This window comes from Carassius carassius, chromosome 18, assembly GCF_963082965.1.
Source record: "Carassius carassius chromosome 18, fCarCar2.1, whole genome shotgun sequence".
Taxonomy (NCBI): Eukaryota; Metazoa; Chordata; class Actinopteri; order Cypriniformes; family Cyprinidae; genus Carassius; species Carassius carassius.
This window is the reverse complement of record NC_081772.1, coordinates 10067757-10356114: the sequence shown is the minus strand read 5'-3', so window position 1 is coordinate 10356114 and position 288358 is coordinate 10067757. Positions and strand designations below refer to the sequence as shown.

The window sequence follows — 288358 nt, the reverse complement described above, 5'->3', positions numbered from 1 at the left end:
TTTTACGTATATTTGCAGTAAAAAAAAAGTTATAATATAATAATATATACAGAATGTTTGAGATGAATTTGATTACGTATCATCCTATTGAAGGGCAGAGAACAATATAGACTCTTCCCTGTCCTAAGCCTCCTTCAAAATGTACAATTTTCAGCCTATGAAAATTGTTTATTTTCAGATTGGAGAGTTCAAGTAGCAGCCATGGCAAAACTGTAGCATACAGTGTATGTCAGATTGTATGATATACAGGTTTGTAGATACCTTAGTCACAGGTATGTTGTTGGCTGGGTATTTTATATCATCATCAATATGGGAAAGACACTGAAATAATACTGCACAAACCCAAGCATGCCCTTTGTCTAAAGTATTTATCACAAGTGCCACTGTTGAATTTGCCCAACAGTCAAATCTTTTACAATTATTTTACAATTAAGTGGGAAAATGAATTTTAATGCAGTGGAAACACTAGTGAAATATAGTGGATGAATCTCTAATCAGTCTAGGTCAATGCCAATGTAAAATAGCAAAACAAAGGGATGTAAACAATAAAAATGATGACATGCTCTATTATTTCGAGTCAGAAAAAACTAAAGGTAAAAGCTTATTTTACTTAATTTAAGATTCATGTTTGTTATATAGCCTCAGCTTTAAAATTAAGTGTTCTAAAATATGAAATTCAAACAATGAATATTGTTTTGATGCTTTATAGTGTCATGAAGTACTGATGAATCATCTACTTACAACAACAGCACAAAAAAGCATTAATGAACATCAAAAGCTATGTTGAAAGATGTGGGAAAGCTTACTAAAAAATATATAATCTCTCATTTAATTTCCATAGCTTGTTACACTTTCTGTAAAACACTTGTGCAGACAAGAGCAAGCGTGTCTTGGAGGCTGTCATAAAGCTTCGAATGCAGAGGGGACAGCTGAAGGGCTGCTCAGAAGACGTGAAAGATATGATGCTCCTCCTTCTCTCCTATTTCGATGAAAAAGAGGAGACCCTCTTCCACTGTTGATGAAACATGTCTGGCAAAAGAGGTCCATGTGGAAAGCCTGCCTGTGACACCATGTATCATTGTTTGTGGTGAGTTGAAAATCAGTACAACTGCCCAGAACCTAAGCTAATGCAAGGATATGCTATATTAAATGTCTGCACTTTCACTATTTTAAGACACATTTGAATGGTAAAGGGGGTTTTACAGTTAATTCTTTTACACTTGTATTTCATTCCAAGGATCCTCCTGCTTTGCAGCAAGTGTGTGGAGGTCAAAATATGTTCAAGAAAATAAAAATGTCAGTGAAGGACATCTGAGATTTTGTTGCAGTGGTTTTCTGATGCATGTGTTTAAGGTTTAAGGGGTGGTGACACAGCTAAGACCCGAGAGTCTCTTTCAAGGTTAGTAAAGTAAACAGATTCTAGAAGATATTTTACACATTTCTCTGTTGTCTCTAAATCTTATTTTTGTCTTTATTATGATTAAAAAGGTTTGTTTTGTTCCTGCCCTTTTCAGACACTGAATTTGAGCAGAAACCATAAGGATACTCAAAGGACTTGTGACTCTCAGGAAATGGTGAGATTTCAGGTCATAATTATTATTTTTTAAATTAATTTTCCTTTGTCCCTTTACAATATTGCTGTTTTGTTTTCGTAAACAGCATCAAATGAGAGTGACAGGTGAAACAGTTTCAAGACAATGGCAGGAAAAGCATGCTGAAGATTGAATCAAACCTTGGCTGGAAATATTTGGTATGTGTTTTACCGTAAATCAAATTGTTGAAAAACATTCAGCTACACTGCAACACAGGGAAACTTGTTTTGCACTTATTTTCTTGTTACTTTAATTTCTTGTCTCATTATTTTTGTCAGTTATTATTATTTATGGTGTATGCCCTTTTTGTTTTCTTTCTGAATGCAGAAGGGATCTAGCCAGTCCACAATGAAAGCTTCGTTGCCCCCCTGTGAGTCTTCTGGCAGAAATGATGGCGCCTGTATTCTTTGGTTTCCCTAAACATCACACCCTGTTTAAACGAGGAGACTTCAATTAAGTCTGCACCCAAAGATTCAATAAGAGGTAAGAAGTGGTATTATTCAAGTTTTGCAAAAGAAAGATGGACAGGAGACACTAATCTTAATCAGCCGAGCTCAGGTTCATGTCCAGGTGAGCAGTTTCATACGATGAAGGAAACTGACGCTATAAAATAGATTGAATGATAGGTTTCATCACCATGCATTCAGTCATTAACTTCAAGTTCTATGATAAATCAATAGGAAACTTAAATACAATGTTTTCCAACAAATTATGATTGTGATTAGGGCTGCGTTGTCAATGTACATAAGTAGATTTAAAGGATTAGTTCAGTTTAAAAAAAACTTTTGCTGATAATTTACTCACCCCCATGTCATCCAAGATGTCCATGTCTTTCTTTCTTCAGTTGAAAAGAAATTAAGGTTTTTGATGAAAACATTCCAGGATTTTTCCCTATGTTATGGTCTCCAATAGGACCCAAACGGTTCAAGGTCCAAATGACAGTTTCAGTGCAGCTTCAAAGGGCTTTAAACGATACCAGACGATGAATAAGGGTCTTATCTAGCTTGTTAGTCAGCTTAAAAAAGAACCTCAGTATGGATAAAATCATAAATGTGACCCTGGGACACAAAACCAGTCTTAAGTCGCTGGGATATATTTGTAGCAATAGCCAAAAATATATTGTATGGGTCATTATTGATTTTTCTTTTATTCCAAAAATCATTAGGACATTTATTCAGCTTTGAGATTGTGTATAAATCTAAAAACATTGACCCTTAAGAATGGTTTTGTGGTCCAGGGTCACAAATATATTGTTGACTATAAAAAAATCATTAACCTTTTATTAGTGTCTTAATGTTGTTATAATAAATTAAGTTTAATAAGTTGTTAGCACTATGCATAATGTTTATGATTAAGTTATTTTACTAAATTCAGATAAAATAATACTTTATGTTTTTTAGTTTGCGACATTAAATCAAAGTTTAAATGTTTTTTTTTTTCTATTTTGTCTTAGTTTCAGAGAACAAAGGCAGTGAGAATATTCTCAAAGAGCACTCAAAGTGTTGCACAATTGTTTGTCTCCAGGCACCAGATATAGAGAAGCATTCAATGGAACAAAAACAGGCAGTCCAATGACATTTCCGAGCATGACGAGGCACAGAATGTGCCAAAAGCACAAATAGCAGATGTCACGTCACTGACTTTTTAATGTGGCCAAGAAATATGCAACAAAGCCATACACATGCAAGCACAATCTGGCAACACAGGATATGAGGCACCCCTCCTTATGCAGACCTGACACACAGGATGATGAGACCCATCTCTTTTCATTTAGATTTTGTTTTTAGCTTCATAAATTGCATTAGGCACTGCATCTCTCAGTACAGTACGCTGCTCTTATTAATGACTCAAGCCAAGAGCAGGGACGCTGACTTCTGATTCACTGTGTTTCCTCGAGGCACGACGCCCAAAGAGCGAGCAAAGCAAATTAATTGGATGAGCAGAAATGCAGACAGTGGAAAATTGGAGCTCTCGATCTTGTAATGCATTCATCATTTCTTTTTCTTGTTTTTGTGCTCACCGTTTCATAAAAGTGCGCTCACTGCAGTCTGCTCACAATCGCATTTCAATTTGTTCTCATTTGGACATTATCACTTTTACATTCAAGGTTGCCTTTAAACTATTGATAACAAAAGCACTCCACAGATATAAAACTCATTTCAAGTATTCAATAATGTGTAAAATACATAAACACAGATGCTTTGTGTAAATGCTTCTGTAAGGCTCTCAAAACTAAAAGATGCGCAAAATGTATCATTATCATGAAAATGTCTAATAATATAAAAATAATATTTCTAGTGTGCGATATATTAATAATAAACGTATTATACACTTATTATTTTTAGAAGAATTGTTTCAATTATAATGTTTTTAAACAAAATATTTTACTTCAGTAAACTCAATGGCATCCATAACTTTTGTCAAACAGCTAGAAAATTGGTCTTCATTTGGATTATGATGTGTATGAATTATTCTATAGAAATATTTAATTATTAATCTGTAATTTATTAATTAATTTTTTAAATCATTTGAATTATTTTCATAGTGAGAATGTTATGTTTTTATCCTCAAAACTTTACTTTAGTACGTTACGATGTTTTATATCTCTTTTATCAGGTGCTCAGCAACAAAGATTATCCTGAAAATGTCTATTAATATTAAAATCATATTTAAAAGGTAATATATAATTATTGAATAATTATATGACAATGATAATGAAAATTCACATTTTTCAGAATAGTTAACATTTAATATTTTATTTAAAATAATTCATCTCAGTATAGTCAATGAATATTCTTAACTTGTTTTATAGCTAGAAATTGATGATGTGCATGATATATTCACATGAAATATTCTTTTATTAATTCTTAAAGAATCATTCCTTCCAGAATTGTGTGTGGCTATCTGTACCTGTGTGAAGACTATATCAGAAAGAGCTCTATAAGTCTTCTACTATTCCTGATAAGATCCTCAGGCTTCTGTAGCAGCTGTGTACGATTGTGTGCTGTAACAACAGCAGGCCCGAGGCCTAATTGGGGCAAATCAAGTTTGGCTTCAATAATGTGCGGTAACTCACCTCTGGCATTTAAGTTGGTCTCCTTTAAGCTCTGGCACAAGAACATACAATATTTAAAACACACTCATGCTTGCCTGATTGTAATAACACACAGATAAATGTCACTTTAGGGGTACTCATAGGCCTCAAAAAAGATTTTGAATAGGTAGAGCTAAAAAATCACAAGGAAGAAGTAGGAATAATGTGTGATTCAGCAGGTCCAGTACAGACCAAAAGTTTGGAAACATTACTATTTTTAATGTTTTTGAACATTAAAAAAACTTCTGCTCATCAAGCCTGCATTTATTTGATCAAAAAAAACAGAAAAAAATTTATATTGTGATATATTATTACAATTTAAAATAATTGTTTTTAAATGTATTATACTTTAAGTTATCATTTATTTCTGTGATGCAAAGCTGAATTTTTAGGATCATTATCACATGATCCTTTAGAAATCATTCTAATATGATGATTCATTATCAAAGTTGGAAACAGTTCTGCTGCTTAATATTTTTTCAGAACATGTGATACTTTTTTAGGATACTTTGATGAATAAAAGTAAAAAAAAAAAAAAAAAAAAAAAGAAGCTATGTTTTTAAAATATAAATATTTTGTAATAACAATATACACTACTGGTCAGTTGTTTGGGGTATTTTTTTTTCTTTCTTTTTTTTTGAATAAAATGAATACTTTTATTCAGCAAGGATGAGTTAAATTGATAAAAAGTGATAGTAAAGAAAATATATTATTACAATTTTTTTTATTTTGAATAAATGCAGTACTTTTTAACCTTTTATTCATCAAATATATTAGACAGCAGAACTGTTTCCAACACTCATAATAAATCAGAATATTAGAATGATTTCTAAATGATCATGTGATAGACTGGATGTTACATGTGACACTGAAGGCTGGAGTAATGATGCTGAAAATTCCGCTTTGCATCACAGATGAAGTATATTCATATAGAAAACTATTATTTTAAGTTGTAATAATATTTCACAATATTACTGTTTTTTCTGTATTTTTGATCAAATAAATGCAGGCTTGATGAGCAGAAGAAACTTCTTTCAAAAACATTAAAAATAGTAATGTTTCCAAACGTTTGGTCTGTACTGTATATGTTACCATCTTGTCACTGAATAGCTTGTAGCCAAAGAAGTTTTCTTTTTTTTAAATACAGATTTGCATTTGTATTATTTGAAATGCAAACAAACACATTGCATTTCAGGAATGCTTTTCTTTAAAAAAAAAATCTGTGTTCAGTATCACCATAAGAAAATAATGGGGAACTTTGGTAAGTTGATCTTGTTTACCACTACATTGTAAGAAAAAACAACAACAACAACAACAACAAACAAACAAAAAACATTACACATTTTAAACCCGTGAATCCAACAATCTTTTTTTTCTGCTGAAAAAAGGCCAGAGTGCTACTAAAATCCGCTTTCCACCTTAAACATATACTGATAACCACCATAATAACAGGCTGTAAAAAAAAGCTGAATCAGAACACCAACATGGTAACACATAAAACTCAAACAATGCAATAAACATGAATAAAACAGCTTGAGTTCTAATATAAAACCCAAATATATATTACCCCCCCCCCCCCAAGCATGTGTGGTTCTTGTTGGTGAATTAAATATATTTGAGTACAAGATTAGGATAATTCAATATATGTGATATCAAATAAGGGTTAGCACAAATGTAATCTAAATGTAATCCAAAAATAATTAGATTACATTACCAAAAATGTGTAATCTAAGAGATTATATTACTGACTACAAATTTTATGTCATGTAACTGTAACTGATTACAATTCATAAGTAATTTACCCAGCTCTGTATATATATATATATATATTAGGGGTGTAACGATACGCGTATTCGTATTGAACCGTTATGTACGCATTATGGACCGAACGGTTCGTTGGACTAATTAATTATATTTGGAAAATAAAAAAAAATTGTGAAATATAATGATACGCGTTCAACAAGGTAGCCCAATAACCCAAACAACGTAACAGGCAATGCCCCTGACACCCCCGAAGAAGAAAAAAACACCAACTTATATGTTTATGTTAGGCTACTCAGTCAGGCGCTCGCTCACTCAGTACGCGCTGAAGGCTCGTTGCAAAATGGCCAATGCGTTTAACAGACCAGAAATAGAAGATCCTCCAATAACCAACAGGTCTGGTGTTTGGGTGCACTTTGGATTCCCTGTAAGCTATAATGGTGATGGCAAGAGAGTGGTGGATAAAAAAAACGATATATCGCATCTAGGGTACACCAGCGGGAATACAAAAAAAAAAAAAAAACCACCAGCGGGAATACTTGAAACATGTCAACTCATTTACGCCGACATCACCTTAGTGTGTCAGTATCTGGGAAAAGACGAAAAAAAGGAGAAACATACACGAAACAAGCTATCCCCGCAGCATTAAGACAGACATTTCCAACGGATTCAAACAGGGCAAAAGACATCACCACGGCGATTGGTAGGCTGCATTTACGTTATAGCCGCGGATATGAGACCTTACTATTTACCATTCATTCTATCATCACCATTATAGCTTACAGGGAATCCAAAGTGCACCCAAACACCAGACCTGTTGGTTATTGGAGGATTTTCTATTTCTGGTCTGTTAAACGCATTAGCCATTTTGCAACGAGCCTTCAGCGCGTACTGAGTGAGCGAGCGCCTGACTCTGTAGTGGAAAACGTAGGTTTTAAGATGTTCAATGTAAAAAAAAAAAAAACATACTTTGTTAGTTTTAATAAATATATTTTTTTTTAAAAATCAAGGAAATTTATCTGCCAATTTTTTCTTTTTGCTGTATCTAAAACGTACCGAACCGTACCGAACCGAACCGTGAATTTTGTGAACCGTTACACCCCTAATATATATATATATATATTATCGGGCCTCGCGATCAGGGCGAGGCCCGGTGACGTTGCAGACGGGGGAGGGTACTACCATCACGGGGAAGTCGTGGCCTAATTGTTAGAGAGTCGGACTCCCAATCGAAAGGTTGTGGGTTCGAGTCCCGGGCCGGCAGGAATTGTGGGTGGGGGGAGTGCATGTACAGTTCTCTCTCCACCTTCAATACCATGACTTAGGTGCCCTTGAGCAAGGCATCGAACCCCCAACTGCTCCCCGGGCGCTGCAGCATAAATGGCTGCCCACTGCTCCGGGTGTGTGCTCACAGTGTGTGTGTGTGTTCACTGCTCTGTGTGTGTGCACTTCGGATGGGTTAAATGCAGAGCACAAATTCTGAGTATGGGTCACTTCACTTTTCACTTTCACTTCACTCACTTTAATATAAAACCCTAATATACATAACCGATAACATAGACTATTAAGAAACACATTGAAATAAAATACCATCAAATGTGAGCTGTGACACAAGGAATTCTGAGCGCAGTTTGCGCTTTTTTACATTAAATTATAGGATAACTCTCATTTTCACTTCCACAAACTGTACATTCAGTATTTTACTTAAAAATCCACGCAATGTAAGGTAAGAACTATTTGATTTTTACATTTTTACAGTCTTTTGGACTGCTGAGTGTATCTGTCATTTGCATCATCCTGTATGACACACGCTTAAAATGACAAGTACTTTAGACTTAGTAACTTGTCATGTCAACCGTTGAGTTAGCAGAAGACTAATGATGCTCTTCCAGTAGCATTGCATTGCTCATGGTCTTTTTATCTTGCTTATGACTGATGCGTCCATCATGAACTATTATAATAGGTCTTTCTACAGATCAGAAAATGAGACCAACAGCAACAGTCTCCGTTGAAGTATTGCATACATTATGAGGCTACTTCAGTGTAATCATATAATTGCTAGAACTCAATCTCTGCTTAGACAGATACTGTAGCCTAACAAGCTCAGCTTGGGTTGACTGATGGCAATGCAAATACTGAAATGAAAATTCATAGCCCAATACAAATAAAGTGAAACTGCTAATTGAAATCAATAAAGAGGAAGGGAAAAGGGGTAAATAAAGAGGACATGAATGGTTGTGCATCTGAATAGTGAAACATGAGATAGAAGCATCTATTTGAGTTGTTGTCAGGATAATTACAAACTTCCTGTGCCCACTGAGGCTTAGCACAAGTTCCCCTGATGTGCATTTCACTCTCCCCATGTCAGAGTGAGTGCTCTCATATCTCAGTCTGTTTTCATTCTCCCCTCCCTATTTTTCATCAGTATCATCAATTTATTATCAGATAAACAAAAACAGTCTTTATATTCAATCCAGTATCTGTCAGGATGATCATTCAATTGAACGCTTAAATATTAATGGAATCAATGGCAATTCATTGAAGGATGACAATAAAATCAAAAGCATTTTGAGGAGAGAAGCAAAATTGCACTGCTAAGTATTCAAACAGAGAGAAAAGATTCTCAGAGAACAAAAAAATGGTTTTCATTACATGTTCTTTTTTCTGATTCTTTTCAAATTCACTATTCACTCCTCTCCTCTACTGAAAAAGTAATATATCCAAGGCCATTGCTGAATATAAATCAAGTGTATCTTCTGTGAAATATGATAATCTGTAAATTAGCAATAATTGGAACTTAGAAAATGTGGGCTGCTAAATGACTTGTCGAAACCATACAGTTTGTGCATCAACAGAAACAAGCACATTGACTTCTTCTTAAATAAAATTACAATATTAATCAAATACTCATAAACTTTTTTTTATTATTATCTGACTGGAAAGGTTACTAGAATATTGTTACCTTATTTTTCTAGCTGATGTAAAAGTGGAAATGATTAATAAAAAAAATAAAAAATAAAATGCTGGGATGGCCGCTTTATGAGCAGTATAACGCAGCACTTTATGCTTCAAATAATAGAGCAGAAACATATTATCAAGCATCAGCTCAATATGAATTTTTGTTGCCAACATATCATTTAATATCAATTCATTCAAAGCAATATTCTGCTCATGTAATCTTAAAATGATCAAATATGAGTTGCAATAAAAATGAAACTGAAACGGTGAGCTAATCTAACTAAACTGTAATCTTAGATTTATTCTGATAAATATCTCTTTCACTCGGCATGCAGTTGGAAGGCAACTTATGGATAATTTCTTGACGGGCAACTTTTTGCAATTACAGAAATGGCCTTAATACCCGAGGCAAAATATTCTTTGAAAAGGACTAATTAAATGTAAGCAATCTGAGTTTGACTGCATTGCTTTTTTCTGTTTTGTCCCAGTTAATCGTATTTTCCATCCCAGAATGCACCACTAGCCTATTTTACTAGTGTTACATGCTCAGAAAACGAGCAAAAATTGTATTTTTAGTGGCAGGTTCATTTTAGTGGCAGTCATTTTAAGATTACCGGCAAGGATTGTAGATGGGTGGAGTGAATATACAGCACTCCCTTCCACCCTCAATACTATGAGTGAGGTGAGACCCTTGGCCAAGGCACCGAACCCAACTGGCCTCAGGGCGCTGTAGCAAAAATGGTTGCCCAGGAGTGTGTGTGTGTGTGTGTGTGTGTGTGTGTGTGTGTGTGTGTATGTGTGTGTGTGTGTGTGCGTGTGTGCTCTTGTTTTTGTGACATATCAGGACACAACTCTGTATAATGACATGGGTATGACACAGGTATTACAAGGAGAGGGTGACTTATGAAGACATAACCCATGTCCCCATTTTTCAAAACGCTTATAAATCATACAGAATGATTTTCTTTTTGAGAAAGTAAAAATGCACAAAGTTTCCTGTGAGGGTTAGGTTTAGGGGTAGGGTTGGAGACTATGGGAGTATGACTTGGCTTCAAGTTATGTCACAAGAAATTATTCAAATGAAAATGGCCCTCTGCTATTGAGGATTCAACAGAGCCATATCTAAACAAAGATGTTCTAATTACTATGACATTTTAGTCTGTTATTATTTTTCATGTTCCATCTTGAACATGACTTCAATGCATTAGAAGTTCAGAAATGTGTTTTTTTGTTTTAAGATGATGTCCAAGGAGGATCCTGGAGGAAAGTAAAGGTATTTGTTGACAGAGTGCATAAAACTGGCAAAACACTCTTAAAGGGGTCATATGATGCTGCTAAAAAGAATATTATTTGGTGTAATGAAATGTGTTAAAAGATTAAAAAAAAACATTATTTTCCACATACTGTACATCATTATTTCTCCTCTATGCCCCACCTTCTGAAATGCATTGATTACAAGGCTCATCACTCATGTGCTCTGACTGTCCAGCTATCCAGTGCATTGTGATTGGCCGAATATCTCAAGCGCGTGACTGAAATGTTACGCCCCTTAACATATTGTGATGCCCTTTCTGGACGGAGCGATGCGACAAGGGCAGTGCACATCTGGGCGGCGTTATGCAAATCTTCCCACATAGTGACGTAGAGATGTAGGGACGTGTTGGAACAAGACGTTTTGGTGGGGTGGGGTGGGGGGGGGTGCGGGGTGAGTCTTAACTTTTATGAAGAATATATCTTTGGATTTGAGACTTTAGTCTTTGCAACTTTACAGATCTTCTTTGCACACCAACAGCATGCAACACTCCAAAGAGAAAGGAAAAATCGAAATTGCATCATATGACTACGCCAACATTTGGCGTAGTGCTGGCACAGTGGATTGAGACTTAAAACTGAAGCTTATTTCCCTTTGCACACTTTTCTTAATTTGAGCAGTTGAACTGACACTGAACTGAAGCAACTCCTTGCATACGAGCAAAAAATAAATAAATAAATTACATTTTCATAAACAAACTGTGACGCTAATTTGTGTTGCTGAGATTGTTCTAGTGATTTGGATTGCTCTGCATCACACATTAACTCAATAAAAGAGTGCTGAATGTTATAACACTTAGCATTCTAGAGTCAATGTTTTCTTCTTAATTAGACATGTTTTAAAATCATTACAGTAATTTAATTCATTGTGAGTGTGTCATCATACACACACTAGGAGACTTATTGAGGAATTATTGTATCAACTGTAACAAAGCAGTAACAACAGTTTTGTCATCTGTGATTACAATTATTGAAAAAAAGTTATAGTGTGGGAATTGTACTAAAGTGGTTTCTCTTCCACTGACTATTCACTCTAATGGTCTACATTGTCTTGGTCTGCCATGAGAACAGGTAACTTTGTGTGGTGCTAAGAATTTATTTATTTTCTGTTGTTTGAAAGTAAGTCAAAGCCTGAATTTTGCATGAAGGCATGTCAAGGGTTTCTTTGACTTCTTCACTCCACTCAGCTTCAGATGAGGCACTTAAAGCAGTGCCTTTTAAATAATCACAACAGTTAAACAATGAAGATGTTAAAAAAACTAAGGACTGATCATTTATGTGCTGAAAAGTGAGAGAGAGAGAGAGAGAGAGAGAGAGAGAGAGAGACAGAGACAGAATGAAAGGTGTAGACAGACTTGGTGAGATACACATCTAGCATAAATTTTCTTCTAATTCTCTATTTATTTATTTTCTTAACAGTGAATGAGCATTTTGAGTGAAAAGTTAAAATGAAAAAATTAACATGAATATAAATGATATATATACCCTATAAAGGTACTTATTTTTAAAGGTCTTCTGAAGTGAAAAGCTGCATGTTTTTGAAGTTAAAAATCTTAATGATGTCATCATTAAGATTTTTAACTTCAAACCATTGCTTCCGGGTCCTCTATACATAATTTTACTTTCTTATGTCGAACTGTTAAACTGAAGTTGTTTGGACTCTCATTCTGATGGCACCCATTGACTTCATGTCATAACTTTCATTTGTTTCATTAATTCAAATAACATTGTTTATTTTAAATCAGATTTCTCGATTTTTGGATCCTGCTGTATCTCTTAATTAATCATCATCTTCACACATCACATTCAATTAATCACAATGAGAAAAACATCTACAGAAACACTATTATTCCATGTCACATATAAATGAATACCAGATTTCCCTTGGCAAATTTATATTAATACATTAACCAAACAATGGTGAGTATATAACTTTTGCCAGCTTTCATACATGCAGCTGCAATCTCTCTCCAAACATACAAAGACCCTAATTTCCTTTCAACACATGTTTACAAGAAATTAAACTGCTAATTTGCCTACTCCATGGGAGGAAAAAAAGCTGATTTCCAGGCCTGAACTTGCAGGACAGGGTATGAATTAACAGCATGGCAACAAGCGGAATATGTTTTGAGCCAGCTTTAATAGGGAATATGGGGTTATGGCCCTGTAAAATTGTGTAAGCTTCCAGTTCATAAAAAACATTCTCTGACTAGTAAAACCCTGCCAGAATCCAAAATAACATATTGGACATTAACTGCTTTTAGAGACTACAAACATATTACTAGTGATAGCAGAAAAAGCAGCATGACTAGATCAGATGTTTAAAGGGGGGGGGGGGGGTACAATGGTGTTTTGTGTATTCAGAGTTGTTCACAGTGTTAAAGAGATGGATTTTCATGCTAAACATGGCCAAAGTTAAAAAAAATTTTTTTTAGAAGAATGACTGAGAATTTCTGTGCTGAAAATATTACTTCCGGGTAGGTACAAGTTTCGGCTGTTTTTTTTTTCGATCGTGGATCTAATGACGTAGACAAGAACGGAAGTCCTTATATGAGCACTTCTCCTGGGAAAAGTGCGCCTTTGCAAACATTGACCAGAGCAGAGCGAGACCGCGCACATCAACGCGTTTTAAAATCTGAATGCCTCCAAATAAATGCATTTTTGGATGGGAGGGAAAGTTTACCGTGTTCAGCTTCCCCAAGAACCCAGCGTTACATGAACAGTGGATGCAGTTTGTTTTTCCGAGGCAGCAACGGAGTGCCTTTGTGTGTTTTGATCATTTGAGTGACGAATGTTTTATAAACAAGTCTCAAGTCAATGCTGGATTTGCACATCATTTGCTATTAAAACATGGAGTGGTCCCTGTGATAAAAGACCCCATTCATGTAAGTACAATTGCATCAGATTTCTGTATTTTGTTGGAAATCAGCACATAAGTGAATATATGTTAATGGAAACAACACGAAACATCAGTATTATAGCTCCGCTCACGGCACGCCTCCAGGAGCTCGGAAAGCTGTATTTTTCTTTATAAATATGATAAAACTAAAGACTTTTGGATATATAAAGGATGCAGTACTACTCTATAGGTACTCAAGATTAACATGAGATTAGGTGAAACTGTGTATGTTATTTACTAGGGGTGGCACGGTTCGCTGAAAAAAAATCCGAACCATTCGGTTCACCCCACACGGTTCGGCACGCCCTGGGACCGCGGTTCAACTTTTAAATCTGACAAAGCATCTGTATGTACGGTTTGCTGGTTTGTTATAAATAGCATGTAAAACAAACTCAACTAATACATGTTTCTGTTGATGGATGCGCATTCTGGATTCCCAGACATTACAACAATAGCGATGAGAGAAAAAAAAAAAACCTGGACAAACAATTCACTCCTGATCAATGTGTATTACTGCTGGAATATGAGCTGTCATTTATTCTGTCATCACCCGGGTGCTGATAGCGGGCGCGCACAGATGAGACCTGAACAGCACACGTTTATATGTATTTAAACTAAACTCATTTAAGCTTGGTCAGTTTAAGGGCCGTTTCATAGTCAACGCATCTGTACGCATACGCGTCCCCGAGGCTACGCATCGTTACGCTTCGGCCGCCATTATGAGTCGGTGCATAGCCAAATGTGTCATCCTAGTCTTTGATACGCGACGCGCCGATGCATGCAATACTATGCGTTGTCGGTGGGGGTGACATTGCAAGTATTGTACATTAATTCAAGTATATTGTGTTTACAGAAGAAGAAGGTTTGAATACAATGGCGGTCGAAGAGGAAATATTTTGCAAACTTAACGGCCCTATCTCTGCGTTGCATTTGTTGCCGCCGATGTAAAATCAGCAACAGAATACACTCCTCTTCAGTTGCCAGTGTGATCTGAATATCACGCGACCTGACTCTACTAATATCACCCTGACTCTACTACCCCCTGTTGCGTGAGCGGTGTATTGCATACACGCATCGCCCGTGACGCTTGCGTCCACTGTTTAGACTATGAAAGGGAGCGCGTCGCTCACGTTGCTTGCTCGCGTTTCTTGCGTTGACTATGTAACGACCCTAAACATTTAAGAGCCAAAGGACGCGAGCTCGCGCGCACAGTGAGAAGATTTGTGCATGCTCGCAAACCCGCGCCTCAGAACGCGCCCAAATATAAGCTCTCTCTGAAGTATTGTTTAAACGGACAAATTCACACAAAAAATATTTTAAAATGGCCGTCTTGGTAAGTATCCTACAGCACACATAACCGGGTGAACGTATGCTACTGGATCTGTGCATTCTCTTAAAGTGACAGTCTTTATATTAATCGAACAGCAACAACAAAGAAATCACTCACTGCTCTTGATTAAAAAGCTTTTATAACTTTAATAAAGAATAATCTTTAATTTATACAGTCCAGTATGCAATGCTTTTTTACATTTGATTACTTTATTCAATTTCTGTACTTTAAAACTTACAGAAAAAAAGTACAGATAAGTAAACTGAAAATCACTATTTATTGTTTGTATCTTTACTCTGTTATATTTATTTGAGCTGTTGCTAGTAGTTGGATAGAATATTCTTCTTCTTCTTTTTTTATTAGAAAGTATAGTTTTTCCATAAACATAGGACATACCGAACTGTACCGAAAACCGTGAAACAAACCGAACCGTGAAAAAGTTGAACCGTGCCACCCCTATTATTTACCCTTTAAATTCATGTCTTGCCCAAAGCTGCTCATGTATACAGATGCACAACTTGCCTCTTTCCAGAGACAGCAGATAGCAATGTGAGTTTGAAATTTATAGTGAAAGCCTAAAGGTGAACCACTGGTTCAGCTTGTCTAATCTAATTTCCTGTCACACAAGAATAGCATCTAAAGAGAAGCATAGGATGCAATAAAATATAAGGATGGTATTGCTATTCTAGCAGGCTAACAGCGCAGTGTTATGATAATCTGCATGTAAATAATAGGCCAGAATTATTGCTAAAGCAGTTAGCAAATCCATAAACTACAAACAAGATTTAAAAATTCACAGTCTGAGAAATATGAATGGAACAATGTGATTATTAAGATGTGCTTCTTAATAAAATGCCTGCAACTGATTTTTATTATTATTTTGTTTTTATAAAAAGAGCTCATGCTCAAGAAAACTTTCCAACATTCCGGATTTTCCCTTGAGTTTGATGTGCAGGGTTTATGAAGTAAACCTATAGTACCTGCAATCTGTTTGCAAAGCTTTACCACAACCTACTTTAATGCTCCTCTTGCATAAGGTCACCTGAACATGAATACGTACTTTAAAATATAGTTTAATATTACATGCCATGTGTGCAAGAAATTATCGATCACTGAAAAAAAATTAGTTTTATGACAGCTGCTATTTATACTAAGGCACATTTATTTCGAACCTGTAAATTTTATTTCTACAGGTCTGAAAAATGTACATTTCCCTGGATCCCAGACAGTGTGACCAGAACATAAAAAAATAACAGAAGCAACTACTTTCTTTGGTTGGAGGGTTCTTTGGTAAATCACAGGTTAGCTGATATTCAGTTCAACAGTATGATTGTGATTCAGATACTGCTTTTATATGTTGCAGTTCAAAAAACAGTTACTTTGTCTGTTTTGCTCAAGTCAAGGCAGAAGAAAAAAAGCCAGTAAACCAATCAAAATGTAGATTATAATGCATGGAATGTCTTCCTTTTAGTTGCAGTGTTCTAACACAGCACAGGATCTTGAAGTTGTTGAAGATTATACCAACATTTGATACTGGTTTGACTACTTTTGGAACTATTTTTACCAACAGACCAAAAGTCAGCAAAACCGTTCTGTTTGAAATCTCAACATTGATTGCTTTTTCCTCTGTATCCACTTCACACTCATCAAACATGACAGCAGATTAGCAGTTTATTGATTATGCTTTGGCTATTTGGTTACACATGGTTTATCTGCAAATACCCTGAAGCAACATTTTAAAAGGTCACAGAGGGTCACATGCATTTCAGCGTGTTTTAAATAATTTTTTAACACTGTGGATGTTCAAGACCATTTACTGTGGCTACAAAGTGCATTCCTACGCATTTTGCTATCTGAAAATCTTAAACTCTTTTTCTGTTTTTTTTTTGTCTTCAATTCTTAGTCCTTTCTTTTTCTTCTTCAACTCAAATAGTGGCATAGTAAGTAAGCTTGCAAATGGACCATGTTTAAATGCACTTTAAGGGAAAAATTAGCAATAGAGTGTGGTTCAGCACTACAGAGAAAGTATACTCAGAAAAAGAGGTACAAACTGTTACTGGGGCAGTTTCCTTTTAAAAAGATACTAATATGTACACTATAAGGTACTAATATGTACCATTTAGGGATAAATAAGTGAAGTGAAGTGAAAATGACATACAGCCAAGTATGGTGACCCATACTCAGAATTCATGCTCTGCTTTTAACCCATCCAAAGTGCACACACACAGAGCAGAGCCGGATCCGCACGTTCTCCGGCAGAATCCCCAAGCCAAATGGGCAGGTTGATTACTAGACATGGCGTACTCAAGTTGATCTTCTACTCTCTGACCCTTCTTCATCAGATTCTCAGAAAGTGAGGATAATCTTAGAAAGTCTGCTTAGCCCAGCAGCTGAAATTGTCAAGCCTTTGGGTGTTGGATCTTCACCTAGTTCATACATTAACCAGATTGACTCCGCTTTTGGTGTAGTAGAAGATGGAGAGGAGCTCTTTGCATCTTTTCTTAACTTAAATCAAAATTCTGGAGAAAAACCATCAGCATACCTGCAAAGACTGCATACTCTTCTAACCAGAGCAATATCTAGAGGGGGAGCAAGTGCTGCCGACTCATGTAAACATTTGCTTCACCAGTTTTGTCGAGGGTGCTGGGACCAGACCATGATAATAGGACTCCAGCTTGAACATCTTAAAGACCACCCACCACCTTTCTCTGAGCTCCTGCTCTCTGTGAGGACGGAAGAAGATTAAAGGGCAGCAAAGTTAGATCAAATGAAGAAACACCTTGGTGGCACAAAAGCGGCTGCACATGCTCACTCAGTGTATGGCCTACCTGTCAATGTAGAACCCCAATCTGAGCCCTCAAAGAAGTGTCCACAGGATGAAACTCAGAAACTTTAAGGATAAATAGCTGCACTGAAGAAACAAGTTGCTTATCTGTCAAAGAAAGGAGAAACAAGAGAGTGTGACATTAATTGTGTGAAAAATCCCAAGGAGGACACCGTTACCAGTGACTGTCTTGTGGCTAGCTCCAACGTGACATCTGACTCTACAAATATGCCAAGGCCCTGGTTCTGCTTTAAGTGTGGAGAGGATGGACATATTGCAAGCCGCTGCAGTAAGGAACCCAACCCTGAGCTTGTCCGCAAAAACAATTTGCAGCTAAGGGAAAGACGGGAGAAGTATAAAAAATTGCATGAACCATTTCAGTTTTCTTTAAACCTGTAGCAGCTCCTGCTGTGGGACACCCAGGAGCTGCCAGCCCTTATATACGTCCCGCATTGATGGTCCATGAAGCTGGCAATTATGCTAGAGAAAACCAAGGAATTCATGGATTTAAAAATGAGTTCTTGCCAAAAGGTCTTATTGGTCAACGTTGCATTGCTTCTGTGTTTGTAGAAGACATTAAGTGCGAGTCTCTTTTAGACACAGGGTCCCAAGTCACAACTGTGTCAGAGACATTTTATTTGGCCCATTTTTCTTCCCTTCCAATTCAACCAATTTAACTTTCCCTTGTACTGTCATAGGTGCAGAGGTAGAACTTACTTCTCTTGTACTTGTTGTTCCAGATTGTCACTTCAACAGTAGAGTCCCACTGCTGATTGGAACAAATGTTCTTGACCGCCTGTATCAGCAGGGTTTAGAGAGAAAAGGGTCCAAGTTCTTCCAAAATCCTGAGGCCAGCAGTGACTATGCTTTGCTTTTTCAGCATGTTGCTCAGAATTATGAAAGTGGGATGCAACCATTTCAAGTCAGAGTACTGGGAAAAAAACACATTACTATCCCTGCCAAACAGAAAATCTGTGTCCCTGGTCAAGTGAGGATTAAGAAAAGCATTTCAAAAGCTTTGTTTGTTTTAGAGCAACCTGAGACTTTCCCCTTGCCTGGTGGGCTATTTGTTGAAAATGCTGTAGTGAATGTCCCATACCGGGCTTGTTCCAAGATTCCTGTCATTTTAAAGAACATGACTGAACATGATATTAGTCTTCATCCCAAGCGTGTGATTGCAAATATGGCAGCTGCTCATGTTCTTCCTTTGAAGCCTAAGGTACTGTCTTGCTCGAACCATGTGTCCTCTGGGAAGTTGGTGTTCCATCTTGATGACTCGCCAATTCCTGAAGAGTGGAAGAAGCGCATCTCTGATAAACTGAATTCCTTACCAGAGGTTTTTGCTGTTGATGACTTGTCATATGGTCATACTACTGCGGTGAAGCACCATATCAGACTACAAGACGAGACACCTTTTAAGGAACGGCCAAGACCGATACATCCAAGTGACTGAGAAGCTGTTAGGCAGCACCTTAGAGAGCTCCTAGATGCTGAAATAATAAGAGAGTCTGAAAGCCTTTTCGCATCACCATCACTAAATGGTTCTCTATCATGGACTTTAAATCCGGATACTATCAAGTTGAAGTAGCCGAAGAAGATAAACACAAAACAGCGTTTGTTTGTCCTCTTGGCTTCTTTGAATTTAACCGGTTGCCTCAGGGTGTAACAAATGCACCTAGCACCTTCCAGAGGCTTATGGAGAAGTGTAGGAGACTTGCACCTGAATGAGGTTCTTGTTTTTCTGGATGACCTCATTGTCTTTTCCAAAACACTTGAGGAACATGAAGCCCAGCCGATGAAAGTGTTGAATCGTTTAAAAGAGTTCGGGTTGAAGTTGTCTCCAAATAAATGCCAATTCTTTAAGTCCTCTGTGAAGTATCTGGGACATGTTGTGGATGCTGCTGGAGTTCACACAGATCCAGAAAAGATTTCAGCTCTGAAAGATTGGCCTCGTCCCTCAACTAGGCGAGAGCTAAAATGTTTTCTAGGCTTTGCTGGGAATTATCTGCGTTTTGTCGAAGGTTACTCTAAAATAGCCAAGCCACTAAATTGTCTTACTGCAGGGTATAGTCCTCCAAGGAGGACTATATCCAAGGGGAAAGATCTATTAAAGAGAGAAATCAAACACTCCTGCAAATCCTAATGCTCCCATTGGCGAAGAGTGGACAGTTGAGTGTGAAAGTGCATTCAAGACTTTGATAAACAAACTGACATCTGCACCAATCCTTGCCTTTGCCAACCCACAACTTCCCTATGTCTTGCATACGGATGCCTGTAGAGAAGGGTTAGGTGCAGCTCTCTATCAGGAGCAGGAGGGCAAACTTCGCATGATAGCCTACGCCAGTAGGAGACTTTCAAAAAGTGAAAGAAACTACCCTACCCATAAATTAGAATATCTAGCCCTGAAATGGGCTGTCTGTGAGAAATTCAGTGACTGTCTTTATGGCTCCGAATTTACAGTACTCACTGACAATAATCCTCTGACATATGTGCTAACCACAGCGAAACTTGATGCAGCGGGACATCGCTGGCTTGCACAATTATCCACATACCGATTTAATATAAAGTACAGAGCTGGAGCTGTCAATAAGGATGCTGACGGATTGTCTAGGAGACCACAGAATCCGCCTGAGGCAGATGATGCCTTCCTTGAAGAGGAGAGGGCTATTGAAGACTTAAAACGGTGACTTAGTGAGAAAACTGAAGTGGTCTGCAATATCTGACCGCCATTCAGTTATGCTGTCCAGTGAAGTTTTTGATGCACCAGAGTTTGTACTTGCAGAGTCCTTGGCTTTAAATGCCTCATCCGTTCCTGAGAGTTTCGGCTGTCCAGGTTATGAGACTATCCCTGGAATGACCCGGGACAACTGGTACCAAGCTCAGAGAGAGGATTCATCTTTGAGAAGAGTCATCTCTTTTGTGGGATTAGGTCAGAAACCTAACTTCAGACAGACCAATCTTAAACCCCTTGAAGTGAAGCTGCTCCTGAGAGAGTGGAACCGGCTTGAACTGCAAGATGGAGTGTTATACCGGAAGTGGGCTACCCATGGGGCTGTGCTTCACCAGATTGTCCTGCCTAAACATACTAGAGAAAAAGCATTGAAGGGTGTTCATGATGAAGTAGGTCACCTTGGCTATGAGCGTGCACTTGACTTAGCTCGTGCCAGATTCTTTTGGCCGAAGATGGCAAGGGATATTGAGGACAGATGTCGTACCTGTGAACGGTGTTTCAGGAGAAAAGCAAATCCTCTAAAAGCAGCTCCCATGGAATCTATACAGAATACGTTTCCTCTTGAATTAGTGTGTATGGATTATTTGTCTCTTGAGCCTGATAATCGTGACATCAGGAATATATTAGTCATTACCGATCACTTTACTAAATTTGCTGTGGCAATACCGACGAAGGATCAGAAAGCTAAGACCATCGCAAAGGCACTCTGGGAAAATTTCATTGTTCATTATGGGCTCCCAAGTTGCCTCCTCAGTGATCAAGGAAGGGATTTTGAATCCCACACCATTCGCGAGTTATGTGCCCTCATTGGAGCTGACAAAGTGAGAACAACACCTTATCACCCACGTGGCAACCCGGTCGAGAGATTTAATAGAACCCTTCTCAGTATGCTTGGAACCCTTGAAGAAAAAGATAAGAATCACTGGAGAGACTTCGTAAAACCCCTTGTACATGCATACATTTGTACTCGGAATGACACTACAGGATATTCACCCTACGAGTTAATGTTTGGGCGCCAAGCTAAATTACCAATTGATCTTGTTTTTGGCATCAACCCTCCAGGTGAAAGACCCAGAACTCACTCAGACTATGTGAGGAAACTACGAGAACATCTTCAGTAGTGCTATGAACTGGCTGCTGAAAATTCCCGCAAAATGAGTGAAAAGAACAAGGCGAGGTTTGATCTTAAAGTCAGAGCAGCTGAACTGATGCCCAGGGTCCTAGTGAGAAATTTGAGTGTGAGGGGTAAGCACAAACTTGCCGACAGATGGGAGAAAATGGTCCACACTGTGGTCAAGAGAATTTCAAATGGTCCTGTTTATGTGGTAAAGCCGGAAAAGAGTAATCGTCCCCATCGTACCCTTCACAGGGATCTCTTACTGCCCTGTGGGTTCTTGCCTGTGATCCCAGAAAAACAGATGCCTGGGACAGATTTAACCATGAACAGAAAACGTAAGATGAGGACAAAGGCTAATACTGAAGTGCGAGAGAGTGATGAATGTGAGGAACAGTCTAGTGATGAAGAGGGAAGTTACTTTCAAATACCTATTCCTGAAATAGTCACAAGGACTCCCTTCATTAAACAAGTGGATGATGGGTTTCTTACCTCTCATAATGTTCCTGCAAAATCATCAGACCAGTTGAACCCTCATGCAGTCGAGTTTGCTCCACGTACTTCAGCTATACCCACATCAGAACCTGTTCAGTCTGTGATTGAACCCACAAGAGAAGCATCCAAGATTGTAACTGAAAGTGCACCAGTCTTTCCTACCGCAGAATCTGTTGATATTGAAAATTTGATTATATAGCCATTGAAATTCCAATAGAGATTGTACCAACTGCAGGGTCAGAATCCCAAGAATTGTCCCACAGTTCAGTTGACACAGAATCCGTACCCATCAGACGTTCAGGTCGAGAAAAGCATCCACCAAAGACATTAGAATATGAAGAATTAGGGAAGCCCATATTACTTGCTCTTACATCATTTTTTGATTCCCTGGGAAATATTCTTTCTGCCAGTCTTGTTGCTAACACGCATGCAGGGACTCATGCGGTTTAGAGGGGGAGAGTGTAACCCTTGATATTTTTATACTGTTTTACTTCTTAGTCACGTTTCTTTAAAACCTGATACTGCCCCTTTAAGAGATTGGGTAGTTCGTATGGGGAGAGAGTGCACAGCAGTATCGCGCAGAGTGAATGTGCATGGAGCACGGACAAAATGCATGGCGAGTGAGTAATTTAGACTATGCTGATTACAATAAGCATTTATATTGCGAATTGTCTTTGGAATAGCTGATTTATTGTTTATGTCAGTTGGGAGGTTGAATTTGAAACACTGTGGAAGAGATGTTGAAGACATTGTTTTCAGTGACTGTTTTCTGAGACATTCTGGTGAGTGTATTCTGTTTGTAACGAAATATTTAGTTGTCATGTTGTTTTATTTGAGCAAAACCAGTCAGAATGTATTCATGTCAAAGAGAATGTGGTTAAATCGTTCATGTGGGAGTGAAGATTAGAGCACCTAAGCATAGCACCATAATGCTAGTTTTGCTAATCAAGGAGAGCACGAGGTGTGCAATGCTTGCGTTTTTTTCACGTGTTGAGTGAATTTTCGAATGTATACACCTGTAACTCTTAAACTGATTTAGGTAAAAGTGTATTGTTAGCTCTCAAATTGGAAAAAGGAAACGATTCAAAAGCAGGTTTGTTTCATAACCTTTATTTCATAGGTGTAGGAAAATGATTATATGAGAAAAAACATGTGATCTCTCCTACTAGGAATCATCTATGTGTTCTGATATTGTTGATGTAATCAATTTGAAATGTACATTTGTGCAGACTGGTTTTTTTTCCTTATTGGACTGTTGTTCGGTGATACAATTGGACCTGAATCATCTGAGTGGTTTCCTCTGGAACAAATTCTTTTCGTCATCTCGTTGTATTCAATCAACTCATCTGGTCTTCATCATCTCGTCGTACTCCATCAACTCATCAGCTCTTCTTTCCTTCGTACTTGATTAACTGAATATTATTCCTGGTGAAGTGGTAGGACTGAGACATTTTTTCTTATTTTTTCCACACATCACACAGGACAGGATATTTTTTTTTGTTTACACGCTACATTGGGACTGAGACTTTTTTTTTTTCTTTCCAAACTTGAATTTTCAAAATCACTTTCCTTGGTTTACAAGGATTTTGGTTTAAAAGGAAAATGCCCCAAAGCTCCTAGAACACTGATATTTTCAATTAGGTCATAAACCCCTGAAGTTTTAGGGGGTTACAAACACACATCCAGAGCAGTAATTTATGCTGCGGTTCCCAGGGAGCAGTTGGGGGTTCAATGCTTTGCTCAAGGGCACCTAAGTCATGTTATTGCCAGCCCAAGATTCGAGCCCACAACCCTAGGGTTAGGAGTCAAACTCTCTAACCACTAGGTCACGACTACTTAGTGGAAATGCAACAACAAATGCTTAAACTAAAACACTCTCCCGATTATATGAATTGTGGTCTAGAATATAACATAGTTTTGTGACTTGTGTGGCTCTTTAATATAAGCCAAATCATTTTCACTTCTTTTGACACCATCAGGCACTATCCGACAAAGAACAGACAGGCGTTTTATCCATAGAGGTGAGCAATTCAAAAAAGAAATATTGTTTTCCTCCAGCTCCCTTTTCCTTCTCTGTTCCTGTGTCAGCACTTTGTGTCCTATGGCACTTTCATGAAATTATGGTAAAGTCAAATTATAGGGATGGGATTAGTTTTAAATAAATAATTGGATTCTCAATTTGCAGAAGATGATGTTTAAATTTAAATGAAAAGATTCCCTTAGGGAGGGTATGGATTTAACATTTTCTTCACTGACACAGAAAGACAGAAGTACCCTGTCCATACTGTTGGTGCGACTCTTCTCCAGTGTGATTTTTGTGTGTTCAATCAGCCTTACAGGGACAATGAATAAAAAAAAAAAACGAGGAAAATAATTTAAGAAAAATGCTGTCATATTTTGTCGGCCGTATGTTTTTCCAAACGCACATACTGTCAAAAAAAAGAGGGAATGGAATTTTAAAAGATTTTTCACACAAAACTTTTCAACAGAATGATGAATCATAGGCTATCAAGCTCCAAAAATATTATAAAATTAGTTCATATGACTCATGCAGTGTATTTCAAATCTCCTAAAAAACTCTGTTCGATGTACAAACCCATCCTGAATCAACATTACTTTTAGTTTTAAAATCAACGTCGTTGTTGCAGTTTATTATATATTATTTAATACAATTAAAAGCAGAAGCGAATATTGAACCAGCTTGCATTATGACAAGGCTGCACATAATAAGCAACACAAAGGGCTAAAAAAAAAAACAATTTAATGTGCTGATGCTTAGAGTGCTGCCTGATACTGAAAGCTGAGGACAACCAACGTGACACTCTCTCTGATTCAGCTTTAGTCATGTGGAAAATTAAACAAAGAAAGGAGCAGCAGTCAATGCAAATGCTGCTAGGGGAAATTTTAACTTTAAAGGAGGCAGAATCAAATACTCATTTAGTGCAGATTTTCTACCTTAATAATTCCACCGCTCACTTTCTCTTATTTAATTTTATTCAAAATTATTTCAAATTATAAAAATGATTTTATAATTGTACCTGTATATTTTATTACAGCTTTTGCTAAAAAAAAAAAAAGGTCCATTACAATATATGAAACTATGAGCAATTCAACAACACAAACACTGCAATGTTAATATTATTTATACACTCATTATACATGTAATATTATTTCAGACAGGACCACTTTGGCAAGTTACTTGAGTTTATTGAAGACAATTTATCTTTGGCGGTATGGTTCCTTATGGGGGTTCTTGCACCCAAATTAATTGAACCTACAAGAGCTTAAACATTAACCCCCCGGAACCATCAGCTTTGAAATACATGACAATTAAGACATAAAATGTCTTTAAAAGCAAACAGTGGTAATCATGTAAATGTGGCAGTGGGACATCTATCCTATAGCTTGGTTATGAGGATGAGTGTCTCTCAGTGGACCTCAGTGAGGTCCATGCCAACCAGTACTTGAAAGTATTAGTGATCTGAAACAAAGAGACAACAACCAGAAGGTGCACGGTAATATGGTCATGCTTATAATGGGGAGGGAGGGAGGGTTGCAAGCCATTTGAGCACACTTACCAAGCAGTAGTGCCACATATATATGTCCCATGTCTAAGTGGAGAATGGTAGAGTGAGTGGCATAACTTACAGCCAAGTATGGTGACCCACACTCAGAATTCATGCTCTGCTGTGTGTGTGCACTTTGGATGGGTTAAATGCAGTGAACACACACTGTGAACACACACAGCAGTGAACACACACCCGAGACTCAAACCCACAACCTTAGGAGTCAAACTCTCTAATCACTAGGCCACAACTTCCCCAGTGATTGGAGCCTTTTGACAGGTGACCGCATCAGCTGTTCGCAGCCTATGCCTCCATGGCCTGACTGAACTAATGCTGCGCTTGATTAATACAGAAGTCCTCTGAAAAAAAAAAAAGCAAAAGAGCCTGCCCCTAAACTCATTTTTTTAATAGCCTATAGTTTACCAGTGGAAATCTAGGTGAGAATTTTTATTACCCATGATTCTGCAAAGAAATCCATCAATCACACAATCAAATCACCCAATATATATATATACATATACATATATATATATATATATGCATGTATATTAGTGTATATCATTCAAAGAGTTTTCTTTATTTTCATGACTATGAAAATTGTAGAGTCACACTGAAGGCATCAAGGGCTATTTGACCAAGAAGGAAAGTGATGGGGTGCTGCGCCAGATGACCTGGCCTCCACAGTCACCGGACCTGAACCCAATCAAGATGGTTTAGGGGTGAGCTGGACCGCAGACTGAAGGCAAAAGGGCCAACAAGTGCTAAGCATCTCTCGGGGAACTCCTTCAAGACTGTTGGAAGACCATTTCAGGTGACTACCTCTTGAAGCTCATCAAGAGAATGCCAAGAGTGTGCAAAGCAGTAATCAAAGCAAAAGGTGGCTACTTTGAAGAACCTAGAATATGACATATTTTCAGTTGTTTCACACTTTTTTGTTATGTAACTCCATATATAATTCCACATGTGTTAGTTTTGATGCCTTCAGTGTAAATCTACAATTTTCATAGTCATGAAAATAAAGAAAACTCTTTGAATGAGAAGGTTTGTCCAAACTTTTGGTCTGTACTGTGTGTATATATATATACATATATATATATATATACACACACACACACACACACACACACATATATACATACAGTACACACACACATATATATATATATATATATACATACATATATTTATCATTCAAAAAAGGTGGGTGGTAATGTTGGACTCTGTTCATTTCAATGAAGACTATTTACATCACACTATATGCTTGGATATGTTTAACAGTTAGTATGTGAGTACCAATGATATGGGACACAGTCCTAAACTTATGGACTAATGAAGGCAGTATTAAGTTATGTAAAACTTAGATGACCATTACAGGAGCTGAGAGAGATAACACCAGAAAAAAATCACTCTGCACACACATATAAATACATAAAACACACACTCACATACTTAAGGGGCAAAATGAATATGACATCTTCAGTGTCAACCAGTTTCCTCGTGAATCTCGCGATTAAGTGAAAGCCTATAAAGAAGGGATGCTGAGTGAGAGCTGATGGGTTTGTGTAATGATGCTGTATATGCTCATGTGCGTGGGTTTGTGAGCGATTACACACTGTGTGTTTGTGACCTTGTCTGCAAGTGAGAGTCTGTGTTAAAGTTGTAGTAGTTTGGATGCTCATTGGTGTGCATTTCCCCTGTGTGTGTGTGTGTGTGTTTGCATGTGTGTGTCTGTGTGTAATAATGCTTCTCTTTAAATTGTCTTTTATGAGGCGAAGTGAAGCCTGCACTGCCCTGCTGCTCAGCATTCTGGGTAAATGAGGGGTTAAGGCCGGTAATGGTGGGGGTGCTCAGCATGGAGGCCGGAGCTCTGATGGCAATCCTCCTCTTGTTTTTAATCTCCTCTTTCTCTTAAGTCTTGTCATTCTTGGGAAACAGTCCTTGTTGTTGACTGCTGTTGACTCACACTACAAAACAGTGGTTAAACAAGTGCATTTATACATTTTATACAGACAACAGAATCCAGCCTAGTAAGAGACAGTCATTTGAAATAATTATGTTTTGTGTGCGTGAGTGTGCTCATCTCTGTGCTTAAAAGACTACATCTATATAACTTGCTTTATATAAAAACAATATGTCTATGGTATGTCCTTTAGATAGACAAGTACGTGTGAGTATAAATGAAAGGGTATGAAATTATACATTTAAAGCAGCTATTTAAAGGCCATTGACTTGTTTTACTGGTCAGATTCAATCGCCAATACCAACCCAATACTGCCATTACTAATATGTGTGTGCACACACATACTGTATACCTCAACAGCAGCTAAAAGACAAACTCATTTCCCCACTGAATTGGGGCTGTGCAAAATGCTAACTCTGCAAAACACACTGAAGTGTAGGTATAGAGGCTATAAATTAAACCTTAGGCATGGAAATCTCATTTAAAACCAAATGGCCTTTCAACTATAGACATACATACATACACACACACACACCTGCACATCCTGTCACATAAATCTTAAAGTATGTTGTACTTGTGCATTACACATATAGTAATCATGCAATCTCTGATCTCCAGTTTTGTAGTTAAGTACTGACCCACATGTGACACATACTCTGAGGTATCTAAATGAAAACTTCAATCTTCATTCATGTTTATTTAATGTAAATATAATTACTATAATAACATTAATCCTGACACATAAAAAAAACTTTTAACGTAACCTACAAATGTACAATCATTTATGTAAGATGTGTATAAGCATTTAGAACTGTAATTTATTTCATAACATGGTTTTGTTTGTTTGGGAGAAATTTATTTATGTTATTTATATACGCAGTGTGTGTAAGCACTGTTCATACTATTCTTTAAGAAAACTCCAGCCATTAAAAAAATCCATAAACTAATGATTTTCAGCGTTTATGATTTGAAAAGTGTTATTGGGTAAAGCTGCATTAAAGTTACATTCAATTACAGCATGTTATTAAGTCAGAGAGCAAAGCAATTGGCCTTTACCGCATACCTAAGGAGATTTATTTTTCTTTATCTGGCACAATTTTGTTATCTATTAATATTTCCATCTATCCATCCACCTGTTCGCCCAAATGCATCCAGATCCCAATAATCCATCAAATGCTAGCACGTGTGCTTTCTGTCAGCAGACCTTTGATTACAGAACTCTTCATCTTTTTTTTTCTGCCTCTATTTTCTTTTTCTACAGCACACAGTGGATTTATGTCATTGAAAATGCATTGGGTGAAACAGAATCTGTTTCTGCATGTCTGCAGTCGCCTAAAGGAATGTGTGTTGTTTAGAGAAAGCAGAGAGATGCACACACACACACACACACACACACACACACACACACACACACACACACACACGTCTACTGCAAGATGGATTTGAATTTGTAATCATACATGTGAGAGACTCACATACAGAGAGCTGAGGAAGTTGCAGTCACAATGCTTACAGTTAATAGCTGGAATTGGACAACAGTATGACAGATGTTATTGAGGGCATGTCTGGTAACAGCCTACATGCTCTAATGAAAAAGGCACACACTAGGCCTTTATTTAGGTCTTATGAAGGTTAAACCTTTATACTCAATGTACTGAATCACACAGTATAAAACTAGTGGTGAAGGCCATTTAATCATCCAAACAGTATTGCTTTAGTGGCATCAAAACATAAATACCAGTAAGGTTATGTTAAGATTGGAACACAAGTAGTCTGTTTTGTACATTTTTATTATAATCTAGAACAAACTTTTTACTTGATTTTAATTCATTAATTTACTTATTGCAATTTTTAATAATTTTTCCATCTTAATTGGGGTTTTGGCAGTCATATGTTTTGCTTCCCAGTAATTTCTCCCAGTGCTTTTCTTTAGACAGCTTATTAGCTAACTTGGCTGGCTAAATTGTTTTGAGCCAAAGTATAATCAAAACAAATCAACTGCAAAGAGCATATTATTTTCTGGACTCTCAATGCCAAAATCAGCAGTGAATGAAGACCTTGCTACATTCCAGGATATAAAGATTAATAAAAAAAACTTAGTTGTCCTCTGAACGATTTCTACAAGACACTTTTACTGTAATTTCAAAATCTTTGCACAGTGTATTTTGGGTAAGAAGGTAAAATTGTCAGTCATTGATACAACAGTGTGATGTTACCAAATTGCAAATAAATTATTTCCACTTGTACAAGTCTCCACACCTTGCATCCTTCTTTCAAGACAAAGGTTCATGACTATTCATATTTTGGCATTTATTACATTTTTTCTGTACAATATTCTTATCCACGCAAATGAAAACTAAATGCTTTCTTTTTCACATAAAACAACCACTAATCAACATTTAAAAACAACACTTTCCCTTTGGTCAAATGGTCTCTTCCTTTCTAAGTAGGCGGTTCTTGGCTAGAATAAGCTGCAATGTGGAGTTTGGCTAGTAGAGACTTGCTACAGACTTTGGTCGGTGCCGGAAACTGCCATCAGCTCACAGGGATCCAGTCACACAAACACACACATCTGTTTGAAGCTTGGCAGCCAGTCAAAATGCCATGCAGCTATCTATCCATCCTTAACCTAGCATTATGTTATGACGAAGGGAGGGGAGGGGAGGGGAGGGGAGGTGGGATACAACACTGGCTTGGGGCAAATGAGAAGTTGAGTCGTTTCCTGGCTAATTAAATCATTCTAATAAAATAACTCTGGACACAACACAAGAGAGGAGGCATTATTAAATCATAGCCCATGGTATCAGCAAGGAAACTTAAAAAGCACTGTCCTGCGGCTGGGGTGAAGTTAGATTTCCAATGTAACTAATATGTAAAATTAATTATGGCTTCAGTGTCACTGGTATCTCCTATTAAAAAGTGAGCGGTGTCTTAAAAAGGGAGGCTTAAAGTACCCTTATCATAGCCAGGCCTCAAAGCTGGCATGATCAATCTGTATTTAAAGCAATGCTAATAATTACAAACCAGTTGTGTGGCCTCTGCCAATGTAAAAGGGTCTGAAGGGCAAAGGGACATATATGCTATGCTAATCATAAAACTTCAAACCAAGTCAAACTATTTTCTGATAGACAGCCTTTGTTTGTGCCTTTGAGCTAAACTACTTTTGTGCCTGATGTTAGGTAACTGGGATGTCTGCATCAATACATGCCTTTATTTTTAATGATTTTCATATGCATATTTATAAGGCTTTATAGAAAACAGATTAACAGTTTTGTTCTGGAAATCACAACCAGAGGTTAATAAGATGAATTATGAGTATCAGTATTATATATCCTAACACTGAAGAGACACCCTGTACAAAATATTGGTACCATATTGGTTGTCAGCCAACATTACAGATTTATTTTATTATTTTATATATATATATATATATATATATATATATATATATAATAAAATTTGTATATATATATATATATATATATACATGTGTGTGTGTGTGTGTGTGTGTGTGTGTGTAATGTTTTCTAAATTTCGTTAAAAATGAAGTACAAATTCCTTAAAATTACTGAAATAATAATAAAGCTAAATAGAAATAATAAAAAAAATAATGACGAAACAACAAAATTAATCAAAGGAAAAAAAAAAATATATAAAAAGATTAATACTATAATAGTATACAGATAATGCTATAGCACTGATTTAATTGTGCATGATCATATTCTCTCTTTTACATTTAGACTACCTTTGCGGTCACCTAACCCCAACTTAAAGATTATCTTTAAAAATATTAATAATTATATAACACTTAAATGCAATCTCAAAAAGAATATTAATTTTCATACTGTACATTGATTAATGTTGTGATGCCTCAATAAATTAATCTACTACAACCTCAAATTTGATTCACCTAAAAGTGCTGAGTGCTTTTTAAAGACTGAAAGTGAAAGATATTTATTTTATAACATTGTGAAAAGCACATTTTCAATAACATCATGACAAGAGAAATATTCCAGTCACGAGAGACCTATTTTTCATTGTAGATCTGTAAGTTCTTGACTTCAAGGACAGCCTCATGTTTATAATAGCTCTTCAATGGGGGCCTCAGTCTTGAATTATGTGCTCACAAAGTCCTTCTGCAGAGAAGCATTGCACCACCAGCAGTGATTCTCCCCACAATCTTCTACTGCTTTGACCTCCCTTCACACAAGGACAGAAAACAATCACTATAATCACTATGTTTGACATCCACCTTAAAAATATAACATCTTAACACACGCTGCCCTTGTGATGTCCCTGTGCTGTGGAGATTTATTTCTTTGTTTTACAGCTGTCTTTAATTATTTTGTCTCTGCATGTCAAAGCAAATTCAGCATGAAGTGTAAATGTATAGTGGGCAGACTGAGAGAGAGAAAGAGAGAGAGTGCATAAAGTCCTCAGATTCTCTTTCAACTTCAGGCTTTGGCACACAGTGACAGCCTCAACAAAGCAAAGGCTTGGAATGTGAAGACAAACCAGAGTCACTCTGCGATGTCCCCAAGAAAAAGGAGATGGGAGGAGAGAGAAGAGGTGAGTGAGGGCAGAGCTGAGGAGGTGAGCATTTCACTCTGAGCTTATAAAAAGAGGGTGCTACACTTTCAAGAATTCAGCGCTGCATGCTGAACGCAGCCTTAATGGCTTTTTGGTGTTTAGATACAAAAACAAGTGTTTCATCGTCCTTTGAAAATATGTGGTTACACTACAATGTTGGAACTGCAATAATTAGCACAACAAAGAACACCAGGATGCTACTAATGGAAAACTCTTGCTGTCACGTAGTCAGACAGTGATTAAAACTGGTTCTGTGCGTTAATAATTTAGTGGGGTATGGAGATGGTACTGTATTGATCCGGGATTAAACATAATGCATGTCCTAATGAAACACCTACATTGTCAACAGCGGTATGATGGCTCATTAATATACTAATATCTGTTCTTTTGAGAGTATGAGGTTATATATATTTATACAGTACAGACCAAAAGTTTGGAAACATTACTATTTTTAATGTTTTTGAAAGAAGTTTATTCTGCTCATCAAGCCTGCATTTATTTGATCAAAAATACAGAAAAAACTGTAATATTGTGAAATATTATTACAACTTAAAATAATCGTTTTCTATTTGAATATACTTAAAAAAAATAATTTATTCCTGTGATGCAAAGCTGAATTTTCAGCATCATTACTCCAGCCTTCAGTGTCACATGTAACATCCAGTCTATCACATGATCATTTAGAAATTATTCTAATATTCTGATTTATTATCAGTGTTGGAAACAGTTCTGCTGTCTAATATATTTGATGAATAAAAGGTTAAAAAGAACTGCATTTATTCAAAATAAAAAAAAAATTCTAATAATATATATTCTAATAATATATTTTCTTTACTATCACTTTTTATCAATTTAACACATCCTTGCTGAAGTTTTGATTTTATTTAAAAAAAAAAATTACTGACCCCAAATTACTGACCAGTAGTGTATATTATTACAAAATATTAATATTTTAAAAACATAGATCCTTTTTTTTTTTTTTTTACTTTTTATTCATCAAAGTATCCTAAAAAAGTATCACATGTTCTGAAAAAATATTAAGCAGCAGAACTGTTTCCATCACTTTGATAATGAATCATCATATTAGAATGATTTCTAAAGGATCATGTGATAATGATCCTAAGAATTCAGCTTTGCATCACAGAAATAAATGATAATTTAAAGTATAATAAATTTAAAAACAATTATTTTAAATTGTAATAATATATCACAATATTACATTTTTTCTGTATTTTTGATCAAATAAATGCAGGCTTGATGAGCAGAAGAAACTTCTTTCAAAAACATTAAAAATAGTAATGTTTCCAAACTTTTGGTCTGCACTGTATAAATATATATATTTATGTAAGAAATAGGAAAAGAGGGGATCAGACACTAGAGATCAGACACTAAAAACTCCTCACAGGCCATTAATGCAGAACTATGGCAAAAGACATTTCATATTCCAGGTGAATAAACAAGATTCACGAGAATGTTTCTGATTGGCTAACAAGTCAGAATTTGGCTGGTTATCAGTTATATAACATGCTTACAGATGTTCACAACAGCACAATTCTGAAGTTAAATATCATTTTTTTTGTCCTCTGATGATGCAGTGTAAGTTTTAGTTTTAGTCATTTTAGTATTTAAATTTCTTCAAGGTATTTGCCAAGGCAGCAAGTTTATGTTTTTCAAATATTTCTTTTTGTTATTTTAGTTTTATTTAAATTGACAAAAATAGTTTCTTGTTGAGTAAACACTGTTTCTGACAAAATCATATCTTTTTTTTTATTATAGTAAATTATGTTCTAAAAATACTAAAATGCTTAATTTTCTTATACTTAAGTGCAAGAATTCTTGAAAGCATAAAATGACATGAAATTATATAGGGATATCAAACTAACTTTTACTATGTGCAACGGACACACACACACACACACACGACTGTGTCCTTATACGTCATAAGGATTAAGTCTTTTGTTTGTCCATATTTTTCCTTCATTAAGATCATAAGGAGTGTTTAATATGAGTCCTAAAGGAGTCCCATCACATCTCAAACGAGGACTCTTCATGCAGCTTAAGGAACTGACAGACACATCGACATGCACACAACATCACCATAACTACGCTATTACAACAAAATGATCAATGCTAATTGGTCTCTTTGGAAGGCGTTACATTGAAAAAATGAGATACTAGTCACCACAGAAAAGTAATGAAGAATTCATGCTGCGTCTTTGTGGCAAAAGGTCAGCCGCTAACGTTTGCAGCCACTCTCGCTTGCCTCCATTACCTCTGCCTGGGCTGAAGCTGGTTTCTCCTCCATCTCTCATAAATACTTAACCTGCCCCCTCCCTGGATAGCCCAGTGCAGGACAGAGGCCTTGGATGGATGATGCCCAAACAGCCAGAGGACTTGGGGTCTGAATCTAAAATCGCTCTAGACGCAGGAGACAGTGTGTATTTTAGTGTTAATTCACCTGCTGTGTCATCCAAGGCAGCTGCATGCAGCACTAGTGCAAAGATAGCATTGCTAAGTCACTTAGCCTTGATCCATCTTAAGAGTGAGTTTACTATTTCTGTGTTTAAGTCATCTAGAACAAGGGCATTATTTTGGATGCTTCTTTAAAGGGCAGAGAATGCCACAGAAAGCATTCGGGAGAAGCAGAGACTCATGTACTGCACATTAATACCCCGAATTGTTAGTAGCTAAGTGGTTGGTAGTTAAGCATGGTAGAATAACTCATCTCTCCTCGTAGAGACAAATAGATTTGCATTAAAGAACTCCCTTTAGAGATGGGAATAAAATTAGCAGACCTTCAGTATTTTAAGACCTTGAACCTAATATGAAAATGTGACGTAGGGTTGTAAGCCTTAAAAAGTTGCAATATTTGTTGAGACTCTTTGAGGGGTTATAATATCAAATATAAGCTATAATTTATAATTTTTTCATGCTATTCATTTTATATTAAAATGTTTATCAGTTCAAAAATGTGTTTTAATAGTTTTAATAATTTATATTGATTAAAAATCTAAATTATTATAATTAAGTTTAATGCATAACATTGTATTAAAATTAGTATTTAAAATGATATATCAATTTATAGTTTATTTTATAAAATATTACTATTTTATATTGATAAAAAAATTTTGTTGATAAATATAAAATATTTTATTGATACATGGCGACAACACCAAGTATTAAAATTTTTTTTTTAAATGTTATTACATTTTTTATTTTACATAAACACATCTTAACATTTCAAATATTTAATTAGTTTTAATAAATATATAATAATATATGCATTAAAAGGATTGATTATAATGAAACTTCTATTTTATTACATTTAATGTAATATATTTATAATTATATATTAATTTATAATTATTTATAGTTTATATTTTAAGAAATACAAAATATTACAATTTCATATTTAAATGTTTTTATGTTAAACAATTCACACAATATTAATATTTTATATATTATATTGCAAAACTTTTGCAACATTACATTGAAAACATTTACATTGTCCACACATTACACTGCAGTAATGTCAAGGAAATTGAATATGCCGTTAAGCAGTTTCATGCAGTTGCAGTCTTGGTCACTTGTTCAGTAGAAAATATTATTAAAGCAATCACTATTTTCCAGTAATTTTTTTTTTTTTTGCGGGACAATTGGGAATGTAGAAGTGTTTTCAAATTGTGTGTAATATAAATTTTCACCAGACCCCTGAACCCACTTTCCTTATGCAGAGTGAACAAACAAACCAGAGCTGTACAGTTCCTGATAAGCAACTGAATAATGCAAATAAAGAAGTGTGTGGTTTTATTTTTGGTTACAGATTTGGTTACTGTATGCTTAAAATAAGAAATACCACTCTGAACTTTGAATTAAACTTTTCAATTTAGTATGTAGATGCAGCAAAACAAATTCCAGGTTTTTGGATAAACATGGGGTAACACATTTTTTGCATTTGCATTCATGAGGAAATGTTGTACTTCAGGACAGAATCAGTCACATTTTGTAGATGATATTTGTGCCAGCTACCTCACACTTTCAGCTTCCAGATCAATCATGATCAAGAAATTCGTGAAAAGGATGAGGTAAAGTGAAATACTATCAAATAGCTGGAAGCTGAAGTACACAGTGTTGTACTTGGGGGTCCTAAGTGTACTGTGATTGCTTTCTCAGGACATCAGTCCATTCCTTCGTAATTATTTGTTGAAAAAAATTTTCAAATGAAATAATATTCCATCTCTCCAACAAAACTGCATCTGGGAATAACCTGGGGAAAAGAAAACTGCCTTTGGATGCTCGCATTATGACTGTGCGCTCTCTGTGAATTTGTTTATTTAGAACATTGCAATTGCGTCAAGAGTTTTTATTCATTAAAGGGGTCATATGATGCGTTCCTTTCTCTTTGGGCAAGCTTTTGGTGCATAAAGAAGATCTGTAAAGTTGCAAAGACTAAAGTCTCAAATCCAAAGAGATATTCTTTATAAAAGTTAAGAGTCAACCATATGTCTATGTCAAGATGTGGGAAGATTTGCATAACACCGCCCAAACACTCACAGAAATATTTCACCCAAAATTTAAGATTTTATTACATAACAAATTCCCATTTATATTTTTTTCATAATTTTAACACAAATCTACCAAATAAACTTTATACGATTTATTTTCATTAGGATAATAAAACCTATTTATTTTAAATGCATAATCCTCAGGTTTATGTAATTAGTTTATGTAAAGTGTAATTATTCTTAATTAATAATAAAAAGTTTATTTATTTAAAATACATAAAGTTTATTTTATAAATTGCATAATAATTAAGAGAACTAAATCAGGATAATTAAAAAAGTTAAATAACATTTATTTGAATCATGTTTAATGTATGCTTATATACTAAACCAAATTACATTTATTCACTTAGCTAACGCTTTTATCCAAAGCGACTTACAATTGCCACATTTGTCAGAGGTCACACACCTCTGGAACAACTAGGGGTTAAGTGTCTTGCTCAGGGACACATTGGTGTCTCACAGTGGATTCGAACCCAGGTCTCTCACACCAAAGACATGTGTCTTATCCACTGCGCTAGCACCACCCCATCTCCAAATGAAACAATGCATCACATTTATGCAATTTTTTCCCCATTTTATAAAAACATAGAATTAGACAAACACAAAAACAACTCTATTAGGTTATTTGTGAACTTACCCACTGTGCAAAGTTACGTCCAGTGGACGTCTTTTTATGTCTTTGCAGACGTTGAAAAGACGTCCACTGAGGAGCCAGAATGAAAGTTTTTATGACGTCTTTTTTTGACGTCTTCTGTACGTCTGATTTAGACGTTCACAGAACCTCCTTACAAGGTTAAAAACTAGTTCAAAAGTGGTCAGTGGAAATATTTCAACATCATTTAAGGTTCATTTAGACATCATTTATACTGTTTCTGGACCAAATCAACACTCTCAGGATGCATTAGATTTAGACTCGTGTTATTTCAATGTAATTTCCAGACACTGTGTTTGTCCTAAAATCAAGAAAATAAAATAATCTTCATGAAATAATGAAATAACTGATGATTGAGACATTAAATCTCTGAAGATCTCAGCAGAGGAGGATCAATTTACATCATTTACATCAACATCATTTGACGTCACCATTGTGGTGGACAGTGTTTGGTTTAGTTGGGATCTTGGTCCTCATACTTCTTGTGTTAGCTTATCTTTGGCTGTTATAACTGTGTGTTATAAAACACTTTTATTGTGGCAGAGAGCAGTGAGCTCAAGTGCTATCATCTTTCTTTTAATGGTGATTAAACTATAGCACAATAAGTTATTAATGTTTTGTTGCAACTATGTATTTATTTTCATGGACAGACACTTTGTAGAAATAAAGAATGTACTTATTTTTAAAAAACACATCATGTAGTCACACACAGACATCAAGATTGTGGATATGCATCACATCAATGGTGACAATTAAAACTAAAAAGGCTGGAAAATAAGGATGAGTTTATCTAGAGAAGCTCTTATTGAGAATTAACAGAGGTTTAAATGTTAACCTTAAACCACATAAACACATTGTTCAAATTTAATTTGATTCAGTGATAAAGTGAAGGGATATTTTTCTGTATGGTGTTCAGAAAAAAGTGTTCATTGACTAATTTTAGGAAGCTTACAAAAACACTAAGACAATGAGAAAGAGAGGAGAAGAAGAAAAAGAGAACATTATCTACTAAACCCCCTCTGAAGTCCTCAGACCTACTGCTGCTCTCTATAAATCTTTTCTCTCCCTCTTTTCCTCTCCATCATTCTCCTTCTGTTTTTGCCTCTTCATCTGAGAGTAATGAGTTAACACTCTTCCACACTACACCTCGCTCATAATTAGTGCTAATAGGCTCTCCCTGGTGCAATGAATAACCCTTCTTCTCTGATTAAGAGTGGTAGAGTGGAAAAATGAAGACCAGTTGGAGAAATTACAAGGCTTTGGGGTAATTTTAAGATTTTAAAGGGAGGAGCCTATCTTTCTATCTATCTATCTATCTATCTATCTATCTATCTATCTATCTATCTATCTATCTATCTATCTATCTATCTATCTATCTATCTGTAATTCTTAATATTACAGTTTTTTCTGTATTTTTGATCAAATAAATGCAGGCTTGATGAGCAGAAGAAACTTCTTTCAAAAACATTAAAAATAGTAATGTATATATATATATATATATATATATATATATATATATATATAAAGAATATGAAAAGAGGAAAGAAGGCAGGAAAGGGGGTTGAGTTTCCAATCTGAATCACCAACTCTCACATGACAAATTTCCTGTCAATGCAGAACATTGGATTGAAATTGATTACTAGAATACTTGCAAATCCCCTTTGGCTTCAACAAGAACTCTCGCTCCTTGAATCCTGACTCCATGAGAAGAGGCAGCATCACCTTCATGGCATCATGCAAAAGCTCCAAAAGTCCTATGGCGCAGAGCAGAATTTGCTGTCAATTATTTGATAGAGGGAATAAATAAATAAATATCATGGCACAAAGCTGTGTGCTACAGAGTGTGATTGAATAAGGCTGCTTTTGATACAAGCGTATTCGTCTTGTTCGGTTCCTAAACCTTGCTAACCGCGGGGATAGTTCTGAGAGGTAAGCAGAAGCTCAGAGAAATATCTACATGCTCCAGACGCAACGCACATGCAGGCCTTGTGCAAGCCCTCAGACTGACGTTAAAAGCTTCAGAAACTGTTCCAAACTTTGCCTTCAGCTCCCACTTGCAGACACGGACTTCTGTGAGTCCTCTCTGTCTCATGCTTCTCTCACTCACTCTCGCTCAGAGAGCAGAAAATAAATAAATTAAACCATTTCAGAGTCAGAGATAGTCGTTTTGCTTCAGTGGATCATCTGTAATTGTCACAAATGACAGAATCATTCAGACATTTTCTTTTTTGCATGCATGAATTACTCAAAAATGAAAAAGAGAAGGGGAAATGGATACTGGTAATTGGCTCTAATTGACTTGTTTTTGAGATGGGGAACGGTGCTTTTGCAGGTCAGATGGCGCTTCACTTTAACTTTAAACCTGTCTAGCATAGCCACAGTCCATTGGTCTGGACTGGGAAGATTATTTCTCATTTCCCCTCTCTTGAAGAAACTGCCTTCTCTCTGAAGGAGAGAGAGATATAGGAAGACAACTTGTGCCCAAGGTATCTATAATTCTTATATATCATGGAGTATTTCACAGGCCATTTTTAATGTTAGCACCCTGCACATGTATGCATGCATGAATGAATGAATGATCTTTCTCTCTTTCAAACTCACATACATTTTCAATACATTTGTGTTGTTTAACAGCCACTGTCTTGTTTAAGATAGAAAAAGTAGGCCAAACGTAATCCTTCAATATGTCAAATGCCTGAAGACTTCAGAAGCAGCCACTTTATTTGCTATATTCATGTTTTATTCTTTATCTTTGCCATCTTATTTTTTCTTAGCCTATTTGTCCTAAAATTTACTCCTCTTGGATTTCTGAATTTCTTTCAACTTAATATCATTGTATTCTAAAAAGTCTCAGCCTCAAATGGTATGTTCATTAGCAAACATCTTAAAATAACACTCTAAAAAATGCTGGGTTATCTAACTGCTGGGTTGAGCCTGTTGTGTATTTTTTGTGTTACACAGCCATTGGTATTGTGGCTGGGTCAATCTCACTGACACATGAAACTATACCCCACTCCCCTCCCTCCGACAAAACAATCCAGAACTGGGTTACTTCAACCGCTTCAACCAAGCTGTTGAGTCACAATCAGAGCGCAGGCTTTTTGCATTCTATTCAGGAGAGAGCGGTTTTCATAGCCGCCTTATTGGTTAACTGTGAACTGTATAATATACAGTAGTTTGATACTAGTGCATCCACAAAATAGCGGAGGACACTGAGTGAGCTGCTGCAGGATTGGGGATTTTTTTTTTCCCATATTGCCCAGTCCTATTACTTACTGGATGCATTACAGCATTCAGTTTAATATGAAGCATTTTGAAATTTCCACCTCCCTTCTGAATTTATTCTTGCGATGTGAAATATGGTCTCTCATTGCAGCACAATCTGGCTAAGAACTACCTAGTTACATCATGTAGCTTGTTTTGCAGCATCTAGCAAAGTAGCCTACAATGAAATCTCATTGGACTGAAGAACCGCTCTTCATGTATATTACACATCAAACATGAATGAGAAGAGAATGACAACAGCAGTTTAATATTAAATATTATATGACAAATTCCTTAAGGTCCACAAGGAAAACCATAAAAAGTCAAGTATCCCTAGTGTGTTTACAGTAGAAGCTGTGCATAATTTAAGCCACACTTTCCTCAACTATTCTTCAATACTGTAACTATTTCTCAATTGTGTGTTTTACATTTACATTTACATTTAATCATTTAATCATTTTATCCAAAGCGACTTACAAATGAGAACAATAGAAGGAGTCAGGTCAACAAGAGAGCAACAACAGTTAACAAGTGCCATGACAAGTCTCAGTTAGTCTAGTATAGAATGCGTAGGTTTTTATTTATTTATTTTTTTTTAATTAAAAGACAAGAAAAGGAAAAGTGCTAGTGTTAGTTGGTTAAATGCAGGCAAAAAAGATGAGTCTTTAGCTGTTTCTTGAAAATGAGTAAAGACTCAGCTGTACGAATTGAGCTTGGGAGGTCATTCCACCAGCTGGGCACAGTCCAGGAAAAGGTCCGTGAGAGTGATTTTGAACTTCTTTGGGATGGTACCACAAGGCGTCGATCACTTGCAGAGCGCAAACGTCTGGAGGGCACATAAGATTTAACCAATGAGTTTAGGTAAGTTGGTGCCGTGCCAGTGGTCGTCTTGTAGGCTAGCATCAGTACCTTGAATTTGATGCGAGCAGCTACTGGTTGCCAGTGTAACCTGATGAGGAGAGGAGTAACATGAGCTTTTTTTGGCTCATTGAAGACAACCCTCGCTGCTGCATTCTGGATCAATTGCAGAGGCTTGACAGTACATGCAGAAAGGCCCGCCAGGAGAGCATTACAATAGTCCAGTCTGGAGAGAACAAGAGCTTGGACAAGAAGTTGGGTTGCTTGCTCTGACAGGAAGGGTCTAATCTTCCTAATGTTGTATAAGGCAAACCTGCAGGACCGGGTAGTTGTAGCAATGTGGTCTGTGAAGCTTAACTGATGATCCATTACAACTCCTAGGTTTCTAGCTGTCCTCGAAGGAGTAATGGTTGATGAGCCCAGCTGTATAGAGAAGTTGTGATGAAGCAATGGGTTAGCTGGAATCACCAGGAGTTCTGTCTTCGTAAGGTTAAGCTGAAGGTGATGGTCATTCATCCAGCTAGAGATGTCACTCAGACAGGCTGAAATGCGAGCAGCTACCGTCGGGTCATCTGGTTTGAATGAGAGGTAGAGTTGGGTGTCATCAGCGTAGCAGTGATGAGAAAAGCCATGCTTCTGAATGACTGATCCAAATGATGTCATGTAGATTGAGAAGAGAAGTGGTCCAAGTACTGAGCCTTGAGGAACCCCAGTAGCAAGGTGGTGTGACTTTGAAACATCACCCCTCCAAGACACACTGAAGGATCTGTCAGAGAGGTAGGACTTAACCCACAGGAGTGCTGTTCCAGAGATGCCCATCTTTCTGAGGGTGGACAGGAGAATCTGGTGATTAACAGTGTCAAAAGCAGCAGAAAGGTCCAGTAAGATGAGTACCGAGGATTTTGAAGCTGCTCTTGCTAGTCGCAGGGCTTCAGTAACCGAGAGCAGAGCAGTCTCAGTTGAGTGGCCACTTTTGAAGCCAGATTGGTTGCTGTCCAGGAGGTTGTTCTGTACAAGGAACATAGAAAACTGGTTGAACACAGCTCGCTCAAGTGTCTTTGCAATGAATGGAAGAAGGGATACCGGTCTGTAGTTTTCAAGAAGCGCTGGATTTAGAGATGGTTTCTTGAGCAGTGGGCTTACCTGAGCCTGCTTGAATGCTGAGGGAAATGTTCCAGACTGAAGAGAGGAGTTGATAACGCGAGTAAGCGAAGGTATGACTGAAGAAGAGATCGCTTGAAGGAGGTGAGTGGGGATCGGATCAAGTGGACAAGTAGTAGGATGATTGGACAGGAGAAGTTTGGAGACGTCCATCTCTGAGAGTGGGGAGAAGGAGGAGAAAGAGTGTGCGTCGGTCATTGTGAAGTTGTCCTCAGTCTGCGGTGTGGAGAATTGGCCGCTGATGGATCTTGTCTTATTTGTGAAGAAAACTGCAAAGTCGTCCGCTGTAAGAGTCGATGGAGGAAGTTGTGGCGGCGGATTAAGAAGAGAAGAGAAAGTCTTGAAGAGTGTCCGAGCATCACAACAGCTGTTAATTTTGTTGTGGTAGTAGGATGTTTTAGCCGTGAAGACATTTGCAGAGAAGGAAGAGAGGAGAGACTGATACACACTGAGGTCTGTAGAGTTTCTTGATTTCTGCCATTTCCTCTCTGCAGCCCTGAGTTTAGAGCGATGTTCACGGAGAACCTCAGACAGCCAGGGGGCAGATGGGGCAGTGCGTGCTGGTCTAGACAACAGTGGGCAAAAGTTGTCCAAGCAAGATGTTAAAGTGGAGCAAAGAGTGTCCGTAGCGCTGTTCGTGTCCAGAGCAGAGAACTGAGAGAGTGCAGGAAGCGAGGATGAAACCACAGAAGATAGGCGAGATGGAGAGAGTGAGCGTAGGTTCCGTCGAAAGGTGACCTGCGTTGGAGTGTGAGGCACTTCAGGAGTAAGTGCTAGGTTAGCAGTAATGAGGAAGTGGTCTGAGGTGTGCAGTGGAGCAACTGAAGAATTGTCCACAGAGCAACAGCGCATGTAGATGAGGTCCAGTTGGTTGCCTGATTTGTGAGTCGCTGTAGTAGACACTAGCTTGAGATCAAATGAGGTGAGCAGAGTTTTGAAGTCAGCAGCCTGGGGTTTATCTAGGTGGATGTTGAAGTCACCAAGCAGTACCAGAGGAGTACCATCTTCAGGAAAGTTTGATAGCAGCACATCCAACTCCTCCAAGAAGTTTCCCAATTGACCTGGGGGACGATAAATGACCACAAAGTGGATTTTAACAGGGTGGGTTACAGTAATGGCATGTGATTCAAATGAACCAGTACCTGTAGGTGATGGCTGAAGATCAAATTTCCATTCTTTTGATATAAGGAGACCTGTCCCTCCACCCCTCCCATTGGTACGAGGAGTGTGGGAACAAGTGAAATTAGTGGAGAGGGCTGCAGGGGTGGCAGTATCTTCAGGTTTGATCCAAGTCTCTGTCGGTGCCATGAGGTTGAGACCGGAATGAGTAGCAAGAGAAGAAATGAAGTCTGCTTTGTTAACTGCAGACTGGCAGTTCCAGAGACCAACTGGAATAGAGAGTGTAGTAGTAGAGGTCAGAGGGACAGGCTGTAGGTTTGTCAGACAGGCCTTCCTGTGACGTACATAGCGTGCTCTCCGAGTGTTAGTAGTGATAGTAGAGATCTGAAAGCACATAGTGACTACAAGTGTGAGATATTTGAGAACAAGGTATACAAAAAGTGAAGAAAGAGGAAAAAAAGCAATACTCAAGTGCCCTGTCGATGTCCTTGCTCGGTGGAGTCGCGCAGGTAGAGTCGATTGTCTTTACACTCGTCCGTCTTCACACGAGGAGGACTCACACGAGGGCTGCCGCGACCGCTGCCGCAGTGAAACTTAGCGCTTTTGTATTAGCCTGATTACCTGTCATTGAAGTCAGCTGGCCACGCCTCACTATTTAGCAGATCGAAACCAGGCAGTCCCGCGATAGGCAAACGCAAAACCAAGCGCCACTTTCACCACGTATTAACCAGGGTAAGACACACACAATTTAAACCAAAAACGTTCCTAGCAATGACGATCACACACTAGTCTGATTAGAAAACAAGGCAAAACACTCACAAGCTGCTGTCCTTCTCTGTAGCTCGACTGTTTCTTCTGACATTTTATGGTTTTATGGTTTCGAATAAACAAATCTTTGTGTTCCACTGTTCTGCCTTTTAATTGTTTTTCTATGGAAGCTTTTGATAGATAACCATTAACATGGCGGTGTGTTACCAAATTCTGAGCTGTGATGGGCTGCTGTTTGGCGGGGGATCTGTAAACCTCAGACCGCCATCTCATGTTTCACTAGTAGCTAAAAGATGCTGTGACTGAGTCCATTACCTGCCCATAAACAAACAGTACTGAGGCTAGAGAACACATTTTAACATCAGAATAAATTTAATTCAGTATTATAATGAATAAAATCAGTCTATGTTATGCATGGCAAAAGGCATGCTTTTCCATCATGCAAAACTACCGTTGCTGATGCATTTAGCTGACTGACATCTTGTCCATGTTGCATTGTGTAAAATATTATCATTTACAGCATAGTAAAGACTTTATAGATCAAATAAAACAAATGAAAACCGCTCTCTCCTGATTAGAATGCAAAAAGCCCGCGCACTGATTGTGAATCAAAAGCTGGGTTGAAGCGGTTGAAGTAACCCAGTTCTGGGTTGTTTTGTCGGTGGGAGGGGAGTGGGGTATAGTTTCATGTGTCAGTGAGATTGACCCAGCCACAAAACCAATGGCTGTGTAACACAAAAACTACCCAACAGGCTCAACCCAGCAGTTAGATAACCCAGCATTTTTTAGAGTGTTATTTTAAGATGTTTGCTAATGAACATACCATTTGAGGCTGAGACTTTTTAGAATACAATAATATTAACTAGGTGGTCGCCTAGGGCGCCACCAGCAGGAGGGGGCACCAATGAGTGCACATACTGGCACTAAATTGGAGCAAGGTTGTGATAAAGAGCAGCACAGCCAGCCTGAAATATGATTGCCACCCCGGCTGCATTCAGAAACATCATTAGTCTAGAGTACTGTCAATCTGACGATGCCTGTATGCCATTAGAACAGAGCGATGTCAATTGCTGCAGGATTGGTGTATGCAAAGTTTAAGTTTGCATTTGGAGCGCTCAACAGCACCAGTTGGTCAATGGGCTCTGTCAGTGCTTTGGCAAAATAACACTTTTTTTTTTTTTTTTTTTGGTCATGCAATAAAGCTTAGTTCAAATGCCCATTTAAAATATTGGTAGGCTACAGTAAAAAGTGTACAAAATTAGATTTTTGTTAAGGCAGTATTGTGGCCGTCATGCTGCAAAATTGGTCCAAAGGTGTGTGTTTTTGCAACAATGCATTGTTAAAGGATCAGTGTGTTGTGTATGCTAATATGCACATATAAAACTTTTAATGGCCAATTAAAAAATATTGGTAGGCTATAATAAAATTCGCTAATTCACAAGATCAGCACATCCTTTATTAAACCTCTTTGTTGAGTTTAGAGCATCCTTACGGAAGTGCTGAAAAACTGAATTAATTCATTCACTTCTTTCAGCACTTAATGGAAACAGCAACAAAGTAACAAAGGAATAAGTAGATGAGTTCTGATTACTTTTATGTGATTGATTAATCTTTTTAAATCGTTTGTGATAAAATGTTTTATAGGTTTGACTAAAATAAAAATAAAAAAACTGACACAACAACAACAAAACAATAATAATCATTAAAAAATATATATAAATACAAAACGTAATCATTGATCATATCTAAACATTTGTCCAAATCCAAATGTAATCAAATATATCAGGGTGGGGGCATGGGTGTGGCGCAAAATTGTGGATGGGTCCACCCCTTGAAATATTTAATTGGAGTAGGTGCCACTTCCTGTATTCTGGACCTCAGTTGTTTAATTAAACTATTGCATTTATAGCTTAAAACAGTTACCACATACCTGGCAAGGTATTCCAAAAATTAGCTCAGCAACAAAGTCTAGTAAAGTGGTTTTGAAAAAAAAAAAAACTTCAGATAACTGTTAGCGTTATAACAATGCAAGTGTAACTGTAATTCAGTGCTGCAACAAAGACTACATGCCTTTAAAAGCAACAAGCAAACAAATGATGAACATTCACTTAAATACCGGCTTGTTTAGTGACAGTATGTGAGCACACAGCCAGACCCACCTTAGCAGAAGATATGCTAAGATGCTTTGTTTACCTTGCTGTGCCATGAGAGTGCTTGCATGTTTTCATCTTTTGCAGCAAAGCATCTCATTTATCGTTTCTTCCACCATATTTCTACTAATTAAAAGAGCAGAAAATGAGAAGAGAGGAGAGAGGTATTAAAACATGAGATGCACTTAGACAGCAAGAGCAAGTTAGAAAAGGTTTGACAGCACTTTTTTGTGATTCAAAGCACGCCATTATCTCTAGATTATTGACTGGCAATGTAAGAGGGGAAAAGAGGGATTTCAAGACCCAGTTTGCTGTAGAGCAGGTCGGCATGTATGTTGTATGTGCATCTGTGGATAAAACAATTTAGTGTAGAATGTTGGACTAGAGGCATCTTAAAGATATAACACATAGATTACAGAAGACATGCTGTGAGGTACATACAAACACACTCAGCGGTAAGTCTTCAACAAATACTTTTAAACCATAATGGCACATCAAGGTCAGAGCACTAAATGCGTCAACATGCCATTTCGGCTAACATTCACTCCTGCAAACTGAATTAAGGCTAATTCACTAAATGTCACAATGTGGACTTAAATCCAAAAGAGCATGCTTCTGGTCACCTTTGTTCTGTTGTTCATGAATCTTGCCCTGGTCTAATTCAAAACCTCAAATAAAAGCTGGAGATTTCTCAGAACTTGACTTTCCCATAGACCTCCAAGCGCTCTTGTGTAAGAGTGTTGCCAGGGGAAATCACTACGATTATCATGCACTTCTCTGGCATTTAAACTGAGCTCCTGAGACCAATGACAGTAACTTGGAATTTTCAATCAGCTTCTGAAATAAACTCTCCACATCCTGGCAAAAGAGTCAAGAACTCAGCCTTCACCCTGTGCTGACCTCACACTTAAACACACATACACTCTGAATCTCACTCTTCTGTTCTCCAGAGGAAAGTGGTACGATGACAAGGACCTATATTCAAACTTTCTGCTCTGAAATTGGAGACTTGAAATAATAATGATTAATATACTTGAGCTTTGAAGATTTCACCTTATTAAGTATTTTGGGAATGATTTTTGAGGACTTTTATTAAGGTAATCTTTAAGCACTACAAAAATTATGTCAAATGATTTCATCATATGAAATGCCACAATTATGGTTTTGCCCAATTCCCTTTTGAACAAGATTTTGCATTATGATTCAGCATATGAATGTTGACCCGGAGTCCATAAATGGTTCACACAACCCATTTTAGTAATGGGTTAATCATTTGTTTTACCCAGCTCATGTACTGTTTAATGATATACCAAATGTATGTTAAAATTGCACAGACATTGCATCAGTGTTGTCAATGCATACTGAAAAGGGTCCGAAATTAACCAGGAGATGAGGCTCTGCATTAAAATTATTTTGCTTTGTATTTTGAAAATGTTAATAATGTTTAAATAATTATTAACTGATTTGATAGAACTGAAAAAAAGGTGTGTTTTTTTTCTAAACACTGGGGCTGAATACTTATGGCATGCCATCTTGGATAAGAAGATTTATTAAAATAAAGTCAAATCTAAACAGTTAACCTCAAATTTATTGCACTGAAGTTGGTCTGAAAACACAGGCCATTTCTTTGTGGGTTCATCTTAAACTTTCAAATGATGGAAAGTTTAGAAAATTCATATCTATTAGTTAGCAGCACAGGAAGCCTCATTCTCTGGGGTCAGACTTTCACCGTGGGTTTATAGAGCCAACGATCATCACCATCATGTAATATCCACGCTAGTACATCAACAGAGCTAGGGAGCCTCATTGCAGTAAGAAAACACCTTACTTTTCAATCTTGCTATCCTCAGATGATTCCTTTAAATAACAAGGTGGTTTCTCTGACTCCAGCACCCTGCTGACACCATAAAACTTCACAGTGGTGCTCTACCCTATACATGACCCCTCTACATCACCTCAAGGCCCTGACATTACCCTTTGAGAAAGCATGCGGGCAGGAAGAAGGGAAGGAAATAATTCACCGCCTTTGCTACACAACTATACACTATAAACTACTGTAAAAAAGACAGGAAATGGACAATTAGAGATTGCTTACACATTTGTTAAATTGATAGTTCACTGAAAAATGTAATGTAATGTCATTCCTTACATGTTGTTTCATGACTTCTTATCCTTGTCCATTTTTCACACGAAGCTATCATACAAATTCAGAAGACTTAGAATACAGTGCATTAATCACACAAACCATTTTTAATGATACTTTTATGGTGCTTTTGTGTCCTACATATCATATAGGTTTGGAACAACATCTGTAACCAATGGACCCTCTGCAATAAATGGGTGCCATCAGAATGAAAATCCAAACAGCTGATAAAAGCAACACAATAATCCACAAGTAATTGACACAACTGCAGTTCATCAATTACTGTTTATCAATAATGATACATCAAATCTATCACTAAGACATCTTAACTTTAACTGCAGCTTCCAGTGAATAAGTCTATTCCCTGTTGTTCTCTCACATTGAACTCCACTGACATATTTGTTTAGAGCTGTTTTCACTTGAAAATTGTGCTTGATCTGTGCATGTTTCTCTCCTGATTCAGAGAAAGTAATATTATGGATAGAGGACTTGTATTTCAGCTGAAGCAAAAGTTTGAAGGTAAAAACATCTTAATGATGAATTTGTTTTGTAAGAATCCACCTGCTAGTGGACTGGTCGAAGGTTTAATGCATATTCGGTCTTTTACTTTGTTTCTAATTAAAAACTGATCACAAATGTCGATTATGTATTAATTTAGATATTTGATTATTCCAGACTCACTATACTTTGCTTGCTTATGATAAAAAGTGTAGTTCACTTAGTCCTTTCCCGCACAATTTGCTTATACCAGTGATAGACAGAAATCAAAAGGTCTCTGATGATGTGCCTACTGCTCCTATCATTCATGAGTCTTCAATTTGACCTATCCTGACCGTAGATTTGCGATAACAAAAGCCTCTTCATAGTCTACTAGTGTTAATGATTACAGCAGAGATCAGAATAAATCAAATATAACAATTTATAATTAGTCAGGTAAAATTGTATCATGCCAATTACATAATTAAACATTAAGAAGCCAATTTAGAAAGGATAATGCAATTATGTCACTTCCCTTATATACTCAGACCAGACAACAAAGAAATCCTTGTGCAAACATAAAAGACCTTTTGGTTGTTAGGTTAGGTGATCAAGGGTCACACCTGCTGGAGATTGATAAACATTCTCACAGACCCCTAAAGGGGACCACACCCCCTCCTCAGCAGATACAATTCTACAATCTTTCTTATATAACAAGTGACTACTGTGTAATTAAGACCAATTTACCAATCGCACAAAGACCTTTAAAATGACACCAAACATGAAAACTTTACAATCATGAATCCTGAAGATATAGTAAATGTTTTATGTGAGTATAGCAACTTGAGTTCTTGGCATTTCTCTTTCAACTTTTAGTGACCATGATCATGTGGCAAGGGGTGAAGAATGGGTCAAGGGACCAAAGAGCAAATGGTCTTTCTTCCAGATCTTCCTATCTCATCAAATTATTGCGAAAGCTTCTGAGCGTTTGGCTTCACGAGGAGATCAAAGCCAATTGTTTTGTGGCATGGCATTTGCATTGCGAGACTTCCTAAATGTTTGGCTTCATAAAGAATTAATTTCATAAGGAAATAATTTCACTCCTTTCAGTTTATTACAAACAAGCAGCACATGATGTTAACGGTTTACCAAAAGACTTGTGTGTTATTGTAATGCTTTCATCAGCTGTTTTTGACTCTCATTCTAATGGAACCCATTCACTATAGAAGATCCATTGGTGAGCAAGTGATGTAATGCAAAATTTCCCCAAATCTGTTCCACTAAAGAAACAAACGCATCTACATCTTGGATGACTTGATCATTTTATTTTCATTTTGCCTGAACTATTCCATTAAACAATAATTTCATTCCTCTGATGCAGACATGCACAGCCACCTCTCAGCCCACTGTGGCAGAAGCTGGAGAAGTTGCTGATTAGATCAGAGAGTTACTCACTCCAGAATGAGTCATTCAGACCACATGGCAAGAATGCCACCACGTCACAAGCCTTTCACTCTCCACTGCCCCTAATCAAGAGCCCTGTTCAGCAGATGGGTGGAGGCAGGGGGTTTCCCACGAATAGAGAAGGAGAATCGCTTAAATGAGATAAGCAACAGCATGGAGGCCCTTAAAATCACTCTCTAATGAGGTAGAATTGAGTCCTGCAGGCTTTATGAGAAAACAGCTTGAGGAAGTCTGAACAGAGAGGTTTTTCCAAGACCTTTCCAAATGAATTGAGGGTAGGAAATGCTAAAGGTGAATTAGTTGCAAAGATAATCACTATAGTTTATTTTAGACAAAACTGTTGCTGACAACTAAAAAGAATAAAATACATAAAACTGTGATGAGTGTAACAAACAAATACAACATTACTCTAACAGAATAAGTAATTATTAGGCCTACTTATACACTGAACAATATTATAAATGCAACACTTTTGTTCACCCCCCCCCCCCCCCAATTTTTCATGAGCTTAACTCAAAGATCTAAGACTTTTTCTATGTACACAAAATGCCTATTTCTCTCAAATATTGTTCTCAAATCAGTCTAAATCTGTGTTATTGAGCACTTCTCCTTTGCAGAGATAATCCATCCACCTCACAGGTGTGGCATATCAAGATGCTGATTAGACAGCATGATTATTGCACAGGTGGTCCTTAGGCTGGCCACAATAAAAGGCCACTCTAAAATGTGCAGTTTTATCACACAGCACAATATCACAGATGTCACAAGTTTTGAGGGAGCGTGCAGTTGGTATGCTGACTGGAATGTCTACCAGAGCTGTTGCCCGTGAACTGAATGTTAATTTATTTACCATAAGACGTCTCCAAAGACGTTTCATAGAATTTGGCAGTACTGTACATCCAACTGGCCTCACAACCGCAGACCACGTGTAACCACACCAGCCCAGGACCTTTACATCCAGCATCTTCACCTCCAAGATCATCTGAGACCAGCCACCCGGACAGCTGCTGCAACAATCAGTTTGCATAACAAAAGAATTTCTGCACAAACTCTCAGAAACCATCTTAGGGAAGCTCATGTGCATGCTTGTTGTCCTCATCAGGGTCTCGACCTGACTGCAGTTCGTTGTTGTAACCGACTTGAGTGGGCAAATGCTCACATTCGATGGCGTTTGGCACTTTGGAGAGGTGTTCTCTTCAAGGATGAATCCCGGTTTTCACTGTACAGGGCAGATGGCAGACAGCGTGTATGGCGTCGTGTGGGTGAGCGGTTTCAACATTGTGGATCAAGTGGACCATTGTGGCAGTGGAGTTATGGTATGGGCAGGCATATGTTATGGACAACCTACACAGGTGCATTTTAAAGAGATACAGTGACGAGATCCTGAGGCCCTTTGTTGTGCCATTTATCCACAACCATCACCTCATATTGCAGCATAATAATACTCAGCCCCGTGTTGCAAGGATCTGTACACAATGGTGGAAGCTGAAAACATCCCAGTTCTTGCATGGCCAACATACTCACAGGACATGGCACCCATTGAGCATGTATGGGATGCTCTGGATCGTGTATACGACAGCGTGTTCCAGTTCCTGCCAATATACAGCAACTTCGCACAGCCATTGAAGAGGAGTGGACCAACATTCCACAGGCCACAATCAACAAACTGATCAACTATATGCGAAGGAGATGTGTTGCATGCATAAGGCAAATTGTGGTCACACCAGATACTGACTGGTTTTTCGAACCCCCCTGGACTCCCAATACAGTAAAACTGCACATTTTAGAGTGCCATTTTATTGTGGCCAGCCTAAGACACACCTGTGCAATAATCATGCTGTCTAACCAGCATCTTGATATGCCAGACCTGTGAGGTGGATGGATTATCTCTGCAAAGAAGTGCTCACAAACACAGATTTAGACATATTTGTGAACAATATTTGAGAGAAATAGGCCTTTTGTGTACATAGAAAAAGTCTTAGATCTTTTAGTTCATCTCATGAAAAATGGGGGCAAAATCAAAAGTGTTGCATTTATAATTTTGTGCAGTGTAATATCCACCCAGGTCCCTGACTCTTATTACACCGCTACTCACTATATATAAGTTGACAATGAAATATTATCTTGTATATCGACCTAAAACTTTCACCGTGTAAAAAAAAATAAACATTGCAACAATATATCTACTCATTTGAGGTCATTTTGAGCACAATCCATAATTGAGATGCAGAATGGAAGCGGTTGCGTTTGTATGAGATGAGAGAGCGTGAGACTGAGGTGTGATATTAAGATATTTAAAGTAGTTGTGGTTTTATGCATGCCTGAGTGGTCTGATATACAGTGTAGCTCTAAAAAATATCTGACTGCAGTCAGAATCAAGTATTTGTAAAAACCAAATTTACGAGATCGTTAAACATTACGGTATAACTTGTGACAGTTTGGTAAGAAAAACTTTTAGTTGACAACAGCTATTAAAAGTTTAGAGTATTTCAAGACGCAAAGAACAAAAACATTTTTTGGAGCAGAAATGTCAGCTTAAGTTAAAACTACAAACAAATGAGCTGTATCAAGAAAAAGCAAAATAGGAAGAATTTTCTCTGTTTCAGTAATAGCATTATTTGCTCGCTTTATATTTGTACAAGTTACTGACCCGTGTCCTTGCAAATGGATTAAAAAATTCATGCATAATTTACTTAGTGGATTTTAGTGTTTACAACTGTATAAATGGAAGAATATTTATTTTATTTTGTGGTTGCATTTGCTTTCTTTTCCATAAAATCATGTCTTCATCTAGATATAATGACAAAACTGTAATGAGGATTTTATAATGTATTCAGTAGCACTGTGCCAACTTCAAAATGAACTAGACATGATTGTCTGATAGCTTTATATCCTAATTTATCTTTGCCACAGAAACATAGGCTTGTTTACATAAAATGCAAACACTATTGCAGATTACAAGTTTTTGGCATAAAAGTGCAACCATATTACGAATAAATCAACTAAGAAATGTTTCCTCAAAATACATTTACTGCCACATCTAGACTATTATTTAGCAGACAAGTCAGGGATTCTACTCATTTATATGTATGGCTGGTTCTTTTCAATTCATATTTAGCTATTTTGAATATCAGCATTCTTAGTCTCCAATCCCATACATGTCTTTACTGTAAATCTGGTTTGCTTGTATATTATTTTTGCTATACGCTTCCCAAGAGCACTTCAAGTATGGAGCTTCTAAGGGCAAGCCTGGGGCAATGAAAGCACTGGGAGACTTTTTGGAAGGTAAAAATCTGGGGTACAAACTTCGTAATGTAATTATGGTGCAGATAATTTTTCAGTAGGCATCACTCCCATCACAGATGGAACAAGCACATATTTTGAGCATCATGAAGCTAACAGTACTTTATATCACCACAAATAACTCAGGAAAAGGATTTGCCGTCTTTACAAATGGAATAACAAAGATCTAAAACTACAAATTGCTCATAATACATCTTATGGAAGTTAAGTTTTAACCATATTTTATGCCTGGAGGTTTTTACAATGTTTAAATCCATTTCTTTATGCTGTTCAGCCCATGCTGTCTCAAGTGTATACTGCAAGAAACCTTGAATGAGCCATAGCTTTTTCTCTGTGGTTTTATGGCTACACCAAATGCTGGCTGCAATGAATTCAGAGTCACAGCAGTCTTCTGCCTGCACGACTGACCTCTGCATGACCCTAGTTCCTTTCTATGCATTTTTTCTCCCATTTTGTCAGTTAACCGACTTGGGACGGATGGTTGGCTAGAAAGACAGATAATGTTTTTCAAACAACATTCCGGTAAACAGAGTAATCAATGAGGTGCATAAGAGTGTGAGAAAAAGCAACGCTACTGATGCAACAGACCTTGAGAGATACTCAGGGACATACTGTAAACAGAGGGCTAACAATGGCAACTTTATGTGGAGAATCACCAAGGATGATTCACATCTCAAGTATCGAATTCATCACAATATTCAAGACATTTTCAATCTGAATAAAATTCTCCTGCAACGTCCTGGTGGATTATACTTGTTAACAGATACCCTAAGCCCACATCAAAGAAATGGCCTACACATAATGAGATCCCTTAGGTACTGCATACACATTCTAAAAGGGTCTAGAGGGTGTTGGAAGCACCAGAAGATACAACAATGATACATGTATTGCTGTAGGTATATATGACCTAAATTACACATAGACACTTTGAACCTGCTTCTAGTACTTCCAATTAAACATAACCGTCTCATATTCAAATTGTTCTGGGCACCATCTGGGCACCACAAAGAACCCTGATGTTAGACTGAATGCAAAACTCAGGCAGCCTTTTGTTTAACGAGTCACAAGTTAAGCAGTAACTTTGTGGAACATGAGAATGTGTTACAAACAAACACAGAATAACAAAGAACCACATTCAACAGCATTTAATTGTTAACTTTGCTTGTCTCTGAGCATGTCACTAAGCTGACACTTTAACATACTAACTGCTTCCCCTCCAGAGCGACTAACACAGACGCTCTCTGATCTTAGAACAGGATATCAGCACATCTGTCAGGGGCTGTGGAAAAATAAACAACAGGAACAAACTGGTTTTGAACAATGGAGGGGGTCAAAGGCTGTTATGTTGTCAGAGGAAATGGAATGCGTGGATCTACCTGCATTTCCTCCTGTGTGTTCTGCTAACAACAAAATATAACCCTAAGAAAAATCACGGCATTCATTTTAAACACACAGATGGGTATAAATGCTTGGGTGAATAAGCCCCCCCCCCCCCCCCACCACCACCACCACCACCATCTTTTTTATGAGATGAGGAACTGTTGGATGATAATTAAGATCAAGATTTTAGGTTGCACAAAATTCTGAATTAAAGAATTTCAGTTCATGAGATGGAATTGGAATTGGCCACTCTCTACAAAGTTTAACAAGAACTTGACTGGAATGACAGAATGAGGAATTAGAACAGATAATGCATTCCAGGAAATGAAGTGTTTTCCTTTGTTCATTTTAAATTATCTGTTTGTGAGTTCTATAAACTTTTTTTTAAAACTTTCAGACAACACATTGTCAAGCCAGCTTTGATAAACTTTGAACAAATTAATTACATTTAAATTAATTTCTCTCAAACTCATTTTATATTTATTTACAACTGGCAATATAATTATTGCTGTAAAGCCAAACAGAAAACACCAATTACCAGTTCCTGTCAGTGCTTAGTCAAGTTGTTCACTCTTCAACATCCAGAAAAGCCACAGCTAAGCTGGATTGCTTAAAATGCCATCTTGCTGTTTTTACCTCAGCCACTTTCCATTTGGTAGATGACATGAAAATGTATTTAATCATTGTACCGGCCTCAACCCAAAGCTTATAATTTAAGAGCCTCTGTTAGTCTGACATCCTTTCTCAGAAGAAAACGTCTATCTGCTAAACCTCCTTGCACCACCTCAGCCTCTGCATTAACCCTTCTGTCTGACAGCTAGTTATTAGCTCATTCTCTCTGAATGACCAGTCATTTTGAACTCTCGTTTTTCATTAATATCTCACCAGGCTTTCTAATGGGTCCGGTGGCAGATAAGCACAAACCACTGAGTTAGAAGCACAGCAGGACAGGATATGAAAGGGCAGGGCTGGGGCCCTGTAAAGTTTCAGTGATGTTAAGAAAAATCTCATATGAAATGCCATGGAAGCCAGCTGGCCCATAAAAGAAAACGTACTTGGTTACTAAACGTAACCTCGGTTCTCTCTAGAAGAGCGAACGAGTACTGCGTCTTAGCTAAGACGCTACGGGAAAAGTCTCTTTTCACGAAATACTGAAGCAAAAAATTATCCTTAATTTTGTATTTTTGTAAAGCGCATTTGCAGCAGTACACAGCCATAGGCGAGACGGCTCGCTCGCTCATTGGCTTGTTCTGCGGCAACTGCACAGCCTATCGAGCGCAGGCTGATGCAACATCAGACCAATAAGGGCGCTTCGCGCCCTTCTTGCCACTTCCCGCCGAAACGGGTGTGGCCCAACCTATAAAAGGAGCTCGAAAAGGCTGACTCACCTGATTTATTTCATCGCCGAAGCGAACCAGAGTGAATCGTACGCACGGCAGAGAACGCAGTACTCGTTCGCTCTTCTAGAGAGAACCGAGGTTACGTTTAGTAACCGAGTACGTTCTCTTACGAGAGCTCTCTCGTACTGCGTCTTAGCTAAGACGCTACGGGAACCCGATGTAAAACGCCGTGCGCGCAGGGATCACACACCGATAAACCTGAAGCAACGCCCAGGATTTACAGTGCACAGTCACCTGAGGGACTCACAGAGAGTCCGGGACAGAAAAGGGGGAAAGCCCTCCGTCCCATATCTAGCAGCATCCGTAGATGCGGCAATATGACATCACACAGCCGAGGCAAGGCCTGACCAATGTGGCAATGCGGGTCTTACGCAATACTGCCCATATAACAGTCGGCAGCGCATAGCGCTCATGAATTCAGAATTCCCCTCAGGGCCCTGATTCTTCTATACCGACAGCAGCCTTGCTTGCAAGGCGGGAACCTCCAGGTTATAGAACCTGATAAATGTAGACGGCGAGGCCCAACCCGCCGCCATACATATATCCTGCAAGGAGATCCCAGTAGACCACGCCCACGACGAGGCGACGCCTCTTGTGGAGTGTGCTCTGACGCCCAACGGGCACTGAAGGCCCCTGGAAGCGTAAGTTAACGCTATGGCGTCAACTATCCATCTGGATAGAGTCTGTCTCGAAACAGCCATTCCTTTGGAACGTCCACCGAACGAGACAAATAGCTGCTCCGTCTGCCGAAAGGCAGCAGAGCGAGACACATAAGCTCTTAAAACCCTGACAGGGCAAAGAAGACTCGAGTCTCCATCCTCCCCTGACACCGGCAGGGCAGACAGGGCAATAACCTGAGCCCGAAACGGTGTGTTGAGGGATTTCGGCACATAACCGTGCCTAGGTTTGAGTATGACCCTTGAGTCATTGGGCCCAAACTCCACGCACGACTGGCTCACCGAGAGCGCGTGCAAATCACCCACACGCTTCACAGAAGCGAGAGCCAACAAGAATACTGTCTTGAACGACAGATGCTGAAGGCTAACCGATTGGATAGGCTCAAAAGGGGGACCCTTCAAGGCCTCCAAAACCGCCGCGAGGTCCCACATAGGGACTGACGGAGGTCTGGGAGGATTTAGCCTCCTAGCTCCTCTGAGGAACCGGATGACTAAATCGTTCCTTCCTATTGACTGACCGGACGCCGTTTCAGAAAACGCCGCGATGGCCGCCACATAAACTTTGAGCGTGGATGGGGCTCTGCCCTTATCCAACAGCTCCTGTAGGAAGGAGAGGACCTCCGTCACCTCACAACTAAGGGGTGAATAACCTCGAGCTGTGCACCAGCTGGAGAACACCGACCACTTCGAGGCATACAGACGTCGTGTCGACGGAGCTCTAGCCTGAGTGATGGTATTTAGCACTCCCACTGCGAGATCAGCGGGTAACCGTTGAGTGCCCATACATGGAGGGACCACAACTCCGGTTGAGGGTGCCAAATCGAGCCCCTGGCCTGCGAGAGGAGATCTCTCCTCAACGGTACCGGCCATGGGGCGACATCTGCTAATTGCATCAAATCTGGGAACCATGGTTGGTTCTTCCAAAGAGGTGCCACAAGCAGTATTGAACATCTCGTTTCTCTCACCTGTTCTATCACCTGCGGAAGGAGGGAGACGGGAGGGAACGCATAAAGCGGGCAGCACGGCCACTTCCGTGACAGCGCGCTTTCGTTCTTGGAAAAGAATGCGGGGCAGTGAGCGTTTTCGTGGGACGCAAAGAGGTCCACCTCCGCCATACCAAATCTCTCCCACAACAGCCGAACTGTTTGCGGGTGTAGAGACCATTCGCCCGTAGGGACATTGCCTCTGGACAGCCTGTCTGGACCCAGATTCTGCAGTCCAGGCACATGCACTGCTCTCAGCGAGCGCACGTTGCGTTGAGCCCAAATCAGGAGGCGTTCCGTCAGCCTGTACAGGTTTCGGGACCCAAAACCGCCCTGGCGATTTATGTAGGACACCACGGACACGTTGTTCGAACGGACTACGACGTGGTGATCCTTGATATGGGTACAAAAGCGCGTCAGCGCGTTCTCCACTGCCAGCATTTCCAGGCAGTTGATATGATGGAGCTTTTCCCGTTCTGACCATAGGCCAAAGGACGGTCTGCCTTCGAGCAGCGCTCCCCATCCCGAAGTGGAGGCGTCTGTCGACACCATTTTCACACTCGGGGAAGTCCCCAGGCTTACACCTGATCTGTACCAGCCGTTCGCTGTCCAAGGTGCTAGAGCCGCAACACAGCTCTGATCGACCTTGAAATGCAGCCGGCCAGACGCCCACGCTCTGCGCAGCACCCGAGCCTTCAGCCAGAACTGCAGGGGCGCATGCGGAGCAGGCCCAGCCGCAGAACCGGAGATGCTGAGGCCATGAGACCCAGCATCTTTTGACAGTGTTTGAGCGACACAGTCGCGCCGCAGCGGAAAGAACTCGCTGCGCGCTGAATGCCCATCATGCGCTGTGGTGACAGTCGCGCCGTCATGGAACACAAGCGAACTCGTTCAGCGAACTCTTCGCCCAATTGACACTGAGGCCAAGCTTCTCGAGGTGATCGAGTAAAACGGCCCTGTGGTCCACGAGCTCCGCTCGTGATCGGGCCAGAACCAGCCAGTCGTCCAAATAATTCAGCACTCGTATGCCTCTGAGTCTGAGAGGAGCGAGCGCTGCATCCATGCACCTCGTAAACGTACGAGGAGCTACGGACAAGCCGAATGGCAGGACTGCAAACTGGTATGCCTGGCCCTCGAAGGCGAATCTCAAAAACCGCCTGTGGTTTGACGCTATCTGTATTTGAAAATACGCGTCCTTCAGATCTATTGACATGAACCAGTCCCCTCTGCGAATCTGCGCGAGGAGCTTCCTGGTCGTGAGCATTTTGAAACTGCGTTTCATCAATGCCTTGTTCAGCTGTCTTAGATCCAGTATGGGCCTGAGACCCCCGTCTCTTTTGGGCACCAGAAAGTATCTGCTGTACAGCCCCCCCTCGCTTTGAGCTTGAGACACAGGCTCTACAGCCCCTTTGCTCAACAGTTTTGATATTTCGGCCCGAAGTATGTGTGCTACTTCTGTTTTGACCGTAGTTTCGACGCGCGCTGAGAAGCGCGGTGGGCGCCGAGAAAACTGTAGCGAGTAGCCTCTCTTTATAATGCCTAGCACCCAATCCGAAACCCCTGGAAGCGCTGACCATGCATCTGCATGAATGGCTAAGGGCTGGATGTGACACGCGCTCTGTTGACTGGGCAACGGCGGCGCTCGAGTGTGCTGCGCATCTGAGGCGGGGAGCGCGCTGATCACAGCGGGCAGATCGCTCATCCTCGACCCCGTTCCGGCGCTTGACCGACTGGAGGGAGGCTGAGCGGGTCCCGTGGGACTCAATATATCTGCGAGTAACCGTGGGCTGCATGTGTGCACTTTTACCACTTCCAACTCGCCGTCTGCCTGTGCAGAATGTACGTGCACGGGCCTCGTTTTTACAGAAGCCACGCGCCGTAAGTGACATAGTGTATGTGGGCACTGGGAAGTGGGCACGTTTACTATGCGGCGCGCTCGACCGATCTGTGTCGATCTTATGTGCCGTTACATGCGGGGATGGGCACTGGGTAGTGGGCATCGTCACTGCATTTAAAGCACCATCGGCCGTGGCTGGACGAGCGTGCACGGGTTTCGTTTTTACAGAAACCACATGACGCGTGTGACATAGTAATTGTGGGCACTGAGGGGTGGGCACGTTTACTATGTAGTGTGCGCGACCGACTTGAGTCGACATTATGAGCGCAGGCCCTGTGTGTAGGGCTGTGCTTACATGTGGAGATGGGCACTGAGGAGTGGGCATCGTCACAACATTTATAGCACCATCGGCCGTGGCCGGAACACCAGAAAAAACACTGTTTTTGTGTAACATCTGGGTAGCCGTGATAACGGCTTTTGTGTGCAGGCAAGCGGGCACTCGTGCAGGCTTGCGCATTGCAGAAGACACTGAGGCAGTCGCAACTCTTGGAACTGCAACAGCGGCGCGCTTGGGTGAGAGCTCGGCCGCAGCGGAACTCGAACACCGGCGCTTTCCCAGCAGTGCTAGGATGCTTTCGGGGCTTCTGGCTTCACCGCAATCCTCTGCCGCGGCTCCCGCGGCGCGGGGCGACGGCTCGAAGAGCGAGAACGGGGCCCCGAGCTGCGTTGCTGACGCTGTCGTGATGGCGCAGCAGGAGGCGGTGGGCGTGACTGAGAGCTCTGTGGGGCTGGTCTAGAGCGGCTAGCTGCAGAACTGGAGCGTTTCGGCAAGAAGTGCTTGAACGCCTGTGAAGCTTTCTGGTCCTCGGCGAATCTCTCCACAAACTCGTTGACGGAAGATCCAAAGAGGCCGGCAGGAGTTAGCGGAGCGTCAAGAAACGCAGCGCGCTCAGACTCCTTGATGTCAGAAAGCGTCAGCCACAAATGCCTCTCAGCCACCGTAGCGGAAGCCATAACCCGTCCCATGGCCTGTGCAGCGGACTTAGTAGCGCGGAGGGAGAGATCCGAAGCACTCCTCAGATCCGCGAGACAGATCGCTTCAGGTCCCATCTCATCCAGCTTGCGGAGAAGATCGCCCTGGAAAATCTGTAGCGTCGCCATGGTGTGTAACGCAGACGCAGCCTGCCCAGCAGCAGAGAATATCCGTGCGAGCAGCGATGATGTCATGCGGCAGGCTTTGGATGGCAACGCCACCTTAGTCCGCCGTCCAGCAGAGGGCGGGCAAAGGTGCGCTGCTATAGCCTGTTCCACCGGCGGAAGTGACAGGTAGCCTCTGTTCTTAGCACCGTCCAGTGTGGAGAATGCTGACGAAACAGATGAGCGGATTCTCGCCGAGAATGGAGCGTCCCAAGCCTTCGCCACTTCTTCGTGAAGCTCAGGAAGAAAAGGGGCGTGTTTTGAGCTTGAGGAAGAGCGCTCATCCGGAAGATAGCTACCATCCAGCCGGGAACGTGAAGGGGGCGCTGGTGCAGACCACTCGAGGCCGAGGCTCGCCGCGGCCAACGAGAGTACACGCATCAGCTCCTTATCGATATCCCCCCGTCTGCTGGGCCTCTGAGCAGCGGGCGCGAGATCCACGGAGCTCGCCCAACCCTCACTGCCCGAAGCAAGCAGAGAGCACGTGTCTTCTTCCTCCGACGCGGGCCTGAGATCCACTTCCTCCGATGACGCGTCGGCAAGCAGCGGACGCTGAGCATCGGGAAGCGATGCAGGGGAGACCGGCGAAGCGGAGGGAACCGGCGAGCTCAGCCGAGCTGGAGGCGGTTCTGGTAGGCGCTGCGAGCGGCGCTTCTTACGGCGCTGCGGCGCAGCGGATGATGCAGGCTTCGAGAAGGATGCCAGGCGAGTCCTCAGAGTCACCATAGGCATCAACTCGCAATGAGGACATCCGCCATCAGCGAGCGCGAGCGCTGCATGGTCTTCACCCAGACAGGAGACGCAGATGACATGACGATCTCCTTCGCTGAGCGGGGTTCTGCACGAGCCGCACGAAGGCATCTTTAAAAAGACGCAGCTCTTTTGTGAATGTGCGTCGCAGGGCGAACACACACACAGAATATCACAGAACAAGGATTATAAAGGATATGGGCGCCGGATAGCACAGCAGGAACGGCAGTGGAAGGCGGCGGTGCCAGCGGCTTCAGGATGGCTCGTCCTGCTGATATGCTCTTCCAGACGGCGCTTGCTTCATCGTGATCCAGCGATGCGTGAGCTTCGCTGAAGAGATGAAAAATCAGGTGAGTCAGCCTTTTCGAGCTCCTTTTATAGGTTGGGCCACACCCGTTTCGGCGGGAAGTGGCAAGAAGGGCGCGAAGCGCCCTTATTGGTCTGATGTTGCATCAGCCTGCGCTCGATAGGCTGTGCAGTTGCCGCAGAACAAGCCAATGAGCGAGCGAGCCGTCTCGCCTATGGCTGTGTACTGCTGCAAATGCGCTTTACAAAAATACAAAATTAAGGATAATTTTTTGCTTCAGTATTTCGTGAAAAGAGACTTTTCCCGTAGCGTCTTAGCTAAGACGCAGTACGAGAGAGCTCTCGTAAGAGAACCAGTCCTGATAATAGTTATTTGTGCAGTGATAGGGTGTAGGGCTGCATACTCCTCTCAGATAAAGGCTCAGGGAGCACGGCCTACTAATAGTATCGAAGTGTGGAAAAAAGGCGGATGAGTAAGAATGGCAGTGCTGATAGCAGAGAAGAGGAGAATGAACTGTCAGTGAGCTGCTCCATCAATAACACAGTGTTGTGGGAGTTCTACAAAAGGGCCATAAGGGAAATGTGTGAAAGAATTGTCAATACCCTCTCTCCACCCGATGTGGGAACACAATCTATAATGCCATCTCAAAAACACAACTCTTTCTTGCAGGTCTAAGAAAAGTATCTGTGGTGTCCTGCGAGAGTGAGGATTAAACTGTCGTTTTGGCATGGAAGCTGAACTCGCTGTAGGGTCTAAAGAGAGGTCAGGGCCCTTAAAGCAAAGGCACGGTTTAGAACGCTCACCCACGGCTCTCAGAACCTGTGACTCATGACTGAAAGAGACTTACTGGCAATGTCATTGACAGAGAATTTAAGAGCAGAGGATATTTTTAGGTCAAGCCAGATACATTTCACCCTGGGCACCCAATGTCTGCATTTCCGACAACACCATTTCTAGTAGAATCTTAATTAATATTCCCTCTAAAGAGCTTCTGAGAAACCACTTGAAGTATATGAAAAAAAATCTGTGACTGAGCTGAGGACACAGGTCAGTCTTATATTCTTGTCATGGTTGGTAAATTGTCTCCGTTAATTGTCATCAGCAACAGCTGTCACTCATTACTCATCCCTATATATTGGCTTGTCTAGCGTCTTGTGTTCGTGAGAGCGTTGTTTCATGTTTGTAACCTATGCCTTGCTTTCTTGTGTATTTCTGCGTTGGATGTCCGTGTCTCCCCGGAACCCCGTCAACTCTACGCAACCCACCACCAAGCAACACCATTTACCTTCGACTCGCTTCCCCGCAGTTCCTGTGTCACCCTCTCCTGCTGCCAACTCACCTCCGCCTTCCGGATTCGTCATTCCTCACCACCATCTTGGACTGTGCATTCCTCCCAGCGTTATTTGTGTCTCAGTTTTGTATTGTCTTCATTAAGTCTCATTAACCTCGCACTTGCTTCCTGCCACTCCTTCACCCAGTCGTTACAATTCTCCGCTCATATTGCAAGAGAATATAAGGGCTTTTGGCACAGTTATAACACAATTCTGGCTCCGGCCCTCCAGCAATTGAGTCTAGTTCATTTACACATAAGAACAATGAAAACCAGTGTATAACGTTTCCATTTAAAAATGTATGTGGTCAAGTGTATTTTGAATACCTCTATATGTGGTCCAGTTATCTGATCACAAATCTTTTTTTTAAACAATTTAAAATAACTGACTCACACGTGCCCTCTGCAAATCATACTGCTGGTCACGCTGTATGTTGTTGATTTGCTAAAAGAACTGATACATAAGAGCCATGTGTTGGTAAATCGGGACACACTAGTTGCACTGTATGGGATCTAATAAAACTAAGCAAGATGCATTTCTTGATATTATTTCACACTGTTAAATAGAAAAGACAGTAAACTCACATGGGCGACTTCTTTGGTGCATTAGACTTAGGCTATGTCAGTTTATTTTTCGTAACGACAGCACTTGAACTCCACGCGTTTGTGTAAAACCTGATGATCGTAATCAAGCACCATGTACGAAAAATTCAAAGAGCATCTTGTACTTAATGGATGGAAAACATCCGTCCAGTTTCAATTTAGTTTAAAGCAACTAAAAATAGTTACATACAGTACATCTGACCATTTGTACAGAGAGTCACATAATCAGGGTCACAAATTTGCTTATTTAATGAGCGACCTAGAAATAATCCATAATAGTTTGTTTTTTGTCATGTTTCTTTGTAATTTTTTAAATCTTTTTGTCCCCCAAAGTTTAAATTGAAAATAAAATCTCATATTTTTCATATAGTCTCAATCTTTTGGACTCACATACATATTACAATATTTGCACTTTTCTATGGAAACTAACAAAAGAAGCTCTTTCAGGTAAAAACTCTTTACCTGCTAGGGCAGAAGATAGATTCAAGCGTGTTTATATGTATGTTTGCAAAATGGGTTCACATGCACTAACTGCTAAACTCATATAGAGGGAATGATTAGTTATCTTGGCAGCGTTTTATATGAAGCCCATAAAATACTGCTTTCTCAAAGCCTTCAGGTAGATATATTGAATGTAAGACTGCCACATGGTCATTGTTACCAAAAGCCATTTTTCTATTGGTTTCTATTCCTCTGCTCCTCTCATCCCTCTTTCCTTCTCTCCTTTGTTTGAGCTTGACTTGTTTTCCCTGGTGTTCTTATATGATTACAGCGTGCTTGTTTACTGCAAATAAAGACCATCTCTTTATTTCGAAGAAAAGTGCATATTGTCCTGTGGATATTGTGTTGTCCCTTTATTTCCTTCACATCCTTCTCTTCCATTTCTTTTCTGTCACTCTCTCGCACACGCACTGCAAGTATTCACACACTTGACACATGATGTATGCTGTGTACCTGAGTGTGTACAGTATGTGTGTGTGTGTGTGTGTGTGTGTGTGTGTGTGTGTGTGTGTGTGTGCCAAAGCATCGGGATTCTTTCAGGGTCCTCTGCATCTGCCTTTCAAATAGATTCCCTCTCTCTTTCACCATCACACACATAGGCATATTAAACACACATGCAGACTACATAACCACAAATGGGTGTATTACTGAGACACAATGGCAATCCATTTCATTGGTGGATAATTGGATCTCGTCCCCTTGGAATTAGAAGGTTCTATCTGCATTCCGAGTAGTTTTGAGATATTGAGCTTCAAAGTTTTTGTGTTCCATTCGACTGTGTAGATAGAACCTTATTGTTTTTTAAATAAAAAGTCCCATAATTTACAGAACATTAAAAAATCTATCACATAATGTAAATACGTTGACACAGAATAAGAATATTTGAATAACTCAATTTTGACAAAAATGTCAGATAGAACCTTATAATTCCAAGGGGACGATCTGTCTTTGCAGAATAATTATAATCTAAACCGTTCCAACTTCAAGTCTGCCATTTGAGTGCCTTGTTTGTGGGGTAATATGTGTGTATGCGTGTGGTATATTATGGTAGTGAGAATGCCTTATGTGTCAATACTGTATACAGTATGTGCATGCGTTTATGCAGGAGGGCTGGAATTTCATTTCAGCAAACTCTTGATTATGAATGGCTGGACGATGTTGGAAGGACTTAGTCACTGGACTGTCAGAGTCTCTTGACAGCTAGTGTGTGTGTTATGTATGTCCCTCTGTGTGAGGAAGATTGATGAAGAATTCTGAGGACCACGCCAGACCTGACAGAAAAACAGATTCTATCCTATGATATAGATTCAGGTAATGTTAGTGGAATATTCCTGGTTCAATGCAAGATGAGCTCAGTCCACAGCATTTGTGGCATAATGCTTACCATAAAAAATAATTTGATTTTGTCCCTCCTTTTCTATTAAATAAATAAAAAATATAAAAAATCTGGGTTACAGTAAGAAACTGACAAATTTGTAAATAGGTAACACTTTACAATAAGGTTGCATCTGTTAACATTAGTCAACTACATTAGTTAACATGAAGTAACAGCGAAAAATACTTCTAAAAATTATTTATCAATGCTAATTTAAATATTTACTAATACATTATTTAAATAAATATTTTGTCTGTTAATATTATTTCTTTTTATATTTTTATTTATTTAACAAAATTAACAAAATGACAAATGCCAACATCACACTTAAATAATACTTAGGTTTTAAAGAAAGCGCGTGTGCTTTTATAAAATTGTACATTTAATTTTTTTTAACCAAGTTTACTTTCATTGTAAGTGCCTCAATTAAAATGAGGGACCGGTCGAAACAATTTTTATGGTAATTGGTAATCAACATTATGGACTGAACGCAAAAAGAGCGCCAATAAAGTGTTCCACCAGCAAACAAAAGCTCTAACTTGTTTTGACAGAGCTAATCAAGCATTCAGAAACCACATGTCCTTATAATAAATCTCTAACCTCTAATCTCTAATTTCAAGTCTAGATTTGCTATTGTTACATTTTACGAATCTGACAAACCATTTGGGTCTTGAAGGCTGTGAACAAAACAAACAGGCTGTAATATTATAAACCTCAGAGCAAAGGTTTAAGTTTTTTCATGAGGGCTCTGAACCAATCGCCATCAGGAGGGCAGGTTTCTGCTGGTCGGGGCGGAGTTTTCTAGACTATTTAAAGTGCGGCGGTGCAAACTGTTAGGGAATTCAGTGTACCTTGGAGGACATGAAAGGGGGAGGCGAACGCGTTTTGTTTTGGAGACCTCACGGGATACACACAGCACGCGCACCGATAGAGAGAAAGGACCATTAGCCATTGTCGTGGGGAAATACGCAGGTATGCGTCCGTTTGCGGTGTTGTGAACTTATTGACAAGAGCTTCGTGAGCAGTTCAACACTGAATCGCCCTTTGCCTCTTTGTGCCGCGCTCTGCGTGACTGGCTTGTTTACGCGCCCAGGTGCGCGTGGTTTATTGTGTTGTGAGGTGACTTACTATGGCTGTGTACCTAGACAGCATTTTTGGGCGCGTCAGAGTAATTCTAGTCCGCCTCTCTAGTATGACACTCACATAACCCTTTTGTATTTCAGAAGCAGTATTCCATGTCTCTTCTCTGCCCTGTTATTGATGGGAAACCAACTGGACCGGATCACCCACCTGAACTACAGCGAGCTACCCACCGGGGATCCATCGGGCATCGAGAAGGACGAGTTGCGTGTTGGCGTGGCGTATTTCTTTTCCGATGAGGAGGAAGAGCTGGACGATCGATCGCAGTCGGACAGCTTTAAAGACAACAACAGCCCGAGCAAAGACGGTCCGGTTGCACTCAACGAGATCGAGTACTCGGCGTTCTGCTGCCAGGAATGTATATACTCCAAACTGCGAGAGAACGAGGACTTGAATGTTTATTCGGTGAAAACTTTATTGACCATATGCAAAACCGGGGATCTACTGGAGTTAGTGGCCAACGCACAACCCCCGCACTGGGTGATCTTTGAACGGGATGACCAGGTTATTCACCTCTACAAGGGGGAGATCCGCAAGGACAGCTTGTTTGAAATCAGCTGCGGTCGGCAGGGCAGGATAGTGAACAATAGGTATCGCTACCGACCGCTGCCGGCTGATTTGGTGATGCAGAACGCGAGCGGGCACGTGGGGCTCAGTAGCGGCGAGATTTGCTGGACGAACTCCGAAAGTTTCGCCGCCTGGTGCCGTTTCGGCAAGCGGGAGTTTAAAGCGGGCGGGGAGGCGCACTCGGTCGAGCAGCGCTATTTTCTGAAAGTGCACCTGTCCGAGAGCACCGCGCACACGCTCATGTTCCGCAGCCTGGAGGAAATGATACGCGAGAGACGGCGCGTGGACGCCAGTGGCATTCTGAAGGAGCTGTCGCTGGTGACTGGGAAGGAATGAGCGCTTGGGACTATGCATGCCTTGGGCAAGGGCTGCTTACCTTTATTTCAGGACTTTGGGAGGATTGTGCGTATTTGTGTTAACCTGTTTTGGCAAAGACAACGCCCCTTTTGATTGTGCTGTGAGATCCAATGGCCCCACTAAAGTCACCCTGTACCTTTTAAAAAGGGGAAAAAGATAAAACGGTGTGAAAAAAGGTGAGCCCTCATTACAGATCGCCCATGAACCGATACATCCCCCTCAAATTCGCACCCGAGCCCTGCTGCGGCAGATGGTGACCACGATGCGTTCATATGTCTGTGGCAAGCCGTTTTGACACTTATTACTTAAGACTAACTAGCATTTGTTTTTGTTAGTAATCATCATTATTCACCAGTAACTATTCAAACGGTTTCTAGTATAGATCTCCAGTTGTTCTAGCAACATTTGAATAGTTACTAGTAGTGTGTATTCCAGTTGTTACCAGTAACATTTTAATCGTACTATTAAGATGTCCGTTTCATTACATATGCCAAAAACAAATGTTACTGGTGAGATGAAGAATGTTACTTGTAACAGTTGAGATCAATTGGTACTAGTAAACTAAATATGGATACTAGTACCTAATTAATTGTTACTAGTCAAAGTTTAATAGTTTGTAACTAAACCACAGATCCAAAATTGTACCATGAAATAGGTACTATTTGAATAAACAATTTGGGTACTAGTAAATTCGAAAAAGACCTGTTGTTATTATTGGACTAATTCTAATTTAAATATGTATTAGTAATCTAAAAGTGTATAATAGTAGGTTTAAAGGAATAAAACTGCTTGCCACATGTCTCTTATTTGACTCCACTCCAGAGCTTTAATATTAAACGTGGAGCTCCTTTATTGCGCATCTGTCCAGCTGCAATAGTTTCTCTAAAACCCCTACAGGCGACAACACACAAGCCTTTGTTTTCATTGTTACCAACAAACGCAGCAAACATTCTTGTTTTTGGAGTCCATATTTTTGTATTTCCGTTAGTGCGTTAAATTTGTTTTTCTTTAAATAAACGTAAATTGCCCTATGAAAATTCCGTTGGTCTCTAGCTCTTTCATACTGTTTTGCCTGCATACAAATGCAATAAGCAAGCACGTGCTGGCTGAGGTAGTCTCACAGAGTGCCTAATCAATGCCTTATAATTCACACATTAACCCTCTGTAGTGTTCACAGTATAAAATATCCCCTCATCTGATTTTTGATGGATTTATTTCCCTCCAGCAGGGCAGTCGTTTGTTATCATTGCTGCATTAGTATGCCAAATGGGCAGCTGTTGATGCATGGAGACACTTGTCCTTTTGTTCCAGCTTATGGTTGATGATCATTGATGATCATTGTGTTTCTAATCTTGACTCATAGGAGATGCTTCAATCCCACCTCCAAATATTTGATTCTATATTCTGTCTATGTTACTTTATACAAATCCAGTTTACGTCTGCTCTGCTTGTGGTCCAGAAGTCATACATCCAAATTAACTGCAGTCTCCATTTTTGGCTGCAAGGATTGCATTAAGTAAAGGGAGAGCTGTGTATTTGTGTGTGTGTGTGTGTGTGTGTGTGTGTGCACATGGGCACAGTCTAGCACCAGTAAATATGGTCATGCTCTGTTTGTTTTCCTATTAGAGGTTGTAGGCTGCAGCTGGGATCATTTATCCTTTATTTTCAGTGTTGCTTGATTGGCCTGCTGGACCCTTTACAGAGCTTGTGCTGGCCAACACTAACAAGTCATTCTTAAAATCACTTTGTACCTGAAGCAATGCTAAAGTCCTCTTTTTTTTTTTTTTTTTTTAATCAGGTTTACTTTTGTGCTGCAGCTTATGAGTTTGTCAGGCACATTGTAACAGAATGAGTTGTGTGTTTATGGATTTACACACTGAAGACAATCATTTCTAACATTCTGCCTAAAATCTAGTTTAATATTTAGTAGGCTAGTTCCTGTAGTGTGCATTCAACACATTTGTTTTAATTTCACACACACTCCTTACTGCCTATTCTCTGTATGGCTGTTACAGGTCACACTGTCAATCATTAATCCTCATACACAACATGTGTCAGGTGTGTCAGTTTTAACCGTTAAGCGGGGCGATTGTGTGAATGAATGAAAACAAGTGGGACAGGTTTCTAAAGGCTTGGCAAAGATTGCTCACCAGCTGTCAGATGAGTTAATTGTTGATGTTACAGACTTGGGCAAATTCACCAAATGACTGCAACAAATTTCACATCCCAAAAACAAGTTTAACAGATGATTAATGTGAAATAGTGTTGCATTCAATGAATTATCCTTCTTTTAAGTTTAAATTAACTATTTTCACAGAAAAGAGGCAAATTGTCACTTGTCTGGCACAATAAATAATGTGCTTTTACTGCCCATGGAAAGCAGGCATTAAATTATGTTGTTATTAAAAACAAATGGTTATTTACATTATCTTCTGATTGTGGTTGAAGTTATTAATCAAATTACAGAGAAAAAACATTATAATCACATACTTGAGTTAATCACACTCATATTGGTGGAACAATGCTGTAGGATCAAAGTATGTCAGATATTGGTATTCTGAAGCATTTTCCACCACCTAAAACTAACTGACCTGCAAGCCTTGTTAGTATGTACTTTGACACTGTACTGGCAAGTACGGTTGAGAAATACCAGACATTAACACACACAATCATTTTCTTTGGCCCAGAACGTGTCATCACCATTGTTTCTCCAGTCTTGTCTCCACCACATTGTTATTCTCCAATCCCAGCAGCCCCATTAACCCACTTTTCTTCTAGACGATTTGGGGTATTCCCCTTCCTTGGCATTACCCCACCCCCGCCTCATTTCTCCATTCTCTGAGCCTGACAATCTGTCACCTGCTTTTTTTTTCTGATGCTGGAAATTTAGGATAGTGGGGCAGTGGGCTATAAGTGGAGAATGAGGACAGGAGTGAAGGAGAGATGGGCTGATGGAGTAGATATAGCCAACATGAGCTGAACAGAATATCTTTAGCCTGAAACAAAGTCTGCCTCTCAGTGATAAACCATATGTGTGCCGTCCTGTTTGTGTGTGTCTGTCACACTTCGTAACCTGTTACTGGGGAAACCTCAGCCAGTTATTTAGCTTGTGTCTACTGAATATTGTTTTACTTGAAGCTTGAAGAGATTTCCTTTTTCAATTAAATTTCACAGCCGTTTTAAAGAATCGGTCTTGATCATCCAGAATTGCTGAAATGAAGTTGCACTGAGAAGAAACTAAGCATTGTTTTGGACATAATATCCTGGTCCAAGGTGTCGCTCAGTGAACAAACTACTACTTGATGAATCCTTATTTGTCAAAGGGATCAATGTATACCAACTTGAGTATATTTTTTCTGATAATAAATAAAGTGTTGTATGTTTTCTATCTGCTGTTTAGTTTTTAGAATGAGCAAATCCAGATTCGTGAATAACTCTTGGTGTAATCGGTCAAACAGATTTGCAAAAAGGTCTGAAATTGTTTGCTTCATTCGGACAGATTATTCACAAACTAAGTTTGCGGTGATTTCTCACACTGAAATAATAATGGGATATATATATATATATATATATATATATATATATATATATATATATATATATATATATATATATATATATATACTGTATATAGCACTGGATGAGGGGAATTTTTATTTACAGTTTATTGTAGAAAACAAAACCTGCAAATGATTTCTATCGTTTGTCAACGACGAAGAATCCAAAACAGTAGTACATTCCCCCCCCCACACACACAATATTCAGGTTCTTATAATGTGTTTGTGTTCATTGGTACATGGATAGCATGTAATCTAAGAGTTTAAGAGTCTTCTGTGATTCACAGTAGTGGACAAAATCAAATGAAAAAGCGAAATGCGAGAGAGATCAGAACAGGTTTACAGCTTTTTCAGTGGTTATTCAAATTTTATATTGCGATGTATTGCATCACAATGTTATTGGCTATATTTACACGCCAACTAAATTATTGTTTTGGACCTTTCTTGAAGTACTTTGGAATACCATATCACATAAATACTGTGGTTCATGAATATGTGATCATTCAGTACCATGGTAGACATAATAATGTGCCAAAAAAGGTCTGGAGTGGTACTGTAAGGCACATTCACATATTTCTTCTACATACAGATAAAGATAATTATCTTTAAATCTCTATAGAACTTCAAAAATGATTCTGTACTGCTAAGGGTTCATTGAGATGGACTTGCTGTAACAGGGCATTCTGAATCGGTCAGAGCTACAGTGTATAGGGGACCCTAAGAGAGTAGATTAGACTCTAGGTCGTATCATATTATAGGCTCTTTTTATAATGACACAGCATAATGCACCATAGTGCAGAATTCAGCAAATTCTTTTTCACGCTTCTAAGTGAGAGACCGCTGCTGGCTGTGAAAGAGCGCTGTTTGATAAAATTCAAGCAGAGTTCCAGAAAGCATCTACAATGACTCAACGAAATCAACATATAGTGTGTGAGGCGAGCAGCCAGCAAAGACTTGCATATTAAATTGGAGAAAACGTAATTTTTCTCTATCGATCATCACCTCAGACCTTGTGCAGACCTGTTTAGAATGAATAGAGGCTCTCAGAAATGGCTGCTGGACGCCGTTGGAGATGTTGTTCCACCTGTAGAACAATGAAGTAGATTGTTTACGCAACCTCCAACAGCCTCATTATGTTAATGCTTTGTGTTCTTGTGCGAGTCCCTGCAGACCCTTACAGTCTCCCCTGCTGCCTTCCTTTTTATGTTTTCTCCAGTCCTACTAGGCTCACATCGGCTTATGCTGGTCCATGCCAAAGTTCTTGGCCTGTACCCAATTATTGCAGAAGTGTTTGCTCCTCTTGCTGTCTCCTGCACTGTACAGTGAACACGGACAGCGATGGCATGGTAAAAACAACCTGCCTCATGAAACATTACAGCTCTCCTTTAAAAAAATTAAGCAACTCTCACCAATCTCTCTAAGGTTTGAATCAGAAGAGGCCCATTTCTTTTGTGAGGTGAACTGAGTCTCAATATAGTTGTGGCAGAGGAAAAATTAAGATTTCACAGCTATTGGTGATAGCGGAGAAAAGGGTTCATGCGAAACACTGTAGCATTGTACACTCACCTAAAGGATTATTAGGAACACCATACTTATACTGTGTTTGACCCCCTTTCGCCTTCAGAACTGCCTTAATTCTACGTGGCATTGATTCAACAAGGTGCTGAAAGCATTCTTTAGAAATGTTGGCCCATATTGATAGGATAGCATCTTGCAGTTGATGGAGATTTGTGGGATGCACATCCAGGGCACGAAGCTCCCGTTCCACCACATCCCAAAGATGCTCTATTGGGTTGAGATCTGGTGACTGTGGGGGCCATTTTAGTACAGTGAACTCATTGTCATGTTCAAGAAACCAATTTGAAATGATTCAAGCTTTGTGACATGGTGCATTATCCTGCTGGAAGTAGCCATTAGAGGATGGGTACATGGTGGTCATAAAGGGATGGACATGGTCAGAAACAATGCTCAGGTAGGCCGTGGCATTTTAACAATGCCCAATTGACCCTAAGGGGCCTAAAGTGTGCCAAGAAAACATCCCCCACACCATTAAACCACCACCACCAGCCTGCACAGTGGTAACAAGGCATGATGGATCCATGTTCTCATTCTGTTTACGCCAAATTCTGACTCTACCAACTGAATGTCTCAACAGAGATCAAGACTCATCAGACCAGGCAACATTTTTCCAGTCTTCAACTGTCCAATTTTGGGCTCGTACATATTGTAGCCTCTTTTTCCTATTTGTAGTTGAGATGAGTGGTACCCGGTGGGGTCTTCTGCTGTTGTAGCCCATCCGCCTCAAGGTTGTGTGCGTTGTGCCTTCACAAATGCTTTGCTGCATACCTCGGTTGTAACGAGTGGTTATTTCAGTCAAAGTTGCTCTTCTATCAGCTTGAATCAGTCGGCCCATTCTCCTCTGACCTCTAGCATCAACAAGGCATTTTCGCCCACAGGACTGCCACAAACTGGATGTTTTTCCCTTTTCACACCATTCTTTGTAAACCCTAGAAATGTTTGTGCGTGAAAATCCCAGTAACTGAGCAGATTGTGAAATACTCAGACCGGCCCGTCTGGCAACAACAACCATGCCACGCTCAAAATTGCTTAAATCACCTTTCTTTCCCTTTCTGACATTCAGTTTGGAGTTCAGGAGATTGTCTTGACCAGGACCACACCCCTAAATGCATTAAAACAACTGCCATGTGATTGGTTGATTAGATAATTGCATTAATGAGAAATTGAACAGGTGTTCCTAATAATCCTTTAGGTGAGTGTAAATTCTGGACCTATAAAAAAAGAAGTCACAAATGAGATTTTCCTATTGATGCCAATGAGATTGAATTTAGAGCAAATGGAGACTTTTGCTTGTGCTTCTTTTTTTTTTTTTTCTGACCAATGTTTTGAAAAAGTAATTTTTTGGGTGAAATTTTAAGCATTTAATGATATTTTGGACTTTAGCAACTAGAAAACACTTGTGAGTTGACATTAAAGAGAGAGAGAGAGAGAGAGAGAGAGAGAGCAATCTTAATTACATTTAACAATTAGTTCTGTACTGAAGCCAGTTCTTTATACACTATACAGATTTTAGGAAAGCACAGATGTCACTACCTGAATTTTCAGGGGTCATGAGTATTTCGTATATTGAGCTCAGCCAATATGAACTTAACATTTCTCATCAAAATGTTTTAGATTATCTGAATTAATTGAGCTGTGCTATCCATATTGATTTTATAGCTCTATATTCTTTTACTGCATTTTCATTTTTTTCATTTGCATGTCTCCTAAAGAATTCTAGGACAAACAACCAAAGTTTAAATTTTAAGGAACGGTTCACCAAAAAAGAAAATTCTTTCTTTACTCACTCTCATGTTGTCCCTGACCTGCAGGGCCGTTGCAAGTGGGGTGAAAGGTGGTGACAATTATAGGGGCCCACGGCCGAGGGGGGACCTCCGGCGATTTCAACCGTCTGGCTGAGGCTAGCCTAAAAAGACGATCAGGACAGTTGACAGGCCACTGCTGCTTGTCGTCACGACAGCTTATCATGTACATGCGTTTTTAAGCCTGACCACTTTCCAATTTAAACATTCAAAAGAGTTTAAATCATTCAAACACAAGACGCGGAAAATCTCAACTCGCGCGATGTGTTCGGTGCGCACGCATCTCACAGTCTCAGAGCTGCTTCTCACAGACAGCGACACTGAACCCAGCTCTCCTTTGCGAAGTTCTCCTCAAACTTCCTCCTGCACCTGAACAAACAAATACAAATCGCAGTTTAAACAGAAAAGGATGTGAAAAAGCCCATTTTAGCACCACAGTGTTCTGGTGTTCAGGGCTCACGCAGAGAGAGGCGTCTCAAAACACTTTTTTAACACAGAATTTGCCTCTTTTTGCTCTTGTACTGACAAAAACATACAAAATGTGTCAAAATACCCGTCTTGGAAAGTATGTTAGAAAAAACTGTCGGTTATGTCTTAAGTGAAAGTAAACAGTTAAGAAAAATATCGGATGTGTATTATGTGTAATTGTTCAACAAAGTATTGATAGTTGTGCAAATATTGTCATACTAATAGTTGTCTGAAGTTTTGGTTGATTGTAATCCATTACATATCTTCCTATCAAAGTTATCTGACATTATCAAGATGAATTTGTTCTGACAGTTCAACTCTGAGTTCTTGTCATATTTTATTACCATTTTATAAACTAGAGCAAGTAACTGTGATAATGTAAGAAATGTTAAAGGTGTCTGAATACATCTTGGTTTGACTGTTCAATTCAATTCAATTCAATTCAAGTTTATTTGTATAGCGCTTTTTACAATACAAATCGTTACAAAGCAACTTTACAGAAAATTATGTTTCTACAATATTTAGTAGTAGCTAGTAGTTTGTGCACGTTTGACAGGATTTTAGAAAAATAAAAATAATAATAATAATACAAGACGTAGTCAGCTAGATGATGAACTATCAATATTATTAATTAATAGTAATTATATGATGCAGTCACACATGTAGCAATAATTGTTAGTTCTGTTTGTTGATTCAAGGTTAGGATCATCTGGGGTCCTCTGAGGGTCAGCATCATCTCTTCTCAGGTGTTCTGGATCCAGACTGGAGCTTGTGTAAATCCTAGTTACCACGGGATGTAAATCCCGTGGCAAAACATAGAAACAAGATAGAGACATCATTAGCATAGCTGCTGATCCAACAAAGTAAAATTAGTTTAACCCAAGCTAAAGAATAAAAATGCAGATGCAACTACACTCACAATTTAAGAGATACATTATTCGAATGCTTGGCGAAAGAGATGCGTTTTTAATCTAGATTTAAACAGAGAGAGTGTGTCTGAACCCCGAACAATTATCAGGAAGGCTATTCCAGAGTTTGGGAGCCAAATGTGAAAAAGCTCTACCTCCTTTAGTGGACTTTGCTATCCTAGGAACTACCAAAAGTCCAGCGTTTTGTGACCTTAGGGTGCGTGATGGGTTGTAGCGTGGTAGAAGGCTAGTTAGGTACGCAGGAGCTAAACCATTTAGGGCCTTATAGGTAAGTAATGATAATTTGTAACAGATACGGAACTTAATAGGTAGCCAGTGCAGAGACTGTAAAATTGGGGTAATATGATCATATTTTCTTGACCTGGTAAGGACTCTAGCTGCTGCATTTTGGACTACCTGTAGCTTGTTTATTGACGAAGCAGGACAACCACCTAGAAGTCCATTACAATAGTCCAGTCTAGAGGTCATGAAAGCATGAACTAGCTTTTCTGCATCAGAAACAGATAACATGTTTCGTAGCTTGGCAATGTTTCTAAGATGGAAGAATGCAGTTTTTGTAACATTGGAAATATGATTTTCAAAAGACAAATTGCTGTCTAATATAACACCCAGATTTCTGACTGTAGAGGAAGTAACAGTACATCCGTCTAGTTGCAGATTGTAATCTACAAGATTCTGTGTGGTGTTTTTTGGTCCAATAATTAATATCTCTGTCTTATCCGAATTTAATTGGAGAAAATTATTTGTCATCCAATCTTTTACATTTTTAACACACTCTGTTAGCTTAGATAATTGGGAAGTTTCATCTGGTCTCGTTGAAATATATAGCTGAGTATCATCAGCATAACAGTGGAAGCTTATTCCGTATTTTCTAATAATATTCCCAAGGGGCAACATGTATATTAATTAATTACTGTTAATTTAATTTTTACAGTGAAGGCAGTGCTATTTTATATTTAATTATTTGTTTTCTGTACCTGGACACCTACAAACATGAAAAAACTTAAACATTGTGGAATTAGCACAAATAAATAAATAGAATGAACATATAAATTAAACAATTTCAAACAGGGCCCACTGGTACAACCTGCACCGGGGCCCCGCTGACCCCAGCTACGGCCCTGCTGACCTGTATGACTTACTTTCTTCTGCGGAATCCAAAAGGTGATTTTTTTTTTGGAAGAATATCCTGGCCACTCCAGCAATATAATAAAGGTGAATGAGGAGTGGATCTGTCTAAGTCAAAGATGACAAAGACTAATGGAAGATGTGAAAACATTTAAGAATTCATTCACTTTGCTCATATGAAATAGAATGGCCAGTCCTGTTTTGTGTTCCAATCAAACTGATTTAGAATGATACAAGACTAAGGCTAAGAGAGGACTAATTTTCATTTTTTGATGAGCTCTCATTTCATTACATCTCCTTTGAAACAGCAAGGTCTGAGTACTTACTTTTTGTTCTAGAGAGTGTATCTGTGTTGCATCTACATATTAAGCATAGCACTGCTACTAATATTATACACCTTTAATTGGTATTGTAGCACTCAAATGTGGGCAAAACAAATCAACAGGAAACTTAATTTAGCCGTTGGGGCACACCGGCACTCAAAGAACCAAGCAGTCTTGCCCATAACTTTCCATTCCTCCTTTCTTATTCCACTTGCTCTCTGTCTGTGAGTTAACGAGAGAGTCAGAAGTACAGGATTAGATTTTCTGATCTCTCTGCTGGACCAAGCACAATTTTCCAAGCCTTTATTTTCCTTCAACTTTGTCTCACATTTTTTTCCCTCCAGCTTTTATATTTCATACACTGGCACATATTTGTTCTGTATTTGTTAGCACGGGTACATATTTGCCCCATTTCCCTTTCGCATCTTGTATTTCTCCATGCTTATAGGCTTGTTTGCGCTCTACTTTGACTGTGATATAACACATATCTCATGACTGCCATCTTATGCTTGCACAAACATCTACTCTTAGCGCACATTGGGCTGCCTTTCTCCTCTTCTCACTGCCTTTAGTCACATGCTCAGCTCATTCTCATTCTCTCCCTCATTCATGTTTCACTTAATTCCCTCTGTCCTCCTCCTCCTCCTCAGCTAAGAACTGCATTTATTTCTCAGCTTGACCGTCCTTTGACCAGGAGCACATTCCCCCCTGCATTTTACCAGTTGCTTCTTCATAACAGCAATCACATACCCCATAGGTGTTCTCTATGCCTCTATTTTTCTCTCAGCACATAATCATCGAAGTCACAGTGGCAATGTCATGAAGATTGCAGAGCTTGATTGGAGATGAACACAGTGAGAGAAAGATATGTGGACGTATTATTTTTTGTAACTTATGATTGTCCCAGTAATTATTATTAAATGTAAACAGTAATTATTAATAAATGTAAACATGACATCTGGTTCCATTAATGGTTCTCACACATTCATTTTCTGCAGTTGGAAGGCATAATATTATATTAAAATGCTGGCGTTTTCTGCATTATTCTGCTGCTACAGCGTGAATCAGATATTTTAATCCAATTCCTAAATTAATGACTGGGGCTGGGGGGTGTTAATTGATTCAAATGTATTTATTACTGAAATAGTCAAATAATTAAAGAATTATTATGCCAAAATATTTATTTTGTAACAGAATAAGAATTGCTAATTGTTAAACTTCACAGGAAACGTGTTATTTTTTATAAAGGCTGTCAGTTGATAAAAGTTTTTGGGTATACATCAAGTACTGTATGTTGCATGGGACTATTAATTGAATATTTTTTTCTTAATCACTAATTGGTATATATTTCTAATCCATTAATTAAAATTCCCTTGCTGTGATTTCCATTATACATGCGCTGCCTATTTTGCATAGTTATGGTTTTATGACTGTATTTGTGGCCTCAGGATGAACTCTGAAAGAAAACGAATGGCTCATTACACAAGATTTTACATAAAGGTACAGTGCACAAACTAGTCAAACTAGGAGATGAACACTTGAGGAAAAGTCAGACAGGGACGCTAATGTTTGCAAATGGTGTGTGTCCTGTAAGCATTAAGATAATTTGAAACTTAACTGCCATTTTACAGAGTGGACAAAAGAGGTGTAACATTAGTGAAGGTCTTCAGGACCCCTACTTTGTGATGAGGCGCAGTTCAAATTGCCTCCGTTATGGCAGTGTTCTCAATCACCATGGGCTGAACGGTTGGATGCCTCCCACTCTAAGCAACAAGTGTGATTCTGTAATATTGGGTCTGGCATTAAGTGTATGGACTGCACTACTGTTGGTTATCAAAGGAAGCTGCAGGGAGTCTGATTGCAGAGGTTTGGGATGAATGTATTTAGTGATGTAACCAAGAGCCTGGCTTTGAATTATAAATTACTGTAAGACTGAAACCTTCAAAAAAGATGACTATATACACAAACAGCACACAGGGTGTATATATATAGCAAGACTGCTTAACTGTATTCAAATTTTCATATTTGTGTAACATTTATGCTATCTCTCACTCTCGAAAACATTCTGCTCTTGTTTTTGTGCACTTTTTGTAATTTTGAATTACAGTTAGCTGTCTGAAGGACAATTATTATTATTTTTTTTACAGAACTGAAACCCTCAGACAACAACCCTGGTTGTCGGGATGCTTTTATATGATACATGCCAGAACAGTGTTCTTGAGAATTGAGAATGACTTGTATGTAGCAGGCTTTGCCACAAAGTCCTGAGAGTGTGTGAGATATTCATACACAAAATAAATCTAAAATAGAGCCGTCAAAGATTCTCTACAAAATGAACCGCATAGAGAGACAACACAGCTAAATCAAAATAAGGCTTTGTGGCCCTCTAGTCGTGGCCTCTCGTATTTTGACCGCATTATGCCACAGTTCAATATTTCTCTCAACAGTCTGCTGCTGAATATTATAATGTTGAATTTCAGGCAGCCTGATGCATCTGTGAACTGAATGCGAAACCAAATGTTGACCATGTGATGTAAGAATCTTTCAATCACATGTAAACGGACACCTCCCTGGCAGCTGTATCAGCATTCTAGGTTTCTCTTTAGATATTTTCAATTAAAGATACACACACATTATGGTATCCAAAGTTTTAAGATTGCTATGACACTCAGTATGCTTTTTATCATAGGCAACATTAGTTGTACACAGCTGTGAGTGGCATGTTGTTTTAATCTCAAGCACATCTTGTTCTTAAAAGCCAAAGTCACACACAATGTTGTTTTTGTCCATGTACTCAGCTTTCATCACTGCCTACATACAGTATGAACGTGAGCTCTTTCGACACACAAAAATGCACTCTCATGGTCACACACAAATATATGAACACATTACACCAAGCATATTGAAATTCCTACGATGAAGACAAGAGCATCACCATGGCAACGTTACAGTACCTCTCCCTTTTACTCTGCCTGTTTTAAACGATGAGAGGATGGAAGACAACAAGAGAGAAATAGTTTAAAGAGACGAGGGTGGTCAGCGAATCATTTCACTGATAACTGCTGCCTGGAGGCTTCTGTGGATTAGGACGAAAGGAAGATACGTTTTCACACACATGAAACCTACTAAAATAAACTCTCTGAAGAACAGCAAGCCTGAAGCTTTTTGAATGCGGACACATGCATATAGAGTTTAAAAGGATAGTTTACTCCAAAATAAACATTCTGTCATCATTCCCCCATCCTCATCCTGTTCTAAACCACTGACATTCACTGTGGTATTTTAAAAAAACACACAAACAAATGAGACATTCTGCCTGACATCTTTTTTTATGTTCTAGAAGAAAGTAAGTCATAAAGGTTTGGAACAGCACAAGGTTGTGTAAATGATGAAAGAATTGTCTTATTTTTTGGGGTGAACTCCTAAGATGAATCTACAGAGTACATCCATCTTAAAAGTAAAATGCAGCAATGCGGAAAAACATTTCAATAAGCAATCATAAATGTGTGCACAGGCTGTATTTGAATGCATAATGCTAGCTGGAGGGCAGAAGACAATGAAAGGGGTAGAGTAAGAAAACACTCAAGGCAAATTTCTGCATGCAGCTGAGTGACTTTATCATGCCTCTTAACAGACATTAAACATTCCAATGCACAGTAAAAGCAGAGATGTGTTGAATAGATGCAAAAACACACAGATTGGAACAACATAAGGATTAACTGTAATTTAAGGACAACTATATCTTTGATAGCCTCTTAAATAAATAATAAAATAATAAAAAGACTCTTAAATAATTACATCAGTAGGTGACAAGTGACTGTATATGTGAATGAGTCATTGACTATGTTTACATGGACTTCAGTAATCTAATTATTTACCTTATTCTGAATAAGACAATATTATGATTAAGGTGTTTTCATGAGTTGCTTTGAGAATATTCCTCTCATGTTATAGTACATAGATTGATTATTCGCACATGTCATTACGTCACCAAGCGACGACATCCGACATCCCTTCCAGAATTTCATTTTTTAAATGTAGTTTGTTTTCGGGGTTTAATTCTTAATTTACTGAAAGCTTCAAGTGCAGTTTATTATTTGTCATGCTATATGTGCAAGCAGACGTCGTCGTTGTTGAAGCCATGCTCTTTTGTTTGCCGTCAAACGGTTGACCACTGCCGTGTGTCTATCCTGTCACAAAATGTGGCAAAACGTCCTACACGATGGCAATAATGTGGTTCAAAGTATTCATAAAACAGTAAGGAAAAAGTCCCTGGACGACCTACAGTGAAATTCTTGAGTGTGCATCTGATGAACATTTTACTCCCATGAGGTCACAGTGAAGTGACACAACTGATGCTGGTAGGTCATGTGACAATGACAACAAATGTAAAATGTCCGTATTACATTCATACTACACACATTCATACTATAAAGAACATACTTTTAATGATCACTAATTACTTACTTAAAAGAAGTACCTATTCAGAGAGTATGTGATTTTGGACGCAGCTGCTATGAATCATTCGATTATTTGCCCAACCATTTTTAATCAACAACATTGATTCATATGGCAGCACCAATACTGTGTATTGCTCAAAGTTTGTTTGTTAATTTCAAATAATATGTCAATATTGTGATTAAAATTACTTTTACCCAGTATTAATACTTGTTTTTTGAACTGTTCTATAAAAACAATATCACACTTGCAATCATAGTGTTGGTCTGAAGATCTGCACAACTGTGCTTGAAATCATATTCAATACAGCAAACATCATTTCTAGAAATATTATAGGCTATTTTAAAACTACATGCCAGTCTAAATCTACATAAAAGCAACATCAAGTGTGTGTGTGTGTGTGTGTGTGTGTGTGTGTGTGTGTGTGTGTGTGAGAGAGAGAGAGAGAGAACGATGGCTACCCACAGACTGTGAAATTTTCTGGCTCTGTGTGTTCCACCTTCTGTCTCTCTCTGCACACAAACAACTCACTTAAGCATTGATTACATCTCATTCTGCCTCCTTAAAGCAACTCCTTTACAAGCCTAATTAACACTCTCAAAGAGGGACACTAAGATAAAATATCTTCTGTATACACGGCCAGAAGAGTGAATGACCAATTCAACTTCTCCATACTGTCAGCCTATCAGTAACATCCCAGCCAGAGAATGGACATATTAATCATCATGAGAATTTTATATGTTGGGTTTAAGAAAGACCTTGAGGAGCTCAAAAAGGACTTATGACTTCAAAATATCGGTGTACATAAGGGTAATTGCATATATTGGTTTTTGCAAGCCATTTAGTCTTATGTATGTCCACAGCCCCATCAGTAAGGCTCTTCATCAACACCAAACCAGAAATGTGTTCCTTTTCATACTATACTGGATTTAATGTTATCAATAATAGTATTTTTTAAAACGCATTGACATTAATAACAATGGACAGTACAGGTCCTACTCCAGAATTTCTTAATTTCTTTTAAATTAGACCCCTGAGTAGATTTGTCTTTCACAAGGTTTAAGGGCAACTGTATTACTGGTGTGTAAAGGAGAGAAGAAAACAAGTAAAAAATATCTACACTGTAAAAAAAAACAGTGACAAATTGTCCAGTCCATGCTGCAGAGTAGCACCCCCATAACAGGACATTACCACCGCCATGCTTTACTGGAGGAATGCGGTTATTTGGATGGTGATCTGCACTGGATTTCCGCCAGACATAATTTGGTGTTGAGGCCAAATAATTCAATTTTACTCTCATCTGCCTCAGAATCTTCAAGGTGCATTTTGGCGAAGCTCAGTCATGACAGGCCTTTCTTGAGGGGTGGCTTTTTTTCTTGCAACCCTCCCATACAAGCCACATTTGTGGGTATTTGTGATATTGTTGTCACATGCACTCAATTACCACTCTTTGTCATAAATTCCTGCAGCTGCTTCAGAGTAGCTGTAGGCCTCGTGGTATTCTCTCTGAGCAGTTTCCTCCAGGCTCTTTCATCCAGCTGGAGCAACGTCCTGATCTAGGGAGGGTCTGTGTTGTACCAAATACCTTCCACTTTGTAATAATAGACTTCACTGTGCTTCTAGGCATTGATAAAGCCTTAGAAATATGTATCCATTTCCTGACTTGTGCCTGTCCACAACTTTACCCTGGAGATTTTTGACAGTGCCTTCCCACCCATGGTTGACTGTTTACTTCAGTTGCACTTCCAAGGCCTAAAATGCTTCAGGAAAGCTCTTTTCATGCTGAACTAATCAAAATGACCACAGCTGATCATAGTTGAAAGTCAAAAAGCTTTGTGTGCCATTGAGAAGGTGATTATCATCTACACCTGATTGAGTTGAGAATGAGGGAGAGAGAGAGAGTGCATGTCATCACATCACACGTGACTAATTTCCATTATCACAGACTGCAGTGATACACTTGTTTTATTACCATAGTGAAGCACATGCCAGGAGTGAAATATTAGTCGAACAAAAAGCAAAAGGAGGGGAAAAAAATCTGTTATGGAGGTACCAGGAACTGCGAGAGAATGAAAAAAGAGACCCCTCATCTGCCCTGACCTTGGGTAATTGTGTGTTTGGGTAAATAAGCTGTCCAGGACTAATCAGTGTATAATTGTATTTGCAGGTGTATTAGGCTGCTGTGTGTGTGGAAAGCTGGAAGGTGCCATGTGTGCAACCCACTGCTCTGACCATGTCACTGTTTCCATTAGCAACCTGTCACTGTGGGTCCCTCATTGTGTCCCGTCGCTTCCGATGGGCAAGATGTTGAGAGTGTCTGGGTCACTATACGACCGTCTGGCGCTGAATCATCAACCTCTCCTCTGGTGGAATGAATTTGCATACAGAACTGCCAACCTTTACTTTTTCCACAGCAATCAGAAATATCCACGTGTGCAGTAATCCCATCATTCGGCACGACTTTGACTGCTCCCAGCATCAAACTACACTGCACTATTTTGCCCCACAAAGTCGATTTGGCCTGGGAAATGATGCAAAGACTGCTCAGTAATACATCTAGAGAGAGAGGTTTGAGGGAAAGAATATTTGTATTTGTAAACATTAAAAGACAGAATATGACCTCAAACAAGTCACAAGTCTGATCTATATTGAGAAAATGCATTACACTGACAAATACAGCTGTGTCAACACAGCACGAAGGGTGCATATACAGTACAGACCAAAAGTTTGGACACAGAAAGAGTTTTCTTTATTTTCATGACTATGAAAATTGTAGAGTCACACTGAAGGCATCAAGGGCTATTTGACCAAGAAGGAGAGTGATGGGGTGCTGCGCCAGATGACCTGGCCTCCACAGTCACCGGACCTGAACCCAATCGAGATGGTTTAGGGGTGAGCTGGACCGCAGACAGAAGGCAAAAGGGCCAACAAGTGCTAAGCATCTCTCGGGGAACTCCTTCAAGACTGTTGGAAGACCATTTCAGGTGACTACCTCTTGAAGCTCATCAAGAGAATGCCAAGAGTGTGCAAAGCAGTAATCAAAGCAAAAGGTGGCTACTTTGAAAAACCTAGAATATGACATTTTCAGTTGTTTCACACTTTTTGTTATGTATATAATTCCATATATAATTCCACATGTGTTAATTCTTAGTTTTGATGCCTTCAGTGTGAATCTACAATTTTCATAGTCATGAAAATAAAGAAAACTCTTTGAATGAGAAGGTGTGTCCAAACTTTTGGTCTGTACTGTACCTTACAAGACCAGTTATTTAATGAAATACTGTAATTAGTCTAATCTTTACCTTCAATGAGGGTTTTCAAGAAAAAGTGAAGGAGAGGAGAAAGTATGAGAATTCATCATTTAAAAAGAAACAAGGACAGTAATGTTATTGGCCTGATGGAAAGAATGAGGGATAAGTGTTTCTGAAAAGTAAAAAAAAAAAAAAAGGTCAGTAAATTTTTAACCAGAACTATTTTTTTTTAATTATGTTACTTATATTTGCTTGAAAGATTTTAAAATGGTGTTAAAATATATATATATATTTCCTCTTTCACTGAATCCTGTCAAAGGCAAAGATACAACAACAAAAAAATGTGATAAATTTATTTAGCTGGAAAATGGCATACGAGGCAAAAAGTGATTGGTTTGCAGTTTTCACATTCTCCACAAGACTATGGCCTAACTGGCAAATATAAAAATTCAATGAATGAGACAGTTTCTCATCTGACTCATAACATAATGATCCATCATTAAAATGTTACTAGGGCACAGGAGAACTTTACTGGAGCAAAAGGATCTAGCCTTCATACTGCACTTCAGATTCTGGCCTGACTAAGGAGAGAAAATCCATGTTATCTTCATAGATGGCACATACAAGAACCACCCGTAATGTGTCAACACACAAACCATCCAGCTGGCTTTATAATTGAATCAATTACCACTCTTGGTCCTCAGATTTGAGTGTCACTGTTGGCGATAAACTCACACAGGTGATTTTAAAGGTGGAGTATCTGTTGAGTATTCTATGTTTAATCCTATTACTGAGGTTAATACTATTATTTATCAAGTTCCTCACCACACAAACACATGCACCTGGAGGGAAGCCAAGTGTGAAGTGTGTGAACTAGGCTACATACTGATACTGGGCAAAAGTTCAATTATCCACTTGAAGCAAGGATTCAAATGGGCTCTTGAAAAGGGAAACAATCCAAGCCTCAAATTTTTGTCTTTCTCCTTTTCCCTCGAGACCAATCCATTGGCAAGGATTAAAACCCTGCTTGTCTCTTCCCAGTGGTCTGGACATCTAAGCAGTTTCTTGCCAGGATGTGACTGAATGTTAAGCTATACAGAGATTAAGTCTCTCACAGCACTTGTTGGAGGAGGTTTTCAGGGATTGTTTGGCCATCATGCAGACGCAGCTACTATGCGCTAGAGTTGGAGTCAGAGTGGAGTCACCACAATCCAGTTTAACCCCTGGGCTAATTTCACTTCATTAACTCGGTAAGAGCCTTCAGTGGCAGATCTTGAGCAGTAGTTTGAGAGTCCAAGGTCTAAGCGTGTGTACTCCAAGGCATACGAGGACAGCTGGATGCTTCTTTTTCGACAATTACTTGACTAGAGCCACTAATTAAAAGTAAACATGCAGTTGTATTAGTTAAACTTAATCGCCACATCTAATTAGCAACAAGCTCCTGAACGAAGCACCAGGCACGTGGATGCTAACAGGTATGCCAAAGCAATATAGCTGAAGAAATGTCATAGCTTTTGGCCATTCCTTACACTGTGCTTTCCAGAAAAATAATGGCAGTTTTGCTCATAATTGCTCAACAATTACTTAATGTGCAATTAGACAGAAATATCATAATTCTCTGGTGCCTTTCTGCCATTATGTGTCTAATGCATGCTTTGATTAGATGTGTCCAGGTATGATTTTCTAAAGGACTCAACAGGTCTTCACCAGAAGGTCAACTTACAGCCAGCATCCATGGGCCAAACAATGGCTCTTTGCAAGAGCAAAGAATGATGCAGCCTCAATGCTTAAGTGCCCTTTAGAAAGTATGAGGCAATGTAATTTCCATACAGCACTGTAGTGCTCGATTTGCATGTTTCCTGGATTTGAAGAGCATTTGAGGTCTTGTTCATCTCAATTTTGGGGCCTCTTTGCTGCTTTACATTTCAGATGTGGATAATTATCTGCTCAGATATTTTTCCAGCTGAAATGTATTAAAAAGTCAATTTGACCCAGAACACAGGCACTCTGCATGAAATCTGGATCGGAAGTTAGAAATGGCTTTTATATTAGTCTGTCAGTTTCCGTACCAATGAAAACCCTGCATCCAAGGCCTGCCCAATTCTGAGGTAAATATTGTCTCACATAACATTAATGAAAGCAAACATGCAGAAGAAATGTTTCTTGCAAACAAACACTCATGAAGTGCTCACCAGTGTGTATCTGTTAGAAGCTGAGTGCTTTTACCTCATCAAGTGAGAAGAAGTGGCTGCTCTCTTCCTGATAAGAATTTAATTAATTAAATTTGTGAGGCCATTCTGAGTCATCGCAAATCTCCAAATAACTTCTGAATGACAATAAAAATGCACAAATGGTGATTGAATGCCTCTAATTTGTGTTTGTTTATGAAAGCTTCCCATGCAAATACATGGGGGGAAAGCAATATCTGATGTTTGACTTGGATTTAGAAGCTCACAGTAATAAGAAAAGAAAACAACACATTAGGGTCAACTTTACAGTATAACGCCATGCAATTAATTTGGTTTAAACCTCAACTGAAAGCATTATGGAAGCAATGTTTAAAAAGTTCAGTTCAGTTATCTTGAATAAAATGGAACTCTATTTATAGATTACTACAAAAAATAATAATAATAAAAATAAAAAAGCCACTGTATGCTACCTGGAGGGGGAAAAATGACAGAAAAAAATTAATTTATCTTTGAAATTAAACTGTATTTGCTGATGTCAGAATACTAAAAACTGACTGCTACAGATACTAATAGAATTGGCCCTTAGGTTAAGGTTTGCTTAAATTTTAATTCTAAATTTAATAATAGAGCATACAAATACATCTGTTAGTGGCTCCATCATATTTCTGAAAAATGCTTTTCTGATGGCAGTTTTACAAGACATAAACATTTAACTAAAAAGCCCTTCATGATTAGTTTATTGCCTTTTTTTGAAAAGGAAAGAAAGTAGGTTTGTTATGAGGCAACAATGTGCAATTGAGTTTATAAAAATATAAAAAAAACACTATTTTGTAAAGGCAGTCTAGAAGTTCACAGGCTTGTGCTATAGTACTAAATATCAGTACGACTGTAGGCACAAGGCTGAAAATGCATGATTGTGCATCTAAAACACCTGGCTGTTTTTGAAGAGGTGTTTTGATATAAACGGACAGGTGCAAAGCCTCAGGATAGTGATTTACAGGAGTCCACACAGTTCAAATCTGAGACCCCACACTATTGAGAGAGAGAGAGAGAGAGAGAGAGAGAGAGAGAGAGAGACTGGAGTGTGAAATCGGCCTCTGACTGTTTTTAGGATTCATGGTTTGAACAGTTAATTAGTATTTGAACACAAACATACTCCACCAATCCACACACCTCGAATACAGCAATTATTGCACAAATATTCTATATTAAGAATTTAATAAATATTCTACCACATCCCCACAACTGAACAGAAATACTCAAACACAACACAAAACCCAGTCTGTCTCATACACACATGCACACTTAATGCAGTAATTACTTCAGTACCTGCCTATGTCTTTAAAACTCTTCTGTTCTTGTTCTCTCTTTCTTTCTCAACTTGTTTAATGGTGCCAGTATCATATTCACACAAATACACACACAAAAAAAAATTTTCTCCTCTAATCAGTGTTAAACAGTGTTATACTGCATTTCTTGCCATTGTTAAACTTTACTTTACTCTTATCAGAATCAGACATTCTTTTATTCGCCAAAACTATATATCCTTGTTCACATTAAAAATCTGCTACACATTGTATCTGCAACCATAGGCAACATTACAATATACATTTTATAATACAATATTCAGAGTTTATGTAGAATAGAAGATCTATTTTAAATAGCAGAGTTTCTGTTGGTCATGTTAGTCTTTGTGGCGTAGTTTACGGTCTTAGATGAGTAGTTCTTAGCAAAGGATGGAAGCTTGTAGCCAATTACTTTTTCAGCACACTTGATAATGCGCTGTTAGCGGTTTCATTAGCACAGACACATCGGATGATGACAGAAGATGTGATTACATTTTCGCTTTCGATTAAAGATTTGATTAATTGCCTGTGTTTGTACTGTTTCTTGGATAAAAGCTCCCAGAAAATTTATCAATATAAATGCAAAAAGTAAATGTGTTCAGTTGTGATGCTATGAATGAGTGAATCTCATTGCTTCCAGTCTACCACCTATTACCAACTTTGATGCTACAGTACATTTAACTACCCACAAATCCCCGGGAGTGATGCCAGCCAGTGGTATGGCAGAAAGTGCTGTAACTAAATGAGCTCACCCCAGGGTCACTCACTCACACATTCAGAGATCCCCATCACACTCTTTCATGTCCCTGTCTTTCTCTCTCACAGCTGCATTAATTACCTCTTCGCACTCATGTCTCATTTCAAAACTTTCAAAATCAATCTATCTATCTATCTATCTATCTATCTATCTATCTGTGGATGCAATTTTATAGACACACAGTGACTAACATGTATGTATGTATGTATGTGTGTGTGTGTGTGTGTGTGTGTGTGTGTGCATACATACATACATACACATATATATTTATAACTTGCATATCCTGCAGCTCATGCGATGCCAGACACTTCCATACATTCTGACAAGTGGATTTAGATTCCTCAGTGTTTCTCACTCTGGGTCATCAGGGAGATGGTCAACCTGCAATAACAAGGTAACAAGATGACACCTGCTGCTGCAGCCATACACCTCATACACACAGATGCAAACCATAATGCATACACACATGCTCACACATACCAAAACTCCAACTGGTCACTCTAATGGCAGCACTGGGAATCACTTCACATCTCTCAAACCAGTACTTGCAGTAAAATAGTGTAGCCATGGCAACTGATCAGAGATTCAGCTGTGGCTGTAAGTACCTGGACAGCTAGGAGAGTACAATGAGGGGGGAAGAAGTGTCTCTCATGTAAATACACACACAGTGCTGGGGTGAGAACAGATCACAGGCTTACTGACAGAACAGGCACTTTTGGGTCACTGGTGTGAATAAGACCAAATCTATTATATGCATCAACATATATCTCTGTCTTATACAAATGAAAGCACATTTCAGCCAAGCTTTACACTGTGTAGTAAAAAATGCTAGAGAATAACAGGCAGATAGATGGACAGACAGAATGATAGACAGACAGAGAGAAGAACGGAAGAATGATATAGATAGGTTGAACAGTAGGTAGATAACAGAACAACAGAGGCAGAATGACACATGGACAGACAGACAAATGGAGAAACTGTAGATAACAGACAGACAGAGATACTGTAGATAGATAGTTTGCAAAGCAGCACACTTGGACAGTGCTACAAGCAAGATATTCTGTGGACAGATAAAACTAAAGTTGAGGTGTTTGGGGAAAAAAACACAATGTTGGGAGAAGAAGACAGCACACCAACAGCCAAACCTTTAAAAGTGTGGTAGTGGCATCACTATCACCCCAAGGGCCTGACTAGTTGGCTAATATTGATGGAAAACAATGAATCCCCAAGTAGCTAATCAGGACATTTTGCAGGTCTTATGTCCAACATAGTTGGGTGACATTATGACCCACAGCACAGAAATAAAACAACAGAAATCCTTCAACAGAAGAAACATTTTTCTGACCTTAACATGACTGAGATGCTTTAGCATGCAGACAGCTCAAAAACAGTGCTGTGCAAATTTCCTCTTGACCATTGTGCAGATCTGACCCGCAATTTATGGAAACATTTGTGCTGCCAAAGGAGGGTTAAACAGTCATTATACCCAAGGATTCACATATTTATTTTAACTGGAATTGTACACAGAGTGTATTCAGTCAAGACATTAACCTAGTCCAGCAAGATAAGACTAAGACATTTTTATAAAATTCACGTATATTAAAAAAACATCTTCAGCAAAATCAAACTGGAAACCTTAAGCTTTCTGCCTCTCTTAACAACAAACATAAGGTAGAAATTGAGGAAATGATGCTTTATTTTTGACTCCCATAAATTCAGTATTTTCCCATCAAAGTCCAGCCTCTTGTACATACTATTGTTGTTCATCATACTGATTGATAAATCATATTTGCAATCATGGTAAACAATGAGTAAGTGCTGGAAACTTTGAGGATGCATTTATGGAATGTACTTCCCCACCAGAGATGCAGTACCATTGCTACAGCTACATAATGCATTAGAAACTCAGCTAAAAGTGAATAATCTCTTTTGCAAGAATAATCCCTGTAATGAAACTATACTGAACGGTTAAATCTAAGGTATCTCACTGAGTAGTGCTTGTGTAAAGTTCTGTAAAATGTGTGCATATGTGTATTAGCTTCTGAAGACCTGCTGTGCTTCTCTCTCAGCCTTTCTAATCTCCACTGTTTCATGTCTTGTCAAGTGGTTTCCCTCTCATCCCATGAGACCTTTCTCTCTCTCTCTCTCTCACCCTTATCTTGGTCTCTCTCATCTCTCTGCCACTGTACTCTAGTGCAACGATGACTCTCATCCTTTCATCCTCTTGCTTTGTCTCTGGAGGGGGTCAACATTCTGACAGCAAATGTGTGTAGAAAAGGATGTCACCACACACCCTTGCAGAAAAAGACTTACCCCCTGAGAGAAATGAGGGCATGAGGGTAAACTAACAAGGTTTTCCAGTATTCCCCAGTTATTTGTGGAATGTACTTGTTTCAGTCACAGTATTAATGCTGTTAACAAAATTACTGACATAAAACAATAATAAAAAACAAACAAAAAAAAAACTTGATTTGTTATAGTTTAACAAACATTTTGTCAACTAAAATTACTAAAAACTTTTATCCAGCTGTTTGTTCCGGTGTATTTGTTGTCTGTGACTCTTTCTATTAGCGATGTTACACCAGTAGGTGGCGACAAATGACTGAGTATGCCAAAAGAGTAGTATGTCTGAATTTATAGTATTTGAATTTCATGCATATTATCTACATTCATATTATACATTTAACATACTTTTACACAGAGTAAGTTAAAATTTAAATGACACGTGATTTTAGAAGTACTGACTCGCTGATCCAACCTTTTTTTTTTTTTATTAATTCATTCAGTCTATTCATTCAGAGTCATTGAATCATTCCCTCAAATGATTAATTCAACTACAATTATTCATTAAGGAATTAAACTCAACCACAGTGTTTACTTAGAAACACCCAACAGTTCAGTTTTGACTTCATTTAGAACTATTTTCGTTGGCAGAGCAATAACTTGTAATATTTAGTCTAAAATATACGTTATTTAATATTCACTTATAGTTTTAAACATTTAATACACACACTTAATATTCACATTATTACAAACCCGATTCCAAAAAAAGTTGGGACACTGTACAAATTGTGAGTAAAAATGGAATGGAATAATTTACAAATCTCATAAACTTATATTTTATTCACAATAGAATATAGATAATATATCAAATGTTGAAAGTGAGACATTTTGAAATGTCATGCCAAATATTGGCTCATTTTGGATTTCATGAGAGCTACACATTCCAAAAAAGTTGTGACAGGTAGCAATAAAAGCCGGAAAAGTTAAATGTACATATAAGGAACAGCTGGAGGACCAATTTGCAAATTATTAGGTCAATTGGCAACATGATTGGGTATAAAAAGAGCCTCTCAGAGTGACAGTGTCTCTCAGAAGTCAAGATGGGCAGAGGATCACCAATTCCCCCTATGCTGCGGTGAAAAATAGTGGAGCAATATCATAAAGGAGTTTCTCAGAGAAATATTGCAAAGAGTTTGAAGTTATCTTCATCTACAGTGCATAATGTCATCCAAAGATTCAGATAATCTGGAAAAATCTCTGTGCGTAAGGGTCAAGGCCGGAAAACCATACTGGATACCCATGATCTTCTGGCCCTTAGACGGCACTGCATCACATACAGTGAAAAGTGAAAGGACATTCAGCCAAGTATGGTGACCCAGGTAAGACAGGTAAGGACAACCCAAGTTGTTATCAGCGCTCAGTTCAGAAGCCTGCATCTCTGATGGTATGGGGTTGCATGAGTGCATGTGGCATGGACAGCTTACACATCTGGAAAGGCACCATCAATGTTGAAAGATACTGTATATCCAAGTTCTAGAACCACATATGCTCCCATCCAGACGTCGTCTCTTTCAGGGAAGAACTTGCATTTTCCAACATGACAATGCCAGACCACATACTGCATCAATTATAACATCATGGCTGCGTAGAAGAAGGATCCGGGTACTGAAATGGCCAGCCTGCAGTCCAGATCTTTCACCCATAGAAAACATTTGGCGCATCATAAAGAGGAAGATGGGACAAAGAAGACCTAAGACAGTTGAGCAACTAGAAGCCTGTATTAGACAAGAATGGGACAACATTCCTATTCCTAAACTTGAGCAACTTGTCTCCTCAGTCTCCAGACATTTGCAGACTTTTATAAAAAGATGAGGGGATGCCACAGTGGTAAACATGGCCTTGTCCCAACTTTTTTGAGATTTGTTGATGACATGAAATTTAAACTTATTTCAACGTATTTTTCCCTTAAAATTATACATTTTCTCAGTTTAAACATTTGATATGTCATCTATGTTGTATTCTGAATAAAATACAGAAATTTGAAACTTCCACATTATTGCATTCTGTTTTAATTCATAATTTGTACAGTGTCATAACTTTTTTGGAATCGGGTTTGTAGTTGAATAATTTTTTTGTTTTTATTACCTATTATAATGTAATATTGATAAAATGTAATGAAATTTCATTCAATAGATAAAAACTATCAAATTAACAGTCACCACTGTTTTTCCAGCCCATGTTGTCCCTTTCTGTTTATATCCTCTCACACTTGTTTCCTTTGTTAAGTGCACAGCAGCCCTGTAGAGAAGAGGTAAAGGGCTTGTTTGAGAGAGAACGATAACCTTTCTACAGACCCGCAGCATTAGTAACATTCTTAGCTTTTCTCTGATAATCCTATCCACGATGTTCACTAACTCAAGCTGAGAACCTCCATTTATTCTCCTTGCTCACCTATGACATGACAATTAAACCATTCTGTGTTCTGATTTTGAGTGAATAATTCGATAAAGAAAGCAAAGTTATAGTAATTATTGAGCATATGGAATGAGAGGCAATTCTAAAGATAAACTAATATTGCTGTCAAAACACGCTCTCCACAGGTTAAACTTGCATGAACATCCTCATTTCAAGCTTGTATAACTACCTGAAAAGATGTCTGTTCCTCAAAATTCAGTATCAAAGGGAGAATCTGACACATTTTAAGATCAAAAGCAGAACACCTCTAAGTTAAAAGATTGTTCTGGGTTTAAAACAAGTTAAATTCTATCTACAGAATCGGTGACATGCTGTCGACTAGCACAGACAATCATTTTTAAAAACAAACCGTAAACATGGTTACAGAAGTGCACAATGTAATACTACAGGGCATGGCTTTTTTAGGCTTTAAAATCAGTGCTTATCTTCCATTTAAAAATGAGTTTTTACTCAGACAGTCTAATTATGTTACACAGATGCAGATGGTGTGGGTGGAGTTTGTATCATGTAAACAGTACTTTATGAATAGTTATGTCACACTTTCTGGTATCTTTGTGCTTACTCTACAAACGTTACGGTGTTCAACGAGCCCAAATGAGGCCATGTTACACCTCTCTTTATCTCCTTGTACTGGCTACCGGTTGTGGCTCACATCAAGTTCAAGACATTGATGCTTGCATATAGAACAGCCACAGGCTCAGCACCTGCCTACTTCCACTAACTACAATGAATCTACATCCCCTCCAGAAGTCTGAGACCCGCTTTATTTATCGCTTTCTAGCTTGTACTTATGTGAATAATATAAAAAGATTGGTATTACAAGCACTTCCTGTGTCTGTTTGCCTCTTTAAGAAGAATCGCTTTATGTATCCCCCAGTTGTACTGTAAGTAGCTTTGGATAAAAGTGTCTGCAAAATGACTAAATGTAAATGTAAATGTACTGTTTATTATTTCTGTAAACACAGTGGTGACTACCCAAATTTAATTGCGCAATAACAGTTTTCCAAGCTCTTTAATTATTAGGTAATGCTAATCCCCTGCGAATAGACCAGCTGTAAATATGTATGTAAATATTCTATCAGTTGCTGGCACAAAATTTTGGTTAGCAGAATTCAATGAAGAAGAAGAAGTCGTTCAGCTGGACCTAACTGATATTATAAGCAACATATTATAAAAAATATTTTAAACAACGTAGTAGGCACAGGAAACAACATGGCACGCACATGACGACAGGGAGGTCATGGAGGTGCGTATATTATCGAGGTACTCCTCGCAATTCTGTGCCTGGTTGCATGAAAGCCCTTGAGTAATTTGACATGGGGGAGTCCCTTACGAGAAAAAAACAAGGGATTTCTTTAAGAGCATTGCAACAAACGTCTTAACTCTCACACTTACCTAAGTGTTTATACCAAGTGTTCAATGACTTAAAAACAGACAGCAATCATGAACAGCACAATGATCTGTTGATGTTTAAAGTTGTGTAGTCTGAGCTAGGTTTAAGGGTACCCTTAACATTATTATAAGTGAATTTTTTTTTTTTTTTTTGCTTAAGGGCTTTTATGCAACTGGGCACTGGTAATTTTAATGAGATTTCTTATCCCATGCGAACTGGCCATTAGAATTACAGACGTTTTGTGATAAAATTACATACTCCATCTACCCTTGTAAAACTAATCCCATCTGAATAGGGTTTTAGATTATAAACACGCGTCTAGGTTTCGCTAATGTGACTATTCCACAAGTGTATTTCTATAAAGACAATTGTGATTTTAACAAACTACAGAACAAGTCGAAATAGATTTCTTAGGTAATCAACAGCATGTCATAGACACTTTATTTAGTGTAAAGAAAAAAATTGGATTCACAAGTAATCCTTCCTTCTTATCCTTCCACAGGCACACTAACATCAATTTAGCCATATTAAACCTGACAGTTAGTTAAATTGATTAAAAACCCACTTACCTGTTTGGATTGCTTAATCAGATACATCACACTTCAGAACTGATGACAGGTAGTCTTTACCTGCAAGAAAAATCCCTCCTGAAATATGTGGCTAGGCTAAAAATTGGCAAAAAGTGGGTCTTTGCTAACCCTAATGAGGTTCACAAATAGTGGTTGTTTCCAGTGAGCTATTGCTTTCAATTGCAGCCCATTATTCAATCAGCTCTGTTGGGACTGTAAGTCACATGCAATCTCATATTTATGCAAAACATGGCTGTCAGCCTCATCGTCTCATAGGCTGTTATTATCATTATGCACAGCATAAGTGTGCCAAATTAATGAACGCTGCTTCTCGCCGTCTAGAATGTCGACAGCCACCTAATGACGAGGTGCCATCTACCTGTAAGCTATGGTGTAATAATTATCTCCAACAGAACACACACTCTCACACACCGTGGAGAATGTTGGTGTAAAAACCTATTCTCAAAAACGCAATCACATAACGTTTGTTCCCCCTCTCTGGTTTTATTTGCTGATGTGTAATAAGGTCCACAGGGCAACTCATGCGTGGATCCACAGTGGAGCAGAGTTCAGAAGTTCACAGAAACGGGGACTCCTCAGGATTAGGCTTGTAAATATTGTACTAAACTCCTCAAACAGGATTTAGATGAACATTGTGCAGTCTTGGAACTTTTTCCTAAATACTCTGTCATAGTTGAGTGATATTTTAACATGGTTTACAGCTAACACAATGATCTTGATGTCTTGGAAACAACGTAATGAATGCAAGCTGTAGCCTATATGAACAGTTGCAGGTAATGTAGACAATGCTTCAAAAGATACTGATTGCTAATTGTTTCCAGCTTGAACCTCTGAATATATTCAGCCAATGCTGTCTTGTGCTATCACACGCATTTGGTACAGGCAATTAATCTGTGCTAGAACTCAAACAGTGGCAGAAACAACATCACTTGCAATTATGAGTCATGATAAGGAGGGATAATGACTATGCGGGTGTTTATGCTACAATATATTTGCTAATCATAACATGCGTTATGCATCTTTCTCCCTTGACAAAGACTCTCATGGGGGGTGAGATTCCAATTTACATCCTTCAAATAAAGCAGAACTCAAACAGGATGGCAGCATCGGCCCTGTAGGGTTTGTATAGAATCTATATTCAATGTATATATGTTTATGAATCTATATTCAACCACTCCAGACATGTCGTTCTTGAATATGTCTGCTTCACATGATTGGTACAATTCCAATTCATGTCTGTTGCCCAAACGGTGTGGGACAAGTCGCACATCAGAGTCTAATACCTAGGGTTAGGGGTTTCTCAAATGAGTATGAGTAATAGTAGGTGATAAATTTTCAAGCACTACTACTAATAAGATTGGTGTACTACGCTGTCTGGAAACACATTGTTTATGTATAATAGTATTATTTTTATTTTTATTTTTTTTTAATTGTAGCATATAATATGCTTCGGGGTGTTTCGGGTGAGATATTACAGCCAGATAAAATAATATATTGAAAACAGCTTCTTTACAATTTGTATTAAACCCATAGATGGATGCTTAGATATTACCTGTTCACATTTATCTTATTTATCTGTTAATGTTTCATTGCCCAAAATGTGCAGTGCACCAAAACAGTTGTAAACAAAACCAGTCTTGAGATAAAGCAAAATACAACTTTTTAAAGTTTTAATAATTTTATTGAGCACTGCAGATACATTTGCCTGAAGTACATAGATAGTCACATTACTGCTCAGCTACCTAACATAGATAAGTGCATCTGTGTGCAGATTAAACAATCACGCAGGTGAGTCAGCCTGGAGGCCTAATCTGTTTTCTTCAAAAATAATTAATAACCCTACAAAGGAAAAGAGCAAAACGTTGTGTGGGGAAATGATCAACCATGAAGTCCCACATACATACATGCACCAAACACTCTGTTAGCACACATGCAGCGTTTTCAATTCCGACTCCAGCCTCTAATGATTATTAGTGCAGGCTAGCGTGACCGAACAGCCGAAGTAATGTAATTACACCCATGTCATCGAGCTTAAGGCAGGAGAGAGAAACCGACAGCGAGAGAGAGAGAGGAATGGGAAGGTGATCTGAGTCCTTTGTCAGCGGGAAGAAGTCCTGAACAAACACTGTCTGAATAGGCTAATTAGAAATGATATTTGTGATCTGGATTTGGTGCCAATGTACAATTTTTTTTTTTTTTTTACTACAGCTGAGATTGACTACTTTCCTTTATTGATTGATTGGCCTCCAAAAATATCTTTACACAGACAGAGAGGAACAATCTCTCCGTGTCAGTTTTTAACCCACACATACGCCTCAAAGCCATTTTCTAATGACAGAGAGGGCACTGTTGAAGGTGAACTGCCCTGGGTGGGATCCTCGGTAGGACAGGAGCAAAGACCCTGCCTGAGCGCTGTGGCCGGCCTGGTGGAGGTCACGGGCGGCCTTCTCCACATCCCATTCCCCCTGAGCCAGCATGTGAGAGACCAGTGAAGAATACAGAGCTGTGTCCACACAACTGATCAACATCCCAGCATTCAACAGCAGAGACAGGAGCTCAGAGTCACACACCTCCTCAGTCACCTACAGAGAGACAAAGAGAAACAAGCCATGAAAAGGAGAGAACAAATTATGTGCTTGTGCGTGTGTGCGTGAGTTTCTTCAAAAATATTAAGCGGCACAACTGTTTTGAGCATCAGAATAATAAAAACATTTCTTGAGGACCAAATCAGCATAGTAAAATGATTTCTGAAGAATCATGTGACACTGAAGACTGGAGTAATGATGCTGAAATCTCAGCTTTGTCACCACATGAATAAATTACTTTTCAAAGTATTTTAAAATAGGAAAGTGTTACTGTAAATTGTAATTATATTGTGTTTTTGATCAAATAATTGCAACATTGGTGAGCAAAAGAAGACATCTTTCGAAGTAATAATAATAATAATAAAAAAATCTAACCCACCCTAATTAATGGAAGTGTACTGCATATATTATAAAGTAGTTATGTCCCCAAATTATGTGTCAACTCTGTTACTATCATACATTACCCATTTTAAAGTCAACACTGAAACCACAATTTTTTGGTAATTAAAATGCAGACGATGGTACAAATATCATCTTTTTTTCCCCCAATAACACAGAACTTGGGCTTTGAACTGTACAACATATATTCTGATAACAACATTATTTGCCTAATATATATATATATATATATATATATATATATATATATATATATCTATATATATATATATATATATATATATATATATATATATATATATATATATACAGGTCCTTCTCAAAAACCCAAAATTCCTATCTCAAAAAATTAGCATATCATGAAAAGGTTCTCTAAACGAGCTATTAAACTAATCATCTGAATCAACTAATTAACTCTAAACACCTGCAAAAGATTCCTGAGGCTTTTAAAAACTCCCAGCCTGGTTCATTACTCAAAACCGCAATCATGGGTAAGACTGTCCAAAAGGCCATCATTGACACCCTCAAGCGAGAGGGTAAGACACAGAAAGAAATTTCTGAACGAATAGGCTGTTCCCAGAGTGCTGTATCAAGGCACCTCATCGGGAAGGCTGTGGGAAGGAAAAAGTGTGGCAAAAAACGCTGCACAACGAGAAGAGGTGACCGGACCCTGAGGAAGATTGTGGAGAAGGACCGATTCCAGACCTTGGGGGACCTGCGGAAGCAGTGGATTGAGTCTGGTGTAGAAACATCCAGAGCCACCGTGCACAGTCGTGTGCAGGAAATGGGCTACAGAGAAGCAGCACTGGACTGTTGCTCAGTGGTCCAAAGTACTTTTTTCGGATGAAAGCAAATTTTGCATGTCATTCGGAAATCAAGGTGCCAGAGTCTGGAGGAAGACTGGGGAGAAGGAAATGCCAAAATGCCTGAAGTCCAGTGTCAAGTACCCACAGTCAGTGATGGTCTGGGGTGCCATGTCAGCTGCTGGTGTTGGTCCACTGTGTTTTATCAAGGGCAGGGTCAATGCAGCTAGCTATCAGGAGATTTTGGAGCACTTCATGCTTCCATCTGCTGAAAAACTTTATGGAGATGAAGATTTCGTTTTTCAGCACGACCTGGCACCTGCTCACAGTGCCAAAACCACTGGTAAATGGTTTACTGACCATGGTATTACTGTGCTCAATTGGCCTGCCAACTCTCCTGACCTGAACCCCATAGAGAATCTGTGGGATATTGTGAAGAGAAAGTTGAGAGACGCAAGACCCAACACTCTGGATGAGCTTAAGGCCACTATCGAAGCATCCTGGGCCTCCATAACACCTCAGCAGTGCCACAGGCTGATTGCCTCCATGCCACGCCGCATTGAAGCAGTCATTTCTGCAAAAGGATTCCCGACCAAGTATTGAGTGCATAACTGAACATAATTATTTGAAGGTTGCCTTTTTTTGTATTAAAAACACTTTTCTTTTATTGGTCGGATGAAATATGCTAATTTTTTGAGATAGGAATTTTGGGTTTTCATGAGCTGTATGCCAAAATCATCAGTATTAAAACAATAAAAGACCTGAAATATTTCAGTTGGTGTGCAATGAATCTAAAATATATGAAAGTTTAATTTTTATCATTACATTATGGGAAATAATGAACTTTATCACAATATGCACATTTTTTGAGAATGACCTGTATATATATATATATATATATATATATATATATATATATATATACACACACACACACACACACACACCCCCACACAAATGTTAATCTACCTGTTAATTTAACTTACTATTTTATGAACATGTCTGATACTATATTTTATCACAAAAACAAAAAACAAACCTGTAAAAACCATCACACCATAAAAGCAGCTATTAGTCTTAAAAACAGACTACATCTTGCCGCCTCCACTTCAGAATAGAGCTTACAGACTCACGCCTGCACCCTAGATTCTGTTTATCTGTGTTATCTAGTGGCCATGTTGTACTTGAATGTCTGGAGGAGGTCACATGCGATATAAATGAGCTCAGAGAGAGATGTCCCACCCTTCTGTGACCCCCGGACTGCTCAGAGAGACCAGGAGCACTTCTCTCGTCTTTTCAGCATAAATAATTCAACTGCCGGCTTTAGAGGTGGAGAACACAGAGGAGCTTTACTGTAGGAGTCAGCACACTGGAAAATCAATTATGTGCTAAATTTGATTAAAGGCCAGCTTAAGTCAAGATATGATGCCCTTCGAGTGTGTGTGTGCGTCCTCATATTAAATACGACATGACATTAATAGTGGATATAAAATAAACAAATGCAGTTTGTATATATTGTAATGACCTTGCACAACGGTTTTTAACGCTTATGGAATTAGTTCAGATTTACAGTTATCCAAAAGACATACACATACATAATAAATGTGCAGTCACATTAGTGAAACGTTGTAGACAAAAAGGTCACTTTTCTGTTGTAGTGACGTATGAAGTGCAGTCACTTTCTAAGCTCTATCTAAGTCACTTTCAAATGAAGCAGCTTTCTATTGGTCAACACCGCGAATCCACAACAACAGAGCTTCAAGATATCTCATCTATGACTCTCTTTCCCTTTCATTCAGGCCCAAAGCTGCATTATTACAAGTTTCAAGTTGAGACCACAGCAATGAAAATATCCTTTTAATGTATAATCATCTACGTCTTACTTGCAATTAATAATTTTTGACATTAAAACTATTTACTCTTATGTTGACAGATAGTTTCTTGTGTATGTGGTGGTGAATTTCTCTTCCCCCTGCTCAAAGCCTTGTGTAGTTTTTCACTCTTATTTCTCCTTTCCAGCCAAGACGTCTTTAGAGAGTCGTTAGAGACGGCACAGACGGAGCTAAAAGGTCGAAGAACAGCAAGTGCAATTTGAGAAAGCAAGAGAGAGAGAAAAACAGAGAAAGAGTGTGTTAGAGAAATTGAGAGAGGAGGATGGAAGGAGGGAGAGAGGGAAGAAAATAAGAGGATGAAGGGAAAAGGGAAGAGCATAGAGAGAGTCAGAGCTAAAATGTCGAGCGCTGAACTGTGAAGAAAGATCAGCCAGCTGTAGAAACCACTTCATAAAGATGGAGGGAAACAGAGAAAGCGAAAAACAGCATGAAGGAGAAGAGAGAGCTGGCACATGGCCTATAATGTTTCAAATGGATGCCGATGATAAAAATGATGTGGCTTGTGAAAAATCATTTGAATTTTTCTTCATTTGAAAGGAATGAAGATGTGAATATGAGAAAGCAGTAATGTGCTGTTAAGATATTCTACTCATCACCTTCTTCCAACAGACAGATGAGAGCAATTTCTCATTTTCCTTTACTGGAACTCTATTTCTGATCATTTCAAGGAGAAAAATGAGAGAGAAGGGATGCAAATAGCACTCACTTATACAGTAGCATATACCGAATTTTCCAGATTAAAAAGTCACACCTGAATCTAAGTCAGACTGGGAAAAAAATATTGATAAGACATTTTATAATTAACTGCATTCAAGAATAAATGTTAAATCTATTTATATAAAAGTTTAAAATAAACAAATTATAGTGGCATTCATTATAAACAACATTTATTATAAGCAACAATTTTTAATGAATCTAAAGTGAAACTCAATTACCGGTATGTAGAAAATGTAATAAACAAATAGAATGTGAGCCTTAGACTATCTAACAAAGAACAAACAGTTTTAAAGTTGAATATGAGGAGAGATAAAAACTGAAACCCACGAGATAAAACATTTCTCAAAGCACAAACCAGTCTAATTTGCCAACGTTGACCAGCACTTACCAAATTTGTAAAACAAAGAAAGTAAATGACTTTAGTTTTTTTTTTTATAAAAAAGAAAGAAAAAAAAAGCATTTCTGATCGACAGCAATTTTCTATTTAACCACATTTTCTTCTTACAGCTTATTTTTCTTAGGCTTCTTAAGGCAATCATTATCCAATAATAATAAAAGCAGATATTATTTATTAATTTATGTTCAAACCTACCTTTTTCCATGCAACTACATTATTTGATATATATCCTTTCTTCCAAATTAAGTCTTTCTATCTATCTATCTATCTTAGATTGATAGATCATTTGGAAGAAAGGATATATATATCATATAATTTATGTGTATATTATATATTATACACATAAATGCTATATATATATATATATATATATATATATATAAACACACACACACACACACACACACACATACATAAAGAAAAAAGAAAGAAAGAAAGAAAAAGAACTGAGGAATACACATTAGTAAGCGAGGAGGGAATAAGGTAAAAAGGAAGTAAGAAAAAAGGGAAGCAATAAGGGATAGATGGGTCGATGCATGTATGGAGGAATGGATGGATGAATTTATGTATGGATGGCCAGCCAGGAGTCGTTGGCAAGGCAGTAAGTATGTGTCAGAAACAGAGAATAAGACAGATAGCGGATCGGTGCTATTGCTCTCCTCTGGACGGACAAGCACAGAAAATGAACAGAATGGGATCTATCTACTTGATTTATTTGGCAAAACAATGTAATTCAATGGGATCCATTGCTATTTGTACCCCAAAATATCTTATTTTGTGTTCTGCAGAGGAAAGGTTAAACAGGTTTGGAACAACATCATTATTTGGAACATACATCAATAGGAGAGAAGAGAGAGTGAGGAAATGTACCTCTGTCTTCCAAAATGGCAAAAATGGCAAGAAAAAACTTGTCAAGCTGAACAAACAATATTTGATTAAGGCTGAATATACTGCTCATAACAATCAGTGGTAACAAATGGAGTGGAAAGTGGAAAAGAAAACGGCTTGATTTTTGTTACTGGGAAATGTCCTTTAAAGGCCCCAGCGGTGAGGTTAATGAAGCTACTTTGATAACACTGGAAGTCAGAAACATGAACACACACAGCTATAAATATTTCAGACCATAATCTTATAAAATCCCCGAAAAAGGTAAACCCATTGATCCAGAATACTCGCTCGGGGTGTCTATGGTGTGTGTCAGTCTGGATGCATGTTTGTTATTGGCACTGTATCCATGTATCCAAGATAAACTGATTAAAAGCATAATTGTGCACACATACACAAACGTGTGTTTTTTATATCATAGTATTTATAGTGAGCTAATGATATTTATGATCCTGTAACCCTGCCTTCTTTTCATTAAGACATTATTTAGTTGTTTATTAAGCTATTTTGTTGTGGAGACTATTCATAAGTGATTCAGTTTTTTTCTATTCCTGTATGGACATTTTGTTCTCACAAATAAAACGGCACATTAACAGTCTATTTACAAATCCGCATACTGTTCTCTAATATCTGCTAATGCACCCAAGGAATATGGGAAGAGCTCGTTAAAAATGTATGTTTCTTTTTGTTTAGTTTTTTGTCTTTTGTGCTGGTTGCATCGCAGCTTTAATCAGAATGACGGAGTGTCATAAATGATGCATGCTTTGCTTTACTTTTATCGTTTAAATCATAAAGCTGGTTTGGATCAGGACAGAGTAGGACGAAGAGAGGGTCCAAAACACAGCTGGGTCTCTGCAGTAGCGGTTTCAGAGCAGCCCTCCTGAAAACACCAAGCGATTTTATTATTATAGACGACAGCGGTGAAGGAGGGAGTGGATGAGAAATATATAACCACCAACTATTACCCTCATATTGGTGCTCAGCAACAATCTAATTAGATGCAAATCAGAGAAGGTTAAACCAAAGGGAGCTAGAAAAGATATTCACAATAACAGAGACTCACTGAGAAGTCTGGTCCACATTGCAGTGTACTGTATTTTGGCCAAGAACAGAGTACTTCGACAGGAAGAGACCGAATGACTGCAATGTAAAGGGATCAACAGAATTTTTTGAGTTCACCTGCATTTTAGAGAGAGTTTAATCTTTAATAGATTCAGAGGCTGTGCTGCAAATAATCTTTCACTTGGACAGACATCTTTGTAAATTTTCTGTCGTGTTCTATTTTTATCCATTAGATACGTAATGCTTGATTTTTTTAATGTGACATTAATCTAACAAGAACATATGTTGCAAAAGGTTTTTTTATTTCTACCATTTGTATGTTGCAACTTCTTTGCCTTCTTTTATTCCTTTTTCTAAACTAACAGTTTTCAATACAGCATTTATGAATCTAGATAAAAGGTATTTATACATACACTAATACAAATGATTAACATCAGTTACTGTATTATGAACAAACATTCATTAAAAATTAACAACTGTTACATTATGAATTAACATTAACCTTTATTTTAATAATATGTTATAAAAACTCTAGCCTCCAGTTTTATGTTTTTACGCAACAACCGTGATCATTTATTTTCAGAATTCTTTAATGATTGAGTTCAAAAGAACAATGTATTTGAAATAGAAATTATAATTGATTTAACGGTGACTTTTAACCAATTTTATGCATTATTACATAATAAAATGTTATTTATTTTTAATCTGGTAAATGACAGATCTTTTTTTGGTGGCCTCTGAATAGATAAACAACACGGGACTCCAAAAGAATAGATGTGACAAGACAAAATATGAAAACGATCGGAAACAAGAGGCTACCTTTATACCTTTTTTTGAATCCGTGAGTGCAGTACACCTACAAAGTGTTAGCACTCGTTAGCTTGTCAGTAGCGTTTTCATTCGAACCTATCGCTGTTTTCTTTTCTCCTCTCCTCTCCCTCGCTCCAGTTTTTCACAAGTTCATCAAACAACCGCAGTAAGAATATTTCATCAAGCACGGTGAGTAATGGCTTCTCCTGCTATTGTTATTTGCACCTCTTGCCACATGTACAGTTTATCTATCTCTGTCGCAGATGAGGGATTCACATGTGATAAATGCAGGGAAATAGTTAGGCTGACAGAGAAGATTTCAGAATTAGAGACACACATCCAAACTTTAATTGAGGACAGTAAGAATGTTAGGGCTCTAGATACGGCTTTGGATGCGTCTAGCTCAGGGATTCCTGTACATTGTTCGGTTCCGGCAACAGAGCCCCTGCAGCAGGGCAACTGGGTGACAGTGAGGCAGCGTAGTCGTGGGTCAAAACACCGCTCTTCTGTTCCGATCAAAACATTAAACAGGTTCTCCCCACTCAGTGATGCACCCACTGAGAAACCTGATGAAAGTGCTCTAGTTATTGGTGATTCTATTGTACGGAACGTGAATATAGAGACACCAGCCACCATAGTCAAATGTTTACCGGGAGCCAGAGCGCCTGACATCTTGGCAAATTTAAAAGTGCTGGCTAATGCCAAACGTAAATACAGTAAGATTGTTATTCATGCCGGCGTGTGAACTTGCAAACATGATGTCAGACACTGTAATATGCTCTGGTCCCCTCCCTGCTTACCGTGGTGATGAGATGCATAGCAGATTGTCATCACTCAATGGCTGAATGTCTAAGTGGTGCCCACAGAATAACATAGGTTTCAAAGACAATTGAACGAGCTTTTGGGGTAGACCTGACCTGTTGAAAAGAGATGGTCTTCATCCCTCCCGGGGTGGCGCCACTCTTCTCTCTAGAAATATGGCAAATAGTTTTAGTGTTTATACTTGACTAACGGGGGCCCAGGTCAGGAAGCAGACAGACTGGCTAAACCAACCGTCTGCGAGCTGCCTCACGTCACAGAGGTCAGCTTATTCTCAGCACATAGAGACTCTTTCACCTAGATATCACACTATAGAGACTGTGTCTGTTCCCCGAACTAGAAAATTTAATTGAAAATTGATTAACAATTTAATTGAGGTTCAACAAATAAAAAACAGATGCAATACGGATAAACAAATTATAAAGCTTGGCTTATTGAATATCAGATCCCTTTCTACGAAAACACTTTTTGTAAATAATATGATCACTGATCATAATATAGATGTGCTCTGTTTGACAGAAACCTGGCTAAAACCTGATGATTACATTATTTTAAATGAGTCCACCCCCCAAGATTACTGTTATAAACATGAGCCGCTCGTTTGAAGTAATGGTGCTACATATAACATTATCCAGAGAAACAAATGTTAATCATAAATCCCCTGTTATGTTTGTACTGGCTACTGTATACAGGCCACCAGGGCACCAGACAGACTTAATTAGACATTCTGAACTCTATTGGGGTTAGACAACACGTTTCAGGACCTACTCATTGTCGAAATCATACTCTAGATTTAATACTGTCACATGGAATTGATGTCGATAGTGTTGAAATTATGCAGCCAAGTGATGATATCTCAGATTATTGTTTAGTTTTGTGCAAACTTCATATAGCCAAAATTGTAAATTCTACTTCTTGTTACAAGTATGGAAGAACCAACACTTCTACCACAAAAGACTGCTTTTTTAGTTATCTTCCTGATGTATCCAAATTCCTTAGCATATCCAAAACCTCAGAACAACTTGATGATGTAACAGAAACTATGGACTCTCTCTTTTCTAGCACTTTAAATACAGTTGCTCCTTTACGCTTAAGGAAGGTTAAGGAAAACAGTTTGACACCATGGTATAATGAGCATACTCGCACCCTAAAGAGAGCAGCCCGAAAAATGGAGCGCAGCTGGAGGAAAACAAAACTAGAGGTATTTCGTATTGCTTGGCGGGAAAGTAACCTATCCTACAGAAAAGCATTAAAAACTGCTAGATCCGATTACTTTTCTTCTCTTTTAGAAGAAAACAAACATAACCCCTGGTATTTATTCAATACAGTGGCTAAATTAACGAAAAATAAAGCCTCAACAAGTGTTGACCTTTCCCAACACCACAGCAGTAATGACTTTATGAACTACTTTACTTCCAAAATCGATACTATTAGAGATAAAATTGCAACCATTCAGCCGTCAGCTACAGTATCGCATCAGACAGTGCACTATAGACCCCCTTGAGGAACAGTTCCACTCATTCTCTACTATAGGAGAGGAAGAATTGTATAAACTTGTTAAATCATCTAAACCAATAACATGTATGTTAGACCCTATACCATCTAAGCTCCTAAAAGAGGTGCTTCCAGAAGTCATAGATCCTCTTCTGACTATTATTAATTCCTCATTGTCATTAGGATATGTCCCCAAAACCTTCAAACTGGCTGTTATTAAGCCTCTCATCAAAAAACCACAACTTGACCCCAAAGAACTAGTTAATTATAGACCAATCTCGAATCTCCCTTTTCTGTCCAAGATACTAGAAAAGGTGGTATCCTCACAATTAAAAATGGTATATGTGAGGATTTCCAGTCAAGATTCAGACCGTATCATAGTACTGAGACTGCTCTCCTTAGAGTTACAAATGATCTGCTCTTATCATCTGATCGTGGGTGTATCTCTCTATTAGTTTTATTGGATCTTAGTGCTGCGTTTGACACAATTGACCACAACATTCTTTTGCATAGACTTGAACACTTTGTTGGCATTAATGGAAGTGCATTAGCATGGTTTAAATCGTACGTATATGACCGCCATCAGTTCGTAGCAGTGAATGAAGATGTATCATATCGATCACAAGTGCAGTATGGAGTACCTCAAGGCTCAGTACTAGGGCCGCTACTCTTCACACTCTATATGTTACCCTTGGGAGATATCATCAGGAAACATGGTGTTAGCTTTCACTGTTATGCTGATGATACTCAGCTCTATATTTCTTCGCGGCCCGGTGAAACACACCAATTTGAAAAACTAATGGAATGCATAGTCGATATTAAAAACTGGAGGACGAGTAATTTATTACTGCTAAATTCTGAAAACAGAGGTGTTAATTATAGGACCTAAAAACTCTGCTTGTAATAACCTAGAAAACTGTCTAAGACTTGATGGTTGCTCTGTCAATTCTTTGTCATCAGTTAGGAACCTAGGTGTGCTATTTGATCGCAATCTTTCCTTAGAAAGCCACGTTTCTAGCATTTGTAAAACTGCATTTTTCCATCTCAAATACATATCTAAATTACGGCCTATGCTCTCAATGTCAAATGCAGAAATGTTAATCCATGCATTTATGACCTCAAGGTTAGATTATTGTAATGCTTTATTGGGTGGTTGTTCTGCACGCTTAGTAAACAAACTACAGCTAGTCCAAAATGCAGCAGCAAGAGTTCTTACTAGAACCAGGAAGTATGACCATATTAGCCCGGTCCTGTCAACACTGCACTTGCTCCCTATAAAACATCGTATAGATTTTAAAATATTGCTTATTACTTATAAAGCCCTGAATGGTTAAGCACCTCAGTATTTGAATGAGCTCCTTTTACATTATAATCCTCTACGTCCGCTACGTTCTCAAAACTCAAGGAATTTGATAATACCTAGAATATCAAAATCAACTGCGGGCAGCAGATCCTTTTCCTATTTGGCGCCTAAACTCTGGAATAACCTACCTAACATTGTTCGAAAGGCAGACACACTCTTGCAGTTTAAATCTAGATTAAAGACCCATCTCTTTAACCTGGTTTACATATAAAATACTAATATGCTTTTAATATCCAAATCCGTTAAAGGATTTTTAGGCTGCATTAATTAGGTTAACCGGAACCAGGAACACTTCCCATAACACCCTATGTACTTGCTACATCATTAGAAGAATGGCATCCGCTAATATTTGTCTGTTTCTCTCTTATTACGATGTCACCGTAGCCACCAGATCCAGTCTGTATCCAGATCAGAGGGTCACTGCAGTCACTCGGATCCAGTACGTATCCAGACAAGATGGTGGATCAGCACCTAGAAAGGACCTCTACTGCCCTGAAAGACAGCGGAGACCAGGACAACTAGAGCCCCAGATACAGATCCCCTGTAAAGACCTTGTCTCAGAGGACCACCAGGACAAGACCACAGGAAACAGATGATTCTTCTGCAAAATCTGACTTTGCTGCAGCCTGGAATTGAACTACTGGTTTTGTCTGGTCAGAGGAGAACTGGCCCCCCAACTGAGCCTGGTTTCTCCCAAGGTTTCTTTCTCCATTTTTCGGTTCCTTGCTGCTGTCGCCTCTGGCTTGCTTAGTTGGGGTCACTTCATCTACAGCGATATCGTTGACTTGATTGCAAATAAATGCACAGACACTATTTAACTGAACAGAGATGACATCACTGAATTCAATGATGAACTGCCTTTAACTATCATTTTGCATTATTGACACACTGTTTTCCTAATGAATGTTGTTCAGTTGCTTTGACGCAATGTATTTTGTTTAAAGCGCTATATAAATAAAGGTGACTTGACTTGATACCTGTGCTGAGTTGACAGAATTTCTCTGAATCAATAATGACAAAAAAATAATAAAAATTTCAGTCGGAAATTGTTCTAAAGTAAAGGTAATGGACTGAGAACTAAAAATACATAAAGGTGGAAGTGTTGAAGTGCCAACAATTTCCCAGCAAAATAGCTTCTGGGAGATTTTGCTGAATGCTGGCACTGATTGAAAAAAGAAAAGAATGACCCTTTTAAAAATGGCCTATAACAAAATCATTCAGCCGAACTGTCGACTACTGTCCCTTTCTTTCATGTCCTCTTTTTTCACATTACAGACCCATTCATTCACATTTACTGAACTGTGATTTCTTAGAAAGACCAGGTCTATGCACACATCGGATCGAGCAAACTCCTGCGGAGAAGAAAATTAAGAAGTGATCGTCTTAATGGTGGTCTCCTTACATCTCTAGGATCAAATCTGCCTAGTCTGACAGATTCTGACCGTGTACTATTCCTTCAAATTTAATTTTTACATCAATTTGCTTTGAACGTTGTAATTGAAGCTTTCTTGTCAGTGGAGCGGTGTCGCCTGTACAAATGTTTTACAAGATAATTTCAATAGCACGACAGACACGACTGTCATATTAAACAAACAGACACATGCAGTGCATAACTAGAAAAAATTAATAACAGGCCACTTAAAATTGTAGGGAAAAAATATATAATAAATGAACACAATAACCTACATAATAACTTCAAAATTTCCCCTCTATTTTCGATTGTTGTTCTTAATTAAACAAAATAATCTCCATAAAAAACAACCTCATCACAGAGAATAATAAAAGCCATGCTTATTCAACATGATTCATATTCTGCAGCAATAAGTCCATTATAAAACACAAGCTTATTATGAGCGAGAACAATGCACATCAGATCGCCCAATACAAACAGAGACGGGGTGAGCAGTACTTAATTGCTCCCGGTAAAGAAAGCCAATTGACTGGCATTGATGAGTCTATTCAAATATAATCGGTGAGGAAAAAGGAAGCACAGGGGCTGAGGTGTGACCGAATATGTGTGGAGAAGACAGAGCTGAAGTAGTCAAAGGTGAATGATACTTGATTACTTTTGAGAAGATGACACGTTGCCATTCGTTCCTGTGTAATGGCATCATTGGTTGGAAGATCTCGCTTAATCACGTATGCAACCCCAAGTGGGAAAAGATGTTGTTTGGAATTAGTTTTACAGTGATCTTAATGTGTTTTAACATTGGAAGAGGTTAATAAAATAAATTAATAAAAAAAAAAACATCTAACATTATGACAGCTGCAACTACTCTTCTGAGAATGCAGCAAAATGTCAGGCTTTCAGTAAGCAACAGTTTAGAAGGGGAAACGAGGACACGCTGTTTGTACGTGTGTGTGTGTGTGTGTGTGCCGAGGCTGGAGTATGGCAGGAGGGTTACTAAATAAATCAATGTCTTGAGCATTCAGAGGGGAAGCAAATTCCCTCTAGCACTGAAATCAGATTGTGCTGATAGATTACAACAAGATAAACTTACTGGCTACCACAACACAGAAGAACAAGACACAAACCACAAATCACAACATTTTGTTTGATTAATTAATTGTCCTACGAATAAATGTGATTAATGGTATAACATAAATTGTATAATAAAAAAAAGAATAATTTGTTCAGGTTTTCAATAATAATAATAATAATAATATATATATATATATATATATATATATATATATATATATATATATATATATATATATATATAATGTAAGGATTTGTAAACAAATTATGCACAGAAATAGAACGATAATATTGTGAATACTTAAAAATATGTACTACTAGTACAAATATGTACTAGTAGTACATATCTGTCCCAAATTCCTCACTTTGGTGCATTAATGAATCAATATTAAAATGAAGTGAATCTTGAGAGCTATCGTTCATAAGTACGAGTTCATAATACACCACTGCACCATAAAAAGAGACATAAAAATACACATTTCCTGCACAATACACAAATTCATGGTATTTGCACAATGATATTAATACAACCACAATTCATGATCAGGCACAATACTTTAGAACACCACAACTGAAGCATATACAAGTATGTGCACACAAAAACACGAGCACGCACACACACACACACACACACACATACAAAGCATCTTGTTAGCTCAGAATGAATAACTAAAAAAAAAAAAAAAAAAAAAAGTCAACAGCATACTCAAATTCACCTATTCCTTTCTTTCTGGCTTTCCTCTATCTCTCTGCCAGGTTTGGAGATGAAAGCACATCACCCTTACCCCGAGAGAAGGAGATTACCCTCATTTTAAGTGAGCTCTTCTCAGTTTCATGGCTTTATCTGATCTAGAGTCAGTGAGAATGTGAGCTCTAATTGATCCTTCTGAGACCCAGCTTATCCAGTCAGTTCCCTAGTCAGTATTTGGGCTATGATGAATTTTTACATGAACCCTAACAGCATCGCGGTGAGCTGTGGTGGTAGCGTAGTGGTTCAAGCTGTGCTCTATGATCAGGCTATGATAAGGGGCCTTGTTAAAAACAAACTTCATATTCTCGATCTGAACGTTAGGATCCTTTGGAAGGATATACAAGTGCACACAGTCACAGGTTTAGACAGATTTTCCACGTTACTTCTATCATTAGGTGTTTGGTGTTAGTAACTGTCAGACTTGGTCCTCTTTGCTTCACAGTGGATTCATTTACTGAATATTTACACCATCTGACATGTAAATGTGGGCTGTCATAAACTAATCTATCAATCCAACTGACTTCAGCAAATTCAGAAAGACCGTTTTTACATCTTATTTTTAATAAATGTATTGGGAATGAAGTTTTGAAACTCTTATTTCAAAAGATCCAGGAAATTATCACCCCTTCAAAATTTTTACGTTTGTAAGTTGCTTTAGATTAAAAGCGTGTAGAAAAATGCTAATTAATCAAATCATGTTTCCAAGGTCTCTGGGAAGAGTCTACCTGTATTAATGTGTAGCCATTCCGACAACAGCTATTGCTTATCTAGCCCTCTAGCAGAGCTGAGAGGATAAACTAAGTGATGGCGCTGTGAGGGCTTGGCTTTTATCTGACCTGCAGTCAGTGAGAGATAGAGGTTACAGTCAGAGCTCTGATAGCACATATCTGATTCAAAGTCCATTCTTGTGTCAACAGTTAGTTTAGTTATATTGAATCCACATTACTAGTGACAGCGGTGGTTAGCTGAAAAGAATACACCTTTGACCATTAGAACTGGCCAGCAATGGGTTGTGAATGACATCCCTTTTTTTCAAATAGGACAGAAATACTTCCAACTTCCAATACACAACCTGGAGGCCACTTTAAAAAATGCTGAATGAATAAAATGGCCTGGTAAAATACTCTTCAATCTGTAACCTTCTCAACTTTGTTAACTTCACTAAACCTTTTGATAATTAATTCTGATTAATCTATCAATTTAATGTAATTTTAAATAGTTTTAAACCTGCTCTGCAAGTGAACAATGTGGCTACCGCTCTCATTATAATAAGTGCAGCAATGTTGGTATTGTTAACTTAAACTAAAATTAAATAAAAAAAACTTCATTAATTGAAATGTATAAAAAAAAAATAATGAAAAACTGAAATTTAAATGAAAATTGTGTTGCATAAGGCAGTTTTTTTATTAATATAACTATTCGTCGTTGAAATGTAAAGATTTAACTCCAGGCATGCTACTAGTAAGGTTTAGTGATGTTTTATTTACACATCAACAGAAAACAGCATAGACTAAAAGAGTGATGTTGGAACTAAAGAATCAGCATCGGTTCTTCAAAATGAAGATTCAAATTATCAAATCAAATCATTTTAGCTTTAATTAAAACATTGTTCCTGTACATCGCCTGTTAGAGTGTTAAACTGGAAATGCCAAAGTCACGGATTAGGTTCCCAGAAAACACATAATGAAGGGAAATGCATGAAATGGAAACAGAATTCTCAAAAGGTCCACTTTGTGGTTACTTAACCATGGGGCGAGAGAAAACGCAGTCAGAATGAAACTTACATCAGTGATGCTTTTGATCTGATCCTGGGTCAGTGTGCGCAGATGCTCATCGTCATTCTCTGTCATCAGCTTCAGAGCGGCCAGCTTAATCCCAGCGTTCAACAGCAGAGACGAAATGTACCCAACGCACTAAAATAAACACAAGTGAAGAGTGAATGTCACGCTACAATCAACATACTGTAGCAGATCTGAACTCACAGTAACATGTTACAGGAAGATCTAATGAAGTGACATTCAGCCAAGTACAGTGACCCATACTCAGAATTTGTGCTCTGCATTTAACCCATCCGAAATGCACACACACACAGAGCAGTGAACACACACACACACTGTGAGCACACACCCGGAGCAGTGGGCAGCCATTTATGCTGCGGCGCCCGGGGAGCAGTTGGGGGTTCGATGCCTTGCTCAAGGGCACCTAAGTCGTGGTATTGAAGGTGGAGAGAGAACTGTACATGCACTCCCCCCACCCACAATTCCTGCCGGCCCGGGACTCGAACTCACAACCTTTCGATTGGGAGTCCGACTCTCTAACCATTAGGCCACGACTTCCCTTAAATACAAAGTTAGGAGCATTTTCAGCATCTTCACAGTATCTTTTTTTGACATTAAACTTGCCGTCAGTGCTGTTTGTGTGCAGTGATGATGACAGCCACACTCTTACCTGGGGGTTAAGTTTGTGTTTGGTCGGGTAAAGCGATCGGCACATAGTTAGAACCTCATTCCCAATGCTGATTTGAGCAAGGCTTGAGGAGTATGCAAGCAGGGCGGATGTAAGACACACCCAGGGGTTCTTCTCTGTCTCCAACCTGTTTAGAGAGAGACACCGGTGTCTGAAGGTGTTCAAAAAACCAACACGTAAAAACAGGCCAGTGTTAAAGATGCAATGAGATGAAATAAGAATCATGAATGTTCATGTGGCACCGTGAAACTTTTAATAGGAATGCATCTGTATAATTAAAAAATAATCCAGTCATAATTATCATGGCATATTACAAGCGTGCAGCTACAAAACTGTGCATATGCTTATCTCCTGAACTCTTGCAAGAAATGAGAGAAGCATTTTAACAAACTCTACTGCCAACCGAGATTAACACACTATCATAATCAAATGCAATCGCACACACACTGATTCCACTTATAATTGAAGTTGGCCTTTCATACACAGAATGTGTTCAACAGTACTATAGATAGTAACACAATACAGTTACATGGAACCTGGAAAACTAAATTACATTCATTACAGTAGTTAAAAGATACATGAACTGGCTATGAAAACTTCTTTAAAGGAATGGTTCACTAAAAAAATGCTAAATTCTCTCATCATTTACATATTTTTAAACCTATATGCTGTCATTTTAACACAAACAGAGAATTTCAAAGAATCTTCACCTAGATCTTCTCTATAAATGATTTTAACTATAAAAGCACCATGAAAGGTGCCTTAAATTAGTCTATATAACTCATGCACTGTATTAGAAGTCTTCTAAAGTCATAAAATGACATTTAAGTTGAGCTGCTACAGCTCTCAAATCACAGGTACTGAAGCAAGCTTGACTTTGTGGTTTTTGGTTACAAGAAATGCAAAACCCAATTATGTTTGATATTACTAACATCCAATCTATGCCATTACCATATTTCATTTAGTTGACTTAAATCATGCAAAGCTATCGTATGACTTCAGAAGATAATAGCATATGAGGCATAGACCACTTTTATTATGTTTTTCTTTTTCTTGCCATTTTCTGTAATTTAACTGGTCACTATAAGATGACAAAATTCTCATATTGTATTTCATAGAAAAACAACAGCAAGTTTAGAATGACATTAGAGTAAATGAATAATCATTTTCATTTTTTTATTGTCTTATCTATGGAGACCTCATGAATATAAACTAAAAGTACCACCAAAACTTTGATGTGAACTCATTAGGAGAATAATCTGAGGAATAGTTCAGCCAAAAATTACAATTTCTTTTACTCCCCATGTGCCATTCTGAAACTGTATGACTTACTTTCTACTGTGCAACAAAAAATATGTTTTAAAGCATGTTTGTAGCCAAACAGGTGACCATTAATTTCCATTGTAGGAACAAAAGAATAATCTTATTTTATGTTTCACAGAAGAAAGTAAGTCATACAGTTTTGAAATGACATAAAGGTGAGTAAAAGACAACAGAACTATCCCTTTAAGACTCGACAAGCAACGGTTCTACTGAATGAAAACTGCAGAGCTCTAATGGGAAAAAAATTAAGATATATTTTAAAAGGATCATGGTGTGGCCAGTGTCTTGTATTCTCTAAGAAAAGACTGTTACCCAGAGCTCTGCGGTGTGTCGATTTCAATTGATTTCCATTCGGATGGCCTTTTCTGGGACTTACTAAAGCAAGACAGAATGAGGAGCAACAAGACAGGTGTTCAGGAGACAGCAAATGTGCCATCTGAATCTTAAGAGATGAAACACAAATGGCGCACATGGTCACATGTGAACTTCTGTGAATACATGAATGTATAGTCAAGCTCTCCTTTATCCTCTCTACAGTTGACTCCCTATCGCACTCACCTTTTGTTTAAATGCCAAAGAGCATAATGACGAACGCACCAAAACTCACATTAACACACAACCCTCTTTGTTCTTCTCTAAGAATGTTAATTTTAAACTCTTCATGAAAACAAAAAACCTCAAGCTATTTGAAAATGTGGCACAATGCATAATCGGCTGGCTTATATTCTCTGTATCTATTTATTGATCTGAATACAAAACAGCTCTCCGATCATCAGCGCAAACTCTGATAGCCTCAACTTTAACCTCAAAAACTCATTCAGAACTGACCTCATCAAACCTGCAATCACACTTAATGGTCTTACAGCACTTTAATTCAAAGACATCTAATGAGAAAATATGTACTGTATATATAAATATAAAAATAAATATTTCTGAAAGAAAATCAAAGAACAACAGAGATTCATAAGGATATTATTTTGAAAAATAAATCCAGCTTGTGGCAAATGTATATATATTGCACGCATACTGGTCTCTTTAAAATACCTGTTTCTGATTGGTCAATCATAGCATTCTTACAGTCAAATATTTAGTATAATGAGCAAATGTCTCCAAAATTTTTAATTACGTTTTATTTATCTGTTAAGTATCTGTGTAATTAGTGGGATAATGTAGTTTTAATTGGTCTGGTCTGTATTAATATTTTGTGACAATGACCTGCTGACTGTACATTATACCTTATATAATAACTTTTAGGAAGTGAATATTTATATTGGAAATCGAGTGTGAACACCAAAGTCTCACCTGCTCTTGTCAGTCACTGGTGGCCACGCCTGTAGGAGGAGCATAAGGTGTTGAAACTCCTCCCATTTACTGCTAGACTCCAAGAGTTCCAGGAACAAAGAGTATCGCTTGTCCTCACTCTCGACATCTTTCATCTCACACTGAGAAAAGAAGGGAAGCAGAGAGAAAGTTCCGTGACTTAATATTATGTCTTAAATTAATATTAAAATTAAAGGGGAAGTTAACATTAACAACAGACTCATTAAAACTTTCTGAGGGAATCCATGGCTTGAAAATGCGAATTCTCTTCCTGGTTTTTAGGACTGTGAACTGAACAGCTATATCAAGCACAAGACTAAAATGCATGACCAAACAGTAAATATGCAAATCTTTGGGACTGAAAGCAGAAGATAAAGTATTTGGCTTATCAGCTAATCATAAGCCAATACTAAATCTGTGAGAGGCAGAACATCTTTCAGGCTACAGTACTAAAAGGTAAAGACAGCATGTTTACAGATGGAGAGAGCTGGCAGGAGAATGCACGAATAGCAGACGGGCTAAAATTGAAGAAAAAAAAACTGAGATCGAAAGAGTAGGAGAGAGGGCTTGAAACAGCTAGACTGGCGCGCGCGCACACACACACACACACACACACACACACACACACACACACACACACACAGAGAATGCAATGACTTTTGAGGCAAAAGAAGTGAATTCTCCCTTGTGGTGACTCTTATTCTTGTTCTCCTCAAAAAGAAAGAGGCGGAGAGAGAAAGTAATTAATTTCCCTTCAGTGCAACGTGAGCGCAATTTAACAGCTGAGAAAATGTCTGATTTCTGATGGGAAACACAAAAAAAAGTCAGAGCCATTCCATGCCTAGGTACTAGCATGCTCCAAGTAATGACAGAATATAGCTGAAAACTCAGGGGGGAGGTCTTAGTTGCAGTAAAACCAAAGGAGATATGACAACTGTATTGGTTTGCAATTGTGACAAAGGTAATAAAACACATGTAATATGCGTCCACTTGTGCCATACACAGGACAATAACATCATGTCTATTTGAACAAACACTTTTTTGAATCCTCCTCAAAATTTTAAACCAAGTACACTATAAATGCAAAAAAATACATTTTCAGTTTTTTTATTTTTTTTTATTTTAATGGTTTATTTAAAAGGGGACAGTGCAGTTTCATAAATCACATTAACAAACATGGTTAAAAAATACAGAATTAGCCAAAAGGCAATTTTTCATCTGTAGTCCCCTGGCCAAGATGTAAAAAAAGCATTAAAGTACGCACAAGAAAATACATTTACAAGTCTATGGCAAATTAACTACAATATACGTAACTACAATATAAATGACACTGTAAAATAACAAGGTACACTGTACCTGTTACAATAATAAGACACACAAAAAACAAATTTTCAAAAAGGCTATAGTATATAAAATATATAATACAGCTCAATAGGCTCGGCTTTTAATGTTGGCAGACATAATTGTTAATGAGCCAAATTTTCAATTTCAACCATTTATGCATATAGTACCTTTCAAATGCAACATTTTCTGAAACAAAATGTATACAGAGTTGCAACTTATGTAAAATGAATTTCAATCATTTAGGAACAAGCCATATTTATACAGTCGTGGCCAAAAGTTTTGAGAATTACGTAAATATTGGAAATTGGAAAGGTTGCTGCTTAAGTTTTTATAATAGCAATTTGCATATACTCCAGAATGTTATGAAGAGTGATCAGATGAATTGCATAGTCTTTCTTTGCCATGAAAATTAACTTAATCCCAAAAAAACCTTCCACTGCATTTCATTGCTGTCATTAAAGGACCTGCTGAGATCATTTCAGTAATCGTTTTGTTAACTCAGGTGAGAATGTTGACGAGCACAAGGCTGGAGATCAGTATGTCAGGCTGATTGGGTTAGAATGGCAGACTTGACATGTTAAAAGGAGGGTGATGCTTGAAATCATTGTTCTTCCATTGTTAACCATGGTGACCTGCAAAGAAACGCGTGCAGCCATCATTGCGTTGCATAAAAATGGCTTTACAGGCAAGGATATTGTGGCTACTAAGATTGCACCTAAATCAACAATTTATAGGATAATCAAGAACTTCAAGGAAAGAGGTTCAATTCTTGTAAAGAAGGCTTCAGGGCATCCAAGAAAGTCCAGCAAGCGCCAGAATCGTCTCCTAAAGAGGATTCAGCTGCGGGATCGGAGTGCCACCAGTGCAGAGCTTGCTCAGGAATGGCAGCAGGCAGGTGTGAGCGCATCTGCACGCACAGTGAGGCCAAGACTTTTGGAAGATGGCCTGGTGTCAAGAAGGGCAGCAAAGAAGCCACTTCTCTCCAAAAAAAACATCAGGGACAGATTGATCTTCAGCAGAATGTATAGTGAATGGACTGCCGAGGACTGGGGCAAAGTCATATTCTCTGATGAAGCCCCTTTCCGATTGTTTGGGGCATCTGGAAAAAGGCTTGTCCGGAGAAGAAAAGGTGAGTGCTACCATCAGTCCTGTGTCATGCCAACAGTAAAGCATCCTGACACCATTCATGTGTGGGGTTGCTTCTCATCCAAGGGAGTGGGCTCACTCACAATTCTGCCCAAAAACACAGCCATGAATAAAGAATGGTACCAAAACAGCCTCCAACAGCAACTTCTTCCAACAATCCAACAACAGTTTGGTGAAGAACAATGCATTTTCCAGCACGATGGAGCACCGTGCCATAAGGCAAAAGTGATAATTTTTGAAGTGGCTCGGGGACCAGAATGTTGAAATTTTGGGTCCATGGCCTGGAAACTCCCCAGATCTTAATCCCATTGAGAACTTGTGGTCAATCCTCAAGAGGCGGGTGGACAAACAAAAACCCACTAATTCTGACAAACTCCAAGAAGTGATTATGAAAGAATGGGTTGCTATCAGTCAGGATTTGGCCCAGAAGTTGATTGAGAGCATGCCCAGTCGAATTGCAGACGTCCTGGAAAAAAGAAGGGCCGACACTGCAAATACTGACTCTTTGTAAAAATGTCATGTAATTGTCGATAAAAGCCTTTGAAACGTATGAAGTGCTTGTAATTATATTTTAGTACATCACAGAAACAACTGAAACAAAGATCTAAAAGCAGTTTAGCAGCAAACTTTTTGAAAACTAATATTTATGTAATTCTCAAAACTTTTGGCCACGACTGTATATGGAGTGAATGAAAAGATTGCAATAATTTCATCATATTGGCTTGAATGTCTCTAATTCCCACACTTCCTTTCACTCTCTCCCTGTATCTTGTCTCACTGTTATTCACTGATGTGAAAATCAAGTTGACACCTCAGCCCGAATATTTTCAACACCATAATTCCATTCAACCACCAACCTACACATTCAGACGATTAATAACCTGCCTATTAAACCCATTACAGCCAATCATGTTTGACCTACATTTATTATGATCTGAGAATAATCACTGAGGCAACACCTAAACACAGCAAGCATTCTAGAGACCAATCAGTCTCTCTCCTAATTGGATAAATGGAGCTGGTAAACTGAGGCCCTGCAGTTCAAAGGCCTCCGGGGCTCTTCAGTTTTCTATTAAAATGTTTTGGTAAGAACATAAACACATATTAATTGGCCTAATTGTTGCTTCTCGTTTATATGAAATACAAACAGCAATAGGCTGGGGTTTTAGCAGAGAACAATGCACATATAAAAGGTTAAATGAGGTTATATGTCTAATTCTCTGCCAAACTTCATCAATGTCCCTGGCAATGTTCTCAGTGTTGATTGTGTTGAAAAACTTAAAAGCTAATCAGTGACAAAGTAACACACCAGATCAATCAGTTCCACTGGCCTTCTGGAATTCCCCTAGGTAGACTAGTCAGTGCACACTTAGTAGAAGATGTGCCTTAACTAGAAGAAACACTCAAGATGACGTGCTCAAAAGTAACGCCAGACATTTTCACACTTTAAAATATTAACCTTACATTATATACAATTTCAACTTTGCAAGGAATGAATGTTTTGAAAAAAGCAAAAAAAAAAAAAAAAAACGAAGAAAAAAAGCTATTATTTTAATTTAATATATAAAATTTGGCTGAAAAAAAAGAATTACAAATAATTGGAAACTTTCTGTAGAGCATGATATTTCAATATTTCAGCAGAGAAAGCAGGCTGGGATTTTAGCAAAGAACTCTTCACTTATCTGAGGTGCTACTTTAAATGCCTAATCCTCTGCTAAGCTTCATCGATGTCCTTGACAACATTCTCAGGTAGAGATGGCAGGTCAAAAAACCCATAAGCTAATCAGTGACAAAGTCGAAGGTTTCCTGTGACCATCTTCACCTTTCAAATGCAGAATTCCCCTAGAGAGGCTAGTCAGTGCACTCACTTAGTAGAATATAAGCCTAAACCAGAATCAATGACAGCGTGTGCTGAAAGCATATCCAGACAGATCCACACTAAAATCACCAACATACACTTCTGAGAAAGAACGAGAGAGACAGGGAGGTTAGAAGAGGACAAAATATGGAATAAAGCGGGTCTGTTTCACTGAACTACGTCCACGCAAATCAGCGTGAGAACAGGAGGGAAAGATGAGAATAAAATAATATGACATATTTTCCGCCCTCCCGTATCCAATCATCCTTTAAAACACACCCCAGGGGAGATGAAGAAAGACCGCACTGGTGCAGCCATTCTCCCTGCTTTCAGAGCATCTGCCCACGCCGCCAAAAGACAATCTGTGTGTGTTTGTGTGGAGGGGGATCCTTAGACAAATTGAATGAGTTTGCAGTGGTGCCATCAAGCTACGCCACACTTCAAGGCATCCACCCACTCCAATGCTCCCCCACCTGCAGGAAATCTCCCTGCCACATGCAGAAACACAACAACTGCACATTTAAGGGTTAGTTAGTGTGTGCACATCCGTTTGAGTCCATCAATGTGGAAATTCTCATAGTCATTTGCTGTGTTGGACCAAGTTGCACCTTTTAACTCTGCTGGGCTCCATCTCAGCCTGTGACAGTTAATGGTTGCCTACCCACACACATAAACATACCACTCCAACCGTGAGGAGCTTTTAGTTAAATAGCACCAAATAGTAAAAGGCTGCCTGACTGTGGAAAGAAAAATCATCTTGAATGAAATATAAAGCCTTCTTCAGTTGTTTTGCCTCATCTCTCTAAATGCAAAAATAGCAGACAGTTAGCAAAACGGCATTGACAGTTGCGGCTCTCTGGGTGCTGTATATATCAGAGATGGCTGGCTGGTAATTACCAGCCTTTAGCTGGACAGAACAAGAGTGGTCCCTTTTGTTTTCGGCATGTTCGTACTTCAATGGCTACAAAGCTTCTAATCTGTCAGGCTGGCACTGGGAAGGAGACAGGAAGTAGTGTTGCCGAAGAGATGGATCTCTATTGATCACTGTAGTATTTAGGCATTATAAGTGCATATTGACAAACTGAATATGCTCGTACTTGTGATTGTAGTTATATTTAGACATGCTAGCTAGCCCAAATGTGTTTGTAGGCTTATGAATAGGATTACACATCAATGCACAGGCATAAACAATTTGGCATGCAAGTGCACGCACACACACACACACACACACACACACACATTCACAAACTGTCTGACAAATTGATTTGATAGGCAACAGACGACCACTCATTATAGGGAGGGGCGAAAGAGGAGTAAAAAAGGTGGGTGTAAAGAGAATTTCAGGGCATAAACACAAGCTCTCTTCTTCTGAAAGGAAGAGTAAAGAGCAGATCTCTCTATCACAGAGAAAACAGCAGAAGACGGGCAGCTGCACAGAACTCCCACGTTAGCCTGTGGCAGATAGTTTAGGTCCTGGATTCTGATTGGTTAATAGGGCTTCCAGTCATGCTAAAATACATTTAGACTAGGGTTGGGCCAATAGGGGATACCATCACACACTGATGGTGTTGATGTCAAGCCGACATGGTGATCCCCCCACCCCACCATACCCCCAGCAATCAGAAAATGACGTACACGGAACCCCTAAAGGGAATAAATACGAGAAATCCCTCACAGTTATATCACTGGGTAATTATACTACATATATTTCGGGCATCAGGGAGCCACTATTATGCCTGACATTGAAACTACTTTTCAGTGCACAAACTTTTTTTTTTTAGTTTCACTTTCACTTTCGAGATTTGCGATTGCATGTAACATTTGTCTGTTTATACTATAGAACGGCAGTACTTACAACAAATTTTACAAGATTAGATATTTGTCAGTGGTGATGAGGATTTGCAAATCATTCGCCATCATCCTCAGTCATCACTCCTTACTTGGTTTATGTGGTAAGCTAAGTTTTATGTACTATAATGAAACAGAAAGCCGTTACACCGTGTCTACACCGAACGTGACAGTTGTCGTGTTACACTGTGCCGCATCAGCTAAAGTCTGTCTACACTGGACACGACAAAGCGACACCTGAAAATCATTTGAAATTTGTGTCAGCAAATTATAAATAGAACATGGCATTCGGTTTTTTTTGTCTGGGATTAGTTTTTTGTCGTGTAGCACTGCATCCAGTGTAGACAGCCTCACTGATTATAATAAGTTCTATAATCTGATCTATATATAATGAATCTCTATTACACGTAGATCAGTGGTTCTATAATATTTTGTTGTGCCGCGTCACTCGCGTCTGGTGTAGAGACCGTGTTAGGAATCATTATTTGTTTTCTGTGCATTATAGGGATTCATGCTTCGGCCACAATCCCTAACCATACCCCTGCTGATGTCATCGTCCATCGCGGTGTTTCACTGTAGACATCATCCGATGCCAATTTTGTAGACATCACCCAACCCTAATTTAGACAATGATGAGTTGAAAAGTTAAGATGAGTTTAAGTGATACCTACAATGATAGATAGATAGATAGATAGATAGATAGATAGATAGATAGATAGATAGATAGATAGATAGATAGATAGATAGATAGATAGATAGATAGATAGAATGGAAGGAAGGAAGGAAGGAAGTACGGAGGGAGGCAGGGATGATTGATTCTATGTGAAGTCCAAGAAAAAAAAAAAAAAAAAACATTTTTAGGTGAACTAAGTTCTCTCTAATTCAGTTCTATGTGTCTATGGTTCATTGCTGCAGCTCAAAATGTCCATGTGCACAAACCAAAAGTAAACCCGCATATGCAAGTCATCAGTATATCCAGAGTCAGTGTGTATTAAGGCAGCTTACACTGGTAAAATGCAGGTCGACCCTGGTGAGATTAGATCATAAGTCTTTTCACAGCATAAATACAGATGCATAGTACCTCTGGCCTCCTACCTGGCCAAAGTCAATTACATTGCTCAGCAATTTTCTGAAACGGATCTCCTGTCCATGCCATTGGGCAAGAAAACAGCTGATAAAGAAAGCAAGACAGAGAACAGATATCTAAGAGCTCGACCAAACCAGGCAGATGTGGCTCAAATAAAAACAGACATTTCATTATCCTCTGAGTTCCTTTTTTAAGGCAATCCTGAACTCAGAGCAGGGAGGAGATGCAGGAGATGAGCCCTTAAAAGGGATTACTCCATAATTAACATCTTGTTTTTATATTCATCAAATTAAAGGGATTCGTGGTGGAATTGTGTACACTCCAGACACCGCTGGGTCATGGATTGAGAATGAAACTGGCACGAAAAGGATGGACTCGATTAAGCCTGAACATCAGGGAAAGGGCGAACCATGTAATGACTGCAAACATATTTTCAGCTAAAAGCAGAGAGAAATCCTAATACACCTTTCATGGGCTATAACTCCTGGATGTGTTCTGCAACATGTCTATGAATAACCTGCAGAAATCCCTTTATTATACCAGTTTGAATTTAAATGCTAGGTTGGTTATTGCTGGATAGATAGTGCTGGTCATGTGCAGACATAGACATATAACCAACACAAACATTCTTAAAATAAATAAATAAATAATAATAATTATTATTATTATTTTAACAATAAATAATAATAAATGTTAATGTAATGTTAATTTTGTTCACCCTTAAAACAAATGGAAATGTGTAAATGCAATCATTAATAATTATTAATAATTCAGATATATATGTATATCAATTTTATAATTAGAAATTTATTTTTAAATGATTTTCATTTAGAAATGAAAATATTTATTTTAATAATATATACATATTAGACATTATATGATTTACTTATTTTTTTTTATGACAATTTTCAAGTTAATCAAAAAAAATGTTTTTATGACGCAAAATTCATAGTTATCTAATAGTCAGAATTGGTCCCCAAAATAAAGTGTGAACAAATAATAATAATATAAAAAATATTTAGCAAACTAAATATTTATACAGATATGACCCGAAGTGTCCGAGCCAGGTCTGTTTCTGATTGAAAAGTGCTATTTTTTGTAAAAAAATTTAATACATTGCTATTAGGCAAGAACCCCATTTTAGTTCTGTGGCTCAAGGGGTCTATAAGGTCAGTGTTGAGTACAACTCATTCTTTTCATTCACTAAAGATATCGCATGAGGGATAAAAATGGTGAGCGGAAAGAAAGCAGTAAAGATGACTGGGAGGGGGTGGGAGTGAAGACGTGTCATGCCTGGCCTTTGGAAGAAGTATAAATGTCTTATTAATATTCATTGACCTACTGCCTAACTTCCACCGTTTCCCCTGTGCCCTGCCTAAGAAGTGATAGAGGTTGTTCGGTTTAAAAAGACAGGAGAGGAAGGGATGGGGAGGAGAGAGGAAGGACAGAATCCAGAGACATAAAAGTAGGAGCCAATCAAGAATACTCAGTGCATAAGAACACAAGAATACTCTAAAACTGAACCTTTTGGTTCATTATAGCAAAATTGTATTTGTATTTTTATTTTATTTTTTGCAGCATTTGGTAGATATGGGTTTGCCTATGTTATGTTACAACATATTTGTTGCGTTAGTATATATATATATATATATATATATATATAAACATACATACAAATTTTGTTCGAAAAAAGTAAAAAGAAAATGAAATGAAACCTAAGAGGGAGATTTTCAGGTAATGCTGACACATCCACACATACCAAATCCTTTTTTTGCTGCACACAAAGATGGCGGCTCCCGGCTGGAGGGCCCTTGAGTTTCCTAAGAATGATACTCCAGGGCATAATCTCCGTACCTCTTCAGCGCTCTGTGATGGCGCTGCATGCTTGTGTGTCAGTGCAAAAGTGTGTGTCAGCATGACTGCATGCAAAAGCCAAAGGGATCTGATGTCTCTGGATCTGTTTGGAGCTTTGGTTCCACGACTTTACAAAGATAATGCAGCAAGAAAAAAAAAAGGTCTGACAGCTGCAATCTATGGGAGGACAAGATCTGGTGATACAGGAAATATAGGAATTTTCCTGAAAATAGCACAAGTTGATAAATGACCACTGTATATACACAATACTGAATGCTATATAAACATATACTATCTTCGTGTATTTAGCCTTAGATTAACGCATTGAGTTATACAAACTGTGTAATGTGAACCATACTTACAGAATCAGGAGATCCCAATCAGATTAAAGCAACAGTGAAATGCGAGCTAGCTTTTAGCTTAATTCTACTGGTTATGACAGAAACTAACTAGAAATATCAACCAGAAATGTGAAAACTGTGAAAACCATCCACCGTTTCCTCAATATTCGCATAATTTTTTGCTGCGCACACCTTTGCGCTCATGCTGACCTGGCAGGTATAAACCAGGCTCTAAACTTGAAATGCTGCGCAGTTCAAACGAGTAGCGCGGTTTCTTTATGCTTTCAGTTTAATTTGCTGTTTAATATTTCTCAAATGCTATAGAAATGACTGCACTTATGAGTTGAACAACACAGTGGTCACGCACAGGCAGAAAAATAACGATGTTAAAATTAAAAAAATTACTATGTTGCTATGTGTAACAGTTTGAACCGTGCATGAGGTCTTAAAGAGACAGCAACCTTAATAAACCTGCTGCAGTCTGTCATTAATGTTTATTTATACATTGAAGGCAAAGTGTTATTTTAAAGTTAAATAGATTATTCTGTTTCTGTGGTAATGCTGTACCTGAATATTACCATTAAACCTACCTGAAAAACAAAGCACAGTTAATTTTAGTTGTATCTTGTTATTGTATTTATTTGTGCCATTGCTTGTCATTAATCTATTCTTATTTTATTACTTACTGTTTACTTATCTCTTTTAGTTCAAATAAATTCAATTCAGATTTAGAATTTTTTTTAGGATATTCCTCACAATATAAATATGAATCAACAACATTATAAGTTGTAAAACAAAAATACACTGGGTGACAAAACATTTAGGTAGGACGATTGTAATTTAAAAAAATATGAATCAAGAATACTCAGTGCATAAGAACACAAGAATACTCTAAAACTGAACCTTTTGGTTCATTATAGCAAAATTTTATTTGTATTTTTATTTTATTTTTTGCAGCATTTGGTAGATATGGGTTTGCCTATGTTATGTTACAACATATTTGTTGCGTTAGTATATATATATATAAACATACATACAAATTTTGTTCGAAAAAAGTAAAAAGAAAATGAAATGAAACCTAAGAGGGAGATTTTCAGGTAATGCTGACACATCCACACATACCAAATCCTTTTTGCTGCACACAAAGATGTCTAAAAAAAGTCTCCTATATTCACCCAGGACGCATTTATTAGATCAAAGTAAAAAAAAAAAAGAGGAATTAAAAGAAAAGTATTGGTCAATAGGTATAAGTATAAAGCTTTAAAGTCCAGTTTTCGCTATTAACTACTAACGAACCATTAACTGCAACTTTTGCCTCAATAAACTCCTAATTTGCTACTTATTAATAGTTAGTAAGGTAGTTGTTAAGTTTTGGTCCCTATAAATTGTTAAATTCATGCCTATAAAGTGTTACAAAAATATTATTAAAACATAAAATAACTTTTTACTATTTTAATACATTTTAAAATATAATTTATCTTTGTGATGGCAAAACTGAATTTTTGACCCCAAACTTTTGAACAATAGTGTATATGCATAATTATTAATTCATAAAAAATGTACTCATACATTATTACATAATCAACAAACTATGACAACTGTATAGGAACGCTACCAACACAGGCAAAAACCTCCTTAAATATTGATCTTTTTTGTTGTAAAGGGGCAGCAGGGGCTGTTTCCAATAACACAAAATCACAAGTTTAGTCTGTCTCTCACCTGATCCATGTCCACTGTAGCTATAATATGAAACATCAATATCTGTTGCACAGTGAGAATGCAAGCATCTGAAACTACACTTTTGCCCTCATATGCTAAAGAGAAATGTGAACTTCACCTCAGAGTATTCTTGACATGCTCCCACCTGGAAACATGCATAATGCCATTTAATATTTCAATATTTGAATAATAATAGCCATTAGTGTTGAGATTGCAGTATCTTCCACATATTTAATTAATTATGCATGCGCACAGGAGGGGTTCGTGAATATTAAGAGAGGTGTTAAGGAGGTACACTTGAGTGCACTACAAGGTTCAGTGTTTCTGTGGAAAAACTATTTGTTTTTCAGCGAACCAGAAGTCATTACATCACCAACTAACACAGCAGGGGCAAAATCACCACACCTATGATAATAATAATAATAATAATAATAATAATAATAATAATAATAATATGGATGGGATGTACACTAAAAATGTTAGATAAAGGAAAAAACAGTGGACCTGGCAACCCTGGCTTGAACTACAAGGGATTCATAGGGTCATACAGGACCTGTGATACCTGAGCTCATGCGATTTTGTTCGACACCCCTGCATTCTATATAAAAGGCATTTTCTTCACATGCCAGTCGCAGTCTGGCACATTTTTGATGACACTTTTGATTGACAGGATATAATCAGTCCTGATCATCATTATTGGCTAATATATCGGTGCATGCATAGTTTTGATTGTGCCACATGGAAACTTGCCTGATTAGGACAGTGTAACAGATTGTTAATCATGCTGACATGAAGTGAAATTCTTGCTATTCCAGAAAATGTGTCGTCATCTTGCTGATGAAAGCAGACATTAGAAGATGAGTAGACTGACTATGAAGTGCATATGGTGGGCAACAGCAATAAAATATTTCCATTTACACCATTACACCATCAACACAACACAAACAAGACGGGATGAATCCATGAATTCATGTTGCAAATGCAAAATTCTGACTGCACCATCTGTACTGTATGTCAAAGCAGAAACTGAGATTTGTCAGAACAGGCAGCATTTTTTGCAATCCCTGCCTCTGCCCAGTGCTGCATTTTAAAGAAGGCGAACCTGGTGTGGTCTACTGCTGCTGTTGCTGTGCGTTCAGAGACACTTTTAATGATGACACTGTCTTAACGGGTGGTTGTTTTCCAGTTACCGCAAAGCTGCCAATGTTTGTTTTTCACACCATTGTCTGTAAGCTCTAGAGACTGCTGTGCATGAAAGTCCCCAGAGATTAGCAGGTTCTGAGACACTCAAACCAGTCCAGGGAAAAATACACACCAGAGGTGGAAATTAAATCAGTAAATGACTGGAGTTTGATATTCTGATCCTGTCTTAAAAGGACAGATATTCAGAGGAAGGTCTCTACAGAGAGGGACAAGAACTCACACTTACAGCATAGAGGAGAAAATGTAGATCTACCTTAATCAAAGAATGTAGAAAACCAAATCAGCTGTCTAACTTGTGTCAGAGTCCTCTCTTCAATTTCTGTAGGTTTGAGCGTATGTCGATTATAGGACTAATGCACGGTACAGTTCAGTGGAGTGAGAAACCTCTCTGCAATGTTGTTAAAAACCATCCTCAAATGTTATTAAGAGCAGTCAAACAGTCATTCACGCACTGCTGGAACATATTGACAAGAAACTCAATGTATTCACCCTCAAGGCAGCAAAGGTCATTGAGACTGTGGCAGTGTGTTAAGAGGTGAAAAGTGCCTTGATCACACACCAAAAACAATAAACTCAATGTACAGTCACTGCAGTGTTTTGAAATCAACAAACACATGTACAAATGCACTCACACAAACTTATCAATTCCCAATGGTCTAGACAGATTAATGTTCGAAACTGCCAACTATGTTTCTATAGCAGCATAAAAGCTTTAAAATGTTAAATCTCAAAGTCAATGCTAGAAAAAAGAAGAGAGCCAAATTAAAAGAAAATGCCCAGTTTTACCTCACCCGCTGAAATGCAGTGCAATCCACTACTAATCATGTGACTAGTTCAGAACACAATGTATGAAGTCACTGGACAAACTTGAACCTGCATCACCACAGCTCCAACAAGACTCCACACCTGTTCAAATCCAGTGATATAGAATTTTGTTCATTTCTATTTATGTTTGATGAAACACCACTTGACTCCGTTAAGCTGTGAGACCTCACTGTTAGCATTATTGTATGTGATTAGCTGTTCAAGCAGACCCTTACAAAGGCAGAATCTGTTCCTCTTAGCTTCAGAGGAAAAGAGAGCGAGCGAGATGGAGAACACAGAGAGAAGTACCTGGAGCATAATTAAATATTAAGTCAGCTCTTTGATTTATGCAGAGCCAGAAGCCAGAGATTACCCTGTGCTCTCAATGTACAGCTGATCCAAATCCCAGCGCTGGGGGACTGGAGTTTGATATTCTGATCCTGTCTTAAAAGGACAGACATTCAGATGAAGGTCTCTACAGAGAGGGACAAGAACACACTTACAGCATAGAGGAGAAAATGGAGATCTACCTTGATCAAAGAATGTAGAAAACCAAATGAGCTGAAGTTGTAAAAGCTTAGACAGGGACGATCATAAAAAATAGTACTTTTGCTTTGCTTTTTCATAGATTAATATTTTAGGCAAGAAGATGAAAAATTCTTACAATTAGAGCAGTTTATCAGGGACATAAACCAGGATTTTTTCCAATCTGCACTCGATTTCCCCATGCAGATTTCACAATGGGTTCAAGTTCATCATGCAAATTTTCCACATTGACTAACTGTTTTTCACTGATAAACCATTGACAAGGGACCATTTTTGTACTCAAGATTTTGCTGAAATTTCTCAATAGTTGAGATGAACTAGGGGAATACTGAACTCTTAGAACTAAGAGTATGTCATAGCATGCTGAATGTACTTTCCGTGACTTCCCCCCACCTAACATTTATGACTCTGAGCACCCTTGCATCCACATACAGTTTGAGCACATGCTAATGGAGCTCCAGGCCAAGGACAGAGGTCGTTGATGGATCACGGCTGTCTGTGTGTGATGAGGTCCACATAAAACCCACTGTATCTTCTCAGTGCTGCCATAAATCTGTCACATGTAAAACGGTTTCCAAATATAGCCCAGGTTCAGTTTGCTCTTGATAACTGAGAACATTACGTCAAAGCTTAGTCACCTTTAAGACACTGAATACCTGAAATCAAACTCTGGAAACCAGAACTCAGACCTGTTTAATATTATTAATAAGTAGGACATGCTCCTGGATCAAAAGCCTTTGTTGTACCTTGAACAACAATCAACCAGTGCTCTATGATTTTAGGACTAAGGTAAGGACCCTCTCATAGACACTTATACAATCATATACCAAGATGGTTTGTTTTACTATCAATAGGAGAAACTATGGCGCGTAGTAAGTCCCACCTTCTAAATAAAACAGCCAATCGCAAAACGGTAAAGTCATTGAGTCACTACAGATGTCATTAGAATATCTGGTTCCCATAGAAACAGTTAGTGTCCTGAGAAATTCTTGGGACTCCACATGTGCATTGGCTTGACGAACCTCAAATAAACTTTTTAATGATATGTGAAGATAAGAAGATAAGTCATTTAAATGCAAATTTGGCAAGCAGTCTTTGAGATTTTAGTATTTCACAATTCAGGTAGATAGGAATAGGTTGTGCATGCCCAAAATAGCTTCCCAGAGTCATTGCGAATATGGCCGCTGAGTGAATTTACTTTTCTTGAAAGGGACTTTGACAAAGTCAACAAAAATAGAACGCTAGAAACTAGAGGAATTTCAAGGAATTAGAAGAAGAGGAAGTCTCACTAAGACCTTGGAAAGTTAATGCAAGAGAGTACAGCAAGTGAAACTTACTGACACCTGAAGCCTGTGAAGGGGGAGAGGATGTAAGCGGGGCCCTGGGCTGTGCCAAGGAGGCGGGGTTAATGACAGAGGAGAGTGACACATGTGAAATAAAAGAGCGCTCGTGACAGACGGGAGCTGACACACTGACAGTGGGTCTGATGTCACATTACACTGACATTTTGAAGGCACACAAATGTGTGTGTGTGTGTGTGATATTTTTTAGGAGTCAGAAAAATCTCAGCACACCAAAATGACACCGAATACAAGCACACTTACATGAATAAATAATTCGAAGTGCAAATATGACATACAGGTACATGTGACACTGAAGACTGGAGTAATGGCTGATGAAAACTCTGTTTTGCCGTCACAGCAATAAATGACATTTTAAAGTATATTAAAATAAAAGCAGTAATTTAAAATTGTAATAATTCATAATATTACTGTTTTGATACTATTTTGGATCAAACAAATGCAGCCTTGGTGAGCATAAGAGAGTACTTGGAAGAAATAAAAAATCATAAATATACTAGGTGCATTTACAAAATTTGGTGCATTTAGCTCTTTCTCTGTAATCAACAAACAGCCAAATACACACACACAGAGCTGGATAAAGATATTAAAACAGCACTGCTAAACATGGGCATATTAAAGCATGCACTCCGGGGGGAAACAAAGACCTTGTTTTAATGACCACATTAACCCCAGTCATTATTGTCTACGGTTAAACACACACAAACACACACACACACACACCCTCCCCATTTAACCTGAGCACTGATGGCTTCTTAACATGACAAATGAGTCCAGATTATCATGTTAAGGGACAATGGTAATGATAACACCCCATGTCTGATCCCAAACACACATGCCAGTGTCCTCAGATTCATTTGCACCCATTACATCAATAACTACTTCAGAATACAAGTAAACAAGGGAGTCTGGGACACAGACAGCTGCCAAATAAAGATTCTCAATTCAGACTGACAAAGCTGCTGTTCTCTGCCAAGCGAACAGTAAGCACTCACAGGGATTGTGACATTTTGTTGCCGTTAGGCTAAGACGGATGGCTAAAATTAAGAGACAAAAATCCACCGCCCTGCGCCACCGGGATGAGGATCTAAACACAAAGTCACTGCGCTGCCAAAGGGGTAGATATCGTTTACATAATGCCTGCAGAAATTGCCAGGGAAATGCAGATAATGCAGGTCACTTCAATCAAATTTCTTTTAGAAACATCTGAGTGAGGTCAAACACATTTATGAGAGAATTTACAATATTAATAAGTTGTTCTGGAGAAGTTCATGATTTGTCAAACAAACCATTTGATAGCAGCTTATTAGACAACACCAATCACTATCGTCAGTGACACAGAATGAGAACTTAAGCCATGAGAGGCCTTGACTGCTTGACAGCATCTATAAAATCTGATTGACCACAGATTGGGTGCCACTTCATTAAAGGGAAATTGATAACAGGACAATCAATGAAAGAAAAAGCAACAGACAAATGCAACAATCAATCTCTCTGCAATCACATACAGTATCACATAATAAATGTGGTAGAGGTCGGCCGATATATCGGGCCGATATTTGTCATTGTTTAATATATCGGCATCGGCCGATATCCGTGTTTAGTAGCGCCGATTTAAAGTCAGGCACGTCGGCGGGCAGCCCCCTGTTATTGGCGTGGTGGAAAGTGCTGCTGCAGCAGCATGTGAAGCACCCCAAGCCAAAAGTTTTGGAAGATTCAACAACAGTCCTAGGAGATAAAGGTAGTCAGAGAATTTCACTCTGTAAATGGGGTGGAGAAGTTGGCAGCTCTAACAAATACTGCAGCATGACGTTACCAAAGTAAACTGTCTCTGACGTTACTCCGCCCCGCTCACAGACAGCAGCGTGCTCGGACAGACAGCTGTCTTGGAGCTGCCCAGAACGGTGAATGACATTTGTTCGGAAGCATGGTTTGATGCAGACAATAATCAGTTTTCCATCCAACTCATTTGTATTTAGGGATGTCAATATTCGATAATTTCCATGATCGATCGTCGTTTAAATTAATGATCAATTAATTACTTTAATGCTGCAAAATGCGTCTGCAGCGGTATTATTATTATGTTCAAAAGCCACTTGGAAAAAAAGCTTTCTCACCCGAATTAAAGGGGTTTTAGTCTGAATAAAATGCTAGAAGCAGGACTATAAAATGAATAGATGTGATTATGATAATTTGATAAAATGAAGAGAGCGCGCCATACGTTGGAGATCATTTTACTTTGTTGACTGTTCCCCGTCAAGGAAGACTGCTGAATGCGCCTCTTTAAATGGTTTCGTGGTGCTTGTTGTTGTATTTTAAAACGCAACTGCAATGTTTTCAAATGACACACTATAGTAGTGGTGCAACGGATCATCATTGATCAATATCTTCGGTTCGGCACACACATGACCCCCGGATTGATTTATGAAAAAAAAAAAAAGTTGCGCATGTTCAGTCCACACTCAGTGGTAATGGCGAGCGGGGGAACGGAGGAGCTTGAACGGCCAGTTCATTTTGGATTCCCTGTCAGATATAATGATGAAGGAAAGAGGTTAGAGTTAAAAGATTGTGCCAGATCTTTATGAACAGGAGAAGAAAAAAGTTGTGGATGAACTATCCCGAGCATCCTCTGTTGCGCTCACGACAGACGGGTGGACGTGCAGGGGGACGGAGAGCTCTGTGACGATAACTGCTCACTTCATCACAGCACACTGGAAAATGAGAAGTCGGGCTATTATGTTAAAAAGAAGATGTTATGTGCACTTTAAGTTGATTTCATATATTTTAATTTAATAATTTAATGTTAATAAAAAAAAGACAAAATGTATGTTTATTTGTCTTGGCTTTTTTTTTTTTGCTGATCCGAAAAATGATCCGATCCATACGAGGACGAGCGAGCGCGGGTTTGACTAGATGTATTTGCTCACGTCTCGTTCTGCACATATCCAAATGTTTCCATATTCGCAAAGTATCTGAATGTTAAACTATAATATTTTTTATTTATTTAATGTAAACTAGACGGAAAGATCATCCTCTGCACATGAGCAAAAACGTCCTTGGAATAACAGCAGAGTGGACCGGTATACGGACTATTTAAACTGACCAGTGTAACCTTTTAAATGTTTGGTTGACTGTACTTTATTTTAATAATGAACAGACTGCAATGTAAGTTTGAAATTAGAATGCACTTTAGATGTTCTGTGTCATTTATACCAAACACAAATGTTGCTGGTTGCTAGTGTGTTTGCAGCACTACTGTTATTTATTTTTTATATATTTATTTTTTTATATTTTTCAGTTTAATTGATTTTTATTTCTAAAATTGTATTTATTTAAATGTATATTTAAGTTTACATTTATGTTCCAACAAACTTGAAAAATTCTACTTGATAAATGCTCTAAAACTTTAATGCAAATGATTGACTTTTATATATATATATATTACCTGTTTTATATATTTAATACTTGGTAAGTTTATTGATTTTGTTTGGTTAACTTTGGATACATTTTTTATTTTAATACCGTGTTTTATCGAAATTAAGATTCGAGAGATGGTTCAAGTCAGTGCTCAATAAATGATGATAAGTTTAGAAATGTTGTGCATCCACTTATTATTAGTGTTTCATTTTAGCATGCAAATGAAGGGGAAAACTTCAAGATATCGGCAGCACATATCGGCCATCGGCTGACTCTGACCTCTAAACATCAGCATCGGCATCAGCTATAGAAAAACCCATATCGGTCGATCTCTAAAATGTGGCAACATTTTTACAATGTTGTGTTTCAATGAGTTTATGTATTACTGTAGATATAATTTAACAATAAACAAAAATTTTTGTTATGATTTCACTTTTTGTTAATTTATAGATATAAAATTGTCCATATGTTTAATTTGTTCATTTGAAATACATAAACTAATATTTAATTATAAAACTTGAAATGCTAAAATGTGTTGGTATATGTAGAAACTGAAATTAATTTAAAATAAGTTAAATAATAAATAAATAAAGTTAAATAATACTGTAAATAACTTACTATTTACTTAAAATTCTATACTCATTAATCAGTACAATATCCATCATTCTCAATATTGTTTTATTTAGCAGCAGTTTTAAGTGCATCAAGTTCACATTTGCATCTGGATAACATTACTTACATTTATTTTGATTGCAAATATACAGACCTAGCCTACAGCTACAAAACAAAAACTGCTTAGGGAAAAACTTATAAATATAGAAAATCCATACTGCATATCTGGGACCCCAAATTTTAGGGTTGATCTAGCAGTTCACTAGAATGAACTCAAAGATCCTATTTATAGGAGTTACCTGTTTTGAGTGTAAAGGGGGAACAAGCAGTTGAGTTGATTGTCAAGGCAATTTGTGAAAACGAGGGAAAAAGTGCAACCTCAACATGGCAGCAAAAATAAATAAACACACGCACACACACACATACAAACAAAAAACACATGGCTCTATAGAATTTCTCTACAGCTACAATGATTTCTGCTGAGGGTATGTATGTGTCATTTTAAACCTGATGAATGTAATTGAGAGAGTTATCACATTCCACTGACAGTTAGTAAATGAGACAATAAAATCCTACCACTCTCACTCTGTCTGCGATCAAAGTCGTTTCCTCAATCAGACAACCCTGCAATAACCATCCCAGAACTTTCCACTGCTCACACGCGCTGCATCTTCCTCTGTCTATGAGCTTTTACTTTTCCTCTTGTTGATTTTCAAAGGACGGCCCCCATTCTGCTTTGATAAAGTTCAATGTTACCTCATACATCAGGGCGATAAACAGCACTGCAACGTAGCAGAAGTAAACAACAACAGAGAATATACAGCTCAGCAAAACATGCAACAGAACAAACTGATGCGAGACCTGAAATGCAGCTCCTGCTTGGCAGTAGTAAAGTCGCAGTTGCTATGGTGCTGGGCAGGATGGGCTGGTGTGGAAGTTAGGAGATGATTAGTTTGGGATATGGGTGGTATAAATGTTATATTAACAGACACAGACACAGACACACACATACACAATACTGTGGGTCTGAATGAAAACACTACAAAAATAGAAAAAATACCCAGATATAGACATAAATAAAGACACACGTACACCTGGGGCTATCAGTTGATAGCCAGATTCTGTGGCTTGTGATGTAAACCAGCGTCTGCTTCTCAGCAGACAGACATGCAACGACAGCGATCTGTGGCCTGATGGCCATCGCTCAGGGTGCACAGGCCCGGCTCAGCAATCCCAATCAGGATTTAGCCATCTGAGATTGTGGCCTCCATTAGCGGACTCCACGCCTCAGTGAAACAGAGCCAATCCTCTTTTTCTTCCCCCAATCTGTTATTTTTAAATACTCCTCCTCCTTCAGGGCGTGCCTTCTCATTAAAACTCCCCTCCCTTCCCTTCCTTTTTCAAATTAATGAACAATAAAGACATAACTAATTCATTTCATTGAGGAAAACAAAGCTATTGCCAACATTGGAGACCCAGTGTAGAAACGCAGCCAAGCAAAGAAAGCCACAACTGAGACTTTTTTTAAAGAGAAGTGAAGTGATAATTTGTGGAATTAAAGGTTAGACTTCATTCTTAATGTTCAACATGCTCTAAACTAGTCAAATCCAAATCCATGACATGCCAAAAATGGCACTTTCCAACCATAAGCTTGATATTCTGTTGTGTGCCACTAAATAACGCTAATCAAAGACAGATGGGAAACTAAAACTACTTGCAGCAATCTCGAGGGGTTCTGTTTTAACACTCTGGAGTCTAAGGGTATTTTTGGGGCCTGGAGAAGTTTTGTCATGCCCTGACATTTGTGCTTTTTTCAGTTTCTTATAAATATCTAAGTCTAATCTCACTGTAATCAGCACATACTGGGCTATAATAATATGTGAGCAGCATGTATGTACATGATTGTATTTTTGAGAGAAAAAATGTTAGTGAAAAACTAAAAATGTTAAATCACTTGAATAAGGCAATAAAACACATACAGAACATTGGTTCCCGGGACTTTTGAGAACTGGAGCTTGTAGCCTAGAATTTTTCTGTCTAAATGATGTGAAAATCATCTTGTTTACTCACTCACAGAAAACAATATATTGATTTACATTTTCTAAGACACTTTTTGTTGGTAAAAGTCATATGCGAGTAGGCGTCAACTACCATGAATATCATTGTGATTTACACCTGAGAAGACAAAGGCCTGCATAATGAGCTGCATAATGAGCCTCTCAGTCATCTGTGTCACTGAGAGGGAGGAGTTACAAGAAAGAATGTGAGGACAAAATAAATGTATATAACTTTATGTTTGTAGTTTATTTAGAATATATTTAATTATCCCACAACATAATTTAATATAAACTTGGTAGTGCAGTTAAACAGTTTATCAGGAACAATCAAAGTTGACTTTCTAATAATAAAACTGATTGTTATTATTATCATTATTATTATTAATGTTGAAAAGAGCTGAGCATATTTTTTCAGTTTTTTGGGGGGATAAATTGAAGAACAGCATTGTTTGTTACATTTGTTACAATTAGCCTACATTTATTTGTTACATTTATATTATTAACATCAAGCTTTTAAATGGTATAGTATTGTATATTGTTATTGAAACTTCATAATGTTTGACTTAATTATACATTTAGTCAGGAAAAATTACAGTTTGGAAAAAGTCTAACTAGTAAAATGTTTACACGTTATGTGAAAACTAGTATATAAATAAAAATATATATATATATATATTATATAAATAAATAAAAAGAGACTTGTTTATGATCTCTGCTGAATAAAGTGCTTCATTCTTTTTTTCTGAGGAAATCTAAATCTCAAATCCTCAACCACATCACATCTTTTTGGGGTGAATAATGTCTTATTCCTCTCATCGCAAAGCAAACAGTAAAATAAAAAAACTTGAAGAACAGTCTCTCTGCTTTTTCTTCTGTTGTGCGGGCGTATTCAAGCCACGCGATTCAATGAAAGATTAGAATCTGAATAGCGCGTTCAGCGCGGGGGCGTGGTCACATTAGAAGATAATGAAGTGAGACGTGAAAAACGGACATTGAGTTGTTTTCATATAGATTACTTTATCACAAAATATTTATTTTTGGCAGCACTTGTTTAGTTTAAAAATAGACATGTCAGGCTTTCTATAGATATCTCTCTCATGTCTCTTCGTTGAGTATTCACTGAGTTACAGTTCATTTTAAGGATGCGTTTCTAAATGAAGATCAGTGCAGACAAAGGCTGTGGCAGCACACCTTGTTTGTTATCTTTATTTTATAAATGCACAAAGTTTTGTTATTATGTCTGTATACAAAAAAAGTAGACCCTTTACAGATTCGATTGATGTATTGCTCTTATCTGTACGATCAAAACTGAAAGTGTAATTCAAGTTCTTTTCGGGGTTATCAGGAGAAAATGCCTCATAACGCATATATGCGTTAATCGACTTCAGATGGTTAACCTCTGAAGATTGAAAGTTGTATTTAATTATTCTATTAAACAATTGGCAGAGTAATCATCTTAAAGTGAAACCAAACATCTGATAGCATCTGCTAATATAAATATGAATTTTCATGATTAAAGTTTAGTGAAAGAAAGGATTATGTGATTGGGTGGAAATGGATTAACAGCATGTCATTTTGTAATGTGTGTTGAGTGAGATGAGAAATATTATGGAGGTATATTAATGAAAGAAGTCTTTGATTCTGTCATAAAGTTTGTCTATTCATCCAAGCATCTTTTCAATTATCCATCCATTCCTCTATTGATCCATCCATCTATTCGTTCGTCCATCCATCCATCTGCTCATTTAGGGATGTTTCCTTGTTTCATAAAGCCTTATTTCTTCTTTTAAAGGAAAATCTGTCTCATTAATTTCACTTAAAAAAATATATATAAACAAGGTCCTTCTAACGTAGGCAGATCTAAATGCAAATAAAGATTATAGTTCAATTATGTTCTGCTAGTATATTTTTTGATTTCTTTGACTTTTGTAAACCAAAAGTTTAGCCAGGAAAATCAGAAGGTCATTCTCCTAAGAAGGACACTGACAGATTTAGACAGAATTGCTTCTTAGTTCTTCCATATATTCAACTCCAGCTTCACTGGTACATACAAACAGAACACCACATAAAATGGCAGAATGACATGTTCACATCCCCAAAGCAACATGAGGTGAGGCCAAAGAGCATGGATAAGCAGGCAACTGGTAATCCCTGTACCAAATACATCTCATTCCTGCAAACACACACACACACACACCAATACATGTGCAAGAATAGTGAAGCAATTCCTATAAGCACGTGCTAACTCGCAAAGGGCTGCGCTGTATAATGAGATTACATTCACAGTGCCTTACGGAGGAAATAAGCTAATACTGAGTCAGAGATGCGGGAATGTAATAATATTTATGTGTGAAGTGTAAATCGTGTTTTGTGCCAGTGTGGGTATATGCATATTTTTCACCTTTCTATTTGGCCAGCAGGCTTTCAGAACTGCTTGGCTCCTGAAGAACACCAGTAGGTGGATGTCTTGATCGCTGAGGCTGAATGAATGTTCTAGGATCTGCAGGACCTCAAGTCGGGGTCGTACAGGTTTAGAATCGTCCCCACAGAAAGGTCGTAACCATGCCAGCATGTCCTCAGATGTTACCATATTCCCACTGAAATAAATGAATATTAACATTAAATTAAATTAGAATACACACACACACACAATGTATCACAATTATTGAAAAAATATTAAGCGGCACATCACTGATGATGATAATAAGAAATGTTTCTTGAGCACCAAATCAGCATATTAAAATCATTTCTGAAGGATCATGCGACACTGAAGATTGGAGCAAGGGCTGCTGAAAATTCAACAGTGTTATTACATGAATAAATAAAAATATAATAATAATAATAATACAAATAATAATAAAATATATCAATACGGTTATTTTAAATTGTAATCTTTTTTAAATATTTATTATAAAATTATAATACTTTTATACTTATCACTGCATTAAATAAATGCAGCCTTGTTAAGCTTAAGACACTTATTTAAAAAAGTACAAAAAAATTTACTTTTAATTGATGTTGTACATTAAAATGTCAATATAGTTCATCATCAATATAATGAAATACAATTACATTAAGTGTTTTTACAAGCAAGTAACAAACAAGTCATTACAAATTAAGTAGATTGGTCATTTACAAAATATAATAATTGTCAAAATGGGCATTCATTTCATTATGGACTCAGAAATAGTGCTTAAATATTCAATCTTAAATATTTAGATCTTAAATTTATCTTCTTTATTTTCATTTCATAATGTCACTTTGATTCACATTGTTTCAAATGCTCAAATGGATCTAAAAATGTAATTATATAAGCCTTGTTTGAAGCAACAATAAAAAGGCGATATAAGGAAATGCGATTGTACATCAATTTCATCTATTGTTAGTTTGGCTAACAAACTACTTTCACATGTCAAAACAATTGCTTACTTTAGACAATACTATAAACACTGGTTTCTTATAATCATGCTATTACTGCTTCTGCTTTATGTTGTCCCAAACAATCCTATTGAATTACTGAAATATATAAAATATATATGTTTAAATAATAGAAAAAGGGAACATAGCAACAAAGGATATACCTACCCGTTCTGTACATTAGTGTGCACTGCTGCAACAATTCCTTCCAGCACCTTCAAGGGGTCTGAATAATCTTTCAACGTGTCCTTGTCACCGCTGAAAACAAACAACACACATTCGCAGCTTGAGTTTTGATTCAATGTCTTGAGGCTTTAAAGTGGCTTGATGGCTGCAAACTTTGCATGTGTGTGCGAGAAACCGAGGGAAGGGATTTTCATTCAGAGCAATCTTAATGCTTATCTGCTGATGTTCTAGCTGCAGGGCTCCTCTCTTCTCTTCTGGCCTCATCTGTCTCCCTCCATTAAAGGTGTTTGTGTTATGCTTTTCTGCATGAGGCTGCACTGCCTTATTATTTTTCTATTAATAATAGCCTTGTATTTTTACTCCAACATTTCTTTACTACTGCTGCAGTAAACACTTAGTCTGGTGTTAAATAATCTGGCCTTTCTTCAGAAGAATCTTCTCTGTGATGTAAACAAAAGCTCTATTTTGCAGTTTCCTTCAGTGCTGTTGCTGTATATTAGACTTCACTTTCTCTCTTTGGTTAGGTCAATGTAACATAAGCGATGCTTCGATGGGAAAATCTTCTGTCATGTTGCTTCCAAACCATCAATTTTTCAACATCTTTTGTATAATTTATAATATTATTTACTTTAGCTGGATTCTTACAACTGTATCAAATCACAGCCAGTGGATGTGCTGTATAAAACAATAATATCTCAGCATCCCTTCAGTATGCAATGATTTTTAGCATCTTCAGTATTATGATACAGGCTTAAAAAACTTTAACCTTGCTTTAAAATTCACTAATCGCACTTTTACTCCCCAGATATAAACATCAATCATGAGCAGGTTGTAGACCACAGATTCCACCTCCTTTTAAAAAGGATGTCTGACTCCTTATAAAAGAAAACAGGAAGCAAGAAATCTACGTAAAGCTGAGAATACAATTTGATGAAATCAACTTAAATAGTTTTGACAATTTCAAGTGCCCAAATCATTTCATTGTTAATTAGTCATTTGCCCACCTCTGCAAACAAGCAATTAGCAACAGAAGAAAGGAACACGCTTTAGTTATAAGCAATTACCTAGAATATGAACCATCAGCAGAAAAAAAGGGGGAGACTGTGTCTGAATAAAAGCAAACTGTGATCAATTTTAATTTTTCTGACCATCGTTTTCTCTGATTCAGGAGAACTTCACTAATCCCGCTTGATTACAGACTGAGCTGAAATGTCTGATCACAGACTCACGAAGCAGGATGACTAATCAGGACGTGCAGAATGATCTTGGAGATAAAAAAAAAAAAAAAAAAGTATTTGGTTTGAAAAGGCCTATTCACAACAACTTTGTTTTGTTTAAAGTGCTAAAAGTTGGCTGTAAAAATCTGACTGGATGAGCCTTGTTCAAAGCAACCAAAAAAAGGCAACATATGTACATTAATTTAATTGTGTTTAGTCTAATTTACTATTTTCACATGTCAATACTAATTCAAAATAATATAAAAATGTCATACTATACTGTAAAAGACATCAAAATAAAATAAAAAAATTAAAAAACTAAATTTTGAAATTAATTGTTTGTTTTTAAAGATGAACGTAAAGTGATTAACGGATGAAGCAAAAGTAATGTAGTTCATGTAAAAATGTTGAAAATAAGAATGCACAAAAAATACGCAATACTGGCTGACTGGTTATATTAACACAAACATTCATATTTAGTCACTATTATGTAACGTACTGACTAATGAAAGTTTTTTTTCCCCCCACAAGAATATCTAAATGGAAATCCTCTGAGAAATATTTGGCTGCATTGCTGCAAGATTCAATACTTGAAACTTGCTGAATGAGAGCTGTTCCACCAAGTCAAATTATTAATCCCCAAAAAATGATCTGTTCAGACCACTGGGCTCTTTAAATGTTGGTGGCTTGGTCTGAAGCCTTAAAGAATAGGTTCAAAATAACTGCCTTAAAGGGCTTCACAAGTTGTGGTGGAAAATCAGAGATGGGTTCTAAAAATCTAGGCTAGCATTACCTGCTGTCTGAATTGCTAGTATTACTAAGGACACGGTGTTATTAAGAACCAGCCAGCAGGGAAGGTGCCCACCTCCTAAAAGCAGGAGATGAAAGGTAAGAAAAAGAGAGAAAGTGAGCTGTAAAGGAGAGAGATGAGAGGCCAGGGCAGAGGCCAAAGCTGTGTTTAACTCAATCAAGCAAAAACACATCCAGCCAGACACAGGTTAATAGAGGTACAGGCCATAAAGACAGAGACTGAGAGTGGAATAAAGAGACAGAGAAAGCATTACCAGCGATGTATAAAACAGACAGAGAGAAAATGAGGGTTATATTTAGAAAACGACACTGGCAAACAGAAATCGGCGAACTGCAGCTCATCGTACCTGAGAGCAGTTATGATTCGCTCCACTGCGTCCTGGACTATGCTCTCCACCGACAGGTCGCTTGTTCCCACGCTGACTGCGAGCAGCTGCTCGATCCATTCGAGGGGCTGTCCGTCCATGACCATTGTGATGGCCAGATGGCGCACTTTAGATTGCTCGGATCTGGACAGGTCATAAATGCCACTGTACTTCTGCAGAAGCTCCTAAAAAAAGACAAGAATACAAAGTAATTAACACCAAATCATGCTCAGAAAACTCTTTATGCTTCCCATCCTCTGGCAGTAATCAATGAGTAATATGTGTGGAGACAAAAACAAAGCCTTAAGTATCTTGAGAGACATACAGTAGCAGTACTGTACACCTGAAGACAAAGAACAAAACATTTTGTTTGGGTGCTAAGAATCAAGAGGCACAAGCTCATCTCACACACATACAGAATTCCATAATGAGCATTCTTTTCCTACTTACTACCTACTTTTCTGTAAGTAGCAGTGCTACTTTAATTCAGGGACTCTCCTACACTGGTAGGCTGCAGGTAGCAAGGCAACTGGAACAGAGATTTACAGTACACTGCAGTTTCCACGATCATGCACATTCCTATGGGAGCATGTTGTGTGACATGGTGAAGGTGTGTCCGTAATAAGATGCGGCAGTATCTGCTCGATAAGTGTGCAGTGTAAAAATGAATCCATCTATTTCCATATACAAATGGCTCAATGTGTGAATTTAAGAAACCACAGGCTGACATGGACTGCCTGCTACTATCCTGCAGACAGCACACCAGGTACAAACCTGCCAATCAAACCAGCCACTGTCACACAGGACAGGAAAGTGAGAAATTGTATAGGAGAAAGAAAGAGAGAAAAAATTGGCAAGTAAGATGGGGACATACATAATATTTAAGGCCCTGCTAACTGTTAGCATCCGTCTCAGATGATCAAATCACAAGAGTATGTGTGTGTTGACCAATTACCTCTTGGCTTGTCTTGAGTGACATAGGGAAGGAGTGGCTCAGAGTCTCTAGGTGGGTAAGAGACTGCTGTATGTGAGTGAGGGCGGGGTCAAAGCTGGAGGCGGAGTTTTCACTTCTGTCATCATTACCCTTTTTCTTACTCTTTTCGCTAATTCCTTTTAGAGCCTTCTGTGCACGCTTAGTGATCTCCAGCCGGGACTCTACTGAGAGCTAAACACACAAAAGCAAAGAGAAAAACATGTCAATGAAAGAGTTTTTTTTTTGTTCTTTTTCTCAATGGTCAATTTTTTTTTTATACCAACTTTAAAAAATAGGATGAAATCCCTTCCTATAAAGACAGCTATTTATTTTCATATACATTAAGATAAATGATTATAATATTAATATACATTATTTATACACTATCATTACAAAGTTTGGGGTCTATCAGATTTTTATAATGTTTTTGAAAGAAGTCTCTTATGCTCACTAAGGCTGCATTTATTTGATCAAAAATAGCCAAAACAGTGATACTGTTAAATATTATTAAAATGTAAAATAACTATTTAGAAATGATTCTAATATGCTGAATTAGTTTTTAAGAAATGTTTCTTAATGTTATCAATATTGAAAACAGCTGTGCTACCTCAAAGTTCAAAATAACAGCAGATTTCCATCATCAAAATAAATAATCCCCATAATAATAGTAAATAAATGGCTTTTAATAGTCACCCACAAGTGACCCCATATAGCAGAAGCTACCCAGAATAAGCCCAAAACCAGAAATGAAGAAATGTGCTGATGTTTTCCGGCTTATAAAAATATTCAGTCAACAATGGGCCGTTATTCTGCTGCATATCGAATTATGCAACATCATTAGTGTTGGGGATTTTAATGGTAGAATTATAATCCCCAACACTAATGATGTTGCAGAATTCTGTCTAATCTCATTTCTCATCCAGGTTCATCTCGGTGAGAACAGTTCACATGCCTGGATTCATCTTAATATGGTTTACCTCCGACACTCCCCTCCTACGCTCTCCTGCTGTCATTTACGCACACGCACACGTACGTTAACTGTATTTACTCACGGGTTCACACACAGTCTACAGCAGAAGCATGGCAGATGTCATTGGTTGTTTTTCCCTGTGGTATTCTTGAGCACCAAATCAATGGTGGGAAGTGGGTGTGTGTTTATGGCAATGAGTGTTTGTAACTTGCTTTCTGCAAAATCTAATCATTATAACATATCAACATAACAATCATTACAATAACATCATCTGAACACTCCAGGGGCCACCGAGCATTAGCAATTAGCCTTTTGATTACAGGCTCATTTAGGATGTTTGCCACAGTGCCGTGTGTATGTGTCTTTTTCTGTATGCACGTGGGGGTTTGACTTGCAAGCAGAATAAATAGAATATGAAGCCATCTGTGAGAAACAGGAAGAGATGATAGGTGCTAAAACATCAAACCACACTTAGTAGACATGAACATGTCCAGAGAAGTCCATGAACACACCATATGCATAAGTTATGGCATATACTGTACATGTGCATGTGTTGATTTTAATAATTCATGTTATTGGACAACAGACTTTAAACATGTCAATCTGGGCACCGTGCTTCACTTAGAGTCTATGAGAGCAATCGCATTGGACAAAGCGTCTGACTTGATGCTGCAAAGAGGATACAATGTGGACAATACATTAATAATCACTTTAAAAGTGCATTTTTAAATGGAAACGGCAGTGGCCAATTGCTTTGTTACAGTTTCAAATACATTTAATGATTTGTCAATTTTAAAAAGTCAGTCATTAACATTTTTTCAATTTAATAACATTTCAGATTAGAGCAGTAAGCAGTAGAGACAGGACCCGAGCCCAACAAGTACATTTTGATTGACAGCTTTTTTTAAAGCCCGAACCCGTTTACAGCCCGACATTATTCAAATGTGTGCACACACACAGCTCTTTTGCCTTTTGTCAAGAATGAGTCATTTATACGTTTTAATATAATTTATTCATAACTAACGTAGACTAGACCACTTGGAAGTTGGAATAAAGAAATAAAATAAGTCCTCTGTGACATCGTAACATCTCAGCATTCTAGACATAGGCTCATTTAACCTATAAATAGACCAATGCACCAATAAAAACACATCATTTTTAACAAATTAAATTAAGACAAATTTTAAATTAAGATGGGCATTTGGCAATAACGAAATTAAGATAAAGGCTTCGCCGGATTTGCTTCGCACTAGCAGATGATTTTAATAAAAGAATAATGCCAACATTAGCGTAAATATGAGATTAGGCTAAGCCTACATGTTTTTGTGGAGGAAAATGATTGAGTCCACTGTAGAAAACTTCAGCGCGTTCCTGCGCTCACTGATGGTGCGTCATTATTCACTCATTATTCTCATTATAAACCTGGTCAAAACTTTTCCATACTTCAGACTTTGCTTTAGTTGCTGGTGCAACCAAAACGTAATCACCAGAGGCAAGCCTCCGTTACACCTACTCGGCATTCATTTTCGCATCTCTCTCGCGCTAATCGAAACAAATTACATGACCGCTCGTTTACCTCGCAAACTGGAGCGCAAGCCCGAGCCCCGTAAGATGATTTCAATTAAAGATCTTCAGATCTATTTCAGATGGACTAAATGTATATGTAAAAGGTAAATGTATCAGTAAACCAATAAATATATTTTTTAAATGGACAAAAATATATATATATATATATATATACATATATATATTAAAATAGTACATTAATAAATAATTCATTTGCACCTTTTAATCTGCAAATAAAAAAAAAATCTTCTTTGCCGTTTTAAATAAATTTTCTATTTGCCAATTTAAAAAGAGATTTACTTTTGGATTTCTTTTCTTTTTTGTAATACACTGATAATCATTTTAGAATTTTTAGAAGTGGCCCTCCCAGTCCTCCACTAAGGTCTCAAATAATTTAAATGATCATGCATTTGACTGACAGTATTTGAAATAAAAAACACAGCTGTTTGCTTATAAAGATACATTTATAATCTTGTCTTGTACTCACTGTAATTTTTGTCAAATATATATATTTTTTTTTTAGTTTGAAAGGATTTTGTAAGTAGAACTTCACAGAAACCCCCAAAAAACCACTCATTTTCTGCATTAGACTCACCTTACTGGCGGCTTCAGGCGAAAAGGTAATGGCATCCAAGAAGTTAACAGAATCTACAGGCAGAAGTCGGTCAAAGTATTTGGCACAGGTGTCATAGGCATGCAGGAAGTCGTGATCACTCTGGGGGGCTTTTTTCAGCACATGCTGATCCCCTTCCCAGAACAGTTTATGAAGCCAGGTGGCATGTACAGCGCTAGAGGTAAGCGCTTCTCCTCCCTTCTGGGGGATTCGAGGGGCCAGTTTGGAGATTGACAGGACGTTCTGGCTGGTCAGTACCGGCTCCAGAGCTTTCAAAGGATCGGAATCCTCATCTGTCAACTTCTTATAGTCCAGACCTAAGCAATAAGACATGATTTCGGCATCATATAGAACACAGACTGAAGCTAGTTGTCACAATACCGTGAATATTTCTCAGGATGGGTGTTTTTCATAAAGTAAATTTCTTTATAAATACAAACCTTAAAGTCTACAAAAAGCTATTATTGCACATTATTCACCAGTGCACTGAATATTTTAACTTTTTCATGACAATGTTGTCACTCTATGGGGCATGTTGTCACACTGGAATATATTATGTGCAGTTTGAGAATACTCTCTTCATCTCTACAAATCCAAAAAAATGGGACATTTATTGCAGTTTCCAGCTTTCATGTGGTTTCTATTTGTGTCAATCTATGTGAATAGGTGAAGACTTGGCATGCCTCCAGGAAATATCAAGTCTGACAGACAACATTACACTGACACACAAGGCCTCAGAAGGGCATTCATCACATACATGCACTCTAACAGACAGAGCTGTGGAAAAAAAATGTGCTATCTCTCTCCCTGGGGTTGTGGCAGATGCTACTGTATGAACAGTCTTTACAGGACTGTGTCTGGAAGCATGTATGTGTCAGAGTGTGTTTCCGGTGCCTACTAAGTGTAAGTGTTTAAACGGGAAGGTATCAGTTGAGAGAAGAGAGAGTGTGGTGTGAAAACTCTCTGACAAACTCCCCCCTTACCTCTCAAAACACTCTCTCCAAGATTATCAAGTTTAAACAAGACAAGATCATTAGTTCTTCTAGCTCTTTTCAGAACTACAGTGATTCAAAAGTCTATCTTAGGTAAGGTATTTTTATGATATTTAAAAAGTGACACAAAGCAACTCATAATATTTCATCATAAGACTACAAATTATATACGTATACGGTTCAAAAGTTTGCCACTGGTACGTTTTTTAAAATGTTTTAATAGAACTCTCTTGCACTCACCATGTCTGCATTATTTATTGGATTGAATATACAGTAAAACAGTACTACTGTAAAGAAATACTACAATATTTTATATTTAATAAAATATTTTAAAATGTAATTAGTTTATGTGATGGCAAGCTGAATTTTTAAAAGCCATTATTCTAGTATTCAGTATCACATGATCCTTTAGAAATCATTATGATATGATGCTCGAAAATAGTTGTGATGGTTAATATTTCTGTGGAAACTGTGATGCATCCTTTTCTGGATTATTTGTTGAATAGAAAGTTCATAAATACAGCATTTAAAAAAAAAGAAAAGAAATCCTGTGTATCATTATAAATGTCTTTACTGCCACTTTTGATAAACTTAATGCATCCTTACTGCATCTAATTTCATTCAAAAAGAAAATGTATGGACCCAAAACAGTAGTTCTCTCTCTCTCTCTCTCTCTATATATATATATATATATATATGTGTGTGTGTGTGTATATGAGTGTAATTATTAACTACAGGCACATGTAATTGTATTCAGAATTAATTAATAGATATGCACACCGGCTGTAAATCTGGTCAAACAAATTCATTTAAGTACACAACACTCTTGCAGTTATGAGTGAATGATCCTGGTTAAGTTTGCCACTATCACATGTAGCGCCCCAACACTGGAGAGAGAGAGAGGTACTTAGCTAATGAACTCATTCAAACCTCACTCCATGTCTCATTTGCTTCACAATAATCTTTCCTTTCTTATCAGAACAGAACAAAAATGTATTGTATGCGGGCTAATTAACATTCCTCTTATTTTCACTGGCACCCTCACAGCTCAGTGACCCATTTCCCGCTGTCTCAGCTGGAGAGAGATGTGTCATTACATGGGAAGTTTCTGGTTATGGTGTTGATTGACATGCTTGCAAGCAGGAGCTGATGAAATCTGATGTGTTTGTTTGGACTTTTGTTGTCACTCACCGATGGCGACGGCTTTGAGCTTCTTTAGCAGTTTGAGGTGTGTGTCAGGCTTCATAGCAGATTGGGGGAAGAAGCTTGCGCAGCCGCAGTTTTCCAGAAGAGTGAAGTAGAAGAGGAGTCGGAGCTGGTCGGTTCCGGCTATGCTAGGGTACACATATTTAGTCATGTGTGTGTAGAATGACTCCGGGTTAGTCTTTAGAGTCTCAAACAGGCCCAGAGCCTCCGTCCTGTCCTCAATGTCTTTGGTGGAAAGCCTGAAGGAAGACAGAAATGAGAGATGGATGGCAATGGAAGACTGGAAGGTGAGAGAAATGATAGAATGAGCAGTCGTAGCCAAGGTCTGTTGAAGCAGTGATCACTCAACCTTTCCAAATTGCTTGTAGAAAATCAATTAAGGCAATGTGCAGGCAGTTTCCCCCCAATTGTCCCCCGAACCAGATGAGGTACATTAAGGTCGCTGTTAATATGCTGTGACGGCCCACTCGTGCTAGAGAATTGATTTCGTTTAATCTAAAAGAACTTCGTCAAACTGCTTAAAGTACATTAAACTTTATTCACCATAGTTCGACCACTTCCAGGACCAAAAAAATGATAATTTCAAGCAGTGAATTATAGCCTATGGCAAGGGTTTACTGACCCACCATAAATCCGATGTCAGGTTTGGATTTTATCGGTGACGTTTTTTGTAAGCGCTGCTCTGATTTCCATAATTTATCTCCATGGTGACTTCATAAGCAGGCGTGTGGATTGGCCCTCCACCTCGCTCTAATTGAATGGCTTTTCAGTAAAGATAAACAGCTTTATTGCACCACAGAATATCCCATAGCAATTCTGATGCATGGAAATGTTTTATAGAGTTGGGTTATCAATAAATTACCATGTGAACCTTCAATAACTGCCCAGCCCATTTATCCAGCAGGTCTGCTGATGCTGTACGTGAGGGTGTAACGTGTGAGAGGGAAGGGGATGGAGAAAGAGTCATAGAGAGAAAGAGAGGGAAAAGACATAAAAAGCATTCTGACTCGCAAACAGGACAGGAAATAAAAGATGGAGTCAGATTCAAGGGTTGCGTAGACCTTCACAGAGGCAGATGGCGAAAAAAAAGACCACTCAAAATTCCAATGTTGTGAAAAGTCTTAGCTTGTGAATTTTCTGCGTTTGCACATATTTCATATTGTTACCGGTGTTTTTTTTGATGAAAATGAAAGACGATGTGAAACACAAGCAAGTCTGTAAGAGAATGGCTGAAAAAAAAAGTAAAAGTTCTCAAATGGCACTGTACATTCCTCACATAAACTCAACTAAAATGCTGATGGAGGAACCTGAAATGTGCTAGCATGCTCAAAAGTCCACAAATGTCACAAATGAAGCAGTTCTGCAAAGAAGAGAAAACATGCATAAATAACTACACAGTAAGAATTTGGCTGCCATTATTGCCGCCTAATTGCTTTCTTTAATAGATACATGCAACTTGTAAATATGTAAATGTATTTAATGTAAATCTCTGTGTTTTTAGTTCACTTATGCTTCATAGGTTCTTGCTGAAGCTCTAATTATATTCAGTGTAAAAATATGCAAAAATGCGTGGGGGAAATATATGGGGGTGTAAAAAAATGTCCCACAAAACTGCAAATTAGTTCATATAATATCTTTCTACAAATACTGTATACTTTGGTTTCTACTTTGGTTAACTTCTATAGAGCATAAGAGGCACAAATCCAATATTTCTGTTAGAAATATAGTGTCAGTAAGATTTTTTTTATTTTTTGTTTTAAAAGTCTCAGAAGGTTTTCACATTAGATGATCTTGTTTGGTCCAACATCTATTCTCATAAAATAATAAAAACAAATATTTATTTATTTATTAATTTGTTTAGTGACTAGAAACATTCATAGGACACATCCAGGTCTCAACATTTGTGTAGGTAAACACTGTACCTGCATGTTCTTATTGTGTTACAGCTAATCATATTCAGCGTTAATGCAACAAAATGAGCGAGCTGCAGGGTGCATGTAGCCATTTGGACAGAGCCCAACACCTATCCATTGTCCACGGAGCGTAACCCCTATGGACTTTAACTCATGTTTATAGATATGTCTATACTGGCTAGAGGCACGATGTCTTGGGGCCAGAAAGAGAGACAGAAAGAGCAATGCAGAGAGAGGAATGTGAGACAAGCTGGAAAACAACAACAGGCCAGAACAAAGTGAAGAAAAGAGGAAGAAGATACCAGAGACAAAACAGGTAGGACAGAAATTACAGGAAGGAAATGCGGCAGGGGAGAGATAAAGAGAGGAGCCTCTGACTGCAGTCTGCTTATTAACACAGAATAACTGCTTCTAACAGGATCAATACTTCACTAAACACAGCAGCCATTAATCCTGTCTCCTGCTGCAATTACAAACCAAAGAACAGTTAAAGGGTGTGTGTGAGAGACAGAGGCAAAGGCTGAATTCAAACTCAATTCTTCAGTCAAGGACAGGCTAAGGCACTAACCATCTACAATATATAGTATATATATATATATATTATATAAAGGATAGTTATAGTCCTCTAATTTAATTGGCCAAGTGGTTCCCAAGGGTGAGGACAGAGGTCAACAGCATCGGGACATTCCAAAATAGGAAGAAAAAAAATGTAGCCAAGCAATGTAAATGTAGTCAAGCAATGCTCAGATTGACTTGCAGCAAAGATTGATGCTGTGGCATCTTTTTGAACCATTTGAAGAAAAAAAATGACCAGAAAAAATGTATATTAACTGGAAAAATGTTGTGTGAAATGTGTCTTGAAAAGTTACTTTATAGTAACATCATGATTATAGAACTATTGTAAAAGTAATATTACATTGCAAATAATTCAGCTTTGATAAATCAAAATTAAACATGTCAAAAACTACATGCATGATACAATAGGCTACAAAAATTGTGTTCCTTCAGCCCCGTTGTACCGTATATTTGGTTGAAAATTAGTGCAAACCTCAGCTTAATCAATAAAATGAAAAAAATAAATGAATAAAGGGAATTGATGCCAACAAAATGTCTGTTCAATTTGAAATAGCAATTAGAACCTGGCTCAAAATGCATTGAGCTATAGAAGCTAGTGCATTATATGGCAGAGTTTGGTAAGAGTATCCTCAGGGTACAAAGTGCACCACACAAAGCAAGCAGGGCAGAATAAGATCAAAACCCTACAGTTTATTTATCTGGATTGAACAAGGAACCAATGGAAATATCTAAAACCAAGTAACCTCAACTACCATATTCAAACTCCCAAAAACCATTCCATTAAGTCTGTGAAGAGCCCATTCATTCAGGTGGTCTAAAGCATGACTGAAATGATTAACAAGAATCTGGCCTAGCCAAATTATTAATGCACAAAAATAAACTTAAACAATACAAAAGGAAACTACAATGTTATTTGGCCCCAAACAGAATACACAACAACAGAGTACCAGAGAAAAAACATAAATGAAAAATCAGGTATATACAAAGCAGCTGTCCAGAAAGAGCAAGATAATTTTGGATTGACCATCTGTTCTATGTAGGATTCAGGAATATCCCACATTTGAAACATTTTGTCCTGATTTCTGAAAGTTGGAGTATAAAACACAATTTCAGTATCTGGTTAAAAAAAAAAATATATATATATATAATAATAATAATAATAACTGAATAAATACATTAAATACTTAATTTATAGTGTTTATTAATTTTAAGTTTTCACAATTTAATATTTAACTTAATTTTAGTATTTCTTTTATTATGCTTAAGTTTGCAAATGTTTTGGCAATACATACCATCTGTCATATCAAAGCACACTGGAATGGAACGGAATTGATTTGAACTGATTTAAGCTGAATGGAACAGAATGCAGCATTATGGAATGAAACTGAAGCGATTAGAATACTGTAGATGCAAAGTCTATTTGAGTAATTTCCATCCAAACCAAAAGCAACCATTTCTATGCAACTCAATTGCACAGAACTGCTTTAAAGCTCACACATGACATAAGGAATTACTACGTATCAATAAATCTGACCAAAAATGGGGAAGATGCTTAAGAGGCAAAATTACATCATGAATACAATAAATCTAAGCAGGAAAAAAAAAAAGAAAAAGAAAAGGATTGGCCCTTTTTCAATGCCTTTGAAATTACATTTTAACCACATATTCAAATCACATAAACTGAGTAAATAACATAAATGATGCAAAATATGTGTTGACGAGTCCTCATCAGTCAGAAAAGCCTATTTGCTGACAAATTAACAAACAGAAACTGCAATACAATAAAACTTTTGAGTAATTGCCAAAGTTGCTCAAACTCCCTCTGGTGCCATTCTCTGGTAACATCTTTGATAGGGGGGAATTTTAGAGATTTCATGTTCTACACAGAGCTTCCAAAAAAAAAACAAAAAAACAGCTAAATAAAACCGAAGCCTTGGGGATGCTAATAAGCATGCAAGGACTCTCACAGATGAAAAAAAAACATCACATTCATAGTAAATCAGTTTCACCCAAGCAATCTGTACTAAACAAGTAAAGTCAAATGAGTGCATGTTTATGTAGAGGGAGGGAGAGAGAGAGGGGGTGATTAAACCCGATGAGAGATGGAGAGGGAGTTGATTAGACCAGGCTTTGAACAATGCTTCAGCGGCAAATTTACCGTGCAGCAAGCTCAGGAGAGGTGGCACGTTGTTGTGTGTGGATTTTCAAAGCCTTATAAAACGGACTACAAAACTGTATATATAAAAAAAAAAAAAAAAAGCTTTCTAGCCTTTGCAACTAAACTACAGGTCTGGCAAGTCACACAAACCGATCGCCTGGAAGCCATTCTCTGCAATCGATCAATGCAATCTACTGTTTGCACTTCTAGAGCGCCGGGGTCACAAGGTTCTGACCTGCTGGGGCCCCTTTACGTCGAGGAAAAAAAAACAGTTACTTGTGGAAGAGATTGCTTCTAACTGAGGTTTTGCAGGCTCAAGCCTCTGAAAAAGTGTGAGTGCTGTTAATGTCTGCTGTGTGTGTGAAAGGATGAGCGTCTTACCCGCTATCAGTGAACAGGAACTCAAGGTGCGTCATGTGCACTTCCCAGAGAGGGATGCTGTACCGCTGAGCCAGAGAACGAGAGATCCCATACACACTCTCATCTAATGTCCTACATAGACAGAAAGAACAGATTAAATAATAGAACAGAAGATATATATAGAATGACAGGCAGACAGAGACAGATAGATAGATAAACATACATAGACAGACACAGACAGACAGACAGACAGATAGATGGATAGATCATTTCAATAACATTTTTCATGAAACTTTTTTTAGATCACTCAAGCTTCAGTTTTTAATTAGATAAATTCAATCTTTCTAATCATGGCCAATTTGGCAGACCATCAAAGGCCAGGCATAATATATTCCTAAAAATCCAGATCTGTCTTGCTCTGAAAGAATGATTTGATCCCTTTTTATGGCTGCTCTTGCAAATCAGATCTGCCCTGAGCTGCTGGAACTTTACTCTGCAGTTCCTACAGTAAGTAGTGAATGTTGCCAATTCTTGCTAGACCTTAGTCACCCCAGACCCGTGATTCCAGTGCTCACAAAACTGAGTCTCAGACTCTGTAAAGCCAGAACTCTTGTCTGGATCAAAAGATCAATCCTAAAACATGAGCTTCTATTCCAGAGACCAGCGGAAAGTCATACTCAAAGGGCAGACAGATAAAAGTTGTAGGATGTGTGTCATTCTCTTTCAACTCTGGACACATTCTTTGTGAATGCCAAGCATCTGCAAAGTTGTAATCTAGAGAAAAGGTCACTTCATACTTTCCTTTTATGCCACATTAGAGATGACATTACCATTATTCTAAACAAAATGTAAATATGAAAATAAAAGATGGGTATCTATATTAATTTAAAAAGTATATGTTTTTGTAAAAGTATACAGTATGCTTTTTTGTGAGTGGCACACAGTACTTACTCTGCCAGACCCAGAATAGTTTCTTTCTTGTACTGGTTGTCGCTGCTAAATCTCTGGACATCAACTCCACGGCCGAGCCCCTGTAGCACCTGAGCTTGAGTAAAGTCTGTCAGTCTCTCACTGTATAGTCGTAACTGACCAATCAGGATCTGCAGCTCCTCATCCCCCCAATCACATCCAGCGTGGTCTGTCACATGCTTGGTCACAAGACGAATGAGCTCTCTAGGATCAGCCTATATAGAAACAAAATCCAAAGAATCAATACTGTTTAAACGGAGCAGCGAGTAAGACAGCAACAAAAGTGCTTAACTATGCAAAGTTGAATCTTTCACATCCTATCCATGAAAATGAATTGGACTGTGACAACACATATTCAGTCTCCGATCCAATACCAGTCAACTTATTCAACCATAAAACTTTCTGTTTCCAAGATTAAACTAAATTGCGAATCTGAGATTCATAATGTGGTCTCACACTTCTCGACCTGTACAGTATATTGCCTCATTACTACGGTACACCATTGTAATCGTTATGCTAAGTAAGAATTAGAATTCAGTGTAATCCAGTTTGCCATGAGGAGAAATGAACAGGTTAAGAGCCTTGACAGAAGTACAGAATCGAGAATGATTACTCACTAATCTATATGGAAATTATTACATGAGTGTAATAACAGACTCTGATAATGGGAAGCTGTGTGGGATTGTGTATTGTTGAACTCTGACCATTAAACAGCACATGTTCTGTGCTGACAATACGGACAGAAAAAAAAGACAGATTAGAGGGAAAGAAAAAGGTACAAGAAAATAGAAAAACATAAAAAAAATGGAGCACAACGACAGACAGACGTGTTAAGGAAGATAAAACAGAGAAAAGGATAGAAGGATGAGAGAGAGATGAGAGGAAAAGACACGAGGAGAGGTATCTTGGATGAACTAGTTTTGATTTAAAAAATCCTTCTTTATAAACAAAAATGTTAAAAACAATTTAAATTTGCATATATTCTATGGTAATATTAATAAATGGTTATATTTAAATATTTCAATTAATATTAAATATATCACACTATAATAATAATAATTATATATATATATATATATATATATATATATATAATAATATTATACTATAATAAATTCAATATTATACTGTATATTAAACACCTATTATATACAGTTATACACCTGTTATCTACAGTAGTTTTAAACAGTAATTCAACTTAAAAAAAAACAATGAAATTTGTTACAGACATTCAGATATTATTTAAAGACATTTTATATTCCGCATATTTCTCTTCATGGTTTCAATGTCTCTGCAGGCAACAATTCACTGTAGAAAATAAAACGTGATCAGCACAATCTGTTTATCCCATTTTTTATTTTTTTAAAGTTATCGCTATACTATTATAGTGTTTATTTATAGTTTGAATTAGCTTTTATTTGTAATATTTTAGTTTTCATTTTAATAATTTTGTTATGTGCTTGTTTTGTTTTGTTCTTTCTTTAATATATCAAGATTTAAGGTATTTTTATGTCATGTCTAACACTTTTAGTAGTTCAACCTAAACTTATGTCATATTTTAAGTTTTTCATATAATATTTGTTTTACCTTTTTTACCTTTATTTCAAATAACTGAAAATTATTTGTATTTTTTAAAATTAAAAATGTATTGTTTATTTTAAAAGTAAAAAATAAATAAAAAAAAAGTTTGCAAAAAAATATTTGCATGCTGGCATCTTCCACTCTGGTTACTTCTACCAACTTTTTTTTAATGGTTTGCCATCCATGACCAGAACAGATCTCTGCCTCATTTTTAGGTCACTGGTTGAGAGCCACTGATCCGTGGGATGCAGAAAAGACAGAGTGATGGATGGATATGGCGAGCATTTGAATCCCCTCTCCAAGACAAGCTCTTTCATGATGAAACATCTTTATCCAGCTATTCTCTTTCTGTCTCTTTCTCATACTTTATCTTTAGAGAGTGTCAAACCAACCACAAGCAAGACTCGCCCTGTAGCTTATCTGTCAATTGCAATCTATCTTTTGCTCTTCCTGTTGTTCACACCTACAATGTTATGTGCGAGTGTAATCGGGTTCTCCGCAGCCCCGAGTGCACATGTGAACTATAATAACCGACCCTGTGGATGATGTGCTAGGGGATTCAGGCCAGTTTTAGACCGTAATTACCTCTAATGATGTTAAAAGACCTTTGTGGATGGGTTAATGTGTGAGGTTTACTGCATATTTGCATGCTTTTTAGTCTGCAGTGCAGTAAAATAACAGACTTGTCGCATTTTGCATCCACATCACATCTATTTCTGCTAAATGTCCACAGGTGTGTGTACGAGAGTGTAGAGGTGGCTGGTTTAGTGCCTCCCTCTAGGTCCTAAAATATCATGCTTGATCAATCACTTTTTATGATTACATTTTTTTTATTGTAAATCCAAAAAATTATAACAGCGGCATCTAAAACTGCTCAAAAGGTATGGGCAGAAAACTAGTAGGTGCTACAAACACCTACTGCTTATAAACACCTATAACTATAATGGAAACGCGGGTGGGCTGAATACATACTTGTGTGTGTGTTTGCTGTAGGCTATGATGAACGGTTGTGTACTCAGTGGTTTGTCTGCCTCGCTCTCACCCTGACAATTATCCTAAACAGCATTTTGACTCCTTTTCTCAAAGACAGAAGCGAGCAACTTGGCTTCGCCCAGCAAAGATCTAGCAGGACGGGGTTTATTATATATATATATATTTTAAAAAAAGGAATTGGTTTAAAAAAAATGAAAGCCTTGCCTACTGATGCTTAATGCCCAAAAAGAAAAGGACAAAAAAATAAAATAAAACTCCACAGTGTTAAAAGGAACATCCATCAACATCAAATAAAAGGCTGATAACTAATCTCCGCATCCTCGCTGGTACTCAGAATGCAATATTAAATTACAAGCTTGCGCTGTGTATGACAGACGCAGCACTGGCTGTAAACGCGTCAATCTTTAATAATGTGTTTATCAAGCAACAATATCTCTGTAAGCAGATTTCAAAGACCAAAGGTAGACTTTTAGTTGTCGTGCCATTTTATAATCATCCTGGAATCTGTCTGTTATTCCACATTAGAAAATGAATGCGTGGTATAGTAAAGATGGGCTGGTAACTGAAACTTTGGCAATACAAACCCCTATGACAGTGATTCATGAACTAATCAGCCCTGAGCAAGACATTTAACCCTAGACACTCGAGGGAGATTAGAGACTAAGCAACAGTGGCGAATGGGATGAATGGAATGCAGAAAAACATATTAGGAAATTTGTTCATTTCTTCTTCACTACTGTTACCAATGAAACTGTGTGACAGATTAGGTGATAAAATGTCATTTGTAATTGTATGTTTAGTACATCTATTAAAACAATCTACTACAGAAGACGATTCATTACAAAAGAATAATGAAATCCGAGTAGCGTTATTTGATTATTAAAAAATGATTATATTACAAATGTAAAAGTTTTATGGTAGCTATATATATATATATATATATATATATATATATATATATATATATATATATATATATATATATATATTAGCAAGGACAAAAGGACTGATCAAAAGTGACAGTAAATTAAAAGACTTAAAAGTAAAAACTTTCTATTGAGCAAAGAATCCTGGAAAAATATTGCATCACGGTTTCCACAAAAACCATGCGGAGTAGTGGGGGAAGAATTTTGGACAAACAATAAACAATAAATCAGCTAATTAAAACATTTTTTACAAACACAAACTACACTATATCAAAAGACTACTTTACCATAGACTCAAACAAGATCCATCTAAATTAAGTAACTTCAAAGATCGCAGATCTTTTCTTTGGTTAAATAAAAGTAGAAAGCATGCATTTCCAAGGATGCACTGCTTTCATTTAAGACATGCGCTGCTTTCCATTTCAACAGAATCAGGACCAGAACACAACACCGGTTACGGAAGAAAACACTTGCTCACTGTTAGTAGGGCGTCACAGTACAACAGGATCACAGACTCATTCCAAAACCGAAAACATAATTATGCACTTAGATTTGAAAGAAACATCTTGTTGGGCTTAATTTGCAATGCAAAGGCAGTGCGCCGTTTGAGATGGAGCAGGATTCATCCAAAGTCCCGACTGCACGCTCCTACAGACCTACTTACTTTCAATAACAACACGTACATGTGCTGCCTGTGATAGTGATGATGTCTGAGGGGGATCTGCTTGGAATCAAGGCAGAGAGAGCAAAGGAAAGCACAGGGATGGATGTGTGACAGGCAAGAGAGAGATTATGTGTTACGTGAGAGAGAATGAGGAGGTTTGAATTAAGAGAAAAGGAAGGATAAATGGATTACCATAAAAGAAATGGAGAGATGGAGAGAAAAGGCAAATGAAGAGACAAATGGATAAAGACGATGCGAATTTGAAGAGGTACAAACGGCGGGGGCGTTTGAGGCCTGCTGTACAGCTTGTCTGCCGCAGGAGACTGTCTCCTTCAACAAATATCAGCAAACACGAAGCGAAATGTCACATGGAAAGAGAACAAATGAAAATAAAACACAGGACATCATATTCTTTCTCTTTCCATCAGTGGTAATGGATTTTCTCTAGTATTTAACCAACCCCACATAGAGGTACATTACCATCCATTAAGAGAAGTGTGTTCATGCGGATGTGTGAATTGACATACGGTGTACAGTAAACACTGGCCACTTACTACCATAGCTTTCCTTGAAAAAAAAAATTTCTTAGTGCACATGTGGACAGCATGCGGCTGTGAATTCAGCGAACTTCAACCTTGAAAAGATCTACAAATAATAATTTCCTTCCATTTACTTCTGTATTGCTCTTTAAAGGGGAAGGCCATTCAAAATTTCCAGTTCGGATGGGAAAGATATTGAAAAAGGGAACAAGCTAAAATATATATCTTTAAAGTCTGTCATTATTTTATCTCCTGACGAGGCGCGATCAAAACAACTAAAAAAGGGCATAAAATGGAACCAAAAAATAGACTTGTGACATGCCTTATTTGAGTGTGCTTTTTTCAGAAGGTGTTTTGTTTATCGCGCACCTGCATCAGCCCTGAGACTTACTGCTCAGCACTCAAGGGTGAAACGGCAACACGTAATCTCAGTTCACAGGTGCTTTAAACATTTCTTTTTTTCTTGTCCTTAGACTTAGCCTGGCTTTTGACTTGAGCCATAGAGTTTGGTCGCCATTGCAGCTACACCACTATTTTTTTAAACTTTGGGGTCAGTAAAATTGCTTAAAGATTTCTCCTGCTTTTTTTCAGCAAAGATGTATTACATTGATCACGGTTAAGACATTTCTAATGTTACAAAAGATTTCTATTTCTAATAATTCATCTTCTTTTGAACTATAGATTCATCAAATAATCCTGAAAAAAAAAAAACGGTTTTCACCAAAATATTAGGCAGCAAAACTGTTATTAACAATGATGGAAATAAATAATGTTTAAGCACCAAATCAGCATATAAGGATGATTTCCGAAGGATCATGTGACACAGAGTGGAGTATTGGCTGCTTGAATGAACAGGAATGAATAACATTTTAAAACATCTCAAATAAAAGTTTTATTTAAACAGTATATTACAATATAATATTACACAATATTACTGTTTTTACAGTTTTTTATTTATTATTAAATATATGCAGCCCTAGTGAGCATAAGAGATTTCTTTCAAAATGTACCCCAAACCTTTGAATATTAGTGTAATTATGAAAAAAAAAGATGAATAGATTGCCTCATTGACATGAAAACGGACAAATCACAGTTTACGTTGTTTTTATGTCCCATTTCAAAACATATTTGGGTAGTTCACCCAAAAATAAACATTCTGTCATCTTTTACTTGACCTCATGTTCTTCAAACCTGTATGACTTACTTTCTTCGGTAGAATACCATAGAAGATATTCTGAAAAACAACTATATTTTTTGTAATCTAATGAATGTCCTTGAGGTTCATTGTTGATGGACCCCACTGTTCACCAAAATATAAATACATAAAAAAAGTCATATAGGTCTGAAACAATGTGATCACGGATAAATGACAGAATTCTCTATTTAAATAGAGTAAAAATGCCCCTTCGTATACGGCGCACTTGATTTTCCCAGAAACTTTGTATCTGTGATCTTTGTAAAACTATGACAGAGCCACAGTGCTGATTTTTTCACTCTGTGATATAATAAGAACATTTCCTTGTGTTTTTTTTCTCATCCAACCTGTTCAGCCCGTAGCTAAGCAGAGAGCTGATAACTAAGTGACAGCTCTCAGAAAGCAACTGTGAAGACTCTGAAACAAACACAGACCGTTTCAAGCTCACAAGAGCAAAACGTTTAATGACTCGAATTCACAGAATTAGCTTGCAGGTCTAGTTCATTAAAACAAAATATCTCCAAATCTTGTGTCAGCAGCAGCCAAGTGTTCACTGAAACTATGTCTAAATATTAAAATATCATCAAACAATAGGTTACTGTCGTAACCCCGGTTCTCTGAAACATCGAGTGAAGAGATCCACCTATGGGAAGGGCATCCGTACCTGACCTCTGCAGAAGCATCCAATTGCACCAAGTCTGGCTAGACAGACAGAAGCGCGCAGCCAATGCCAGGTAAGGCCCCACCCCTTACCTAAGGGCATATAATGGCTACGACGCTGCTATTCTCCAGTAAGTATATTCGCTTCTCGTGTGGCAAGCAGGGCAAAGCTGGTGGATCTCTCCACTCGATGTTTCAGAGATCCGGGGTTACGACAGTAACCTATTGTTCGCTTTCATCATCTCGTGTTTGAGATCCACCTATGGGAGAGACATGGACAGCTCCCCAATTGCCCAATACACTCACAGTGAGGTTCTGAAAGCCAGAGAAGGATGGTCGCCCCAGAGAGGTGGTGCCTGACACGTCCCATAATCATGAAACTGCAATACTGACGCAAACACATGACTGTTGTGCACATGCAGCACATGAAACTTGTATGTAGTACACACACGATAGTAACTCTAGCAACACCAAAGTGCATATAAATACACCCAGAAAGGAATGGAAATGCATGCTTGGTGACAAGAATGTACGTGACCTGCCGGCCCATTCCCTCCTATTCGTTACTTCCAACGTGGTTGCAGGGAAGGGCTAAGAAGACCCCACCCCTAAAACCGAATGTGCTACCGAGATGCTGGTGACATCCAGCCGGTAATAACGCACAAAAGTATGAGGAGAAGCCCAACTGGCAGCGGAGCAGATGTCCTGCAGTGACACTCCCCTAAACAAAGCCCAAGATGCCCCTCGTGGAATGAGCTCTGATGTCCCCTGGGGGCTGCACTCCCTTGGATTCATAAGCCAAAGCTATAGCGTTCCCAAGCCAATGTGAGAGGCGTTGCTTAGATATGGGATTCCCTCCATGAGGGGGTGCCCATGAAATAAAGAGCTGGTCGCTCTTCCGGAAAGCACTTGTCCTGGTCATATAAGTCTGTAATGCACGGACGGGACACAGAGCATTTAGCCTCTCATCCTCCGGGGAGGAAAAAGGTGGAGGGTGAAAAGCGGACAGCTCCAACACCTCCGAAGTGAACGCAGGGAAGCACTTCGGCATGAAGGCCGGATTAGGCTTAAGGGAAACCTTATCTCCACTAAGAGATAATTTAGTGCACGAGGGATGAACCGAGAGTGCATGTAGCTCACTGACACGTTTAGCTGATGCCAAGGCCAAGAGCAAAGCTGTCTTGAAAGACAGAAGCTTTAAGGAAATACATCCCAGAGGCTCAAAAGGGTATTGAGACAGAGCCTCCAGCACCATGGAGAGGTCCCACTCAGGGACAGTTCTCCTGATGACTGGCAAGGAGCGGCGGGCACCCTTCATAAATCTGCGGATTAGAGGATGCTGCCCGACTGTTGAGCCCTCAAAACCCACATGACAGGCCGAAATCACAGCCAAGTAGACCTTGATTGTGAAAAAAGACCTACCTTTTTCCAATAGGTCTTGCAGGAAACACAAAATATCAGGAACTGAGCTCTGATAAGATGTGAGACTACGCCCATCGCACCACCCCTCGAACACTTGCCACTTACAGCCATACAGGGACCGCGTAGAAACGGCTCTGGCATTCTGTATAGTAGCAATCACACGCGGCGAAAGCCCCAGTGCGCTTAGGTTCGTCCTCTCACGGGCCAGGCCCAAAGAGCCACCCTGTCCGGGTGCGGGTGATAAATCTTCCTGTTCGCTTGAGACAAAAGGTCCGTGCGGGGGGGGAGGCGCAACAGCTCAGCATATAACAGAGGGATTATCTCCGCCAGCCATGGTGCTTTGGGCCACCTGGGTGCTATCAGAATGAGAGACAGGCACTGCTCTCTCACCCTGGCCAGTGTGGGAATTATCAGGCACAGGGGACGAAAAGCATACAGCAGCACTCTGGGCCATGGGTGGGCCAGTTCATCTACCCCGAGGGGCGCGTCCACGTCCTTTAGCGAGAAGAACATAGGACAATGGTAGTTTTCGCGCGAGGCGAATAGATCTACGGTTGCCTGTCCGAATCTCATCCATAGCATATCCACTATCTGCGGGTGAAGACGCCAATCTCCGTAGATTGGGTTTCCCCTCGATAGAAGATCTGCGCCTCTGTTTAGAATGCCCGGAACATGAGTCGCGCGTAACGATAGGAAAACCGGTCTGCTCCACACCAAAAGCTTGTAAGCTAGAGCGTGAAGTTTCGACGAGCGCACGCCGCCCTGACGGTTGATATAAGCCATTGCTGTGGTATTGTCGCAGCGTACGGGCACATGATGTCCCTGCAGGCGAGGCAGAAAATGATTCAGAGCCTTCCATACAGTCAGAAGCTCTAAATAATTTATGTGGGCTGAACATAGTGTGCTCGGCCACAGACCGTTCACTGTTCTGCCCTCCTGGGTGGCACCCCAGCCTGTTAAGGACGCATCTGTCGTCACAACTTTCCGCATCATAACTGTCCCCAGAGGGGTTCCCTGTGCGTAAAAGTCTGTGCTCTTCCAGTGGCGCAAGGCTATCGAGCAGGCGCGTGTCACTATTACAGAGTGGCAAAGATCGCGCGTTGGGCTGAAATGTAGTGACAAAACCCATTTCATGAACGCTTTCATTCTCAGGAGTCCCAGCGACACAACCTGGATGGTTGAAGCCATAAGACCCTGCAGCCTGAGGCATGTGCGATATTGTACTATCGCCCCCTCTCTGAACTGCGATAGACAGTTCATCAGAGAGAGAACGCGCTCTTGAGAGAGACGCGCTCACATGGAGACTGAGTTCAACTCCAAGCCCAGGAAAATGGCATTCTGACTGGGTGTAAAATTGCTCTTGTTAACATTCACTCTGAACCCGAGAGATGTGATGAGACGTGTGCAGGTGTCCTGCAACACTTTCTCCTTCGATTCGGCTATGATGAGCCTATCGTCTATGTATGTCAGAATCCTCAGACCTGAGATTCTCATGGGTGCCAAGCCTGCCTCCGCACACAGACAGAAACACCGGGGGCTTAGACTGAGCCCAAACGGCAGAACTGTGAATTCGTAACATGTGCCCTGGTAGGCGAAACGAAGAAACTTTCTGTGTGGCGGATAAATGCTTATTATGGAAGAAAGCATCTTTCAGGTCGACCGATGTGAACCAGTCGTTCTGTTTTATGGCGCGGGCGAGCGAGCCATGAGTTAACATTCTGAAATTGTATTTCCTTAAATGTTTGTTCAACACACGAAGGTCCAAGATAGGGCTGAGAGAGCCGTCCTTCTTTGTAACCAGGAAATAACTAGAATAAAAACCCTGATTCATCAGACTGGGGGGCACCACTTGAATCGCTCCCTTGTTTAGGAGGAAGGATATTTCCTCTTTCAGAATGTGTGAGGCGTTCACTTCCGTGTGTGAAGAGAGAACGCCGTTGAAATGTGGGGGTTTCATTGCAAACTGCAGTCTGTACCCCTGCATTATAGTACGCATCACCCACTCGGGAGCCGAAACAGTGATCCTCTCTCCAAAACAAATTCATTAGATTTGTTTGTTTTAATGTGTTTTTTTGTTTTTTTGTGTGTTTTGTGTTGGGGAAACATTGGGGCCGAAGCCTTTAATAATTGGGTGAGGGGAACAGAGTGTGTGCGGTGTGGTGACACTGCTTCTGCACTTTTCCTCACAACAGACCCCTTGAACGTGAGTGGGGAACACACAACGTTCATAAAACACATGGGCTGGGCAGCCTCGAGAGGAGGGGAACCGCTCCATCCAGAGCACGTGCTCTCCCACCACTGAGAACGCCATAGAGCACCCGCAGGCTTGGACGGCCTGCCGAGCGTTACGGAGGACGAGGTCGTTCACTGTAAGGATCTCCTTCCACAAGGGTAGGGAAGGAGTTCCCTTTTCCAGCTGTTGCTTTAGTAAGTCCAAAATTTCCGCCTGGTAAGCGGAGAGGAGGGAAGAGACGTTCAGGGCCCTAACAGCCAAGGCCGAGGACTTGTATGCGGCCTGGTGAACTGAGGCAGAAAAACGGTCCATTTTGTTGGGCAAGACCGGCTTAGGGGGAGCGAGCAGCCCGCCCTAAGTGGGGTTAAGGTGCCTGGCGATGGAAGGCTCGATAGCGGTGGGGTCACCCATACCATGAGCTGCCATATCCTTCACTTCAAGGCTCGTGAGACCGTGTTTGAAGTCGAGCAGGTCGCTCCAATTGTGCCTCATGTGCTTAACGCACGCAGGATGGACGGGGAAGAGTTGTTTCCTCAGACCGGGAGGAGGTCTCAACACTTTCCCGTCATAGATATCCCTCTCCTGGTCAGTGGCGCTTTGCGGAGCTGGCCACTTAATGTTGAGGCTAGCGGCCGCTCGCTCACAAACCTCCAGGAGGATGAACTGAGGCAGGGCTGCATGGACGCTAGCCTGGGGAACGCCAGAGGGCGGGATGGCCTCCTCGTCCCTTCTGAGATCCCAAGAAGGGCCGCATCATCCTCATCGCCGGAACCGGCCGGTTCATCGACGAGCGTGAGGTTGCGGAATGCGGGATTGGGCTGGTCAGCCCAAATAAGTGAGGCGGCGCCCCTGGAGTCCCCCGGTAGCGCGACGTCGTCACCATGTCCCCCGTCCGAGTCAGAAAGGCCAAGCTCGGAGCACTGGGTCGCTGCAACTTTAAGACGGCGTCGTAACAGCTTCTTTGGCAGCATAAGGCAATGGCTGCTATTATTCGGATTCTCCAGGGCTTCTTGAGCGTGTTTAAGGCCCAAACAAACCACACAGAAAGGGTGAAGATCCTTAGCGGCAATAAGCGCACCACACGCGGCCGGGCAGGCCCGTGATAGGCTTTTCCAGGGAGAAGCGGAAGGTTTAGACAGTGACATACCAGCGAAGAACTCGGAAAAATCCGTGGCGGGCAGCCGTGGAAGGAGGAGCAGGTGAAAAAGGTGAGAGCGCGGGTGGCTCCGAATACAGAACACAGCGAAAAGGCTGAAAAGACGACTGTCATGTCTGGCGGAGGCTGATCTGGCGATATATCCTCCTGAAGACACGAAAGTGAGCAGCGTAATCCAACCGAACTGTGTCAGTGCAGAGATCGCGAGAAGCGAATGTCAACTGGAGAATAGCAGCGTCGTAGCCATTATATGCCCTTAGGTAAGGGGTGGGGCCTTACCTGGCATTGGCTGCGCGCTTCTGTCTGTCTAGCCAGACTTGGTGCAATTGGATGCTTCTGCAGAGGTCAGGTACGGATGCCCTTCCCATAGGTGGATCTCGAACACAAGATGATGAAAGAGAACCACTCGTGACTAAATTTTCTTTACATATTTTTTCTCCTTTTCTAAGCCATATTCTGTAAAACATTTTGTGTACACATAGAAAATGGATTCACCTGTATTTACAATCTATTCCACTGCTTAATAGAAACTGTTAAAATGTAAATTAAGAAAACTAGAAGTTGTGACACTGTATTTATATATAATGTCTTTGAGTTTGTGTCGACATTTGCAGGCACTGCAATACTCATCCAATATAACTCGACTTGTGCACTTCTAGTTTTCTTCCAGAATTCAATACAGGCATCTATGCTTATATCTTTCATGAGTCAAAGTCTCAAAAATGTATGGGAATAGTGAAAAGTTCAGTCTTTTTTAATGAGTATAACATTAGTGTTACAAGCAGACCAGAAGTTGTCCTCCCTAAAGAAGAACATGGGAGGAATGAAAATGGAAAGAAGCAGTGTGAGTCACTGTTTCATGATTTTCAGGATGATTCTGAAGTTTTAACAAATATAAAAAGTAGTATGCATTACACTAGGTGTGTTTCTCATAAGACCGTTGGTGGGTTGTGGACTGTACGGTCAAAGAAACCGCATCAACAACAAATTATGTTTTGTGTTGTTCCTTCACTGTTAACTAATAAGTCTTAAAGGGAACTGAGAGGAGCATGCATCATTATAACACAGAGACAGAGAGAGAGTCTGAGAGAATGAGAGTTACAAGGGGAACGGGAGGGAGAGATGCTGAGGTGCAACAGAGGGTGAAAATGAAAGATGGAATTATGATAATGGAACGGAGGAACGGAGCAACATGAAAAATGAGAAAAGAGGCATGCGGAGAGAAGATGCAAAAATTTGCAGGGAAGCGGTAAAGTGCTGTCATGTGTAATGCAGATAAACCTGAAATATTACAAGAAAAGAGGAAAAGAATGACACCATAGGAGCTGTGTAAAAGAGACAGAGGTGGAATGTGCAGGGAAATGGGCAAAACACAGAAAGAGAAAAGGCTGATACCGTTTTATCGGTCCATTTCAAGGTGAGAACTTTTATTGTATCGCTAATGAATTCTGTTCTGGACTCGTGTAAGTGTTTGGAAACTTGCTAAAATGATAGATGAAGAATGGCTGTGGAATGGAGGGTGACAGAGAAAAGTGTTGGTGCACGCTTACTCTGTAAAGTGGGCTGCACTTGTCTTTAAAGCAGGGTGCAAGACGGGAGTAGATCTGAAGAGAGTAGTAATAGGCAGCTAACTGCAGAGACAGTGCTGATGGAGGTTGCTTCTCAAAACACGTGTTAGCATCCAACACCTGAAACAGAAAAAGACAAAGAGGTGTGTTCACACTCACACTGAACACTAATCTAAATTGGTTTCCCAAACTGATCTTTAGAAACACTATTGCATGAGCCCCTTTCACACTGCCATTCCGGCAAATACACGGGTAAAGTGTTCCGGCAATTGTTCCCGGGTCGCTATATTTTGCACTATCACACTGCCAGTGATTACCCGGGATATGTGTGTGCTTTCACACACAACTCTTAAAGATCCTGTAACGACACGTGACATCAGGGCGTGACGTGTAATGTACGAGTCGAAAACGTTAGGCACGTTATACTTTCACTGAAGCAAGCAAACGATCTCGGCGTCAGCGCGGAGAGTGAGGAACTAACTGATCTCTGCTTCATTACAGTTTGCAAATTTTTTTGTTCCGAACGTTGATCTTTCTTCAAAACAGCAAGTAAAAGAGTCGCGCGATAACGTGCGTCATCACTTCGACACGGCATTAGATCTGGCTTTTGTTCACACAGCGCTCGTCTCGGTCGAACCCGGCAATGTTACTAGGTCCCCGACCCGGGTTCAATGCCGGAATCAATCCCGGGACATGGTTGCTTTCACACAGAAGGCTACCCGGCAATGTTCCGGCAATATGCCGGGTCCGACATGCAGTGTGAAAGGGGCTATGGACAGTACTGTGTTCAAAACCATTGACTCATTAACTACAGTACATAGCGAATTTTACATAGTTTATTATATATGAAAAGAGAGTTAAAGTGTGTTGTGTAGATTGGTTGTTAAACCATATGCTTTCTATAACTTACATTTCAAGATGTGTCTGTTCTTTCCATGTAGAAAATATATCAGAATATATTTGATTTTAATATACTGCTGAGTGTCAGTATTTTGGACCAATGAGATTCCACTGTGGGCAGGGCTTATAAACTAAATAGGGGTGTCATGATATACCGTTATTGACGATAATTGTGATATTTAAATAATGAAAAAACATTATTGTGTTAATTAGGGGCGTTATTGTTGCTATTTAAACATGAATAGTACACATACATATGTTTTGAATAATGAAACACGAGGAGAATTAAAACATTTGTGTTCATTTTTTATTTTTCATGATTTCTATAGATATTGTGATAGATCGTTATTGTGAAATTTGCGTGGAGTTACTAGTACTTACTAGTTCTAGTACTTAAAGGGATGGTCCACTTTGAAATTAAATTATGATAAGTTTTAGCTTACCTCAAGGGCATCCAAGATGTAGGTTTCTTTGTTTCCCGCAGTATTTCCCATTTTGATATTCTTAGGTCAAACTGTTCTTGTCTGTGACTCATATAATGGAGGTCTATGGTCACCACCTCAAAGAGCATGCACAGTGGAGTCCAAATTAAACAATTCCCCATCGTAAGTACACATTGATGACCTAAGACACGAAACGAGCGGTTTGTGTAAGGAAACGAACAGTATTTATATCGTTTTTACCTCTTGTACACAACCACATCCAACTGATCTGAGGGCGCGAGTGCTCTGCCTTTGTCTGCGCAAGCGTGGAAAGTGCCGGAAGTGATCTCTCGCGCGTGTACATCACTCATTGTTTAGACTTACTGGTTTACACAGAGATTTCGGAAGTGTTACCTTTCACTGTGAAGATCTAAACATATTTAGACGTACAGGAAATTGCAATGGAAGACGATTTCAATATATAGACAGACAACGTTTAATTTTTTCACAACCATATTTATTTGAACCAGAATACACAGATCAAGTACTCAGGAGCGATCCGCTGCAGCAGCATGTCTTCAAGCCTCAGAGAGACAGAGATCTCTTCAAAATTTGTGGTGTTTTAGTAGCAAGTGTTATGAGATGCCAACAGAAGTGGAGAGCATATGTTGTCACGAATGGAACATAGCAATGTCACAACTACAAGACGACGACATTGACAGTATTGCATCACACACCTGCCTGACTGAAGATCCTGAGTTTTCTCCGCTGTTGAGACGCAGCGTTTTGCACGTTGTGTTTAGTTTGCCACATATAAACTGGAGGCGACGTCCAATGCCAGAGGGACCCAATGGCAATTGTAATGCGTTATATTTTTATTATAATCACAACGATTATAGGGTGCATTATAAACAAATTAATTAATTACAATTACTGCATTATATTTCAGAAAGTGTGGTATCGTGTGGTAAACAGTAAACAATGAATGACGTTCATGCGCGAGAGATCACTTCCGGCGCTTTCCACGCTTGCGCAGACTAAGCCAGAATGTGCGCACACGTCACATCAGGAAGCACGTGCCCTCAGATCAGTTGGAAGTGGTTGTGTACAAGAGGTAAAAACGATATAAATACTGTTCGTTTTCTCACACAAACCGCTCGTGTCATGTCTTAGGTCATCAATGTGTACTTACGATGGGGAATTGTTTAATTTGGACTTCTCTGTGCATGCTCTTTGAGGTGGTGACCATAGACCTCCATTATATGGGTCACAGACAAGAACGGTTTGACCTAAAAATATCAAAATGGGACATACTGCGGAAACAAAGACACCTACATCTTGTGTGTCCTTGAGGTAAGCTAAAACATACCAAAATTTATTTCAAAGTGAACTATCCCTTTAAGTAACTAAATCTGAAATAAAAATTAATAAAACTATAAAGAAATATTTTTACAAAAATAAGAGGAAGAAGAAAAAAACTAAATTAAAAAATATACTAACACTTTAACTGAAATTAAAAAGAAAATGTAAAATAATAACATAATGGAAAATATTACTAAAACTATAATAGTAAATCAATGATACTACAAAAACACTGGTTCAGACCACAAAAATAGAATATATATATATATATATAGAGAGAGAGAGAGAGAGAGAGAGAGAGAGAGACAGAGACAGAGAGAGAGAGAGAGAGAGAGAGCGCTGTTTAAAATAAAAAACATTTTTAAAAGTGACAAAAAGAAATGTCAAAGGGACATTTGACCTGTAGTAATGTCCATAGTAATCAGGATGAGTAATTTGATTGACTGGATATCTCAGAAACTCGACCCATGAGGACCATCGAGGCTAAAGCAGTAGAGGAGGACAATGGCCACACTAACGGTGCATCAATTTCAACCCAGCTTCACCTGATAATCAGCTGAGAGGCATCAATGGGCACATGCTATCAATTTTACACCCATCAGGATCTTTTCAGATGATTTCATTAGAGCATGAACCAATCGAGATCAGGAAAATGCATTAATACTTTGAAATGGAGGCCCCGGACGTAACAGGACAGAGGCCAACTGGTATTAGACTTCATATTCAACTGTTAGCGACTTTTAAACAGTTTTATCTTTCAATACCACACGCTTCTGGCTGCAGTTAGAGAAATAGTTATGAAAAACCATAATCTGAGGCACCAGAGCTCAAGCATGCCCTGCTGCACACACACACGAAGTCACAGAGAGAAAGAATCTGCAAATAGAGCAGTCAGACTCACCTGAGGTAGAGCCAGTAAATAGGCCAGAGCGAGTGTCATATCTTTGGGAAAAGCATCACTGGCCAGCTGAAGGAGTACTGTGGAAATGACAGAGGAGATGGAGAGAGAAAAGAAGGATGAATATTTCAGTTATTACTGCATAGAAACACCTCCTTGCTGTACTGTTACATGAGGTGACAGAAGAAAAAGAGAGGGAGGAAAATGAGCTGCTATGGCTCTCAATGGCAGTGTATAAACCTCAAATGTGACTGTGACAGCAATACTGAGAGGATGCAGATTCAGACCCACAACATATTCTTATCCTCAACCAAAATACCACTTTGAAATGCAATAAGCTACAAGAGGCTATTCGCAAGCAAAATCTCCTTCTCATATAATCTCAGTTTTTGTCCTAATCAGAAAAAACAAGTAAGAATCCACAGAATATTTTGTTGTTTGTCTGGTGACCATTTCTGAGGCGCTGCAATTAAACAGCCCCGCCCACAATGGAATCTCACTGGTCCAAAATACTTATTAGCAGTATATTAACATCAAATATATTCAAAATTATCTTTAATTCCTACATGAAAAGAACAGACATCTTGAAAGTAGGTTATATAGAACATATGGTTCAACAGCTGATCTACACAACACATGATTATTTCCTATGGCCACCTTTAAATGTATGCAATTATGACTGTAAACTTTACCTTATTTAGCAGTGAACAAAACCTTACAGGGACTGTGGCTAAATTTGATCAATTAGGATCAGACCACAAACACCCTAAGGGATGATAGTAAACATTCATTAAACTTGCAGCAAAACACACAAGAAAAATCGGTGCAAAGCTAGTGAAGAAATGTTAGTTTGGTCGAAACAAAGGCAGACTGCTGTGCAGACATGTACAGCGCCAGACTCTCAAACAAGATTAGCAGGTGAAGCGAGCGTAATCTTTCAGGCAGCCCATGAGTTCCTATTTCTCACAGAACTGCAATACAGTGTTGGGTTTTATTCAGCTATTCTGAGCCCGTGATGGTATCAAAGGCATTTTGCACGTCAAGCAATCCTTGGAAAGACTATGTTATCAAAAACAGCTGGAGCTGAGGGAGTCTTGCACGTGTGGAAATAACAAAGGTGGGAGTGTTCCTAACAGTAACAGTTTAAGTTTTCTCAGCTGTTTGACAGCTTCTTTTAACACATCCTTCCTCAAAGTCCCTTTAACATTGAAAACGTACTCGGTTAATAAACGTAACCTCAGTTCTCTCTAGAAGAGCGAACGAGTACTGCGTCTTAGCTAAGACGCTACGGGAAAAGTCTCTTTTCACGAAATACTGAAGCAAAAAATTATCCTTAATTTTGTATTTTTGTAAAGCGCATTTGCAGCAGTACACAGCCATAGGCGAGATGGCTCGTTCGCTCATTGGCTTGTTCTGCGGCAACTGCACAGCCTATCGAGCGCGGGCTGATGCAACATCAGACCAATAAGGGCGCTTCTCTTACGAGAGCTCTCTCGTACTGCGTCTTAGCTAAGACGCTACGGGAACCCAATGCAAAACGCCATGCGCGCAGGGATCACACACCAATAAACCTGAAGCAACGCCCAGGATTTACAGTGCACAGTCACCTGAGGGACTCACAGAGAGTCCAGGACAGAAAAGGGGGAAAGCCCTCCGTCCCATATCTAGCAGCATCAGTAGATGCGGCAATATGACATCACACAGCCGAGGCAAGCCTGACCAATGTGGCAATGTGGGTCTTACACAATACTGCCCATATAACAGTCGGATTCGACTATACCGACAGCAGCCTTGCTTGCAAGGCGGGAACCTCCAGGTTATAGAACCTGATAAATGTAGACGGCGAGGCCCAACCTGCCGCCATACATATATCCTGCAAGGAGATCCCAGTAGACCACGCCCACGACGAGGCGACGCCTCTTGTGGAGTGTGCTCTGACGCTCAACGGGCACTGATGGCCCCTGGAAGCATAAGCTAACGCTATGGCGACAACTATCCATCTGGATAGAGTCTGTCTCGAAACAGCCATTCCCTTGGAACGTCCACCGAACGAGACAAACAGCTGCTCCGTCTGCCGAAAGGCAGCAGAGCGAGACACATAAGCTCTTAAAACCCTGACAGGGCAAAGAAGACTCGAGTCTCTATCCTCTCCTGACACCGGCAGGGCTGACAGGGCAATAACCTGAGCCCGAAATGGCGTGTTGAGGGATTTCGGCACATAACCGTGCCTAGGTTTGAGTATGACCCTCGAGTCATTAGGCCCAAACTCCAAGCACGACTGGCTCACCTTGAGCGCGTGCAAATCACCCACACGCTTCACCGAAGCGAGAGCCAACAAGAATACGGTCTTGAACGACAGATGCTGAAGGCTAACCGATTGGATAGGCTAAAAAAGGGGGACCCTTCATGGCCTCCAAAACCGCCGCGAGGTCCCATATAGGGACTGACTGAGGTCTGGGAGGATTCAGCCTCCTAGCTCCTCTGAGGAACCGGATGACCAAATCATTCCTACCTATTGACTGACCGAGCGCTGTTTCAGAAAACGCTGCGATGGCCGCCACATAAACTTTGAGCGTGGATGGGGCTCTGCCCTTATCCAACAGCTCCTGTAGGAAGGAGAGGACCTCCGTCACCTCACAACTAAGGGGTGAATATCCTCGAGCTGTGCACCAGCTGGAGAACACCGACCACTTCGAGGCATACAGACGTCGTGACGACAGAGCTCTAGCCTGAGTGATGGTATTCAGCACTCCCACTGCGAGATCAGCGGGTAACCGTTGAGCGCCCACACATGGAGGGACCACAACTCCGGTTGAGGGTGCCAAATCGAGCCCCTGGCCTGCGAGAGGAGGTCCCTCCTCAACGGTACTGGCCACGATATTTCGGCCCGAAGTATGTGTGCTACTTCTGTTTTGACCGTAGTTTCGACGTGCGCTGAAAAGCAAGGAGGGTGTCGAAAAAACTGTAGCGAGTAGCCTCTCTTTATAATGCCTAGCACCCAATCTGAAACCCCTGGAAGCGCTGACCATGCATCTGCATGAATGGCTAAGGGCTGGATGCGAAGCGCACTCTGTTGACCGGGCACCGGCGGCGCTCGGGTGTGCTGCGCATTTGAGGCGGGGAGCGCGCTGATCACAGCGGGCAGATCGCTCCTCCCCGTGGGACTCGATATGTCTGCGAGTAACTGTGGGCTGCATATGTGCACATTTACCACTTTCAACTCGCTGTCTGCCTGTGCAGAGCTTACGTGCACGGGCCTCGTTTTTACAGAAGCCACGCGCCGTATGTGACATAGTGTATGTGGGCACTGGGGAGTGGGCACGTTTACTATGCGGCGCGCTCGACCGATCTGTGTCGATCTTATGTGCGCGAGCCCTGTGTGCAGGGCTGTGCTTACATGTGGAGATGGGCACTGAGGAGTGGGCATCGTCACTGCATTTATAGCACCATCGGCCGTGGCCGGACGAGCGTGCACGGGTTTTGTTTTTACAGAAACCACATGACGCGTGTGACATAGTAATTGTGGGCACTGAGGGGTGGGCACGCTTACTATGCAGTGTGCGCGATCGACTTGAGTCGCTTTTATGGGCGCGAGCCCTGTGTGAAGGGCTGTGCATATATGTGGAGATGGGCACTGAGCAGTGGGCATCGTCACTACATTTGTAGCACCATCAGCCGTGGCCGGGACACCAGAAATTACACCTTTTTCTGGAAATATCTGGGTAGCCGTGATAACGGTTTTTGTGTGCAGGCAAGCGGGCAACCGTACAGGCTTGCGCATTGCAAAAAACGCTGAAACAGTCACAATCTCTGGAACTGAAACAGCGGCGCACTTAGGTGAGAGCCCGGCCACAGCGGAACTCGATAGGCTGTGCAGTTGCCGCAGAACAAGCCAATGAGCGAACGAGCCGTCTCGCCTATGGCTGTGTACTGCTGCAAATGCGCTTTACAAAAATACAAAATTAAGGATAATTTTTTGCTTCAGTATTTCGTGAAAAGAGACTTTTCCCGTAGCGTCTTAGCTAAGAAGCAGTACGAGAGAGCTCTCGTAAGAGAACTAGAGAGGTTTGGCTTCACACAGTGACACAGGGTGCTGATTATCAGAGATGGTGGTTGTCATTATAGCTAAAGACTTGTGTTCTGTTCTATTCTAGAGTGTGTATGTGTGTGAGCGACACTTCAAATATGCACATTATAAACTTCCAATCTATACATGTGACTGATGCTGACAGGATGGAATAAATTAATGGATTATAGAAAAAAAAAAAATTTGAAAAATTGAAATAAAGAAATAATAATAATTATAATAATAATAATAATATATAAATTGCATTTTGAATGCAATTTAATGCAATTACTGCATCTGCCCCGCCCCACATTCATCATCTCACATTTCATAAAGTGTGTTGGACTTGAAGCAACATTGGGCAGACTGACCAGAATCGCAAAAAGCAATTCGAAAAGCATACAGAGCTATCTGATCTCTATAGCTCTTGCTGAACTTTGATGTCATACACTGATCAGTCTGTACACCACCACTTCAAGTCCAACACACCTGTAGGGGATTGCTGATGAACATGATGCAATGCAAAAACTCACTGCGTGACGTAGCCTATAGAATGCAGTCATATGCCCCTAAAATTTAAAGGAGTCATACCCTCGTATTACCTTGGATACCTACTGCTGTATTATAGTCTTTCAGGCCCTTCTAAAAAAGAAAAGTGGAAAGAAAATAAACACAGAGCTCCTCAGACCCTTATTTCTGTAGGCATTATTGTCTCGCGAGATCTGATGCGATATTTTGGCTGTCGTGGACGGTCATTATAATAATGCAAATGAGGGGCACGTTGATTGGTTGCAGGAAGGGTGGGGGGGTTGACAACGCAGGTAACGCTTTAGCATATCATTACAAACTGACATCATGGCGCAAGTTGTGAATGAACGCGACCGGCTTCCCGGCCAGTGTATAAGTATGAGGCGCCGTTTAGGGCTTAAATCAAACTTCATTCACGCACACATATGAAACACGCTTGCATATATACTAAGTGGTCACACATACATGTATATCAACTCATGCACATAACGTTACTCATATGAGACACGAGCACAGCACACACACACAAATATAAGACGAGCACAGCACACACACACAAACTAGACGGCGCCTCATATATAAGCGTTAGGCAACAAATAAACAATAACCGAATTCATGATGATCTCAGTCATTTGTTTTTTGCAAAGTACGTTAGCAGCCATTCCCCATACCTCGAAGCTAATACTCCTGCCAGTGTTGTGCCTGAACGCGTTCATTGAACGATAGTTCATGAACTCGTTCATATTTTGGGCGAACATGAACTGAACGTAGCGCATTACTGCCTGATGAACGTTACTGTGAAGTCGTTCATTCTGGTGTCTGTGAACGCCACGCTCTCTCTCAGTTTAACTTCGTTCAGTAGGATGCCAGATTTCTATAAAGCCTTCTAGGCGAAAACACACCTAAAACACACCGTAAACCGGCCTTAATATGTAGCGGAAAAAACACCCAATCTGGCAACGCCAGACTCTCTTGTTCAAGCTCGTTCATCAAAATGAACAAATCTTTTTTCGAGTCATTTCGTTCACTTAAGGGGCTTTAAATGTTACTATTAACTGGCAAATTCCCCGAACACATCAACCTACGCAATCTTGATCATATTCTGAATTAAGAAATCATTATAATGCAGTCAAAAGTCCGTTTTTGCAGTCAGTTTACAGGGAACATAAATAATTACTTCACCACGAGTCTTTCGTTTATTTGTCTAGTGACAGACGCAATAGCATACAATAGCCGCATTAGCAGTTAGATGCTGTTTGTTACACACAGTAGAGCAATAAAAAACAGTCTTACCGTTTCAATTGCATGCAATTTTGTTGGAATGGCGCTTCTCCCGAGCTTCGATGCCAACTTCGCCTGATATAGCCCCAACTTTGTAAAGGTTTTCAACGTACAATGTGTTTAGCACAAACACGTAACGATAAGCCAGTGGGAAGGGTTGAAGGAACCGCTTCATTAAAAATGAATTTAATCCACTGGTCTCTGATAGGTAGGTCCGTTCTTGGTAGAGAAAACACATTTACATGTTGATTCTGGCAGTCAACCACAGAGCAACTCACGTGTGCACTAGTTCCAGCGTCTTTCTCGACTGAATATGAGGGGGAGGGGGGAAGGGCGAGCTTCCTGCTGCGGTGTCCATATATGGTATATCCTGCCCCGTCTTGACGTCAAGACGGGGAAGAAATCAAAATCTCGTATTTGAGTGCGCGTGCACGTGGGCTATTTTACAAACCCTGAGGTAAACAAATGCTTCACTTTTAAATATCGGCTTCCCGGCCAGTGTATAATCGTTAGGCAATCATAACATACATTGATTCTCGTGGAAAAGTGCAAATTGTGGGTCATGACTCCTTTAAGAGATCGGGGGGGAAAAAACCTGTATGTGATATAGTTAAGCAATATCACATGATCACATGCTGTTTTTGTCCTGAATAAAAAGAGTGCAAATGTGATACTGATTTTATACAGCAGTGCAATAAATAACAACTTAATATTGTGTTATATTTTAATCAAAATATTGTCAGTTTTTGCTCAGTTTTGCCAACACAAATATTATCTATAACAGCCACAGCATAACTGTGCATCTCCAAGCAACACACAATTTCTGAAGGCGTTTTGAATGAATCATGTGATCCAATGACTCACTCATAAAGAGAGCCATTAAGTACATTCCTAAATGAATCAGCTGTTTAAATGAATGAATGACTCAAATTATTCATGAAATTATTACTGCCAACTACTGGCAATTTTTGAATCATTTCATTAAAAAAAAAAAATAAAAAAAATTACATATTTTAATATTTTAGTACTTAAAATATATATTTTATTGATATATTTATACCATCCTGCAAGGATAACGGTTTTATTTTATTTATAAAAATAGCACTGTTGCATAGTCAGAAGCATGATGACCATATCACCAGCGGGACGCATCCTTAATTCATAACCTTTAAGCACTTCACACATAAGCACAGAGATTAGAGAGAACATGAGTGCAATACCTAAAACAAGAGCAAAGAACCATGACTCTTCTTATAGGAGGAAGTGTATTCAGCATACGTTTTAATGTGCAGGTCATTAATTTAGGGTTATCAGCCCGACACAAGCACTTTCCTTTCATCTCACGTTCTCCCACACGAAGGTGACTTTATGTCTGCTGTGCGCAACTGAACGACAGTGACACTGAAGGAATTAAAAGAGCGGTAAAGGGAGGATTGCTATTTGCATTCTTCCACCAAAGTTCCTGCACCCCTCCCATCAGTCCGCATTGATTTTCTCATTTGCCTCATCCATCTTGACGCAAAAGGCCTTGATATTTTGACTAGCCGTTATCTCGCTTGTATCGGGAGGGTGCGCATTATTTACTGCTGTCTGCTTGTGGTGAGTACACATTAATTAATCAATATGATGCTATTCTTCCAGACATGTAGCCAGCTAGTGGTGATACATCAGGGAGACAAGAAGCCAGGCGGAGGAAACGCTGCTACCTGAGAATCTGCCCCGGGGCAAAGGATTACAGCATTCCTAGCAAGGACACTGCAGCTAACAAGAGGGTGATGAGATACTGATGGCAGAAACTTAAATGGGACGGTTGAGGTCACCAGTCACCGTGATTAGAGTTGATTTTAAATTCAAATATTTGTATACTGCATATGAGGAGAACTACCTTCAGTTGCAGGAAAGAGATTCTGTCCCTCGCTGTTGGTTTCAGCCAGTTTGCCTGTCCGTAGTAAAACTTCAGCAAAGTCTTCTTGAGGGGTGTAGTTGTATGATGAATACACATCCTCGGACTGAAAAATTTATAGAGAACAGGGAATATTACACTTTGCTTTTGGCTTATTTATTCTGACATTTTTTGCATAAAGCTTTGAAATTCGACCAAAAAAATTTATAAAAATAAATGATATATTATATATGTATATATATATATATATATATACAGTACAGACCAAAAGTTTGGAAACATTACTATTTTTCATGTTTTTGAAAGAAGTTTCTTCTGTTCATCAAGCCTGCATTTATTTGATCAAAAATATAGAAAAAACAGTAATATTGTGAAATATTATTACAACTTAAAATAATAGTTTTCTATTTGAATATACTTTTAAAAAATTCTTTATTCCTGTGATGCAAAGCTGAATTTTCAGCATCATTACTCCAACCTTTAGTGTCACATGTAACATCCAGTCTATCACATGATCATTTAGAAATGATTCTAATATTCTGATTTATTATGAGTGTTGGAAACAGTTCTGCTGTCTAATATATTTGATGAATAAAAGGTTAAAAAGAACTGCATTTATTCAAAATAAAAATAAAAATTCTAATAATACATATTCTAATAATATATTTTCTTTACTATCACTTTTTATCAATTTAACACATCCTTGCTGAATAAAAGTATTGATTTTATTTAAAAAAAAAAGAAGAAATTACTGACCAGTAGTGTATATTGTTATTACAAAATATTTATATTTTAAAAACATAGCTTCTTTTTTTTTTATATTCATCAAAGTATCCTAAAAAAGTATCACATGTTCTGAAAAAATATTAAGCAGCAGAACTGTTTCCAACTTTGATAATGAATCATCATATTAGAATAATTTCTAAAGGATCATGTGATAATGATCCTAAAAATTCAGCTTTGCATCACAGAAATAAATTATAATTTAAAGCATAATAAATTTAAAAAACAATTATTTTAAATTGTAATAATATATCACAATATACAATTTTTTTCTGTATTTTTGATCAAATAAATGCAGGCTTGATAAGCAGAAGAAACGTCTTTCAAAAACATTACAAATAGTAATGTTTCCAAACTTTTGGTCTGTACTGTATATATATATATATATATATATATATATATATATATATATCGACAGAAGCCAATACCTGTCAAATGAATTTTAAATTCAACAAAGTTGAATGTTATATTTATAACTTTATCACTGAGTCATCACCTGAGTAATTGGCCTAGAAGCAGCTGTTACACTGATACAGAAGACTTTCGTTTTGTATTATTGTGACCAAATACAATCTACAATCAAATTTTTGGGGTATATAGGACATTTAAGCTTTTAAATTCTGCTTTTCTTCTTTTAGGAAGTAGAACTTGTGCATGCACATTCCTGAAACGTGAAGAAACAGTGAACAAAAACCTCAACCATAAATCCTAGTAACACTAGGGAACAATAAGAACTAGGGAAGTCAAACAGCAAAATGATACCATACATGTAAACATAAATGTGATCTACAAGATTTATTATGCTATATCCCAAGTCTTCTGAAGCCATATGACAACTACATGTAAAGAATAGCTTGATGGTATTCACTGAAAGTGGAAAAAATAAAGCTTTAGGAAAAACACAAACAGATGAGAGCCAGAAGGATGGAGATAGTGAACTTTACCGTACTGACGTATGGATCATTGAACAGCTCCTCATAGAAAGGACTGCACCCCTGCCTTTCCAGATCTGTGTTCTGATTGGCTGAACCAGTATGGCTTCTTTCCACAGCTTGTCCCTGAGAGGAGATAAACATTCATTAAACATTCATAGAATATTCATAAAACATTCACAGACATGCATGCAGGACCCATTAATGTTTCAGCCACCCTCAAAAACGTTCATAAGGCGCCAGAGCCTTCTGCCAAGGACAGGGGGAGTTTTTGATTCTGGCCTTGAGAGACAGTCAATATGGAAGGGCATTAGAAATGCACAAGCTTCAGCTTGTCATCGACCATTTCACAGGAAGGACTCGGGCGAATTTCATAGAAACAGGAACTCAAAAAAACAAACCGCTTCAACAAAGAGAGACGCAGACGTCTGCCGGGGAGAAGTTCATTCAGTCATGCCAGGTTTTAATGGCCTAACAAAATCTGCCAAAAAAATGTGCAGACGAGTCTTACTGATGAGGTTTGTCCAACCTGTTCCTGGCAGTTGTGTTTTGAAGAGAACTGAGATGCATAATGGAGAGAGGCATGCGGTTACACTTCAGAGAGTGGCGAACAAAACCTTTCAGGCTGAAGTTAAATGTGACTTACGTGCAGTGGGCGAAGTAAGCTGAGGGACTCCCTCCACCAATGGGAGTCGCTGACAGCGGTCAGCACGGCTCTGGTGGTCATGGTTGTGTTGGTCAGGACCTCTAGAGTGCGGGCTGTGGTTCTGTGCAGCAGGTCTGTGGGGTTAATTGATCCAGGAACAGCAGCTCCGGTCTGCTATGGGCAGCCAAGAAAGGTTACACATGAGCCGTATTGATCAAATTACAGCGGTTCTAGCTGAACTACAGTAAATAAGAAAATACAGTAGGATGTGTTTTCTTTCTGTAGAGACTGTTTGATTTTCTCACTAGGGGTTTCAAGACAGTATTTTCTGTAAAACTACTGTGAAACAAAAGTGCTTTTGCAAAAAGTGTAAACAAAAGGGAACAGACCTGACAGATCAGAACCATGAGGCAGTGATTTAATGCACAATATCACCCCCCCAATTTTTTTTTTCCATACATGTAATATCAATGGCATATATATATATATATATATATATATATATATATATATATATCAGTAAATACATTTTATATTGACATTTAATAATAATTTTCCTGATGTATAAAAATTATACTTTATAATTTCTTATATTTAATTATGTTATATAATATTACATTTCAGTTTATTTATTTTTATATCCATTTATTAAACAATATAGATGGCTGGAGGTTTTGTGTGCGTGCGTGCGTGTGTGTGTTTGTGTTTTGTTTTTTGATGCAGAAACTGCAACAGAACAAGGTCATATTAATGCCACATATCAGCAAATACAATTTCATACATCAGGAATTCAAATTAAGGGTAAATAAAAAAGTACTATATATTTATTTACAATTGATTAAGGTGTGTTATAAGTCAAGTTAATTTAAATCTAATTATTTTATTTTATTGTGCTTCATTTTTTATTTATTCAGACATTACTTACACTCAGGACAATACACCGTGCCAGTGAATAGGGTCAATTTTGATTTCATGTTTATGTTTGATTAATTTTAAGGCTAGAACAGTCAACAAAGCTACAAGTCAGGCTTTGAGATCTGACGGATTTTTGTCAGAAGTGAACTTCTAAATGCACCAAAATCAACATGGGGAGTCTTTATTCTCTGCTGTTTATGCACAGACAAGTCCAATCATGAAAACTTGGGTAAAATGGTAATTGCATAAATGGCCAAAAGTGGTGGTATAAATGTGATTAATAAATCATTCATCAGAGGCTGTAAATGTTATCAAGATGCAATAAGGTGACAAGTATGCTAATTTACTCAAGGCAAGTGTTACCCAGTGGGGAAAATACAAACACAAAGAAACTGGAGGAAATCCCAGGAGGGACAGAAATTTCCATTTAATCCTATAAAACAAACAAAAGTGCTACTATAGTCATCACATTGAGCTAAACTCGACATGCATTATAAATGAAGGCATACGCACAGAGAAGTAAATTGACACCTGAGCGAGAAAGCTCTTCGCCATCAGTGGAGCAAATCACCGCCTGCTCACTGTAGCAACATGACAAAAACTGAAACAATATTTACATGTTACCGCGATGCTAGGTGAACTTTTAAAAAAATAGCAGAAAAACTAAGCAAAACTACAAATTTGACCTCATCAATACTTCATTCAGTTTTAAATGCACATTTAGCAGATACTGTACACAACACACATACACATTTACGCTTATGTATTTTTGTGTGCACATGAATTTTTAAACATGTCTATGGTGTCTTTTATCATGGTGAGGTGAAAACAGTGCTTGCTATGAGTAACATAGCTGAGCTCTAAAGCTATATTTACAGTGTATGAAAAATGCAGAGAGAGTCTGTTACTGAGGCATAGAACTCAGAGTTCAGTCAAAGCTTGTGCTTTAAAAGTCCACTATAATGTAACAATCCAGGAGAAGATTTTACTATTTTATAGACATGAATGAAACATTGGTACTCATGTAAAAATTTCTAAAGAAAGCTTACAGACAGCATGAAGCCCAAATTGACCCTTTTTACTTTCTTATTGCAGGTTCATGGTCCTATTGTGAACGGTGTATAAGTGCATGTTATTATAAAAAAAAAAAAAAAAAGTTTATAATCTTGATTTTTTTTTTAAATATATAAAATTATATATATATATATATATATATATATATATATATATATATATATATATATATATATATATATTAAAAAGATATTAATATTAAAATATATATAAAATATAAAAAATATTAAATGTATTATACTTCTTTCATATGTTGGAAAGCGAAATTCCATTCCAAGCACTGACTGTGCACATACAAGCTTTTCGGAAAAAGGAAAAAAAAAAAACGTTTTAAAGAAGTCATGACACAATATTCTAACTGGATAATTAGCAAAAAATTATTGGAAAAAATTTTGCTCCTCAAAGTGTCACTCTGAAATAAAGATCTCTGACATGATGTATGCAGAAGCGCTGTTCTTTACCTCGGACAGCTCGCTGCCTGTTTTCTGCGCTTGAGAAGGATCAATCTTGTAATTTACAGCCTGGTACAGAACCTAAGACAAGAGAAGAGAGCGAAACATTGACTTTTTCATTCCTGTACTTCAGCAAAACACCTTTTCTCTCTTCAATTTTCTTTGCTCTTAAATGTTTAATCGTTCGGGCAGTATTTATACTTGACAGGGCAGTAAAACTTATTTAAATTACTATTCCAACCCTCAATACATTTTCTTTTGAGGGTTTCAATGTGGCAACTATCTTGGTATACGTAAATCTACTTTAGGTCTGTCCTGAAAGCAGCCTGACACCAAAGAAGTCAACACAGAGGGAGATAGAGGCGACTTGAGCTGGAAGAAGGGCTTAGGGGGTAATAGTGTGCGTGTTGGAGATGATTTCTAAAACTTAAAAGCTCTGCTTTAAGTCTGTCTATGCATACTATGTCCAACACAACATATGCCTATACACAGAAACGAAGGAAGAAAGGAGCAGGAAACTTGGCAAATATTCTATAGAATAACTATTCAAAGCATTCCAGCTCAGATCAGGAGATCAGGAGTTAGCTTTTAACTTGAAATGTCAATTACTGTTTATTAATAACTGGAAATATTGCATGTAGGCCTACATGTAAAACACTACATGGACACTGGCAAGTATCTCTCTACACATATATAAAATAGTTAGAGGGACAATACATCTAAGTGAACAAAAAGGCACCTGTGTTTGAAGGGAACTGGAAGCCGTTAACAGATTCTGGATGCTGCTGGGAGAACAGTGTGTGAGCGCGAACGCCATCAGCTTCTGACGGGCAGAAAGCTGTGAGTATGCCTCACACTGACCCAGCTGAGCGCACACATTCCAACCATCACTATAGCCTAGAGTAAGAAAAACAGAGAAAAAAAGATGGAAAGCAGTCATATACAGGAGACAGGAGATTTCAAACTGACTTTGAAGGAGGAGGTCAGGCATTTCTTATGTGTCAAAGACAGCACTTTTCAGGGCCTGACTGCTTTTCAAATTACAATTTAATTCATGAATATTTAATTACAATTTGAATTTGATTTTAAGGAAGAACAATGAATATGGAAAAAAGTAGCTGCTATACAGATAATACAGACAGACAGATAGATAGACATATAAATAGATAGACAGACAGAGAACAATATAATGATGAATTGAATGATGGATAGAATGACAGAACGACAGACAGATAGAATGGTAGACGGAACGATAGACAGAACAAACAATAGAACAAGAGACAGACAGATAGATCTGCCCAGAAACAACAAAAACAGCAAACCCCAAAATCCCTTGCTTCAGCACTAGCCATTGTAGTGCTGTGGTTTCAGCTAGCATAGTTTCAAGAATCGGTTGCAGTTTTATTTTTGTTTTTTCATCCATGGCTCTTATTTCCTCATGCATTCAGTAAATCTTTCTAATCTCTAGCACTCTCCCTCTGTTCCTCATTCTCCATGAGTGACTGAATAATTACACAGTGAAGCAGGAGAAAGGCTAACCCATTTTCCACACTGATGTTAGCGAGGCTGTGAGACTGCTGCCGATAGCAATCAGAGATTAGCACATCTTCTGTTCTCAAGCTTGCATTAATCTACCCCAGCCTGAAGTATATATGCGCACACACACACACGTACACGACACCAGTCTCTTTCCAACATCTGATGGCGCATTAAGTGAAAAGCACCATACAAGCGCACACACATAAAACACCTTTGAGCTCCGACTAGAGATGCATCTGACTGAAATGATAAAGATGGCCCTGCTGATCACATTCAAAACATTGTTATTCAAACTTCACTTCGGAAAAAAAAAGAAGTCTGCAAGCAAATTTTGATGCTGTAGGGACGATGGTACCGTTGAATAATACATTTCTATGTCTTTTTAATGGTTTGTGGATAATGATTTAAATCATTTTAAAGAGACTGCACTCACAAAGAGCAACTTCTAGCCAAACTAGCAAACGAAATGGCTTTTCTAAGTCTGCTGAACACACAAAACTGTTAAGATTCAAGATTTTAAATAATAAAAAAGTCGAATCGCTGAAAATCTGCAGTGCATTTCTGATTTGGATTTAAACAAAGTGGAAAGTGAAGTGAGATTTAGAGTCAATCTGTTCCAGTTTACCTGCAGCCATCAGATCCTGGCAGTGGATGTAGGAGGCCTTGAAGTCCTGACAGCGGAGAGCCTGTTCTGCCAGCAGCGTGAGCACCTGACCCTTTCTCTTGGCCTCATCATCACCTAAACCAACACCAAAATCATCACACAACTAAGACATGATAAATTCTGGAACATTTATAGGAACATTTTTACTTGAGAAAGCAATATTTTGGATATTATATGGCCTTGTATACAACAGTTTGATGTTAAATGCCTTGATTTTAATGTTGTTCATTACAAACAAACATCTTTTCACTTCACAAGACATTAACTGATGCACTGGAGTGGATGTTTTAATCGCTCTCTCCACCCTCAATACCATGACTGAGGTGTCCTTGAACAAGGCACCGAATCCCTAACTGCTCCCCGGGTGCCGCAGCATAGTGAGTGAGTGACGTGACATTCAGCCAAGTATGGTGACCCATACTCAGAATTCGTGCTCTGTATGTGTGCACTTTGGATGGGTTAAATGCAGAGCAGAGAACACACACACACTGTGAACACACACCTGGAGCAGTGGGCAGCCATTTATGCTGCGGCGCCCAGGGAGCAGTTGGGGGTTCGATGCCTTACTCAAGAGCACCTAAGTCGTGGTATTGCCGGCCCGAGATTCAAACCCACAACCCTAGGGTTAGGAGTCAAACTCTCTAACCACTAGGCCATGACTTCCCCCATAAATGGCTGCCCACTGCTCCGGGTGTGTGTTCACGGTGTGGGTGTGTGTTCACAACTGTGTGTGCACTTTGGATGGGTTAAATGCAGAGCATGAATTCTAAGTATGGGTCACCATACTTGGCTGTATGTCATTTCACTTCACTGCAGATGATCTATTGGTGAGCAAGTGATGTACTGTAATGCTAAATTTCACCAAATCTGTTCTGATGAACAAACAAACTCATCTACATCTTGGATGGACAGAGGATGATCAGATTTTCAGAAAATGTTCAATATTGGGACAAACTATTCTTTTAGACCCATCTATTATCATCATCAGCAGCAGCAGCACATTTCATTTCAGTTCAGATGAATTTAAAGAAATAGCACTCATTTCAAAGTTCACTTTCAAACTCCTTAACGTTCTGTCAGGATCCGATCACTATCAAATATGAACAAATATAAACACCATAAAACATCGCTTTACTACTCAAAAGTATATTCATTTCCTTTCAAATGTTTTTCTGATAAATTCCTGGATGGCTGCTTCAATGTACAAATATCACAATCACATCTCAGAGAATGCCCTCTTAAACGGCTCTGATCTCAGTCCAAAATAAGAAAATAAAAAAAGACCATGAAGCCTGATGAAAACAGTGATAGGGGTTGTTTTTTTTTTCATTAAAGTGTGTGTCGAGCATCAAAGACCAGACAGGCAATAATACAAGAGGAGGCAGGATAGTGAGCGTGCACATGTGCGTGAACGCCTGCGATCACCATGGATATGATTATTCACCAGTAAATTCAAAAGGGTCGATACAATGGGAAGTGGCCTTATTCCAAACTGATTTATGAGTGACATGGAAGTCTTGATATGTCAGGAGTATTCATAGCTTTCCGTTACTCCTCATTTCACCTTTCTCTTATGCCAGTGCAGATACAGGCACAGGTGCGCTGACACACACACTCACAAACAAAACAGCCCTACGGCCATTAGTCGAGGGCAATACATCAAACACTAGCACGGCGAACACCCAGTCACTTCATAGAGAGCTAATCAATTCCACTATATACGACAAGAAGAGCTTCTGATGTCCTGCATACTGATCTGCCTGACATCCACAGAAAAGAAGCGAGTCCGAGCTCTGGAAGTCACCTCAATTACCCCTGTAACCAACACAAGAACTGATCGCCTGAAGACTGACATCCATGCTGGCTCACAAAATAAGTGGCCAAAAGCGATTTGAAAGAACATTCAACTATACTTTCACAAATGGGGAGCACTCTGGTGTCCCTTGACTTTTTCAGAGGCAAAACTCCATACTTTTTGATGTGAGAATTAACTTGATATGTTAGATAATGCTACATAAAAAGCTATTTTTGGTCTGTATATCACTTCTGATATGTTCAACAGTTAAACTACAACAATGTTGTGATTTGTGATCTGATAGTTAAAGGGTTAGTTCACCCAAATATTAAAATTATGTCATTAATAACTAACCCTCATGTCGTTCCAAACCCATAAGACCTCCGTTCCTCTTCGGAACACAGTTTAAGAGATTTTATATTTAGTCCGAGAGCTTCCTGTCCCTCCATTGAAAGTGTATGCACGGTATACTGTCCATGTCCAGAAAGGTAATAAAAACATCATCAAAGTAGTCCATGTGCCATCAAAGGGTCAGTTAGAATTTGTTGAAGCATCGAAAATACATTTTGGTCCAAAAATGTCCAATGGTCCAAAACACTGCAGTCTGTGATATCCGGTTCGCGAACGAATCACTCGATGTAACCGGATCTTCTTGAACCAGTTCACCAAATCAAACTGAATCGTTTGAAACGGTTCGCGTCTCCAATAAGCATTAATCCACAAATGACTTAAGCTGTTAACTTTTTCAATGTGGCCGACACTCCCTCTGAGTTCAAACAAACCAATATCCCGGAGTAATTCATTTACTCAAACAGTACACTGACTGAACTGCTGTGAAGAGAGAACTGAACATGAACACCGAGCCGAGCCAGATAACTAACAAAAGATTGACTCGTTCTCGAGTTTTTGCTATTTCTGGACAAAAAATTATTTTCGAAGCTTCAAAAAATTCTAACTGACCCTCTGATGTCACATGGACTACTTTGATGATGTTTTTATTACTTTTCTGGACATGGACAGTATACCGTGCACACACTTTCAATGGAGGGACAGGAAGCTCTCTGACTAAATCTAAAATATCTTAAACTGTGTTCTGAAGATGAACGGAGGTCTTACGGGTTTGGAACGACATGAGGGTGAGTTATTAATGACATAGTTTTAATATTTGGGTGAACTAACCCTTTAATATGATAATATAACCTGTTGTAACATAATAAGTAATGTAATATTTGTCTGTATCCTCGGTAAATAGCATTCATCTATTTATTCACCAGTAGACACAACACTCCTGACTCTGCAAATACAGCTTAAACGCACACTGGAAAATTAGCACTGTTTAATCTATGAAAAATAGGCACTGTACTGCACCATCTTCAGTTACGACTGTCTTGTCATTTTGGAATGCCATAAAAATATTTAGAACTTTCGAGGATTGCATTGGCTAACGACTAAAACAAAGCACTGGCTGAAGCGATGCCAAGAACTGATGTGGGTATTTTTTAACGTAACTGCTGTGGCAGGCTATCTTTGACAGTGCTGATGAATCTTTGTATCTGGAAATACTTCAGTTTAAGCATTTTTCTGCAACGGACATACAGAAACGGACCGCTAGCCTGATGCTGAGGGAAGTTTTAATTCGATTTTACCTGCAACGCGTAGCAGTCTGGCCAGGCTGAGGAGGAGAGTGGACTGTCTGTACGCAGTAGGACACTGAGAGATGCACTCCTTTATCAATGATAGACGATCCATCCGCAGACGCACTGCAGAAAGAAAGAGGAAATGAGAGAAAAGAACAAAACAAAAGAGCAAAAGTTAAGACCTAGCAGAAATGCAGTATGTACAGTCTAGAATAACCAATATTTGAATCACTGTTTCATACAAGCTGTGCTGCCTACTAATTTGGTCATTTGTGCAGAATTTGTCACATGACCATATATTTACACAAAACCACATTCAATGATTCTTCTCTTTAGATCATGAGATTTAACTTTAGATTGATTTTACTCGATGTCTCTACATGGAGCTAAAGCCTTTTGTAACCTCTATAGAATATCTGACAAACAACATTATTTTTAACATTGCCACATATTTAGACAGACATACACATATATAACTGCCTGTGACAAATATCTATGAAGAAGTTATAATTTTTTTAGTAAATAGTGATGGCTCAAAAAATACTGATTGTAAACTCTACACACAAATGTAGAGAATATTATTAAAAATAATTCTATAATCAAAAAAATATAGAAACTTTAAAAATTAAAATATTATATTTAAATATGTATTCAAATATTATTTTAAATATTAAACCATTTTTTACCTAAAAGGTTTATGAAAATGTGGATGACATGCAGCAAATTTTGGGAATAGCTACATAATTCATTAGTATTCTTTTTCTCTAATTTTTCCCATAATTCTATTTGACATTAATCCTTAATGTGGGGCAAGTTCTGTTGCTGGACCAATTTGTTTTTATTTTTTTTTTATTCATTTTACAGATGCTTTTGTTTAACTTCAGTTGATGGCACACATCATAGTTAAAAAGTGGCACAGCTCGCCCCACTCTCCTCATACCACAACATCATGACTTGACCTTCCATTTCCTATATGCCGAAAGAAACTGATTTTTCTTCTTTTCTTTATTTATTGTTGCATAATAAACAATGCCATGCATACTTTTTTATAAAATACAATACCTTACAGTCCATACTGTGCAGTATGCATTAGCTAGTATTCCATTTAAAACACAACAAAGATCGAAACTAAAGAAAATGTATGAAAAACACCAAATTCACTGCATGTGTTCTCCTCACTTCCTGTCATAACAGGCAAGTACTTGTGATGTGTGGTAATTGGATGGACACAAAGCATGTCTCAGCTGTCTGACTGAGCACAGTTTAAAATATTGAGCTGGAAGTGGTCTGTGCTGGAGGTCACGCTGGTCTGAAGTAGACAGGGGGCAGACCGGGCCACGAGATACAGGCCTGCGGGGGATGGGGGGTGGGGTTGCAGACAGTTCCAGCTTCTGAGGAGACACCGCAGGGGCAGCACCTGAACCACACACAGACCAGCCAGCCATCAGCAGAACCTGCCAAAGCCATTAACCTGCTTCCATAAACAGCTGCGCATCTGTGTGTGTGGCACCAAGAGGTTTGCATTTACTGGAACGTGAGCATCAGTGATTACAGTTTAGCTTTTGCTTCTTTATCGCTCACACTTTCAATTGTAAAATTGAAAAGTGAAAAGTGCAATTATAAATTAATAGTCCTGGGAAGACTAAATTAAGCCATAAGTCTTTGAGGCAGGCTACAGATCCTCGTTGGCTGACAGTTGAGTCTATAACTTTGCCTGCTAGGAAAAAGACCGGAGCACATGGGGATGCTCAGGTCATGAGTGGCAAATGAGCTCAAGGAGAGTTTCCACTTGATGTATTCAGACTTTTTTCATAAGTTTAGGAAGAATAGTTGAGTTGCTCCTGGTCTTGCCTTGACTACATAAAACAGTTTCTTCACTTCTTCAAAAGGACACTGGGAGAAGCACACATGGGGCTAAAGAGGTGTTCCTTTTTTTAGAGATACAGTATGTGTACTTTTTCTTCACTTTTTACTTGTGTTGTATTATCAGTGATATCTTGATTTTGTCTCCACACAAAAATGTACTTTACTGACAACAACAGATTAACAAAAGATGACTGGCAGCTTTAAATCTCCAGCTTGAACATTAACATTGGTTATTTCCCAAGTGGCAACCTCCCGCTCTCTCTCGTGAAGCTAACACGGAAGTAACGTAAACTGTAATTCATCACCTGGCCGCTTGAGGCTGGCTGCAAAATGGAGTCAATCCCATAGACCTTCCCATGTTAAAATGCCCATCTTACAGCAGAAAAAAAAAAACATGTTTACAGCCTGGTTCAAAAAATTATTTTATTATTTTGGTCTATATAGCTAATTTTGCCCTTCATCACAAGTGTGAAAGGGTGATTTTTTCTTATAGCTCATCCGCTGAAATTATATCAAGCCTTAAAGTTCTGCATAATTAAGGTCATTTGAGTGACAGGTGGAGTGAGCGCTGCTGACATGGTCGTCAAGCTAGGTGGGCGTGGCTTCAGCAACAAGCTCCCACCTTTTAGCCCATTTTCGCGCCCTGGAGTGACGCACGGTGACACGCTACCATGGTGGGCTCTTCAGAAATCTACAGGTGACATCACAGACACTACGTCCATGTTTTTATACAGTCTATGGTTTTTCTGAATATCTCTTTTGTAACCTCAATAGAGTATTGAGCAGAAAACTGAAAATGGAAATGAGTGAGAAAAGCTTGAGGACAGATGAGTGTGTCAGTAACACCATAAAAAAGCAAGTCTTAATTAAGAGGCCTCCACACAGGAAACATTCTTGTGTTAAAACAGCTAGGCTGAGCACAACAGAACTGCTTTTAACTAGAAATGTATGACTCTGAGGAGGAAAAACTGCAAGTCATGGTACAACAACTAGATATGTTCAGCTTATGTGTATATAGTCCAACAATGTACTACACAGCATGAACCAGGGAGAATCACTCCACTTCCTTTTGCCGTGAAAAAAAAAAAAAAAAAAAAGGTGAGGTCACTTTTTAAAAATATGTATGCAATAATGCTCAAAAAGTTTGACCCAAGTGGCATTCACGCATATAATTGTTTTTGTAAAAAATAAATGCATATTGTGGTTAATTGCTTTTCAATGCTGTGTTGGGAACATAAAATTACTAATGTTCACCCAAATAAAAACGGAATTTTTTTTATTTATTATTATTTAGTGCATTTTTACTGTATGTTATTAATTGCAACAACAATAGTTGTTTGGTCAAATGATCAGAGGTCAGAGGAAATCCTTAAAAACTAACTTATTTGGGGATATTTAATATTTTAATATGTCATCTGCTCACCAAGGCTGCATTTATTTGATCGGAAATACAGTATAAACAGCGACAGTTAAATTTTATACAAATTTAAAATATCTGTTCTCTTTTTTTAATATTTTAAATGTAATTTACTGCTGTGAAGGCAAAGTTTAATTTTCAACATTACTCCAGTCTTCAGTTATCACATGATCCTTCAGAAATCATTTTAATATACCGATTTGGTGCACAAGAAACATTCCTACACATCAGTGATAAAACAGTTTGCTGCTTAACAATTTGTTTGTGTGTGTGTGTGTGTGTGTGTGTGTGTGTGTGTGTGTGTGTGTGTGTGTGGAAACTATGAACATTCTTTTTCAGGATTCTTATATAAATAGAAAGAGAACAGCATTTAATTGAAATATAAACTGTCACTTTTGATCAACTTAATGCATCCTTGTTGAAAAATAAATAAATCTTAGAATAAAAAAAAATTACTAAGACTCCGACCTTTTGAACATTTGTGCATTTTAAATATCATAGATATTTTTGATACATCATCCAGCCCTGGTTCTGACATTTTACTTTTGTCTGTTCTTATGAGAATTTTTCCTCAAACCAAACAGAAAAAACAAACACAAAGAGAGCCATAAACACAAACAGGCACATCAGGGGCTTATTTTCCAATGGTCAATTTGATGTAGTTGATTTAGTCAGCTTGAGCACCAATCTCCTGAATGAAAATGGAAGGAGAACACATTTTCCAACAGTAGTAATAGCTCAGTGCAGCATTACCTTGTAAGGGAAGAACCTTTACGCCAAACTGCTCCAGTCGAGAGAGGGCGCTGATGAGATCCATTTCCTCTTGGACGAGAGAAGGACAATCCGTGATCAACAGCAGACACGACCTAATGGACATACCAATTATTACTGAGAATATTCAAAATATGATATTTAAGGGACAGTTCTGTTCCACAGAAGAAAGAACACATATTGTTCTGGAATGACATGATGAGTACTTTTTTTTGATTGAACGGTTCCATTAAAGAGGAAACAGAAAAACCAGCAGCCATTTTCTTTTGATTCTTCTTATTTCTTAATTACAGACTGAGACTCTGACATCACGTCGGTTTCATACCGTTATCAGAGCCTTGCAGAGGCCTGCGTCTGCTCCACATCTGTGCTGCTATAAATGCGTTTCATAGGACAACAGGGGACAGACCAAAAAACCAAAAAACGAATAAAAGCACAGATCCTGGGCCAGCTCTGCTGTCACTTTCCAATATAGTTTGGCCGAGACAGCTGCAGTGCACTTTTGAGCCAAGCCAGTAGCAACAGAGAAAGCAGAGCAGAAATAATAATTCAATTTAAGAGCTTGAGGAAAAAACAACAACAACACCAAAATGCAGCAGTATTTTTCGAGTAGTTTCCTCTACAATCTGTGAGTTCTACATGGTACTTATTTATTTTCAGTGACACAGCAATTCCAGCTCCGCTTTGCATAAGATTTACCATGGGTCATACAACTATAGGCTAATATATAAAAACAAAATTACACTACCCTTCAAACAGTTTGAGGTGCTTACACAGTAGTTTAGAGAGAGAGAGAGAGAGAGAGAGAGAGAGAGAGAGAGAGAGAGAGAGAGAGAGAGAGAGAGAGAGAGAGAGAGAGAGAGAGAGAGAGAGAGAGAGAGAGAGAGAGAGAGGTGTGCGTTCTGGTTTTCTGTCAAAATAATAGCTTTGTGGTTTAACATTTGAAAATTAAGAAATTAGAACAACTATAACTTGGTATTTCGGGACGTGTGGGAACCCTATTAACAAACTCCAATTTGTGACATAATTTGCTGCAAATTGTCAAAATCTTTTAAATAAATGCCATTGACTTGATTCTTTGTTATATATTGCAATGTGCAATCTAGGTTTTGGGGCCACTTCAAACATACGGCAAAGAAAAAAGTATTATAATGCAAGTTACATGTGCCAAGTGATTTTTATGCAAGAACAAAAAGGAGTCTAAAGTGACGCTACACCAAATGTGTTTGTTTGCTGTAGTCATTGGTTGATTAGATAGTATAATGGTCCTGATCATCATTAGAATTATAAGATCAGGAGTCAACCAAAGACTTGAGGAACCAGGAAAAACCACGATCATCCTCACTATCAATTCACCACATCACCATCCCACCGGATTTCTGAAGCACGAACATAAAAACTCTCATGTTCTTTTACTACATCGCTCTACTTTGTTTCCACCGAACACTTTAGTAACACTCTGACCGGCGTGTCAGAGCAGCCCAAATGGTTTCAAACGGTTTCCAAGACAACAGCGTTACTATTAAAATGTAAGTGAACGCACCAGCTATCTTCAAAATCCCTGTAAACCCCATTCAACATGAAACAACCGCCCTAAACACCCACTGCACACCCCGCTGCTTCCTGGGGCTAAAACAGTCTTTGTGATGAAGGCCTCTGATTAGCCTCAGTAAGCTAATAATTACAAGTATTTTTCTTGGTTTTGTTTAGCAGGAAGTGTCCGTATGTAATGACGACTTAAGCAGTCGCTCACTTAGGATTACGCACGGGATGGGATGGATGTTTTCAAGGCCACCTAGTTTGAAAGTAGTATTTGTGGCAAATGCAGAAAATTTGAAAATCAAACAGCAACAACAAAGAAATAACTCACTGGTTTTGACTGAAAAGCTTTTGTAACTTTAATGAATAATAATCTTTAATTTATACAGTCCAATATGCCATGCTGCTTTACATTTGATTACTTTATTCAGTTGCTGTACCTAAAAACTAATGCTAGATCATATGGATTTCTTTTATGATCTCTTTATGAACTTTTAAATGAGGTGGAATGGACTTTTAATGGAGGGACAGAAATCTCTATAGGTTTTTATTAAAAATAGCTTCGATTTTGCTTCAAGGATGAACATAAGTCTTATGGGTTTGAAACGACAAGTAAATGACGATTAAATGATGACAGAACTCTCATTTTTGGGTGAAATATCCTTTTAGGCTTAGCAAGAAACACTAAAATTCTTTCTGAACTACTGACACCAAAACAGAACTACTAATTCTTTGAATGAAGAGGAAATCAGTCATTCTCCTTCAGTCCTAGTTTCACTCAGAATCCTTCACGGACACATTCTGTTTTCAATCTGTCACAGTCTTTCTCTCAAAAAAAGTGCTATAATGTAAACATTAAACTCAAAATTACTGTCCATCTGAGTTTTTCCTGTCTGTCAGTGGCGTGTGAGAGAAAGACAGTGATGTGAGATGCGTGTGAATGCATATGGAGTGGCGACTCGTCCAGCTCGAACAGCCCATGAAGAGAAGATGGCCTAATTACTGACCCACTTTTCAGCATACCCCATTGCTTCAGGGCTGCAGTCTGTCACCCTCCGCGCTCCAGCCCAACGCAACAAAAATAGACGGACACACAAAAAGACTGGAAACACATTAACCTAGAGCTGCAGGGAGGAAGTGAGCGACCGACTGTCTGTCTCTGATGGAGTCGATCTCTCATTATGGCAGCTAATTACGCCAATAATAGCCATTGTGAAGGGCTGGGCTCATAACAGAGGGAGGATACCAGAATGACATTGGACCGTTTGATTCCTTCGAGGTTTCTTCCTCTTTCCTCATAAACTCCTCACACAATGGAGAGACTGAAGAGGTGGTTTCAGGCTATTTTCACTCATGGTTTGATACCATGGTCTGAACTAGAGTTTGATTTGATCCCCCAAGCCCCCAAGTTGTCAGCTCATATTTCATTGACGTGAAAAAAAGTTGTATTTATTAATTTAGCTGACAAGGGAACCTACAATATAATTTTTTTTATGTATGCCGATTGTACTCTGCTATTTTTGTGCATTTTCTGCCACTAATAATAGTGTATAAAAATAATAATGTCTAATAATGTAACTGTCATTTATTTTGATATATTGCAAGATAAATTTAGTATAATTAAAATGAGTTGTTATTATTATTGTTACTAATAATAAAATAATTGTTATAAAATATTAAATAAATTAAATGCCATTATAATAATAAAAAAAGTTATACAAAAATATCCCATATTATTAATTTATTTTGAGATATTACAAAATACATTTTGCATCATTAAAATTAATAATAATTTTAATTTAATTATAAAATAATCAGTCAATTATTAATATTAATATGAAATATTGTTATTATAATTTCTTAATGATACAAAAATACATCTTACAATTTCCCAAAAATGAATAAAAATTTTCATAAAATATGAAAAGAATAGTTCACCAAAACAAAAGGACTGTTTGTAATTATGCCAAAATTTGAGTCATTTTACAACAACAACCAGTAGCAAACACGGGTTTTGTGAAAGCAAATGAGGTTTGAGAACTAGTCTCCCACGCTCCCATTACCTCATATTTTGAGAAGGACTGGAATTTAAAAAAAATCTTTATTATTAAGATGTTGAACGCCACTTTGTGATGTTATTGCAAGTTCATGTGGCACACATTATCTAAACACATCAGAAGTTCATGGGACATCATACCGTGCCAGGTTCATGCAGGGGTCACTGAGGGTGGCTGAAGAGTTGAAGTATTCACGAGCAGCAGCCAGAACCAGCTCCACACTGTGGCTATATGAAACACGGGCATGAGCTTTACCACGGAGCGAAACGCTGACTGGAGTGTCCTCTGACACGGCGCTGCAGTGCATCAGCTGACCAGCCAGACGGACGTTTTCCTCTCGTCCCGAACATAGCAAACTCTCCACAAACACCTGCATGGACGAGCGACAGAGATTGACAATAAAAGAGAGAGAGAGAAAAATCATTGCCGTGTAGTGGAGACCCATGGGAAGAACACGTTCAGGTGTGGCTATTAATCACCTGTCTTTAGTCAATTGCCGGCGAGACAGAGTCACTACAGAACAAATATCAAAAACTGCTCTTTCAATGACAACACAATCTCATGAGCATCTCTGTGCAACAGCTGTGGTGTTCTGGGTAATTTCAAAGTTGCCTTCAGCGACATTTAGGCAGAGTAAGACATCAGCATTTTCTGTGGTTCGACCTATTTGTGTGTTTTTCAAACTGAACCAAAGTACCCTCATTATAACATCATAAAACCCAAAGAATAAGCATTAACAAATAATAGATAGAAATAATTCTCTCTTGATTCCTGCTGTTCATGCACAAAATCCAATATCCACTATTTGTTACCATAAACCTTTAAATGGTAGCGTATAATTACAAAATGTATAAAAAATTTGCAATAAACTGTAAAATCAACAGTTTCATATCTTTACATGTTCTTTTACGATACTTTAAAAGGATTGCACTCCATGTATCTGAGACATTTCGCATTAAGTGAAGAATCAAATTCATATCGGGTTAACAAAGTTGCATTACTAGGGACAGATATTAAGACAGCAGCTGAGAGAACTTAAAAACCAACAACCCCCCCTTTGGAGTTTCATGTGGACTTTAGACATATAATCTGCAAGTGCTTTAATCTGCCTGCATTAGAGAATCCAATATTTGCAGTGCACATTGCACCTATAACCATAACACGGTTAACTCCCAAAGACACACAAATGAAATATCCACCCATGCTCGGTCTGGGAGCCAATGAGCCATTCCTAATGCACACCCACAGAAGTGAGGCAGAGTTTAGTGCTGGTTGCTGAGGTTTGTGTAAGTTCATTAGCTGTTTAGCTATTGAAGAGATTTCAAAGCAACTCTTCAGCACTCTGTCAAATGGACCCAGACGCAGAGGTGAAATGGTAAGCATGCCAATTCTGTAAAACTACATCAAGTTCTTTCATTTTACTCTCAGAACTTTCAATTTAATGTTAGTCTGGGATTGTCTTTCAGTAGCTTGGAGAAAAATACAGTGCAGGATCCCATACTGACAGAAACTGGGTAAGAGCAATTCGAACAGAGTACAGGTTGAAGGATAATTGTTGTGATTTTTTTCCTTCTTTCTTTCTTTCTGGTCAAAGGGTGAGTGGCTCAGAGTTGAGGATGAACTCCTGATGGCAAGTTCAGCTCGGCTGTTCTGCTCTTGATTATGATGAAGAAATCGATAGTGAAGGGAACACAGCCTCATAAGAGAATGCCGCTGAATGAGATAGCAAACAGACAAAGCCCACCGTCGCCCTCAGACTAATGCGCAGCCTGAGACTCTCACACACACATACGCATATACAGACATACAATAACCAGGGTGAGCAACAAAAGAAGGTAATGAGAAGATAGATAATGTTGGAGCTGTGAGGCAGAATGAAACGGTTAGACAAGTAGAGTGGAAAGATTACGGGAACTTCACAAAACACACACACACACACACACACACACACACACACACAAAAATGCTAAAGTAAGTACAGAAAAACATAACAGCTTTGTGACAAAGCAGACAAGTTACAAAAATAAGATTAATCACAAAAAAAAATTTTAATAATATAATATGCTACAGTATATTGTATTGTACCTGATGACAAGTTTCTGGCTCTAGACGGGTATAAACATTCTGCTGCATATCCAGGAGATCTTGAAGTAGACCTCTCCACACTGTCTCGCTCACAGGAGGGTTTCTGAGCAAACGACAGACAGTGAGACAGGTGCACACGAGTGCTGTGGGAAATGCCTAGGTGGCTGTTTGAGTGTGTGTGTGTGTGTGTGTGTGTGTGTGTGTGTGTGTGTGTGTGTGTGTGTGTGTGTGTGTGTGTGTGTGTGTGTGAGAGTGAGAGAGAGTCATACTTGCGTCCTGTGTGACGGGTGAGTCGAACCATCAGCTGGTGAGCTTCCTCTTTGCTGTTCTGACTGTTCCTCACGAACGAGATGGGCTTCTGGAGACCGTGTTTCTCCAAAACCTCAGCAACACTAGAGAGATTTAAATAAAAGTGGCTAAACTCTTAAACTGGCTTACAGTATTTGTATAAGCCCTATAAAACAATGCTGTACAAATAAACATGTCTCTCTCTGTTCACTACACAGTTAAAACATTTGAAACGTTTTTTGAAAGTCGTCTCTTGTGCTTACAAAGATTTCATCTGAAATACAGTAAAAACAGCAAAAATTGTGAAATAGTTACAACTGCAAACAACGGTTTTAAATTTTCATTTATTTTAAAATATAATATATATAATATATAATTTCTGTGATGGCAAAGCTGTATTTTTATCAGTCATCACTCCTTTCACATGGTCCTTCAGAAATGGCCCTCAAGCAACATTTATCATCATCAATGTTGACACCAGCTGTGTTGCTTAACATTTTTGTGGAAATCAAAAACCGAATTTAAGAACAGTAACATTATAAATGCCTTTCCTGTCACTACTACTGCCGAGACAGCAAGCAGTTTTGGCCCAGATCCGGCCCACATCTGGCCCGCGTGAAATCCATGTGGGCCAGATGTGGGCCGGATCTGGGCCGAAACTACTGGGATACTACTATTTTACTGGATACCACTAAGTGACGATTTTACAGTAAAATAGTGTGACTGGATGCATACAGTTCACAAAAATATGCAAAATATACAGTACCTAAATATGCAACATTATTCTGTTCATAGGATTTTATGTGATGTATTTCTGAGTTTCGACCCACCAGTAAAGAATGTACATTAGAAGCCATCCCTAACCACAGCTACATGCTAACAGCTGCTCAGAGGAGTCAGGAACAGACAGAGGTGTCTGAATGAGCCTCAGTGAGCTGAACTGGTGCCGTGTCTGGCTGAGATGCCCTCGATAAATGAGGATGTGCTGTCCCCTGGGAGCATCTAGTGCAGATGTTTTCTGTTTCCTTCCTTTCTTCCTGTCTCACACTCCTTCCTTCATATCTCTTTCTTTCTCTCTACAATCTGCTAGAGCCATTTTTATTTTTTTCTGTTTCACTTACATATTTTGGCTCTTCCCTCTCTTTTTAACCCCTCTCTCCATCTGTCTGTAGCTTTTTAAGTCTTTTCCAGTGATTATGACCTGCTCCTGAAATGGCGATTTAAACATGACTAAAATTTCTAGTGCAATGACTAGGGTTAATCACATTAATGTTTATGTTTTTTTGCCCATGATGTTATAATGGTTAAATGATAATGCAGCATTAACAATATCATCACACACACACAATACTGTAGTATGTGTATGTGATAAAATGAATGCATAATTTACAGTAATAAACTGTGTACTGCAGGAGAGTAATGTGTTAATGTCCAATGTCATGTGAATAAAACAATCACCAGATTGGCTTCTAAAGCCACTTTTTGTAATGTCTACTTGTGAACATTAGAGATTGTGTACATTGATTTCTTTCAAAACAGCAAAGAAAATCCGGGTTTGATATGCCCTCTTTAACATTCAAACAGAGAGCAGAGGGGATAAAAGAAAACACTGGCAAAGACACAATTCAGATACAAAGAGGGGAAAGGGTAAATCTTGAGAGACTGAGAAAAACGAGTGATAAGTTATAGAGCAAACAAGAGAGAAAGAGAGAAATTACGGCTGCAGTGACTGCACCCTCCCAGGCCAGTCATAAATATCTGAGAGCGAGACCTTCATCATCCTGTCCTCCAACAGCATTCTAATGGATCTAAAGAAATGTGTCTCTACGGAGCGATTACAGGCTGATCACGTCACCTGAGCGGAGATTGACACGTGCAAACAGATGCAAAGACAAAAACACAGAAATACATGCAAACGTGGTGCAGCTTACAACATGCATACAAACATGCTTTGTTCAGACAAGCAAATCTCCCTTTTGATTTTGTTTTGTCTGACTCAAATCAGTTCTGGTTTCTTGTAGTCTGCACAAAGAAATAAATGAATGGATAAATAAAGCCCAATTTTTTTTAAATCCGATCTTGAATTTAATCAGATATCTTTGGACTGTGTCTCAGTCAGCCAGGCTGAATTTCAAGTAGTTTATATTGTCATTCAAGAGGTATTGCGTATGTAACATCACACAAAGTGTGCAAAATGGTCTCAAGCGGCATCCAAATGCACTCATTTCTACTCCATCTTTCCTAACTTAGCAAACTAACTGATGTTTTCTACATAGTGAATGGCAAATGAGTAAACGAGTGAAAACTTTTGGACAGTATATGCATGAATGCGTGAAATGCCTCTGTTTTCTCGTGGGCTGCATGAGGGAGATGTCATGATGTACGTGAGCAGACCAAAATTTTTTCAATTTTTCCATTCTTTCTCCCCACAATGACAGCTATTCTCAGTAGTTATGTGAGAAGGTCTTTTGACATTGTGCTGAAGCTTACATCATCCACACCGAATACCGACTACACCAGCGGCTCTCAAATCTCTTCAGGTCAAGCACTACCTCTGATCAAATCAAAACATCCAAGTACTGGCTAGACACCACAAAGATCCCTTTATTTCCCATTAGCTTTGATTGCTGAGGGGCTGTGAGAAACATACACATAATGCTGCATTCAGATTAATATTGATAATCTGCGGTTCAGATAAATCATGTTGCTATAAGACCCTGATAAGTCCTTTAACTGGCCCTTTGCAGATGTGTGGAAGGACCCTACAAGAAAACATACATCATACATCATAATAAAGACATCTAGAAAGGATTACAATGTATTTCTGTGAGTTAATATGCAAAGTTTGCAATCCAATTCAAACACATAAATAATAAATACAGCCTACTCTGGAATATGAGGTAATGTGGCCAATCTGTCTTGAGGTGTTTGAAACAGACTGGTTATGTAATCGATAAGCTACTGTGCTCAGAGTTGAGTGATGAAACCTGCATTTCAGAATCAAAATGAAGGCCACTTTTAAAACAAGAAGTCATGAAATCAACCTGAGGTCAAATGGAATATCTTCCCTATATATGGATTCACCTCTGGCATTCTTGAACTAATAATGTTGGCTAGGAAATAGAGTTTTAAATTTATAAACCTATATTAAACTAGTAAATAATTTAGAAATTAGAAATATAATATTGAACAAATAAATAATAGATGATATAAAATATTTAAAACAATATAAGCAATGTATATCATATGATTTGTTTAAAAGAAATGAAAACTCTAGATTTTTATTCAGCTAGGATGCATTCATTTAATCAAAAGTAAGAATAAAGACATTTTAAATATTACAAGATTTCTATTTCAAATAAATGCAGATCACGGTTTCCAAAAAACGATAACCGTTTTCAACATTTGTAATAAGAAATGTTACTTGTGCATCAAATCTGTAAATTATAATGATTTCTAAAGAATTGTGTAACGCTGAAGGCTAGAGTTATAGCAGCTTTGCTATCAAAGAAAAAAAAATTTTTTTTTTAAATATTAAACAGAACATTTTATTTTTGTAGCATTATTTCATAATATTACCGTTTTAGTATACATTTCATCACATACTAGCTTTAGTGTACATAAGAGACTTCCTTCGAAAACATTTAAAAATCTGACCAACCAAGTGAAAATGATGAAAGACTTTAATTACACTGAACGCTCGGTCATGTGTCAGAGACACTGAAGAGTGACATATCTGCTATGCAAATAAATGCAATTATAGCTAGATCTAAGTTCAGAGGATCATTTATACAACAGCAATATATCGCCAGCCCTAAACCCACTCTATGGTAAAACATTAAGGCATTAAAGACCTGACAGTATGACTTTCTATAAAGCTGCTTTGAAACCATGTGCATTGTAAAAAGCTCAAATAATACAAATACATTTGGCTTGACGGGACTCATTCGGGCTCTTCTTACCTCAAGTGTTTCTCAAGAATGTCCACCTGGTCATGCAAGGCTTTTGTAGAATCTGTCTCTGGTCTGGGAAAGAGAGAGAAGTAAACAAGATCAGAGATCAGCCATCTGAACACACACAGACTGCATTTATCCAAAGTCACTTTCAAGATTTTAACCTTCCATTATCTAATAATGTCACCAGGTCAGTGCTTCGGAACGTCAGTCATTCTGGTTATAAGCTTTTATATTTGTATTCTTTGTATAAAAAACATTGGTTATGGCGGCGTCTATGAATTCTAAATACTTGTTTTCTAATTGATCACCACATCTATTAGTATTAGGTCAGCATGCACTACAATAGCAAGTGGGCTAGCTAGCATTGTCCAGTTAGAATCTGGTCCCAAAAAGCATCTTTCTTCACAGACAGCCATATAACAGTAGCAGAATATTCTGACTAAATGAAATTGTTTGCTAGAAATAATTAAGCTGCAAATATTTAGTTAAATTACTGACAATATTTTAGCAACTGTACAACTGCCATTGAAATGGAACAATATAATACTTTTGTTAGGATTGTGTTTACGTGTGTTTTTTTTTTTTTTTTGCCGTGCCCTTTATGTGAACTTGAGCAGATTTCATGAGCAATTCTGCTTGAGAGTCCGGTTGCCATGGAGACAATGTCTGAATTGAAAAAAAAAAAAGTCTGAGTTTTGTTGCTGACAAAACTCAGACTTCTTAGGTCTAAACTAAACTCAGTATGTTGGCAATATTTCCCTAGGCTCTTTCCAAGTTTCGACATTTGACTAAAATGTTGTATGTTTTGTCGTAGTCTCAGTACTCCAATTCATCTCCTCATCCCACATCTGAATAGGATTCACAAACGCAAACACGTCTTTTCTTCAGTAGCAGCAAAAGATAACAAGATCAGCTCTGGAAAACCCCTAAAGCATTGATCCCAGGATAACAACTGAAGTGTAAAAGCACATTAGGGTCTGCAAAGCTACAGAGAGACTTTAAAGCAAAAGATTGACTTAAAGTGAGAATGAGGGGAAAAAACGGCAGATGGCATTTGTTGAAAGTATCAAAACTGTTTTAGCAGAACAATGTCAAACCCTCAGGATATAACCGATGCCAAATTTTGCAAATCACGTTATTTTTGGCATAAACGTGTTATTTTGTTGCTCCACAAGATCACAAAATCACGTGCTAGAAAAACATCAACCCTTTGCACAAATGCTAACACATCAAAGACTGTCCAAAGACTGCAGAAATGTATATTTAATAGCAATATAGGTGGTTGAGTGACAGGCCTCTCAGTCTCCAAGACATCTAAAGGCAGCAGGGATATAATAAGGAACGCTGAGATGTTTTGAGGGTTCACACTTTGAAGGCAGAAAGACACATGCTGTGCTAATAATGAGCTAATCAGGGGCTTACTAACAACTGTGCACATATGTGCTAATTGTGTCTGTGTATGTGTGTGTGTGTGTGTGTGTGTGTGTGTGTGTGTGTGTGTTTGACAGGGCTTTAGTGACAGCAGTGCCAGAACAAGTTTTGAAGTTGAGGGGTCAGTTCTAATAACCAGCTTTGAAAACACTTTGCATGAAGTGTCTTTAATCACTATGTACTTACATTTAAACTAATCATTCGATACAATGCTCTTATTTTGTACATGAAGGTTTTAAATGTAAATAAAATTAAACATTTAAAAGAATGAGGTCAGTAAGATTTTTTAATAAAAAAATAAATAAATAAAAAGAATCTTATTTCTCTGCATCTACTTGGAGTTGTGAAATATTACAATTTAAAATATCAATGTTTCGTTTTTATATATTTAAAAATGTAATTTATTACTGTGAGGCAAAGATTTTTTAGCAGCCATTATTTCTGTCTTCAGTGTCACATGATCTTTCAAAAATCAGTCTAACATGCTGATTTGGTGCTTAAGAAATATTTCTTACAAATATTAGTTGAAAATGGTTGTGTGGAAATTGCAGATGTGCTTTTTCAGGATTGGTTTATAAATATATGATTATTTGATGGTCTTTTGTAAAAATGACAATGACTTAATGCATCCTTACAAACAAACAAAAAAAACAATTGTACAGACCCCAAACATTTAAATGGTAGTGTAGAAAATTACTATCACAATATTTGAGTGAAAGACTTAATCAAAAAATGTGTTCCCAGTTGTGTGAGCTCACCCATATCCTCTCTGTGGTAGACATTCAAGTATATCATAGCAGAGTGCAAGCTGGTCATCTCTCTCACAGCTGTAGATACACTCTAATGCCACAGACATAAGCTGATCCGAATCTCCAATGACTTTTGGATGACACTGCAAGTAAAAAAAAAAAAAAAAAAAACATAATTGGCAATGTGTAAATTACTGGCAAAGTAAGAAGCGACCTATATAGCAATTTTGAGGATCACTGGCTTATTTGAATGTCTTTATAATGCTCAAAAATGCTGATTTTGAAACAACCAGCTTGTAAGCCTATATAACAGATCATAGCTTTGTATATAATCTATGAACTTCATATGAGGTTAATATTCAGCCATTTCATCTCATCTCTTCTCAGACAATAGTAACTCACGCATAGATGCAACTACAAGAACACTAAAATCATGTTAGCGTCTGGATTAGATTGGACATCATTTCACACAACATTGAATGTGCAAAGTCTGATTCACAGACAAACACAAACATACATGTACAATCTCATACACCTGATTTCTCTCCAACCACTTGAACCACTTTTCCCCCTGTGAGGGAAATTGATGCCTCAGGTCATACATTTTTATCATGGCCTAGTGAGACGGGATGTACATGTGTGTGTGTCTAAAGGCCTTTTGTGGCTTTGGACTCAGAATTGGAATGGCATCCCTCTTTTATGAGTGTATCTGTGTGTGTGACAAATTATTCAAATTACTTACATTTATTCATTTAGAAGCCGCTTTTATCCAAAGTGACTTATGAATAAGGAAAAGCACAAGCAATTCATCATGAAAGAGCAACAACATTAGTAGTGCCACACTACTGAAATTATTAAATCAGATCCGTACAGAATAATGCGATTTCTGAAAGTGTCTTTACAGCTCATACATGGGTCAAAAATATCTTTAATTAAATTAAGTGTCCAAAATGTGTCTATAAGGAATAGGAAGTATTCATGATTATGGTATCATGGATTTTGTTATTGCCTCAGGACATCCTCATAAGAGCATGTTTGTGTGTTGATTTACTGGCCAAATTTGTGAGCTAAATTTGAAAAAAGCTTGGGGGAATCTAGGAACACCAACAATAAGAAAAATAATAATAGATAATAAAAAATATACTTCATTATAAAATATACAAATGATAAATATTAACACTTATAATCAATTTAAATTAAATATTATATATAACATTATAAAAACTTAGTAATTGTATACAGTAAATAAATATATTTATAAAAGTGATATATATATATATATATATAACATTTACAGTTATTTTATAATCAATATGTTATTATTAATTAAATAATATACAACTGTTGGGTAGGGCGTAGAATAGGGTTGATCATTAGTATTGTATAAAACTGCTTTTGTTTGGACAGTCAAGCACATGTAAGTGGTTCAGCTTACGTCTGGCTTTGAGTGCTGGAACATTTTGAGTGGGAGTGTAAGATCATCTTTGGCGAGGGTGACCAGATATTCTCTGAGCAGAGCAGAGGCAGAGCCCACCCCCTGTCCCTCACAGCGGTGCAGGAACGGGACCATCCACTGGAATGAATTCCTTACATATCGATCCTCGCTGGACTAAAACAGAAAGAAATCGTGAAATACAACAGAGTCTGTAAATGACAGAAACATGATTTGCTTTCAGTAAACACAAAACGAGGAATTCTGAAGAATGTACTGGTTTCAGTTTTCAAAATTTCAATAAATAAGACGGAAGTCTCAAAAAGCTTAAAAAAAGAGTGTCCTTTTGCATGAAGAAATCATTCAGATCCTTTCTAAAGCTGTGTTTATCTCCTTTTATGTTCCACAGAACAAATGAAGTCTGCAACAACACAAGGGTGAGTAAAAGCTGACAGAATGTTCATTACTGATTGAATTGAGTATTCCCTCAGAAAACATTAAAAGTATCACTAGTAAACAGATGCTAAGATGGCGATTCACCCACTCACAGCATTTCTCCTTAAACGAGCAAATGAGTATTAAATCATTTTTAATGAAAGCATTAAATCCAAACAAGCCCGCTGGTTGTGCTTACTGCAGTCGTAATGAGACCAACCTTTGAAAACACAAATCTACACACACTCTAACAGAATCTCTCATTATCTCTAGTGCTCTTCAATGTAAAGAGCTGCCTAAATATGAAATTTGTATGACTTTTGAGCGAAACAGGGCTGATATGAGGTGTTTACAGAGCAGCTATTGACACTTCAGAAAAGAATAAAACATTATACTATGTCAGAACTACATATAGACTGCAGTGGTAAATGTGAACATAATAATACAAGTGTTGAACGAGGCTGTAGACAGCAAAACAAATAGAGCACAGCCTCAAAACATACATTTTTCATGAGGAGGCGGAGCTTGTCAATGTCCCTGAGCTGCTGGAGCTCCTTTAGTGTAAGACTCAGATCACATGACGTCTCGTACACCAGTGTCTCCATGGTAACCAGGTCGTCGCACAGCACCTCCAGCCCAGGAATGTTCTGCTCTTTTCCCAGACGCACCAGAGACAGAGCACAATCAACCTGTGTGGACCAGACAAAAGCATAAACAATCTAATAGAGATGCACAACATAAATATGAGGAAAGGGCTGCCTAATACACATTCAAATACGGAATATATTATTAAATTTTTTTATAATTTTTTTTTTTTTTTTGTAAAACGTTTTAATTTTTTTTATTTATTTTTTTTTTTTATTTTATTACCTCAAATTAAACTAAATTAAAAATGAAAAAAAAAATGTTTAGCATTTAATTTCAAGAAACAAAAATGTCTTTTTTGTGTGATTTTAATTTAGTTTCAGATAAAATGGCTAACATCATTCTACTTTTTTGACATTTTACTTAATTTAAAAAAAAATAAACTTGGGAAAATGTGGGAATAATTATGAGTAAAAACATATGAGCCATTTAATGATGAACACACTGCTGGTATCTTCGAAATCACACAGAACACTGTTGATGCTTTAAAAAAACACAGAAATCCATTAAAAGAGTGGGTACATTTTTTTCGTGTGAAAATCTATGAAACCTGTCAGATCACACCAACAGAGATGCAAAAATATAAAAAACCCTTAACAAATGCGTAAAAAGTAGAACCAGTCGATGAAATCCAACCCGCCTTAGCAGCCCATCAATACAGTTCACATCATGAGCTGACGATTGGTATTCCTCTACCAGTTGACAGGCAGGGCATGGAGCCAATCAATAGTGGATGCCTGCATAGAGGAAATGATTGCTGCTGTTTTTCACCTGGTAGGAACCAAAACCCATGACATTGGAGTTAACAAGAGCCAAACACCTCTGGAGCAATGCTGCCTTCACAACAACAACACGATACAACACTCCAATTACAAGCAATGCTGCTTAAAGAGATACTCCACCCCAAAATGAAATTTTGTCATTAATCACTTACCCCCATGTCGTTCTAAACCCATAAAAAGTTTAGTTCATCTTCAGAACACAATTTAAGATATTTTGGACGACAACCAGGAGGCTAGTGACTGTCCCACTGACTGCCAAGTAAATTGCACTGTCAAGGTCCAGAAAAGTATGAAAGACATCGTCACAATAGTCCATCTGGCATAAGTGGTTCAATCTGAATTTTATGAAGCGACAAGAATACTTTTTTACATGAAGAAAACAAGAATTACGACTTTATTCAAAAATGTTGTCCCTCCGCATCACTGTAGCACCATTTTTGAGAACATCCGCTGAACGCAAACTGTGTACGCTCTTCTGCTTGTCTGCCACAATACGTTTATAACTTGTATTTACGCTTTGATTTGAACAAAAACAGCACATCCGTGCACAGAAGAGCATGAAAAGTTTGTGTTCAGTGGATGTTCTCCAAAATGACGCTACGGTTATGCGGCGATACTGATGGTAGATGGACTATTCTGATGATGTCATTCATACTTTTCTGGACCTTAACAGTGCAATTTACTTGGCAGTCAATGGGACAGTCACAAGCCTACCGGTTTTTATCCAAAATATCTTAAATTAATAAAAGTTGTGGCCTAATGGTTAGAGAGTTGGACTTGTAACCCGAAGGTTGCAGGTTCAAGTCTCAGTGCTGGCAGGAGTCGTAGGTGGGGGGGAATGAATGAACAGCGCTCTCTTCCACCCTCAATACCCATGGCTGAAGTGCCCTTGAGCAAGGCACTGAACCCCCAGTTGCTGGATCTATAGCTGCCCACTGCTCCAGGTGTGCGTTCACAGTGTGTTCACTTCTCACTGCTGTGTGTGCACTTGGATGGGTTAAATGCTGATCACCAATTCCGAGTATGGGTTACCACACTTGGCAAATGTCAAGACTTTCACTTTAACTTAAATTGTGTTCCGAAGTCAAACTAAGCTTTTACGGGTTTAGAACGACCTGGACGTAAGTGAATAATGACAAAATGTACATTTTGGGATGGAGTAACCCTTTAACAGAACACTAAATCAGGATTAAAACCAGTACGTGTATTTACCTTACAAACAAATGATTGCAAACAGCACACCATTTGTTTAAGCACACCTGGCTTTGGTTGAACAAAGTTTTTATCTCTACAGTTGTGGCCAAAAGTTTTGAGAATTACATAAATATTGGAAATTGGAAAAGTTGCTGCTTAAGTTTTTATTATAGCAATTTGCATACTCCAGAATGTTATGAAGAGTGATCAGATGAATTGCATAGTCCTTCTTTGCCGTGAAAATTAACTTAATCCCAAAAAAACCTTTCCACTGTATTTCATTGCTGTCATTAAAGGACCTGCTGAGATCATTTCAGTAATCGTCTTGTTAACTCCAGTGAGAATGTTGACGAGCACAAGGCTGGAGATCATTATGTCAGGCTGATTGGGTTAAAATGGCAGACTTGGCATGTTAAAAGGAGGGTGATGCTTGAAATCATTGTTCTTCCATTGTTAACTATGGTGACCTGCAAAGAAACGCGTGCAGCCATCATTGCGTTGCATAAAAATGGCTTCACAGGCAAGGATATTGTGGCTACTAAGATTGCACCTAAATCAACAATTTATAGGATCATCAAGAACTTCAAGGAAAGAGGTTCAATTCTTGCAAAGAAGGCTTCAGGGCATCCAAGAAAGTCCAGCAAGCGCCAGGATCGTCTCCTAAAGAGGATTTAGCTGCGGGATCGGAGTGCCACCAGTGCAGAGCTTGCTCAGGAATGGCAGCAGGCAGGTGTGAGCGCATCTGCACGCACAGTGAGGCCAAGACTTTTGGAAGATGGCCTGGTGTCAAGAAGGGCAGCAAAGAAGCCACTTCTCTCCAAAAAAAACATCAGGGACAGATTGATCTTCTGCAGAAAGTATAGTGAATGGACTGCTGAGGACTGGGGCAAAGTAATATTCTCCGATGAAGCCCCTTTCCGATTGTTTGGGGCATCTGGAAAAAGGCTTGTCCGGAGAAGAAAAGGTGAGCGCTACCATCAGTCCTGTGTCATGCCAACAGTAAAGCATCCTGACACCATTCATGTGTGGTGTTGCTTCTCATCCAAGGGAGTGGGCTCACTCACAATTCTGCCCAAAAACACCGCCATGAATAAAGAATGGTACCAAAACACCCTCAAACAGCAACTTCTTCCAACAATCCAACAACAGTTTGGTGAAGAACAATGCATTTTCCAGCACGATGGAGCACCGTGCCATAAGGCAAAAGTGATAACTAAGTGGCTCGGGGACCAGAATGTTGAAATTTTGGGTCCATGGTCTGGAAACTCCCCAGATCTTAATCCCATTGAGAACTTGTGGTCAATCCATATGAAGCGGGTGGACAAACAAAAACCCACTAATTCTGACAAACTCCAAGAAGTGATTATGAAAGAATGGGTTGCTATTAGTCAGGATTTGGCCCAGAAGTTGATTGAGAGCATGCCCAGTCGAATTGCTTTTGTTGACAAAAGCCTTTGAAATGTATGAAGTGCTTGTAATTATATTTCAGTACATCACAGAAACATCTGAAACAAAGATCTAAAAGCAGTTTAGCAGCAAACTTTTTGAAAACTAATATTTATGTAATTCTCAAAACTTTTGGCCACGACTGTACATGCACAAACGTCCATCGTTCTCAGCCATTCTTCACTTGTCTCTAAGGACCAAGAGCGCAGATAAACAGATCTCACACACTTTCATTCCACTATATTTCTTTTTTTTTCTTTTTCAATCTGCTCCCAGGCAACGCCATCCTCCTCCCCTCACTTCACATGTCAAGTTCTCTCAGAACAGCCATTCTAAAGTTTGAGACAAAAAGTTTGAGACTAGTCATATAACTAAATTCAAATTCTTGTCCAAAAAAATACAATTATGGACATACAGGACGAAGGCCAAAATTGTTAACTTTAAATAAGACTTTATTTGGAATAACCAAAGTACTTCAGGTGGGATTACTACCAAAACATCTAGACTCCAATATCTTTCAAAATTAGAAAATATTATTTAAATTATTGCTCAATAGATGACTTTTGTAAAATATAAGCACATATTACAGTATAAGGTTCTTATGAACACATGATAACAAAAGGCAAGCTGTCTTTAAAGGGGGGGTACAATGGTGTTTTGTGTATTCAGAGTTGTTCACAGTATTAAAGAGATGGATTCTCATGCTAAACATGGCCAAAGTTGTAAAAAATAATTTAGAAGAATGACTGAGAATCTCTGTTTTGAAAATCTTACTTCCGGGTTGGTACAAGTTTCGGCTGTTCTTCAGTATTATAGCTCCGCTCACGGCACGCCTAAAGGAGCTTGGCTTTTTCCGGAAAGAATCGGAAAGCTGTATTTTTCTTTTACAAATATGATAAAACTAAAGACTTTTTGGATATATGAAGGATGCAGTACTACTCTATAGGTACTCAAGATTAACATGAGATTAGGTGAAACTGTGTATGTTATGTACCCTTTAAAACAAAAGGGGAAAAAAACTAAGTTTTTACGAAATGCATGTTTGCTTTTCGATTTAACTGCACTCAAAATCTTATGCTTAATATACAATGATAAAAATGATTCTGTGGTGAAGTAAATACTATGGAAAAACAAATGTAATTTCTATATTAAATTATTTAGTTGAGGCAAGAATAAAAAAATAAAATAAAATCAAGCTGAACTTATATACAGTATATATAGTAAATTTCGTTACAAAATCGTTTGTTATGCTTAGAAATGGTGTTTTACTGTTTTTGAGTTGTATTTACACTATTTTATGGTGGCTTTTGCTATTAGGTTTGGTAAATTTTCTACTCAAAATGACCCATTTGTACTCAAACACTAGCTGTCAGATTTTTACCGTCTTTGTATATTGTGTACCAAGTATTGAGGTCTCTGTGTTCAGTTAGGTATTAACTACACTGTGTAGACATACAATCTTAGACATACAAGTGTAACAAGCGGTCTACTGCCTTGTTTACTTAGATGTTTCCAAGGAAATCATATGCTTTAATAGCATGGTTTTTTGCAGTGCTACATTGTTGAGAGTATAGTTTACATATAGTTTATAGTTTTATAGTTAAGTAAGTAAAATGTACTTGTAAAAAGCATATTAAGTCGGGGTCTCACACTTTTGGAGCCCACTGTAATTGCAGCTTTTAGTAAAATAAAAAGCATTTGCCAAATTGCTTTTTTGTAGTTTTTTTTTAGAACTGTTCTTTTAGAGATATGTATCTAAAAAGAAAGAAAGAAAGAAAGACTATAAAAGTATGAAGGAAGGAAAGCACAGAAATACAGAAAAAGACAGGAGTTCAGAAGCTCAGTCTGGTCTCATAATGGTTCAGATATCTCTCCATTAGGAGCGTCCTCAGTGGACAGATACAGTGTTATCTAGTTCCACATTTGATCTCACAACACTAACAGCCCTCTGGGACAGCAGTAACTGTCACTCTGGAAGGAAGCAAATCTTCTGCGAGTCAGATGTGCATCTGTATGTGTATCGGAGGAGGTTGTTTGTTTTTCAGCCGGGTAAGGTGTCAGTCAAGTGAAAGTGCAAAAGAAAATGGTGTGCTTTGATCCATGTTTGAGTGTCAGTTTCTGTCAGTGTGTACACTTGTGTACCTGGTGGGAATTGCTCTCTATGTCCTGTGCCCTGGTCAGGTACCATTCAGTCAGCAGTGTGATGGAGGGTTTAGCACTACGAAACCTCTCTAGTTCTGGTTGTTCCTCAAATAAGAAGTGACAGTCATCCACTGGGTTGGGCTCCACCACTCCTCTAAAGAAAAGAACACACACAGTCATCAGTGATAAACAGAGATTTCAACCCCCACAAGCATCAGTGTGATTTTACCTGCACTCAGGAACTTCACACCAGTCCAAATCTCTGTGTCGGCTCTCCTCCCAAGGAATGAAAGCCAAATTACCCTTTTTATCCACACTAGAAAGAAAGAAAGAAAGAAAGAAAGAAAGAAAGAAAGAAAGAAAGAAAGAAAGAAAAAAGAGAAAATGAACCAACAACAGATTACTGTCACTAATTAAGCAAGGTTTATGCAATCAATAATGAGGCACCAAGATGAAAAATTATTGTTCAAAATAGAAAATTCAGGACACTAACCACAAATAATGTTGACTTTTTGAGGACAACTGAAATAGCAAGCCACTAACTAACCAACCAACCAAGAATGTAACTAAGAAAAAAAACTAACCACATTTGGTTTTTTTATTTCGAAGACAACATACACTTGTATAAATGACTTTTGTAACTAAAATAAGAAGAAAATAAATAAATAAATAAATAATGCTAATGATTATCCATGTGTATATATATATATATAGTGTTTGTGTGTGTGTGTGTGTGTGTGTGTGTGTGTGTGTGTGTGTGTGTGTGTGTGTGTGTGTGTGTGTGTGTGTGTGTGGATATATAGATAGGTGGATATAGTGAAGACTAAGACACAGTGAAGACTAATTCATTTACACAATGTATTTATTTATTGTAGTTTTGTCCTATTGCTTGTAATTAGTTTCTTGTTCTTATTTCATCACTGACTGTTAATGTATCTCCAGAGTTTTTTTTTTTATTTTTTTATTTTTTTATGATAATTTTCTTGTATTTGTTTGATATTGACATTAGTGAGAAGGATTGTGAAAATTCTATGCTATCAAATTTTAATATCATAAAAAATCCTTATTCAAAAGAAAAAAGATATCGTTATCGAGATATAAAATTTCTCATATCATGATATTAGATTTTGGTCATATTCCTACAACCAACTAACAAACTCAATAACTAACCAACAAACTAATTCTTGATGCCCAATTCAAACTTTGAAAGCCTGTTGAGGACCAACTCTAAAATAGTTCTAAACCTAATTAAACTTCACAAGAACACTCTCAAACTAAAATGTCAGAAATAACAAGCTGATTCGGAAGTCACACTGAAAAAAAAACACATTTTAGAGATGACAAAATGCATTAGTCATCAGAGTTAATGTATCTGACTCTATTGAGCCCCTTCTTAAACAGAGCTACACATGTTAGTAGGCTGGAAATGGACAATGAAAATGGAACAAATAACAACCTATAAAATGCTAACAATGGGATGTAGTTTGTCCAGTTGGCCATTTTTAAGACTGAAAAGCACAATTATGTTTCTCACACATACAGTATACACACACTCCTTCCCAAATGAGACAACTACTTTTATAGAAAAAAAGCAAGGTCATGCATGTGCACACAATAGATTGCTACCTTCCAAACACAACTCGTAAGCCTAACATTCAGACCAGTAAGAATCCCAGCTATAAAACTAATAAGACTTTTACACACAGTCCAGTTCAATGGATCCTGATCTGAGGCCTTAAACAAAGCAAATAAAATACTTGTACAAAACAGAAAAATTGGTGACCAGTGGGCCAAAAACGGAATATCAAAATGTGAATTTTATATTACCATGAAATGTAAAATTTGTTTCGTTTAATAAATGTAATACATTTTCAAATCTTAAAAGGATTATATTAAATTAACTTGAACGTTAAATTCACTATTTTACACATATGCAACTGTAACCGAAAGTCACAAAGAAAACTTAATTTGGCTGTTTCTTTCCAGCAGAGGCGGCAGATGGCGAGAGACTACTGGTGCGGCGAGAGTCCTGCAGCAGCGCTGTTAGCACTCGCAGGCTTCCGGCCTCCAGCTGCTGAGCTGTGATGGATGTTCACTGCAGAGGCGACTGACCTCCATAAGAGAGAATGGGCGGAAGGAGGGCGACCGGATCCAATATACTAAATCTATTATGTCACCCCCATTACTGGAACATTAGGGGGGTTGCAAATGCCCTTACTCCGTGTGTCTCTGTCTTAACACACACAAACCTGTCCACTAAATCAGTGCACTCCCATACACACATACAACAAAGTGTGTTTAACCAAACAAAAACATTGCTAGATTACAATATGTAAAAAACAGAGCAGCAAAAGCTCTTACCAAGTTCTCATCTCAGTTCTGTTTTGATACTTTTCGTGTATATATTTAGAGCGAGCAATTACATCAGTCTTTCTTGTCTGAGTTCTGAGGGTGTCAAAAGAGACAGCACAATTTTAGAGTGTCATCGGCAAACAAGATCTATGCGAAATCCCTAAGGATGTCTTAACCGACGCCACAAAAGCGTTCACCATATTAGCACTTTCAAAGCTGCAAAATCTCATTTATTCTAGCTCAACTATGAAGTGAAATGGAAATTAAAGCTAAACTGAAGTCTATTTTTAAGACTGCTCTCAAAAGATGTCGTTCAACGTAATTATGACAAGTCATTCATGTAATACTACGGATGTTACATACACATGTAATTAAATACACGTAATTAAAAACTATAATAAATTGGAAAACAGCTATTTTAAATTGTAATATTTCACAATATTTCAGTGTATTTATTCTGCATTTTTTTATGAATTCGGATATACAGGCAAGGCAGCCTTGTTGATCTTAAGAGACTTACCATAAAAATAGTACCAACCTTAAACTTTTGAACGATTGTGTACATATTCCTTCAGTGTTTATTTTTAGTATTTTTGGCCCACAGCCAGCAGGTTACTTCACAGCCTGCAGTTATTTCATAATCTTAAAGTCTTAAAGACTAAAGAGCAGATGGAAAAGGTGCACTGCAAAATGTCTCATTTACATAACCAACCTGTTTAAACTAGCACCTCATTCGGTTATATAGCAGACAGTACCTAATAACCTCTTTCAGTGGACCTGTCATCTTAAAATGACCTTTTCCCGTTACGCAGTTTCAAAAAGATTTATGTGGGTTTTGTTAATCCTGTTCACAGTAGATAGGCATCTTCCAATAAGTAATTCTTACCCTGCCTTAGGCAGAAGGTCAGAGTACTCGTGAGGAGAGGTGGTTTCTGGGAAATTGCAGAGAATGGCGAGCCGGTGCTGGAGCAGCTCAGATCCGTGGTAAGTGAAGAGAATGTCCAATGCCTGCACGTTACTCTCCTGAGAGAGAAAGAGACGAGGCAAGAGGAACAAGATTGATAGAGATAAATAATTAATAGATGATTTATGAAACTGAACTATCTACAGATGGCTTTATACTCTGCAGCAATGTTTCCCACATTACAAACCCCAGAAGCCATCGCACTGGGCAGGTGACCATATTTCAGACATCTACACTTTAAAATACTCACAGAATATGGGGGGAATCTATATTTTATTCTACAAGCTAGCAAGAACACACACACTTATCCACAAAACTGTGAAATGGTGACTATAACTCATGCCGCGGGACCCCGTTACACACGCTCGTGTCATGGACGGAGAACAAAGGAAGAGAGATTTACCCTTGCATACGTTCTTGCTGACAAAACAATATTCTGGTTGCGGAACCTCTTGAAAAACTCAGCATCAAATCGCTGCTCTGCCGCATGAGGTCCACCCAGAATCTCCTGCAGAAAATGAAAGAATGATGAAAAAAGAAGGATAAAAGATGAGAGAAAGAAAGCAAAACAAACATGAGAGTTCAGGAGAGGTTAAATCCTCCCAGTCCACACTGCTGACATTTTTCGCTTTGACATTTACAATTACAGCCTTTAAAAGTCAACATGGCCACCATGTGTATGTGTGTGCACGTGTGTGTTTAATGTCTCAGAGGACTGGTTACATTCAGCGCTATTCCCATTGAAATCAATTACAAATGAAGACACTGACAAAGGCCATCCATTACAATCTGAGCAGGACATTAACTATGCGACAGGATGAAACGACGACACTCTTCTGCTGATGACTTTCAAATTGAAACAAAGCATTATGATATGAAGTCGCTCACACATCAATTTATTCATAAAATGGTAAGATAAAATGACTAAGATTATTGAAGATTATTATCCTAGTAACACCATTCGTGTGGGTTTATAGTTTCAGGATGATCAAAGTTACTTCAGAACGTGTTTTTTATCCTTTTATTAGCAATTTATAACTGACCAATTTTTTCTGCAATAAAATAGTTATGTAGAAATTTGGATGTTTTTGCTACTGTGCCTTCTGTATGGAAATTACCCTTGTTATAATTGGCTAACCTTTACATACAAGCATAAATCACATCAAAGGATTTGAATGACAGCAGCTGAATACTAAATAGGTGCTGACGGTCTAAAACCACCTATCTGCCAAAAGTGGGTGAATTTAGAACATTTTCTGAACATAAATATTTATCCAGACAGAAAACACTGCACTTATTTGCAATTACTTAAGTACATTGTTTGCATGTGCTTTAAAGCCTTGCCGGTTAAACATTTCATTCGCATGCTGTTCTGATGTGCACTTTTTCTAAGCGAATACACCTGAAGTGCACACACACTAAAAATCCTGTCAAATAGTGCCTGATTACTGGACTATGTTATCTTTTGTGTCTGATTTTGTTAATACTGTCAATAAACACACAAGGTTTACAAATAAACAGTTGGTTATGTCTAAAGTGAAAGTTAAGAGAAAAACGTCTGCGTGCCTGTATATTAGATGTGTCTTAAAGTGACTGCAGACATATACTAATCCTGTTCTCCATGATATAACCTTTTTAAACCCAAATTGGTTCCTTTTAAAGCCAAATTCTGGAAGTTTAAATCTTTATTGAATACAAAAGTACAGTTTTTTGGAAAATGTTACCTCATAAGTGGCCAAACGGTCCAGATAGCAGAGAAGCTTCAGTCTACTTCTGCAGAGCTCCTTCTGCTCTAGAGTCAGTCTGGAAGAACATAAGATCAACAGGATTAAACATGCAAACACAGTCTTATCTGGAGCTTATCAGCATGCATCCACTTCAGAGAGCCGGCGCTAATATCCATGAAAAGGTTGTAATGATATAAAGCTTCACACACTCTGGGGGAGGGGTGGATGATTTGACAGGCATGCGTGTAGAGGCTTACAGATATAATGGAAGGCATTACAAGGAAATATGGATGAATGCGACAATTTGTGATTGAAGAAAAAAAAAGGGACTAAACAGAGGGAGAACAGTGCTGAAAGGGTAGTGAGCCATTATAGACCCAGATTAGGTCATCAAAGACAGGCTAATGTGAGGCGACCACTGCCTGATTGCCTGGATGCCCATGCGAACGCGCACGTGTAGCAGTCAGCGTAAGAATCCACAGAAGGCAATTACGATCTCATTTCATTCTACCTGTATTACTGCGGAAACCTGAGCCTCCCATTGTAAGCGAATGAGAATTGCACTAGCACATAGATCATTGGACTGGATGTTATCGCAATGCAAACATGATAAAAAAAAAAGATAGAAAGAATAGCCTATGCATTAACACACTCGCTCGTGGATGCTTAGCGCACATCTATCGGCCGGATACCTAGCACTGGCACGGTCAAACTAAAAAAACTATAATAAGCATTAAAAAATTGTTTAGCAGGTTTAGAGAAGAGGAAAGAAATAGGTTATTGATTTGTGGCAGGATAAAAGTTTAGTTTATAAAAAAATAAAAAATAAAAAATAAAAGGTTGACCTGATTAGTAAAAGGTAACATTCCTAAATAAATACACAGCATTTTAATTTTTTTGTATTTTTTTAAATTGGACCAATTTTCCAACAAAACGAGGATTAAAAACTCATTAAATAGAGGGTTTTCATCACAGAAAGAGTTTTAAACACCACATCAATACAGCAATTAACAAGATGGCATGCGAACTGACATCAAAATCTAAAGTGCCACTGATGCGATGCATCATTTCATTTCAAGCAACACTGCATTTTTTGCCTCAGAGCCCATCTTCTGTCTTTCTGGCCTCAAATTTATGACAATATCTATGATTTATATGCAACATAAGCTTTTTAATATGTAATAAAACATATAATTGACTTCAGACTTTTAATGCTAATTTAAATCAGAGCTATAGGAGGTGTAAGCCCAAATAAAGTGGGAGAAATGGTGTGTGAGACAATAAACAATCAAAAGCCAATCAGCATGTAAATTGTTGGTAAAAAAAAAAAAAAAACCTTTTTAAACCTGCCAATTGCAGTGAATATTACAATGAATCCTGATTGGCCAGTCTGGTTAAGTGTATTTTCTGCTCTGCTGGCACCATCAAACATGTTCGCAAACAGGTTCTGTTGCTGGCAAAAAGCATTATCATGACAAGTTGCTCCAGCTTCTAAAAAAATAAATAAAAATATCTTATGCTGCCTTTATAGTGCACCTGGAAAACCCATTCCTTGGAATCAGTTATTCGTTATTACAAAATGACATGCATTCAAGTCAGAAACATAACAGAGAAAAAAAACAAAATAATTACATTGTGAACAATACCACTAAATAACTACATATGGAGATCAAACTGATCAAAACTATTTATTTATTTGACTTATTTTTATATAGTATTTAAAAAAAAAATCAAGTATCATTAAAACAGCACGCAAAATCATTCAATGGTACAATAATTATAAAGTACATAGATTAGAGCTATGTATTATATCTTAATACACCTGATATTATATACCTGATATTATATATCTATCTCTCTACAACTCCACTTCAAGGACACATTAGGCTAAGCTAGTTTAATTTGACCATTTTCATAGTTTAAGTAATATGATGTGCTCGTGATGTGTAATTTAAGTTATATTAACATTTTCATCAAAGACTCAAAAACTATTTCTCAGATTATTAATATAAAGCAAAGAGAAGACGAATAGTGTCTTCAAATGCAATACAGAAGCATTGTCGCTAACGGTCTCAAACCCCAGTCCATTTTACATTTTATAAATAAGATAGATGATAAGATGATCTCGAAATATACTGTATGTTTGAAAGGAGCTGAATTAACTGCAGGCAGTGTCCTTTTCAACTGGGAGAAAATCGCTGCGAGACTGAAGCCTGATTGACAGATACACATTGTTAAGGGGAATCACTATCAAAATATGCGGTGTAGCTGTGATGGAGAAAAAAAAAAAGAGAAGAGCACTAAACTTTCTATTGCTCTCTAACACACGCACGCACGCACACACATATACACACATATATATACACACATATACACACACACGTATATACACAGACACACACACACATACATACATATATATATATAGTGTTCCTGTAGCTCAGTTGGTAGAGCAATGCGCTAACAAGCGCAAGGTTGGGGGTTCGATTCCCCGGGAACACATGATAGGTTAAAATTGATAGCCTGAATGCACTGTAAGTCGCTTTGGATAAAAGTGTCTGCTAAATGCATAAATTGAATTGAATTGAAATTTAATATATATATATATATATATATATATATATATATATATATATATATATATATATATATATATATATATATATATATATATATATATATATATATATATATATATATATATATACACACACACATACATACATACACACACACACACACACACACACATATATATATATATATATATATATATATATATATATATACACATACACACACACCTTTGACTAGACCCAGCATTCTGATCGATACTACCCCATTGCTATAATGGCGGTGTAGTTAAAAAGAAATTAACAGAATGATGATTGTCTTTTTTGCCGTTGAATTACCACAGCTGAACGTCAGGAGAAATTGAAGTACACACAATGTTGATGCGCCTGTCTATTTTCTCCCTCTGTTGCTCTTTATCTTCTTTTTCATCACCTTTATCATCTCTTTCGCTCTGTGAATGCTTTTGTTTCTCTTTTTCCTTCCATCTCGCCATTATTTTTCATTGGTTTTCTCTCTGTCAATCGTTATTTCCCCCTCGATGAGGTAAAAAGGACATCATGCATCGTACATGGAGACACTCATAAACAACCATATTAACATGAACATTAAATATGCTGACTACAAACAAACAAACAGCCTGAGGAGTAAACACACAAACACACACACTGGTGTCAGACCACTGGCGGAAAAGTACAGTAATTAAGTGCAAATTAGATACAGTTCTGTGTGATATGCATGGAGAACGTGTGTGTACACGTTTAACCAATTTACACTATGAAAAATAAGGGAATTTTAACAGTGTGTAAACAAGTGTGGTTTAATAAGTGCAGTGTTTACAGCAAATGTTAGCCAATCTACGATTTTTTTGTCTGTATCTTCTTCCCCATAGGGTGTGTGAGCATTCATAATTTGTGTTCACAGAGGACTCTTTCATTAAAGGCCTCTTGGGCACAGCAAAACAGAGGTATAAATTACCTTATGCAGATTAGAAATAAATCTATTAACGGCTTTAATTTTATCCTGCACCTCTTCCTCTCGCTTCTCTTTATCCGTCTTCCGCTCTTTCTCTCTCTGATGTCTCCAAGATCTCTTCCACTGAATTTAACTTTCTAATGAGCTTTATGAGAACATCTACTAGTGGTGAGTCACGTCCAACAACCAACTAGTGCATCAGTGACTAATTTATCTGTATTTGCTTTGTGTATTTTCTTTGTATCTGTGGTAGTGCAAGGGTTTTTAAACTAGGGTCAGAGGGTCCCCAGGAGACCACCAAGAGTATAAGGACATTTGAGGACAAAAAGGGTTTTTGAATCCTGACGGAATTTCTACGTTTTTAGAAATATATTTACAACACATGATGCTTTGTATTGATGAACAAATGGTATTGTGAAAAATGCTGTATGAACAAAATGTGTTTTTTTTTGGTTTATAAAGTTAAATTCATCTAAACGTTATGTCTACATTAATTAGTTTACAAATTTATCCACAAATACATTTTTCTACAAACTAAATTTATAAATTCAAATTCACTCAAATAATGGACAAAAGAAAAAAATTACAGTCAATATACAGTATGGTGCAATACATAATTAATACAATATACTGTATGTAAATAATTTTTTTAGGTTACATTTTAAGAACTTTATTTTGATTTAATACTGTGACTAATTAAAAGGCTTTTTTTGTTTGTTTAATAATGAATTATTAATTAATTATCTGTGGAAACAAGTCTGTAAAATATTTCTCTCATACAGCATATTGTTTTTTACACGGGAAAGGATCTGAAACCCTGTACTCCTAAAATCAGGCAAAATAAATTATTTTTTAGAAAATTATGATATATATATATATATATATATATATATACACACATTATATAGGATTTAAATGCAGCCTAATTATAGAGGGCTTCCTCTAGAGAGCTGTTCAAACAGCCAACCAACTAGCAGAATCAACAAGTATGTAGTTAGGCATATTACAAACATCTACCCAATCTACAATGTGTGTGTATGTGAGAGAACCTACTTGCTAAAGTCCACTTTCTTGAGGAGCTCCTGTCTCTTCTTGGCTTCCCTCTCCTTTCTTTGCTCCATCTCTTCCTCTGTGGAAACGAAGTCTTCATATAGACCATCATCCACATCCAAATCGCCTGACAAAATAAATCTATGACAAAGACAGCCTGGTTAATATACAGCTGAAGAGGAGATCTCTAGATCTGTGTTAGAATGGGTCACACACCTGCCCTGGTCTTTTCCCTCACCGATGGCAAACAGTGCTTCAAGGTCAGTTCCTTTCAGGCCATATTGCAGCAGCTCTTTTGCAGCATCTACATTCTCTGGAACCCTCTCCACACACTCATGCAGGACCCATGATCTTTTCTTTATCTTACTCTGCGGGGGGTGGGGAGAAAAATCTTATAACTACTAATACGAAGCACCAATTTTGGTCAACAATTATCAGCATGTCAAGACGTTAAAAAACAATACATTCCTAAGGAGCCCTACACTTCAAGTGCAAACAAAGAATAAATGAATAAAACAAATTAATAAAATAAGTTTGCATTAAAGCAAAAGAACAACTACAGTGCCTCTTGGGGGGGGGGTTCTGACATTTTGGAAACTGGGAAAAATGGGATTAGCATGGGTTTTTTTGCACTGCAAAATGTTTTTTGTTATAAATATTGTGGTTAAGGAATGACTTTTACCAAGTAGTCCTGAATGGAAGCGATGCTGACTGTAGATTTTCTCCACTGCCTCTGATAGACGAGATCAGAATCCAAACCATATGCTTGAGCAAGAGAGAGAGCCTCTCCATACTCCTCGTTATCAATCTGTGAACACACACACACACACACACACACACACACACAAACACCAGATAAACTTCAACTGAAAGCACTTAGTCTTATTAATGGTCCATCTAAAACTCATGGACCTGTTAATATTATAGCAATAAAGTACATCTACAAGGAGCTGGGGTTTCACACAAAATGGTGTTTTAACCACCTGTACAATTCCCTCCAACATTAATCTCCCTCTCTTCACTTTTATTCTACACTTGGGAAGGTTTTGTAAAGGGACTATATGTAAAAGGCTAAGCCCATGAATATTAATGAACTTGTGCTGATGTTGCTAGGTACTGGATTTGTATTTTTTGGTGAAATGAAATGGAAAAAAAAAGGCACTCTATCAGGTTCCAGAAGTAAAATTCCATGTATTTTCTCCATAGGGGAATTAACCATGATTCTGCTAAGAAATTTCAGAAAGACATCGCCATCAGAAAATAGCAAATCACATCAAAAGAACTCTTTAGTGCCCATCCACTCCCATGAAGCACTGTGAATGGAAAAGGTCGGTCTCCCTACGCACTCAAAATACTTGTTTCTTTATGGATGTTTTAAGATGTCATACAGGTAAGATTACAAACTCATTTAAACTCAACTATAATTCATGTTCAGCAGTTTATTTATTTGGCGAGTAATTTTGTAGTAGGCAGGATAATGTACAGTCATCTGCTCATTACAATGATTCTACCTAAAGAGTTTGGTTGAGTGGGCGGTTGTGCTCTGTCTGGTTGTTATAGTAACTCACCTTCCTCTGGTAGAGCTCCTCTGGCGTGGTGGACCTCAGGCTGACCAGGCGGTAGTTCTTGATAACAGTGCGTGGCCGTTTTCGGGGAGGGGCGAAGCGTTCCATCTCAGTCACGTAGTACAGGCCCTGCTTCACGTATCCAAAATAGCGTGCTTTCGCCGAGGACTCTTCATCCGAGTCGGAGTCATCATCACAATCGTCCTCTTCACCCGTCACATTGCTCTCCAGTCGAGAGCGCTTATGGGCCAGCTTTACCTCACACTGAGAGGACAGAGAGAGATTCAGAAGAAGTTAATAGAACTTTCTGGAACATTTTTTTGACTATTAAAAAGACTGGATGATTTTGAATACTGACTTGGAAGACTAACAAACACCGTTTCCGCAGGACAAAAAACAAATTTTCCTGGCAGTACCTGTTTGTTTCAGTACACTGAAACATCTATCAAACAAACTTCACACAGTCTACACCACAGCTGTGTGCTGCATTTCTCTAAGGAGTGAGGAAACCGTCAACCGGACATATAGCCAAAATAAAACCTGACATGTCTCTCATGTTCTCACTTTCCTTCTTTTCTCATCCCTCTGTACTCCCCTCCAGGTTCACATCTCTCTAGCTGTGAGAGCTTTATATCATTGGTAAGCACCAAAAGACAATGAGGGGGAGATAGAAGAGATGAGATTTTTTTCTTATCTGAGGATGAGGAGCAGTAAAGCACTTTTATGATGATGGCCTGAAGATAGAGAGAGAGTGTCGGAATAACACGACTTCCTTTACAGGAGTTATTACTGTCATCAGTGGCTACAAATGAAAGACAGCGTTCTAAAGGCAGAAGTGTGTTGTCAGTAGGACTTAAAATAATAAGTTTTTCTTTTGACAGTGTTATACAACCCGAATTCCGGAAAAGTTGGGACGTTTTTTAAATTTTAATAAAATGAAAACTAAAAGACTTTCAAATCACATGAGCCAATATTTTATTCACAATAGAACATAGATAACATAGCAAATGTTTAAACTGAGAAAGTTTACAATTTTATGCACAAAATGAGCTCATTTCAATTTTGATTTCTGCTACAGGTCTCAAAATAGTTGGGACGGGGCATGTTTACCATGGTGTAGCATCTCCTTTTCTTTTCAAAACTGTTTGAAGACGTCTGGGCATTGAGGCTATGAGTTGCTGGAGTTTTGCTGTTGGAATTTGGTCCCATTCTTGCCTTATATAGATTTCCAGCTGCTGAAGAGTTCGTGGTCGTCTTTGACGTATTTTTCGTTTAATGATGCGCCAAATGTTCTCTATAGGTGAAAGATCTGGACTGCAGGCAGGCCAGGTTAGCACCCGGACTCTTCTACGACGAAGCCATGCTGTTTTTATAGCTGCAGTATGTGGTTTTGCATTGTCCTGCTGAAATAAACAAGGCCTTCCCTGAAATAGACGTTGTTTGGAGGGAAGCATATGTTGCTCTAAAACCTTTATATACCTTTCAGCATTCACAGAGCCTTCCAAAACATGCAAGCTGCCCATACCGTATGCACTTATGCACCCCCATACCATCAGAGATGCTGGCTTTTGAACTGAACGCTGATAACATGCTGTAAGGTCTCCCTCCTCTTTAGCCCGGAGGACACGGCGTCCGTGATTTCCAACAAGAATGTCAAATTTGGACTCGTCTGACCATAAAACACTATTCCACTTTGAAATAGTCCATTTTAAATGAGCCTTGAACCACAGGACACGACGGCGCTTCTGGACCATGTTCACATATGGCTTCCTTTTTGCATGATAGAGCTTTAGTTGGCATCTGCTGATGGCACGGCGGATTGTGTTTACCGACAGTGGTTTCTGAAAGTATTCCTGGGCCCATTTAGTAATGTCATTGACACAATCATGCCGATGAGTGATGCAGTGTCGTCTGAGAGCCCGAAGACCACGGGCATCCAATAAAGGTCTCCGGCCTTGTCCCTTACGGACAGAGATTTCTCCAGTTTCTCTGAATCTTTTGATGATGTTATGCACTGTAGATGATGAGATTTGCAAAGCCTTTGCAATTTGACGTTGAGGACCATTGTTTTTAAAGTTTTTCACAGATTGGAGAGCCTCTGCCCATCTTTACTTCTGAGAGACTCTGCTTCTCTAAGACAAAGCTTTTATAGCTAATCATGTTACAGACCTGATATCAATTAACTTAATTAATCACTAGATGTTCTCCCAGCTGAATCTTTTCAAAACTGCTTGCTTTTTTAGCCATTTGTTGCCCCCGTGCCAACTTTTTTGAGACCTGTAGCAGACATTAAATTTTAAATGAGCTAATTAAGTGGATAAAAGTGTAAAATTTCTCAGTTTAAACATTTGCTACATTATCTATGTTCTATTGTGAATAAAATATTGGCTCATGTGATTTGAAATTCCTTTAGTTTTCATTTTATTAAAATTTAAAAAACGTCCCAACTTTTCCGGAATTCGGGTTGTATGATATTATTGGTAAGAAGTTTGGGGTCAAAAGTTAATTATGCTAACTGGGTCTGCATTTATTTGATTAAAAACACAGTAATATGGTGAAATATTACAATATAAAATAACCATTTTTTTTGTTGTTGTTTGTTTGCGTTTTTGATGCTGAATTTTCAGCAGTCATTTCTCCAGTCTTCAGTGTCACATGACACACGATCCTTCAGAAATCATTTTAAAATGCTGAGCTGGTGATCAAGAAACATTTCTAATTTTTAACAATTTAGAAATCCGTTCTGCTTAATATTTCTGAGGAAACCATGATGCATTCTTTAAGATTCTTTGATGAATAAAAGCTAATAAGAACAGCATTTATTTGAAATAAATATATATTTTTAATAATGTTAAAGTATTTACTGTTACTTTTACTGCATCCTTGCTAATTAAAAGTATAATAGTGAGTAAAGATCACGTTCCATGAAGATATTTTGTAAATATCCTACCATAAATATATCTAAACTTAATTTTTGATTAGAAGTATGCAATGCTAAGAATGCATTTGGACAATTTAAAAGTGATTTTCTTAGTATTTAGATTTTTTTTGCATCCTCAGATTCCAGATTTTCAAATAGCTGTACCTCGGACAAATATTGTCCTATCATAATAAACTATACATCAATGGAAATCTCTTTAAATTGACACTTAAGATGTTTTGTGGTCCAAGGTCACTTACGAATATATGAAAATGTCACAGGATTTTGAGTTTTTAGTCAATCAACTTCCTTTCAGCAAAATCATCACTCATATATCAGGACTATTCATGAAAACTGATACACATACAAAGACACACCTCCAAACTGAGGAAGCCCCCATCATGGGCCGAGGTGACTCGCGGTGAGGTTTCAAACCACTCGCACGACTTGCCAAGTAAGTTTTTGAGCGTCCGCACAGAGGACACAGTGAGAGCCCCAGAACAGCGGGCTAAAATCAAAGCAGTCTCACTCCACCAGCTCACATCTAGCAGAGACTGGTACTGCTCCTTATCTGGGAAGAGAGAAAGAGAAAAGAGACAGGTGTTAAGGAAGACAAGACACAGAAAAAAAAAATCTATATATCATAAATAAAACATTTCACAGACATTCATTCATTTAAAAGTCACCATTCCACAGCTAAAAGTGATAGATGATTTAAAAACATCGTTTTCAAAGAGGAAACGGAGAAGAAAGCACAAACCGAGGACAAGCAGACAGACAAGCTTTATGAAAACTTGTGATATAAACCCACAATCAAAATGTCACTGCCTGAATTTAACGCCTCTCTACAATGACAAGACGCAGGGCTTTATTACAGCATTCTTCTCCCTCCCACCACCTCTGTCTGGACTCACTACATAATTAATAGTGCTAGGTAAGTGTAGGAGTAGATACACATCTAAAGTTGAGGGTCTGGCTAGTGGCTACCTTTTATCTTCTTTCTCTTCTCCAGCGATGTCTTCCATTCCGGGTTTATCTCGTCAAATCCCGGCTAAATGAAAGAGAGGACAAGCAAGAGAGTGTAAAAAAAAACACTAGGTGTCAATTTTACAAATTGAGTATACTTAAATCAGCATGAAACGGAAAATTACGGTTGTCTTTTCATCTCTACTGTGACAAGTATATCATAGCTTCTCAAACAAAAAAAAATGTAGAGGACTTGATTTTATCTATCGGGAATTGATTAGAGTGTTGTCATTTGCTAGTTGCTGCAATAATTATGTGATTGACAGGTTGTTTGGAGGGGTGGAATCATTGTTCCTCCCTCATCTGAGAAGAGATGTCTGTGAGGGGGACGTTCATGTTTTTGATTAACGATTACAAGGGCACAGACAACAGCTAAATTTGAATTTCCTGGTGACTTTTACATGCAGACACAACTCAGCCCTTGCCCATTGATTGCCCTTAAAAGTGTATACACTGTAGTGCTTTTAAAACCTTGATTTGTTTGAGAATCCTGACCAGCCCTGCACGACAACAATGATTCAACCAATGGCGTGAGTTTGAGGGCGTGATTATCTGATTGCTTGACCAATGACAGGCAATGTTTAAAAAAGTTAATTACATTGATTGGAACAGTGGCACAGAAATGCATACTCTTCAGATTTAAGGGTGCTTTCACACTAGCTCTTTTGGTGCACAACCGGTTCGATTGACGTCAGAGTTCAGTTCATTTGGATACACTTAAAAAGGCTGGGGTATGGTTCATGTGAACTCCGGTACAGTTCGCTGCTGATGTGAATGCAATCGTACCAAATCGCAGAAGTGAACCGCTATTAATGACATATTACTTTATAAAAATGTGTGTTTTTGTTTCACTCACTTTCCTGAAAAGCGTGACTGACTCATTTTTGTTCGCCTTCAGTGTTCTTTAGAGCATTTGCAGTACTTTCGTAAGACAGACATAAGTGGCGTTATGTACCGAAGCTTTATAAACAAAACAAACGGTTCAAAAACGTAAACATATAAAAGTGCAGAGAGCAATGTTATGCATTTGCTGCCTTCTCCTGTGCCGCCATTACTAAGCAATGGGGGAAAACAGCTTCTGGCTAGATGAAGCAAACGAAACGCGATTCGAACCCAAATTAATATGAACACAGTCCAGCGGGAGCAGGGGGAGCAATCGAATTCGGATTGGGACCAGGCAAGCGAACCCAAAGTGTGAAATCTCTGAAAACGAGCACAAACACACACAGTGATTTTATTACTTGTTCCTCTTGTTTCCAGCTGCCTCTCAGTTTGAATGATGGAATATCCCAGAGACTGAGACTGCCAGAGAAGTGGATCACAGCCAACACTGTGCCATCAGGAGACAGGCTCATTCGGAACACACCATCCTAAGTAAACATACACGTTCAATTAGGCATTACACTATTTATTCAGAGTTATTAGCAGAATGAAATTGAGCTTTGGCTTTTCATTATTTATGCTGTCATAGAAAGACAGGAAAGAACATGGCTAGCCAACAAATTAAGTGAGCGACAAAAAAAACTTTCTAATTTTCCAATTTGAGTCACCTGTTCACTGTTATGCCTGGAGAAAAGTCGAAAGCTGGGAATCCTGAAGAATCCTCGCCTCTGGGACTAAATAAGAAAAGGAAATGATGATTCATAAATGTCCTTTATGATCTCATGAATGCAAGCTACCAGCTGGTAATACTCGATTAAGGTTATCAAGTTAGTTTCTGGAACATGCTAGCTGATAACTAAATCACCAAAATGGACTTGTTAGAAACCAAAGAGACCTGATCACTTTATATGACAAACAGATTTAATGTAAACTTTATTCACATAAACGCACATACATAGAGCAAATCACATATGGTAAATACAGAAGCTTGTGCAGCGCTAGAACAAACCTCACTGGTTCTCTTGCTTCATGGACACAATCATGAGCTTTTGTTTTTACCATATGAGAAATGCTTTATATATGCGTGTCATTTTTAGATACTTAGTAAATTAAATCTGTTCATCATATTTAAGGTATGTGTGAGAGGTCATGGTCAGTTTTCAAACTGAACACCCACCATAATCTCTCACACGTTCAATAACACTATATCAAGCAAAGAACTAAATAAATAAGTGAAAATTGAACAAATATGAAGAATATTAACACGATTGGATCTGTAGGAGAGAAATAAACAGCTAGAGGCTTCAGTACAAAAGCTCTTATTAAGCCTACAATGGAGCTTCCAGTGCTCACTACATAAAACCTTTACAACCTTAGAAAACCAGAAATGAGCCTGTGCTTTCAGGTTTGTGAAATACAGTGATGTGAGAATGAATGATTGTGTATTCTGAGCAGCAGTCAGTGCAGAAGTGTCTTTACTCCTTGAAATAGTAGTCCATAGTGTAATAGTTCTGCAAAGCGAGAAAAACTTCCAATTCTTTAGTGGTGGCTGATAAAAACTAGAAAGAAAAAAAAAACAACAACAACAACAAAAAAGCAATAACCCACATAATACATAGGGACCAGAATATCATAAATACTGTTGGCTCTTTTGACCTGCAAGCATCCCCCTAGTAACTACCCGGAACATGATGTGAGGCCCCAAAATATGCCAAAGCAACCATACTGCTACAAGCTACAAACAATAACTTCGATTTCTAAGTAACACCTTAGCAACGACACAGGAATCAATAAGCTGCACATAAGCAACAAGTACTGAAGGTGGAAAAGAGCGCTGGCCATTAACATCAAGACAGTGATTTTCTTTAGAAAATATTAAATAATCAGTTAGAGCTCCACTGCTTTGTTTTTTTTTTCTCTCAGTGGGAAACTAGTAAGATCAAAAGATCAAAACCTGATATGCCCAAGATTTGTATTTTAGTTTGTTTAATTTTTTTGTGAAAGACTGCATGTCATGATGGATGCTGCATAATTAGTCAAGCTGTTGATTAGGGTTTTGATTTGATTTATTTTGCTGTTTTATATTTCATCAGTGAATTTTGCATTTTAATTGTTTATTACATTGTTGTAGAGCTTTGGGTGTGAGAAAAGCACATTATAAATAAAATGTATTATTATTATTATTAGCACATTAATATACCTTTATATGTCCATAGACAGACTCACCGCATTGATGTCGTCCTCATAGCTGGTGACCTGTTTATAGTGAGGTGACCCTGACAACACCCTCCACGCTGTGATCCCGCAACGGCTCGCCCTGGACACATCACTGTCTCCAGACTCACACCCTCCCACAAACAGCAACCTGAGGAACACACGAGCACATCAGCAGCATGAGTCAGAGGAAAACACGCACCGAGAGCACCTCAGCCTGCTTTTGAGCTGTAGTGGTCCATGAGGGGCTGATGAAATAGGAAAGGGATCTGATCTGATCTACACATGTGAACAGCATTTACAAACAAATGTACACACACACTTATAAACACCTCTACACAAAATATAAATACTGCCCCCATGTGGCAGCTGAAGTCTAAAGTATTTTCTTCTTACAAATCAATAAGCGCTGCCAGAGAGGATTTCAGTTCAAACCTGTATAGGGAATAATCATAAAACATCCCTTTGACAGTCTCTCACACACACACACACACAACAAAACCAGCTTCTAGATGGGGTCTCACCTGTGGCCAGGATGATATATTGCTGTGGTAATACCATTGGAATAGTGGGCGGAGAAACTGAAGGTGTGATTCTCTTGAAAACCTTGATTGGTTCCAACACTGAAAGCAAAACAGGAACAGGAAATCGTTAAATCAACATTACAATAGTCATTACCAGGCCAGATGAATAAAACCCTGTGGTTCAAGACACTGTTCGAGATAATAATCAATTAGGCTCAACAATAATGGTTTTTGATTCCTGCTTGATTTTGTCCTGGCAACATTTCCACTGGTCCAAAATGAAATGAAATGAAATAAGAAACATTTATTTTTCCATTTAAATGTTAAGCAAACAAGATAATAAAACAAAAATATCAATAACAATAATAATAAATATAAGAAATTAAACAAAAATAATAAATTAATGTAAATTAAAAAAATAAATAAATAAATAAATTCTGCAGCTATAATAATGGAAAACGACAGCATATGGTGCGAAACATTACCTCATCACTCACAACCAGCGATGTTAATTTTGCATAAGTGAAAACCAATGTTAAGTTTGCAAAGCATATTCGTATATGACCAAAAAAGCAATAGCTAGGGTACTGTAGGGGTCCTTGCGATCCCCTGCTCTCCACATTATGTATGTTTCTATTATCACTTCAGACATTTGTTCTATTTGAACTTAAGTGCCCTGTGAAGTGGACATCACAGGATATCCACCATGGTTCCAGTTCGACAATCCATCCGAAAACTCTAAAATGCTGCCTTCGGAGGCAGCATTCCCAGGCAGGAAGGCATCAAGGCACGTTTGAATCCAAATTCTGCTTTACTTCCTGTCTCCGGAGGTACCTTCTTCTGATCAAATTTTGCGAGGACTGGAATTGAGAACCGCTGCTGTAGGGTATTGTGTTGGAAACCTACATCAGTTAATTTAGTGCAAACAATTACAATATGATTCATGTCTTTCTTAGCTTGATTAGAATGGCAGTTGAAATGTGCAATTTTGAATGGTTTCAGTGAGTGAAGGGCAAATACAATCTCTGATTTCTTAAGGATTGAGTAAGAATATGGTTTCCTAAAGAGCTTTGTGTCAATAATGCTCTTGAAAGAACCATTTCATCCAACGTTAGGCCAACATTTCTAAATGACTATAAACACCTCCTCAAAGTAATGCTACTGCAAACACTTCCATTCAACAACATGAGGGAGAGAACAAGAAAAAGCTTTCTTCTGGCCTTCAAAGCCTACAGCAAAGTTTCCGAGGAGAATGAAGCAGATCGTTTCATCTGCCATTACTCTCTCAAACAGACGATGGAAACTTTGAAAACTTGAGCTGACTGATTAAACAAAGAATTACAAATTGGACACTGCAGGCAATTTCATTAATACTCAAAGCTAAGCCTCCCCCTCAGAACAGAGATAAACAAACAAGGCAGGCTTTTGGGTTTAGTCGCGGTATATCTGGCCCTGGAAGAGTCAGAGGGATTTAGAGAGGATCGGCAAGTATCTGAATCATCAAAATCCTCTCTGGTGGTCTTGTTCCAATCTTTCAACATTTGATCCATGTATTACAACACAAATACTCTACTGTCTAACATCCCATAACACTCCTTAAACAACACAGAGAAAGATTAACACTTTCTTATCCTGCCATGTCCTCCCAAACTTTTGATGATTGGCTCTAAGTCTGGCCCCCATTGCAACTTTATGATTTCAATAACAGGCTAAAAAAATTACACAAATCCATCCATTAGATTCTAGCCTCTCTAAGAATTTTGTCTGTAATGTGAATCAGATAGTCCTTGAGATTGTTGGCCATTTCATGTAACATTTAATATTATTTTCTGTGTTAAAAAATCTTTGCATGAACAAGTTACCCTCCAACAAAATGTATCTAGTTTGAGTTATATAAATATTATTAATTACAAATATAATTTGCATTGTATATATATATATAAATATAAAATTTGTTATGTTTTGTACATGTATGTGTAATTATACATTATACATATTTAATTGTTATAAATGTATTTTGTGTATAATTTTAATATAAATAGTTTTAAATAGAAAATAAAAGGTATGATTTTATTATTTTATTATTTATTTATGATTACTTTTTAAATTCACTTTGTCTTTAACCCACTTTTACTTTTCATATCATTTAAATTTTTGTTTGCTTTGCATTATTTTATTTCAATCCACAAACCTATTTGTTAAGCAATCAATCAAGGGTTTTCCCTTAGTATAAAATGACAACCTTGCTCTACACGTACCTGACCAGGTAACTCTTGAGCTGACCGCTGTAGGTGATCACCAGCAGCTCTGCTGACCATTGGGCACTGGCGGTGTATTCCAAGAACATCAGGCCGGCTGCTGCATAGCTAAAATCTCCCGGGAAGCTCATAGCCTAGAGACACATCAAAAAGATGAGGTAGAGTTGGAAGCAGAGTTTGAAAGTGACAAAAATATATGGAGTCATACAGGTCATTATACTCCCAGACTCTGCTATTGAGAGAGGCCATCTTGTGAGACTAAACTAATAGTTTCTGACAGAGAGATGGAAGAGTGTAGAGTAAAGCGGGGGAGGATGAGAACCAGAATGAGAGAGCGAGAGAGAAAGAAAGAGAGAGAGAAAGGACAGCGATAGACTGAATGAGACCTCACTGGCAGTGCAATCAGAAGAAATGTATAGGGGGTATGAGGGGGAATTTGAAATGGTAAAATGGGGAAAAGAGCTGCCTTTCTGATAGAGAAACTCCACAGAAAATGTCCTTCAAGTGCATCAGGGGCTTAGAGCTGAAGAGAACCAGAAAATGTGTTCCTTGCTTGGGCAACAGAGTGGGAAAAGGCCCCTCTCGAGGGGATCAGGCTTACCCGGGCTACAGACAGAGAAAGAGCAAGAGAATTTAAGAAGAGCCCAGCAGTGCAAAAATCCAGAGGGTAACGCACACAAGCCTGAAATTCAGTCATTAGGAGCCAGTCATTACAACTATCACTTATACTGAAATAGAAGAGTGTTTTAACTGTGCAAAAAAAAGTTACTGTGCATGGAAAGTGGAACCGATGTCAGTAGATTATGAGTGTGAGAAAGAAAGAGAGAGAATGACTGAGGAAAGGACTGTCAGAGAGAGAGGACGACAGAAGGACAGTATGAGTGACATACCGGTGGTATAATGAAGAGCTCGCTGCCCATTAGGTCAAAGACTCGGACCGTACCCGTGCTGTCAGCGTATGCCAAAAGAGCACAGTCATGACTCCATGCGACCCTGCGCCACTGAGGGTTTGGATCCTTGGGTACTGCAGAAGGAAGGAGAACATAACATTGGATTTGAAAACTCCTGTTTAAAATTTTGGGGTCAGTATGTTTTTTTATGTCAGTGTTTTTGAAAGAAGTCTCCTTTGCTCACCAACATATATACTTTAGGTGGATGAAAATCAACTAAATTATGGCATTGTTTTTATTTTTTAAATCAGCCAATTCAGAATCGGCCTGTTAGGTCAAGCTCAATTTTGTTTTAACGGCCTCCACGGTCAACAGGGAGGAAAACAAAGCGATCAGCCATCAAACAAGTAAAAAATGAACAAGTTCACCACAGTCAAACAGCACCCGATCTGGTGCGGGATGAGCCCAAGGCTTTTTAATTAAGGTTCAAAAGCCCAGCTTGATAAAATCTGTATGCTTAAACACTAAAGTCACACTTAAACACCAGCCGCATGATACAACAGCTTCAGGGGCTAGCAACTGTTTCATCCCCACAGCCTCCTGCAGACTACAGACCGAGAGCATCCAACAACCGTTCATCAGACAGGAGGGGGTTAATAAAGCAGACCTTTGATTAAAAACATTTTGCCTTTGGTCCGAGCCCCACCGCTGAGATCAGATGCACATCAAAGCAAGCTGTTGCCATAGCAACCTTATCATCAATCCAACCCCTGAGGTGATGAAAACCAGGAAACGCAAGCTGGCGATTTCTACTCAGGTAGAAATGCACAGAAATATCGGGAAAGAGAGATTCAATAATTCACAATGAACGATGGCACTTAGCAAGATAAATATCAGTTGGGGAAACGCTTAAGCAGGGTCCATAAATCACCTCTCAGCTGTTAAAAGCTAATTAATCTAAGATGAACGCCGGGCCAATATGCCTGAATTTGTGGGATGAGTGTACTCTATGCTATCTGGGCAGAATCGCAGACCGTAAACCTCATTTAAATAAAAAAAGAGGGGAGAAAGGAAATATGCAAGGTCAGCAAAGCCACCCGGTTGAGTGCGTACTCGCTATAAAAATGTCTCCCTGAGAGTGAAAGCGTAAAGACCACTGAGTCACTCTGAGCTCCTGCAACAAGAAACAAACCTGAGGGAATCGCTAAATGCATTTGGATGCAAAGCAGAGCAGCCATTTATTGTAACTAACACATGACTTTCAGTATGGGCTGAATGCTGCTGATCTGTAATGGTCTGTGCTGGCTTACATTCTCTTATTAATTATTAACAATTTGGTAGTGACATGATATGAGAGGAGTCATGTCATCTGCTTGTCCATTTTTCTATTCCTGGATCAAAATTACTGATTACTCATGCAGCAATACACAGATTTGTGTTAGGGATGCATAATTTATTGGTATATTATTATTGGCTAAAAACTGATATTACTTACAATATTACTTAACAATTTTTCATATCAGCCAATATTGGACATTTAATGGATTACTACAGTTAGATTACCTTTGCCATAATTAAAGACCAAAAGCATTCATAATTTATTAATGCTGTTAAATTTAATATTTAATAAAAATAATAATAATGCACATTATATTATGATGCCTAAAGTTTAAAAATTTTAAACATTTGTTTTACTGTTAATTTCTATAGTAGCTTTATTTTTATTATCATTATTAGTTATTTATTTAGTTTCGAGTTTTAAGTTTTAATATAATTTTTACTGGTTATCAGTATTTTTATATAAATGATTTTTATATTTAGAATAGAAATACCATTCACCCTAATGTCCTGCCTATCTGCAATTGAATAGAAAGTAGAAAATGATGGTTCATAAACAAAACTGACAGCATAAATCAGTTTTATTTTACTATAGATACATATCACTGATTACTTTTCTTTCTCGTCTAATGCTCTTAACTCACTCTCAATTCATTAAGAGATATATTTATGCACAGATGACTCTTTAATGAACAACTGAGAATGTATATGTACCGACTATAACATGTAGAGACGAGAAAAACATTTCCATTAGGGTAACACCACAGAACACACATTTATCTGGAACATATAAAACATCACATTCTGTTCTATAAGTTATGAGTGGAAAGGAGGAAGTTTGAATATAGAGAACAAAAGACTATGCCAATTAATCAAACACATTCATTACATATACTTCACACCACTGGGAATTCTGCCTTTATAGAAAATACTGGCTGAATGTAAATCTCCATGAAATCAACTGAAATATACTAGGACAGTACGAATGAAAGTGAATCGAAAGCAGACTTGCATGTCGGCAGGAATAGTCTCTGATTGATATTGCTCATAAAGAATTCAATGCAAATGTAAAGCTATAAATAAATATAGAGCAGGGAAAAGAATAACAAGTAAAATAGGCTATTTAACCAAAGACTGGAAACTCAAAGTGGCAGATTTCAATCTTTAAAACAACAATCAAAACAGGGAGAATATATATATATATATATATATATATATATATATATATATATATATATACACACACACACAATATACATCACTTAAATAATATTCATGAACCAATCTGAAAAGGTTTAAAATGGAATTAAGTACCTTGGCATTTTCCTTTGATGGATCCAAAGTCATCTCTAGCTGACCTGAAAGAGAGCAAGAAGCCCATAAAAAGCCTTTTTATAATCACATATAAGTGTTTTGAGTTCCCATCAGCCTCAGTAAGTTAATATAGGAGAATGTGGGGGGAAAATAAACTATAGATTTTTTTTAGATTAACCAATTTGATGTTTAGAGGTTGTTTTCAGAACATCAGGCTGTGAATGACTTAGACCCTGAAGCATGACACTTTCATTTCTGTGTGAGCGGATGAGCTGGTGCTAAGCGAAATAAATCACACCCACTGAAAACTGAATTGTACATGAAAACACATATACGAATGTTTGAAAATACATCATCTGCACCAAATCATCTATCTCAGAAGTAGCTTTGCTCAGCTGAACAGCACCCGAGACAAGAGGGTGAAAAATTAACCAATTATAGAAAGGGCAAACATTTCCAATCAATGTGCAGAATTACCTAATTTCCACGCATTGGTCCTGAACCACAGCCAGGAGCTTCCCATTACTGGATGGGGGAGAAAAAATAAATAAACAAACAAACCAAATGGGTGAAAAGAAGACAGAATGACTGTGTAAGCAAACATGGGGCCAAAAATAAACATTTCTAACACAGGGAATGTTGTCTTCCATCTGGAAATCAATAGCTAATTAAAGCTTGCTGTCTCTGCTTGTATTGGACTGTTTTGCATAACTAGATAACTGGCAGGAACAAGTAGAACAGGGAAGGAAAAAATTAGTCTGATTGAGATTACATGGCTTGCATCCACAAACAGACGTTTAATTAAATTTGGATCTCTCACAAGAACCAAAGCACACAAACGAATGATTTCATGAAAATCCAAGAAAATAGTGTTGCTGCAGTTAAAATGAACCTCTAGAGTCTAAATTAGGGGCGAAAATACAATGCTTTTTTGGTGAAACACAGCATAAACTTTGGGAATGCGGAGTCAATGAGGTGTGGATGAAAAGCTTTTATACAGCATGTTAAAAACTTGTATCACCTTGCCAGAACCAATTGCCAGTTCAACTGTTTGGTTGCAAGGCGAACCAGTCCAGGTGGCAGAGTTGAACTGGAGGGGCTGAAATACAGAATAAAAAAAGTCACTCACACACAAACACAAACGGGTGCTGAGAATAACTAGGTACTAGTAGTACTCTATCTTTATCTCAAACTTTTGAAAGTTATTGAATGTGGTGTTATATCTTCATGTCTAATTATTTAAATCACTATCTATTACCAATTTCTATCTATCAGAATTGCTATCCATCACCAATTCTAAATACACAGCTACTGTATATTTCCCTGTAAATACAAAAAGCAGAGACAATATCTCACCTGTACCAAAGGTAGTGCAGAATAAACCTGAAGGGCCCTGTAAAGACACAATAGTTTGACTATCAAGCTATTCTATAATTTTGACAACCATGTTAAGGCAGCAATGCAATTTTAAGAAACAAAATCTAGAAACATTTAATAATAATGATGATGATGATGACGACAAAGGTGCATAAAAAAACCTACCCTATACCTCAAATTAAAAGTGTATTAAACATGCTAATTAAACATTTTAATACACCTATAATTAAATATACATAATACTAAAATAACTCCAGATGAGTAAATCATCTTAAAACTGCAAAACAAGGCACCATTTGAATAGGAAGTTGCTGTATTAAAATTAAGTGCATAAGCAGATCTCATGTGCAAAAACAAAGTAATCCCCAGAATCCCATTTAAAACTCAAATAATCTAATTTAACAAGTAGATTTCAACTAAATAGACTAAAATCGCTAAATATGAAGTGATTAGCACTTTTATTATTCAAACGGAGTTTATTTTACCAAGAGTAACATATCTGCCAAATGGACACATTCATACTGAAACACTGTTCTCTGTAAAGCTGCTTTGGAAAGAAACACGTGAGCAGCCTACCTAGAAATTACAGTCACGTTTTATCTAACTTTTGAGACATATTCAGGCAGTATGCAGGACAACATGACATCTTGCAAACATTTCCACGTGCTGCGTCTCATCTCTGCACTTCATACCTGTTACTGCCTTTGCGACGATCGAGGAGTTGTGTTCCTTCAGTCCACGCAGCTGAAAATCAAACACAAGCGAATGATCTCAGACTATTTTTAGCAGCTGTAATGATCAGCCTGTTAAGTGAACAGTTCCGAAGTTTGAACTTGAACCTGCTTCTCAAAACTGCAGCTGGTGATATTTGACAACCCGAGAAAAAATGAATAAATGACGAGTTGTAAGTCATCATGATGATATGTATTACAAAATCAAATTAACAAGAAAATAAACAACTGGAAGATAATGAACTTGGATACGTGGCTCATATAGACTTGGGCAGAACGGATCTGCTTACTTACACGTAATATAATAATATCGGGTGCAAATAATCATTTAGTCAAAGAGGAGTGTGTATTTTGACAAACCTGCGTATCTGTTTCGGGCGGCCATTCTGTGTTAATAAGTAAATCATATAAAATATTCTCCTCTTCGTCTTCCAGAATAATATCACTTGCCATGTTTCCTCCACGTCACACTACGGAGGTCTGCGAGGTACATATTAAGGGACCGATGATCTTTCATATATTACGACTGACTATATATAGGTTGTTTTCTAAAAGTATCTCTAGCTGGAATTTTTTATTATTATTTTTTTGTCGCTCTAGGTGGTATAAAAATTAACCTATCATCTATTTTGATAATAAAAACAAGATAAGCGGAACTGAAGCGCGGAAGCATGATCCGCACGGACCGTTTTTCTATCTAGCACTCTGTCAAAACCTAAGCCAGCACACGTTATATCCGGTGGAGAGACTCGCAGGAGTTTGACAACATGGCAGCGTTTGGAGGTGAGATATACCTATCAGCGTTTTAGCAAAACATCTATTCAGTTATATATTGAGTGTGGTTAAACTATTTGCGATCTTGATATCTTTTCTTTTTGCCTTCTAGAAATGGGAGTGATGCCTGAAATTGCACAGGCGGTGGAAGAAATGGACTGGCTGTGAGTTAGACGATCTTTCCTGGTTCTTCTACTCATCGATGCATTAATAAGTTGTTATCTGTGCATTAGTAAAGTAGTTAATGGTTTGATCCTCTCTTTCAGGTTGCCAACAGACATTCAGGCCGAGTCTATCCCTCTGATTCTGGGCGGAGGAGACGTGCTCATGGTGTGTGTGTGTGTGTGTGTGTGAGAGAGAGAGAGAGTGTGTGTGTGTGTGTGTGTGTGTGTGTGTGTGTGTGTGTGTGTGTGTGAGAGAGAGAGAGAGAGAGAGAGAGAGTGAGTGAGTGAGTGAGTGTGAATGATCAGCACATCTGTGCTCACCTGTGTGTTTATGTTTACAGGCTGCTGAGACTGGGAGCGGAAAAACTGGGGTAAGTGTGAAACCATAGACATTAATAATGGACGATTAGAGTAATGTTGGGGTTTCTTATTTTGGGCTTTGTATTTTACCATACATCAGAAGTGTATTAATGTGAAAAAAAAAAATCTGGTCTTGTAGGCCTTCAGTATTCCAGTCATCCAAATAGTCTATGAGACCCTTAAAGACCAGCAGGAGGGGAAGAAGGGACGCAGTGCTGTAAAGACAGGAGGAGCAGGTATTAAACCTTCATCTGTATATCAGCATTCAACACACTTATGTATATAGCCAGGCTTAGTTTACACTGATGTTCCATGGGTAAGAATTACTTTATAGGGTGGCGACACATTCCTATTTTTTCCTGGGACAGTCTTTGGTTTTGGTGGCTTACTTTGAACACATCACAGTATTATGTTGTTGTTGTTAACAAAACATTAATTGTGAATTTCATTAATTGAAATAAAGCTAAAATAAAATATAAATATTAGATTTTAAAAAAGTACTTAAAAACTTAAAGTACAAATGTTGCCTTGGCAACTTATTTAAATCAATTAAGTTGAAGTACTGAAATTAAAGCTAAATGGAATGTAAATAAATAAAATGGCAATCACATAACAAAATTATGAAAACTTAAACTATAAAAAATAAAATAAAATTCAAAATATTAATGATTACTATAATAGCTTATAAATACTAATTTAAAAGATAGAAAATGAAATGGATTATTTTGAAAACAATTACATCTATTTTACCTCCTTGTCTGAAGTATATTATGACTGCTAGATATAACAGATTTTTTTTTTCCCCCAGAAACTACTTTTCTGATGTTTACTCTCAAAAGAAAATTTTTTGGTTGATTATTGATTTTTTTTATTATTATTATTATTATTTTTGTCCATTCCAGTTTTCAATAAATGGCAGATGAACCCCTATGACAGAAGTCCAGCATTTGGTAAGTATTTAACACGTAGCCTGGTTTGATTCTGAATTTTTCATTGTGATTCTGGAAGCTTATTTCCACTTCTTTGTTGCAACAATATTATTATATTATATTACATTTCGGCTTTTCTCCTTCAGCTATTGGTCCAGATGGCCTGTGCTGTCAGAGCAGAGAGTTCAAAGAGTGGCATGGCTGTCGTTCCACCAAAGCAGTCACAAAAGGTAAGAGAACATCTTTTTTTGTGTTTTGTTTCTTTCCAAACCAACAGATTCCTGGGATTTATTCTGCTTATTTTTCTCTAGGGAAGTATTATTATGAAGTAACCTGTAATGATCAAGGGCTGTGCAGGGTGGGCTGGTCTACGGGCCTGGCATCACTGGACTTAGGTATGTTTGAGTATGACCTCGTTAAACTGTTCGGTCAAATCCCACGTCCTTATTTACAGTAATAATAATATTTGGTATTCTGTTTTTACCCTCTCTTAGGAACGGACAAATATGGATTTGGCTTCGGAGGAACTGGAAAGAAATCTCACAATAAGCAGTTTGATAGTTATGGAGAGGTAAGGTATGACAAGGTACTTGATTTGACACTCAAGCTTTGGTATATTGATATGATGTATGCCTTTTCTAGGAGTTCACGATGCACGACACCATTGGATGCTACATAGATCAAGATAAAGGCCAAGTTTCATTCTCCAAAAATGGTAGGGCTTTTTTTTTTTCTTTTTTTTTTTTATGCCTTTGAAATGGTTTAGTGAATTATTAAATTGAATTTAATTGAGCATGTCGTCACATTATGCAGAGCTATGCTGAACTGTCATCCAGATTATGTAAAATAATTCATAAAATAATGTTATATTACACACTACCTTACCAGATAATTAAGATATATATATCTTTTAACTAATGCTTTTATTCAGCAAGGATGAAATAATTTGATCAAATATGATAGTAGTGTTACAGAAGATTTCTATTTCAAATACTTTAAATTCTATTTCGGATGCTTTATTTTTTTATTCGTCAAAGAATCCTGAAAAAAACTGTATCACTTTTTCCACATAAATAAAAAAAAAAATGTGATCGAATAAATGGTGAGCATAAGACAAAAATCTACCAACCCCAAATATTTCAATAGTACTGTACCTCTCTAAATGTTTGGTAACACAAAATTATTTTTATTATCAGTATACTGTGCAGCCCTAATGCAAATGCGAGCCACTGTAACTGATTCCTGATTGTCTTTCGCAGGTAATGATCTGGGTCTGGCTTTTGAGATCCCTTCCCAGCTGAAAAGCCAGCCCTTCTTTGCTTCCTGTGTGCTGAAGGTATCTGACAAACACAGCTTGTTGTTGCTATGTAACATTTCTATTACAAAACAGCTTTTCTCAAAATGTGTGTTTGTGTCAATCAAACCCAGAATGGTGAACTGAAATTCAACTTTGGTGATGAACCTTTCAAAAACCAACCTAAGGATGGATATGTGGCCCTGAACCAGGCTTCAGACGGTCATGTGGTCAAATCCAGCCAGACAGGTGAGCTTCAAATCACATTCATTTTCATTGCCTGCAGGGCTTGTGCTAATGTTTCTTGCACTCTGTCTGTGATGTGTATTTGTCCTCAGGCAGTGCTAAAGTGAGTCAGGTCAAATCCAGTTCGAACGCCCCCAAAGCTCTCATCATCGAACCGTCTAAAGAGCTAGCTGAACAAACACTCAATAATGTCAACCAGTTCAAGAAATATGTTGATAACCCCAAACTGAGGTGAGCTGAGAGTAACAGAAGAGCTGCAGTGAGTCGTAGTGTCACTGAGGGATTTGGAGTTAACTGAACATCATGATGTTTTGCAGGGATCTTCTGATCATCGGAGGAGTGGCTGCTAAAGAGCAGCTCTCCATTTTAGAAAGCGGAGTAAGTGTATAAATCTTAAACCAGGGGTCTATCATTATTATTTTTTGTTCTCAAAATATTCTTTTCTGAAATTATCTTTAATGCTAAAGGCTAAATTAAAATATACACTAACATATACTTTTCTTCATCAAAAGTGACCGTAAAGACAGTAGATACAAAAGATTTGTTTAAAATAAAACCATTTCTTTTGAACTTTCTATTCATCACATTTTCTAGTCATCAAATCTTGAACAAACATAACACCAAAAGACTACAAAACATTCGCAATTAAAATATTAAGCAGCACAACTGTTTTCAACATTGAGAATAAGAAAGAGTCTTGAGGACCAAATCAGATTTCTGAAGGTTCATGTGACCCTGAAGGCTGAAGAAAGACTGCTAAAAAGTTTTACTTTGCTATCACGGGAATAGATTATATTTAGAAACCTATTGACCTAGAAAACCGGTATTTTAAATTGTAATGATATTTCATAATATTATTTTTATTACTATATTTTGATCAAATAAATGAAGACTAGATGAGCATAAGATACTACTTTCAAAAACATTTAAAAAATCTTACTGACCCCACAGTTTTGAATGGTAGAATATAAAACTTAAAATATATAGATATAACTTTAGTAAACAAGACTGTACAATAATGAATATTTGATAGCATTGTAACCAAAATATCAAGTGAAATAATGTTACTTAATTTCATACCATATGTAACCCTCTCTCTCTCTCTCTCTCTCTCTCTCTCTCTCTCTCTCTCTCTATCTATCTTCAAAGTGATTTAAGAACCCTGTCCTAGGCCGTAATGCATAATGTAGAACTCAAAATTTATAATACTATGCATTTTTCGGTGTTTATACTTTTTTTTTTTTTTAATTGTCCTTTCAGGTTGATATTGTGGTTGGGACCCCTGGCAGACTGGATGACCTCATATCCACAGGAAAGCTGGATCTTTGTCAAGTCCGCTTCCTGGTGCTGGATGAGTGTGTATGTTGAACACTAAAATTCATCCTAAACCACTAAAATTCATTAAAGGAATGCTTTGGCTTAACTACAAGTTCTGTTGACAGCATTTGTGACAAGTTGTTGATTTCACTGTAAAATTATTTATTATATTATTATTATTGTTATTATCTTTTACCTCAATTTGTAAAAAAAAATAAATTAAACTCACAATCTTGATGATTCCTTTTTTTTTTTTATCTGAACATATGGGAAAGTGCAAAGAAAAAACCTTTGTAATTTATTGCTGAATAAATGTGTTCAGGATGGACTCCTCACAGCTGGCTACACTGACTTCATCATGAGGATCTACAACCAGATCCCACAGGTTACTTCAGACGGCAAAAGACTGCAGGTCATCTAAGCACTAGATTTCAGCTTTCTCTAGAGCTCTCAGCTGCAGTTTTTAATGAACGAATTACTGTATGTGTTGTAGGTGATCGTTTGCTCTGCTACACTGCACTCATTTGATGTGAAGAAGCTCTCGGAGAAGATCATGCATTTCCCCACATGGGTGGATCTGAAGGGAGAAGATTCTGTACCAGAGACGGTCCATCATGTGGTGGTGCCAGTCAACCCTAAAAAAGACAGAATTTGGGAGAAACTGGGGAAAAACCACATTCGGGTACAAATATTTAACACTAGCAAAGATCTCACTTCATACTGCCATTTTAAACTCCTGAATGATAGTCTAAATCAATGATGTTGTGTTTTCACAGACTGATGAAGTTCATGCCAAGGATGACACTCGACCTGGAAGCAACACTTCAGGTAAGAATTGCCAGCCATTAAGGAAATCATTGTGAAAAATCTAAATTTTCCAGGTTCATATCATATCAACTGTGACCATTTTAAAAAGGACTTTGACTTGGTCTGATAGAAAGGTCTTGCAGTGAATTGTGTTATATGGCTACAGAGATGTGGTCAGAGGCCATTAAGATTCTGAAGGGAGAGTATGCCATCAGAGCCATTAAGGAGCATAAGATGGATCAGGCCATCATCTTTTGCAGGACGAAGATTGACTGCGATAATATGGAGCAGTACTTTATCAAACAGGGAGGAGGTGAGGCACACAGCGCAGATATTTTAGCTTCATTTTCTAACAGCCATGATATACGACCAAGTCTAGATGCAAACATTTGGCTTTTTCTGCAGGTCCAGACAAGAAAGGACACCCATTCTCTTGTGTCTGTCTTCACGGCGACAGGAAACCAAATGAGCGCAAATATAACTTGGAGCAATTCAAGGTAAAAAAGGTTTTTTTTTGTGTGTGTGTATGTATATATTATATATTATATATGTGTGTGTATGAATGTGACCCTGAAGCACAAAACCAGTCTTAAGTCTCTGGGATATTTTTTAGCAAAATTATTGATTTTTGTTTTATGACAAAAATCATTAGGATATTAAGTACAGATCATGTTCCATGAAGATATTTTGTACATTTCCTTCCATAAATATATCAAAATTACATTTTGATGAGTAATATGCATTGCTAAGAACTTAATTTGGACAACTTCAAAGGCGATTTTCTCAGTATTTAGATTTTTTTTTTTTTAACCATCAGATTCCAGATATTCAAATACCGTATTCGATCAGTCGCACCTAGGTATAAGTCGCATCAGTCCAAAAATATGTCATGACGAAAAAAACAAAAAAACATGTATAAGTCTCACTGGACTATAAGTAGCATTTATTTAGAACCAAGAGAAAACATTACCGTCTTCTCGCAGCTGTAGACGGTAATTTTTTCTCTTGGTTCATGTCAAATTAATTTTGATAAGTCGCACCTGACTATAAGTCGCAGGACCAGCTAAACTATGAAAAAAAGTGCGACTAAAGGCGGGCATACACTGTGCGATTTCGGCAAGGTACCAACACTGTACAAGTAGATCGCATGAGATGTGAAGCCAAAACTCACGATTTTTTTGCGCTCACTGTATGGTCCGATCGCCGATATGCACAATTCTGTGTGCTGAAACGTCCCAAAAAAATCGGCGTATCTAGACGCGCAGGTGACTCGGAAGATGTGGCCAATATGGTTTATCCCTTTTGCAACGCGAACTGGAGGTAAGCAGGCGTTTTCTTCCCTCTTTTATTTTTATTTTTCTTTGCCATAACTCCACAAGTTTTCCCTCCATCAATTCAGTCCACACTACATGCCGTGTCACCATGGTTTCATTTATGGTTTCGCGCATGCGCAGTGAGGGAAACGCGGAAAATCGGTTCGTAGCCCTGCTTCAATAGTGTGATACCTCATGAGAGGCGACCAAAATTTCTGACATGTCAGAAATCCATCCGACCGACTGATTGCCGGTCGGGAGAGATTAATCGCCTCTCGTTTCCCCTTGTACACTGCACAAACACTGCTCGACAAACGACGCACGAAAATGCTGAAAATCATCCCGACCCGAAAAAGAGTCGCACGAGTCAGAATTCGCCTCAAAATCGGATGAAAATCGCACAGTGCATGCCCGGCCTTATAGTCCGGAAAATATGGTAGTTGTATCTGAGCCAAATATTGTCCGATCCTAATAAACCATACATCAATGGAAAGCTTATTTATTCAGATCAAATAATATTCAAATATTTATTCAAATAATTAACAATTATGACTGGTTTTGTGGTCTAGGGTCACATGTATACACACACAAACACATTTTATTTTGTTTTATTTAAATAACTTTCCTGATAATAGCCACTCTGTTGAAGTATCCTTTCATCATCCTTACTTTAGAAACAGGAAGTAAAGTTTCTGATTTGCACCGATGTGGCTGCTAGAGGAATTGATATTCGTGGCGTTCCTTATGGTAAGAAGGAAGAATTTCTCAGTTTAATGAATTTACCTTCACAATGGTGTGAAATATATAAATATTATTTTTTAATGAGTGATAACAAAAATATTGTTTGTTTCCTACAACTAATATGCAGAATTAGTTTTCATTATTATTAATAATAATGATATTAAAATGCGTTTAATTACAAATTATTGCTCATAATAATATAAACAATATAGATATTTAATAAAACAAAATAAAGAATACTAATAAATTATAAATTTATTTTTTATTATAAAAAATAGATTAATGTTTTGCAAAATGATTGCACTGAAAATAAAACGCAAATTGTGCCATTTATTAATAAACTCATTGTTTAAAAAACATAAGAACATTATTAGTCAAGCCTATCTAAAATTCAAAAACACAGAAAATTGCTGTATTCTTGCCTGTTTTGCAGTGATAAATGTAACTCTACCAGATGAGAAGCAGAACTATGTTCATCGCATTGGAAGAGTTGGCAGAGCGGACAGGTGACAGCCAGCATTCATCTTTAGCTGAAGATACATTTTATTTCAATCATTCATTGATATTTGTGATGTCATTACAGGATGGGTTTGGCTATATCTCTGGTCGCTATGGAGAAAGAGAAGGTAAGTAGGAAGTAAAGCTGAACTGGCGGTGTAGAAATGTAATGTGTTAGTGTGTTAACTGTGTGTTTGTGTGGGGTTTCACACAGGTGTGGTACCATGTTTGTGCCAGCAGAGGAAAAAGCTGCAATAACACCAGACTCAAAGAGAATGGAGGATGTACTATTTGGTACAATGAGAAAGAGGTGAGAACTCACTCAGTACATTTACATGACATTTACGAGATTTGAACTTATTTTGTACTTTAATTGTTTTTCCATTTGTAGTTGTTGGCAGAAATCGAGGAACATCTGAAATGCACCATTACTCAGTGTGAACCTGACATCAAAGTACCTGTGGATGAATTTGATGGCAAAGTGACTTATGGGCAGCGCAGGACTGGTGGGGGTGAGTATCTTTCAGTTGTCCTGTTTGTATGCTTCCATTTATCTGTTACTTATCTCAATATCTATTTCCTCTCACACACCCCAGCTGGTCTTTATAAGGGCCATGTGGATATACTGGCCCCGACCGTACGGGAACTAGCCAACCTGGAGAGAGAAGCACAAACGTCCTTCCTTCATCTCAGCTATCTTCCCAACCAGCTCTTTAAAGCCTTCTAGAGCATACTTGCATACTTCACACTGAAATAACCACAAAGGAAGATGCCACCGGCCAAGAACAAGTCCCTAACTTTACATAATACAAATATTTAATTTCTGGTTGATGAGGTTTGACATGCAAAAGAAATTAGCTTGTGCTGTTAATGATTTGTGTTTTCTTTAATAATTTAAGAAATGTAAAAAAAAACAAATAGTGGGGTGGGGTTGGGTTATGTTTTTCCAAAACACTTAAGTTGTAGTCAAGCAAATAAATCTGAAATAAATTCATACAGCATTATGCTTCTGTTTTCTTCAGTTATTTTGTTTACACCATGTAAGCAGAACTCATCAGTTCTTGAGAAAACAGGTGAGGTTTAAAATCAATTAAACAAAATGGTCTAAAATAGTTTTTTTTAATTTTTTTTTTCCTAAAAAATATAAATATTATCTAAAAATACATGAAGCATTATTTTAAGCTATAGGCTGCTGTCCAAACTTCAGTTTTCTTTGCTGAATGTTTAGCAGCTCGTGCATATGATCCATATATTTCAGTCCAAAAAGCAATTAATAAATTACAAGACCAAAAACAAAATTACAATTTCTCTAACAACAAATTTTAAATACTGAAATAATAAAATATGAAAGAAATTTTTAATTAATATTAAATGTATACGTATAGCGTTTTATGCCTAATAACACTGCGACTAATGATCCACTGACTCTACAGTTCCTAATACTTACACTAGGTGGCGGGTTTGTCCTAATCGAGAGGCTCTCACGCTCGCCTCCCATTCCTCTAGAGACGTATATTGTATAGTTCATGCCAAAAGCACTGCTCTTTTATTTATAGTAGAGCAAAGTCCAAAAGAGGGCAATGACGTCAAATCTCATTAATAATCCAAAACTGCATTTCTTTACTCTTAGTGACCCAGCACACACATGTTATTACAGACTCCTGTTTAAGCTCAAATCACACACACACACACACACACACACAGTAGGACATCTCTCTGTAATTATACCCAAACTAACAGCAGTGCTCGTAAACAGCCTTGCATTTTAAACTAATCCACAAAGGACCACACACACACACCTCAACCTACATTCCTACCCTAATTTGATTAAATACAATTACTTATGTATTCATACAACAGATCGGACATCTACCAGTTCTGAAACACAGATCAAGTTCCTGTTTGACAGAGACCCATCATATTCAACCTCGATCCTGAGCAGATGTTTAAAAGTTTGGATTTATCTTGTATGTTTGTTATTCACTTCTCCTTTCATGTTATATAACTGCAGTAGCTATGTGTGTGTGTATATATATATATATATATATATATATATATACACACATATATACGTGTGTACGTGTGTGTGTGTGTTTCCACTCCTAAGCATCTTTGGAAGCAAATGGTTTCCAGCTGGCAGAGCATGCGTCTCATATGTTTGTCCGCCTTTTGCTCACTTCCTAAACCCTGCCTGCAGACCCAACTTAACCCATTCAACCCATTCATCTAGCTTCTCGATGGACTAATGACATTTCAGACAGATAATATTGCATGCTTTCCAAGTCTGAAGGCGATTTTCTTCGCATAAATGGTAAATAAATAAATAAAAAGATTGTGGGAAGATCAAAGATTAGGTGACTTAAAAATATCACTGGGGCCCACAGCAAGATTAAAAGTAGGTCCAGATGTAATAGATTTTTTTTTTTTGCATTAAAATCTACATTTTTCTAAATGTGATAAAATGTTTAAAAATTAGACCTACATTGCAATATTCAAATCAGCCTAAATATTTTACAAATAAACACACATTAAGGGTGGGACTTGTGGAACTTTGTGATTGACAGGCATTCAGTTTCATGCCCAGTTAATAGTGTTGAGTCAAACAGCTACAGAAGTTCAGTCACATTCCAGAAAACTTTTAATTTTAAAGCCTCCACCTTCCTGTACCCAGTTTTGACTGTTGTGAGGGATTTATGTTGCAGCAAAGGATTATAGTTAGAAAATAAGGTACAGGAAGTCCCGCCTACCTAGCCCATAGGGCATTTCCTCTGCACCTGGTAATGAGAAATGTCCCTGTGGCAGGTAACCGAGATCAAATAAGTTCAGAATGAGAGCAAATACCACAAGCGAGTACCTTTTGCAGCATACCTGGTGTAAAGATGCGTCAAACAGAAAGTAAACTGTAGCCTGGATGAAGTCCAAAAATAAAAGGTTCAACCACAGTCCTCCTCCTCCTCCCTCATATTTGCCGTATCAAACAGTGTGGTACATGTGTGAGTGATGTTTTGGTTATGCTGAACCAAAAACCTGAGGAAATTAACTTGCTTTGATTATGCAACTGTTTCTGAGCCAGTAAGAACAGATTTCAGAGAGACGGGTGCAGATAAAGGACACAGGAAGTGCTACAATCTAATGGGAATTATCATGATTTAGCTACTGCAATCATGACTGACTACAACCCTACAACAGTTTTAAGGGTGTTTTACTCCTGTATGAGTGTAGGAACTCTCAGACTCATCCCCAAGGCTAAAGGAAAGATGCACTGAATCAATCTGACAGCATGAGTCACTGCTAAAGACCAAGATCATAATCTCACACGCCTGTATTAGAGTGTGTATTTTCATGCTTTATACTTACATTTCTTAAAATAGTGCTGATTTGACAGGATATGATGTATGTGTGGGTGATAGATTCAGCAGAAATTTTATATTGTTATCTAATATAGACCATATAAATATATACAAACCCAATTCCAAAAAAGTTGGGACACTGTACAAATCGTGAATAAAAGCAGAATGCAATGATGTGGAAGTTTCAAATTTCAATATTTTATACAGAATACAACATAGATGACATATCAAATGTTTAAACTGAGAAAATGTATAATTTTAAGGGGAAATTAAGTTGATTTTAAATTTCATGGCATCAACAAATCTCAAAAAAGTTGGGACAAAGCCATGTTTACCACTGTGTGGCATCCTCTCTTTTTATAAAAGTCTGCAAACGTCTGGGGACTGAGGAGACAAGTTGCTCAAGTTTAGGAATAGGAATGTTGTCCCATTCTTGTCTAATACAGGCTTCTAGTTGCTCAACTGTCTTAGGTCTTCTTTGTCGCATCTTCCTCTTTATGATGCGGCAAATGTTTTCTATGGGTGAAAGATCTGGACTGTAGTGCAGGCTGGTCATTTCAGTACCAGGATCCTTCTTCTACGCAGCCATGATGTTATAATTGATGCAGTATGTGGCCTGGCATTGTCATGTTGGAAAATACAAGTTCTTCCCTGAAAGAGACGACATCTCGATGGGAGCATATGTGGTTCTAGAACTTGGATATACAGTATCTTTCAACATTGATGGTGCCTTTCCAGATGTGCAAGCTGCCCATGCCACATGCACTCATGCAACCCCATACCATCAGAGATGCAGGCTTCTGAACTGAGCGCTGATAACAACTTGGGTTGTCCTTGTCCTCTGTCCGGATGATATGGTGCCCAGTTTTCCAAAAAGAACTTCAAATTTTGATTTGTCTGACCACAGAACAGTTTTCCACTTTGCCACAGTCCATTTTAAATGAGCCTTGGCCCAGAGAAAATGCCTGCACTTCTGGGGAATGTTTAGATATGGCTAATTTTTGGACCTACAGTATAGAGTTTTAGCCGGCAACGGCGACTGGCACGGTGGATTGTGTTCACCGACAATGTTTGCTGGAAGTATTCCTGAGCCCATGTTGTGATTTCCATTACAGTTAACATTCGTGTATGTGATGCAGTGCCATCTAAGGGCCCGAAGATTACGGGCATCCAGTATGGCTTTCTGGCCTTGACCCTTACGCACAGAGATTTTTCCAGATTCTCTGAATCTTTGGATGATATTATGCACTGTAGATGAAGATAACTTAAAACAATTTTTCTCTGAGAAACTCCTTTCTGCTATTGCTCCACTGTTTTTCACCGCAGCATTGGGGGAATTGATGATCTTCTGCCCATCTTGACTTCTGAGAGACACTGTCACTGAGAGGCTCTTTTTATACACAATCATGTTACCAATTGACCTAATAAGTTGCAAATTGGTCCTCCAGCTGTTCCTTATATGTACATTTAACTTTTCTGCCCCTTATTGCTACCTGTCCCAACTTTTTTGGAATGTGTAGCTCTCATGAAATCCAAAATGAGCCAATATTTGGCATGACATTTAAAAATGTCTCACTTTCAAAATGTGATATTATCTATATTCTATTGTGAATAAAATATAAGTTTATGAGATTTGTAAATTATTCCATTCTTTTTTTTAATCACAATTTGTACAGTGTCCCAGCTTTTTTGGAATTGGGTTTGTACACTGATGTATGTTAACTAAATACAACAATAAGACTCTAAAGAACATTTATCATCACGTGATGACAGAGAGAGGAGGAAGGAGGAGGAGAAAGGGGTGGGAATACTCATAAAAGCCCAAGTCTTGAACTATGCCCACATTAAATGGAACGGTCGGAGTTTAGTTTGTCACTAATGAATGGTTTATCTCATTTCTTTCGATCTCTCCCTCTCTCTTTTTCCATTTTCTATACCCATGGGTGACATTCACAAATGTGCTTTGATCTGCTGCCCGACAGCACAAAGCGCACACCAGGGAGAGGAGAGAAAGAAGGGAAGGAGGAGGAGTAAATGAATTTCAGTTACTGTAAGTCTTTAAAAACTTTAGTTCCCTTAGGGATATCTGGGAAAACTACAGTCCAGATCCAGCCTGACTAGCTATTGGTGGATCAGTTGGTCGGTCTAATGATAGACAGAGTGATAGAATGCTAGAATGATACACAGATAGATAGATAGATAGATAGATAGATAGATAGATAGATAGATAGATAGATAGATAGATAGATAGATAGATAGATAGATAGAAAGATAGATAGATAGATAGATAGATAGATAGATAGATAGATAGATAGATAGATAGATAGATAGAGAGAGAGAGAGAGAGAGAGACAGAATGATAAAAAGACAGAGACAGCAAAATATAGAATATTTTACAGACAGACAGTCAGACTGAACAATAAATAGAGATAGAATGATAGAGAGAGAGAAACACACATAGACAGACAGACAGACAGACAGACAGACACACAGACAGACAGATAGATAGATAGATAGATAGATAGGGTCTGGGCTGCTGCTCACACTAGTACACAGACCATCAGCCCACCCAGCTAACTTCAACACTATGTAACTAGTCATTCATATTACCTGTCAAGGCTGACAAAGTTTCAGAGAGCGTGTGAAGAAGCTGATTTAGTGTGTTAAGAACATTCCTTTGACTCATCACTCTTTGTCAGTGATGATGACCCTAAACCCAGCGTGAACTTTGACTCCTCACCCGAACCTGGTCTGAGCAGTGTGGCCATCCGTCCAGCAGAGAGGACTCGCGCTCATCCGTCTAACCATCTGTCTGTTTCTGCACTGTCTTTAGCTGTACTCATGTGTCTGCAGCTCTGTCTCTTCTCAAAGGCCGACTCTCATCCATCAGCCTGGGGATTCCTTTTCGTCCTGACCCTTTGTCAATACTCAGCTCACTCTTTCACTGACCTCATTCATTCTTTTTGTGTCCTCTGTCTCCATTGCTGCAAAGCCAATGCCCCTAGTTTCATTCTTAATAGGGTAGTTAGTTTGCTCACTGTAAATTTGATTGCAAAAGTAAGTTTGCTGATTGATATTAAAAAGCTGTTACCAAATGAAAACAAAACCTTACATTTTTGATGATTTGTGTTCATTTTATGCTATGCTTTATGAAGAAAATGTAAAAATTTGATGGAAATATTGAAAAAATGTTCTGAATATGTATAAAAAAAATTAAATATTTTTTTTTTTTTGGGGGGGGGTACATTTAAAGATAAAACGTTAAAATTATGATCATAATTGAATTATATTTTAATGAAATATATAATTATTGTCGTCTAAAATATTTTTTTTTAATTAATAAAGAAAATGCATTTACAATCTTCTGTGATTCAAAGACAAGAAATCTAAAACTTATTGGCCTGACCAGACTATCAGAAATAAAATCTTACGAAAAAGAAAAAATGTCACCATTATTTATTTTTTAATTATAGTTTATTTAGTTTCAGTAATTGGAGTATTTCAAATTTAAAACTAAATAAAAATTATTTTTATATTCTATATAGTTTTTTATATTTCATTTTATTTCAGTTAATGTTTATTTTGTTGAGTAACATGTTTCATGGTTTTAGTTAACAATAATAACACTGTTTTTATGTAATTCCACGCATTGTAAAGAAAATATAACATTTAGCGGAAATGTTGATTTTTTTTTAAATGGTATAATAAAGAATATTTTATTATTATATAAATAATATTTTAAACTAATTTCAAAATGAATTACTATCTAGAAAAACAAAACAAAAATATATATTTTCAAAAAATAGTATTTGGTAATTCAGTTTTATTGAATGGAAAATAGCAGCATGGACAGCCTAATGTTACTGTTTGTGCTCTACAAAAGAAAGACATTCCAAAAGGCTTCAAAATTACATGAGACTTATAACAACAGAGCTGTCATTTTTGGTGAACTACTCTCTTTAAATTCTTCTATAGGATAATTTCATTCACTCTGTATGATGTGATACAAAGCACGTAAAATGAAAAGTGTTAAGGCAGATTGCGCAACCTACCCACCCACACACATCTAGACAACTCAATACGTTGTCTCTGATTTCACCCAGAACATTTTGCTCCACCGCCTCATCTGTCAGTAGTGGGATGGAGAGATGACTGGCGCCAAAATCATAGCAGCTGTGTCTGCAGCTAACTGCTTTCGTGCTCATTTAACACAGGAGATGGACCAGTGCGGCAGCCGCCCGTATATATCACTCACTGCAGCCAGCCGTTAGCCTTAACGATAAGATCCCCTAACGCCCTGGGGTTAGATGACACTTCCACACACTACGCTTTTGATTTAAACTGATTGAGGAGAGCGAATATACTTAAGAGAATGAGGTCTAGAGTAGACTGAAAATGAGCACAAATTGAGTATGCTAACATCAGGGTTGTAACCACCCTGAACACATCCTCTTAAAATCCAACGTTTCTCTGACAGCCCTAGACTTCTAAACAACAAAGAAGAGTCAAGGAAGCAGCTAATAAGAAACACTCTTTGCTTGTCAATCATGTGACACTGAGATGGATGACATGTCTTTGGAGGGCAAAATCAGTGGCTAAATCTGGCGGTTGTTAGAGAAATACCTTAAATTGCTTGCAGCAGCTTCAGAAAATGTGCTCTGTCAACATTAGAGGTCAAAGTAAGTCATTTAGATTAGGGAACACTATTTACAATTGCTTATTAGCATGCATATTACTAGCATATTTGCCGTTTATAAGTACTTATAAAGCACATATTAATGCCTTCTTCTGCATAACCATATTCTGGTTCACTTATTTATTTATTTATATTATTAAGCACTTATATATATATATATATATATATATATATATATATATATACACCCATAAATTCAACTAGTTTATCATTAATAGCATAAATAAATAAATATTACAGACAAAATGTACAAAATACATATATACAAAACAAACTCAGCATGATGAATACATGAAAATAAATTAATAGAGTACATTAGCCTAAAGTTTGGGGACCCAAGTGTTGTTTTTTTAGTATATGTATCAATATTTTCAATTGATGAATGAAAGTCAGCACTGTTCCATATATTAACAGACATTAACAGAAAAAACCCTTCACTCTTTCTTTCTCTCTCTCACTCTATCTGTTCTACAAACTGTTACTGCTCCATCAGTCTCTAGAGTGTTTCAGCAAATGATCACACACACACACACACACATTCCCATTCAAGCACAAACATACACATACACACAATGAAAAACTTCCACATGCTTGAATCTACACTGCGAATGTCCGTCCATTGATTTTTGTGTGCGGTTGGTTGAAGAATAGCCTAAATTTTCGGAAGTCGCCCCCTGCAGCGATGTGTTGTTTATATGATCCTTGAGGGGAGTCATCCGACATTAGGTTCCTGTGTGTGTGTGTGTGTGTGTGTGTGTGTGTGTGTGTGTGTATGTGTATGTGCAGGACTTAATTGATGTCAAACCAGCTCTCCAAAGCCCCAAGCATGACACTGGTGGAATCTCTTATTAGTTTTTCTCTGTACTTAGCTCTGGTTTTAGGATGACATCAGTCCGGACAGTAATTAACTTTTTTTCCCCTATGAGCATTCAGATAGACCCACAGACAGACAAAAAACTGCCCTCCAGCTAGTCAGTTACAGCATTACCCATGTTGTCTGGTTTGTCCTGATTTGAAAATGAAACAAAGCCCGACAGCATCAGAAGACAAGTGCAGACATGCAGGTTTACAAGAGCTAAAATGTACGCAATGTGCCAACCGTCAGACTAAACGTGTTCTGATAAAACATGTCTCACATCTATGCAGCATTCAGAAGGGAAAAAATACAAAACAAACAACCCAGGTGTTGAGACAAATTTAAGTTTGGGGTAGAAGCCACATAAGCTCTCCTTGACATAGTGTACTGCTGTGAGTATATGAAGACATGCTTATAAAATCCAAAAAAGTTTGTTAGATATTGCACCTATAACATGCTCAGTTTATCAGTCTCTCAATCTCAGTTTTTATCAGTAACTGAAATTTTACACTCATACTGCCAAAACATTTGCATACAGATATATATATATATATATATATATATATATATATATCTATATAACTATATAACTATCTATATATATATATATAACTAAAACAGGCCAAAACAACACACAGATAATAATAAAAGATGAGGAAAAATGGTCTTCTCAGTGTTAATCTCATTAACAAAATTACCAGGCACATTTCTGTTGTTTAAGCTTTTTTTTCAGTGAAAATGAAGACAAGATGCATCATGACGAAACAAACAATTTTAGTAAAAATATTCTCTTGAAGAATGTATAACATGAAAAACACCTGAAAGACAATCAAATTATTTTCTTTAAAACAAATAATTAGAATAAAAAATATTCTATGTGTAATAATTATCCTTCACCACCGTTCAAAAGTTTGGGTTGGTTGCAATGTTTGAAGTCTTTCAAAACATATGTTCAACATACTGCATGTTGCATTTATTTGATCTAAAATACATCTTCTATTAGGATGTAATTTATTCCTGTGATGGCAAATCTGAATAAAAAATAATAATAATAAATAAATCTGTGTGTGATTACTGTATGATTACTGTGTTAGTACTGTATAATTATTACAGTAATCTTGTGTGTGTTTGTGTATGATTATTACTGTATAGTTCAGTCAGAGGAAAATGACTAGTGAATCATTAAGAAGAAAACTGTAACAAAATGAACTTTAACACCATTGCTCCAGTTTTCTACATACAATGGTGGTCATGTGTGGCTGTGGGAGGAAGGACCATTAGATAATTCTTGACATGCTACCCACATAATCCCTCTTTCTCAATTTCTCTATCTCTCTCAATCCCTGACTCATCTTTCACATTCCTTGAGCATTCCAGCAGGGTTAGCTGATGCCGCCAGTGCAGACCCCATTCATGCAGAGAGAAACTAAGAGAAAGTGTGTATGTGTGTGGGAGAAAGAGCAAGACTGCATTTGTGTGTGTGTGTGTGTGTGTGTGTGTGTGTGTGTGTGTGTGTGTGTGCTCTTGTTTTCGTGACATATCAGGACACAACTCTGTATAATGACATGGGTATGACACAGGTATTACAAGGAGAGGGTGACTTATGAGGATATAACCCATGTCCCCATTTTTCAAAACGCTTATAAATCATACAGAATGAGTTTTTTGAGAAAGTAAAAATGCACAAAGTTTCCTGTGAGGGTTAGGGTTAGATGTAGGGTTGGTGTAGGGCCATAGATTATACAGTTTGTACAGTATAAAAACCATTACACCTATGGGATGAACCCACTTTTCACAAAAACAAACGTGTGTGTGTGTGTGTGTGTGTGTGTGTGTGTGTATGTGTGTGTGTGTGTGTGTGTGTGTGTGTGTGTGTGTGTGTGTGTGTGTGTGTGTGTGTGTGTGTGTGTGTGTGACAGAAAGGTTTTTTTTCACCCCAAACTATTCCTCCCTTCAGACCAAACAGAACATTGTGCAGTCTAGCATACATTCTCAAGAGAACAAACTGTCACACTGCTTGAAGAAATCAAACACTTGAGGAATGATGTTTGACTCCTGGCATCCAGTGTTTTTTTAAGTATGTGTTCTAGGTAGTAAGTGTGTTGCACAGCAAAGTAACTCAGTATCACAGAAGACACTATTCCAGAAGAGCCCACCACAACAGACACACACTCGCTATCCCACAACAAACAAACCTGTGCCTCTGTGTTCAAAGGAATTCCATGTATTGATCCAGTCTATCAGTGTTTGAATAATGGAGCAGAAAGAGAAAGAGATAAAGCCTGTTTATACTGCTTTCTCTTCTTTGTCTTTGTCAATGGTGCAACAGTCTGTGTGTTGAGAAACAATTCAGACAGTCTTCTGACTAAATACAAGGGTACTTTCACATTCAGAGTCTAATACAGACCGTTTTAGAGAAATAAATGGTAGTTGAGCACTGGTAAAAGAAAACCTGTGGTGAGTCTTTTTATTATTCTTTCTAGTAAGAGTAACAGAGAGAAACAAAAGACATTAAGGTGCATGGAAAAAAAGACTGGAAAGATGGACCGGATGACAAAAAGAGAATCATTGTCTTCAGGGTCAATCTAAGGGCAGAGTTCTTTTTGCTGATTGGTTTAGACAATTCTCAGCTGTAATGACAGAAAAATAAATTACTTAATTGCTCTGAAATACATTTATTGGAAATCATTCAACAAGAATGCACTCCAGAGTCATTAAGACATATTGCCGCTGTTTGAAATTATTTTGCATCTTTGTATGCAGACCAGTATGCAGTATCCACACTTCTTTATACATATGCATATACAAACACACACACAAACACAAGAAGTCATGGTTCCCCATTTCGACCGGTAAGGAAATATGTTTGTGTGTCTGTTCCTGAGTCCCCCTAAAGATAATCTTTCCAAATCCATCAGATCAAAATGATTAATCGCCTTGCCTTTACAGACACTCCGTCTTTTCACACAATGAACATTTTTAAACACACTTTGAGACTAGTTTTAGACTGTGCTGACAGATTTTAAGATTTCCTGATACTGTTTCCTGGCTTTGTCTGTACATCAGCCCTGTTCCAAAAGTCATTTTCACTCTGTGCCGTTAACTATCCAGAAATATCTAGCTGCATCAGTTAGAACCAAACAGAGAACATCTTCTGTAAGACTCCACAGACTTTTATCAGGATGTGTTGTAGAAACAATAGAACATGACTTTTTTTTTTTCTGCACGGGAGAGACCAGGTCAGACCGGTAGCACATGTGGAAATGTTTTCATCATCACATTTAACAAGGCTGTTGGCGGAAAGGAAAGACAGAAAAAAGGAAGTGAAGAGGAGAGAGAGAGGCGAGGGAGAGAAAGAGAACAAGACTAAGTGGACAAGCTGTGCCAAAGAGCACTTGCATCTAAAAAACCTCTCAGCTGTTTCCCTCCCTCTTTTTCTTCAAATATAGGCATGTGCTGCTGTCACAACCCTCTCACTCTCTTTTTCTCTCTCTTTCATCTGCCTTCTTCCATTCGTACAGTCTTCTGTATGTGTGTGTGTGTGTGTGTGTGTGTGTGTGTGTGTGTGTGTGTGTGTGTGTGTGTGTGTGTGTGCAATATCCTTTCATCTGTGCCTTAAATCATATGGTGGTTCATGTCTCATGCTGCTAGCTGTAGGTATGATGCTAGAAATGTGTCTTTCAATGGAAAGATTGCTATTAAATAGCACACCTAGTTTCCTAAAACCATTTCAGTTGCAGTCTGAAGCCATATGTGCAATATGAGCAATTTGTTTACACTTCCATTTCTCCACATTTTTGTATAAATATCTAAAATTACCTCTGAGAAATACATTGTAGACAATGCTTTGATCATCTACCTCCAAAGCTATGACATGGTGATGAATCAGAGGTCATGTGTTTAGGGGTAATGATCTTTGCATTGGGCCAATGGAGACAGCATTCCTGCACACACATACACTCGCATGTAAGAAGTGCTTCCCTTGGGACTATGATTCATCTCTTAAACTGAAAAGTGTTCGCATGAATGGCATTTTCCCCCACATATGTGTTAATATAATTCTAGATGGATGACGGTGTACTCTACTTATGTGTCGAGTGGAGCCAGACCTTTAGTTCCACCTGAACATGAATGTATGTATGATTGCAAGAGCAGGCGGAGATGGAAAATAGTGCACACAAAGACAAGGACAAGGGTTTTACCATACTGTTAGAGGTAACAATCGCAGTCATAAGAAATAATGTCACAATCACCAGAATTTAAGTAGAAATTATGCATCTTCTTTTTAAGGAGGCCAGTAAAGACACTATGTTACAAAAAAATAAATAATGCTGAATATGTATAAAAAAAATCCTTTAAGAACAAATGTTTTTTTAGCATAAATCAGCATATATAATAATTTCTGAAGGATCGTGTGACACTGAAGACTGGAGTAATGGACATGTGAACATATTTTAAGATATTGCCTTTAAAGATAGATGTTAATCCTCATCTCTAAAAATATGAAGCAATATGAGCTGAAGGTTTACCACTGCTCTACTAACATGTTTGACAAAATATCCAAGGAATTTCAACAAAAAAAACTTTATTTGGAAATTTTGTAGAGTTACAGCTGTCAAAAATTAGTAGAAAGTGTAGAGGCCTTGCTTTGAATGACATCAGCACATCTGCGGCCGCAGGACATTATTAGTTTCTCACACTGCGCTGGTGTGATCTTGGTCCACTCTTCTTTCACTCTCTTCCATAGTTCAGTAACAGTAGTGGATTTCTTAGCCAGAACCTTGTCGCCAAGATCAGGACTCTGGGCTGGCCATTTCTTTATCTCAGTGATCTTAGCTTCAAGGAACTGCTTTACCCATTTTACACTGTGATGGGGACATTGTCTTAAATGAAAATTGCAGGCTGATTGGGAGATACTTGCAGGGAAGGAATGGCATGTTGCTGAAGAAAGTTCTGATAAACATTTGCATTTACTCTGTCATGTAGCAGTGTATATAACTCCTGCCGCAGAAAACATCCCCCAAACTATGGGACTCCTTCATCCACCTTTAAATGACTTCTTAATGCACTTGGGCTTCAGCCTTAACTCAGATGCCAAGCAAAATTATCTTGTCTTTTGTGCATTTGTCTTATGTGGACAACCAGCCTTTTGGGGGGACTTGAATTAATTTGTTTAAATCCTGCAATATTCGACAAATTCCAAATTCTCTTGCAGTTGCTGCAAAGTGTCTTCCCTTTGGCCATAACCTGGACAACCTCCTGTCGCAGGGTTTCAATCACCTTAGAGCGGCCTGCCATCTTGCAATCTCAGTGAAAACTGGAGGAATGCTGCCAGTTAAATAGTGTTTGTCATATAATTAAAGGCAGGGTAGGTAAAAAATGTATAAAAACTTTTTTTCCAAATTTGTTTAAACTTTATTTATATATCAATACATAATTAAAATGTAAGTACTCTGAAAAAGAAAGTATAAAAATCGAGTGTCTGTAGACCTCTCACGACTGTTTTAAAGACAGCTCATTATTTCCATTCACTCCACCCCCTCCCTTCTGGGCTCCTTCCAAAGCCTCTACTACGGCTCACTAAGTAATGTTATGTTAGCTATATTACGCAGCTACGTGTGCTAATGACACATGCTTCATAAAAAAAATGACAATAAAATATGTATGATCAAAATACAAAAAGAAAGATTTAGCTGTCCAGCAGAAATAAAGCCATCAAGGAGTCACTTTTCAGCCCCTTGAGTTCCCTCAGTTCTCGCCATCGCTGGAAAGCCACGCCGATATTAACTCGCGTTTTATTTCTTTGTTTATCCAAAGACTTTTTGTTCATTGCCTTTTCTTGTACTGTTGCTGTCTTCCTTTTTTTGCCTGGTTTGCCTTCACTAACTGCATAGGCCGGTACTGTGAATTTTGCTTGCTGTTTCTCTGCCATTGTTTTGGTATTCCTAGGATCCGTGCCTCTTGAATTCCTCAAATTGAGCTGTGTTTAATACAGATTAAATGGTCTAGAGTCACACGATTTTTATACTCTTTTTATCAGAGTACTTACATTTTAATTATGCATTGATATTAGGGGTGTAACGGTTCACAAAATTCACGGTTCGGTTCGATACAATACACTGGTGTCACGGTTCGGTTCGGTACGGTTCGGTACGTTTTAGATACAGCAAAAAGAAAAAATTGGCAGATAAATTTCCTTGATTTTTAAAAAATGTTTTATTTATTAAAACTAACAAAGTATGTTTTTTTTTTTTTACATTGAACAATGATGGAGCTATTCTTTACCCATCTTCTATGGTGTTTTCTTAGCAGCATACTGTATAAAACAAAAACAGCTCCTTATAAAAAAAAATGAAAATGTTATATTAGTTATGAACAAATACAAAGATGTAACTTTTTATATGGAACTCTATAACTCTTTATATTGAGTGTGTTTATCTCTTGCCATCACCATTATAGCTTACAGGGAATCCAAAGTGCACCCAAACACCAGACCTGTTGGTTATTGGAGGATCTTCTATTTCTGGTCTGTTAAACGCATTGGCCATTTTGCAACGAGCCTTCAGCGTGTATTACTGAGTGAGCGAGCGCCTGACTGAGTAGCCTAACATAAACATATAAGTTGGTGTTTTTTTTCTTCTTCGGGGGTGTCAGGGGCGTTGCCTGTTACGTCGTTTGGGTTATTGGGCTACCTTGTTGAACGCATATCATTATATTTCACAATTTTTTTTATTTTCCAAATATAATTAATTAGTCCGGACGGTTCAATACGAATACGCGTATCGTTACACCCCTAATTGATATATATAGAAAGTTTAAACAAATTTGGAAGAAAGTTGTTTATACATTTTTTACCTACCCTGCCTTTAAGGAAATTAGCACCAGGTGCCAGATAAACACCAATAACTGGGATGAATCTGTGTTTTCTAATTTTGATCAGAGTTCTTTTTTCAAATATCTCATTTAGGATTTTTATACTGTACCTCAGAATACAATTAATTTATGAAATATGCCTAAAACCTGCCCTTCTATTCCTGTTAAGATAACTTCAAATAGAACTAAGCAATGACCTTGAAATTTAGGATATTATAGGTTGTACTCTAATTTTGATCTCCACTTTATATATTTTTGGCATTTGTTTGTACTCTTTGTGTTGCTTAATTAAAATGCAACTTTTAGAATTATTTTCAAATCAGTGAGTGAGAGTTAGTGTGTGTGCCAAAATTAGCTCGAAGAGTGTATCCGTTCTTTTTTGTGTGGAGATGTGGATGTTATCTTTCAGCACGTGGCTCTCTGTTCTAGTTTGTTCCTGTCGCACTATGTGCATGTGTGTGTGTCTATATTTTCATGCCCAATAAAAGGAAAGGGAGCAGCCAGAAACTCCTCTCATTGTTATTAAGGTAAAGGAATCTCAGTGTGAATGTCAGCTTTAAACTAACATCCTCACATACACAAATATGCACACAGACATGTAGGAACACACAATCCCAGCTAGTCTCACTTCATAACCTTGTTTTCATGCGTCTTCCATGCGTCTTCATTTAAGTCACTTCTAATGATGATGTGAAAAGGAAAAAACAAGTCGCAAAGCTGTAAAATTATTTAATAATAAAAAAAACTAAACACAGCCACACACACATAGAGATAGAGGATGCTGGTTTTCCTGCCCTCACACTTCATTAGAGTCTGGCCATTTTACGGATTTTAATGAGTTTGAAGAAGTGGAAAATTGTCAATGACCCTTTTGTCACTTACAAACAAATTGTGCATTTTTGTTCCGTAGTGCAATTATTTATCAAGAATTGTATCTGTAGGATATGTGGGTTTTAGATGGAAAGTATTCTGATTATTTCAGCATAAGTTCAGGGCTGGTACAAACTTTGTTCATTTACTTTGTTCATTTTGCTCAACCAATAGCTCTAAACGAAGCCACTGCAGAATGAACCTTTTTCTCAAGAAATAGTTTTTAAACAAATCAAGTAAATAAATGATTCAATGACTCATTCATAGAGATGGTAGTTTGTTTTGTTTCTGAATGAATCTGTGTAAAAAGTAAAAAAATAAATAAAAAAAAGAAGCTATGTTTTTAAAATATAAATATTTTGTAATAACAATATACACTACTGGTCAGTAATTTGGGGTCAGTAATTTTTTTTCTTTCTTTTTTTTAAAAATAAAATCAATACTTTTATTCGGCAAGGATGTGTTAAATTGATAAAAAGTGATGGTTAAGAAAATATATTATTAGAATATATATTATTAGAATTTTTTTTTTTTTAATAAATTCAGTTCTTTTTAACCTTTTATTCATCAAATATATTGGACAGCAGAACTGTTTCCAACACTCATAATAAATCAGAATATTAGAATGATTTCTAAATGATCATGTGATAGACTGGATGTTACATGTGACACTGAAGGCTGGAGTAATGATGCTGAAAATTCAGCTTTGCATCACAGGAATAAATTATTTTTTTAAGTATATTCAAATAGAAAACTATTATTTTAAGTTGTTATAATATTTCACAATATTACTGTTTTTTCTGTATTTTTGATCAAATAAATGCAGGCTTGATGAACAGAAGAAACTTCTTTCAAAAACATTAAAAATTGTAATGTTTCCAAACTTTTGGTCTGTACTGTGTATATATATATATATATATATATATATATATATATATATATATATATATATATATATATATATATATATTAGTCTTAGATTGAAAATAATAAATAAAGCCACATTTACATTTTGAGATATAAAGTCTGAATACTAACAAATGTTGTTGTTTTTGTTTTGTTTTTACAATAATAATAATAACAAATACACAAATTTACAAACTGTCACGGTTCATGAATGCACCGTTTCCTGCTCGTCTCATGTTACGACATGTTGATTGTTTCATGGGGGTGTTACCGCTGATCATCTGATCAGCGGCAGCTGCAGCTCATTCTACCAGCCTACTTAATGCCCTGTCTTTCATCTCTTGTTTGTCAGATCGTTGTTTGAGGTCCTCCGTTATTCTTGTCTGTGTTCCATCTGCTCAGCTACGTTTGTGTCTTGTTCCTCTTCGGTCGCTATTGGAATTACCAGTCATCATACGGATTCCTCACCATCAACCACCTGCGCACTCAATCACCTCCTCACCAGTCTGTGCTGCCATCGAGGTCCCTGCGTCACCCAGGCAACCCAGCCTGGCAATACTTCTCTAATAAACATAATTTACTTGCAACTGCTTCCTGTCCTTAATTCGAACGTGACACTAACTTAATTGAGATAATAAGATCAGTTTCTTTTTTTTTTTGTAATTTGAACAGAAGAAAAATATTAAATGTGATTCAGATATACCAAAAAAATTGACATTTGAGTCTGGATATTTTTAGTCTGGACAAGCCTATAGCTCCAAACTAAACAGATACACAAACCCACAGATAAAAGCGCTCATAAATTCTCAGTGTTTAGAATGCACCGTCTGGATAAATAAACAGCACAGAGGACTGGGAGTGATGTGAAAATGGCTCCCCTCCAGGTATCAACTCCTGCTGTACAAACACAGCACACCCACTAATTTAACATGCATCACAAACATAAAACACACACCAAACTCACAATTCCTTGATTCTATATGATCAGATCTTTTGAGAAACTGCTACTGAACAGCCCAATGAAGTTCACCTCTTATTATTTGGGCTTGAAAAGAAGCAAGGTCAATTCCCACACTGACCTCTTTTCACATTCTAGCAGTCGGGACATGTTGAGGTAGATGTTGCCCTCCGGTGTAAGCCTTTGTGTCAGAGCGCTCAAGTCTGTTTACACTTTAAAACATTCCATCTGCTTTATTCCCTCCAGCTGGAGCTGAACCAGCATCAGTTATAAAATAAATTAATGCCCACAATATCCAAACAGCTCGCCACATCAAAACCCTGGAGGTGAGAGGTGGCGCTTTGCCTCATTTCCTCTGTGTATTCGGAGGCTTTTCTGAGGGGATTCGGGGGGAAATGGGGTCGGTGGTCGCTCATCTCTTGTCTCCTTGATCCCATTCCTGTCCTCAATCCCACATCCTGAAGGAATTCTACTAATCAAAATTCCAAAAGAGGGGCCTCTTTCTGTGTAAGTGTGTGCTTGGGAAGTAGTAACGTATTCAGACTCTTATGTTACACTGTGTGAAGTGATCAGAGGTGTCTGCAGGTCTCCAAGACAGACTGATACCAGCAGAAGAACTGGACATAGAAATCATTTCCCATCATCCTTTGTGATGTGATATTTACATTCTGCAAGCATAAAAGACATCTGATCCACCATCATATGGATCTTTTGACAAAGATAATTTTAATGAATCATGTGAACCGGTTCATAAAATGATCTGAACAAATTTAATCAGAGTGAGTCGTTCTCACTCACTGAATATATATATATATATATATATATATATATATATATATACATACACACACACACACACAAGTAAGACTTGTAATGTTTTTTTAAAGAAGTTTCTTATGCTCATCAAGGCTGCATTTATTTGATCAAAAATACCGGGGAAAAAACTGTAATCTTGCAAAATGTTATTACAATAAAAAGTAGTGGTTTCTTTTTTAATATCCTTTAAAATATCATTTATTTCTGTGATGCAAAGTTTAATTTACATCAGCCATTACTCCAGTATAAAGTGTCACATGATCATTAAGAAATCATTCTAATATGCTGATTTATTATTAGAATTATTCTTAAGAAATAATAAAAATGTACCGACCCAAAACTCTTGAACTGTAATGTATATTGTTAGAAAAGATTTCTAATTTAAATAAATGCTCTTCTTTGTAACTTCTCATTCATCAAAGAATCCTGAAAAAACTATCACAGGTTCCAAAAAAATATTAAGCAGCACAACAGTTTCCAGCACTTACAATAACTTAGCAAATTAGAATGATTTCTGAAGATCATGTGACATTGAAGACTAGAGTAATGGTGCTGAAAATTAAGCTTTGCATCACAGGAATAAATAACATTTATATATATTAAAATAGAAAAACATTACATCATAATATTTCACAATATAAAATTTTTTAGTGTATTTTTGAACAAATAAATGCAGCCTTGATTACCATAAGAAACTCCTTTAAAAAACATTAAAAATCGTTCTGATTTCAAACTTTTGACCGGTAGTGCATACAGTATATAGGTACAACAAACTGAATTGGCATACATTAAATTACAATAAACCCCCTTATTCATAGAAAATCCATGATGACATTCAATTTGTACCAATATGTGGGTATACTGAAACGTTGTAAATCATATAACGTGCCACGTCTGCATATCAGAGACCACGTGATGATGCAATGAACTGTTGAATCAGTTTATTTTATTGATGCATTAAAAGAAACTGTTCAAAAGAACCGAATTGTGTAAATGAGTCAAACTAGAAGAATCTTGATAAGTGCCCTAAACTGGGCTGTATACATGCACACACACACACACACACACACACACACACATCAGATCATGCTGTATGCCGTTTAATTTCCCTGCAGGATTTTTATTCCCAGACGGACCTAAGCTTGTATGTAAACCACATTACATAATGATATGCCTTGAAAAACTCATTACCAAAGGAGTTTGTCTCATTTGTTCAATAGGATGGCCCTATTGCTGCACTCTATTAGCTAAAAACAGGTTAGGTTAGATTGGGGAGGAGTGCTAATAACTGTGAGTCTGTGCACATGGTTTTGCCCACATTAATGAGGTCTTTTATCTGAAATTAGAGAGTTTAATCATTGTAGCTCTGGGTGTATTGAAACACTGAGGTAAAATGAAGGCCTGTGTGCATCCATTCTAGCAGAGAATTAATCAAATCCAGAGGGAAAATTTATCCAGGAAACCAAATAGATAGATAGAAAGATAGAAAGTGTATTTGTGACAAATTGGTCAATTGTAACAAAAACCAGACTGTCAGCAGAGGAAATTCTCAACATCAAACAATAAATAATTGCACATTTCCTCTTTGCCAAATTGTTTTTCCATTATACTAAAGCAAATGCACTTTTTTCACTAAAATGTTGGAAGTGTGTGTGTGTGTGTGTGTGTGTCCTGGTCTAATTTGTTGTTGTTTTTTGTTTGTGGTTCACATTAATTGCAGCGAGCCCCCTCTATTATGTTCGGTGTGACTCAAACACAGAGAAAACACTGGTAGCACTCAAAAAAAGTTAAATAAACAAGTTGGAGTAAAATGATTTGCAGGTGTAAGCTGGCAGATGGTCTCTGTGGTAGGGCAGAGAGACATTTTCTAAGTAACGCTTTGCTTTACAACAGATCGGTGTAGTGTGCTATGAATGGACAGTTATGTAATTGCTTCAACTGTTGCTGAAACACATTTCAAGACGACCAGTAAGTGAGTTTAGGCAGTACAGATCTCACTGCAGAAAAAACCGAATCTCTTCGAATCTCTTCCGTCTGTTCCCCAGTTCACAATTCATCTTTGAGCCTTTCAAGGAATAAAAAAAGTTTAATTTATTCACACTCATTTTTGCTCCAAAACTGTATGACTTTCTTCTTAGGAACACAAAATGTGTATGTTTTTTTTAATGGACGTGAATAAGGGCTGTTAAGCTTTAAAAAAGATCCAAAACTCCATAAAAGTAAAACAACAAATAAAAAAGTGGCACTTACTCAGATGGACAGACATATAGACAGACAGATTTTATTTGCGTGAGCATCTAACATTTGACGCAGCAAACTCTCACATTCATCAGATGCAGAAGCAGCTCACAGCGACATATGAAACTGTAGCAATGCAGATTATGAGTGATAGCGCATGTGAATGCTGAAAGCTCATGTGTTCTGATTTGAATCATTGTATTGTACTGCATCACTGTGTTCTCTCAGAGCTTCTCTGTGTGGGAAACCCAAACACAAGTTTGTGTGTTTCTTAAAGAGAGGGTTCAAGATCGGAATGGCCAGCAAATGGCTTTCATGTCACTGCAGTGAAGGTTGTGGTTAGGGAAGTGACAGTGTTGAGATGTGATCATGCATAGTAGAAATTATTGGACATTTATTATACAGTCGAGTACAAACATCCGAGACTGCACTGGAAATCTGGGAATCAAATCAATCAAATTTAAACCTGGAAAATTAAACCTGGATTTAGGATTCCAAAGGATTCTATGTTCCTTGTGGTCACTTATAAATGTTAATAAGGTTTTTTGTCATGAATTCACACAAAAGTTATTATTTTCAACCCTTGTTCTGGTCTTCTTTCTGAAATGCCAGTGGACATGGCCACTGGTGCAATGACGTAAAACAATTCATCAATTTATTGCTATAAAGGCGGTCATTTGCCTGTGTGACATGACAAATCGCAAAAAAAAAAAACAGTTTTTAGAGCTTGGTCTTTGTGTCTATCATATGAGAAGGGCATTTCAAGCTATGACACTTGCGGGATATTTTAATGGCACAAAAAAACGAAAAATGAAATAATAAAATTAAGTTCTTCAAAAATGTTTGGGGTTAGTACGTCTTTTGTTATTGTTGTTGAAGTTTTGAAGAAATTAATATTTTTATTCCGTAAGAATTGATCTAAAGTGAAAGTAAAGTGAAAGCTATTCTTCTGAACTTTCTATTGATCTAAGAGTACAGAAGATGTATCGTGGTTTCCTCAAAAATAACAAGCCGTTTTCACAAATAATGTTTCTTGAGCAGAAAATCAGCATATTAGAATGATTTCTGAAGAGTCATGTGACACTAAACACTCGAGTAATTATGCAGGAAATTCAGCTGTGATCACAGGAATAAATTACAGTTTAAATTATTAGAAAACAGTTATTTTCAATTGTAATAATACTTTACTATATCACTGCTTTTACTGTATTTTAATAAACCTAAAACTTTTTTCAAAATATTTCCATGTAAAAAAAACTAGAAAGAAACACTTTCTGTTTGTATGTGTGTGAGAGAGACAAAGTGTGTGTGTTTGAATACTAAGTCCGCTTTGACATGGTGCTTGATTTTTAATGCAACAGCAGGGCAGATGTACTTACTAACATTCGATAAGTGAATTGATCAGAAGTGTGTACCATAGATCTTCTGTTAGTAATCAATCAGTCTTTTAACATCACATCCAATAATCATTACAGAAGCTCCTCGATTTGTGCAGCAGTGCGAAATCTGTCGTTTGTACTTTGCCCTTTATACGTATTCATCTATAAAATTAGTCCATTCTATTAATGCACTATATTTCATGGCTTCAGAAGACTTCAGCATTCAGCCTTTCTTCATATACAACAAGGACCTCAAAAATATGATAATCTACTTTTGAAGGCTCCTCTTGCTAATATATAAATTCAGTTATAAAAATAAGACCCACTTAGACTCTGAGAAAAATATAGTTATTGCATTATAAAAACAATATCAACTTCAAATCTTTTACTTACTTAATATGATTATGGATTTCTTCTAATTTTATTCCAATTTATTTATTAATTATTATTAATATAATTACAACAACAACCATAAAAGATGTCTATAACAGCTGTTTTCAAACTGGGGTCCACAGAAACATTTAGAGAGAAATAATGTAAGAAATGTTTTATTATTATTATTACTACTACTACTATTTTAAATAAATCATTTTTACATAATTTTTCTCTGTTTAAAACACTTGATATATATTACTTTTGTCATTTTTAACAAAAAGACCTGTATAGTAGTGTTGCTATAATTAAACCATTGATATATATGTATAATAGAAACCTACCTACTTCCTTATTTTCCATCCTTCAGACACATGATGAAATCATTATTCTGCAGAGAATAAATCCTCCTAAATGAGGCAAGAATGTCATAATAATTTATTTTTTCTGGTGCAGGATAAAAGTTGGAACAGTAACATTTCCCTTTTGAAAGTCATTCTAGTTTTCATCAAACAAACAAGTAAAAAAAAAAGAAAGAAAAAGAACACATGTTGCTCAACAGGAGTGAGTCATAGCACTGCTGGCCCAGCTTGAAAAGACCTTCTCAAACTCAACTCTCGCCTCTGTGTGGTTTGGTGCAACGGGATAATTAGAAGCTTGAGCAAACGAGCTCTTCTCTAATTTAGCTCTTACAGATAGACAGGACTGTTATCAGCCTTGTACTTATTTACTGTTACATGATCCAGGCTGCTGACAGAGTGGAGCAGAAGTCAATGGGAAGAGACAAACAGAGGCTGGTGAAAGCGGTTTAAAGAGTCAGTACAACCATGGAATTCAGATTGTACATATATGACAACTGAGAGTGTTGGCAGTGAAAACATACTCAAAATATATACACATTGAGATTTACCATATATAAAATGTGTTTTTAGCACATAGCAATATAATACAATCACCACCACAAGTTCAAATAAAAAGGATATGATTAAACAGCAAAGCTTGGCTCACATAATGAAAGCTTTCATCAGTCCTTAACTACAAGGAACACCATCAACTCTCCATAAACCATTAACTCTTCTGACTCGGTGGTTCTTTCTATTAGAATCAATGCAGAGTCCCATTTCACACGGTGTCTGAAAATCTGACGAGAGGATATGGCTGGTTGTCAGATTCAGAAAATGTCAAATATCACATAATAAGCATTGTAAACAAGAGCCAGCAACCACATAGCATGTACGCAGGGCCGTCACAAGTGGGGTAAAAGGTGGTGACGATTATAGGGGGGGGGGTGGGGGGGGTGTCCAGCCTAAAAAGACGATCAGGACAGTTGACAGGCCACTGCTGCTTGTAGATTTAAACATTAAAAAGAGTTTTAAGCATTCAAACACAAGACGCGGAAAAAGCGCTCAACTGAATAGTTGTTACTAGCGCGCTGATCTCGGTACGCACGCGCGCGAGAGAGAGAGAGAGCCGCATCTCACAGACAGCAACACTGAACCGAGCTCTCTTCTGCGAAGTTCTCCTCGAACTTCCTCCTGCAACTGAACGAACAAATACAAATCGCAGTTTAAACAAACAGAAAAGGATGTGAAAGAGCCCAATTCAGCACCCGCAGTGTTCTGGTGTTCGGGCTCACACAGAGAGAGGCATCTCAAAACGCTTGAACACTGTATTTGCCTTATTTTGTTCTTGTTCCGAAACATACATACACCGTCAAATTCATACCGTCTTTGAAAGTATGTTCGAAAAAAACTGTCGGTTATGTCTTAAGTGAAAGTAAAAAGTTTAGAAAGCAATCTTATGTGTATTATATTTGATGGATTCATCGTCTCTTAAAGTGACCGCACCTAATTCAGCTATATAGCTGCTGTAATGTTAATCCAAGAAAATGAAAGAAAGGAAATCACACACTGCTCTTGACTGAATTACTTTGTAGTTTTAACAAGAATTAATGCACAGTCAAACCAGCAATTATTCAGACACCAGATATAATTAATATAATTATATATTTTAGATAATATAATATTTTATATAATATGATATAATATAATTTATATTTTTTTTTTACTAGTAGGTGCAGGACACTATAATACCTTAATGCAAGTGAGTATAGCAAAATTAAGTGAACTGTGACATATTATACCCAAAAGTTCTTCATACAGTGGACCACTAGTTAAATTGATTAATAATAATAATGATGATGATGATGATGATGATGATAATAATAATAATAATAAAATTAGGACCAAAAATTATTCAGCACCATATAAAGCACCATGTTTTGCTTATGTGTTTTTTTCCTGAATTGCTAATAGAACCTTTTCACACCACAGTTTGAACAAAATTAAGCATTGCTTGGTAATTGGTCAACAAAGTATTGATAGTTGTGTAAATTTTTTTCATACTAACAGTTGTCTGAAGTTTTTGCTGATTGTAATTCATTAGATATCTTTCTATCAAAGTTAGCTAACATTATCAAGATTTATTTGTTCTGACAATTTAACTCTGAGATCTTGTCATATTTTATTACCATTTTCCAAACTATAGCAAGTAAACTGTGATAATGTGAGAAATGTTGAAGGTGTCTGAATACATTTTGGTTTGATTGTATAATTTATTTTTACATTGAACACTATGCAGTGTTATTTTACATTTAATTGTTCTGTACCTGGACACATACAAACTTGAAAAAAAAACTTAAACATTGTGTAAATAGCACAAATAAATAAACAGAACGAACATGCATATTAAACAATTTCCAACAGGGCCCACTGATACAACTTTCACCGGGGCCCCGCTGACCCCAGCTACGGCCCTGCATGTACGGATGACTTCAGCTGGAAATTTCATGTGGGTTAACATCTCAAAAACACTATGGCCCTCTTTTAACGATCTAAACGTTCAAAAGTGTAAAGCGCACGGCGCAGGTGCACTCAGGGCGTGTCCAAATCCACTTTTGCTATTTTAACGACGGTTGGCGCGGCCAGGCGCATGGTCTAAACGGGTAAGTTAGACCAAAGTAATGGGTGTGTTTTGGGCATAACGTGCAATAAACCAATCAGAGTCTCATCTTCCATTCCCTTTAAGAGCCAGTTGCGCTCGTGCCATGATGGATTTGCTATTTACATGGCGGAATTTGGCAAGCACAAAGACAGAACGCGTCTCCGAGATGAAACGGAGCTGCTAGTGTGCGAGCAAATAAATAGCCTAATTCTGATACATGCGATTACTATCCATTACGACGCGTAGGCATATATATATATATATATATATATATATATATATATATATATATATATATATATTTGTTTTTTTGTTTTAATGGGCCTACAAAAAATTCTTATGCATTGCAATCCTTTAACTTGTAATATTTGGCATGTTTGTGTGCTGCTGTGTGTCCCTGTGTTTAATAAGCAGCATGTACGCACGTTGCGGACCCGCCTATACTAACACGCTCTTTAAATAACAAAGAAAAAACATTGCGCCAGACTTTAGACCATGTTTGAGTTGGTCTATGGCGCAGTCTATTTACAGCTCCTTAAAATAGCAATGTGCCAGCAATGGGCCTGAACACACCTCTTTTTTAGACCAGCATGCCCATGGGCGCACAAATGAAACGACGAATGAAATTAAACGACGTGGAGTTGGATGGGAAAATGCGAATGGTGCCAGACTGAAACTAGCAAACACACTTGCGCTGCGCCTTGTGTTGCATTGCGCCGGGTGTATTATAGGACCCTATACTTTATTCAAGCGAAATGTAAGATTGGTTTTGGACTAAGAACTTGGCTTTCAATGCGCTGTTTTTTACATTTAGTTTATCCTCAAAAACAAATTTAATAAATATAACCAGTTGGTTCAGTGACCACAATTTTGATGGCAAACTACATGTTTGTATCTTAGAAAAATGTCATTTAGTCTTGGAGATGTGGAGGCCCATCTTTTAAAGACACCTCTTGTCATTTAGATTTAGGGAATACTTAGATAATTTTACTTGTTTACTGTTAAATCTTTAATGGATAAAACTACATTATATCTTCAATACAATAGTTGACTTGGTAGCAACATATTACTTATTTAATTGTGTATGCTGTATGCTAGGGATGGTACAGTACACAAAAATGGCAGTTCAGTATGTACTTCAGTTTTACAAACACGGTTCGGTATGTTTTTGGTACAGCTGGGGAAAAACAAACAAACTATTTTTTCGGTATTAATATCTATATCATTACGCCCCTAGTATAGGCATATTGTTTATTTTTTATTATATTTTTCTTTATCTAATTTTTCAGTTGTTTTGATTTTTTGTTTAATTGCAAGGTTCAAGGAAAGCTGCTCTTTAAAATCTTTTTTAAAATGTTCAATGAAAAGTTCAATGAGTACGTGATGTTTCCATCACATCAGTGAGGAATGGTGGTAAATAACTGAGATCTTTGTACTGACCAAAATGATTAATATTTTATTCCATTATTGAGTTAAAAGCAGTCATATGTCCAGAGAACACAAGATTCATGTTCTCTTATTGATGCATTGATTCTCAGAATTGATTAGCCTGCATAAGCTGTTAACACTCAATCTTTCTAATATATTCCAACCTATTGACACCACACACACACACACACACACACACACACAAATACTTATTCATGCATGAAGTTGCACATATTTATTCATGCACACATGGGTGAACAAATCAAATGAATCAATAGGTGAATTAATAATTGAAGAAATGAATAAATGTGTGCTAATGAAGGAGACGTTGTATTGATGTGAGACCCATGGGAAATCTGACGCCTTGTTAAGGGTATTTTTTATTGTTGTCAGATTTCAAACAACGGTCAACCAACATTGTCAGCAGTTCACCAAAAAAAAAAAAGTTACTGGTCACTACCGCATCGCCTTGACATGGCAAGACAGGAAGATTCTCAGGGGTCCCGACAAATGACCCTTTACCCCACAGCTTCTGGGTGCTGTTGACATTGCCTGGTGAATAACTGAGGGAGAGCAGCAGAGAAAGAGAGAGAAGTGTCCTCAGAGGTAGATATTGTGAATGAATAAGGAGTAGATCAAAGCTGAAGATAAGTCCAGGGGTCACGACCACTGCTGGGGCAGTTCTCAGGAGGTGTAAAGGGAACAAAAACTTTTTCTGATGGATGGAGAAATGCAAGCGGATAGCTTGAAAAATGAATGTGTGTAAACAAAGGGATGGCATCTCCTGCTTTATGGACAGGAGAGAGGTCAGTCATCCTTCCCAACTGCCATGGTGCTTCACATGTACGGACAACACTTAATATACATGCATACAAATACTCAAAATACATAAAATATATAAAGTAGAAAGGGGGAAAACATAAACAAAATAAACGATACAAATCAAAATACAAAATACAAATTTTTATTATTTATTTTCTTAGGGGAACAGAAGAGTTTTGAGGACATGCCATTTTTGCAAACTGTGTATTTTATCATTTATTCACCCTCCCTGAGAATGATGGGATATTCAGAGCTTGAAAAAAATCATGAAATTCCTACTGGTAATTATTATTTTCAAGTATTTGTAAACAATATCATTCTGACATGATTCAAACATATCTTTGGCTAAAAAAACAACACATTACAGAGCATTAAATGTGAAACTTGTTTGTATATTACAAAAAATTTAGAAATAATTATCATCATCAATGAACAAACACAACACAATGAACGTCTGTTATTCTACAGACGTAATGACATGATGGAATTTGTTCCTTGCAAACAGCTGACAGTTACCTAATGTTCTAAATGATTTATGGGTTTATCAGTTTGACATGCTCACATCGAATATAACTATGTGACAAAATAAGCAATAAATAATATACTTTTTGTGGCTATACTTTTCAAACAGTGTGCAGTAATCAATAAAGCTTAGCTTGTACTGAACCTGGAAAGTTATTTTAATGTATTAAATAGGTCTACCTTCTGCTGTGGACCCATTGAATGTGTGTGTCCACCTCTGATGTGTGAGTACATATGTGAACCCTGAGAACAGGACAGGAGTCTGGTCTTTCTCAACTAAAAGAATTAGTGCATCACACACACACACACACACACACACACACACACACACATCTGCTGGTAATGAAGAGTTTGTCTACACATAAATTGGACAAAGCTTGAAATATATTCCATGTCTTATGCAAAACACCTCTCCTGGGTGGAGACATGTCTAATCTTAAAAAGGATTTTACAGGTTGACTGCTGAAAGAATGAGCGGCACTCTCAGAAATCCTTAGGATCAGACAGAAATTCCCAGCCAAGGGACTGAAACACCAGCGCACATAAACAAGGGAAGTGCATCATTAGTCTACCCAAACGAGTCTCAATGATGATGAACTGGACTTCTCAGTTTAAACTGCTTTCTGGGGAGACCTAGTACAAGAGCATGAGTTACTGCGGAAGTGGACAATGAAAGAGAGACATTATTCAACCCTTAAAAAAAATGATGTCATCATTTACACAACCTCATATTGTTTCACACACATATGACTGGCTTTATTCTGTGAAACACAAGAAATGTTATTTCAATGCTATTTCACAAATTCAATGATTCAAAGCACAAAAAAACAGTTTTTGAAAAAAAACCAGTTGCATTTAACCCAACCAAAGTGCACACACACAGCAATGAACACACACCCGGAGCAGTGGGCAGCCATTTATGCTGCAGTGCCCAGGGACCAGTTGGGGGTTCAGTCATGGTATTGCCAGCCCAAGACTCAAACCCACAACCTTAGGAGTCAAATTCTCTAACCACTAGGCGACAACTTCCCTTTACCTTCCTTTATTTACCATGCACTGTCAGATTCACAAATATATAGTTTACATTTATAGGCAGTGACGTTACACACTGCATGAAAGGCAATATTGAATATGGCATAATTGGGACACTTTCAAATAAATTAAATGGGTATTCTCTTCTAGATAATTACACAATCTATCAACTAAAATGATAACTGAAAAAAACCACCAATTTCTATTGATAATTAATATGATCTGATATAACATAAAACGTTAATTTCAATGAAAAGATCTGAAGAAAATAATTTGTTCCCAAATCAGATATTGCAATTGTCTCTCATAAATGTATGAAGGAAAACATGGCTTTTTTTCTCACCCAAAGCTATTATATTATATCACACAGACAACTTTTATGGTATTTCTGTTACCTTTTTGAAGCTTGAAAGCCCCAGTTCTTATTCACAGTAAATTAACGGGAAAGAGAAACCAGTATGATTCTGTGAAAAATTCTGCCAGTTTTGCTGTGCAGAGGAGAGAAAGTCATGCAGGTTAGGAATGACATGAGGATGGGTAAATGATGACGGAGCTTTGCCTTTATATAAGCATTCAATTTTGTTAACCAGTGGGTACAGAGGATGAGACCAGCAGTGACGGACCGACAAAGAGAAAGCGAGAGAGAGAAGTGGACAGAAAGCAGGACATAACCCAGACCAACAGGACGGAAATCAAAGCTCTGCTGCCTCCCTCCTCCATGAGAAACACCAGTTCAAACTCATCAATCAACCATGGAGAAGGAGGGACTAGAGCTCTCAACACCACACACACACACAAACACTTCAGATAACAGCAATAAACAAAGATAGCCCATACAAACAACTGTGAAATGATTAGAATAGCAGAGACACATTCCACATAATGGATGCATTGCGAGTTGACACGATTATCCATTGAAAGCATCACTATACCTTCATCAACTAACATTTAGAAGCAGATTCAACGGTTTCCTGATTTCAAAAACTGGACAGACTAAAACTGAACCATAAGCAGCATCAAGTTGTAAGTAACACATCAAAACCATGTCCACACCTCAATTACTCAAGATCCTCTCTAAGTGCTCATATCAACAATCCAAAGCATTGTTCAGAGGGTCAACCCCTGACCTTTGACCCCAGCATTAAGCCAAGAGATCTGGAAAGGGGTGAGGAGAGGGTGCTATTCTACTGCAGTTTGTTTGGCGCAGCTCCATTTCCCATGAGAAAGCTCTGATTGGTTTAAGATGCTCTATTCACACTAACACACACCATCTGTACATTTCCGCCTCTTGCTGGTCTGAACATTCCGGGTGGCACTACCAAAGAGGCTTCGCTGACTGGTTGTTCAGGTCTCTGACCTTTGACCTCCAACAACCCCAACATCACGAGACAGATCCTCTGTGCCAAACTGACTCATAAAAGAAATACAGCCAGACTCAACTTTACAAATACACAGTTTAACACTGACATATACCAGAGCATGTGAGCAGTGTGGAGGAAAACAGACTGATTTTGCCTGAGCAGTATCGGTCCATTGGTGCTCCATTGCAAACTTAACAAATTGAATGGATTCATTTTAGCGTTTCAATAAAGCATGATAAAAAAAATTTCCAATTATTATTGTTTAATATATATCTTATCCCCACCTATTTGTGATATAAAAAAGCAACATATTGAAATAAGTTGACAGAGGAATGGTGATTGCTGTGGAGCAAACAGAGAGCAGGAAAATGGAAAAGTAGAGTGATTATACACCATTAATTATATTTTATATATACAGGTGAATATCAATAAATTAGAATGTCGTGGAAAAGTTAATTTGTTTCAGTAATTCAACTCAAATTGTGAAACTTGTATATTAAATAAATTCAATGCACACAGACTGATGTAGTTTAAGTCTTTGGTTCTTTTAATTGTGATGATGTGGCTAACATTTGACAAAAACGTACTCGGTTACTGGCGTAACCTCGGTTCCCTGAGATGAGGGAACGAGTACTGCGTAAGCTAGCTTACGCTATGGGAAAAGGTCCCCTTTTCTCGAGAATATGAAGCCAAAAATTATCCTTAATTTTTAAATAATGTAAAACGCAGTGCTGCAGCACAGCAGACCCAAGCGAAGCGGCTCACGCGCTTATTGGCTGTGCTGCGGCAACTGCAGCAACCTATGGTGAGGCGGCGGAGAGGAACGAACCAATGGGGGCGCTTCGCGCCCATTGGACGTCAGAGCGCGCCAAAATAGGTGTGGCTGGAACTATATAAGCCACCGCTTCACCATAGGGATCAGGTTTTAAATCGACTGAAGCGATCACCCGGTCCGAGCACATAGCACGGCAGGTTACGCAGTACTCGTTCCCTCATCTCAGGGAACCGAGGTTACGCTAGTAACCGAGTACGTTCCCTTTCGAGAGTACTCTCGTACTGCGTAAGCTAGCTTACGCTATGGGAAAATAAAAATGTAAAACGCCGTGCGTGCTCGGGAACTTCGACCTGTCACAGCCCAAGGCGAGAAATCCCAGTCCCAACAGCCAACCTTAGTGAGCTTTATATAGGGAACGAAAAAAGGGGGACGTGATAAGGCTTAGCACGTCTATATAGAAAGTACCCTGGCCTGCAGGGCAGGGACTTGCAGATTATAGAATCTAATAAATGTGGACGGAGAGGCCCAGCCTGCCGCCGCACAGATATCATCCAGTGGTATCCCGCAGGACCACGCCCATGACGAGGCCATACCTCGGGTGGAATGGGCTCTGATGCCGAACGGGCAGTGAAGGCCTTTAGATTTGTAAGCCAGCGAGATAGTGTCTACTATCCATCGCGATAGGCTTTGCCTAGTGGTGGCGAGACCTCGGGTGCGCCCACCAAAGCATATGAAGAGCTGGTCCGACCTCCTGAATAAGGCGGAGCGCGCAATATAGGTTTTGAGAGCCCTGACGGGGCAGATGAAGCTCGCGTTGCTTTCGTCGCTTTGCGAGGAAAGGGCTGACAGCGAGATGACCTGCGCTCTGAACGGTGTTGAGAGCACCTTGGGGACATAGCCGTGTCTTGGTCTGAGAATGACTCTGGAGTCATTAGGCCCAAACTCGAGACAGTCAGCGCTTACAGATAGCGCATGTAAATCCCCCACTCGCTTGACTGAGGCCAGAGCCAGTAGAAAAGCGGTTTTGAACGAAAGAAGCTTCATATCGACAGACTGAAGCGGTTCAAAAGGGGGGCCCTTTAAGGCCTCTAGGACCGTAGACAGGTCCCAGGAAGGGATTGAAGGGGGTCGGGGAGGGTTCATCCGACGAGCTCCCTTAAGGAAACGAATGACCAGTTCGTTTTTTCCCAGTGATAGGCAGGCCACCGGAGCATGAGAAGCTGCAATGGCTGCCACATACACTTTGAGCGTAGACGGGGATCTGCCCGCATCTAAACGCTCCTGTAGGAAGGAGAGTATCTCCGTCACGTCACATAAGTGAGGGTCTAGGTTCCGTGTCCCGCACCAGGTGGAGAACACTGACCATTTCTGCGCGTACAGGCGCCTGGTTGAGGGCGCTCTGGCTTCCGTAATGGTCTTTAACACTCCCTCAGGGAGGTCCCCGGGTACCCGTTGAGGGGCCATACATGAAGGGCCCAAAGTTCGGGGTGGGGATGCCAGAGCGCGCCCTTCAGCTGCGTGAGGAGATCTTTCCGCAGCGGTATTGGCCATGGGGCTGTACTGGACAGCTGCATCAGCTCGGAGAACCAAGGTTGGGTCGTCCAGAGTGGGGCTACTAGCAGCATAGCACATCTGCTCTTCCTGACCCGATCGATGACCTGCGGTAGCATCGCGACCGGTGGGAAAGCATAAAGCGGGCGTCTGGGCCAATCGAGGGCCAGCGCGTCCCTGCTCTTTGAAAAATATATTGGGCAATGAGCGTTGTCTTCTGAGGCGAAGAGGTCGACCTCTGCCCTGCCGAAGATGCTCCACATCAACTGAACCGTTTGTGGGTGAAGAGACCACTCCCCAGGGGGAACATTCGCCCTGGAAAGCATGTCCGGGCCCCGGTTCAGGATGCCAGGTACATGCGCTGCCTTTAGCGAGCGCAGATTGTAATGTGCCCATGTCAGAAGACGTTCGGTCAGGGTGTGCAAGGTTTCTGACCTGTCACCACCCTGGCGATTTATGTAGGCCACCACTGACATGCTGTCTGATCTGACCAGAACGTGGTGGCCCTTTAAAAATGGGAGGAAAGCTTTCAGGGATAGTTCGACCGCTATCATCTCCAGACAGTTTATGTGTAACAGTCGCTCCGGGCTCGACCAGAGGCCGGAGGCAGACCTGCCCTCGTACAGGGCGCCCCAACCGAGGTTGGATGCATCTGTCGAGACTACTTTCCATTTCGAGACAGCGCCCGTGCTTACGCCTAACTGATACCAGTTGGCTATTTTCCAAGGGGCCAGAGCTGTGATGCAGCCGTGGGTCACCCTGATGCGCGCGCGGCCGGAAATCCAGGCGCGCGCTGGAACACGGTCTCTCAGCCAGCGCTGTAGTGGGCACATGCGCAGTAGGCCCAGTTTGAGAACCGCAGAGGCTGATGCCATCAGACCTAGCATTTCCTGAAATCGTTTGAGCGGGTAAAGAGACCCGGCTTTGAACGACACGGCTAGATGCTGAATAGTGAGAGCGCGCTGTGACGTCAGACGCGCTGTACATGTCACAGAGTCTATGTCTATCCCCAAAAAGGAAATCCTCTGGCTGGGAGACAGAGCGCTCTTGACAGTGTTGATCGTGAGACCCAGGCATTCTAAATGGCTGAGGATCCAGGATCTGTGTGTCGTCAGTAGTTCCTCGGAATGGGCTAAAACTAGCCAGTCGTCAAGGTAGTTCAATACTCGCACTCCCCGCATTCTCAGGGGTGCGAGAGCGGCATCCATGCACCGTGTAAACGTACGGGGCGCTACGGAGAGGCCGAATGGAAGAACCATGTACTGATAAGTCTGCCCCTCGAAGGCGAATCTCAAGAATGGCCTGTGATGGGGTGCTATTTGAATGTGAAAGTAAGCGTCTTTCAGATCCACTGAGAAAAACCAATCCCTCGGGCGAATTTGTGCGAGTATTTGTTTGGTAGTTAACATTTTGAACGATCGCATCATAAGCGCTTTGTTCAAACGTCTGAGATCTAGGATGGGTCTGAGACCGCCATCCTTTTTTGGTACGAGGAAGTAGCGGCTGTAAAAGCCTGACTCGTGCTGCGCAGGGGGGACAGTTTCTATCGCCCCTTTTGCAAGAAGGTTTATCAGTTCGGCGCGAAGGACGTGTGTCATTTCGCTTTTCACTTTCGTTTCGACCACGGCGCGAAAGCGCGGCGGTCTGCGAGCGAACTGGAGCGAGTAACCTCGTTTTATTATATTCAAAACCCAATTTGAAATGCCGGGGATGGCCTGCCATGCAGCGGCTCGTGCGGCTATGGGTTGAATGTGCTTCGGGCACTGGCCGCCTGTTATGAGGGGACCAGTAGCTCGAGTATGCTGTGCTTGTGACACTGTGGTGACAGCGCTTATTTGTAGGGTTGCGCACTGAGAAGTGGGCACGCGCGCTACATTTAGAGCACCTCCGGCGCGAGCGGGAAGGTGGGCATGAAAGGAGACCCGAGTGTGTCTTTGTGACACTTGGGGGAGTGTGTATACATGTAGGGGTGCGTACTGTGTAGTGGGCACACTGCCTACATAGAAAAAGCTCTTTTTGTGCTTTATTGAGGTCGCCGTGAAAACGGCGTTTTTGTGCAGGCGTGCGTGCATTGTAACAGGCTCGTTTACTGCAGTATACACATCTCCAACCGCCTTTAGTGAGGGGATTGGAGGAAGCATGTGAGGTTTCTTGTGTGGTGGTCCGGCCGCAGCGGGACTTAACCACGGTCTTTTCAGCCCGAAGGTCAGGAGGGCTTCGGAGGCTCGGGGTTCAGCACAATCCTGGGCCGAGGTCCCCGTCTCTCTGGCGGTTTGCGGCTCGTAGAGCGAGAGCGGTGCTGGGTTTTGGTCGCTGGGCGAGAC

General features: G+C 38.2%; 3 protein-coding genes and 1 long non-coding RNA gene across 6 annotated transcripts; 3 read left to right on the top strand and 1 right to left on the bottom strand.

Annotated features, from left to right (window-relative positions):
* Positions 1-1290: 1290 nt before the first annotated feature.
* On the top strand, positions 1291-2071 carry LOC132091858 (uncharacterized). The gene is made up of 4 exons (XR_009422149.1): positions 1291-1399; positions 1515-1586; positions 1660-1750; positions 1920-2071. It is a non-coding gene; the product is annotated as an uncharacterized LOC132091858 (long non-coding RNA).
* A 65234-nt stretch (positions 2072-67305) lies between these two features.
* LOC132092339 (protein LRATD1-like) lies at positions 67306-69210 on the top strand. Of its 2 annotated transcripts, none has more exons than XM_059498519.1 (2): positions 67306-67461; positions 67713-69210. In XM_059498519.1, exon 2 carries the CDS (start codon positions 67750-67752, stop codon positions 68530-68532), a length of 783 nt encoding a protein of 260 aa, XP_059354502.1. In that variant the 5' UTR covers positions 67306-67461; positions 67713-67749; the 3' UTR covers positions 68533-69210. The 2 variants fall into 2 exon arrangements, with proteins under 2 accessions (XP_059354502.1, XP_059354503.1); XM_059498520.1 differs by lacking the exon at positions 67306-67461 and adding an exon at positions 67476-67608.
* Positions 69211-98739: 29529 nt separating this feature from the next.
* On the bottom strand, positions 98740-244295 carry LOC132092337 (NBAS subunit of NRZ tethering complex). Of its 2 annotated transcripts, none has more exons than XM_059498516.1 (52): positions 244144-244295; positions 243745-243796; positions 243032-243068; positions 242697-242774; positions 242153-242200; positions 241676-241719; positions 239024-239157; positions 238134-238267; positions 235876-235974; positions 235364-235502; positions 233806-233871; positions 233497-233625; positions 232217-232280; positions 231607-231800; positions 228313-228573; positions 227427-227552; positions 226961-227112; positions 226748-226885; positions 222146-222224; positions 220825-220929; positions 220344-220480; positions 217335-217421; positions 217106-217259; positions 211400-211585; positions 210465-210638; positions 209039-209172; positions 206856-206918; positions 202875-202997; positions 202606-202708; positions 200661-200890; positions 196907-197019; positions 192880-192993; positions 189400-189513; positions 187975-188132; positions 187245-187316; positions 184795-184968; positions 184161-184274; positions 182416-182539; positions 174659-174735; positions 171056-171193; positions 158119-158351; positions 157189-157299; positions 152146-152399; positions 149945-150279; positions 146796-147005; positions 145823-146025; positions 143431-143520; positions 142247-142442; positions 118631-118770; positions 115988-116132; positions 115324-115452; positions 98740-99662 (listed from the first exon to the last, which is right to left on the bottom strand). In XM_059498516.1, exons 1-52 carry the CDS (start codon positions 244234-244236, stop codon positions 99396-99398), a joined length of 7074 nt encoding a protein of 2357 aa, XP_059354499.1. In that variant the 5' UTR covers positions 244237-244295; the 3' UTR covers positions 98740-99395. The 2 variants fall into 2 exon arrangements, with proteins under 2 accessions (XP_059354499.1, XP_059354500.1); XM_059498517.1 differs by having other exon boundaries at positions 184795-184965.
* A 173-nt stretch (positions 244296-244468) lies between these two features.
* On the top strand, positions 244469-253144 carry LOC132092338 (ATP-dependent RNA helicase DDX1). The gene is made up of 26 exons (XM_059498518.1): positions 244469-244566; positions 244670-244721; positions 244824-244887; positions 245063-245092; positions 245221-245317; positions 245984-246031; positions 246157-246240; positions 246322-246405; positions 246505-246581; positions 246653-246725; positions 247270-247346; positions 247439-247553; positions 247643-247781; positions 247868-247928; positions 248811-248909; positions 249190-249279; positions 249361-249549; positions 249644-249695; positions 249841-249987; positions 250080-250171; positions 251662-251734; positions 252162-252234; positions 252312-252354; positions 252441-252536; positions 252618-252738; positions 252823-253144. The coding sequence occupies exons 1-26, from the start codon at positions 244551-244553 to the stop codon at positions 252951-252953; spliced, it is 2223 nt and encodes a 740-aa protein (XP_059354501.1). The 5' UTR covers positions 244469-244550; the 3' UTR covers positions 252954-253144.
* The last annotated feature ends 35214 nt before the right edge of the window (positions 253145-288358 follow it).

Excerpts from the sequence above, each read along its gene's own strand:
- LOC132092339 (XM_059498519.1), top strand. The coding sequence starts at position 67,750 with ATGGGAAACCAACTGGACCGGATCACCCACCTGAACTACAGCGAGCTA.
- LOC132092337 (XM_059498516.1), bottom strand. The coding sequence starts at position 244,236 with ATGGCAAGTGATATTATTCTGGAAGACGAAGAGGAGAATATTTTATAT. Across the intron at positions 242,775-243,031 it reads CTGCACTACCTTTGGTACAG|CCCCTCCAGTTCAACTCTGC; the intron begins GTGAGATATTGT and ends TCTGTATTTCAG. Across the intron at positions 217,422-220,343 it reads GACCTTCTGCCTAAGGCAGG|TGTGGATAAAAAGGGTAATT; the intron begins GTAAGAATTACT and ends CTTTCTTTCTAG.
- LOC132092338 (XM_059498518.1), top strand. Across the intron at positions 249,280-249,360 it reads CAGACGGCAAAAGACTGCAG|GTGATCGTTTGCTCTGCTAC; the intron begins GTCATCTAAGCA and ends TATGTGTTGTAG. Across the intron at positions 252,235-252,311 it reads AGAGTTGGCAGAGCGGACAG|GATGGGTTTGGCTATATCTC; the intron begins GTGACAGCCAGC and ends ATGTCATTACAG.